At 41.8% G+C, this 288358-nt stretch overlaps 5 protein-coding genes across 8 annotated transcripts in view; 3 read left to right on the top strand and 2 right to left on the bottom strand.

Moving 5' to 3' along the window:
- ric8a (RIC8 guanine nucleotide exchange factor A) overlaps nt 1-30588 on the top strand; it is a 40913-nt gene extending 10325 nt beyond the window's left edge. For all 3 annotated transcript variants that reach the window (XM_029523309.1, XM_029523308.1, XM_029523310.1), the window contains 9 exons: nt 5236-5335; nt 7235-7422; nt 8779-8873; nt 8963-9113; nt 10749-10844; nt 10958-11102; nt 17646-17790; nt 28780-28899; nt 29776-30588. In XM_029523309.1, coding sequence (XP_029379169.1) covers nt 5236-5335; nt 7235-7422; nt 8779-8873; nt 8963-9113; nt 10749-10844; nt 10958-11102; nt 17646-17790; nt 28780-28899; nt 29776-29920 — 1185 coding nt within the window. In that variant the 3' untranslated portion in view covers nt 29921-30588. The remainder of the gene's footprint in view (nt 1-5235; nt 5336-7234; nt 7423-8778; nt 8874-8962; nt 9114-10748; nt 10845-10957; nt 11103-17645; nt 17791-28779; nt 28900-29775) is intronic.
- A 33617-nt stretch (nt 30589-64205) lies between these two features.
- Nucleotides 64206-69335, bottom strand: gal (galanin/GMAP prepropeptide). Its single transcript, XM_029523317.1, has 7 exons — nt 69223-69335; nt 69054-69134; nt 68546-68600; nt 67604-67675; nt 65176-65262; nt 64807-64878; nt 64206-64313 (listed from the first exon to the last, which is right to left on the bottom strand). Exons 2-7 carry the CDS (start codon nt 69132-69134, stop codon nt 64252-64254), a joined length of 429 nt encoding a protein of 142 aa, XP_029379177.1. The 5' UTR covers nt 69223-69335; the 3' UTR covers nt 64206-64251.
- A 57434-nt stretch (nt 69336-126769) lies between these two features.
- Nucleotides 126770-133387, top strand: cfdp1 (craniofacial development protein 1). Its single transcript, XM_029523311.1, has 7 exons — nt 126770-127026; nt 127734-127860; nt 128480-128708; nt 128783-128901; nt 130389-130508; nt 132122-132286; nt 132569-133387. The coding sequence occupies exons 1-7, from the start codon at nt 126960-126962 to the stop codon at nt 132654-132656; spliced, it is 915 nt and encodes a 304-aa protein (XP_029379171.1). The 5' UTR covers nt 126770-126959; the 3' UTR covers nt 132657-133387.
- Nucleotides 133388-135193: 1806 nt separating this feature from the next.
- Nucleotides 135194-228612, top strand: bcar1 (BCAR1 scaffold protein, Cas family member). Of its 2 annotated transcripts, none has more exons than XM_029523295.1 (8): nt 135194-135848; nt 201166-201876; nt 221547-221696; nt 222237-222332; nt 223610-223993; nt 224104-224967; nt 225558-225644; nt 226335-228612. In XM_029523295.1, exons 1-8 carry the CDS (start codon nt 135837-135839, stop codon nt 226878-226880), a joined length of 2850 nt encoding a protein of 949 aa, XP_029379155.1. In that variant the 5' UTR covers nt 135194-135836; the 3' UTR covers nt 226881-228612. The 2 variants fall into 2 exon arrangements, with proteins under 2 accessions (XP_029379155.1, XP_029379154.1); XM_029523294.1 differs by lacking the exon at nt 135194-135848 and adding an exon at nt 185870-186223.
- Nucleotides 228613-240595: 11983 nt separating this feature from the next.
- LOC115056670 (C-factor-like) lies at nt 240596-274069 on the bottom strand. The gene is made up of 7 exons (XM_029523313.1): nt 273929-274069; nt 273154-273208; nt 255039-255235; nt 254794-254848; nt 241557-241675; nt 240960-241070; nt 240596-240801 (listed from the first exon to the last, which is right to left on the bottom strand). Exons 1-7 carry the CDS (start codon nt 274067-274069, stop codon nt 240688-240690), a joined length of 792 nt encoding a protein of 263 aa, XP_029379173.1. The 3' UTR covers nt 240596-240687.
- Nucleotides 274070-288358: the final 14289 nt, after the last annotated feature.

Below are 288358 nucleotides of genomic sequence, written 5' to 3'. Positions count from 1 at the left end.
TCATGTAGGTAAGAGCTGATGAATTCTTTCTCTGATTGTTAGAATTATATCTGTGAAAAAGTCCATAAAATCATCACTGCTGAGAGCTAAGGGGATCGTTGGTTCAACTGAGCTATGACTCTCTGTCAGCCTGGCTACAGTGCTGAAGAGAAAGTTGGGCTTGTTCTTGTTTTCTTCTGTTAGCACTGAGTAATATGAGCTTCTAGCACTGCAGAGAGCTCTTTTATACGTTTTTAAGCTGTCTTTCCAGGCTCTGTGAGACTCTTCTGAGTTACTGGAACGCCAACATCTTTATAATTTCCTTGATGTCTGCACAAATTTGGGAATTATACCTGGGAGCCAGCCTCATCATCAAGATTTGAACACAGTGTGGCCATAGTGCTAATCACTAGGCCAACCTGGCCTCCCATAACCTTCTGTATGGGAGAAATCCTCATTTGAATTTAGATATGGCGTTGCTGGAATTGATAGCCGAATGTTCTCTTTAAATTCAGCCACAGCATCTTCAGATAAACATCTTCTATAGCTGAATTTATTCCAAGATGCTGTGCAGCCAATTAAAGTAAACTCAAATGCAATGAGGTAATGGTCAGTCAAGAGAGAGTTTTGAGGGAAGATTGTTAACTTGTCAATTTCAATGCCATATGTTAGAACAAGGTCAAGGGTAAGATTTTAGTGGTGAATGGGTCTAGCAGTGAAAGAAACCCAGAACTAAGGCTGTCACTTTCTACGACATGCATCGACATGCATCGACATGCATCTTGAAATTTCTCAGTATAATGATTTATGATCTGTACTGAGTACTAACTCTGATATAAACTCAGAAAACTCTGATAGGAATTCTGAGTACGGACCAGGTGGATGGTATACTGTAACTAACAGAAATGGTTTTTCACCTTTCCAGTTTGAGTGGGAAAGACTAAGAGTGAGACCTTCAAAAGATCTACAGTCAGATTTTGGTCAAGGCTTGATTGAAATATTGCAGCCAACCCCCCTCCTCGACCTGTGGTAAGAGGGATATGAAAATTAAGTGGGTGGTGGGTGTTGCTTCATTCGGACTAACATACTCATCCTGCTGCAGCCAGGTTTCAGTTATACAAAATAAATCAATACAATGATCTGTTATGAGATCATTGACTAGTAGGGATTTTGATTATAGTGATCGAATATTCAACAATCCACATTTAATTGTAGTGTTATTTGAGACCAAATTTGTGGCTGTTTTGTTTTCAATTAAGTTTTGTTTTTGTTTTTAGTACCTCTTCTGTTTCATTTGGGTTTAGGAACTTGTCTAAGTGTAGGTGGTTGGGGGACAGACAGTTTCTATAGACCTAAAAATACAGACTCTATTTTATTCTCGGCAGGTGACCGCTTTGACTGAGGCACAGAGGAGCGTGTTAGGAGGCAGAGTGAACTGCCGCTCTGCCTCCTGGTCTCGACTATGGGCTGTCAGGGTTTTGGCTTCCTAATAAAATCGGCCATATTCCTAGATATAAGACAGGCCCCATCTATGGTGGGATGGGAACCATCTCTCCTAATCAGACCAGGTGTCCCCCAGAAAGTCTTCCAGTTATTTATGTAGCCCACATTGTTCATGGGATACCACCTAAACAGCCAGCAGTTAAATGACGACATGCTGTACATGTCATCACTGGTCCGATTGGGGAGGGGGCCAGAAAAAACTACAGTGTACTTTTTGTGACTTCCGACTGGCGAAGTCGGGTGTTGTTACTGCAGACGTGAATTACGTGAACGTGAATGTGAATTACAATTACATATTTACACTTATCCTTAGCCAGCAGTTACCTGCTCTGGCCCCCGAGATACACTTAACTATGGCTGCCGGTGTTGCTAACTTCACCTTCCTTAGTCACCAATCACGAGAGTCAGCTTTTCAGCGGGTGTGTCACTGAGTGGGGGGAACCTGTTGGAAACGTAAACTGGTTGGTGGTGAACTGGAGGCTACTGCCTACAACTATGCCTCTTGTCTCGGACAGTCACCCAGCCACCCTGACTAGATCCTAGCTGCTCTCTCGGCTGACGTAGGAGCTGGTCTAGGTCGGCCCGCACTAGCTACAGGGGAGCGGCTAGCTACACTAGCATAGGTTGGGCTAGCTAAGGTGCAGAGCCGCAACTCTAACTCGCTAATTTTCAGCTCCATTTATACCATCTTCCTGCACCTATGACAAGAGGTGCTATCATAAACAGAGGCAGAAGAATAGCTAGACATGTAGTACACAGTACAGGAGAGGAGAGGAGAAGAAGAGAGGAGGAGAGAGAGTAGAGAGAGCTCTCGCGTAGCTACAGAATTGTCTGTAAAGCTTAGAAAGGGGGAAGAGACGGAGTTCTTGGCTAGTATCAGTTTGATAACGGTTTACTGTTGATTAATCAGGTGAATAGCAAAACAATAGCAGACACAGCACACGATGTAACAGAGCAACAACCACCAGTGACAGGAAATGATGTAACACGCTTACCGCAACACTTGGACCAGAGCGGACACAATCCTATAACCATTAAGCCATATGCAACATATGACAACCTATCTCCCTTCAAACCCATTCCAGCTTGTATATCACAAATATAGATCCACAGAGGGAGGCCATCTCCACCACAGTCAGCATGATGTCACATCTGGAAAAGAAGAACATGTACTCCAGGTTGCTTGTCATTGACTTAAGCTCTGTGTTTAACAAATTTGTTCCCCTACAGCTTGTGTAGAAGCTGAAGTCTGAAATTATCCTTGTATGTGCAACTGCGTCCCAAATTTTTGATTCACAGTTACAGCAAATACTTAAGATGGGCAGATGTGCATCAAATACACACAGTATTTGACACTGGCACACATCAAGGTTGTGTCCTGAGCCCCCTGCTGTTCAACCTTCTTAGCCACAATTGTACTCCTAGATTCAGCATGAACCGTATTTAAGATGACACAATGCCTATTACAGTAAGTGACTGTGATGGACTGCAGTGGAACAGGTCACATTGTTACATTGAGTTCCTTGGCATCCATTTTCTGCCAACCTGATCACTGCCACACACACCACAGCAATTATAAAGAAACCTTTTTGAAGACATGAGAAAGCAGGTCTACCCCATTCCACACCTCACCACCTTCTACAGAATAGGGATAACATCAAATCAGATCTAAAGCGCCAAAATAATAAGAAAAGTTATCAAGATACTTTACATATAGAGCAGGTCTAGACTGAACTTTTTAAGGAGTTGTTAAAGACACCCAACATATCCCTCCAAGAGCAAGCACTTGGCAACAGTAGCAAGGAAAAATTTCCTTCAGGCACGGTGCATGACCCTAATCCTTCCACTTCCTGGTTGCTGTAAGCGTGTTACGCCATTTGCAGTCACTGGTGGTTGTGCTCTGTTTTACCTTGTGTGCTGGCTCTGCTTTTCTTGCTATTCACCTGGTTAATTGACAGCAAACTGTCATCAGCCTTGTACTAGTGTAGAACTTAATCTCTTTCCACTTTCCAAAGCTTATAGACGATACTGTAGTTCCGCTAATCAAACTAAACGATTAGCAATGGCCTTGAGTTCTCGCTCTTCACTCTCTCTTTCTCCTTCTCCTTCTACCTCTCCTCTTCTCTCCTGCCCTGTGTGTTACATGTCTAGTTACCTCTCTGTCTCCTTTCATGATAGCACTTCTTGTCATAGATGCAGGATGATGGTAGAAATGGAGTCAAGTATTAGTGTGTTAGAGTCCTGGCTATGCACCTTAGCTAGTCCAACTTATGCTAGTGTAGCTAGCTGTCCCCTTGTAGCAGGTGTGGGCTGACCTAAAGCAGTTCCAGCTGAGAGAGTCCTCCCCTCCCAGCAGCTCCCGGGCAACCAAGACCTAGTAAGGGTGGCTGGGTGACTGTCCGAGACAAGAGGCATAGTTGTAGGCAGCAGCCCCCCTGGTTCACCACCAACCAGTTCACATTTCTAACAGGTTCTACCCACTCAGCAACACACCCGCTGAAAAGCCGACTCTAGTGATTGGCGACTCTAGTCTGAGGAACGTGAAGTTAGTGACACTGGCAGTCATAGTTAAGTGTGCCCCGGGCGCCAGAGCAGGGGACATCCAGTCATACCTGAAACTGCTGGCTAAGGATAAGTGTAAAACATGGTAAAACTGGCGAGGTAGGAAGGCAGGAGACAAGGGATGGAGACAGGCAACAGCGAAACTGTGGACACAGAGAGCAAGGATTTGACAAGCTTAAAACGGAACAGAAGTATGAATATGAGGCTTGCCGTGCGACTGACTGTGGTTAACAGAGTCTATGATCTGGCAGCATGGTGGAGGTTGGACTGGTCTTTATAGCAGAGCTGATGTGATGATGGGCAGCTGGTTGCCTGAGTCCCACACATTTGTCTCCACTCCTGCAATTAAGCACAGTCAAAGGGAAGGAAGAGACGCACACACACTAGTAGGAGGAGGCCAAAGTAGAGGGCATGACTGAAAGGGAGGTTAGATATGGATCTTTAATTAGTCAAAAACTCTTGTTCATTATTAGGTCTTTTAAAGGCAGGTTTAATAACATCAATATTGAAAAGCTGTGGTACATAACCAAGAGATAACCTCACATTGATCAAAAATGTACATGTTAATTAGTGGGAAATCTTCTTTAAACAGTCTGGTAGGTATCAGGTTTAAAAGACAAGTTGATGGTTTAGATGATGAGACTTCAGAAACTTTCTTGGAGAGATTTAAAGGTCAAAAAGATTCCAAAGAAAAAGCAGGTGTTCCAGTTGATTGAGAGGCTGCTGCATTTGATAGTGGACTAATACCAATTGTAGGTAAAAGCTGTTAAATTTTGTCTCTGATTGTTACGATTTTATCTGTAAAAAAAAAAAAAAAAAGTCCATAAAATCATCGCTGCTAAGAGCTAAAGGAATCATTGGTTCCATTGAGCTATAACTGTCAGCCAGGCTACAGTACTGAAGAGGATCCTGGGATTGTTCCTGTTTTTCTTCTATCAAGGCTGAGTAGAAGGGAGCTTCTGGCAAAAGTGTGCTAACTCAACTATGAACACCACTTTTTCTGCAAAGCAACTGCAATAATCAAGAATCTTCATCATCCATCCTATGAACTCTTTCCATCCACTGCTTGCAATTACTATAGCTTTGTGATGCCTTCCACTTGGTAACAAATAAAATCTAAGGTTCGATCTGAGAGTCTGGACTACCCACAGACTCTGATTAATTTTCCATGTCCCTGCTCTGTCTGTCCAGGTGCGTTTCTTTGACCTCCGCCTCACCTTCCTTCTGACTGCCCTGAGAGTGGATGTCAGGGCACACCTGGCTAAGGAGCTTCATGGCATCAGTCTGCTAGGTAACCAATAAAGGGTAACACTGACCCATTATTTATAACTACTGACCTCCTTCACCAAGATTAGGTCTTGGCTAACACTTCCTCATGTCAATGGTGTGTGGTTACTTTCATATATGACTAATAACTAATTATTAACTAATAAACTAATTAAATTTACTTGTTTACTTGCTACTGCTGCACAGGTTTTTTACACATACACAACGTAGAGTGCTGCTTGAAAGTGAACTCTCCAGTCATGGTCACTGTTTTTGTAAAAAAAAACATTAAATTAAGCTCATACATAAAGCACACCTTCCAAACCATGGACACATACACAAAAACAGTTATTTTCATTATGTAATTCAACAAAGGTGGTTTATGTCACAAAAACTAAAAATTTAACATGTGCAAAAGTATGCGAACTCTTGTATTAGCAGCTTGTTCCTCCTCCTTTTGCAGCCATTCCTTCAACCAAATGTCTTCTGTAAACCACAAACCAGTCTCTTGCATCTGCTTATGGGGATTTTTGCCCACTCCTCCTTGCAGAACTGAACCAACTTCTCCAGGTCTCACCAAACAACACAATGAGATTAAGGTTCAGACTTTGACTGGGCCAGTCTAGACCACGAATCATCTTTCTCTGAAGCCATTCCTATGTAGTTTTGCTGGATTTCTTTGGGTCATTGTCTTGTTGCATAATCCATTTTCATCCCAGCTTCAACTCCCTGACCGATTTTGTCAAACAATTTGTTGATATGCCGGAGAATTCATGGTTCCTTTGATAATATGGAGTGGTTCAGGTCCAGAAGCAGAAAAGCAGACCAAGACCTTCATTACCACCACCACACTTCACTGTTGTGAGGAGCTTCTTTTCTTCATATGCAGTGTTGGCCTCTCTTCAAGCATGTTGGTTTTGATTGTGACCAAATAAGTCCATTCTCTGGACAGACAAGGTCCAGAGAGTGGTCCAGAAGTCCTCTGGTTTGTCCAAGCTCTCTCTTGAAAAGTTGAGTTTTTCTTCTTTTTTGAGAGCAGAGGTTTCCTTCTAGCAACCCTCCCATAAATGTCATGGTTATTAAATTTTCATCTGATTGTAGGCACTTGCACATTTGTCCCAGATGCTACCAGGGAGGTCTGAAACGTTCTAGATGTGAGGTGTGGGTTGACCTTTACCTAATTTATTATTTTTCTGGTGCTTCTGGTTGATAGATTTTTTTGATGGGCGTCCACTTCCAGGCAGAGTTGCTGTCATGTTGAAGCCCTCCATTTGTAAATTATTTGTCTTACAGTGGATGGATAGAGCCTGAATCTTTTGGAGATGGGCTGTCACTACCTCTTCTTCATATCCTTGGATATCTCCTCTGTTCTCAGCATTGTTGATTTGTATGGGACCACAGTGGTTTGGTTGGTTTCCTGAGTACTGAGTTACCTGCTTGACTCAACCAATGCAGCTGGGGGTTCACTTGCTTTTGCACATATACTCATTCCATGTTTCATGTCGTTTTTTGGCCACTTAAACAAGTCCCACTAGATGAGTTCATACAATTGATAAACATATATCTGACATTTCATACATTAAAACTGGTGATGATACAATAAGAAGGTCGTGGTAAAACAACAGAAACATTTTAACTGCTCAAGGGGTTCACATACTTTCAAGCTGCACTGTACATGTGCACATCCATTTGAAGCTGCATTATCATGACTGAGTCTCAAAACTGAGTCATGCGCAGCTTGTCTATCAGACTTTGGTTGTACCTTGCTTTCAGAGACAATGTCTGGTGCAAGAGAATAGTAAATTACATAATAAATGCAAAGAGGCATCAGATTCTGCTTCAAGGTAATCAGCCATATCAGAAGCTTTGTAAACTCAAGCTACAAAGAGCATTAGTTGGTAACTTTCTGTCCTTTGTGTTCTAGGCAACCAGTTGGAAGCCACATTGAGTCTTTGTTGGCCAAATACATTTGAGGTGGCCAGAACAGGGTTAGAGGACATCCCACCAGAAGAATGGCCCCCGCTGAGTCAGCAACAGACAGAGCTAGCCATGGAAATCCTGAAAATATTATTCAATATCACGTTTGACACAACAAGGCATAAAGTTGATGAGGTGCTGAAGAAAAAAAATTTTATTTGATATTATCTCTGTGAAACTTTGCCAGCTTCATTGTGCTGTCATTCACATGCGCCTTAGCATGAAAAGTCAGAGCCACCAAAGTTATTGTGCTTCGTATTGAATGTAAGATTTGTGCCAATTCAGGAAGTAGATTTTGAGATATTTTATTGGACATATGAAAACATATGAAAACCTCTTTGCTAGGGATCAAAGTCACTTTCATAGCACCCCATTCAAAAGTTCTTAAGACACTCAATGCTAAACCACAACTTTAAGGTAACACTCAATGAAGTCATAACAAAGTTCCTGCTCATTCTTTATTGAGATGCAGTTTGGTCCAAAGCAGTTTTACAAAATTAAAATTGAATCCGGTGTTTCCTCTAGGATTTTCTTCAGTAGTGGGGGCAGACCCCCCTGCTGTGGCGGCATAAACAAATGACACGTGCAGATTTAACTTTTACAGTACATTTATTGGCTGGCCAACTGAAAATGGCTTTTTCCCTTACAACCACTGCAACTTCTATATCTCAGCCACATACAATGTCAGATTAAGGCTAAATGTAAAAAAATTTACAATAAAATTAAGTCAGTAAAAGGCTAATGATGCCTGACTAGCGTCGTCTTCATCAGTTGTCTTTGTCTTCTTAGAGACATTTTTGAACAAGCTCATCTGAAAATACAGTCAGTTAATACATCATGGTGTGCAGATATTCGCTTAATGCTATCAGTTAGTTTACCCACGTTAGTGTCACTGAGTTGGCACCAGGTCCAATTAACTTAAGCTACTGGTATGTTACGTAACGTTAGCTGGCCATCAATATTTTGCGAACGTCTATTTAACTTGTAAAATCTATGATGAGTTATCTTAAGCTAATAAGTCTTCATTTTCTCCAGTAAGTCGCTGCCCTATTTTCTAGGATGACACTCCTCTGACTCTCTGACCTGGTGCCTGGGTGCCTGACATCATGTCACTTTCAAGGCAGTGCTCTTGCGAGTAATTAATGTTGTATTAACTCCAATAGGATCCCCCCTGTCGTTGCGCTCATCACCAGGCTGTGCTGTGAAGGTGGACAAATGTAGTGGTGGTGTATTTGCGGCAATAAAAAAAAAAAAAAGAAAGAAATTTGAAGGAGTGGTAGTCCGCCACTCCTAAATGAATGTAGAGGAAACACTGTAATCCCTTATCCTTAGTCCATCAAGTAACGATCCTGCTATGTTTTCGCTGAATTTAAGCGAGATGTTTACGACAGATGAAATATTTCAATGTTGTTCTTGTCAGAAAACAAAACATGAGTTAGTTTGATTTGCCTCAGGCCATCTATAACAATATATGTGTAATTGTGTGTGAAGGAAGAGGCAGCAGAGTACAGACATCTTGCGGCAATACTGAGACACTGTCTGATTAGCCATGCAGATGGAAAGGAGCGGACTGAAGAGTTCCACAGGTAAGACAACTCACATGCCACTTCTGCTTGAAAGTCCTTGTCTTTCATGACTTTGTCCCACTAATAATTCCTGTCATTTTTTTTCACAGCCATACTATTAATTTGTTGGTTAACCTCCCTCTGCCCTGTTTGGATGTATTGCTGATGCCCAAGGTGAAACAGGGCTCCATTGAGTACATGGGGGTCAACATGGATGCTGTCAACATGTTGTTGGAGTTCATGGAGAAGAGACTTGACCGGGTGAGACCTCCATAATGAATATTACCTGAATTTCATAAATGTTTTTAATATATCCTAAAATAAAATGCACATATAGTTTTTGTTTGGTTAAAAGATTTGCATTATTTTTATTCTTTAAACAAACAAACCCCTGTATGCACCAGTTTGTCACTAAGTTGTCACTAAGTTGTCCTTTATATTTAAATTTATTGCTGGTGAATTAGGACTTATTAAATATAGTCTTGGTTAAAGCTTTAATATATAAGTTCAATATTAAAGTTTCCCCAGAAAATATTTTCAGAGAAGATGGGCAGGGGAAATTAAGCAGATGGTGCTGGTAGGAACTAGTGGAATGAAGGATCATGTGCTTTTCCTGTCACCTCTCTCAGGATTATGAGAATCCAGAGGATTTCTGTGTAAATCTTGGGAGCAATGTGAGTCCAGATAGGTGAACGTGTCCCAACAGAGGAACCGAGTCAAAGATAGGTTACATGGTGATAGATTTAAAGAACAGCTCAGCTGATTTTTGACAGTATTCATCAATTCTTCATGAAATGGCGCAATATGAGCTGGCATGTGAAACCATACATGGATATGGGCATTCCTGAAATATGAATGAGACCATCACCAGGGCCCAGAGTTTGGTCAGGGATTGGGGGAAAAGTATGTATGTTGTGTGCCTAAATGTGCCTGTGAGAAATTACATAGAGCGAACTGTGTGCCGATTGCAGAGTGATATTGCCTCAATTTAAGAGGCTAAGCAAGGTGAAGACCCGGTCCCCTGCAGGGGGGGCAGGGCAAGCCAGCCTACCCAGCAGCCACTGTGAAGCAACACAGGCCAGCCATTGAACGGCACCACAAGCACCCCCCCAATCACTGTGGAAGACATGGCTCTGCCCCCAGATGCACAGAGACACCGCCCACCACAAGCTCCTGGCTCAAGCATGCCAAAGACCCAGGACTCAGTTATACCAACATCAGAAGGGAGGAATAGCCACCCCCCCCCCCACAGCCAACAGCGGCAAACCAGGGCACACCACCAGAGAGTTGACACTCTGGTGTAAATAATACATTTTTTGTTTGAATTGGTTTAAAAAAATCACAAATCCAAAAAAAGGGTCTGGTAGCATCGGAGAGATTGAGTCTCATTTCTAAAACTCAGTCAGACCCAGACCCAGATCAGAACTCTGTTGAGACAGACATGAGAGATTGGCAAAGATCAGAACAGTTAGTGTCGCCAGCACCTTCCATTTTTTTACATTGTTAGCTAGCTGGTAACTGGCAGGGGCTGTGTTCGAGGTTTTGCTAACTCCAGCTCTCTCCACTGCCAAGCTGTCAGGTGTAAATAGCTCTGCCCCTGTTCCTACAGGTTGACAAGATTGGGTTCTGAGGTTGGTGATGTATGAATCCCTGACTGTTTTTATTATCATTGTTTGACTGCATCTCAAGGTGGAAGGGTGGCATTAGCAAGCCAGTCAGTCACTTAGTCAGTTAGTCAGCTAGTTGGTTATCAATGGGGTGAAATGGACAATGCCCCAGGGGCTCTTACTACTTCCAATTAGGGGTGGATCATCAGTGTTTTATGTTGATGTGATATTTTCTGCTCTATTCCACTTGACTGGTTGTTGAAAAGTAATTTGTTTGCAATTTCATAAGGGACATAAACTGAAGGAGACTCTTCTGCCCTCACTGAACTTGCTGACTGAGAGTGGCCGCATCCACCGAGAAACGAGAAGGTTCCTCAGGTCAAAGGTCTGTACAGTCCATCTGTACAAAATCCATTATCAAAAGATTCATTTTGAGTACTGTTGGTGTTGTAATGCTCAAATATCCATAAATATATGTATGTATGTGTGTGTGTTCAGGTGTTGCCCCCATTGCGTGATGTGAAGAACAGACCAGAGGTGGGCAGTTCACTGAGGAACAAATTAGTCCGTCTTATGACAAACATTGACACCAGCGTCAAAGACTGTGCTGCTGAATTCCTTTTTGTCCTCTGCAAGGAAAGTGGTGAGGAAATTACCTTTCTTTGAATAAATATGGATGTCTGTGCTTTAACAGCTCCGTTCAGTGTGACATATGCAGTTACCTATGGCTAAAGTTGAGATTGAAGCCTCATTCCAGCGACATTAAATTCCATTTACATGACATTTTTTGCACTACTTCAAAGTTTTTCCTGTTGTTGCTGCTGTAATAATGAATTTCCCATATGTGGGATAAATACTAAATATAAATAAATACTAAATAATACTAAGTAAAAATACTAAAATAAGTACTACCTTAAAGTCACTGACCAAGGTAATTTTCACATCACCCCTTTCTTATCAATGAATAAATCTTGTTATATCCAGGGTATGGTGGAAATTTTCTATTTCCAAGGTAAGAGAATGAATATCCTCAATGCAGGTAAGCTTGAAAGATTTAAGATTTTATTTAAATAAACATTAAATAAAACACTGCATAGATTACAACATGAAACAGCTACAAGCAAGTAACAAGTCAGGGTTGTATCTAACTAAAAAGAATTATTTCTCCCAGGTGGGTTAGAGAAGTCTGGCATTACCCTGTGACTAGAGATGCACTGATGCAGTACATCAGCCAAATATTGGTATCAGCCGATGTTCCCCTTGTTAGCTGGCATCGGCTTATTGGTAAATTAGATAGAATTCTCCAATGTATTGGATATTTCCAGTTGGACATTCCGACTCATACAGCAGCAGCAACAATACACAGAGGTGACTATACCATATCTGAGAAAGATCCGCGATATGCAGTACGTAAGACATGCTCGAGTGAAATTTCAAGAGGAGGTGCTACATCAAAGAATTTTAACACATCAAATCTCATCAGCCCCCTGAAAAACAGACATGAGGCAGAATACAACAACTACTTGAAAGTGGATAAAAAAAAGAGAGATGAACAGGACAGGAAGAGGGAACAACCTGCCACCTGCAGAAGTCAGTGGTCAATTAGCACTGCATTTGAGAAAGGGAAAAAAATGCCTTTGGACAGTGCCAAAGCTAAAGGGATATGTAAAAAGATGATGGAGTTCATCGCATTAGATGATCAGCCTTTCCCCATTGTGGAGGACACAGGATTTAGAGGTGTAATGGAGTATCTGGATCCTTGCTACACACTGCCCAGCTGCTGACATTTTGCAGACATCTGTCTCCCTGAAATCCGCAACGCTGTGGCCTTTGACTGACTCCATGTGTGTCATGTCCGGCTGAGACGTTGAGCTGAGAGAGAAAATGCAGAAGTTGGAAGGCTACATCTGAAGATTAAATAATCTTTGGCCTGGATAAAGATATTGAAAACGGAAACCCCACTCAGTTCATGTCGTCCTTCCTTAAAGAGGTATTCAGAGAGAAAAAGCTTCCCTGTTTATCTGAAGTGGAAATAGTGCACAGAGTGGGACCAGGAAATAAATCTGGCTCCAACGATACGATATCAGGTGAAGGAAGCAATTTTGGATATTGACATGGAAAGAAAAAGTTCTGAAATACAAGGAAAAGAAAATAAAAATATTCTCTGTTTTGACATCTGAAATGGTGAAGAGGAGAGTGCAGTTCAAAGACCTGAGGATTAAATTATATTGAGCAGGGATTAAAAATGGCTAAATCATTCTCCAATGCTCCTAACTTTTGATGGCGTGATGACCTATTTCCATGACAACGAAAAAGCAGTGCTTCATTCAAAACATTCAACCATCACTTTCAGCTGGTTGGGATGGAAAGGACAAATGAGAGGCAAGCAGGTGAGAATGAGCAATAGAGCTGATTCATTATGAACAATATATGCTAGTGAACATGAACATTGAACATATAAACTTACCTATGGGTAAAGAAGGGAGAATAACTCAACACTTCTTGGACTGACAATCACATGACATGTGGAAGGTGAACTGTTGAAGCTTTCAGTCATAAAGGATAAAATAACTTGAAATTTAATTTATAATTAATATAGGCTACAATTAATTTCTCAATGTTAGTGTACATTTTGCATATTTTATCTACAATATACAAATAATCTACATATACTAGTGGTATCCAAGACTCATTTAGATTCTACATTTGAGGATGCAACTCTATTGATACATGAATATAATATCTTCAGAAATTACCTGTTATTTACCAGTGACATGAATGTTGATTGGAACTCAAGTTGCTGTCCAATGAGAATGAAATTTGTGAATGTGTGTGCATCTTGTGGATTATCACAGGGTTTAAACAAGCCCACAAGAATATGTTTAAAAAGCAATGGTAAACACGTTTTGACCTGCATTGATTATATATATTTAAACAAACCAAAATTGATCAATTTGATTGACCAAAATTTAAAAAAATTATAACAAAAAGTAAGGTGCCTAAGCAAGGTTCGAAAATAATCAAAATAATGTAATTGATCAAGAAAAATATATTAAAGATATTATAAATGCCGAATGGTCTAATGTATTTTTAGAAATTGATCCAGAAAAGGCATTTAGTGTTTTCAAAGAAATTTTAATGGAGATTGTTGACTTTCATGAAAAATGCCAATATCCTGTGGTTAGATAAGGAACTCAAAGAATATATGATAGAAAGAGATCAAGCTAAATTAATTGCTGGATCTTCAAATTTTACATCAGATTGGCAAGTATACTGTAAATTCAGAAATTTTGTTTCTAAGTTAAATAAGAAGAAAAAGAAAAAAATATTATGAAAATATGCATGAAGCAAAACATGACATTAACAGTTATGGAACAAATTGAATTATCTACTGAAGAGAAACTCTAGGTACGCCTCATCTTGTTTAGATACTGGAGAGAATTTTCTAACCAAACCCAAGGAAATAGCAAATCACTTTATTAATTATTTTATAACAAATATTGATAATCTAAAAAGTACAGTGCAGCACAAGAATAATGCTTTTGGAGCAATATTAATTGATCAGATCATGGAGGCGAAAGAGTGTAAATTTTAATTTAAAAATATTAGTGTTGCAAAAGTTGCAAAAAACTAACGGTTGCAGTTTTCAGAATCAAATAGTAGGCCTATAAGTTTATTACCAAATTTAAGTAAAATAATGGGAAGATGTGTGTATGAACAGATTTAGTTTTCTTTTTCAAACAATAAACTATTTACAAATTTTCAGCATGCATATAAAGAAAATACTCGACTGCCACTGCCCTTGCGCAAGTGGTAGATGATTGGTCTAAGGCAATATAAAACAGAGCAAAATAATAGTGTTTTTAGATTTTACAGCAGTAAACAATGATTTCTTTGTTTCTCTGTGGAATGAATAACAACAAAACATAAAGACATGATCCCCCAAAAAATATCGGTATTGGTGGATATCTGCTATTGGCAAAATTCTTATTTTAAAAATCCGGTGCAGCCTCACCTGTGACTTGAGTTCAGTTTTATATATGTAATATCTTGGGAGATCTGGCGATGATGTGTCTGTCACTCCACAGGCTTGTTTTAGGGTCTGCAGGACTTTTTTGTGGGTCATGACAGGGAAAACACTACCTCTCCTTTACCAGTGGATGAGTGTTGGTAGGGCCTCTTTTGACAGAGGTGTGATGCATGCTGGCCTTGCTGATGATATGGGCTGAGGGATTTATGGCACAGCATATGGTGGTGGTGGAGCAACAGGAGGGGCGGAGTCCAGATTGGGATCCACTAATTTCCTCAATGCCTCAGAGAGACACAGATAAAATGTCTGTGGATCAGTAGTTCTAACACATTCTTTGACATTAGTAATTTTACAGTGTTTTTCAGATTCAAGTGAATTAACTGCTTTCAATCTCCGACTTTCCCTTTTCTCTGCCATTTTTCCACATAGTGAAAGTAAATATTTAATTTCTTTTTAGCATTCTTTTACACAGGGCTGCATGCTGGACTGCACTTCTGAATTGTTCCTTTAGCTGTTTTAATAGATTTTTACTTAGACTGCCTTCTGAAGGAAATCCCATCTCCACCCAATTCTGCATGATGATTCCAGAATAATGTTCAGACATAAATTTGCATAAAAGTGATAGAATCCCCATGCTTGGGATTATCTCCCCTTTACCTTGACTGTTGCCCATCTATAGTGATTTGTCCTATTCTGTATTATACTTGACATGCTTCAATAAACCTCCAAGACTTACCAGGTGCATACAACTCTAGAGCAATACGACACAATAACCAGAACACATCTGTCAACAACTTTCAGTGGTTGTGAGACTAGCATTATCCAATATTCCTAACTCCTTAGTTGATCGTCCTCTGTATTAGACCAGACGTGTGCCAGTTCTCCACCAGGTGAATATAATACAATGAAAAACTAATACACATCTGTCAGCAACCCTCTTCCTGTTGCAAGTAAGGTTCTACACTTCAGAAAATTATTTCTTTGTTTTGAGCAAATTGAAACTCTCTTCTATTTGATAACCTCTCTGTTCTTCCGATGGAGTCCAGATTATGCATCAAATCCCATCCTCATTGCCAAGTCAAAGTCGTATCTAACTAGTCAGCTGAGTGTGGACAGAGTTCTTTCTCCCAGGTGGGTTAGAGAAGTTTGACAATTACCATGTGACTTGAGCTCAGTTTTATACATGTAGCATCTGGGGAGATCAAAGGATGCTGATAGTCCTTTGCCCATCGTTTCCCTGGGGGTGTCAGATAAGTTTCTTGCCCTGTGATAAATTCAATTTCCTGATTATTTTGATAGGATCTTCACAAATGAGGCTTTAAAGACCAGGGTAATCAGTTGAAGGAATCAGTCAGGAGCCACTTTGTGGTACATTTGGGGTGTCACAGTTCAGATTTCTCCCATACAGGACTTTACTCCAGTGAGAAGGAAACGTAAGGGGCAATGAATGATTTGATTCAATATGACCAAATCAAATCAAACTGAATTCTTCTCTTCAAATGCCCACATTCCCTGCTGCTTGAAAAATACCAGTCTGGATTTAGGAGCAATCACAGTACAGAAACAGCCCTGCTAGAGATTGTCAACGAGCTCAGGTGTAACCTGGACTCATGCAAGTTATCAGCCCTGCTACTACTCTAAGCGCTGTCGTCAACACAGTACATCACCCTATTCTTTTAAACAGACTTCAACAACTGGTTAGCCTCTCTGGTACTGTTATTAAGTGTTTCACTTCCTATCTCACTAATAGAAATGTCTTGGCAAATATGGATACATGCTCTTCAAAGACCCATTCAATTAAATGTGGTGTCCCCCAAGGGTCAATTTTAGGTCCCATACTTTTTAATCTGTACATGCTGCCTCTTGGTTATGTCATCAGCAGACATGATATTAACTTGCACAGTTATGCTGATGATACACAAATGTCTCCTGATGACACAGGGCCAATTGATGTCCCTTTAAATTGTATTTTAGACATCAAATCCTGGATGGCACAAAACTCTGTACAGCTCAACCAGGACAAAACTGAAGTTTTAATCATTGGTGCTGAGGCTCAGAGAGAGAAACTTTTATCTTAACTGCAGGGATTGTCCTTAAATCCATCAATTCAACTTAAAAACCTGAGCGTTATTTTTGACTCTGAGCTTAGATTTATTCCACACATTAAGCATTAAACATTAAACAGGATTTTATCATCTAAAAAACATAGCCAGAGTCCGTCGGTTTCTCTCCCGAGTTAACACAGAGACACTAAGGCATGCTTTTATCTCCAGTCGTATTGACTACTATAACGCCTTGCTCTCTGATCTTCCCAAAAAAAGTATTTCAGGCCTACAACTTTTACAAAGTTCTGCTGCACATGTGCTGACACAGAGCAGAAGGCGGGCCCACATTACACCATTTTTTTTTTTTTTTTTATAAACGTCTTAATGGTCTTAATCATTCCCAAAGTTAGAATATGTGCCCAAGGTGAGGCATCTTTCCATCATTATGGCACTTGTCTGTGGAAGAGCCTGCTGGAGGACCTCATGGCTGCGGAGAATGTTAATGTTTTTAAAAGCAATCTCAAGACAAATGTAGTTAATCTGGGTTTTAACTAATATTTTGTTAGTACATTCATGTTTTACTTTAACCTAGGTCTTAACATTATGATTAGTCTTTTACTGATGTTTTTAATCAGTGAAATTTATAAATCTTTTTAATCGTTTGGTGATTGGCTATCAAAAATGTACTATTAGTATGAAAGATATTCATGATGAATGATAACTTTAATATCAAAGTTAACCGCAGGGCCCGATCCAAAAACTAATCAAAAGATAATTAACTGAAACACAGTTTCACTGCGATGCCATTGCCATCACTACCGTGTATTCAATGACATTTGGCTAGCATCTCCATGTGTGACTGGCTAGTATGTTACAGCATGAAAAGGCCCTCTTCTTATTTTATCATACAGTTTGAGCTTTACATTGTATTGTTGTTAATCCAGATCCATTCCCAATCGGCTTCACTCTTTGCTACTTTGCTTATCTTATGCTCTCTCCTATGTTGGTATGAAAAGTTTTAACAAAAGTCTTGCTATGATGGTTTTAATGACGTTTTTTACTTTAAATGTGTTAAAATGTTGTCACATTTATAGTCATATTTTCTATCCAGTGTCAAGGTTCATCAAGTATACTGGATACGGTAATGCTGCAGGACTGCTGGCTGCCAGAGGACTGCTCGGAGGGGCCAGAAACTCTGGGGTCTACTCTGAAGATGAAGACTCTGAGACCGAGGAGTACAAAGAAGCCAAAGCTCAGTCAGTACCATTTTGACACTGTCAATCTTAACTCAGTGTCTAGTATATGTCATTATGAAGTGATAGCTTTCCAGGCAGATACTCTGTGTAATTCTTGAGTCTACATGTTCCACCATTGATCCATATTTATATAAATTCATTTTGGGGTGGCAATACACCATGCAGTGTAGCTCAGATGGTATTTATAGTTCAGGTGGGTTACCCCATCAGCAGGTTCTTGATTTGCTCCCCAGTCTCCTTCAAGAATACCCCAAGAGAGACATCAAACTGCTATCCTGAGGCCTGTACCAACTAAAGGACTGAATGAACAAATCCAGGACTAATGGCTTCAGAAGTTTCCTACTGTAAGATAACTGGAGTGTTAGGCAGAAGCTAGAGACTGGACCCACAAAGCAGACCAGAGACAAATGAAAATGAAAGTGGGAGTGGTACATAGCGTAGTGCTCTACAACATCAGTTTTCTTTCCATTCAGAAGGGTAAAATATTTTCAGTTCAAATTAAATCAGATTTATTTATATAGCGCCAAATCATAACAAAGTTACATCAAGGCACTTTATATATATATAGAGCGGGTCTAGACCAAACTCTTGATAAAATGATTTAAAGAGACTCAACAGATCCCCCATGAGCAAGGACTTGGCGACAGTGGCAAGGAGAAACTTCCTTTAAGAGGCAGAAACCTCGGGCAGAACCAGGCTGAGTGGGGGTATCCATCTGCCACGACTGGTTGAGTTGAGAGAGGGAGCGAGAGAGAGTGAGAGAGTGAGAGAGGCACAGGGGGAGGCAAACTTGGGTAGATTAGGGTGAAAATGTGAGCAGGAGAGGGGGATATTCAATCCAGGTGCAGGCAGGAACATGAAAGAGCATGAAGTTCATGTAGATGATACTGTAGTATGGAATTCATGAGGATAAGGGAGCAGCAGGTGTTGCAGGAACATGGAATGGTGATGAGGGATGTTAGCGGAGAAGGAGGCCAAAGATTATTCGATCTCACCAAATCGAATTATCTGAAAATTGCAAATCTTGACCATGCTCTAAATATGGGGTTGGAACTATAACATTGGCCGTCAGTCATCAGGTACACTTATTATCTTTTGACTCCTGTCTTCTTCTTTCTGATATTCGGCATTCTGTAAACAAACACGTGCTTTCACTGACTTTTAGGATCATAACTGATTATTATTCATTTAACATGTCATCTAGTTTATGTAGGCCAAATGCATTAGCTTATTGTTTATTGTTTCATTCATTTACCTTTGCACTTATTCTTTTTTATAATAATAATGAACAAGAGGTGACATGAGAGAGAATTGTGCTGAAGATTTATGTCAGGTACTGCCTCTCTTGTTTGATGTGGCAGACTTCCTGTGCAGCACCTCGGGGGGTGGCTCATTAGTGATCATGATTCATTTTCCAGTCTTCAAAAGTCAACCTGATCATATTCTGCTTTGGAGAGAATACTTGTTGTTATATTGTTACTGTAGCACCCCCAGTTGTCATAAAGGGCTCATATACAACACACTTTTGTATCGTGAATGAATGTACAACATATTGCATATTTCCACTGTGACAATCACATGACAGCATATTCCCATAACAGTCTTCCGCCCCCACCAGGCTCCACCAATGCTGTCCGAATGAAAAAAATTTGTGAATAAATGAGTCTACTGAACCTACTAGTATGTTTAGTGGGGCCCTCCAAGCCCATATATTTGGGAGAGACGTGCGATGATCAGTGTTGCTAGCTCCTCAGTAAGGAAAGTCAGTCAATCATTTGCCATCATCAATTTGCATAATTTATTGATCATAGGAGTGTAATTGTAATAGACACTGTAGGAGAGAGTCTAACGCCAGGGGAGTGACAAAAAGTGGGTAAAAAACATTTTAAATGTATTTAGAGCTATAAATGAACTTCTTTCTGTTGATTCTTTCTTATTTTTTGCCATAGAAACAGGCCATCACTTTTCTGAATAACTCCATGACATTTATTAATCCTTGTTGAAAGCTGCATTACATAGGAGAAATACATTTTGTCCTGCATTATTTCATGTTAGAATATAGAAAAACCAAATGTGAAACTTTGCATTTACATTTAGGGTGGGATCAGCTTTGATTCATTTGCAATCTGGATGCTTTGGGGCTCACGGCAGCACCCACTGCTGCTGCTGCTTGTTGGGAGCTGCAGAGCAGTGCAAGCTTTCACGTCAGTCTACACCAGAAAATCGCTAAATCTATTGGCAAAGACACTATGTTGGCAACACTGGTGACAATAACGCTGATTGATGAGCTTATCTTATGGCCTCAGCTTCCGTCTTCACTACTGCAACAATAGCCAATGATCATGTGTAGGCTAATGTCACCTTTTGCTAACACCCTAAACCACCATCAACTCACATGATTCCAACATCTAAGAAGGGCTGACGTTTTCACAAAACATGAAATGTGATTGTGTAATAACTGTACCTATCAAAAAGCTTTGTTTCCACCAAAGTTCAAAGTCTTGTGACCTGTTTAAATTTGAACTGTATTTGTGTGACAAAGTATGACAAAGTAGTGTGGCTCCAAAGAGGAGTGGGTTTGATCCAGTTGCCTCGGTGATTTGAGAATTTGCTTTGTTCAGCAGCCAAAATCTCCCCAGAAAGTGGCTTATGATAAGGTCCCGCACTACTGTTAATTATGAGAAAACCATAACTCCTGTCCAAAAAGCAAAAACACAGAAAGAGACAGAAAAGCCTGCAGATTCTTACAGTCTTTATTTGAATGAATGAATGAACACTCCTTAAAATGAGCGAGTAAGCTCAGTGCAAAGTCCGAGTTAGATTCTTCAGAATAAAACTTTTGATTATATTACATTCATTTAGGACAGACATAGGTGTTGCTGGCAATCTGGGCCCCCCCGTTAAAATTTTGTGCAGAGCTCACCTGTCAAAGTTGCATTTTATGAATCCCAACACCTGTGTCTACATTCTGACCAAAATTATTTGCCTACTTTTTACAGTTTGGCTGTGAGCTCAAGTTAAAAATAAAAATGATAAAAATTTTCATGCTTCTCCCACTCCACTCTAGCTTTGACAAAAAAGTGATTTGGACTCCTCCTTTGAGCGCGAATAGTTTGAAAAGTTTACTTTTTATGTCAAGTCAAGTCAAGTGAAGTTTATTTGTATAGCGTATTTCATACACAGAGGTCATTCAATGTGCTTTACATAAACAAAACCAAACAGTAATAGAAGAAAAGCATAGATGGGCAACAGTCAAAGAGTAAATAAAAAAAAAAAATAATAATAAAAATGCATAAAAAGAAAGCATAAAATGAGGTCAAATCATTTAAAAAGTAAAGAATAATTAACAAGAAAAACGAGCAGGTGTGTACAGCTGAAACATGTCTGACAGGTATTTAGGTCCTGCTCCTTTTATTGAGTTATAAACAAGTAGTAGCGCTTTAAAGTCAATTCTGTTACTTACTGGAAGCCAGTGTAGGGACTTAAGAATTGGAGTAATGTGATCTGCTCTTTTTGTTTTTGTGAGAACTCTAGCTGCTGCGTTTTGAATCACCTGAAGCTTTTGGATATTCTTTTTAGGAAGGCCTGTAAAAATTCCATGGCAGTAATCTACCCTGCTAGAGATAAATGCATGAATGAGTTTTCCTAAATCATGTTTTGACATCAGCCCTCGAAGTTTGGCAATATTTTTTGGATGGTAAAAAGCTAATTTAGTTATCACTTCCATGTGGCTATTGAAATTTAGATCACTGTCGATTAATACATCAAGATTCTTCACAGTATCCTTTGCTTTCAATCCTTTTGTGTCAAGGAGAGTGGCAACCTTAAGTCTTTCCTCCTTTTTTCCAAATATAATTACTTCAGTTTTTTCTTTGTTCAGCTGGAGAAAATTGTGGAACATCCAGGTGTTGATTTGTTCTATACACTGACACAGAGATTCAAGGGGACTATAGTAGCTTGGGGATAGAGCTAAGTAAATTTGTGTGTCATCTGCATAGCAATGATATGAAATCAAATTATTTTGAATGATTTGTCCAAGTGGGAGCATATAGAGGTTAAATAATAGTGGCCCCAAGATCGGGCCCTGTGGAACACCACAGGTCAAGGACATGGGTGTTGAGGTACAGTTGCCGATGGCAACAAAGAAGCTCCTTTCTTATAGATATGATTTGAGCCAGTTGATAAATATGCCTGTAAATCCAACCCAGTGTTCTAGTCTGTGTAGTAAAATATTATGATCAACAGTGTCAAATGCTGCCCTAAGGTCCAGTAGCAGTAGGATTAATGTTTTACCTGAATCTATGTTGATGCATATGTCATTGAAAACCTTAATGAGAGCGGTTTCAGTGCTGTGATTTGCCCGAAAACCAGACTAATCAAAACACCCATTTGATGTTAGGAAGGTGGTTACTACTTTTTCAATAATTTTGCCTATAAAAGGTAGCTTGTATATGGGCCTGTAATTGTTTAGCATGGAGGCATCCAGGTTATTCTTCTTGAGCAGTGGCTTTACAACAGCTGTTTTCAGTGACTTAGGAAAAGTGCCAGACAGCAGTGATACATTTACAATGGATTTAATGGAGCAATGTCACCCATAATGTTTGCCATTTTTGCATTTTTGCATTAAAGTGATCCAATAAGTCTTCTACCGAGTCTGACAGTTAGGGTGATGTCTGTGAAAGTGCTTGCTCAAAAAGACCATCATGGTCATTTATGATTCTCCTTTTTACCAGCATAGATCTGTTCTGAGTATGTGGGGCCATAGACATATCAAAGAACACGCAGAAATGATTGGATAACGCCAGGTCTTTAAGTGTGGAGACATTGAGACCCTTTGTGATAACAAGGTCGAGGGTATGGCCTTGAGAGTGTGTTGGCCCCTGTACATGCTGTATTAGGGAGAAAGTATCGATTACTGCAATTAATTCCTTGGCATAATTGTTTCCAGGATTGTCCACATGCAGGTTTAGCTCCCCTGATATAATAAGACAGTCAAACTATGCAAATGACAGATAGCAGTTCAACTAATTCTTCAAGAAAGACTTTAACTGAATGTTTTGGAGGCCTGTAAATAGTCAGTAATTAAATCTGAGGAGAAGACAATGTATGCACACAGATATTCAAATGAAGTAAAGTCACCAAATAATGACTGATTGCACTGAAAGGATGTCTTGAAAATTGTGGCTATCCCCCCACCTCTTTTGTTTGTTCTGATAGCAATCAAAAAACTGAAATTTGGGGGAGCTGATTTGATGAGAGTAGTAGCACTGTTTGCTTGATCTAACGATCTCAGTTAAAATGAATACAAAATCAAGTTTGTGTGTGCAAATGAGATAATTAATTGAGAATGATTTGTTTGAAAGAGATCTGATATTTAGGAGCGCTAGTTTTGCTGTAAGAGTTGGGGAGCTCTGATCCATGGGGGAAATCTGAGGCTGTAGTCGTACTGGTAGGAGATTTGACTGGTTTACCCTGTATGATCGATACGCTTGTCTTCTATTTCTTGTCAATACAGGAATAGAGAATGACATAGGCTTACTGGGTCCCAACATTTTCTCAAAACTACTGTCATTACCCTTTCTATTGCGGGGACCCTCAGAATATCATAGAATACTGTAATCGTATAATTGTCCCCTGCAGCTGCCATCAGTATTTGCCAGCTGAGAATATGAACTAAGAGGTTGATGCTTAAGAGCTCCTTCTGCACACAGAGGGAGAGGGTGTGGAGGTGCACTGCACTTCATGTGCTTGGGTGGGGATGGTGATGGGTGTATAGGAGATCCTGGGTAGAGTGCTTGTCTATGAGTCATTTCAGCAGCACCCATCTTATCATGCCCAGTGGACATGGCTGGGCATTGATGCTCTGGTTGTTTACGTTTCTCTAAGGTCTGCATTTCAGTGGAGGCTACCGGGTGATTACCAGAAGGCTTCACACCAGAGGGGGTTTGGCCTATGTCCATTTCAGCTTGTGCATAGTGTATTGATTTAGCCAAGTTGTCGATGTCCTCAGCTTGTTCCGTCTGCATTGCTCCTGAGCGCTTTTCAGAGGCTCAGCTCAAGGTTGGCAAAAAATAAGGTTGGGTGCAGGAGAGAAAGGTGATAGTTTTGAGTTAAGATGTTGGCCCCAGTCCAATTCAGCTCTGTGCTATTTGGTCTGAAATATTCCCTGTGATTTCAGAAAAAGTTAAAATTGTCAATAGAATTTATCCCAACTGAAAAGCATTTTTTGCGAGCCAGGTGTTTAAACTGAATAGCCTGGTAAATACAAAGCTTCCATCTGTCTGTTTTTCTGATATGAGGCCTGGAGTTAGCATCTGAGTTTACTGGTGTTGAGGTAATTACAGTTCTTGTATTACTTGTTTTGCCTTTTGGCCTGGCACCTTGCCTGTGCCAAGGCTCAGTACTCTCATTTCCCTTTGTGAGGTTGATGCATTCAATGCTATTAGCAGACTGCTGGGTTATATTCTGTTTCCAGTTGTTGCTGTACTCGCTCCACAAGTTCATCCATCCTTGATGAAAGGGCATCAATCTTTGATTCCAAAGTAGAAATCCTCTGTTGTAACATTTTCAACATGATCTCCTGGGTCTCGGGCTGGAGGAGCGCATTTTGTTTTAATCCAACTTCAAGGTGATTTGACGTTCAGTTTTTGATCAATGTTATCACCAATAAAAACATTTATCCTCGTCTACACATGAAAACTATCCAAAAAACAGACCGTCTGGTTTTATTTAATATTTCCAGATGGTTTAATTTTTCTTAGCGACGCATTTCCTTCAGGAAGTGTCCTCACACAGCCGAGATGATCCGTGACAGGGGGAAAAAAACATTTTTTATTCACTGTTTTTATCCCTAAAAACAGGAGGTTCGCCCACTCATTTACCTGGGATGGCTCTTGGACAGCGGAGGCAAGCTAGAAGGTTATAGGTGCCTGGATACACAGTGGTGTGGCGGGAGTGCCTTCGGACTATACAGGTGCTCATGTTCCGTAAATACCTGGCAAAACCGTTGATCTTCATAACTGTTTCTCCAGGGCAAGTACCAGAGCATCATCTGGCCAACCATAAGCCGCAACCAATTAATCCCTTATAACTTTTTTGATGTTTTTGCAACCAAGACTTCTTTTGGCCACTAAGAGGTGCTGTTCAATTCCATTTTGTAAAAAAGATTTGTTGGTATTTTTGGAAAAGTACAGGTTTTCCTCCGTTTTAAAGTTTGAATGACATTTCTACATGCAGGTATGAGAAAACTAGCTGACTGAGAAAAAAAGTGTTGGTGGTGAAGTTTTGTGGTGTTTTTTTTTTTTTTTTTTAGTTCCCTATCGAGCCGCATGTTTTGATGTATATTTTGGTGGGGTTTGGCAGGGCGTCTGGCTTGACGTTGCGGGAGCCTGGCCGATAGGACAGGGAAAAGTTGAATCTGGTGAAGAATAATGACCACCGGGCTTGCCGGGAGTTAAGTCTCTTGGCTGAACGGATGCACTCTAGGTTTTTATGGTCGGTCCAGATCAAAAAGGGCAGCTTAGTTCCCTTCAGCCAGTGGCGCCATTCCTCCAGTGCCAGCTTTACTGCCAATAGTTCTTGGTTCCCAATGTCATAATTTATTTTGGCCGGGGACAGTTGACGGGAGAAAAAGGTGCAGGGGTGCAGTTTCTTGTCCTCCGCAGACCGCTGAGAGAGAACGGCTCCCACCCCCACATCAGAGGCGTCCACCTCCACCACAAACTGTCTCTTGGGGTCGGGAACCAGGAGGATGGGGGAAGACATGAACCGGGCCTTGAGGTTCTGGAACGCCTCCTCCGCTGCCTGGGACCAGCAGAAGGGAACCTTGGAGGAGGTGAGAGCGGTGATGGGTGTGGCCACGGTACCGCACCCTCGGATGAACCTCCGGTAGAAGTTGGCGAAACCCAGAAACCGTTGCAGCTGTTTCCGGGACTCAGGGACGGACCAGGAGGTGATGGTAGAGACCTTGGTGGGGTCCATCTCCATGCTACCTAAGCCAATGATGTACCCCAGGAATGAGATGGTGGTGGCGTGGAACTCACATTTTTCAGCTTTCACGAACAAAGAATTCTCCAGCAGATGTTGGAGGCCAAAAGGCATTACCAGGTACTCGTAATGTCCAGAGGGCATGTTGAAAGCCGTCTTCCACTCGTCCCCCTCCCGGATTTGGACCAGGTTATAGGCGTTGCGGAGATCCAGCTTGGTGAAGATCGTGGCCCCCTGAAGCAACTCGAAGGCGGAGGCGATGAGGGGCAGGGGGTAACAATTCTTGATGGTGATGTCATTCAGGCCCCTGTAGTCGATGCAGGGCCTCAGGGACTTGTCTTTCTTTTCGATGAAGAAGAATCCAGCACCAGCAGGTGAGGAGGAGGGACGGATGATAACGGCAGCCAAGGCATCATTGATGTACAGATCCATGGCTTCTCTTTCAGGTGCAGACAGAGTCGAAGCAACCCATGGGGGGTGAGGTGCCAGGCAGGAGGTCAATGGCACAGTCGTATGGCCGATGAGGGGGCAGGGAGGTCGCCTTGGCCTTGTTGAATACCTCCCTGAAGTCGTGGTATTCAGAGGGCACCCCGGACAGGTCTGGAGGAGGATTGGAGCTGGCCGCTGGCTGAGGTGCTGCTGCTTGTTTTAGGCAGACCTGATGGCATAAGGAGCTCCAACCCAGAATGGACCCTGTTGACCAGTCGATGTGGGGGTTGTGACGATGGAGCCAGGGGTAGCCGAGGATCAGCGGGAGACGTGGTGACTTCAGGACATGAAACTGTATAGTCTCATGGTGGTTACCAGACAGGAGCATGTGGATGGGCGTGGTCTAATGGGTGACTGTCGGCTCCAGAGTCAATGAAGGTGGCGAGGGTTTGAGAGCCCCCTGCCAACAGCAGCCGGACATGGAACAGGGGTCGTCAGTTAGGGGGAGAGTCTTGGGTTTGGCTCAGCAGGACCCCCCTGTTCACTGCTGAGCCCTTCCTTTTGCTGGGCAACGGGAGATGAAGTATCCAGCTTGGCCGCAGTAGAGACAGAGGTTCCCTTGGCGTCGTCGCTCTCGCTACTCCAGCGTTAGGCTGGTACGTCCCACCTACATGGGTTCAGCCCCCCCCCGGAAAGAGTCCCTGAGGATTGGTTGGAGGGGGCTGGGGCCCCCCGCAGACGGACAGACGGCTGGCGATCCACCCCTGCCTGGCATACCTCCCTTCTCCTCGCCTGGATGCGCCTGTCCAACCTGGAAGTCAATTCGATGAGGCCATCAAGGGAGGAGGGTAGGTCAAACAAAACCAACTCGTCCTTGATGTACGGTGCTAGTCCATGGAGGAAGGCGTCACACTGGGCAGCAGCATTCCAGCCATTGAGGCGAGCCCGGGTCTGAAAGTCAATAGCATAATCTGCCACGGTCTGAGCCCCCTGTCTCAGGCCCATGAGTCCTCCAGTGGTATCAGGTCCCAACGGAACAGGTCCGAAAACTTTACGTAGCTCTGTAGCAAATGCCTGGAATGAGGAGCATGCAGTCGTGCCTCTCTCCCACTCTGCCGTTCCCCAAAGGCGGGGTTGGCCAGTTAGATGATTAACGGTGAAGGCTACCTTCGCTGCCTCTGAGGCGAAGGTGTGGGGCTGCAGAGCGAACAGAATGGAGCAGTTCGTTAGGAAAGGGTTGCAGCCCTCGGGGTCCCCCGAATAGCATTCCGGGGTACCCACCCGGGGCTGAGGAGCGGAGCCCAGCGGAGGAGCTGGAGCTGGAGGGGCTGGAGCGGGAGCCGCCGGTGAAGACAGGGAAGCTGCTAACTGTTGTACCTGGTTAGCTAGCGATGTTAGCGCTTGCTCCAACGCTGACGATGTCTGCCTAGCCTCCGCTGCATTGGAGGCCATCTGAGCCTCGTGGTGCTGGAGCATTCCCTCCACCTGCTCCAAGCGGGCTTGAGGGGAGGGAGAGTGTGCTGGGTCCATTTGTGGCCAGATTGTACTGTGACGGATGTGTATGTAACCCAAATGCAGCACTCCAGAGCCCAGGAACAGTTGGTAATGACTTTTATTTTCACAGCAGTTAAACAGGAGTTTTAGCAGGTGAATTATCTTAGCGTTCAGTTCACACTTCAGGCTGGTAGCCCAAAAATAGTCTCTGGCTATCTGGCTGGGATGGGGATGAGTTCAACCCGGCCACAGGAACGAGGAGGGGGGCGTGCACCCTCGTACCCGTAAAGCTCTGTCCTTCGGCGGCCGGGAGAAACGTGAAAAGGCTTACTTCGAATGAAGCCGTCGACACTTGGTGTCCGGAGCCAGACGGATCAGCCGGAGGTGCAGAGGGATCGACGAGCGGCGAGCCACGGTGGAGTCGTGGCCAGGCAGCAGAGTCGGAACCAGGAGAGCAGGCAGACGCTGGAGACGCTGAGGCTGAACCCATGGTCAGAGACAGAAGGCAGGTCGGTAAACTGGGAGGCAGACGAGAAGAGCAGGTCGGGGACAGGCAGGGTCGGCACCAGGAGATCAGGTGAAGAAGGAACGCTGGAGAGTCTCTCATAGTAGAACAATCTGGCGAGGAGTGAAAGTGCTGGAGGAGCTTATATGCCAGGCTGATGACAGGCAGAGGGCAATACAGAGGGCAGAGGGGAACCAGGAGAACAGAGCTGTGACAACATTCTTACTGAGAATGTGCACAATTAGTGCACTCTTAACTTGTTTCTGATTTGAGAAAGTCAAAGTGTGATAGCTATTCCATGTTACAACTGTCCCTAGTCTCCCCGACTGAGTCAGATGACTGCATGTACAGTGAGGTCTGCAGTCCTTGCTTTCCAACTCCTTCTGCCTTCCTTCTGCCTGCGTTCCTGCATTAGCACTGACATTTCTACAGAAGTGAAGTTTCTTTGCCAATTACAATGTGAAGTGTGAACTAAGTAACACCTCTACTGGGTTGAGAGCAGATGCAACATATCAAAATAAACACAAGCTCATCCTTCAAAAATTACATGCTTTCTGTTTCTTCTTTGTCTCCAGTATTAACCCAATAACAGGAGTTGTGGAGGAGGAGCAGCCTAATCCCATGGAGGGGATGACAGAGGATCAGAAAGAATACGAAGCCGTGAAACTGGTCAACATGTTTGAAAAACTGTCGAGGTTAGTGAAAGTACACCACACACAAACACACACATAGGGCGTAAGCGCATGTAATTGCACTGCACTTAATAGGTTTTAACTAATCAGTACAATATATCGTCATCTGTAATCCATTTCCAAATTGTATTTGTTCGTAATAGAAAATCTTACAGCAGGTACATTCAAATTTATAGTATGCAACATAAGTCAGAGTGACCTGGGAAGCAACAGCACTTTGCACTGGGAACGGGTGGGGTACATCCTGAGCAGGTCTATCAGATTCATGCCTATGGGCACTTTTAGAGCTGACCATTAACCTAACCTGCATGTCTTTGGGCTGTGATAGGAAGCTGGTGTAAAAACCTATGAGGATTCTGGGAAAACATGCATTGTTGTGACTGTTGTGAGGCAACGCTGCTAACCTCTGCTCCACTATGCTGCACCATACACCATTTGTGCAATCTCTGCACTCTGTACTGACAGTAAAACCTGGAAGTGTGACGTTATAAAGATATACGAGAGCAAAGATTGAGGGGATGGGACATAAACAGGTTTAGTTTTAGTGTTTTAGTTTATTAATACACAAATAAAAAAAAAAAGAACAGTGAAGCTTACATTTCAAGACGCAGGAGAGGAGTGGCAATAACGGAGACAATGATCCCAAAATTAAGAAGAAAGAAAAAACCACGACTTGGACCTATATATAGAGCTTTTAGTTCAATTGAAATTTAGGGATTCAAACATTCCACACACTTCATCCTTCTTGGGATGTGACTAATACTTATTGCATTACATTAAGAGGATTTAACATTTAAGTGACACTGGCCAGGCCTGTGGTTAGTTTTGTCCTATCGTGTATGATGGCGAATTTGATTTCTGATATATTCTTCTCTGTAGGAACAATGTGTTTCAGCCCATGCAACTCTGTATGGATGGGAAGATGAGGGAGATGACTGCAGAGGATATGCATAGAGTGGTCCACAATCCTTTTCTCAAGCCAGAAGAACCAGCAAATTCAGACAGTGAAAATGAGACTAAATAATCACATAAAAGCAGCACATCCCAGAGGCTTCTGTATGTTTATGCTGATGGGAGATAACGTAGACGGCTGGGGTTAATTTAGATTGTGTAAAAACATACTTGGAGTACATGAGATAGTGTTTATTTTCTGTCCTGTAAAGTTCAAATCAGTGTTTTATTATTGGTCCTTTTCCACATTGTAGCACTAGTTTTCTTTCACCCAGATATTTGCTTCAGTCCATTTCATCACAGCAGGAAAAGCAACTTGGTGAGGACTCTTGTACTAACAACCCTACACAGCGTAAGCGTGAATGATTTCCAGTAATACGGTTCATTTGAGGGTGATTTTATGGATTTTATTTGTTGGAATTATCACCATATTGGATCACAGAGCATTGTAAATCAGTGGTTTTAATCAGTAATGTCTTGAAAATTACACACCTATAACCTCCTAGTTGCTGTTCCACAGCAGATTATCACTCTTTACTGAGATCTACTCACACAGGAAATAGTAGATTCCAGTCTGTGTTCCTATTTGAAGTTGACATTTGTAGGAAGGTTTTTTACGTCAGAGTTGTCTGTTTTTCACATCAGATGGTTTATTTTTAGAGGCAGGTATGTTACAAAGAGTCTGTAATCTGACACACAACATATTTTAATTGTGTTGATGTTCTTATTTTATTGCTACTGTACAAAATATCCTGGACTTCAATAAATGTTTAAAACAACATCATAATTATGTTTTATCTTTGATGCCGTTGAGAGGAAGTTCAACGAAGGAGAAATGTTCCACTATCATTATCATCACGTTTGTTTACAATGTGCTTATACAACAGTTTGATTGGATGAGAGTCATTCCACAAGTGTGTGTACAAGATAGTCACAACACTGATGATGTGTTGCTTAGCAACAGTCTAATACCATTACAGTTGTGGAGTTATGAGCAACCAGTCGCTCATATTCAGCACATTTCTCTCACGTGATGTTTCATTCATCTGAAATTGATGGACCAAGAGAGATAGGTTTAATTTTTTATCATGTAGTCAACAACATCAGGTAAATACTTGATGAAACAACTCAAATTTCTGATGTGATTTAAGATTAAATTTGGTAGATACTCTTTTTTTCTGGGATCTCTGCTTACTGCTAACTTGAATTTGGTACAAATGTATATTCTGGGGACTTCTGGTGATGACCTCTGTTTTTTGTTTGTTTGATTGCTTGTTTTTTAATTTTTTTTGTGTTATGGATTTATCTTCCCAGGATCTAGATCTTCCAGGAAAGATAACTGTACATAGTTTTTATAGGGGTCTGGCCATGGTTTCATGCCATTGTGAATCTCTATTGAATGTCCAGAATTATTACTTATGGAGCAACTTTTGTCCTATTTGGGATAATGGCTAAAGGAATGAATAAGAGAGACAGCATTCAAACAATCCATTCTTATGGACTTATATTAATCACCCCATATGATGGGGTCTGGTATCAAATTTTGCTCCTGGAATGTGAGAGGTATACACCACCCAGTTAACCGGAAGAAAATTCTACCTGAATAGGGAAGGGGTTAAAATAGCCTTTTTACAGGAAACTCACCTCAAAGACACAAAGCATACCAAAGTAAACTGTGAATGGGTGGGACAGGTACTATTTTCTTCTTTTTCCACCAAAAGCTGAGGGATATGCATCCAAATCCATAAATCATTACCTTTTAAAGTTGAAAAATACATGAGATGTGGGAGGACCATATGGTATTTGGTAAGCACATTACTTTGATGAATATTTAATAACCCTCTAATCATCCACCTGAAATAATTACAAAAGCTGTCACAGAATTTGCTGAGGTAGAATGTGAACTGGCAATAATAGGAGGAGATTTTAATTTTCTCTTGGACCTGCTAATGGGTAAGTCACCTCTGGAGAACCGACATACTACCAAAAGGGCCTGAGCAATAATGGGATTTTGTGAACAGATGGGGTAGTTAGATGTTTGGAGGACCGCACATCCAGGAAAGAAGGATTTTACCTTTTTCTCAAATGTTCATAAAAGTAACTCAAGAATAGATTACTTCTTCATTCCTAAGTCTAACTTGAATTTGGTAACCTCCTGCTCTATTGGAAATATTACAATCTCAGACCACAGCAATGTATTCCTTCAGCTCTTCCTCGAAGGAAGTACTCATCCCACCAAGATATAGAGACTCAATTCCTCTTTGCTCAGCGATCCAAACTTTATCTCTTAGGGTTAGGGTTAACCCTAACCGCAGGCAGACAGGCAGGTAAGTAATGAACGCGGGAATGCTAGGCAAGAAAAAACACACTAGATGATCTGGCAGAGAGCAGGGGAAAGCGGACTGGTATAAGTATAGGAGGCTGATGGGGGAATGGGCCTGAGGTGGGGAGATGGGCCTTAGAGTGGAGCAAACCAGGTGCAGGGAATGAAGGTGATTGCCAGGCAGGTGGGTGTGTCAGGAGCTGCAAAGACATGAGAGAGTGATCAGGCAAATGTCACTGTGACAGGGTATTATGGTAACTCCATCTCTTCACCAGTTAGATAGATACTTTATTTATCCCAGACTGGGAAATTGCAGTGTAACAGCAGCATTACACATAGGGAATAAAATATATAACATGAATGCATCTGGGTGTTCAGTCAGTAGTTTGGCAGCGGTGGAGCTGATGACTTCACAGGCTACCGCTGCATCAGCTGACGGGGGGATGTAAACAGTGATAACAATGGTGTACGTGAACTTCCTTGGTAAATAATACGGGCGCATTCCTACAGCCAGCAGTTCGATGTCTGGGTTATAGAGACGTTCCTTCATGACATTTGGAAAAGTCTCTGTCTCCCCGTACCAAACTGTAACCTGGGACCTCAACGCTTCTGTCCGGGATGTGCGAGTGCAGCCATGTTTCACTGAAGCAACATATGCTACAGTCACGGTATTCCCTCTGGGTCTTCACAAGCGCTGCCAGTTCGTCCGTCTTGTTCCCCAAAGACCTCACGTTCCCCGTTATGATCGCTGGGACCGCTGGTTTGTGTCTTCTCCTTTTTTCCCTCCGTTTCGCTCCGGACCTGCAGCCCCGGTGTCTCCTCCGTAGCTCCTGCGGGACCACAGGCCTGTCTCGAGGCAACAGCGCGGGTTTACACAGCGCAATCAACTGCCACAACTGCCGGCGGCGATCTTCCAAGCCACAAAAGTAGGAAAGTAGGAGAAAAACCAAACCAACCAAGTAATTTCGCAACTTTAACAGAAGGTTGTGATTGAACAGAAGAAAAACAACAAAAGAGCGAACCACCAAATTAACGAAGTTAACACGAAACACGACGAGGAGCTGCGGCTACAGGTTGCCGCTAGAACGGCGGCAAAAAATAAATAAATAAATAAATAAATAAATAAATAAATAAATAAATATACACGTCATAGTGTTTGTGTCTCTGATTTTTTGTGTCTGTCTGTGTATGTCTGTATGTATGTATGTACCTAAGTATAGGGCTGTAAGTCTTTGTGTCTCTTTGTATGTGATTGGCTGCTTGTTTGTGTCCCATAGATGGCCATAGTCAGTGTTCATCAGCTGTGTGTTTGTGTGTCTGTTTCTGTGTGTGTCAGCTGTTTGTGTATCTCTTTGGGTTTGTCTGTGTATGTGTTTCTAAGTATAATTGTTCCTATGAACAGAGATGTATATGACTGTGTATTTGTGTCTGTTTGTGTTTGTGTTTCTGTGTGTGTGAGTGCATCTGTATATTTGTCTGTGTGAGTCTGTATGTCTGTGTATTGGTCTGTGTGTGTGTGTCTGTGTGTGTCCTGCAGTCTAACACAAATGTCAGTGGTAGCAGTTGTTCAGCTGCTCTCCGATCAGAGGAGTCTGATGACTTAATTGACTGCAGCTGTGTGTCTGAGCTTGGATTGCATCATCCTTCTCAGAAAGCCCATGAGAAAACAGGTTCATTTCTGTCAGCGAGCCTCTCACTGTAATGCAATTTGTGACAAAACGGTAACTCCTATCAGAAAACCGAGAAGACGCTGAGCGCCACAAGTGTCTGAAGCTGTGTGTGCATTTTAGTGTTTCTAGGATGTAAAATGTGGACATGGGAGCGAGTTAAAAACACATGAAAATGTGAACTCCTCTCCTTCCGGCCAGAGAAAAATACATGGGGAGTAATAGGAGAGAGGAGGGGTGAGCATGTCCTTTAGAGGGGCACAGTTATCTTTATTTTCGGCGCCGACGTTAGACATTTTGACGTATATGAAATGTAATCGCTAAGGACTGTATTTAAACTTGCGCACTGACCTGAGCAGCAATGTTCTCCCATGCCGTCTCCCTCTCTTCGGCAGCCGCAGCGGTGGCACACTTCTTTCTAAAAACATGTTCAAACTCACCTTATGATCGCATTAAAGCCCCTTGCCTTTCAATCGGACTGCATGGGACGTCCTCTCGGTGACCTGGAGAAATATCCAGTTCTAGCGGGGTGTAAAACACAGCCCTCTGTCAGGTTTAAGCCACCTAGAACATTATTAAACACACAGGGAAGAAAGACAAGGGACAACAGCGCTCATTTTACTTGCAAGGAGAGCAGACAGAGATATGCTCAGTTACATTCTCTACCTGCTCTGATGTATCTCTTCTGTTCTCCCATATTTATTTCCTTAGGGTGGTCCCTAGTTACATGGTGTTGCAGCTCTAAAGGGTGGGGAAACATACAGCTGCAACATAGTAGATAGATGCTTATTGTGTAATCATATTCAAGGTACAACTTTGAAACATGACACACCAAACACTGTGAGAAGCTAGTTCATAACCAAAGTAATCTTGTTTCTGCCTCCTCCCTGTCTTCATGTTCCTCTTCGAAGGTCGTTGATTATCTTCAGAGGTTTGTTTTCAGCTCCTGTAAGAAAAACACAAGTTTCTGCATTCTTGCAGGGTCAGTAAAAGTAGAGCAATACTGTGATAATCACTTTATGTACATTTATTCTAACACCCTCCTCTTGCGCTTTTTTTCACTCCCCCCCCCCCCTAATTTTAGACATTCCAAAGGCTATGTGTATGTCTCATCTCAGTGACTCTGTTCTCAAGGTAAAAGCCATAGTATGCGTTTTTATCAGTAACTGGCAATTAGAGTGAGTTTGATACTTTTCCCGTTTGCTCCTCTATGGTTCACACAGTCTAAACTTGTGATAGTAAGTATTGCAGAAACAAATCAAATCAGATTTATTTGTATAGCGTGAAATCATAACAAAGTTACATCAAAGCACTTTACATATAGAGCAGGTCTAGACCAAACTCTTTATAAATTTTTTTAAAGAGACCCAACAGATCCCCCCATGAGCAAGCACTTGGCAACAGTGGCAAGGAAAAACTTCCTTTAAGAGGCAGAAACCTCAAGCAGAACCAGGCTCAGGGGGGGCGGCCATCTGCCTCGACCGGTTGGGTTGAGAGAAACATATTGTATTAGTATTAAGCATATCACAATTACAATGTATTAGCATTAAATATCTCACAATTATAGTATATTAGTACTAAACATATCACAAACCTAGTATATTGGTTTTAAACCATGTCACAATTCCCCCTTTTGATCTCTACTCTACGATCACCATCCTCTAGTGAACAAAAGGCACAATTCGAGTGATATATGGTCCCAAACAAGTGGTTTAGGCCCAACATTGCTTCTACCTGTTGTAGATCCTGATTTTTGAAATCAAATCAAATCAAATCAGATTTATTTGTATAGCGCCAAATCATAACAAAGTTACATCAAGGCACTTTACATATAGAGCAGGTCTAGACCAAACTCTTTATAAATGTATTTAAAGAGACCCAACAGATCCCCCGATGAGCAAGCACTTGGCAACAGTGGGAAGGAAAAACTTCCTTTAAGAGGCAGAGACCTCGAGCAGAACCAGGCTCAGGGGGGGCGGCCATCTGCCTCGACTTTCACCTATCTCTGACACGCAACCGAACGTGTCCCTGACTTACTTCACCTACACCAGGGGTCGGCAACCTTTAACACCGAAAGAGCCATTTGATCCGGTTTCCATGGAAAAGAAAACACTGGGAGCCGCAAATACTTTTTGACATCTAAAATGAATTTATTTATGAATGCATTTATTAAATAGAAAGAAAAAATATTTAAAAAAACAACAACTTCCCTTTCATGCTTCGGGGTTCACCCCAGCCCTACACTTATTAGTGCTTTGACTACCCTTTTGAAGATGGGCTATCATCTTATCTAAAATGAAGATAACACTGTATATATTGCTTTTTCTTACCTTTACACTTTGTATAAACAACTAAAGTGTGTTGCTTATGAAATCCACGAAGTGCTACAGAGAAAATTAAATTTTATCTATGTAATGAACACATTTTGAACATTTTGAATTCAATAAAAAATAATACAATGTCTGAATGTCTCTTTCAAATAAATTAAAAAGCTGAACTTAAATTATCCATGTAGCAAACAAAAGCAAAAAAATGCCGTGAGCCGTCATCCTTATATCGCCTTTGGGCTTTCAGAGCATGTAGCGGAGCCTTGACCTGAATTTAAAAAATAAATTGGGGAAAAAAGCACTGTGTCACTAAACAATGAAAAATAAATATTTGCTAAATATCTGCATAAATATTTATTTTACCTGGTTAATGGGACTTCTGCTCCTGAACCTCTGCGCACAGCGTCTGCAAATTGGGGCTAATACGAAGTCACTCTCATCTTTACGCAGGAATGTAAGCTGTCATCTGTGAGGCGTGAGCGGTGTTTGTTTTTAATGTAGTTCATGGTGGAGAATAGCTGCTCACATACATATGTGGATCCGAAGATCGACAGGACTCCAAAGGCATATGTCTTCATGTTCATGTAGGTGTCGGGGATGGCATTCCATGTTTCAAACACGAGTTTGTCCGGTCTTGGAAGGTTCTCAATATCACTCCATTTGTGATTCTGAGCAAGAGTGGCCTTCTGACGGGCAACATCTTCAAGGTCCTCTGTCAAGCGTTTGAATTTGGACACCCACATGTCTTTGTCAGCTATGTCAGCCAGCTCCAGCCCCAGATCAGATTGACTTACACCTGCAAATGCAGTCACATTTAGCAGGGATGGATCGATGTTCAGGGGAGTGACGGGGAAGGACAATGTGGTTTTTTCCTCTCTGAACTCACGGAATCGTTTCCCAAACGATGCTTGCATTGTGGTGATTGCAGACTGCAAATACTCTGAATTGATCACCTTGTGAGCTTGTTTGAACTCCCTTAAAGAGGGGAAGTGAGACAGTGTGCCTCTCTGTAAATCTCTGGCTAAAACTGTCAGTTTGCGCTCAAACGCTAAGACCTCCTCCAGCATGTGTAGCGCTGTGCCTCCTCTCCCCTGAAGAGTTGTGTTCAGCGTTCAGGTTCGCTGTCATGTCCACCATGAAGTGCAGCTTTTCCAGCCACTCTGGCTGTTCCAGCTCTGGAAAGGTGAGCCCTATGCTTCTCATGAAAGTTTTCACCTCTCCCAGACATGCAGCAAAACGTTTCAGCACCTCTCCTCTGGACAGCCAACGGACTCTGTTGTGCAGCAGGAGATCAGATTATGTGCTGTCCACCTCATCCAGTAACGAACGGAACTGGCGGTGATTTAAACCTTTTGCCATTATTTTGTTGACAATCTGAATGACAACATTCATGACCTCTGTGCATTCTGAAGGAAAAGTTTGCGCGCACAATGCCTCTTGGTGCAGGATGCAGTGAAAAGTGAGCAGCTTTCTATCCAGTGACTTCTGCAGCAAGGCCACAAAGCCCCTGTGCGCTCCAGTCATACTCTGTGCCCCATCAGTAGCCACTGACACTAGGTGGGTTGTTTTTATTTCTTTGGCTCGTAAACTATCAAGCACAGCCTCACAGATGTCCTCCCCCCGTGTCTGGCTTTTTAGTGGTATCAGCTCAACCATTTCTTCCTGTGGTCCAGCAGAGTTCACATATCGGCAGAACAGCGCTATTTGTTCAATGTCACTTTTGTCTTTGGACTCATCACAGGCGATTGAGTACGCTGCAGCTGAATTGATGTCTTTAATTTGCTGTTTTGTGATATTTTCTGACATTTTTATGGTTCTGTCTTTGACAGTCTTCGCAGAGAGAGGCATCTGATTTTCTTCACAATTTCATGCTTGTTTTTAAAGTCCGCGAATAGGTGTTCTGAAATCTTAAGGAATGATTGTTTCATATAATCTCCATCTGTGAACGGTTTCCCATGTCTGACTATTTCCTGAGTTGAATTTGTAGACTTCACCCACTTCTTGAAGTGATTTTTCGTCAGATCAGCCTTCCGCATCAGTTCCGAAACAGCTTTTTTTCTCTCTTCTCCCTCTGGATATTTTTCAGCAAAGGCTCTGTGTGTATTGTTGAAATGTCTTGCGACATTTGACCGTTTATTGTTAGACAGTTTTTCTCCACAAATTATGCATACTGGTAGGCCACTCTCATCAGAGGTAAATGCAAATGAATCTGCCCAGGCATCATTGAATGTTCTATTTTCTTCAGATATTTTTCTTTTCTTACATTTCTCAATACTTGGCCTTGCTGGGGTTGAAAGTCGCGACAAATGGACGGCGTTTTGGCGGGTATACCGGCTTTCGCGAGTATGACGTTTATTTTGAGCGACGAAAAACAATAAAATATATTTATTCTAATATGTCAAGATCACAATAATCTTCCAATTTAGAACTAACACAAATAAAATAAATTTTAATTAAATACTTAGTTTTTATTTTTTTAGTAATTTATTTTCCCAAGCCACTCAGAGCCGCAGTATAAGGATGAAAGAACCGCGGGTTGCCGACCCCTGACCTACACCATGTCTGTCCTTCGCGTGGTCAAAGGACTACTGGTCCATGTATCTGATGATCACTTGCCTCCCGCACTCGTCATGCCTCAGAAACACAGGGGGGTGATGTTGACACACACTCACGACTCCCCGTGTGCAGGACACAAATGCGTCAAAGCAACATACACTGCACTAAAACAAATGGCCATTTGGCCACACATGCAACAAGATGTGGCAGATTACATAAAAGTATGTCCAAGCCACTTCAAAGGGCACCTATGCACCACAGAGGCATTTCCTTCCCCTGGTCAGATCTTCAACTCGATTGGGTGGGGCCTTTTACCAAATACACTCTCGGTCACATGCGCCTTCACCAAATGGGTGGAATGCCTGCCGGCACCCAACGACATAGCGCAAACCACCGCCTGCCTCTTGATGAACCACATCTTTTCCAGGTTCCGCCTACTGACTTGAGTCGATTCTGACAGGGGCACGCACTTCACCGTGCAGGTGAAGATACTGAAGATACAGGTACTGGGAGTGAAAACCAACTTCCACAAAAGCCACCACCCCCAGTCCTCGGGCCAAGTGGGACGTGCAAACTGAATGGTGGTCAGTATACTGAGAAAGTTTGTGACTGGCCACCACAGAGACTGGGATCTGAAAGTGCCATTAGTCCTGATGGCAATACGAGCTATCCCGCACTCAATGACAGGAGTCTCTCCTTCGAAATGATGACAGGAAGACAGATGGTCCTCCCACTGCACCTCTTGTATATGCCGGTTGAGGCCATTGTCGCCACAGCGTATACAACACACCAATATGTAACGCACCTGAACGACCAACTCAGGCAGACGTTTGCTTTCGCTCAGAAGAAACTGGCCAGGAGTAAAACGTATTCTTACAAGAAAGCATCATATGAAGAGCTCCAAGTTGGAGACAAGGTATGGTACGACCTGTTCACACAGACTGAGCTCGGGCCCCGGAGGACTGATAGGCTTACCCGGAAGTTCCTCCCTCGCTGGGCTGGCCCATACATGATCACCGATAAAATCGCACCCATCATATACCAAATTCGGATCACCAAAGGCAAACAGACCACTCACAAATGGGTCCACCGCAATCAGATCAAACATCACAAAAACCCCATGAGAACTACGGGGGAAGCTACAGTCTCTCAGTAATTTATAAATTTAACAAAAAGGAAAAACCACAACAAACAAGACAAGACAAAAAAAAATACCCCAAGGTCCCATAATTCCTAATCGTTAAATAAGACACAGAAACGCTGCTAGCAGGATCGCCAATATCCCTCGTGCATACTCTTGCTCGCAGTATTACTAGTGTCTGTAAATTGTTGTATACCAAAGAGGTCAACCCAGTAACTGTCCCTAACCCTGTCCATTCTCCCTACCAAGATGGCGAAACCACTAGTACTCCTGATCCTCAGCCTTGCGCTTGTGGCAGTCTGCTTGGAGATCATAGAACAGGGCCCAAGCTCAGGAATCATCCTGAAGGCACAACCCGGACTCCTCATCACTAACTGCCGACTACATACCCAGAAGGTGTTCGTAATGTTAAACCCCCGAAAGGCGTGTAGAAAAGTTTACCCCACTACCACTAGCCAAGGCCTTCGAGGCCTACTGACAGCTGCCTCCCTGGTAGGATCCCTGTTTGGGTTTGGACTCTCTGCATATAATTTGGTTAATGTAGCCACTATCCGACACCATTTGAGAGAAATGCAGGCCAGAGATCCCTGAACTTAGGAAGTTGATTAACAGGCAGAAGCAGGAACCAAACACCATTGTACAATCACTAGACTCTAGACACTCTATCAGTTGTTGCCGTAGACTATGCCCATACACAACTTATCAGTCTGTTAATGGCCGATATGCTTTGCGACATCACTTCATCCATAGACAGCCTGGCCATGGGTCGAATTCCCCTGTACTTGGTGCCCCTGTCGCTCATCCAGAACATTATGGTCTCCGCCACCAGAAAAAACGGTCACGCCACTCCAAGCTCATCTGTCCTACACCCTGGGGAGCACCTGAAATTTATATTTTTACTTTGTTGATTCATGTGATTTTTTTCTGTGACACACTCACTACTGATTGTAATCTTTGTCTTTTCTTTTTTATCAGGTCACTGCCCTTTCCGGCAGTGTATACCAAGCAAGCCAGCAAAATATGGCATCAAAAGGGTGGGTGGCCTGTGAAAAAATCCAGCTTTGCATGGAATATCCAGGTCTACACCGGGAAGCTGCCCAGTGGAGCACCAGAGAAGAACCAGTGGATGCGTGTTATACTTGATTTGACAGTTGGACTGAGGGGGCACAACATCACGTGACAACTTTTTGACCTCCTACGAACCTGGCCAACAGCTCCTGAAAAGAAAAATGACCATGGTTGGCACTGTTCGGGAAAACAAGCCTGAACTCCCCCCTGCACTCCTCGCAAAAACAGGGAGAGTGGTCTTCTCGACAAAGTTTGCCTTCACCCCCACCATCACCCTTGTTTCTTACTTCCCACAAAAGAACAAAAACACGGTCCTGCTGAATACACTGCAAAAGGCAGCTGAAATCACTGATCGTGAAGACAGAAAGGCTCTTGTTACCCCATCTGCAGCAATTGTGAGAGCTGCAATGCAATTTCTGGACTGCAAGACGAAAGTTGTGTGCTGCACATGTGAGAAATATGTCTGCAAAGCCCATGCTCACATTTTCACATACTGTCCCACATGTGCTAATGTTCAATGTTAAGCAACTTTTTGCTGTTTTGTTATGAGACAACAGAAGAGAAGAGATGTATTTTATAATTCACTTTCTAAAGAATATTAACAAAGAATAAATTGTTGGAAAAGTTCCATACTGTTGACTGTTATTTTTCCTTTCAATAAAATTAATTCAATAGTAATTTCTTCACATTGATATAATAGTAGTAATAAACCTTAACTGTATAAAAGAAAACTATTATGACAGTTGGATTATGGTAAAATAAAAAAAAAAAAAGAAAAGAAAAAAATAAGAAACAGTTACTGGTGAACATCTTTTTTCACAGTAAAAAAAATATGATAAAACTGAATAAAATTGAGTTGATTTGATAAATAACAGGATGTTTCATCCTACAAAATAGATATTGGATTTAAAATTCAACCAAGCTGCTTTATTTTAGGGCTTTGGTGAAGTAATTTTTGACCCATAGGACAAGAGGAGTATACAGAATGTTAAGACCGCACAAGGGTTAATTAAATATGCATATATGGTCCTAACAGTGATGATCCTGCTATTTACCAAAACCTCTTTCTTTCCTAATCATCCTACTCTGGTCAATATATAATTGGTAGTGATTTTAACAATGTGCCAGACCCGTTGGATGGATCTACTGGTAGCAACATTTCCCACCAACAAACCAGAAAGACTATTCAATAATTTATGGTCGATTTCAATTTAACTGATATCTGGTGATATCTTAATCCCAATAAAAAAGACTTTTTATGTTTTCTAATACACACAAAACATACTCCAGAATAGATTACTTTTGAATTTCTAATGGTTTACTATCAAAATCTAAGAAATGCTGGTATCATGGTATATTGTTATCTGATCACACTCCAAACAAATACCTGATAATATTTTCTTTCCACCTAGATTTCGATTTCAATCTAAATGGCACCTATACCCTGATTTTTGGAATTTCTAAATGGAAAAATAAATAAATATTTATCTTTAAACACAAAGGAGGTATTCAAGGTGTATATAAGGGGTGAGATTATCAGCTATATTAAACATAAATCCAAAGTCCATTTTGAACAACTGGACACAATTGGGAAAAAAAGCTAGGGAGTTAGAACAACGTTTACATCACAGTGACATCCCAGAAAAACATAGAGCTTCTCCTACTAAAATCCCAATACATTGAGATAACTACTTATAAAATAGCTTCTAATTTGATGTGGTTAAAACAATCATACCATGACCAGGGAGAAAAAGTTGTGAAACTGCGGTGATGTCCTGGATGAGCCAGGGGCCCATAATGTTGCAGGAGGGGATCCACGACTGCTCCTCCTGGCCATACCCCTCCCAATGTTCGGGGACGATTTTTTTTTCCCAGGAGGGTGCAATAGAAAACAATTTAATTGTCATGCTAAATATAAAATAGGAAATAAATAACCTAATAATCTGGATAATCTCTTCTATCCAAGCACAGCGCCACTCATTTTAAGTCCTTTGTTGTTAGGATGTCTTCCCCTGGCTTCACAAACTTACTCTCCATCATCTCCAACAGTGACTTTGATTAAACAAACACCAGCTTGGATGTTGCGTTCATTAAAACTAGAACTAAATAACAGATGTCCGAGAAGTTTCCGACTTCTGTTATCATAGCATTCATTCTACAGGTTAACTCGGAGGAGAAAAAATAAGTTTGGCATATTACCACCATTTTCTGGACGCTAAAATATGTGCAGCAGCCATTTAGATTTATTTTGGAAGCAATAATTTCCAAATTTGACAACTTAGAGCAAATTTTTTCAGAAGTTGTTTAGAATGCAGCATCACCTGCTGCTGGACCTCAACCCAAGTTCTCCCAGACCCACCCCCACCCTACTTCTGATTGGCTAGTGATGTTAGACTGCTTGAGAGGGAATGCTGCGTTACTCTCATTCTATTGATGGGCAAACTCAATTGACTGCTTGAACCTGACAATATCCAGCATCAACAGGTTTGTTTTTTTAATGTTGATCTTTTTTTAAATCACAGCCCAACGGCACAGTGCCAGAATACTTAAAGCCCTGCAATCCACCAGGTATTGTACACCCCTGCCCCAATGGCCAGCAAGGCCTGCACGGAGTACACAAGCTCACTATTCAGCAACCAAGGGGGCGGCAGGGAGCCAGCGGAGGGAGCGAGAGGGCTCTCTGTGACCAGTTTCACCCAGCTCACATGGAAGGCCAGGTTGATCCAGGAGGACATAGGGAGCTTGAGCTTCACAGTAGAGTCATTAATAACTTTTACAATGGGATATGGTCCAATGAATCTGGGGGTGAACATGCGGCAGGAGTTCCACATGGGAAGGTCCTTGGTGGAAAGCCAAACTCGTTGCCCAGGACGGTAGACAGGTGCTGGGTGGCAGTGGTGGTCCATCGTTTTCTTGTAAGCTACTCATACTACTCAGCACTCATAGAATAAAACAAGAACAACCCCAGGTTTGTCTTCAGCACTGTAGCCAGGCTGACAGAGAGCCATAGCTCAGTTGAACTAGTGATCCCCTTAGCTCTAAGCAGTGATGATTTTATTAACCTTTTTACAGATAAAATTCTCACAATCAGAGAAAGAATTTATCAGCTCTTGCCTACATTAGATAAAAATCTCCTACTGAATACAGGGAGACCTGAATCAGCTGCAACGCCTCTGTTACATCTGGAATCATTCTCACCTCTGAGTCTCTCAGAGCTAGCTTCTATAGTTTCATCATACAGACCGTCAACCTGTCTATCAGACCCAGTACCAACTAGCCTCTTTAAAGAGATCTTTTATTTAATTGAGCCGTTCATTCTAGACTTGATTAATTTGACTTTATTTCTGGGTTATGTACCTCAGGCACTTAAGACTGCAGTCATCAAACCCCACCTTAAAAAGCTTAATCTTGATCCAGATGTTTTGACAAACTATAGACCCATATTGAACCTTCCATTTATTTCTAAAATCATTGAGAAAGCTGTAGCAAAACAACTACACGATCATCTGGATGGGAACAGTTTGTTTGAACAGTTTCAATCAGGATTAAGAGCCCATCATAGGTCAGAAACAGCACTGGTTAAAGTCTCCAATGACATTCTAAAGGCTTCAGACAATGGATCGGCCTCCAGACTTCTCCTTCTAGATCTCAGTGCTGCATTCGACACCATAGATCATAATATTTTACTACAGAGACTGGAACATGAAATTGGAATTAAAGGAACTGCACTGAGGTGGTTCAAATCCTACTTATCAGATAGACATCAGTTTGTTCATGTTAACAACAGCTCCTCCTCATGTACTGTAGTCACTCATGGAGTCCTGCAGGGTTCGGTACTTTGCCCAATCCTCTTTACGCTTTATCTGCTTCTTCTAGACAACATTATCAGGAAACACAGCATCAACTTCCACTGCTATGCAGATGATACTCAGCTGTACCTATCAAGGAAGCCATGTCTTGAAGACATAAAAGTCTGGATGACAGGAAATTTTTTACTTCTCAACTCTGACAAAACAGAAGTTATTGTAACCTAAGCACCTCAGAAAAATACTATATAATCATCTCATCAGTCTGGACGGCATCACTTTGGCTTCCAGCTCCACTGTAAGAAACCTTGGAGTAATTTTTGACCAGGACATGTCCTTTGTCCCTCACATAAAATAAGTTAGTCGGGCAGCTTTCTTCCACCTGAGAAACATTAGGAATATCAGAAACATCCTTTCTCAGGATGATGGAGAAAAACTAGTCCATGCATTTGTAACTTCTAGGCTGGACTACTGTAACTCATTACTATCTGGCTGTCCAAACAAATCTCTAAAAGGCCTTCAGCTGATTCAGAACGCAGCTGCACAAATATTAACAAGAACTGCCATATCTTTCCTGTGTTAGCTGCTCTTCATTGGCTGCCAGTAAAATATAGAGTAGAATTCAAAATCTTTCTTTTAACATATAAAGCTCTTAATGGCCAAGCTCCATCATATCTCAGAGAGCTCATAGTTCCTTACTGTCCTAGTAGGCCACTCCGCTCCCTAGATGGAGGTTTACTTGTGGTTCCTAGAGTCTCCAAGAGTAAATCTGGAGGCAGATCGTTCAGTTATCAGGCTCCTCTTCTATGGAACCAACTTCCAGTATCGGTCCAGGGGGCAGACTCTTTAGTAATTTTCAAGACCAGGTTTAAAACTTTCCTGTATGACAGAGCTTATAGTTAAAAAGTTAAAGTCCTCTACTCTTTAGCTATGCTGCTATAGGCCTAGGATGCTGGGGGAAGGACTGAGCTTCTCTCTCTTTCTCTCTCTCTCTCTCTCTCTCTCTCTCTCTCTCTCTCACTGTCTGTCTCTCCCTGTCACCCTCTCTCCCCCTCTCCCTCTTTCTCTCTCCCTTCCTCTCGCTCGCTCTCCTTTCCTCCCCCCTTGCATGTGCTGATAAGAACCATCCTTCTTAAAAAACACAGTTTCACCCAGTTCTAAGCATTTATACTGCATTTACTAACCATGTTCTGCCAAAGTCTCTGTCTCTCCCAGTTCCTCTCCTCTCTCTCCCTGTCCTCATCCTGCAGGTGGTGAATCATCGCCATCCCATATTCCTGCAACACCTGCTGGTCCCATAGTTCATCAATTCTTTACTACAGCTCATGAACAGCTCCATGAACTTCATGCAGCAACATGTTCCTGCCTATACCCTCCCCCCAATGCCTATCTCACTCTCTCTCTCCCGGTCGAGGCAGGTCCAGGCCCCCCCTGAGCCTGGTTCTGTTCAACGTTTCTGCCTCTTAAAGGAAGTTTTTCCTTGCCACTATCGCCAAGTGCTTGCTCATCGGGGGCTCTGTTGGGTCTCTTTACATAATTTTATAAAGAGTTTGGTTTAGATCTGCTCTATATGTAAACTTCCTTGATGTAACTTTGTTATGATTTGTATACAAATAAATCTGATGTGATTTGATTTGATTTGATCGTTTGTTACGACCACAAGAACCTGTCCTACATCCAGTTAGCCCAGCGCCTCAATTCATGCCAAGCAAGGATGGCTTTATTTTTTGGTAGATTTAACTTCTCTCTCACTTATCGTCCAAGCTCTCGTAACAGCAAACGTGATGCCCTGTCACGCCAGTTCACTGCTGAGGAGACTAGTTCAACCCCAGATCCCATCCTGCCACTCACTTGTGAAATTGCTGCCATCACCTGGAAAATTGAATCACTGGTGAGACAAGCTCAGAGCCTCCAACCTGCCTCAGGTAACAGTCCTCCTAATCATCTGTTTGTCCCTTACTCTGCCTGCTCCCAGGTCCTTTAGTGGGCTCATTCTACACACTCCATCCGGGCATCAGCTGCACACTAGCCTTCCTCCGCCAACATTTTTGGTGGTGTGCTGTGGATTTTGTCACTGCCCCCCCCCAAAGGTAAGATGGTCATACACGTCGGGGCCGTGGCCTGCAATACTTAGTGGACTGGGAGGGTTATGGCCTGGAGTAGCGTTGCTGGGTCCCAGGTAGCCAAATATTGGACCAATTCCTCATCAGGGACTTTCATCGGCAACACCCCGACCTTCCCGGCTGTGCGCCTACCCGGAGAGGGGGGGATACTGTCATGCCCTTCACTTCATCCTCCTAGTGTGTAGTGTGTGTCTTCCCAGATGGCAGGAGTGGAGACAGGTGTGCTGGAATCAGAGCCAAGCCCCTCCAGCTGCAACTCGTTCCTTTATCAAGACCTCTACTCATACTCAGTCCTACCAGATCCACACTGCCAGATCGTAGACTCTGTTCACACAGTCAGTCACGTTTCAAACCTCAACTAGATTCAGATTCAGATTTTGTCAGTATCGCTAATACCTGTTTCTGTGTTCCTACAGCCCTGCCTTCACTTGACTCCAACCCCTGCCTCCTGCCTTCCTGCCTTCCCACCTCACCTGCATGGCCGGTCCCTCTGCCTGACTCCCCGCTCCATTCCCTCTGCCCAGCCTATTTCTCTGCCTGGCTCCTCGCCTCAACCTTGCCCCAAGCCTCCCAGCCCCTGCTTCATAAATAAATCCTTTTGCAACTCTGTCATCTGTCGCCTGCCTCGGTGTACTGCTTTTGGGCTCATTAGTTTTAGCCCTTACAGAGGGAGTGGATTCATGAAGGAGGTTGCGAAGGTAAGTCGGGGCTATGTTGTGGAGAGCTTTATAGGTGAGGAGGAGGTTTTTGTAATGGATGTGGTATTGTGCAGGGAGCCAGTGAAGATGGATGAGAACAGGGGTGATATGGTTCATGGGGCACACCAGAGCAGGTTATATGGCCCCAGAGTGCAGAGAGGAGCCACAGGACTCAGATGAGCCTTGTGCCGGCGAAGCTAGCCTCTGGCTAATGAGTGGTTAGGCAGTAGCAGCAGACAGGTGAACACTATTTAACTGCTGTTTCATTAGATCAAGCAGCTGAGTCTAACAGATGGATTTAGAGTCCAGAGTTCATATAAGACAATCTTGAAAAGTCGATATGAAGCATCAAAATAACGAAAAACTGCGTTAAATAGCGAAAACAACGGGGCAGGCACGGCAGCAGCTTGCCAGCGGTCCATCACCTCACCTCAATAGTTCTGTGTGTCTAAATGCAAAATTGTGAGGAAAGAAACAACCCCATGGTTCACATACAGTTTGCTAGTACTCCAACAGGATTTACATATCTGGGAATCAAAATAACACCGGACATTGAAAATATTGTAGCAATTAATTATGACCCACTGATGAGAGAAATACAGTCTTTAGAGGGATGGAGTTCAATGCCCATTGATATGATAGGATGCATTAATATTATTTGCATAATGTCCATCCTGCCAAAATATCTTATCTTTTTCAGACTATTCCACTCCCCCCATCAGCCTCTTTTTTCTGTGCAATGAAAAGAATCTCCATTCACTTTATATGGAACAGTAAGTGTCCTAGACTGCGGCTCTCTCTCCTCTTCCTACCATACGATCATGGAGGGCTCAAACTGTTGAACATGAAACTTTACCACGGAGCAGCCCAGCTTCACGCTGCCATGAGCTATTTTTGCACCACTGATGTTCCTGCTTGGATGGAGATAGAAAACAACACATTCGAACTACCACTGTACTTCTATAGCTGTTAGGTTTGGCACCTATTTGTGAAAATTATAGTTTTAAACCAGGGAGGCGTGATGCAGGAATCAAACACTGGATGGAAAAAAGACTAGGAAAAAAAATATACATCACCAACCTCACACGCTGTGGACGTGCGCTCACATCACAGCAAATTTTATGCGTGGCGCTAAGGTTTTTTTTTTTTTTTTTTTTTTTTTTTCATCAGTGATGCAGAGCACTTTGGAAAGGCAACAGTGTGTAGAGCTGTGAGAATAGTAACTCTTACACTGAAACAGCTGTTCCTAATGTTGGGAGTGTTCCTGAGACACACACCTGTAAGAAACATCAAAGAGGAGTTCAACAGGATTGCAGATGACTGATTCAGAAATCAAATATTCTATTATTTTAAATTATATACATTCTGCTGCTCTCCCTGTGGCAGCAGACAGAGTTTCTTCTTCATCATCATCCTCCTCCTCTTGTGGTGCAGGAAAAGACTATACTTTGAATACTTTGAGTCTGGAATACTTATAGCTGCCGGGTGTTCAACACCAGTTGTGGATGACATCATCCACAACTGTTGGGGGCGGAGATATTTTGGTCATGTTTCGAGTTCTGTCTAGTGTGTTCAGTTTGTTTTGTCACTTCCTGTTTTATTTTGAAGTCCTGGTTCTATCGTGTTCCCCGTTGACTTACTTCCTGGTTGTTCTCTCCTGTGGTTGCCTTCCGTGCCCTAATGTGGTTCACCTGTGTCTTGTCTAGTCACTGTATTTAAGTCCTGTCTTCTGGTTAGTCCTGGTCATATCCTTGTCTCTTGTCACTGGTGATGTTGTCTCTCTGCCCGTGTCTCTCTGCCTCTATGCTGTCTCTTGGCCAGTGTCTCCCTGCCTGTGTCTCTCTGTGCCCCTTGTTCACATTTTGTCTCTTGGTTATGTTCATTGTCCCTCAGTGTATGTAGTTCTGTTTGGTCTGCCTGCCTGCCTCTCGGTTATTTTGTAGGTTTTGGTTCTTTTGCTATTAATTGCCTTTCTTCACCTCTGCCTCTGGCTCCTGCGTTTGGGTCCCCTTTTCACCACCACCCTCAACAACACCATGACAAGTATTATATAAATAAGTTTTATTTTTTAAAAGACACACATTTATACTTAGATCTAATATAAGTACATGTGTCCTGGGGGGTGACCCCGGGATGCCCTCAGCTCCTCAGCCTCTGTCAGAGGTGGTCGTGGCGGCTCCACTCGTTTTTCGGGCTAAGCAGAATTCAAATGTTAATCTCTTTTTTGAAATTAGGAGATTTTATTTTGGTCATGTACACATCAATACTTTTTAATTACTTCAATAAAAATGGGTAAACATTGTATGACGTGTTCATCTACTCAGTGGGCTATTAAATGAGATGACGTTAAAACATTTTGTTAGGGGTTTAAATTAATATTTACTTTGTTTAATACCTTAAGTCAATAAAAAAAAAAAAAAGAAGAATTAAAATCAAAGTGAGGTACGATCATCACCCAGCAAAATATCCCTTACCTTTTTGAATGATGTTTTGATGTTTAATTTTTTACTGCTTCCAAGTACGCTTCTCTCCTGATGGACTGCACCTAAATGAAAATCTTAGGTGAAATGAAAAATTAGAAAATGAAAATTTTATTCCCATTTATATTTATAACTGTAAGCTATGATCTCTTACGGTTAAATATAAAATCAATCGAAGAGTACATCCAAACTTATGCATTGACTCAGGTAGTAATTTTTTAAATTCTCCTTTGCTGCTGCAGTGGTGTTACATTTACGGCAAAACATGTGCTCATACTCTCCATAGGCCTGCATTAAGACCTCCAACTCCATTGGGTTGAAATAACTGGATCTTTTTTTTTTCTTGTTATGGTGGCCTTTTATAGAGGTTGTGCACACGCACAACTCAAAGTGAACATACTCAGAGTTTATTGAACCAACTCAGATCAGCTGTTCTGGAACTCGATACTCAGAGTTTGTTGAACCTCCTACCTGGAAAACCCCACAGAAGTTTCATTTACTCCCAACCCAAAACCACATTAAAACTTTTGTAGAGGCCAGATGTCTATGTTTTATAATATATTACTAACAGGTTCGAAGGAAAACTCCTATAATTATCTTGAAAAATCAGCTTGGAAAAATCACCTTCAGTCAGACATCTCTGTAGAGGACTGGGCAAAAACCAAAACTCCAAACTTTCTGGAAAGAGGATCTGGAACTGGTTCCTAAACTAACAGAAAATGTTATACCTGTTGAAGCCAAAATATGTTTAGTACATATATACCCTGATGATTTCCCAGCAACTATGGAGAAACAGAAATTTACTAACTTCTGCTTGTTACAGGCAAAACGGGTAATTGCATTGAGATGGAAAGATACTACAGGACGTAACTTTGTGGCTTTGTATTCCAAACGATCAGAACTTCTTAAACATTACAGATTAAGACATAGTCATTTTGGGCCTGGCTGTCGTATTAAGTGCATATATCCTGATTGTCCATGCATTTTTAAGACTTGGAATTCACTTCTGTCACACTTGTCAAGGATAAGCAGTGCCTTAAAGCACTCTAACAAATTTACATTTTCCTGTCAGTTATATGGTTTTAGTGAACTTGGAATAGAACGTGATTATTTTTTTGAAAAACCATGAGATGGCTGTGAATACAAATCCAATGTATACAGTACATTCAAGTCACACAAAAGTTGGAAACACAGTTTACATTCAGTGGTAGATTTTAAGGATGATGTAGTCAGAGGAACTATTGTTGCTGAAAATGCAGAGCCTGGTGTTTCAGACAATGAGGAATTCTGTGAAAACAGTCAGTCCGATGATGTTGACTTAAATACATCAAAGGATCAGACAGAAGTAATAGAACAAAAGCTTGCAGCAGCTTTATTAAAACTAGAAAATATTTTTCATGTGCCAAGTGCTGCAATTGATGAATTGCTGGAAGAACTTCAGTATTTGTTGAGCATAGCTACTTTGTGTAGTACAACAAATGCGATACAAGACACACTGAACAGTAACAGCCTGCAAGCTGACCAATCATCAATCAAAGAAATTACAGAACTTGCATCTGCTTTGTGTACATCTAATCCCAGCGTATAAGTCAGTTGGTGAAGGCTGTCCTTTGGCAACATCCTACAAGCGCAGAAAATACTACAAAGACAATTTTAGTTGTAGAACCCATAGAATATTTATTGGATGAAAAATGCAAAAGAACACTGCATTATATTCCAGTATTAAAGGTTTTGCAGCATGTTTCACTGATTGTCACATTCTTAACAAAGTGTTAGGAAATAGCCTACTATCAGAGGAGAGAGGGAAAGAAGTGATATTCAGGTCTTTTAGGGATGGTTTGTTTTTCAAGAAAGACCGTTTTTTATCAGGAGGTGAGTTGCGAGTGTTTTTTATTTTTACATTTTTATGTGGATGATTTTGAGCTTTGTAATCCACTGGGAACATCTTGTACTGTTTATTACACTCAGCAATTTACCACCTGGTTACCATTCCTCATTGTCTTCCATTTATTTGGCTTTATTGTGCAGGTCTGGAGATGTGAGTAATTATGGATATGAAAAGATCCTAGAGCCCTTGTTGCAGGATTTTGTGATTTTGTAAAATCAAGGTCTTTTGTTGCACATGTCAGAGATTTTGTTAGGGGCACAATACAGTGTCACATAGCAGACAATTTGGGAGCACATGGAGTTGCTGTATTTCTTGAGAGTTTTGCATGTCAATACATTTGCTGGTTTTGTGTGGCACAAAAGTCTGAAATTCAGGTGAAGGAGGTGAGTTCAGGCACATTTAATCTCAGAAGCAAAGAGATACATGAAATGCATGTTTGTTCAGCACGTGACAATGCTAAGCCATTTTATAGTGTTAAAGGGCAGTGTGTTTACTCTGCACATCTTCCTCATTTCAACGTTTGCACTGGCTACCCTCCAGACATTGCACAGGAATCAGTTAATTAAAAAATATATTTCTCACTTGACAATCTCAATGAGTCCATTTTAAAATTTCCTTACAAATGGGGCAACAAGAACAACCGTCCTTGTATAGGCCATTTGATTCCATTTTTATTTTTTCCCTGTGATTCCTGATGGGCAGGGATAAGGGGGAGGTGGGTACAGCTAGAGAACAAACGTAGGTGAAATAGTTTTGGCACTGATTTCAATTGTGGTTTCAAAGTCAGTTAGGAGCGTCACGCCACATCTCTCGATCGTGAGTTAATATATTGAGTTTGTTGTCAAGAGCTGTATAGAAAAAAGAAATGAATTGACAAGGTTTTTTTCAACGTTTTTTTTTTTTGTTTGTTTGTTTGTTTGTTTGTTTTTCGTATACTCGTATACTTTTGTATACACGCATCAGACATCCGGCTACCGCTGACATGTAATGTAACATCTAATTTGCTCTGAAGATGCCACTACAATAAATCGAGAGATTGCTTATTAACTGTTTTAATTAACTGTTACATTATGTTGAAATCCATTTTAATCAAATGTGCCATATCAGTGAAAGCTGTGTTTCTGCCCCCGTAACAAATGTAATGATTTGAATGATTGAGAAACATGACGGATGGAAATGGACTTGTGGAAAAACGTGAGGAGGATAAATTGCAACGTGACATCAGTGCAAGAAGGACAAAGTTAAGGCAGCTCACCCTAAAATCAAATCAGATCGAGGATCTTTTGGAAAAGGAACGATTTTAACGCTGTGTTTGAGGCATCAGATCCTTTTATCTTGTTCACTTGGTGTTGTTGTCTCTCTGCCCGTCTCGCTGCTTGTCTCTTGTTCACTTAGTGATGTCTCTCTCCGTGTCTCTCAGATTGTCCCTCTGTGTCTCTGCCAGTCTCTCTGTGTCCCTGATCACATGTCTCTCTGGCTGTGTCTACCTGTCACCACTTCACCTGAGTTATTTTGTAGTTTTCGTTTTTTTTTTATTAAAAACATTTATTTCACACCTACCTGGTTCTGTGGCTCCTGCGTTTGGGTTTTCATTCGCACACCACCACCCTCAACAAAAAACACCCCCGTGACACTGACGTTAAAGGAGACACATCTTGTGGCTGAAAAGGAGGAGCTAAAGATTCAAACTGCTCTGGCGGTGTTGAATCCAAAGATTAAAGTGGATGAAGAATATGACGTTTCTGAATCCACTGGCGGAATGAATGAATAGTTGGATGAAAGAAGTGTGTCACATGTTCAAAAGGATGTTGGTGTGCAAATGACGAATACAATAACAAATTCCCCCATAAACCCCATGCAGCCTCCAGTCTTGCCACTGGGAGCTAGGCCAAAGGTTAAAGACCCATATGTGACAGTCCAGAGCATGTGCCCAATTCTGGTCGTCAACGAATAAAAAATCATGACAATGAATTATATGATCTTATGAAGATACAGACGCATACAACAGAATTGCTTGTCAGACAACAACAGTCAACTCATTTCCCTCATCGTGATGTGCCTGTGTTTTGTAGAGACCCGCTTGATTTCAGATCTTTTTTGAAGGCATTTAAACATGTTGTCAACACAAAAACTGATAATCATGCAGGTAAACTCTTCTTGGAGCAGTTTACAAAAGGTGAGCTGCATGACAAACTGTTAAACTAGTCGCAGATTAAATATGAGGATGCCCTTCAGTTTTTCCCTTTTTCTTGTGACATGCATGATGCTTTGGGAGATGATGACTATATGGAGGAGCTGGATAACCCGGCCAAACTCCTGTATAAAAATGAGAGAAAGATGGAGAGCCGTGGCTTTTGACATCACAGACAGAAAGCAGAATCAGGTAAGATTTGTGTATCTGGTAACCTTTGTGGACAAAGAGGCAAGAATCATGAATTTGGTGACCTGCATGGATTGGCAGTGGACAATATGTGGTCTGCACATTGAAGTCGCTCAAAGCCTTGACACAAGTTTGTGCAGAAACGCTTTTCGTCACTTCATGTGTAGAAGAGGACAGGTGAATCTCATTAGATCTGATAATGGGACAAACCTGGATGGGGCTGAGATAGCGCACAGAGCTGCTATAAGAGGAATGGATCAAACCAAGATCCAGGACACTCTGGCAGAAAAAGGAATACATTGGATCTTCAATCCACCAGCTGAACCTCATTTTGGTGGAATATGGGAGAGGCAGGTGGGACTGGCGAAGAGGATATTAAAGTCGGTGCTTGGTGAACAGACTATGGACGATGAGTGCCTGCAGACTTTGCTTTGTGAAGTGGAAGCAGTAGTTAATGACAGGCCCATAACCATCTGATGATCCAGGTGACATAGAGGCGTTAACTCCAAATCATTTGGTGCTACTCCAGAAAAGGCCACTTCTTCCCCCCGTTCTCCTCAGTTAACATGATTGCTATTCACAAAGATGGTGGAGGCAAGCCCAGTATCTGGCCAATTTATTTTGGAGGAGATGGGCAAAACAGTATCTCCCAAGCCTCCAAGAACGCCAAAAGTGGAACAGAATAAAAAGAAACCTCAAAGTTGGAGATGTTGTCATGATCATGGATGAGAACTCACCAAGAAAGTCATGGCTAGTAGGCAGGGTGGCGCAAACTACGCTGGAAAATTGAGGTCTTGTTTGTCAGGTACAGGTCAAGACCAGGAGCAGCACCCCCGAAAGACCCATTGACAAGCTCTACCTCATCTGTGAGACTGATACCTGACTGACTGATAACTGATGAATAATGTCTGACTGACATACACAAGGGTGTGTAGGCAGATCGCTGCCCCACAATCGACTATTTTCTTATTGCAGCAAAGTATACTTCTGTATTGTTGTATTGTATTATGTATGAACTGTAATGACAAAAAGGATAGTATGGGTTAAAAAGAATAGTGGGTAGTTAGAAGATACTATTTAAAGTGTCATAATAGTGATGTGGCTCTGCTTAAGCCATAATTATAAGTCCCCCTGCCTTATAATTAGGGGCCGGGCTTGTATAGGCCATTTTTATTTTTTCCCTGTGATTCTTGTTGGGCATGGATAAGGGGGAGGTAAGCACAACCAGAGAGCAAATGCAGGTGAAATAGTTTTGGCACTGATTACAGTTGTGGTTTCAGAGTCAGCGGGGTCACACCACATCTCTCGATCGTGAGTTAATATATTGAGTTTGTTGTCAAGAGCTGTATAGAATAAAACAAACTGGACATGCATCAGAGATCAGCCTCCCGCTGACGTGTCACAACAGTCCACATGCTATTTCCAGGATGTTTGTGCTCAACAAAAGTATTGGAGGGAATGCTCACGAAAGTTTTTGGCTGGACAGTTACTGCCCCCAGGTGAGCCAACCTCACCTGGGGGCAGTAACTGGACCATTTTGGATATCGTGGAACTTGCGCCACACACACAGCATAATCACTTGTTTTCCTTGAGACCAGAATCTGTGACCACAGATGTAGGTTAAAGGAGGTGTTTCTGGGTATAAAGCTGTTACCAAAACATCGTTTTGTGGAACATTATCCACAGATGATTACATTTTTTGGTCCACTAGTTGGTACGTGGACAATGAGGTTTGAGGCAAAGCAGTTTTTTAAAACAAGATGTTTGTCACACACGCTGCGTTAAAAACATACTCTTGTCCCTGGCAGTGAAACATCAGTTTATGATGGCGTATCACAACCGAAAAGTCTAGCTTGACTGTCTCAGTTGTCTCAACTGCTGACATTTTGCATCAGGATGTACAGAGGGTTCTGAAACTAAAGTACCTTGACATTACTCACATTCAGCTCACAAAAAATGCACCTGTTAATGGAGTGACCTACAGAGGTGGCATTATTGTTGTTCATGGCTCTGCTAGTGGCTTGCCAGAATTTACAGAAGTTGTCCAGATGGTTGTTATGGAGGGGAGCTTGAGCTTCATTGCTCGAGAGATTGCTGCTTGGTATAGGGAGCATTTTAGGGCATTTGAGTTATGTCCAAATTCACAAGTCTCGCTCATTCAACTTGGTGCCCTTGTGGACCAGTACCCCTTGGCAGATTACAGGATTGGAGGCTTGCGAGTGGTGACACTTAAAAGATTAATTTATATATATAAGGTTAGATCACAGTAATTCGTGTTGTGCTCATGCGTTCAATGTATTCAGTTTTTAATGTGTATTTATATTTTCTCCTTTAACAATTAGATTGAAGAATGGCAGAGCATCTGAGCTCAGAGTCATCGTGGAAGAGGATGACTTTAGAAGACTCGATCGATCTCCCTTCAAGAAAGCCAAAGACTTTGATGAACTTGCACAATGCAATTTGCGATGCATTTGGAATTGAAAGAGACTTTTTCATTCAGTTCATGGATCCTGACTTCAATAATGAGTTCATGAACATTACAGTTGAAGACATTCAAGACAGAAGTACAATCAAGCTTGTGTATATGCAAAATGCTGGGGATATGAGTCCATTTTCTTCCAGTAAGAAGTCCAGTAAGCATTCAAACATCTCACAGTGTGTCCTCATTGTTCTCATCTGATTCAGATGCCACCATCAATCTGCTGCATTCAGACAGTGAGCTTAGAACATGTGCACGGCCATGGGAATTGTCGATTCCTTGCTTTCCATACGGTGTAGAGGTCTAGCTTCAGCATGGAAATGAGACCTTCAGAGAAACTGGCACTTCAGGGCTGAAATCTGACATCCTAGAGGAGCTAGCTGAGGAGATTTTCCAGTAAACAGCATATCCACAAAATCACCATATTGATGATGTAGCAGGGACACATTTTAAAAAAATTTCCCTGCCTGCGAGAGCCATCTGCAAATGATTACCATGGCTGGATGGTTAGCCTGAAATACAAAATGGGTAATTACTAGACAAAGATACAAAACATTGGCTGTCTTGAAGTGACTGTAAATGCTTTGAAAAACAAATCCAGCAATGAATGCCTCCCTGCCAAAAATATAAAGAAAACTAAGAAGGCTGAGGTCAACTATTGTTCCTTACACCCTGTTGGTGAAACAGTTGAAAGTCTGGAAAATGTGAGAGTCGAACTCTTGAATGATGTCAGACAAAGACACAGGACATCAAATGTAAGAGGGAAGATGTCTAAAACATCCCCCTACTGAGGAAAAGAGGTGGTGCAGCGAAATCCAGGTGATGGAGAGTTTAAACCCAGATGGCCTGACTTTTCCATATTGATGAGGTAAAGCCATGCAAACTTTTCCCCCTGTGTGTCTCTTCTCATTATGTAATTTCAGTGAGTAACTGCATTTAAAGACCAAAAAGGTAACAAAAAAGGCACCTTGTCATTTGACCTATAAAGAGAGAGGAATGTACACATTTTAAACAACCATGTATCCTACAAATTGAATGTTTATTCCTCTTCCTGAATTAATAGCTATATGTTGACTATAACACACTGTATACTAACATATGTAACTGAGGCGACCTCAGTTAATGAAGAGAAATATTGATTGATGATTAATGAATTGTAACAACAGGCCGCCGTTATGATCCAGTATGAGGAAAGACATAACATATGACGCTAATTGTAACTTATTAAAGCGTACGGAGGATGTATGGTAAAGTAAACACACATAGCTATTTTTAAATAATTTATTGATTTATTTGAGTATTTATGTAAATTGATGTTACCTGTGATGTTCATCTGTGAACACAGAAAGTTAGTGATCAACAAGTTGTGGTCACAGGGTATGAAAGACTGGGATATTGTTGCGAGCATAAAACTTACCTCTGTCGCTTCTCTTCCTCTCAGGGTGTCCGGACAAAAGAGTCACTGGGTGTCTGCGGACCTATTTATTAGTTCCGACTGATTAGAGGGAGGCAAATGAGAAGTGGACGGAGGGGGGTTAATTGCTTATTTGCATTTGTAAATTATTTATGGTTATTTATGCAGGTGTTTTGCATAGGTGTATGCATGGTGCATTTATTATATTTATATGTAATGTGCTGGTTATAATATTTTAGGGGTTTTTGTGTATATTTATGTAAGTATTTATTAGATGCATATATTAGGCAGCTGTGTAGATAAATGGTATGGGCCAGGTATTAGGGACTGCCACAGTATAAATAGAGCTCATTTGGTGGAGGTTGAAGGGGTAGAGGTTGCATGTCATGTGATGCTGAAAAATTAAATAACGAAAGAAGGATCTCGTCTGGGTCTCCTCAGTTTGGTCGCCTCAGCCGCTCGGACTAGTTAACATGAATTAATAATCAATTAATAATAGATGAATATTGCATCCTTTTAATTGATTGCCATTTCACCAATGACGGAACACTAGTCTTTGTTTTCTGTCATTTTCTTTTGTGTATAACAGATAAATGCTACAACATGTTACAACACACCCACTTGAGACAAACATCATGGCATAGTTGGACAGTCTTTTGCCCCAGCTGACATCCATTTTCCAGAAGAGGGGAGGGGTTACTGGCCAGAAACTGGCCAAACATCTGAAGATCTTACAAGAGGTAAATACATGTAAATACATACATGTTGTTGTTTAAAATTTGTCATACATGCACTTACACGCTCTCAGTGTACCTGTCTAGCACCATATGAAGCCCCTGGATTACTTGTGCAAGAGAAATTTCTAAGGAAATATGATGTCTTATGGTAATAATATAGCAGATGAGCCAGAGAAGCAGTGCTAATTTCTCTGGTGGAAAAGTACAAGTGCAAGACCTGCCTTGAACAATGTTTTTGACACTGCTTAGCTCAGTGGCCAAAAGATCAGACCATGGATCTACTTACTATAAAGAGGATAGCATTGTTGTCAGTATATGTGCCTAAATAAACAGAAATTAAAATAGTGCTTTCATCCTACACATTTATACATCTCACTAATTATAAAACCTAAGCCACTTGTAAAGACATTAAGCTGCTTTGGTTATGTTTATTGTAGGAATGGTTAATGAGATATCAAATACAGCTTCAATGGGTTTTGCAAGAAGATGAGAAAGATGAGGAAGTATTTACATAGCCACAGGTGAGGTCATTACACCCAACAAACTTACTTACTGCCCGTTATGTCTCCCTGATGGTAGTAGAGCGAAAAGTCCATTTGCCAGGTGGTTGGGACAGCTGATAATCCTCTTTGCTCTGTTCCTTCAGCGGCTGGAATAAATATCCTGTAGGTTTGGGAGGGAGGTCCTGATGGTCATCTCAGCAGAGTGATCCATCCTTCTGAGAGCCAGCTGGTTTCTTTTCGTGGTATGTCCCATCCAGTTTGTGATGCTCCAACTCAGGACACTCTCTATAGTGCAAGTATAGAAGTTCTTCAGTGTCCTGAGTGGGAGGTTGAACTCCCTCAGTCTCCTCAGCAAGAAAAGGTACTGGTCGCCTTTCTTCACCAGGGTGCTGATGTGACAGGACCAGGAGAGGTAATGGCTGATGGTGACCCCTAGGTATTTAAAGTTTTCCACCCTCTCTACCTGGGCCCCGTTTATGCAGATAGGTTGATGGTCTCTCTGCTGCTTCCTGCGGAAATCCACTATCAGCTCCTTAGTCTTGCAGATGTTGAGTGTTAAGTTATTGTTCGCACTCCAGTCCACAAGATGTTTAATCTCGGTCCAGTAAGCAGACTCATCATCATTTGAGATGAGGCCCACCTCCGCTGTGTCATCTGCAAATTCTACAAATCAAAAGGCGACTTATAATGTTTTGGAAAGAGGCTGGTGGGCCTCAATGACAGGTTTTAGATTTCACACCTAGGCCTTCAGTGATGTCCTACACAGTCCTACCTGAATTTGCTGACAGATGGATAGATGACCGCTGCTTTGTTGCTATGGAAGCTAGTACATAGCAACAACAGCAAAGTGAGGAGCGATCAGTAAGCATTAGTCCTCACAGGCTAAACTTTATTGCCAGCTGATAATGGTAACATGCAATACTTCATAGACATCACTTTTATTATTTTTGCAGAGGACAAAACATTTGATGTGTGATTGGAAAATTACACGTCACTGGCAAAAAGAAAGGAGACAGAGTACCAGACTGTGGAGCCAACTGAGAGCGCTTTGACTTTTGCACAGAGTAGGTTAATATTTTGAATCAATAAAACATAATTTCATCATAGTTTTGTTAATGTTTTTTCATCCGTTATTCCTTTGATATGTCGCCATAAGAGATAAACTCCTCATAACTCCAGCATACATTGTCCAATCTGCTCCAAATTTTGCACATATGATAAGACTCCCACCTTGATCACCCTTACATGTCAACACTGAGTCACACACAAAGCGGCACCTCCTGGACACAGAATCTCAGCCTAATAACGCAAACATCATCAGATTTAGATAATATTTACAGGATATGTTCTCCACAGACATACACACATGTACACACACATGACATAACTTGATTCAAGTTGTCTAGCGCCACATAGTGGACCCTTAAAAGCAATTTCTTATAGCTCCAACATACATTGTCCTATTTGCCCCAAATTTTGCACACTTGTGACAGTATTGACACACAAATCTGTGTGTCAATACTGAGTCACACTCGGGGCACCACCTCTTGGTCACAGGAGGTCAGCCTCATTGTGCAGACATCGATTTGTATGACATTTTCTCCACACTGTACACTTCCACATGATGTAAGACTGATGGGTGCTCTTTGGCACTACATAGCGGATACTCGCAATACATTGCATGCATGCCACTCATTAAAATGTTTAAAGTTTAACATGTTTAGGGAGGGGTGAGTCCAGAGGCCTGCGCCAAATCATATCAAAGTTACATAAAGGCACTTTACATATAGAACAGGTCTAAACCAAACTCTTTATAAAATGATTTAAAGAGACCCAACAGAGCCCCTGATGAGCAAGCAATTGGCGACAATGGCAAGGAAAAACTTCCTTTAAGAGGCAGAAACCTCAGAACCAGGCTTGGTGGTGGGGCGGCGGAGAGAGAGAGAGAGAGATTGTATGGAGTTCATGAATATGTGGGAGCAGCAGGCGTTGCAGGAACATAGGGTAGTGATGATTCATCACCTGCAGGATGAGGACAAGAGAGAGAGGAGAGGAACTGGGAGAGGCAGAGAGTTTGGGAAAACATGGTTAGTAAATGCAGTACACATGCTTAGAACTAGGAGAAATTGGGATTTCGGAGAAGCATGGTTATTGATGTCAGCGCATGTGGGGGGAACGGGAGAGAGGTGCTCAGTCCCTTCTCCCTTCCAGTAGAAACTATGTGGAAGGCTATATTCCGACAAAGAAACGAGGATTGAAAAACACTACCTAGCGCAGGTAGGCTAGTATTCCTGACACCAGAGGTAGAATATTTATGAGAGACTACTTGATACTTCCCAAGAGGTGAAAATATCAAGTTGAACTTGGCCATAATAAACAAGAAGTTACTAGTTGAATCCCAACAACAAAAATGCAAAAAAAAACAGACAAGCAAATATACCGTATGTTGCGGACCATAAGGTGCAATATCAATGAACGGGTCTATTTTCATACATAAGGCGCTTGATAAAACATGTATAAAGCGAAACAAAACAGTCAGGTAAGTCGAACTTTATTCAACTCATTCCAAATATCTCAGAATATTGTTCAGTTGTGACAGATACAGAAAAATACACTGACATTTTAATGTACAGTAAAATTTTTGGAGCAAAGCACGTACCGGTATTACAAAAAGTGGCGGAGGTAAGCGTACTGTGTACTGTTCTCTGATTGGTTTATCGTTGGCAGGGATAGCAAACACCTGAAGTTAGTGTGACGTTGGCACAACGTTGTACCCAAACATTTGATCATAATTGGATTATGGTATGGACTTGAAAATTGGGTTTACGTTAAAAACCTAATGTTGGCTTGACGTCTAATTATAGTAAGGTAACACTGACTAAATGTTGGATGATGGCTGGTTGCCGCCACTACATAATTAGTTATCTAAAGTTGTCTAACGTTGCAACTCATATCCAACCAAGGACCAACGTTAATACAACGTCCCTGTCTCAGCTGGGAATACTCCAAAAATCCATCAAGTGGAGCTTACCAAAGTTGCACAAAAACCTTTTGACAGATTTTGAGCGCAGTGTACCACACAAAGTTGATTCGAGGTCAGTAAGTACAGCAAAAATGCATACATTAGTCATGCCGGATTATAAAACGCACTGCCGATGTATGAGAAAATTTGAGGATTTTAAGTGCGCCTTGTGGTGCAAAAAATAAGGTAAGAGTCAGATAAGTCAGATAAGACACTGCAAGACTGCTGGTCAAACACGCTGGCCAACTCCTCCAGCGTAGTGTGTCACACACTATAGTCCACACAAGAATGGAAGGAAATGTGAATGAGTAGATAAGAATTAGGAACATATAATACTGTAATAAACAGGCCCAATACGGGTCTTTTCTTCATCACAAGTAGAAACATTCATGTATTGGGGCAAACAATGCCGTGGGGCTATCAAGTACGTTAGAAGCATGACAAACCTGGCGACAATTCAATTGAATACATTTGAATGTCTGAACATACCGAATTATGTATTTTTATTATTATTATTTATTGGTTTTGCTCCATAAAAACAACCCAATAGTGCATACATCGCTCAAATTATTACAAAGAGTAAAGCAGAATTGTGCTATTGAGGTAAGAAACCTGATGTGTTAGGCTAATACATCCTCAAACCCCAACTAACTGTATCAAATAATCAAGTATCAAACCGAATGCTCTTATAATTACGTCATATTGTTATCAAATCATTTTTTAATTGCATCGTATGAACAGGAGGAATTTGTATCGCATCATATGGACAGTGGGTTTCAGTGTATTGCAAATATATCGTATCGGTGGCAGTTTATCAAGATGCATATTGAATCGAACGTAGTGGTGGAGATATGCAGCCTTAGTGTGTACTTGTTTCTTTGAGTTTGTCTCCATCAAGTGGCCAACAAGATGGATTGAAGGCAGGTGATACCACCTGAAATCTGAGGCTGGGGTTTGAGCAGGAATGGGACATTAGTCCTGACTTTTTCCTTGGTTTATTTGTTCAGTAAACATTTTCCTAATTAGTTGATAGTCCAAGTCACCAGTTCCAAATCCTTAAACAAGATGTTAATATTTTAAATGGTCGTTCCATTTAAAGGAGTCCATAGTCCATCGTCCATATTAGTCCATAAGAGTGATTGACAGACTGCACCACCCAATCAGGATTGAGTACAGAACAGGTTAGCTCCACCCCTCACTCCACAGCTCTGCAAGATGGCAGACAGACAAATTACAAACTGGAGGCTTAGAAATGGCAGCTCTGAGAGGTGACGTCATGGTGGTGATGGAGGGCAGTAGATTGCTCTTTGTGAGTCATGGATCAAAAAAGAGGACCCCACTGGAATGGCTCACCTGACACACCTAATCAAATGATCACACAGGAATATACAGGATAAGTAGACATATCGTTGTTTAGCTATTATACTCATGAACACCAGGGCCACTGGTAGGCCGTCCGCCACAGGGGAGCTGTTTCAGGAGACATTGTTGTTGATTGTATCACATCATACACACTAGACATTAGGAAACAAAGTGAAGTTCAGTTCAGTGCCAGTTGTTTATTTCTCTTCATTCTCCTCAGTGATGGTTTATTTAGATTACACAGTAATGCTTTCTGGTCAGAGGTCTCTGTGACTTTGATCCATTTACAGTCATCAAACACCAATCCACAGGAGAGACCTTAATTACAGAGGTACAGGACAAATCCACAGTCAAACTGAGAGGAGCTACAGGAGGGTGACATGTAGGGCAACTGGGACAAAAATGTGGGGGGAGGGAGGGGAGCAGACTTCTAGGGATTCAACAGTTCGTCTGACGTGAAGGAAGAGGGCAGGCTGTCCAAGGCTCCCAATTCTGTAACAGACATACAACGCAGCTGAGACGATCACTGTGTACATGTGTACATGTGTAATAGCTGTGGTGACTCCCCCACCCCCATCACCACCAATTATTACTTCAGTATTATTATCATCATATTATCATCATTATGAGGTCAGAGCTCACAAGGTCCCGTTGTTGGAGACAATATGAATTAATATACAGTATGTATTGGGATGTAGCGAGAACACATTTAGTTGGCTAAGCAACTTATATACTAAAAAGGTAAATACAACTTTACTGAAAATAGTTGGTGGAGGGGGGCAGACCCTCTTCTTGAGACACTGTGGAGTTAAGGTTGTCACCTGTCTGGGATTCTTCCTATAGTAGGTCTTTATGAATAATTTATCCTATTTGAGCTTACATTCACCTGCTGATAGGCATTTACCACAGCTTCCTTCAAGTTAAACGTACTTTTGTCAATTTGAAACTTTCCCTAAAGATAGAAAATGAAACATATGAGTCTTACCTTTAAGTTTGAGGTACGACACAAAGTCAATGACAGTGTGGATGATGTCTTCATCTACTACTCGTTTAGCCCCTGTGGAGACAAAGCATATTGTGTCATCTGAGATAAATTTCTTCAACTAGAACATATTGATGTGTCTGAATGAATGCTTTAACAGAGCATAGTTGAGTTATGGGAGTTACAGAAGAAACTGAATTGAGTCTAAATTCTGGGTAAAGAGCAGCAGACGAAGCTGACTGTAACTCAGAGGTTTTTGGGTCTTGTGTTATTTTTGAGTGCTGTGATGACATTTCAATGTCAGATTGATGGACTCTGATTGTCTAACAGGAGATAGAGGTGGATTGTTCTGTGTCTGAGTGACAGACAGACCTGATCTGAAGTCATCCTCCAGACCCAAGTCCCTCTTGCCAGCCAGACCTGGCTTGTCTGCCAGTGTCCTGTGTCCATCTATTCCATCTGGACAAAGAGGAGTGATCACAATTGATAGTCACACAAACAGCAGACAGTCAGTTAACCTGCATTATTTTCATGTTTCATGTCTCATTCAATCATTGAACACGCATATTAGATGCATACATGCTCACACACACAGACACATACAGGAGGACATAGCACACTTCTGTCTAATTAAAGTTCAGGGACATTGTTGTACACTTTATTATTTCACCATGGTGTTTGATTTGTAATTGTTTGGCTTAATTTCCAAACTCGTACAGACCAGATGCAGGGTTTGGCTGACAGGATTGCAGTAAGACAAAGATTTGACCAACACTAGAAAATAAAAGGCACAATTAAAACAGAATGGACTGTAGTTTTGCACATGTCAAAATACATGAGAACAATAACGATGACAAACATAACAATAAATTGATGGACAAGCAAAGTGATGGTGGGTGAATATTCAATGCAATTTAGTATTCTGAAAGTCTATTTCCTAATCTACATACGCAGTTTAAAAAATGTTCTTTAATTCTCAACAATTTACATTGCCTGTGTACTTGTCTGTGTACTGACTGAGCAACAGGCTGCATCACTCGCAGCTACCGCTTAAAATTAGGTGCTTAAAATAACAATGGGTGCTATGTAAGTATGTCTGTTTTCATAGCTGTTGTTTGAACAGACTGTAACTTACTTACCAGCATGGAATGGATTGATTTCCACTAAAAAGACCTGAAACAGATTAACCGGCCTTTATCCACCCCACACAGTGTTCAAAACTACTTAATTCATTCATCCACTATATCTTATCTGCTTTCTCCTCACTCTGAGATCAGAAACAGACTTTGGCTATACAAACAGCTGACAGCTAGGCTTCTAAAAGAGACACTCCTGATTGGCTGTGATATCCCCCACTAGAGCTAATAGGACTGTACAATGTAGAAAAGTGACTCTCAACATCACTTACAAAGATTATGGATAAGAATCAATGGAATAACACAAAGAAGTAAAGCAGCAAAGCTCCAGTCATAGTCTGACTGATCCAAATCTGAACTAACTTTGTTAATCAATTTATCCAGTAAAGTCAGTGTTGCGTACAACTCAGGGCTTTTAAAAAAAAGCTGATACTCAAGTTTAAGGAGAACGAAATAATCCAGTCTTGAGCCAAAAATGTGCTGATTGATAATAACATTATGATTTTATCAGAAAACATGGCTCGCTGACACCTAGCTACAGAGAGAAACAGGATGCTGCCTGTAGTTCCTATGACAGAGTTATAAAAACAAATGTTTTCTTATTGTTCCACATAGAGCCAGTACATATCCTTATAAACATTCAAGAGGAAAGATTTTCTAAATAATTCACTCAGCAGTGTTTTCAGATGTGTTCTTCTCCTCAGAGTTCACACGCTCACTGGACCACTTAACTCTGAGTGGTTGTGATTGAAGAGGAGGCTGTGAAGTGGCCATTGTTTGACTCATCTTAGCAGCTTCCTCATTAGCTGAAGTACTTGAGCTGGAACCTGCCAAATTCTGAGTATGTTGAATTATCAGCATTAAATTCTAATCCTGAAAAAGATATATTTATCGGTTTCAAGTAAAAACTGCTACTCCTGTTTTGTTTTTTACTGTTAAAGTTAATCTAAGTTAATCCAGTCTAATGATAGACATCCATGGTGTCTAAATCAGGTCTAGGTAATATATAAATACAGTGTCTGAGTCCATAGAAAAATGCTTACATCCTGTATTCAGAAACTGAGCCTCAAAACAAACCGCCTGGACTTGTGGTACTTTGTGATGTTACAACAAAGCAATCACTGCCCTCAACCTCCTCCCAGGCTCCTGCCTCCTAGACCCACCTCCAACCTTGATTTTGTGTCAGTGTTTCATGTCTGTTGTGTCAGAGGCAGGTCCAGACTTGATATGAGCACAAAGACTGCAAAAGAAACGCTGAGCTGAACTCCTGTTAAAGACAGATAGCTCTGGACTCACCTAATTAACCCACTAAACGTGACAGCTTTAACTTGCCCATCACATGATGTTCCAAAGAGATGGTGCAAAGCATGTCTTCTTGCAGCACAGCTTGGAAAGATTGTGCCAAGATAAGCTAACCTGGACTGACCTGCATCAGTTGAAAGTGATTCTGCAGTAAGAAATATTTGGAAAAGTTTTCAGCTCCATTTCTATTGTTTGCCATGACATTTTTGAAAAACAATCAATGTGTAATGGATGCATAAGCACAGACAGCGGGGGAATGATAATTGGCTGATTGGCTGAAGCAGCTGAAAGGCGGGATGTTGGACACAGCAATTCCTGCCCTGACACCAAGGCCCTGCAGCGGCTGTATGTTTCTATCTTACATGGAGCGACCTGCTCGCCTCTGCCTCTGGGACTGGGAGAATCCTTTATCTGAATTAGGTGATCAATACGACCTGAAACACAGATTGAGGCAGGAGCAACCTTTACCTGGGCTTCACACACACACACACACACACACACACACACACACACACACACACACACACACACAGCGAGAGAGAGAGAGAGAGACATAGGGAGAAAGAGAGAGTGAGACACAGAGAGAGACACAGAAGAACACAAAGAGACACGCACACACACATGCGGGGACACAGACGGACACACAACACTGAGTAAATTGGAGTTAAGAGCTTGTTACATCATACAATTTAAGTAAAGGTTTAATTTCTCCTTAGCAGATGGTTCTGCACAGAATAAGTCAAAATCCTTCCTTAGTTAAGTGAAAAGGTTAGTTAATTTACACCAGTGACAGCAGTTTAAAAGCAGTCAAATTTTCACATTTCCATGGAGACAGTGTCCCTAAATAAGCTTGTGAACCAGGCCACCAAAAACTTAAAGGAAAAGCTTAAAATAAAGAAGAAAAGCTGATGTTGATGAAGAAAAAGTAGAAGAAAACATTAAAAGAAGAAGAGGAGTAGGGAAAAAAATTAGGAGAAAAAAATGGGTGATGCTGACTGTATTGCCATAGGCTGTTGGCTCTGTCTTGCTTCAGCCTCTAGTCACAGCTGTGGTCATGCAAGTCATCAATCAACAAGAAAACGCCAGAAAAGAAGTCCTGGTTCATCAACGACCTGAGTCTGGACAGTATCTAACAGAAAGAAGAACAGCTGCTGCTATTGTCCAAGACTCCACAGACACCACACAAAAACGCTGAACTATGTTGCACAACTGAATAAGAAAAAGCAAACATTCGCCACTATATAAACATGTGTCCTTGTGTGTGCGTGTATGTGTGTGTGCGCGTGTGGGAAGTGAGTACTTACGGGGCCCTAATAGGTAGCCAGCACTATTCAGTGTCCAACCACGCTTGTCCTTCGCCTGCAGGACACAAAGACACAAGACATTCGGATAATGGCCACACATAGACACACGTATACACACACACACACACACAAATGGGCAGAGAGCTTGAGTAGTCAATCTACAGATCTGAACATACTCAACATCCAGCTCACAGGATCTGTGGTTTCCTAATCAGAAATAAAACTCCAAGATTGATCATTTTAAATCAAGCTCATATGAGCTCTACAGACCCACACTTTACAGCACTAAACTTTGTTGAGCTGAACTTTATAGAACTTTACTGAATTTACACATGTAGCTTATTATGTCATGTGATGTGCCTGTGATAGGTAGATAGATAGATAGATAGATAGATATAGATTTTATTGATTCCAAACTGGGAAATTCCTATCTTTGCACTTGCTATTACGTTTTTATTTATTATCTAAGGTGATGATCTGCCACACAGCTGCGCATTGAACCACTTACTGCGATCATGAGCCCGACGGTCTCGGACAGAGCCACACACAGGATGAGAGACACACACACAAGCCCGAAGCACCTCTGCATCTAGACGGAGAGGAGATAGGGCATCATCAACCCGGTGGCCAACATGACAAAATCAAACGCAAACTCAAGTCTGCATGCGGGTACTCACCTTAGGTTAGAGTTTCCTGCCGTCCCTTGTACCTTAGGTCAGTGGCTGGAGTTGGGCTGATCGTCAGTGTCTGAGTTGGGGAACTGGACTGACCGTCAGTGTTTGGATGTGGACTGTTCACATCCTTTCCCACCCTTTATTGTAGATGCACCCCCCCCCCCCCCGCGCGACAGGGGAGGGGCTGCTCACGAACACAGTATATCTGGAGCGTAAGTCAGTACCTCATCAGGTCTGTGTTCCCTCGGAAACATTCGACATGTTGTTTTAACAAGCAATTCTAATCTAATTTTATGAATCTGATCCATTTTTCAGTTGCAGGCATAAAAACAGAAAACTCACACTTCCATAAGCCATCATCTGAAATGTAAAGGTTAAACTAGTTCATGTGGGTCCAGACCCTGGTTCAGTTACTGGCCCACTGCCACCAACAAATCCATACTCGCTGGTCTATGTCAGAAGCTCGTTCCACTGTGTGGAAACAGTGGTGCAGCTGCTCAACTGTCATCACCATCTTTATAATGTTGCCTTTCCTACTTACATGAAGGTTGGATCAATTGTTAAAATAATCAGTATTGATTCCTGAATTCCAAATCAGTCCAGAGGTCCTTGTGGGTCTGCCACAAAATAAACCATTGGAGACATGATCCTGTGCTGCAGGATGTGGCTCAGTACTGCAGATGAAGGCCAGATCCTCCTGTGTGAGGCTGTGGTCCAGGTCTGTTGTGGATCTGACTGAAATAGACTGCACTCAGAAAACTGTTTTGTTGCTGCCACTGTGTCAGTATTTGATTGTAAATAAAGATCAGAACCAAACCAGGTCACATCAGTTCATAATGATGTCTCTCACTGATCCAACATCATGATGGTCTCACCAAGGAGTCAGTGTCCACCTCCTTCTTGTGCTTTGCTCAAAGGCTCCACAGTGGTGTTGAGGGTTGACTTTTCCCTTCTCCCTCCCAGACAGACCTGTAATCAACTCACTGATTAGCAGTCACAGGCTTTCCCCTCTTTAAAAACAAAGCCAAAACAAAGCCATCAAATCTTCCGGCCTACTCCTCCAGATATTGATCCCTCGTACAGATGGTTTATCCTACTCCTCTAGATGTTGACTCGGACTCGAGTCGCACTTATGTTGCACACTTCAGAGACTTCCAACTTCCAGGACTCGTACTGAAAATACTTAAGACTCAACTCTGACTCGTGTTTTGGGACTCGTGAACAATCATTATCTTTTCTTTTTCTGGCGTATTAACATTGAGGAAACTTTGAAACGTCTGAGGAGCTTAATGTTGCTACCTTCTTTTTGTCACGGTAATAATCATATTAGGCATCAGGTGCACGCCTCACACACTCGTACCTCATATAACAGTAACTATGGCGACTGGCATACCGGCACCTGTTTCTGTAACGTTACCCTTTGTAATTATAAAAACTAAAAAAAGGTGGCATCAACAAAAGAGGTGCAGACTGAAAAGTCTGTGGTACCAAAATTAAGGAAGCTGGATCAACTTTAAATATTATCAGGCACGTGAAAACCCACTGGATCGGCAACTTACGTTAAGTCACATTAGCGTGTATGGACGGTTAGCAAACATGTTTAGCTTAGCATCAGCTATGTAACGTTAACTTAGTTTGCTACTAGCTTTGTAAATTAATATTTGAGTGAGTGTTAGTTTTGCTTGTCACAATTGTTTGCATTGAGTGGTGTTGACATGACGTAAAAAATTGGATGGGTAATGTTACGTTTGGCTGCCACCATCTACTGCTTTACGTTAAACAGAGAAAAATACATAGTTATACTGTTATACCTGATTATCATGTTAGAGGCTGAGAGTGAAATTGCACCATGTGTCATCAGTACATCCAGTCCATCTTGTCCTCAGGCTCCTCTCTGCCAACAACAGAGCCAACAGGTGACACTGCAGCTTAGTTATCAGGCAGTGTGTACATCTTGAATTCCCAAAGCAGGTTCAACTCTAACTCTAAACTCCAAACTCTAAGTTTAAACCTAAACTCTGAGATAGTAAACTTCGAATCTTCGGTTCCAGAAAGGCTAATTTCAGTTGGTTAGATCAACTTGGGAGTAGTTTCACCTGGAGTTAAGTGCATGCACCACAACTATAAAAAGACAGCATAAATGGTGCCCTGATTTGACAAGTCACCATGGCAACGTTGAAGAGGAGGGCTGCGTTTTCCACCCCATTAGGATTGGACTTCTTAATGCGCTCATATGGTGAGTTTGAACTCTACATCATTCACCTGAAATCCTGTGGAACTCCTCCTCAGAGGTGTAGCACCAAATTCTGGGCCCTCAGTCCATGCCAGTGCACGAGGTGCGTGAGCAAATGAATAAAAAAATAAACAATTGGGGTATTTATTAAAAATAAACAAACATAAATAGGGTTTTAAGATATAATCAGATCAGATTATATTGATGAGTGTATCTTTCATTCACCACCTGAATTAACCCATTTACTTGTGCTGAAATACCTAAAACATTAGGCTACATCTGGTTTGTGTACTGGTTTGATCCATGACACTCGCGCTAATTGCAATTTACAATTAAAATTCACGGCCTGAAGAGCTGAGCTTTTTTTTGGAAAGGGGGCTGCGTGATGGCTCCATTACTGTAAATGCATGTAATTAGTCCCATTACTTACATATGGTCAACAAGATTACATATGAAACATATTCCCTCAGCTGAGAATCTGTATCGCTCATACAGAATATCCGTAGAAAATGGCAACAGTTCGCTCTCCCTCCGAAGAGTACATCTAACAATTCTTGCTCCTAAATCCACTGGATTTTCCAAAAAAAGGTCACGTTCAAGGAGGATGATTGGTGAAGGGGCGGCGCTTTTTATAGCTGACTTTAAGCCGAAAGTTGGAACAAAAACTGGTCCAGATCAGGTTATGTTCGCAGCATAAGCTACCCCGGTGATATAGCCCGCTTAAAAGAGAGCCGCCTTTGTGACAAGGGAAAACTTGGCTTCAGGCTCAGCATAGCTCGCTAAAGCACTAATCTCGCTTCGTAGTATACCCCTCTGGTTGGCAAACTAAGCTGAAGACGTGACGTTAGCATACAAACATCAGCAGCAGCTGTCTGGAGTGGACTATGTTAACTTTAATTGGACTTTGCATAACAAGCAAACCAGACTAAACCAGTTTGCGGCAGAACTATGCTACACCAAAACACGCCTGCTGAATGAACGAATGTGGAAATCAAATGCCGTGTGTGGCTGTAAAGGGGTGGAGACAGAGAGAAATTTGAGGTTTACTGAGAAAAACCTGGTCCTGACCAGGTTAGGTTCATAGAGTCTGTTACTATGGTAGCTGACTGAGAGCTTAAGATACCTCTCTCTGGGAAACAGGCTAGAGTTACCTCCCTTTGTGACATGGGAAACTCAGAGTTTCCTTCATTTCAGAGTTAACAGACTCAAAGTTTCGACCAAACCTGCTTTGTGAAACGGACCCCTGTAGTCTGTGGAAACCAGTCCTCTGACCTGGACCTGTCTTCAGACAACCTGTCCTTCATCATATCAGGAAAAGATGCAGATTTGTGCTCAAACAACTATCAATTAACAGATGATCTCTGTTGTGATGGTTACACGAACAACCATGAATTATTATGAGAGCATAAATTCCTATTTTTGGATGGGAATCAAACACAACTCATAATCCATCCACCCCAACTTCCTGAACTGTACCACTAAGTTTTTATGAGGTTCAGGTTGAGGTGAAACCCTGTGTTCATCTGTCAGATCCAGGTTCAGGAACTGATCCAGATCCGGTTGCAGGGCAAGGTCCTGGTTTTTAGCTTGTTTAGGAGGATTTGATGTGTTCAGTGGATTAAAGCTACAGAGAGTCACGACTGTCTATGGGTGATGATGAGCCCACAGCAAGAACAACATACTAATGAAACTCGCCCCATGCTGTGACAGGAAAACCCACAAAACGTATTGGATGTCATTTACAAGGTCTGGGGGAAGGGGGTCTGAACAAATGGGACATTTAATAGCCTTGTCCTCGCTCCCCTCCCTTCCTCAGGAGTTACTGTGTCTGCCTGTAATGATTGTCCCCAGACATGACCACAGCCAGAGGATAATGATCCTTATGATGATGATGACAGGGCTGAGACAGTGTGAGACATAAAATAACAGATGGGTAGTTAGGAAAGAGAGGCAAGAGAGGAGGGAGGGGGAACAATAGTTGTTGTATATTCTTTTGATGATGAAATACAACCCCCCCCCCCGGGCACTATCATGCCAGGGGCACACGACATGGATTCTGTGACACCAGCAGGGATGATTAAAGTCTTGGTTCATCTGACTGATGCTCTGTATGGCCTCAACCAGGTGATATGTGTTTGTTTTGTGATTCCAAACATGATGGGAGTTGGAGAATGAGCTCCTGATCTTCAGCATCTTCAGAGAATGAGGTCTGAAGTTTTCATGCAAAGTAACCTAATGTAACTCACTAAGCTCGGGTATCTAAAGAAGCTACAGTAACTAAGGTAGCTAAGATAAATAAGGTATCTAAGGTAACTATAGATGTGAGGCAACTAAGTTAACCAGAGAAACTAAGTTACCTAATTCAGTTAGGCTGAACTTCAAGTAAATGACAATTACCTCTGTGCATTTAAAGCCTTACTCTGCTTCTCTTCAATCAAGTGTTCACATATCATTTATTTTCTGAATATGAAGTACATTAATATAAACTCTCTCTGTTCCAATATCAACAATCTTCTGATCCTATCTTCCCAACCCTAATTAGCTGGTAGCACACAACAACAATAACTTACACAACATTCTCAACTTTCTTGCCCTAGTAAAACATAGCCTGTTTCCCTCTCCTCAACTGCCCCCTGGTAAACCTGGCCTCTCCTCTCTTCTTCTCCTCATGTCTGCCATTTTTCATTCTTCACTCTCAACTAGAACTGTTCTATCACTATTCAAAACTGCAGCATCCTCTCATCTCACCTCACACACACATTTAACTCAAAACAGTCTCTATGAGTGTTACAGTAAAGTTACATCAAGGTATTTTACACAGAGCAGGTCTAGACCAAACTCTTTATAAAATGATTTAAAGAGACCCAACAGATCCCCCCACGAGCAAGCACTTGGCAGCTATCTGCCTCGACCGGTTAGGTTAAGAGTGGGGGGGAGAGAGAGCAAGCGTGAGAGAGGCATGGGGGAGGGTAGCATAGGGTGAGAATGAGAGCAGGGGAGGGGGATATTCAAAACAGGTGTAGGCAGGAATATTATACTGCATGCAAGTTCATGGAGATGATGCTGTAGTATGGAATTCATGAGGATAAGGGAGCAGCAGGTGTTGGAGGAACATAGGATGGTAATGACTCACCACCTGCAGGATGAGGACAGGGAGAGACAGAGATTTTGGGAGAACATGGTTAGTGAATACAGTACAAAAACTTAGACCTGGGAGAAATAGGGATTTCTAAGAAACATGGTTCTTGTCAGCGCATGCGGGGGGTTGGGGATGCTCAGTCCTTCCCCCAGCAGCCGAGTCCAATTGCAGCATAGCTAAACAGTAGGTGGACTTTAACTTTTTAACCATAAGCTCTGTCATACAGAAAGGTTTTAAGCCTGGTCTTGAAAATTGCTAAGGAGTCTGCCTCCTCGATACTGGAAGTTGGTTCCTAGGACAGTAAGGAACTAAACCTGGTTGACTTGCTGGGCTGATAGGAAGTGTCCACAGCATAATGAGAATGTTGGGGTAAAAGAAGCAAAATCACTGGAACATATTGAAATAATCCTGGGTATAGTGAATTGGGTATAGAATTAATCTTTGGGGTACAGGCCCCTGTAGTCAGACCATCTGGACACAGTTCATGCCAGAGGAACCGTTAGCTCTCAGGTTATATCATACGGTCCAAAGCACTGACCCCAATTAGTGTACATATTGATGTGAAGACATCAGTTTTCTTCCTTCATTCCATCGGCAGGACAAAGCCACTTAACAACCAGAATGAAAGTTTGTTTGCAAGTGATCAGACTGTTGAGGCCAGCTTTGAGGGGTATACTACAAAGGAAGCTCAACAGAGCCGGGCTTTCTTTGGGTGAGCTGGCTCGACAAAGCTGAAAATTGTCTGATTTCGTGCTGCATATTTCAGCCAAAATTATGATAATGGAGAGCTATGAAGAGTTCAGACCGATAAGGACAGCTAAAAGCAACACTGTTGCTACAAACAAGGCAAACAAGCAAACAAGAAGAAAAATAAGGGGAGAAAGACTGGATGGGGCCCGCTCGAGCAGATTACATAGGTTCAGAGGAGCTGGCCCTTGCAAACAATGAAGGATCCCCTCCGATCATGGAGGGGATACAAGGGGGCATTCAGTCAGACCCTGGTGCTGGCAGCTCCCCGCAGCAATTATTTGTCCTGGGTATGTATAAGTGCTTTGGAGGTAAAATACTAAATACATATTTATTGCTTGTCAGATGAGTAAAGTCTTAATCAAATTTACACTTGAGGGAGACACTGTAGTGTTCCTCAACCACCAGCACACACCTTTGATGGCCCCCACACAGAGGTAACTGTCAAAGTTTCCATGTACTCTTATCTTTGTTTGCTGTGTAGAATACACTTTATTAATTTCTCTTAAACTATTCCGCAGGTGGAGATTAATTATGAGTAGACACTTTCAGTGTATTCAGAGGTACCTTTGGGGTAGATATTTTAATATCTAAGTAAGAATTTAATTGAAAAATTTAAGTCATCCTTTTAAATTAGAAACAATACATTTTCTTGGTCATTCATGTCACAGGGAGAGGACATTGTGCAACCCTCCCTTCAGCCTGTGGCCTCCACCTCTAGGCCCACAGAAAAAAACAAGGGGTAAGGGTTTCATAATTTCAGTCCTATGTCTACTTTTTTAAAGTAATCCTTACCAAGAACACATAAGGGAATGATGAACACAGTACACCAACATAACTGAAAAGTCTGTCTCACTCATCTCTGTTCCTTGATGTCCGATTAATACATGTTGGAGCAGACAATATGAGGGTCCTTTTTAAATGAAATCTAGAACTGGATAATCAGAAAAAAGCTGGAAATCAAGAAACTAAAATTTGAGATATGAGTATGAGGAGTATGAAAATACTACACTGCAGTAAATGGTACTTTAAAATGTTTGGTTAAGCATGATTGACATTTTATACTTAAGACTTGGAGGATTTTTTATTGGGTGAAAAACTGCTGCTGATAGCTGCGTTACTGTAAGTGCATGGCTTTGTTTGGTCGCATTACTTCCATATGGTTCAACAACCTTGCATGTGTAACATATTACCTCAGCTGAGAATCTGTATCGCTCATAGAGAATATTGTCAGAAAAGGCCAACGGATCACTCCAGTCTGGAAAAACTCCCTCTCTCTGAAGAGCACCTCGAACAATTCCGGCACCTAAATCCACTGAATTTTCCAGAAACGGTGAGGTCATGTTCAAAGAGGATGATCGGTGAAGTAGTGATGGTAAACTCGATTCTTTTTACTGAATCAAATTTTTTATTTTTTTCACATAGATTTAATGCTGCTCTGCAAACACTAACGTCTCATTATGGCTCACTGAAATGAAATGAATTTTCTATGATGTTCCTGGAAACTTCTGGAGACATTGAGTCCTCTAGGACAGGACCTTTCCATGAGGCCAGCACAGTGCGAAGAGAAAGAAGCACCTGCTCAGACACTAAGCTTGAGTACACTGCAGCCCTTTGACTGATGCTCACCTAAAGTGGTGACTCTGTGCCAAAAAACTACTCTCTGTTAGTGTTACTGTCAACAGTCACATGATGAAGTCCTGGGTCCCACATCCGACAATGCATGTCCTGTCCAGGGACCTCCCAACCTGTCCAGGAAACACACACAAGATATTATAGTGATAAAGTAAGATTAACAGACTACTGCTACAAAATATTATAGAATATTAATGCATAATTACATGGAAATACAGACCAGACCCATATATCCTAACCTGAGGAGTTGTACGATTATTAAAGGACAGAAAAGGAAAAACCTTTCTCTTGAGCAAATTTTGGGATTTTTTTTTTTTTTTTTGCTTTTGAAAATATTGTCAGTTACTCCAGATAATTGTTCTCGTCCTTGGGTCTGCATGATTTCAGCTTAGCCAGAAGGACCAGAATTCAGTGTGGAGGAAGAACATGTTATCAGCACAGTTCATGAAGTGCTATATCTTTAATATTTGTTAATAATAAATTACTCACTCATACTGAACACCCCACTCTGCAGACAGATGTTATTATGAAGGCTTTGACAGAGAGGACGCTGTGTCTCCAAGAGACTGGATCCACATAACTGTGGAACTGAATTAAGTTAGGATTGGTCCGTGTGGCCTTCATTCTCTGATCCTGACATTCCTGCTCTGGTTTACTTCAGACTCCCATTACTGCTGTCAATATAGACCACTGTGGAACACTCAATTGGGTTTGTGATGCAGTTATGAATCGATCTTGTGCAATATAAACTATTGACCTCTCTGGATCCATGTCTTGAAATAGGATTTAGTTTGATTCAGATATACATCATCCACATGAAGAATACCCCCAGAGAATCAGGACTCCTGTTTAGGCCTGCGCACATGATCAGCAAACATGAGCTGACACGAAGAATACATTTGCCCTTCAGTGACCATTGGTTTTTAGGGCACAAATTTAATAAATATGTCAACAAATTTCAGTTAATGTTGCATCAATTGGCCAAATTGTAATTTCAGGGAAAGAGTGTGTCAACACTGAATACAACATACCAATGCTTCGCCTTCTTTGCCTTCCTGCCCTTCACAGGTGGACAATTATTGAGGATTTTTCATATTAGGAACGACTGTGTGTTTGTGTTTTGGCGGTGAGGGGGTGGGTGTCATATTGCAGAGGTGGAATCAGAGCACCACTTCTGATCCTACTACATCCAGTACATCTGTCCCTGTTGTCAGCATACAAAAACAGGGAGCAGCAGCAGAGCAAAGCTCTGTTTGCTGCAGAGGTCTTGCTCAGAAGAAAGAGGATAACCTGTGACTCCTGAGCCATTAGCACGTCACTGACAGATCCAGGAAATGGTAGATGGAGAGATGGACACAATGGGACATCCCCAGCAGGAACATGAGACATTGCGGAGCATGTCAGTGTTCAATGAGGTTTCATCATGTTGTCGGGTTCCTCAGGTTATTTACCAGGAAATCACACAACTACACTGACACATAGGTGCACTGGTACTGGAAAAGTCTTTTAAAGGCATCATGTAGTTGAGTGTAATTAAATGAGACAGTGTGAACTATACAACTGCACAACGAAACGGGGGTCGAATGTGCTCCAAGGTTAATGGGACAATGGTACAGAGCAGGTGAGCGTGATACAATCTTTTACATTACAGATTATTACAGATAATATTAAAAATTGAAATAAAAAACATCATACCTTGCTGTTTTGGATGGGTGGTTGGAGTCTCATGCATGCTCTCAGGTGATGTTTGTGGGTAATTTCATTTGATAGATATATTCATGGGCCGCTCTCTTTCTGGGATCGAACCGAATTTAATAGAAAGTTAAAACCATAACATTCCCAAGTCCAGACCAGGAGGCAGAGCTACTGTTTTCCTTTGTGCCCCAGTCAGAGCAGCCTGCCCAGAATAGCATAGAAGCCATGTCTATAGAAACTGTGTCTGTCTCCTGACCACCTAAATCCAGTCAATCTATTAAACCAAAAGTAAAAAGAAGAGGAACCTAAAACGAGAATTGAAATTAAAACTACCATCAAATCGGATCAATCGGATCATGTTTACATTTTGATAAAAATTAGAATATTAGATCACTATCATCAAAATCCCTATTAATTAATGATCTGATAACTGACCATCTTATTGATTTATTTTGTATCACTGCAACCCGACTGCAGCAGGATGAGTATGTCAGTATAAATGAATCTACACCCCCTACTCATGTTTATTTTCATATGAGTCGTACCATCAGTCGAGGGGAGGGGTGGCTGCACGTTTGCATGTTGTAACCATTCCTGTGTGGGTTCCCTCCCACCGTCCAAAGACATGCATGTTTGGGTTAATTGTGACTCTGAATTGCCAATGTACTGTTTGTCTTTGTGTGTTGTCCCTGTGATGGACTGGCAACCTGGCCAGGGCGTACCCCGCCGTCGCCTGGAACGCTGACTGTGATTGGCTCCAGCACCCCCCGCAACCTGATGTGAAATGAAATGAAAAAGCGATAGAAGATGGATGGATTTACAGTGGGTACAGAAAGTAGTCAGACCTCCTTACATTTTTCACTCTTTGTTACATTGCAGCCATTTGCAACACACAGAGCACCCCATTTTGATGGAAAAACACAGCAGACACAGTAGACATTTTTGCAAATTTATTAAAGAACAAAAACCAAAATATCACATAGCCATAAATATTCAGACCCTTTGCTGTGACACTCATATATTTAAGTCAGGTGTTGTCCATTTTTTCTGGTCATCCTTGAGATGGTTCTACATATTCACTGGAGTCCAGCTGTGTTAAACTGATTGGATTCTTATATTCAATTTGCTTTTCCCAGCATGTGAATGAACTCACTCACTGTTTCAATCCCAACCTTGATCTGGTGTTAACATATGGCATTGAAATTGACCAGTTAATAATATTTCCCCACAACCCTCTTCTCTACTACCACTATTTTGATTTTATAACAAATACCTGTAAAGCATCTGGGAAAAATTTGAGCTATAGCAGATGTTTATCTGAAAATATTGTGGCCAAATTTAAGGAAACTATTTTATCGTCATTTGCTAGACTGCAATGCCTAAATTCGACAGAGGACTTCTCCCCTACACAGATTGATGACATTGTCAATAGCACTATGGCCTCACTGTGTTAAAATCTTGATTCTGGGGCTCCTCTGAAAAAATAACTAATAAAACATAAGAGGCTGGCACCTTGGTATAGCTCCTAAGTTTGTGCCTTTCAGCAAATGTCACAAAATTGGAAATTAATTGGTAAACCAGTAATGTAGATGAATTTTACTTAGCCTGGACAGAAATCTTAAAAACGTTGAACTCTTTGCAGTGCCAGAACTTCCTTCTTTTCAGGATTGATAGAAGAACACAAGAACAATCCCAGGTTTCTCTTCAGCAGTGTAGCCAGGCTGACAGAGAGTCAAAGCTCAGCTGAACCACTGATTCCTTTAGGTTGGCATGGATGATTTTAATGGGTTTTTATACGAATAAAATTATAACAATCAGAGATAAAATTCACCAGCCTTTACCTACATTTGGCATTTGTCCACTATCAAATGCAATATCTTCTGAATGACATTTAGAGCTGATACCTACCAGGCTATTTAAAAATGTTATCCCACTCTCACATGCACATTCTGATTTTATCAATTTGAGTTCATCTCTAGATAATGTACCACAGCCTTTCAAGATTTCTGTTATTAAACCTGAAAACCCTAATCTTAATCCAGATATTTTGGCTAATTATAGACCCATTTCTAACCTCCCTTTCATTTCTAAAATTCTTGAAAAAGCAGTTGAAAAACAATTATGTGCACATACATAGGAATGGCATCATAGCACAGAAAGAGCACTGGTTACCAAAGGTTACCAATGACATTCTAATTGCTTCAGACAATGCTTTGGCCTCCATACTTGCCCTGTTAGATACACAGTGGACAGGTTGCCAGTCCATTGCAGGCCAACACATAGAGACAGACAGAGATGAACAACCATTCACACTGTGTCTGTGAAGGTTCTCAGTCATCCAGGTCATCTTAGTCATGGAGTCTTAGGAGGATGCAACTGAACTTTTTTATCTTGTTTCTAGACATTCTGCCTCTCATACAAAAGGCTTCTTCAGTTAGTAGTAGTAAAAAGTCAGGTTCTTGTAGGGGACAGCTCAGGACTGGCAGTCCTCTTCAGTCACTGTTCTCCAGTTGTAGTGGGTCTGGGCTGGAGGAGGGGGTGGGGAAAGAGGTTACCAAGTTCACCATTATTACACCATTAGTTCACGATCACCGCTCACCAAACTCAGAAATTTCACTTCTTTTTTTGTCTGTTAGTTTTGCCTTTTTTTCTTTTCTAATTTTTCTTGTATATATTAAAAATGATAAAAAGAATAAAAGTACTATAAAGAGAGTTGGCCTATAATTTAAAAAGACTGGTTAAAAAAGTCATAGAAATAAGTCAAATAAATAGTTATAATAAAAACCCTAAACCCTAAAATACATTGTGTGTGATCTCAGTATTTGACTAGGACAGACAGGGGGGAGCAAGTGAAGGATGGTTTTCAGCCCTGTAAATGTATTATTCTCAAGAACAGCAATCCTTTCTTGTAGGGTCATGAGGCCAGAGAGTTGGTGGGTGTATTTATTGCTTGTGTATTTAAGCAGTCTGTAGCACATTTTGCTGGCAGTCGTCTGGATTACCTGGAGTTTTGATAGTTGTGCAGTCCCTGTGCTGCACCAGGCAGGCACTCCATATTCAAATAGTGGTCTAATGTATGACTGATACACCCTTACAGCTGTCTCAGGGTTTGCTCCACCACCTTTTCTGCATAGGACTTTAAGGTGGTTCAGTCTCCGCCTTGCTTCTTTTTCACTTTCACCTATGCGTTCTGACCACTGCATGTTCTCCTGGAATGCCACTCCAAGAAACTTTGCTGTTGGTTTGATCTGGAGACTTTGTCTGTATAGTTTGAGATTTATATTTTTATTTTTGTGTGAATGTTTTGAGACACATTGTGTTTTTGAGGGATTTAGTTTGACCCTCCACATATTGGCCCAGGTTTCCATCTCTGAAATGCTTCTCTGAAGTTCTTTGGCAGCATATTGAAAATTTTTTTTGTTGATGTCCAATAGCAAAGGTCATCATCAAACTGGGAAACTTGACTTTGTCCTCTGGGTGGGTAATAGATGTCACTGAAATATATTAAAAATAACATGGGACTGAGGGCTGAGCCTTGGTGTATGCTGGCTTCTGGGGTGAACCTGCTAGCGGATGATGCTGCCACTCTCACCACAATCTCTCTCTGGGTTAAAAAAAACTTTTTAAAAGCACCACCATTTGCAAAGGGTATAGACGTCTGCAAGAATAGTTAAAAACTCGACTGATGTTTCTTTAATGAGCCTGTTGTCCACTGTGTCTTCTCCAGGGGCTTTCACTTTGAGCTTCTTGAAGTGCTCCTGGAGTTCAGTTATTGTGACTGCTTTGATTAGTGGATGATTGATTTCAAAATTTTTAATGGGTAAGTGAGTGGGTAGACAGATCTGGCGCTCCACTATTTCCTTCCACTCTGGGTCAAAAAAGGGGTCATCTGGACACAAATGTACATTTTGAAGGTGGTCTTTAAAAACATTTGCCTTTTCTATTTCTTCATCAATCATTTGGCCATAATGTGTTAAAACTGTGATTCTTGACTAATTTTTCTTTCCATTAAGCTGACTGATTTTCTGCCAGAATGTTTTGGGGTTTACGTCATTGCTTAAAACCCTATAAAATTTGTTCCATGTCATTTCGCGTTCCTTCCTGATTGCTTTCCGTATTTGTGTTTGTAGTTGGTTAACTTTTTGTTTGCTCTCAGGAGACCTTGTTTTCTTGAATTCTCTTCGTAGTCTTCTTTTCATTTTAATAAGACGTATCAGAGAAAGTGGGAGAGTGTTTCGTGTTATGTCCACAGAATTTTCTCTGGCAATGAGGAGTATCTGTCCAAGCAAGGTACATCTTTGATACATGGCAGAAGGTTCTGGATCACATGGAGGAAGTTGGAGACTTTGGTTGGTTTGGTTCAGTTCTGAGGGTTACCCAGGTATTTAACCCAGAGCCGGTGAGGACAGTCACCAAAAATGAGGACATAGGTGAAAACAACCAGCCTTGGGAGGGGTCCTCTGATATAGACTGCCTACAGAAACTGGAAAAGGACCATATAATTAATCGTCCCACCTATTACCATCTGTACCCTGGACGGGATCTTGGCCTCCCCAAGATCCACAAGGAAGGACTGCCAATTAGGGCCACTGTCAGTAGCATCAACACCATACCACGTCCAAAACTCCATAGATTTTACAGACAAGGTACAAAGCCTCACTCTTGCATAAGAATAAGCCATGGTCTCCTTTGGTATCACTTCTCTTTTTGCATGCATATCCACGAGTGAGGCAGTAGAGACTGTTAGAAAACAGTGCAAACACAGCCCTCTACACACCAGAACTAAATTCAACCCTGATCAAATTTATACTGTTCTGCACCTCTGCCTTTCCACAATATACATCAAATACAATGATGTTTTTCACAGACAGAAAAACAGACTCTCCGTAGAGTCTCTGCTCCAAACTGACCAACTTGTCAGGCCAGGACTCAGATGCAGAGGCTTTGTAAGACACAGACTTTATTCTTGGCAGCAATGATCTCAGACCCAAGTGAAAAAAGGAAACGGCTATGAAACATTAACCTAAAAGGGATGTCACAAGGAAAAAAAGGGGGAAAACAAAAAACACTCCGTAGGGAGGAAAAACCTGACTAATAAAACAAGAGAAACTCACTCACGCTACTAAGCGGAGGATCAAGGTAATTCTATGAAAACGTTATTAAAATTCAAAATCACTCTTAACGAGGAAAACACAAAAGCTATGAACATTAATCTATCCAAAGAATTTACAAACAAAAAGTCACTCATGCAGAGGAAAGAATAAAAGGCTATGGGGAAAAAGGGCTAACTCTGGTATAGAAATTACAAACAAAAATTCACTCAGTCGAGGACCAAACGCTTACACAAAGAAACGAGGGCTGTGGCATGGACGTCGCGCTGGTGTGAGACATGAATCGACGACACACTGGCACAAGACAAGGGGAAGACAGACTATTTGAACTGTGGGGGAAAATGGGGAACAGGTGGAGACAATTGTTAATCATGAGGGCACACAGGAGACATGAGGAATGGCAAGTGTTCTGAAACGAGAGGAGAGTTAGGCATTTCAAAATAAAACAGGAAATGACGAGACACAGTAAGCCCAGACAAGACAACCTCACCATGGTGTGACACAAGTGGGGCTTAACACCACTCTGTGCAACTGGACCGTGGATTTTCTAACTAATCGCACACAGAGCATCAGAGTGGACAATAATACTTCCTCCACTCTTGTCTTCAACACAAGGGCCCCCCAGGGCTGTGTGCTGAGCCCCCTGCTCTACAGTCTGTTCACCCATGACTGCTCTGCCTCTCCCTCCTCCAACCTCATTGTCAAGTTCGCTGACGACACCATAGTTCTCAAACTGATTACTAATGATGATGAAATGGATTATTGGGATGAGGTGCAACAGCTTGTGTCATGGTGTGACAACAATAACCTGGCCTTGAACATCAAAAAGATCAAGGGAATCCTTGTGGACTTTGGCAGGAATGGACTTAAAAACCACAGACCTCTCTCGCAGAACATCCTGCGTGACCGCCACCATCCTGCTCATCATTTGTTCCATCTGCTGCCCTCTGGTAGAAGGTACAAGGCCATACAGGCCCGAACAACAAGATTCTCCAATAGCCTGTATCCTCAGGCTACTGAACACTGCTGCCCCTCTCTGTCCCCCTCCCACGGACAATAACCACATCCACTAACAATAGTATGAACTGGACTTTGCATTGCTGTACTATGTCAATATCTCCATGTATCTGCTATGATGTTGCACGGATGCCATAATCGGCAAAATGTTTACAGTGGGTTATTATGGGGTCATTAATGGAGATTCTGGGGTTTAAGCACCTGTGGCACTGTTAATACTCTAAACTTAATTTTGTTGTACTCTGTGACAATGACAGCAAATTCCTGAATCTCTTGAACAACCCTCATCGAAAAAATTCAGGAAGAAGAAACAGTGGAAAGGCTGCAGGACTACGTTGAGTGCTAACACCGACTCGTCATGAGGAAGACCAGCAATGCAGCGACTCCATCTTCCAAAAGAAGCTGACCATCTGTTATGTTTTGAGTTTCTCTGTCATGGTTTGAGTTTTGGTCTAGTTTGTGTTTCACTGTTGGGGTTTGAGTTCTGTCTAGTGTGCTCGGTTTGTGTTGTCACTTCCTGTTTTATTTTGTTGTGTGGCCGTTGCTTTACTTCTTGGTTGTTCTCTCCTGTTTCTCCTCTTTCTGTTTAGTCCGTGTCAGATCATTTTCGCTTGTCACTGGTGATGTTGTCTCTCTGGTGTCCATCTTTTATTTAATTGAGCCATTCATTCTAGATTTGATCAATCTGACTTTATTTCTGGGTTATGTACCTCAGGCACTAAAATCACTGAGAAAGCTGTATAGCAAAATAACTACATGACCATCTGGATGGGAAAAGTTTGTTTGAAGAGTTTCAATCAGGATTTAGAGCCCATCATAGCTCAGAAACAGCGCTGGTGAAAGTCTCCAATGACATTCGAATGGCTTCAGACAATGGATCAGCCTCCAATCTTCTTCTAGATCTCAGTGCTGCATTCGACACCATAGATCATAATATTTTACTACAGATACTGGAACATGAAATTGGAATTAAAGGAACTGCACTAAGGTGGTTCAAATCCTACTTATCACATAGACATCAGTTTGTTCACGTTAACAACAACTCCTCCTCATGTACTGTAGTCAGTCATGGAGTCCCGCATGGGTTCGGTACTTGGACCAATCCTCTTTACACTTTATCTGCTTCCTCTAGGCAACATTATCAGGAAACACAGCATCAACTTCCACTGCTATGCAGACGATACTCAGCTGTACCTATCAATGAAGCCAAATGAAGTCACTCAGACAGTCAGACTGCAGGCATGTCTTGAAGACATAAAAGTCTGGATGACTGCAAATTTTTTACTTCTCAACTCTGACAAAACAGAAGTTATTGTACTCAGCCCTAAGCACCTCAGAAAAATACTATCTAATCATCTCATCAGTCTGGACGGCATCACTTTGGCTTTCAGCTCCACTGTAAGAAACTGGAGTAATTCTTGACCAGGAGACGTCCTTTGTCCCTCACATTAAACAAGTTAGTCGGGCAGCTTTCTTCCACTTGAGAAACATTAGGAAAATCAGAAACATCCTTTCTCAGGATGATGCAGAAAAACTAGTCCATGCATTTGTAACTTCTAGGCTGGACTACTGTAACTCATTGCTATGGATGTCCAAACAAATCTCTAAAAGCCCTCAGTTAATTCAGAACGCTGCTGGACAAATATTAAGAGGAACTAGGAAAAGAGATCATATCTCTCCTGTGTTAGCTGCTCTTCATTGGCTGCCAGTAAAATATAGAGTAGAATTCAAAATCCTTCTTTTACATATAAAGCTCTTAATGGCCAAGCTCTATCTCAGAGAGCTCATAGTTCCTTACTGTCCTAGCAGGCCACTCCGCTCTCTAGATGGAGGTTTACTTGTGGTTCCTAGAGTCTCCAAGAGTAAATCTGGAGGCAGATTGTTCAGTTATCAGGCTCCTCTTCTATGGAACCAACTTCCAGTATCGGTCTGGGCGGCAGACTCTTTTTCAAGACCAGGCTTAAAACTTTCCTGTATGACAGAGCTTATAGTTAAAAAGTTAAAGTCCTCTACTCTTACGCTATGCTGCATCTCCCTCCCTCCCTCTCCCTCTCTCCTTCCCTCCCCCCTGCATGTGCTGATAAGAACCATGCTTCCCCGTTTCTTCCAATTCTAAGCATTTGTACTGCATTTACTAACCATGTTCTACTAACCAAGTCTCTGTCTCTCCCAGTTTCTCTCCTCTCTCTTCCTGTCCTCATCCTGTAGGTGGTGACTCATCACCATCCCATGTTCCTGCAACACCTGCTGGTCCCATATTTCATGAATACTACAGCTCAACTCCATGAACTTCATGCAGCAACATGTTCCTGCGTACACCCCCCCACCCAATGCCTATCTCACTCTCTCTCTCGCTCTCTCTCTCCCACTCTCAACCCAACCGGTCGAGGCAGATGGCCGCCCCCCCCCCCCCTCCTCTCTCTCTTGTCCTCATCCTGCAGGTGATGAATCATCACTACCCTATGTTCCTGCAACGCCTGCTGCTCCCACATCTTCATGAACTCCATACAATTTCTCTCTCTCTCTCTCTCCGCCGCCCCACCACCAAGCCTGGTTCTGAGGTTTCTGCCTCTTAGAGGAAGTTTTTCCTTGCCACTGTTGCCAAAGTGCTTGCTCATTGGGGGATCTGTTGGATCTCTTCAAATAAATTTATAAAGAGTTTGGTCTAGACCTGCTCTATATATAAAGTGCCTTGATGTAACTTTGTTATGATTTGGCGCTATACAAATAAATCTGATTTGATTTGATTTGAAATGCGCATGTGCTTGTGCAGTGATTGTTTTGAACTCACAAAATAAGAATTACTTCATATTTGAAAAAAAAGTGTGTAGAAAAATAAATCGATTTATTAATTTATAAAAAAAAACCCAAACATTTAATTTAAGCTTTTGTTTTGTTTTTATTTCTCCAAAATGACACAGTTAAAATGCTTAATACTGAGTGAGGGAGTAGTCAGGAGGGTCCTAAGGTCACCTGTACCAACCATTGTGAGAACTTATGTGCCTAAGTGTTGTTACTGCACATTAAAAATTGTATTTTAGTCATTACAATGAATGTGTGAGCTTGACTGATTGCCTTTGTATTACCAACGTCTTATTTTGAATACCGGAAGTAATCTCGCTCGGTATTGAATTAACATAAGTTCCATGACACGGACACACTGAAAATGTTGGTACGGCTGGTTTGACTCCGCAAAGACAAATGTCGACTCACTTGACCGCAGTCTTCTTCAACAGCTTCTTCACAGCACTTATAGATGGTATCTATCCCACAAGTGGACAGAAACAGTAGGGCAGTTTGTAAACACAATCATCCGATATAATAAAGCAGTATATGAGTGATTTTGGTCTTTGCAGAGCTTGGCGGTCACGTCACCCCACGCTGAAGGAATACACCTACTACTCACCAGTCCACCACTCTTATTCCCATTTAGACCACTATTTAATTAGTAATTCAATTGTGAAGGATGTCTTTGACACCAAGATCCACCAAAGCGAATGTCAGAATCCTTCACAGAGTAAAACTGTTTCAGCACAACAAGGCACCAGGAGCATTCATACTGCCTGCCACCTGATGAACAGAAGAGGTTAAAAAAAAAAAAAAAAAAGAAAGAGAGGATCATTAATCAGTTACCCCAGCTAAGATAATCAACTCACCTGGCACTGCTCCTGCAGAGCCAGTCCTGCCCTGCCTCCCTCTCCTGCAGCTGACACCCAAGCCCCACCCACCTCCACATACCCCCACCGCCTGACTCAGGCCTTAGGTGTGTGCAGGAACGGCTCTCCACAGATGATTTGTTTTACCTTCTCAAATGCCAGCTGAAACTGCTCCATCAACTGGACAGGATTTGAGCCCCGTTTACAGGTGAAGTCAGTCAAGGGGCCTGCCAGGTCCGCAAAGATCGAGATGAACCTCCAGTAATAACCAGCCAGCTCAAAGAACCACCTCACTTCCTTTTTGGTCTCAGGCCTCGGTAGGCTGCAATCGCTGCGGTTTTATCCACTTGGGGCCGCGACTGTCCACCGCCCAAGTAGTACCTCAGATTTCGTACCTCTCTCCGTCCAAGCCCCACTTGCCTCTGTAACTCCAGTACCGCCATCACGTTCACATGGAGTGGAGAAAGCCGTTTGAAACTGTGAGACATCATTCACCTTACAATAATCCACCAAATAGATCCATCATTCTTCAGCACAAGAACAATTGGGCTACTTCAGGCACTGTGGGATTCTTCTGTGACACCCATCACCAGCATGGCCTTTAATTCTTTCTAAACCATTTTCCTTTTGTGTTCATGTAACCAATAGGGCTGTGAAGACACAGTCACACCCGGGTGAGTTTCGACATGGTGCTGTATGAGGTTAGTGCGCCCCGACAAAGGAGAGAACACATCTGCTTTCTGATGGTGAGAGATGGTTATCACAAGGGAGCGACGCTGCTTGAGTGGATTTTCGTTAAAGTATTTTCTGACAGCTTCTTGGAAACAACAACTGGGTTACTTCTTCTGTTTGAGTGTCACGACTCACTTGATAGTCTGTCACTGATCAATGAGAAGTGGGGATATGACTGTGCTATCTCAGGGTGCACCAAATGACCATTAATTTTTATCAATTGGTCAAAAGCAAAGTGTGAAGTATCATCTTGAGATTATTCAAGTGGAAAATCTTCCATGTAGGACAGTATGGGACCCTGTGGTATCTCAGTCTCACTTTCAGCTCATGCTGAACCTCCCTGAGCCTCTCCTTATTACCCTCCTTGAATGCCAGTTTTTTCTGGTTAAGAAGCTGCTTGATGGCACTACTGACCCAGGGTTTATTACTGGGTAACAGTGAACAGTCGTCACCGGTACCACAGTGTCCCTACAGAAGTTAATGTAGTCAGTTAGAGTGTCCACCCTCCTGTCCATGTCCAAGTTGTAGTCATGTGGCTCTAGGAGTACAGTCCACTCTGTACATTCAGAACAGGCCCTGAAATCCTCACTGGTCTCCAGCGACCATTTCCTGACTGAGCAGGTGGTAACAGGCAACTTTAAAACACAGGGTTTGTATATGGGCTGAAGAAAGACCAGATTGCGATCAGATCTGCCAAGAGGTGGTAAAGCAGCAGAAGTGTAAGCTTCCTTTGCATTTCCATAAAACAAGTCCAGGGTCTTGTTTTCCCTTGTGGGACAGTCCACATACTGAACAAATCCAGATGGGACAGATGGGAGGAGGGGATAGTGTTGTTATTATTACAATGAATGTTGCTAAGATTCAGAACAAGCACCCTAGTGCAGTCTCATGAATGATGTCATGAGATGTTACATGTTGCCCATGGAGGGAAGTAAACAACAACAGTGATGATGTGCGAAAACATCCGTGGTACATAAATGGTCTAAGACCAACTGCCAGCAGATCTTGTCCTTGATGTTAACATGACCATCTATTGGTTACCAGCAGCATCAATCCCCCACCTTTGTTTTTACCGGTCACCTTGGCGTTCCTGTCTGCTCGCACAGTGGAGAAGCCAGGTAGGTTCACACCGGAGTCAGGCATGTTGTCATTCAGCCATGTCTCCATAAAGCACATGAGACTACACTCCCTGTACATTCTCTGGGAACTCACCAGTGCCATCAACTCATCACACTTGTTGGGGAGCAAGTTGACGTTCCCCATAAGGACTGATGACAGAAAAAGCTTATATCTCCAACTCCCGGCCTTTAGCTGCTCTGCAACTTCTGAATGGCTTCCTCAGTTCAGTCGGTATCGTAAGTCTGATTCCGCAACAGGTTCTTCTCACAGCCAATAGCTCGTCCCTGGTGTACACAACTTTACCCATAGCTGTGTCCATCATGGAAAATTTAAATACAGTCATGCAATACACTAACAGACAGGAGCTACACAGGCTTGCTGCCACTCTGACCAGAGTATGACGCAAAATTTCAGTCAGCATCTCGGCAAAGGTCATCATTGGTTGAAGGTGCTGCTCGTTGGGCATACCTGCTGCGCCCCACGTTGGGAGCCAGTGTAGCAGGTTCACTGCTAATGGGGCTCTTCCCAGCAAAGACCACAGAAAAGCAGAGCTCAGTGGGACCTTTATTTAAACACAAAATACTGCTAAACAAACGTGTTGGTCCTGAGCCTCTGCCACTCTCTCCATGTGCTCTCCAGTCCAGCCACTATTGCAGACAGAAAGAGAATCACCCCAGCTGAGCTAATCAACTTCCGCAGAGCCAGCCCTGCCCTGCCTCTTTCTCCTACAGCTGACACCTAAGCCATGCCCACCTCCAAAGTAGTGTATGCAATTGAATGTGTAGAGGAGTGCCTTTATACTCCCTATCTTTATATAGTGAAAACCAAACAGCCCCTCCACCGACGCATGGCACAACACAGGAGAGCCACCTTCTCGGGACAGGACTCAGCTGTACATCTGCATCTTAAGGAGAAAGGTCACTCTTTTGAGGACTCCAATGTCCATATTCTGGACAGAGAAGTCAGATAGTCTGAAAGAGGAGTAAAAGAGGCCATCTAGTGTGATGCCAACAAGCATTTGGCAACAGTGGCAAAGAAAAACTTCCTTTAAGAGGCAGAAACCTCGGGCAGAACCAGGCTCAGGGGGGTGGGAGTGTGGGAAGAGAGAGAGAGAGTGAGGGAGAGGTATAGGCAGGAACATGTTGCTAAATGAAGTCCATAGAGATGAGCTGTACTACAGAATTCATGAAGATATGGGACCAGCAGGCGTTGCAAGGAACATGGGACGGCGATGAGTCACCACCTGCAGGATGAGGACAGGGAGAGAGGAGAGGAGCTGGGAGAGACAGATACTTCTGGGGAACATGGTTAGCAAATGCAGTACAAATGCTTAGAATTGGAAGAAATGGGGAAGCATGGTTCTTATCAGCGCATGCAGGGGGGAGGGAAGGAGAGAGGGAGAGAGAGGGAGAGAGAGAGAGAGCGAGAGAAAAAGAGAAAGAGAGAGAGAGTGAGCACAAGAGAGAGAGAGAGAGAGGGAGAGGGAGGGAGGGAGATGCTCAGTCCTTCCCCCTGTAGCCTAGGCCTATAGCAGCATAGCTAAAGAGTAGAGGGCCATTCAGAGCTTTATATGTTAACAGAAGTATTTTAAATTCTACTCTATATTTTACTGGCAGCCAATGAAGAGCAGCTAACACGGGAGAGTTGTGATCTCTTTTCCTAGTTCCTGTTAATAATAGTACTGCAACTGAAGGCCTTTCAGAGATTTGTTTGGACATCCAGATAGTAACGAGTTACAGTAGTCCAGCCTAGAAGTCACAAATGCATGGACTAGTTTTTCTGCATCATCCTGAGAGAGGATGTTTCTGATTTTCCTAATGTTTCTCAGGTGGAAGAAAGCTGCCCTACTGACTTGTTTTATATGAGGGACAAAGGACATGTCCTGGTCAAAAATTACTCCAAGGTTTCTTACAGTGGAGCTGGAAGCCAAAGTAATGCCATCCAAACTGTTAAGATCTGATAAATAGGATTGGAACCACCTTAGTGCAGTTTCTTTAATCCCAATTTCATGTTCCAGTCTCTGTAATAAAATATTATGATCCATGGTGTCAAAAGCAGCACTAAGATCTAAAAGAAGTATGGAAGCTGATCCATTGTCTGAAGCAATTAGAATATCATTGGAGCGCTGTTTCTGTGCTGATGGGCTCTAAATCCTGGCTGAAACTCTTCAAACAAACCGTTCCCATCCAGGTGGTCGTGTAGTTGTCTTGTCTACGGCTTTCTCAATGATTTTAGAGATAAATGGAAGGTTCGATATGGGTCTATAGTTTGCCAAAACATCTGGATCAAGATTCGGCTTTTTAAGCTGGGGTTTGAGATGACTCTGGTCTTAAGAGCCTGAGGTACATAACACAAAGATAAAGCCAAATTAATTAGATCTAGAATGAAAGGCTCAATTGAAAAAAACCAAAAAACCTCTTTAAACCTCTTTAAAGAGGCTAGTTGGTACTGGGTCTAAAAGACAGGTTGACAGTCTGGATGATGAAACTACAGAAGCTAGCTCTGAGAGATTCAGAGGTGAGAATGACTCCAGATGTAAAAGAGGCGTTGCAGTAGATTCGGGAGTTTCTGTATTCAGTAAAAGATATTGAATAATGTAGGTAAGAGCTGATGAATTCTTTCTCTGATTATGAGAATTATATCTGTAAAAAAGTCAATGAAATCGTCGCTGCTTAGAGCTAAGGGGATCACTGGTTCAACTGAGCTATGACTCTGTCAGTCTGGCTACAGTGCAGAAGAGAAACCTGGGGCTGTTCTTGTTTTCTTCTATTAGTGCTGAGTAATATGAACTTCTAGCACTGTGGAGATAGGGATATGATAGGGTTTCTGAGTATGGCCCAGGTGGACGGTATACTGTAACTAACAGAACTGGTTTTTTATCTTTCCAGTTTGAGTGGGAAAGACTAAGCGTGAGGCTGAGAGTGATTAGTAGCCTTGATTGAAATATTGCAGCCACCCCCTCTCCTCAACCTGTGGTAAGAGGGATATGAAAATTAACATTAGTGGGGGGTGTAGCTTCATAAATACTGACATACCCATCCTGCTGCAACCAGGTTTCAGTTATACAAAATAAATCAATACGATGATCAGCTATGAGATCATTAACTAGGAGAGATTTTGATGATAGTGATCGAATATCCAACAGTCCACATTCAATTGCAGCGTTATTTGAGACCAAATTTGTAGCTGTTTTGATTTCAGTTAGATTTTTGTTTTTAGCTCCTCCTCTGTTTAATTTGGGCTTAGTAACTTTTCCAAATTTAGGTGGTCAGGGGACAGACACAGTTTCTATGGAGCTAAACATAGACAGAGACTCTATTCTATTCTCAGCAGGTGACCGCTCTGACTGAGGCGCAGAGGAGCGTGTTAAACTGTGGCTCGGCCTCCTGGTCTCAACTCGGGATTGTCAGGGTTTTGGATTTCTAATAAAATCGGCCATATTCCTAGAGTAGCCCTGTCCACGGTGGGATGGACACCATATCTCCCCAGAAAGACTTCCAGTTATCTATGTAGCCCACGTTGTTTTCGGGACACCACCATGACAGCCAGCGGTTAAATTGCAACATGAGGCTGTACATGTCATCACTGGTTCGATTGGGGAGGGGGCTGGAGAAAAGTACAGTGTCCGACATCGTTTTAGCAAAAGTACACACCGATTCCACATAAATTTTTGTGTCTTCCGACTGGTGAAGTCAGGTGTCATTACTGCCGACGTGAATAACAATATTAGCATATTTATGTTTACCCTTAGCCAGCAGTTTCAGATAAGACTGTATGTCGCCTGCTCTGGCCCCCGGGATACACTTCACTATGGCTGCCAGTGTCGCTAACTTCAAGTTCCTCTCCCCTAGGAGCAGTTCCAATGAGCAAGCAGGTGGGCAGGCGACACACCTGTTTTCCATTGTCATCAGTCTCAGTTAAAAGCCCAGTTTCTCCAGTCACTCATCGTCAGATCGTCCAGTTTACAATGCAGTATTCTGCGTTAAGACTCTCAACGCCTCCAGTGAATTTTGTTAAACAGTGTTCCCACTGTGTGATTTTTGTGACTCATCTTGTTTTTTTTCCTGTGATCAAGAATCCACCCCGCTCGCCAGCATCCTACCTGTATCAGCTGGATCCGTTCCTGACCTTCACTGTGCCACCCCCTGCTCCCCTTCTCCGTCCTACCTCATTGCCCGGCCTCGCTGCACTGCCTCGCTACCCAGCCTCACCGGTGACTCCATTAAAAAAAAAAAAAACAAACTGATTCCTGTCTCAGAGTCTCACATTTGGCTCCACTCTCAGCTGCAATCCTGACACTAGCACCATGCAGTGTTGACACTGTTAATCTTCTGAAGGTTTAATATCTGTAACTTGAAAATTCTACATGTTGTGAAGTCAAAATAATAATAATAATAATAATATTAATAATAATAATAATAATAAACCTGAATTTAAAAATTACCCACTGCTATATTTCAGCCAAATTTATAATCCAAATTACCCTTCTACCCTTTGTAGAAACTTTTCTTTTTTGGAGAATTGTTTTCATTTAACCTTTTTATGATGACGTGAAATAATAAAAAATATGAATGACACATCGCTATGGAAAGAGTCCCTGGGTGGGAAATATAGAACTTCAACTGACAGCAAAACACGTCTGTGAAGATTGGCCATATATATTAACGAGGGGTGACCGCATACTCGGCTGAAACGAGTGCGGATATAGCAATTCTGACGAGTACGAGTACCATACGAATAATACGAGTCAATCGATATCGATATTTACAACTACCTGATCGAGTCCCCCGGTAAGATCATCATTTAACCTAATAGCGATAAAAGTTATGCTACATCCACACTAGTACATCATCACTTCAAAATAGCTTTTCCTACCCCAAATGATTCAAATCTGCTCCACTTCATGGAGTTATGGAGTAAAAACGTGATTCGAAACAATAGCGGTACTGTATGCTGCCCGCATCGCGTTGATCATTCTCACTGTTTCTTCTTCTTCTTGCTCTTGCTCGTCTTAGCTTGGTGTAAATTAAGCTGTAACTAAAATATATTGAGGCTTGCATCAAATATAGCAACTTCTGATCAACCCATATCAATTTCAGGTTTAAAAATACAACTTTCGTATAACCCACTTCCGGTTTAAGTCCCACCCCTTCTGAGTACAAACACAGATAATGTAAAAGATTGAACAGATGCGGATCTGTGTGTGCGTGCACACGTCTGTCTCTGTTTGTGTGTGTATGAGTCACCCCTAATGAAGGTTGTTGGTCATCACACAGAACGAATAAATTACTGGTCGTGATTTGTCATGATTAGAGGTCCAGGAGAAAAAAATTACCAACAACGAGGTTTAATAGGACACAAAGATGAAGCATTTTCAGACATTGTCTGACTGTTCATTCTCTAACTTAATCACATTTGTGTCTGTTAGTTTTTGCAGAATTTTTTATTAAGTCAGTGTTGTTTCTTTCATAGATGGTGTGTTGGACAGAGAGTATCAGAAGAAGCAGGGAGAGACAGCTTTTGTACCTTCTCTTCCAAAATAACACATAATTGCTGTTTCACGATGTAATGTGTTTAAATGGCAGCTCCATTTGAAGATGACCCAAATGACAAGCAATTAAGTATAATTTGCACATATTATTAATAGAAGGGTGTGATGGTGTGGTGCTAATCATCAGTTGGATTCAGTGCTGAAAACAGCCAATGAGCTCAGAGATCACACCAACAGTACAATGACCTGAGGTTTGCTTCTGTTTGACTGAAGTGACCACTAGAGCTGAATGTTTCCTGCTCTCTAAAGATCTTTACATTTTCACACGTGACCAAAAGTAACACAACAATAATCTGATCTTTGTGGTTCACTCAGTTTTTTTCTACAGCACAGAGGGGCCACAGGCACACATGACTGTTGTAGCAGCAACACTTTTTCTTTCTACAGTTTATACACAACAGCAGTGCTAGCACTTTATATATGGTCTAAAGGACAATTTAAGATTCAACAAGGAGCTTGTGTTGCTCTATGAGATGTTATAGACCCATAACTTCAACAAGTCCAGGTCAGACACATAATGTATTTAACGCAAATTTGTTGTACCTCAGCTGACACAACTCATCTGACAGGAAAGTGGTGCTCAGAACCAGTGGTGGACAAAGTACACAGATCCAGTATTTGAGTCAAAGTACAGATCCTCCTGTTCAGATGTGACTCCAATCAAAGTGAAAGTAGCTGAGTTAAACTCTGACTTGATTTTATTAAGTATTACTTAAGTATTGAGTATTCATAGTAGTTTTCATCACAACACAATGTGTCCTGAAACAGCACATTCAAAGAAATCAAAAGGATTAACACTGTAAATGTCTAGTTCTTTTCATTAAAAGAAAACCAGCCCTGTTCAAAATGAAAATGCTCAGTAAAATAACACAATAGACGCACATGAGCAACACGTTTTTGAAATTCTAGAATGCAAATGTAGCAAGTACTTCATAGAAATACAGTGAGGTAAAAAGTACAATATATGTCTTTCAAATGTAGTGGAGTAAAAGTACAAAGTATACAAAAAATAAATAACTCAAGTACAGATCCTCAAAGTCTGTAATTAAGTACAGTACTTAAGGCCATTTACTTTGTTACTGTCCACCACTGCTGAAAACAATATATTAAACACTGTCACTCTTGGGAAGGGGCACTGGAAACTTAATATGGCCTCATCGACGATGCAGTGCTACTGCCCATGAGCCAGGAGGAATGATAGCTAGTTTCTTTCACCAATGGATCCATTGTCCTTCAACGTGGTCCAGTATTAGTACAATAAAATTTCTGGTGGTATTGGACTTGTAGCACAGCCTTTAGATTGTCACAGAAAAGCTGACCTTTAGGATGTTTAATGTCATCATTTTATCCTAATAGGCATTTAAATGTTAAATGTTGCCACAATTATTTATGAATAAGTTACAGCCAAAAAAGCCAAAAACATGTTTTCTGCAATCACAGTGACATAAGTTCTGTGAGAAAAGGGGGAGTGTTTCAGACCTGTTTCTGCATCTGTCTCTGTGATGACCATCATCCAACACAAAGAGTGTTTTCATCTGAAATTTAATTTAAATTTAATACTTAAGACCTATTATGGTTTCAGGTGTGTGTGTTGGTGTGGAGCCCAGAATGATCTCGACCTCTTTAAATGCTAATGATATTTAGTAGGTGAGTGATGAGTTTCCAGAAAGCCTTGCTGCAGAGCAGTGGGGAGGTACAGGGAATATAATGGAGGCACAGCTGCTGATGCCTCCTCGTTCTATAACAAAGTAATCACAGAGAACCTGCAGGAGGGAATTTCAGATTTAGAAACTGAGGTGATATTCATTTTCCTTATGTGTCATCTTTTTGACTGGAGATATATTAAATGGACACCCTCACTCTGTTTTAATTAAATTTAGTTCAGAGAAAGCAAAGGTGAAGAGTACAGTTGTGACCCGCATTGCCTGTTGTAAACCTGACTGAGTTGTGTCCATTTTATTCTCCAATGTATGATCAGCTGGGTCTGGAACAAACCAGGTCATTCTTCACTCTCCTCAATAGCTTTTCCTTTCCTGTATTATTATATATCTCAAATCATGCCTTGAAGAACAGTGAGGATAGTGACATTTCCTAATCTTGAAGTTGGCTGAACCATATTGCTTCACCATAACTTTAACCATCAGTTATACCTTAGCTAACTAATGTATGGTTGTTGATGTATGTTTTGTTTAGTGTTCACAAACAGTCACACTCAGTCATAAGCAGTGAGATAATAAAGGGTTAGTTGTTGTGGAGGTTTGACATCAAAACTGGAGAGCAGTGTAATGTTCCAATGTTTCAGCCTGAAGTGCATACAAAGTTGTATTATTTAACGACACAACAAACAGTCATGACTTCAAGTAAAATTCAAAGAGGTCCAGTTTGATAAAATGGCCTCAAGCCAAGGTCTGGTGGTCATGCATGTGTTTCAATTTCCCAGATATGTGTTTCCTTGTGTATCCCAATCAAATAATTGTCTTTGTTGTGAGCTTGTGAAGTTGACTATGCTATCTTTCTTTCAGCTGTGTGACCAAAAACTTACTTTTATTTTATGTTTATTTACAAAGTTCAACCCAAAATCACTCTTGGAGGAAACAAATTGGTATTAATTAATAGCAAACGTAGCAAAAGAAGAAAGCAAACACTTCGACATTACTATAGAATTAGAAACAAAAAGGCACAAGACAATGCTTGGAAGAAACAGGACAAAATAGCAACACAAATCACAGGGTTAAGTTTGACACAAAATATTAAACTATCAATATAACTCAGATAACTAGACAAGGCAAAGAACACGAGGACTTAACTGTGAGATGTCTTTGTTCTACAGCAGGAGACATGACAAACTTCGCCAGGACAAACGGAGATGGAGACTATATATTATGGATGAGTACACCGCTATCCTTATCAAGCCAGTTTCAGAAAAGGAAGAGCCACCACAGACAACAACCTCTGCTCATCAGAAGACATCCATCGAAATCTCAACAAAAAAGAAATAACCCTGACAATTTTCTTTGACATAGAAAAAGCATTTGATAAAGTATGGCACAACGGACTCATATAGAGAATACTGGATTTCAATCGCAAACACCCAGCCAATTATCTCAAGTTTCCCCAATAATCGACAGATCAAAGTTAAAGTTTCATCAACCATCTCAACACCCTTCATCCTCAAAGCAGGAGTCCCCCAAGGTGCAGTGCTATGTCCCCTCCTCTTCCTCCTCTACATTTCTGACATTTATTACCCCCCAGCCACCATAGCCAAAGTCTCCCAGTTTGCAGATGATCTCTGCTACTGGTCCAGCTCCAAAAATCCACAACTTACAGCAATAAAACTAAAAACTAGTCAAATCTTTGGAGAATTAAAACTGAACCCTGCCAAGACACAATGCATCCTCTTCACAAAAAAATCAACAATTGCAACCCAATATCAACCTGTCACTATACAACCAACAAATCCCTCTCAGCAAAGAAGCAACATTCTTCTGAGTCCCCTTCCAAAACATGACCTGAACCAAACACATCAATAACCTGGAACAAAAAGCCAACAAGAGACTCAACAACCTCAAAGCACTCTGTGGCAAACATGGCGCCTTATTAAAGTTTATTTGTCTTACATCAGACCACTCTTCGAATACTCTGTCTCTGCCTGGATCCCATCTCTGACAACCAACTGCAGCAACTACAAACCTTTGGTGTCTTTGTATATAGGGACCCTGAATGCAAACCAGATTGAGGAAGGTGTCGCAAGTTTATTGAAGAACAGAGCAAAAGTGAGGAGGGTATCCAAGCTCCAAGGACTGAATGAAGATCCAAGAGGGTGCATAGAGCAGAGAGGGTAAATCTACAGGACGAGACTTCTGAGGGAACCCAGCTGGCTATGCAGGCTAGCAAGCAACATTGAGTATGACATGAGTAAGACTCTGGCGCAGAGGCTGGTGTCTGCAGCAGTCATATACCTCGCTGTAAATAAAAATATATTGAGGCGTACATTAAATATATCAACTTCTGATCAACCAATATTGTTCTTCCATTTATTCTTATGTATGTGATACTTCCCCATAATGAGAATTATGTTCACCATTTTTGATATCTTCTTTGATAGACCATCCATATAAATCATCACCTGAAACTTATTAAACAAAAAATGTTAATCCCAATATTTAACCATTGATAAACCCTTTCCAAAATTTCATTGTGACTGGACACGAGAAGAATAAATGTTGGATATAGTTTTGTGTTCTGTCAAACAGAATACACAGGGTTCTACTTCGATATTGAACCTTTTCCTTAGACTTTCAGCAGCAGGATAAAGATTGTTTATTATTTTAAACTTAATTTCTTTTACTTTGGGAAAAATTGGCCCGTTTAATATAGCTGCAGTATTTCTTTGTTAACGTTACTACTTTTCCATTTATCTTTACTTTTGCTGATTTCTTAATATTTGGGAAAAGTTTCTCTTTCAGCATACTTCCCAGTAATTTGCTATTACATGTTTTTCTGCTCAATTTTCAATTCATCTATTTTCAAATTTGGTAGTTTGACAGCCATATTTGAGTGTTCAATCATATTTTTTATCATTGATTTTAAGGGAAGTGGAATAGCTCTACAGATTGGATTAAACTCTCTCGTAGTACATTTTAAAAACTTTTCTACAAATGAATAAAATTGCAATGAATTACCATTTTCATCCATCAAGTCAGTAACATATATAATTATTTTATCATATCATTCTTGTTTGAATAAAGTTTTCTTGTTTATAGTGATGGTTCTATTGTTCCATAAAGTGGAACCATGTGGTGTGAAATTTTGATTAAAATTTAGTTAGTATTTGTTTATGGAAGTCAGATAATTTGATTGGTAGTTTAGATATTGCAAAGTCACAACTTAACAAAAATTTTTAAACCTCCAGCAGTTTGGAAAAGACATTTTGGTATATGGAGCCATATAAAATTTGGTTGTGCCAAAAAGCCTTTTATTCAATTCAGCTTAAATACACCTATCATGGATTAAAAATCACCGGCTTTCAAGCCACCATTTCTATAGTCTTGAACAATTTCAGATTTTTTAGGGCAGTGGGTCTTATTTTTCCATATGAAATGAAAAATTATGGAATTCACCTTTTTAATAATTTGTGGAGAAACAAAGCGATTGACATACAATTTTTGATATTCCCTCATCTTTTGTCAATAAAACTCTGCCAAGAATAGAGAAATCTCTCATAAACCAGTGATTGAGTGATCTTTTTATACTATCCATTTTCTCTTCTATGTTTGTATAATTGTTCTCTCTTTTTCCTATTTTTAGACACTGTTAAACCTAGATATTTTAGTTCAGTTTTTACTGGAATAGATCTTATCTTTGTCCCAGCACAAGGATGAAGGGCTTATATTTCAAATTTTTTCAAGTTTAAGCACAGACCAGAAGTTCTAGAAAATATTTATTTATATCTTTCTTTTAGAAAGACAATTCTATCATCTGCAAATTGACTGATTCGATATTCATCATCAATGAATGGTAATTCCTTTAATTTTGGGTGATTTACAATTAGATATGATCAATAATTTTGGTGAGATTGAGCAGTCTTGTCTGATTCCATGTAAAATTTTTGTGGAGTAATTCCAGGATTGAGGGAGATATAGCTGAAAATATCATTGTAAAGCACTTTAATAACTTTGCAGAAACCTTCTCCAAATCTGTTTTTTTTAGCACTGTGAATATAAAGTAATGTTCCACAGTGTCAAATGCTTAGAAAAAAATCTATGAATAACTAAGAAATAACTAAGACTGAAGAAATGATTGGTAATCAGTCATATCCAGAATCAGACGAATGTGGTTGAGAATATATTTTCTTTTAATAAAGGCTGACTGCTATTCTTCTATATGTAGTTAGTAAGTAGTTTCTAATCATTGCATAGCAAGCTTATTGGCCTCCAGCTGTCTAGCGTCAACAAATCTTTCTTGGGTTTTGGTAACAAGGTTATCAAACCTGTTTTCATAATAGGGGATAGACATCCTCTCTGAATACACTCTGTTGTACACTGTTGTAGTGCAGCTTCAGTTTCTGTTATAGTTAGTCCTACTTCAAGTAAATGTTTGTCTTCTATGTCCAGCTTTTGTATGTTTTCATTGATGTTTTTAAATAGAATGTTACAGTCTGATTTACTAAAGTTTGATTGATCCATCTAGCTCTTGATCAAATATAAGCTCAGTTTGCCTTTGATGTGTATATTTCTGAGATTGTAGTGACTGTAGTTCAGGATAACTTTGCGTTACTTTCCAAATGAATTGATTTTGTCGATTATATCTTTTTTCTTTTGTTTCCTTATATATGATAAGGAACAGTTTTTTTTTACCTGTTTCAATTGCTATTTTTTTGGCCTAAAACTTAAACCATTCCCATTATATTGGTCATATCTAATTTTTCAACCTCAAAAATAGGGTTAGGGTTTGGGTTAGTGACTTTATCTGATCACAAAATCCAACATTTTATAATAAATCATTATTTAATTTCCAAATATTAGGAAGGGTCTGGTGTTGCTTAGATGTTAAGAAGTTGAGATTAATCATACAATGGTCTGTGAACGGAGAAGCAAAAATTTTGCAATCTGAAATATCGTTATACAACTCATATGAAATTAACCAATAATCTAAAGTCTTGAACATTAACTGTTTCCTGCAGAGATAAACCATGTATACTGAGCACATGTAGGATTTGATGCTCTCCAATAATCGATTATGTGCGTTATTGTACATAAATTCAGTATAATGTCGCTGTATACAGTTTGAGGATTCCTGTGAGGTAGTGTGTCCAACCATGAATCTGGGACTATATTATTGTCAGGTTTTGGGTTAAAGCTGGGGTTAGTGTTCTGTCCATGTCACTTTCTGTTTTATTTTGTAGTCCTGGTCCCTTCGTGTTCCCGGTTATGTTACTTCCTGGTTGTGTCCCATGTTGATTGTCTTCCCTCCCCTGATGTGGATCACCTGTGTCTTGTTTACCACTGTGTATTTAAGTCCTGTTTTCAGTCTTGTCCTTGTTGGATCATTGTCGCTGTCGTTGTCGTTTCGCTGTGTCCTTGTCATTGTCGGGTCTCCGTGTTGTGGCCTCGTCCATGCCTCGTCCATGCCTCGTCCATGCCTCGTCCATGCCTCGTCCATGCCTCGTCCATGCCTCGTCCATGCCTCGTCCATGCCTCGTCCATGCCTCGTCCATGCCTCGTCCATGCCCTGCCTAGTTGTCTTGCCCATGCCCTGTAGATTTTTTTGCTTCTTGAGTAAAGTCCTTTTTTCCACCTACCTGGTTTCCAGCTCCTGCATCTGGGTCCTACCCGCCAGGTGGCTATGCATGAGGCGTGTATGGCAGCAGTGGATCGGCTGTCATCCGCGCTGCAGTTACTGGAGGAACAACGGCGGCGGACCTCCAGGCTTTACGCTTAATATTATGTTTCAACCCTATAACATTTCAAGATATAAATGAAATTACATTTGCTTAATGCATTTAAATTTGTTTTGTTTTGGGTTTTTTTTAGCAGGAATGAATATGTTGTCCTTAACAACATCATAAGGGAACAAAAAGATATATAAAAACATCCCAACTTGATATTTAAATCTATAAGCCTCTTGAACAGTTAAACCAGCTTAGCTTTTCTCTGGTAAGATTCAGACTTTCAATATTATTTACATATACCTGTGTGTATTTTACTGTGTATCAGAATTTTAGCTTAGTAAGGGCATGTAATTAGTTAGTTATTTTAATTATTATTAATTATTTAATTTAATTAATTACTTAGTAATTGGCATTATGCTCGACCAAAATACCTGAAAGTTTGCTTACTATACACACCAGTTATGGGTCAACTCTGCATTGATCAATGAGTGCATATCCTTCTGTTAAAGAGGCCTTTAACCTGTTACGTCTTTAGGCCAGAGTTTTGCACGTGTCTCACAATCTTCCTTTGCGAAGTCTTCCTTTAACTGAATTACTGATTACAGGTCTGGGCATCTTGTTGGCAGCAGCATCATTCTTCTTACCCAAGTGGTGCACTGTGTATACTGACTCACGGAGATTCTCTACTGACAATGGAATTGGACGTAACTGGCATCCTTACGCCAATTACAGTTTCTCTTGTGTCCTCTTTTTCTTTTTCAGAAAGGCCCATCAGTCTGAGATCCCACCATCTCTTATATCTGGCTTTCTCCAAACACCTTTCAGTGAGACATTTTATTTTTTCAGCAACAATATTTCTTCTGTCATTTTGCTTATTTCTTCCTTATTTTCTCTTACGGCTTGTGTGTATGCTTCCATCCGACTTTCAAATGTTTTAAAGCCTGTCTTCTTGTTCATCAGATCTGTTTAGTTTGTATTGCATTGTATTACATTGTTGTTTGTTTTAGTCTTGGGTCTTATGTTTAATTTTTTTGGGATTCAGGCTGGACAGTGGTGTGTGGTCATGAAGCATCTTTGGGTTTTCTTTTACCATTGTCACCATTTCCTAAATTTCTTCTTCATCACATGCTTCCCACAAGGCCGCCAGGCTGTAATCATGGTCCGTTAGCATTAGAGATTTAGCCGTCCCTTTAGTGTTTGCCATCTCCTTCACATTGAAAAGCAGAGAATTAATAATGGTCAGCCTCTATGAAACAAAACTTCGTGAGGCTTTTTGGGTTACTCATGTCGTTCTTGTGTGATTGGTAATGTTTTATGTTGAAACTAATTTGTCTAGGTCGGCTTTAAAAACTTTGATAAGAGAGCCTGCATGAAAAGCTACCTCTCATTCAGCCATCTTAACACCTCCCTTGCCCAGCCACAGGTTAATCAGTATAATATGGAGTCAGAACAGTCTCATAATAAATGAACTCTCGCGGGGCTTTTCACAAATGCACATGCTTTGTTTTTTATTCATATTTCGGACTCACAAATGCACACCTGATTGGCTGATGAATTTGTCAATCAGAAACATACATTTGATTGACAGCTTTATCAGCCAATGGTGACATTGGTTGTTGACCTGCGATGTCAGGGCAGTCTCAAAATTCAACGTACAACTTTTGTCAATGCACATTCAGCAATTTGTATGCTCTATGAATTTATATTACAAGTGAGCCTCAAAATTACAACTTATTCAAGTCCAAAATACAACTACGACACAAAGCATGTACATTCATGAAAAGCCCCGCGAGAGTTCATTCATTGTCAGACTGTTCTGACTGAGGTGTGATCGCAACACACCCCTCTTGTAGCTAAGTACCCTCTCTACTTATTTTTTGCAATTCAGATGTCAAAATTTTTTCAATCAAGGATTTTAGATCCTGGAGACCCTCCATTGTGTGATTTTTAGTCTGTCCATTTATCTAGGGCTCTTCTGTTTCGTGTATGTGCTCTGGAGTGAGTGGGGTGCCTCCTGCTCCACCTCCAAGAATTGGGGTCTGCCACTTAGACCTGGTTGAAGAGTGAGCCCCACTGTAGACCACTGTAGACTTCTGCCTCAGAATATGTTCTTTTTTTTTTTTTTTTTTACCTTTTCTTCCTATATTGGTTCCAACAAGACATAGCACTTGTATCTGAGTCTCATTTTGTACAGGGCATGAAGCCGATACAGGTGCACACACTTGTTGTTGTTGTTGTTGTTACTAATCTTACTAATCTTAATAATGATCCTACGCACAGTTTTATAAATGAGGCCCCAGGTCTTTTTGAGTTCCCAAGCTTTTGAATCATTTGTCCAATTACTTTTGGTCCCTTGAAAAAGATATTAAGGAGCTGTAATTCCTAAACCTTTCCTCCAATTTGGATGTCAATACCCTCAAATTTATAGCTGGAAGTCTGCGATTTTAGCCCAGATTGATTATATAACTGTATCTTGAATATGTTTTCGTAACAGTGTAACTAACTAACTTTTTAAAGGAGGTTTCTATTAATAAGGTATTCACTTGCTGTGTGCTTTTATTTTGGCACTTTGGTGGCGGAAGTAGCAAGACCCAGTATTGCTCAGTAAGTTTTTCTTTACGTCAGCTCTGAGCAGGCGGCAAACGTTATAGTCATCAGTGTTGCCAACTTTGTCACTGTAATTAGCGAGTTTTCAGACCCCTAATTTTCAAAAAAGTGACTAGCGACAAATCTCACGACTTTTTGTAGTGTCATTGTAGACTTTTGGTCTCATTTGGAGCTCATTTTATTTAATTTATCTTCAGTTCTAATGGTGTTGAAATAATAAAGGATGTGAAGGAATGAAAAATAGATGTGTGCCCATAATAAGGATGGCGGCTGAACCAAAATAAAGACTTCTTGAAATATTCAAGAGCTTCGCCATTGTCTGGCTGGGGTTCACTATGGGGTTCACTATAAATAGCTATAAATCACTATAAATAGCTAAAATAACAAAACTTTTGTCACTATCCAAATATTTGTGTGCCTAACTGTAAGCTTATGTGAATAATATGAAACACTTTTCTTTAGCTCCAAGGGTCTCCTGGAATAGAGAAAACAGACACTGTAAATTTTGTTGATTTCTTATTTTGGCTGACCAATAGTTTGCAGTGTATGAGATGACACACTAGCATCTATTGTAGAGACTTAGTCTATCAGTGCACTGTGCGAGAGAATAAAAGGAGGCTGTGTCCATAGACATATAAAGAGTAGACGCCGCATTGGCTGGTGGGGTGCAAGCAATGTAGCCGCCATCTTGAACCAGTCATTCTACTAGTTGCCAGGCAGCAGAAGAAGCAAGAAAAATTCCATATCATTGTGTGGTACATTCCTGTTGCAATTGGTAGACCATCGAAAACAAGGCTTGGGGGATTACTTTTCACAAGATTGAACATTATTTATGTCCACCAGCGAAATTGCCAGCTGCCATTGCCAGCTAGCTAGGCCATGCTCAGTGGCAGTGTTCACCCGGCTATGAACTGAGACTTCATTAGTCATATTCCATAACACTGACTTAGATTGCAATGGACACAAAAATGCTATTGTAGAAATAAAACAAATATTACCGGTATAACATTGACCAGCAAATTTAACATAGGTGGCACATACTGCACTGCAAGTGAATCATCAGTGCTTTGCTGTGAACATTTTAAGCAGGGTGATTTTGATAGGACAGGTCAGATTGTCCGACTCAGAGATGGTGTTATTATACACACACAATTGAAAACATGTTGAACATGCATTCCTGGCACAGACACACACACACAGTGGCAGTGGTTTTGACAGGTGATGAGTATAAGAAAGAATGTGGGCCATGCGCTAGTGGTGTCAAAGTGATGTGTGTGAAGTGAAACATCACTCAAACCATGTTCAGGGTTTACGCCAAACATCATATTCACACATTTTCCCTACCATTATATTAGGGGGGTGCCCCGCCCTCCCAACGGCACCTCCTGCCCATATTGAATACCAAATATCAATGCTCACAGGGCAATGATGCTCCCCCCCGCAAGGCTGCAATCCTAGGAGAAACACTGCACATGATCAAACCAGAAAACAGGTCTCTTCACCTCCGCTTCTCTGAGAAAGCGGGAGCAACGGCTAAGAGCGGTAAGAACTGACAGCGTTTTATATGGACTTGGACTAGTTAACTTAACTAGCACTTTTTACTGTGGCTGTTGTACCTTATTTTAATATCTGGATGTTCGTGAGAAGAAGAAAATGGCTTTGTCAAGGTATATAAAGTACCAAAAGTGAGATAATCCCAACAGTGATTTCTGCTGCGTCCCTAAGGATTAAACTGTAAGAATAATATGGATACGTAATGTAAGACGTAATAATTTGGTAATTAATAGGACCACATTTCATCTCTGAGGATGTCATTCAAGGTGGACAACGACGCTTGAAAGAGGGGGCAGTACCTGTGTCATTTGCCTGGAACAGCTATTCTGACAGCAGCCAGACCAAGTGTCTGGGAGAAAAAAACAACAACCAGAGGACGAATCCATTGAAGAGGAAGAGATGGATGTTGGATTGATGCTTCACTGCCATGATTACGATGGGGGTTTGGGATTTGGGTCAGTTTAGTTTTTTCTCCACTTTCTGTTTTATATTGATAGTTTGGTCTCCCCTTGTGTTGTCTATGTTTCCTTCTTCCCTTTGTTCCTGTTACCGCCTCCTTACTATTACCTTCATATGTTTCACCTGTGTCTTATCCCCCCTCCCACTTCATGAGACATGAAATGACGACACACTGGCACAAGACAAGGGAAAGACAGGCTATTTGAACTGTGGAGGAAAATGGGGAACAGGTGGAGACAATCGGTAATCAGAAGGACACACCGGAGACATGAGGAAGGGCAAGTGTTCTGAAACGAGAGGAGAGTTAGGCATTTCAAAATAAAACAGGAAATGACGAGACACAGCGAGCCCAGACAAGACAACCTCACCACGGTGTGACAGTGTGTATTTAAAACTGTGCTCTCCTTCCCCTCCCTTGCCACATCGTCTTCTCTGTTCTTCCAGAAAGTCACCCAGTGTTTTTTTTCCCCATTGTATTTCTCCGTGTATCAACCAGTTTTTGGATTTGTGGAATAAATGGATTTTGATTGCACCTTCTTTTGTAACTCTGCTTTGTGGGTCCAGCTTGCCCCCGTGGCCATGATATCTACAAGCCTTTTGGAGACAGACTGAACCTGCAACAAGCAGAAGCGTGCGTCTTGGTACTCAGTCATCCTCTTCCAGCACAGCAGCAGCTCCTGACAAGGCCACTGATCCACCTTGTGGACCGGTAGGTATAGCTGATATTAAATAATTTTAAAAGTAGTTTACTGATACGCTACTCTCTAATTCAATATAAATAGAATCTGAATTTTCGACCCCACTTTAAATAAATTTATGATGACCAAGCAATGTTTGCAATTTTTACCATTAAGACTTGTCCATCATTGTTAACATAAATTGCCATTTTTGCTTGGCCAAAGAGAAATTAGAGCTGGAATTTAATTTGCTCCTTCTTGTTGCACCTATAACCTAAAATGAACGTATGATATGAGAAGACTTCATCAAACGAAACAAGCCATTGTGACAGGAAGTGGAGAGAGAAAGCAGCTGACCGCACTGTAAGAAACACTGAAACACTGTCTCTCTCTGTGAACAGAAGGGACAGCCACTGCAATGTGAAGGACCCTCCACTATAGATCACAACCCTACTGGTTAACGGTGGTTTATAAAGAGTCCTCCACTCAGGCCTCTGAGCCTCCATTAGGGCCAGGTGGGCTCTCCATGGAGTGTTGGCTCTGTCTTTGAATTTGTTTTGAATCTATAGTTTCACCATTAAATAATTCTTTGTTTTGCTCCCCACCGTGCTCAACTTTAAAACAGTGACATTGTTCAACTGTAGCATTTAAAGACAGGAACAAGTTTAACATTGGGAAGAGGATTGGAGCACTCCAGGTGAGTCAGTCCGCTGCAGAAACAGTTCAAACTGAGTCAGCTACTGTTTCCAGGCTCTCAGCAGGTGGCTGGCCACCCAAACTGACCTAATCCCCAAATCAGAAGTCATCCCTGCAGCATCATCCCGGTGGGGGCCACACACCTCAACCTCACAGTCCAATGTGAGCATCCTGGCCTCACAAAGTTTTTGGAGTTCCAGTAAGGCATGAGCTACGGGACTTCAGATCAGGTGGACAGGTCCCATTAGAAGCCTCTGGATGAACTGGAGCCTGAAAGCATCCCCCCTGCCTGCCAAGTGGACAAGTCCATGACCCCCCTCCTCCTTGGGCAGGAAAAGAACAATCTGTGGGACTCCCAAAAGAAGTCCAGCCTGCACTCTGGACAGTAGATTGGTAGGAGGATCTGCACACACCAATCGATGCCACAACATGGAGGCCACGAGGTTGTTGATTATCAGGACACAACCTTCAAAGGTTACCTTCAAAAACAGGTTAGGAAGGATCCACTTCCTGGCTTTCAGACGGTCTTCAACTTTCTAAGAAACCGTTCCAGTTTATGGAGGTTTTATCACCACGATGGACCCCCAGATATTTGAGACCTCCCCTTGTCCACACAAGGTCTCCAAGTAGACACAGCTTCTTAATTGGTCCTTTACCTAGCTTCACTTTTTGTCTAGTTCACTTTAGCCGAGGAGAGTTTTTAAAAACAGGCCACAGTTTCACAGAGGACATCTATATCATGTTGATTTTTATTTTTTATTTTTTTTTTTTTACAAAGATAATGACATCATCAGCATAAGTCGACAGTTTAAACCAGTTATTACATCCAGGGAATGAAACACCAGACAACAGTGACCTTAATTTGTGCAGGAAAAGCTCTATGGCCAGATAGTATAACATCCCTGACAGAGAGCAGCCCTGCCTGACTCCCCTCTGAACCCTAAAAGGAGCACTTAGACCACAGTTAATCTTAAGTACACTTTCAATGTCTGAGTACAAGACCTGGATCTGGGCTATCAGACCAGAGCCGAACCCAAAAGCCTGCAGTGTCTGGACCAAGAAAAGGCTTTTGACTGGGTTGAGCACCAGTACTTGTGGCAGAGAAATCAGACCAAGTTTGCAGCTTGAACCAGAGAGGTCCAAAATGTCCCAAATCAAAGTAATGTCAGATATCAGCCTGCTGGGTACACAGCATGCGTGATCCAAATGAATAACCTGCTCAATCACTTTTCTTAATCTTGCAGCTGAAACCTTTGACAGCAGTTTGTAGTTAGTGCAGAGGAGAGACACAGGCTGCCAGTTCTTGATGTCCTGAAGGTCTCCTTTCTTTGGAAGGAGGGTGAAGACCGCCCTCCTGCAACTCAGAGGAAGCCTTCCTCTGCACAGACTGTCCCTGAGGACAGCCAACAAGTCTCCAACATCTGGCCAGAAAACCTTGTAAAATTCTGCAGGTAGACTGTCTATCCCGGGAGCCTTCCTGCTCTGCATGCCCAGCAGGGCCACCAGCAGCTCCTGAGCAGAGTGCCGGGCTTCTCGCTTGTGATTGTCTTCTGTAGAGACCTTTGGAAGGTTCTCATAGAAGGACAGCACCCCCTCCAAGTTGTCTTGGAACTCTGACCTGTAGAGCTCTTAGTGGAAACTCATACCGCCAAATCTCAGCTGGTTCCTGCAGCAGCTGCCCAGTGTCTAACCACAGAGAGAGTATCAGCCTCCTCTGCCCATTCTTACGCTCAAGACTAAACCGTTTAAACAAAATACTGAAACCATGACCTGACCAGAGCGCCCTGAGCAGAAGCACCCAGCAGGTCAGACAGATGTGATTTTTTTTTTTTTTTCCTTTTGAAAACGTTAATATGTTGTCGTTCTCCTGTGGCGTCTGCTAGATCCTGCAGCTCCACCACTTCTCTTTCCAGAGCTTTAATAGATGTGGCCATGTCCTTTGTGACATTTTTAATGTACTGTAGGCAGAGCTATATCCCACCACTGTTGTAGTGAACTGTACTCACCTTTTGTCTGCCTGTAAACACACCAAAAGGATCTAAAAACATTATTGGACAGTAAAGACATATTGAAATGCCAGTATGCACTGTTACACTTTATGTCCTTAATAAAGATGGAGCTCTGCACCAGGGAATGATCTGAAAAACCGACCAGACTGATTGAGCAGCCTTTAAATACATTGACAGGCAGTCAAGTCTGGCCTGTTCCACTCCTGGACTCCTGGAGTGGACCCAGGTGTACTGCCACTGAGTCCAATGGAAGTGCCTCCAAATGTCACACAGTTCAAAGGTCTTTTCCAGCTTCAGCAGACAGCTCTTAGAAGCAGCATGAGATTCCTAGTGGTTCCTGTCTAATTTCTCAAACTCTGCACACAGTTTGGATAGATGACCTCGGACGACATAATTTACAGTGTGGGTTAAAGGTAAGAAGTCCCCAGAAAAGAAAATTCCCAACCCCTCATTGTTACTGCTCTTATGGCTGAAGGAAGCCCCTCCACTCCATTCCCCCCTCCAGTCAGGTTCGTTATCAGCAGTGCTGTGAGTTTCCTGAAGGAATGCCAAGTTTAGCTTCTTGTTCTTAATAAGGCCGAACAAAAAAGATCTCTTTACATCAGTCCAAGCGCCATTGATGTTTAAAGAGCCCAGCTTTATGTCACACATCTTTGGAAAGAAACAAATGACAAACAACACAGCAGATTCAGTCATCATTTACTAGTTGGGCTCAAACCTTCTGCAGCAGTTTCTTTAGCATGAAGATCTCAGGGTCGCTGAAAGAAGGCTACCCCAAGCTTCATGGGTTCTTCAAGTAGAATCTAGCAGGAAAGCTGACAACAAGGGAAAGACCATGTGACAGCTTGGATAGACAGCTGACAGGAGGCAAAGAACCCAAAGGTGCTGCCATGGGCTAGCAATCCATGGTAGCAGTGGCAAGGTTTAGCAACCTTTTCGCAACCAGCCTAAGCTACAAGTCAGATACGGAAAATACCCCAAGGGTCAGCAAGAGCAGGGGTGGAAGATGACTGACAGGCAGACTACATGGTAACAGACATGGGAATGGACAAGACTATGAGTTGGATATGTAACTCAGTGAAGGACAGGGGCACGGAAATATTCTTAAGGACAAGAAGTTGGCAGAATAGTTTACAGGGCAAAGTGAACGTGGCTGGAGACACTTCCAGACTGAGCATTTCTCTTTCTCTCCCTCTGTCCCCCCTGCATGCGCTGATAAGAACCATGCTTCTTAAAAATCACTGTTTCTCCCAGTTCTAAGCATTTATACTGCATTTACTAACCATGTTCTCCCGAAGTCTCTGTCTCTCCCAGCTCCTCGCCTCTCTCTCCCTGTCCTCATCCTGCAGGTGGTGACTCATCGCCATCCCATGTTCCTGCAACACCTGCTGGTCCCATATTTCATGAATTCTGTACTGCAGCTCAACTCCATGAACTTCATGCAGCAACATGTTCCTGCCTATACCCTCCCCCCAATGCCTATCTCTCTCTCTCTCTCTCTCTCTCTCTCCCCCACTCTCAACCCAACCGGTCGAGCCAGATGGCCGCCCCCCCCGAGCCTGGTTCTGCTTGAGGTTTCTGCCTCTTAAAGGAAGTTTTTCAACCAAACAAAGAAGAAAGTGCAAGAATAACGTAAACGAGGCAAAAACCAGCAAAATAGGAGAAGAGCAGCACAGAACAGCTTCCGATGGAAGTGAGAGTGAAGAGTGGGTGTCAGATGACAGCGATATTGCGAACATGAGCTACAGCCAAGAAACAAAACTGTACAGTTCCTAAAGCATTAAAATGTTTGTACAGCAAACTTTCAGTGGTTTGTTTTATTTATCAGCTAAGGCCAGCATGAGCAGTCAGGAAGAAGCTGGAATTGGAATTGGAACTGTACAAAAAATTTATAGATTGAAGAAACTGGTGCTGAAGGCAAAACACGTTAGATGATGGAAAGGGCAGCTATGTTGGTCTATTTTAGTTTTATTTGTTTTTATCCTGGTTTTAAACATCTCCCTCATCATGGATGTTTTTAAACTAAGTGTTTTTAATGTAAGTGGTGCAAGAGAAGCAATAAGAATAGCTTTTATCTTTGACACAGCATTGGAAAAAAAAAAAAAAGATGTTCTCTTCTTACAAGAGACCCACAGTGATTTTAAGAATGAAGCTGAGTGGAGGAGGGAGTGGGGAGGAGAGGTAATTTTAAGCCACCACACTTCTTTTAGTGGAGGAGTGGGTTTCCTTCTCTCCACAGCTTTTTAAACCTAACTCCCTGGAGGTCCAACATTTTGTTGAGGGCAGGTTGCTTTTGCTCAGAGCTCAGTTCGACCACCGTTAGGCTGTTTTTGTCAACCTTTATGCCCCAACAGTCGGTGCAGGGAGGAAGCATTTTTTATCTAAAGTAAATGATGCTTTAAATGGGTGTACTGCAGAGGATTTTTTTATTCTTATTTGGGGATTTTAACTGCACGGACGATGAAACATTAGATTGCAATCATGCAGAGCCTCATCCGGCCTCTCATCCCGCACTTTGAGGAAGCTGGTATATACTCACAGCCTGGTGGATGTGTGGAGAAGGATACATCTACTTGGGCCCACCTTAGAGAGCATAGGGTCTCCTTAGCCAGGCTTGATCGTATTTATTGCTTTAAACATCTTTTTAATTTTGCTAAAGATTGTTTTATTGTACCAGCTGTTTTTTCTGATCATTCTTTGCTCTTATGTAAGTTTGTAATCAGAAATTTTAAACCTAAAAGCCCCTATTGGCATTTTAATTCAATTTTAGTGCATGATAAAAGTTTTAGAGTCTTAAAGTATTTCTGGGTTGTATTTAGAGAGAAGAAGGGTGATTTTAGTAGTCTTAGGCAGTGGTGGGACCATGGTAAGACTCAAATCCAACTCTTTTGTAAACAGCACACTCATAATGTGTCCAAAGACATCACCAGATCTATGAGGGATCTAGAGACTGATATAGTGGAGCTTGAGTCCACAGGAAATTGAGGCTGTATTGAAAGCCTCAAAGTAAAAAAAAAAAAAGCTTTAGCCAACCTGTTGAATATTAAAGTACAGGGCACACTAGTCAGGTCATGGTACCAGAACATCAGGGACATGGATGATCCTTCTGGTTTTTTCTTCAGCCTAGAGAAAAAGAATGGGCAGAGGAAGGTGATCCACACACTGCTCTCTGACGCGGGGCAGGAGATCACAGAGCCAAGCCAGATACGGAAGCGAGCTGTGGGTTTCTACACAGAGCTCTACAAAAGTGAGTATGTGGAAGAGCAGAGGCTCATGGAGGATTTCTGTAATGAATTGCCTCAAGTCTCAGAGGAGACTAACTCACAGCTCGCTGTCCCATTCTGCATGTAGGAGCTTCAAGCTGCACTGCAGGGCATGCAGGGCCACCGTGCCCCGGGCATCGATGGGCTCACTGTAGAGTTCTATAAAGCGTTCTGGGACATCATAGGACCAGATGTCCTAGATGTTTTTAATGTGTGTCTGGCCTCTGGTTTCATGCCAGTGTCCTGCAGGAGAGCAGTGCTCACCCTGCTGCCTAAAAAGGGGAACCTGCAGGACATCAGGAACTGGTGTCCCATGTCATTGCTCTTTGTGGATTACAATATTCTGTCCAAAAACTTGGCCTCCAGGCAGGGAAGAGCGATGGAGGAGGTCATCCACAGGGACCAGTCCTATTGTGTGCGCGGCAGGTCAATGGTGGATAATATCTACCTAATTAGTGATGTTTTGGATGTCTCTAGTTCATTGGGGTTAGACACTGGTTTGATTTCCCTCGACAAGGAAAAGGCTTTTGACCACGCTGAACACGACTTCCTCTGGACAGTCATGGAAATGTTTAGGTTCAGCACTGGTTTTATAGCTACAATCAAGATGTTATACAGTGAAATTGAGAGTGTGCTGAAGTTTAATGGAAGTCTGTGTGCACAGAGGTGTCTGGCAGGGCTGTGCTCTGTCGGGAATGCTCTATGAACTCTCTCTGGAACCTCTCTTCAACAAGATACGCTCTTGCCTTACAGGTTTGATTTTACCTGGTTTTAGTGGAAGCATGGTTTTATCGGCTTATCGTTGCTTTTATTAGGAATCAGAGGGACGCAAATCTTTTAACTAACATTGTCAACAATTTTAGCACAACATCAGCAGCAAGGGTAAACTAAAAAGTGAAGCCCTTGCAGTTGGTGAATGGCGTGGCAGTCTCCCAATGTTTTCCCAAGCTCTTAAATGGATAAAAGATGTTTTTAAGTATCTAGGAATTTATTTAGGTAAACAAAACATCGTGGAAAAAAACTGGGAGACTTTCAAACTTTCAAAGTGGAATTGGCTGCTCCCTCAGATGTCCATGAGTGGTAGAGTTCTGGTTTTAAACAACTTGGTTGCAACCCAACTGTGGCACCGTTAAACCTGTGTAGACCCTCCACCACACCTATTAGCGGAAATACAAAGAAAAATCGTGGATTTCTTTTGGGATGGGCTACACTGCGTGCCACGGGGGGTGCTGTTTTTAGCCAGAGAGGAGGTGGGACAGGGCCTCATCCACCTGACCAGCTGGACTGTGACTTTTAGACTTTGAGTTTGTACAAAAATACTTAACAAGTCCAGCAGATCTAATGTGGATGGATGTAGCCAGCTGCCTCTTTCGGCGTGTAAATAACTTGGGGTTGGATAAAGCTCTGTTTTTAACTGACCCAAAATTTTTAGTTTTAAAAGGGCTACCTCCATTTAGTGTTTTTAAGTCTTGGAACATCTTTTCACATAGGTTTTCCACAGCTGACTCTCTGCACTGGCTCCTAAATGAACCTTTGATCAACAGGGCCAGACTGGATATAACCTGTGAAACAACACCTGGTCTGAGGGGGGTGCTACTCCAGTCAAAGGTTCTGACATTACGACAGCTGGTGGATGCAGTGAGGCCAACGCTGAACAATGCACAGGCCCTGGGCTCTCTGGTAGGATCGACATCTGCTCGGGTGGCACAGAGGACCCTGGAGCTGTGGACCAAAAGGCTCACAGGTGAAGAAAAACGGCTCCTCACAGGCTATGAAAGAAAGAAATGCGAACCCAATGATGCAGATGCTTTCCCGGAAATACTTCTGAGCCCAGGGCTTGGGAGACCTGACTGGCCCCCTACTGATGGCCTACAAAGAACTTTTTATCACAACTGTGTGAAAAGCATCCACAAGGTCGGACTGAGCAACAGGCCCTCCACTGTGTGGACACAGAGACTGGGACAGAACAACCTGAAACCACAGTGGAAGGTTTTTTACAAGCAACCCTTAGAGAAACAGACCGGTGACCTCCAGTGGAGAATTTTACACGGTGCTGTTGCCACAAATGCTTTTATCTCTCTTCTTAATCCTGCTGTTTTCAGTAAATGTTGTTTTTGTGATCTCCGTGAGACTGTTTTCCACATGTTCACTGAATGCAACAGGCTAACGGAGATCTTTTCTTTTTTTAACAATTATTTTTAGTTTCTTTGGCCTTGCTTTTACGGAGAAAACCTCTATCATGGGAGCTGGCTATAACAAGACACAAAAAGACAAAGGGCAGCTCCTTAACTATATCTCAGGAGAAGCAAAGATAGATATTTAATTAAGCAGAAGAAACAAGATTGAGAACAGAGAGGGACAACATGCAAAAGCTATGTGGCAGGCAAAACTGAGGGCCAGACTCAGATTGGAGTTTAATTTTTGTAAACAGACAGGAGATCTGGAAGGTTTTAAAAGAAAGTGATGTTTTAAAAATATAATTTGCTGTGTTGAAGACAACTTACTAACCCTAACCCAACTGAAATAATTACTTTTATTTGAAAATTTTGCACTGAAGCACTTTCTTACTGCTGCCATCTGTCCTAACATGTGAAAGATAAATAAAGTGTTCTAAAAATAAAAAAAATCTCTCTCTCCCACTCTCAACCCAACCAGTCGAGGCAGATGGCTGCCCTCCCAAGCCTGGTTCTGCCAGGGGTTTCTGCCTCTTAAAGGAAGTTTTTCCTTTCCACTGTCGCCAATTGCTTGCTCATCGGAGGATCTGTTGGGTCTCTTAAAATAATTTCATAAAGAGTTTGGTCTAGACCTGTTCTTCATGTAAAGTACCTTGATGTAACTTTGTTATGATTTGGCACAATACAAATAAATCTGAATTTGATTTGAACTTGATTTGAACAAAAATGGTAGATTAGAGGGAAAGAAGCTCCAGGTTTTTCCTTGTGGTTGGCAGAAAGTAACATGAGTTAGAGGCCTTAGAGTGGGAAGAAAGAGATATCTGCCAAAGGAAGGGCAGTTTGGCCGCATCGATCAGGGCCAAACTGCCCTGATCGATCGAAGTAGGATGTTTATGCTACAGACATGTAAACATTTTTAACAGTTGTCAACAGTATTCTAGTTGGTTTCTCTTAGCCTGTACAGAGCTCATTTCATTGAGCTGACATGGGAGGATTCAGTTGAAGAAGCATATGAAAGGAAAAAGGATGCTGAGCAGCAAGAATGGAAGGTTAGCATTTGCCCAGTGGAAGTAGGATGTAGAGGGTTTGTAGCAAAATCTTTTGTTGCTTTGTTGAGGGAGTTAGGAGGAAGGGGACAGAGCGTGAGGAAAATAGTGAAGGAAATGTCGGATGAGGCAGTAAGATCCAGTTAGTGGAATTGGATTAGAAGAAGTAATAGTAGTTGGGGACCAGTAGGGGGAGCTCTGAAGATAGACAGACTCTTGGGAGAAGCAGAGGAAGAAATCCAGGAAGAGGAAGTGTAATTAAGTGAAGGGTGTGGCCTGTTTGAGCCTTTTTGAGACCATGCAGTTAGTCCAAGTCTGCGTTGGTTTGATTTGACTTACGCTCTTTCTCTGATTATAGGACTGTTCTGGTGAGTCTTAGTTTTGTTATTAAGTGCACATCATCTGACTGTCTGTGATCACTGTCTGCCCTGTTTTGACCCTCCTGTGCACCACCCTGGCTGTGTGTGTATCGATCTGTGTCTCAGTCAGTGTGCCACCCTTTCCTCTGTCATGTCGGTCTGTGTGTTCGGTGTGTGTCCATCTCTGGTCGCTAGGGGCCAACCGGTTCCAACTGGCAGCACTACTGTAGACACAGCAGCAGGAGTGAAGGTCCTCTTCTCCGGGTCCCTCTGCCCCACAGCCAAAACGTGTCAGAAGTCACATGAACCGTGTAACTAAAGCCATCAATCCTGAAGCTGAGGGCCAAGTTCAGCTCCTTGTCGTTGCTCTTAAGAACCATGTACACCTGCCGTCTGAAGGACAGGACGTGTTTCAGCTGCGGGGACTTGCAGCTGAGGGGGATCATTAACCGCGGATACCAGTTGTCCGTGACGGGCTAGCTCCTTCTCTAGCAGCTGGTTCCTCAGAAACAGAGGAACATTGGAGATGATCACCTTCTTAGCGGGGTTGACCAGAGGGAACACCGGAGTCAGGTTCGCTGTCCGCTTTCAACCACCCGGTTCACTTTGTTGGTGCAGTTCAAGAAGATAATCAGCCCACCATTCATCCTGGAAGCAGATCTGACCCCACATACCCCATCATGGCTCCTACAGCCAGACTGCACGCCTCCACCGACACACTGGCAGCTGGACAGCGTGACAGTGAGTCAGCCTTTCCAACCCGGAGACTGTACTCACTGCCATGAGCGGAGAGGCGGCAGCAGTAGCCACTACCAAACAAACTAATCAAATTTACCAATAAAGTAAAATGGAGTTAATGAAGATATGGGAGCAGCAGGCGTTGCAGGAACTTGGGGTGGCAATGATTCACCCCCTGCTGGATGAGGACAGGGAGAGAGAGGAGAGGAGAGGAGCTGGAAGAGGCAGAGACTTCAGGAAACATGGTTAGTAAATAGTTGCACATGCTTAGAACTGGGAGAAACATGTGTATTGATATGCTGACGCATGCAAGGGGGAGGGAGAGGGAGAGAGAGAGAGAGGTGATCTGTCCTTCCCCAGCAGTCTAAGCGTATAGCAGGATAGCTAAGATGGAGTTTAACTTTATAAGTGTAAGCTCTGTCATACAGAAAAGTTTTAAGCCTGATCCTGAAAATTGCTAAGGAGTCCGCCCCCAGACAGATACTGGAGGTTGGTTCCATAGAAGAGTAACCGGATAACTGAAAGAGCTGTTTACAGATTTACTCTTTGAGACTCTAGGAACCACAAGTAAACCACCATCTAGAGAGGAGAGTGACCTACTAGGACAGTAAGGAGGTCTTAGTAAGGCCCCTACTTTAATTCTCCTCCATCGAAACAGGTACTTCTGCATGTACACTTGAAAGTAAAACTGGTCCACCCACTCTCTGCTGACTGCTTTTACCTTCAGGTCAACTTGGATACACTGCACCAGCATGTCTTCCTGGGCACAAATCACAAGTTACACCATTGCAGCGTTCAGCAGTTGACACTGCACCTGCCAGTAGTATGAATGGCTTTCATGGAGAGCCAAAGTGCCATTATGCATTTGAAGGCATTTGCAGTCTGCATAGTTCTTCACAGTAAAGCACTTTGTCACAACAACTCCATGCCGTGGCTGTGCAAATGGATCAAAAATCAAGCCATCTGGTGAGGTACCAAGCCATGGGGCATCTGAGTGGATAATGAGGCCACACAGTGTGTAGCATGGGCTGCTGTTACAAGAGCAAACTCCTCTTTTGTGCTAAGCCAAAAGCTGTCTCAACAAGGGTCTTCTCATCACGGATACCTATAGTTGCTGCTAGAGGTTTCTCTGTAATGTTGAAGTCTTTGTACATGTCTCCACAACTAAGCCCTTGTAAAGTGTACGTCTATGAAAGACAGGAATATTGTTATTATAGGTTATAGGTTGTGCTCTCTCTATATACACATCTGTATAGATATATAGAACTCAAATACACCTCACAGTGATACTTGGAAACGTCATCAGGGCGTATTTGGCCCACTTGCGCTCATTGGCTTCGTCAGTCAACTCCAGAAGCACGACCTGCTTGGTTGACTCCAATGTTAACACCATGTCTGGGCGGAGTGAAGTGGTAGCGATGTTGGCCGGGAACTTGACTTCCCTTCCCAGATCAACTTGGAGCTGCCAGTCACGAGCGGTGGCGAGGAGCTCTCCTGAGGAGTTGGGCTGGTGGTTTGCCTTCTGCCCTGCTCTGATGAAGGTGATTGACTGCTTCGGGGTGACCTGGGACTTGCTGTTTTGTATGGCTATGCAGATGGAATCCGACAAGGATTTTAAAACTTGTCGTGGCGCCAGCAATACCACCGGAGTGTCTACTAGGCTCCAGGTGTGCAGGTTGGCCAGGCTTGGGAGGACATTGCACACAAAGTTCCTCATACATTCTGTGTACAGAGGTTTAGCTCTCCAGAGCTCTGCTCAGGTGAGTTTGCGAGGCTCTGCATGCTCCTACCTTATCCACGCCCCTTGCTTGGACATTCTGACCATCTAGCTGCAACATTATTCCTCCACCTCTGCATGGATCTCGTCTTGGACCAGATGGCGCTTCTCCTTGCTGTGGGCCCGGTCATAACGTGGCTTAGGAAAGCTACCAAGGCCTGCCATTCCCATTGCCATGGTACTCACCAAGGTCTTGTGCCTCAGCCGTGCCTCCGCTCTGCTTACTGCTCCTTGTGTCTGCCACTTCCTCCCAGTCTTAACAATGATTCCTGCCAAGGCCACCTTGATATCTGCAGAGTCCCTGTACATCATTAACTCTTTGGAGCGAGTGACTTTGAATTCCTCCAAAAGTCCTCTGAGAGGGAGGTGCAGCTTGGTGGATTGGCCATATAAGGCAATGCTGCTCAAGGTCCGAGGGAGCCCCAGCCATTTCCTTAGAAACTGGCTGATGGTCTTCTCTAGTACATCTACCGTTGTCAACAACACTTCTCCCTCTCCCTCCCTCCTCAGTGATAGCAAGACAGATATTGTAGATGATCCAGCAATCTGGCCCAAGCTGCTCACTGACAGAGAACGTTCCTCAATTGTGAAAATGGGGCCAGTCTAAGTTAAAGACAAAGATTTTCAACAAAATGAGAATGGATGCAGATTCACAAAGACAAACTATTACATCTTAATGAAAAATGGTGAGAGGGTAAACAGGTTTTGGTTACTTTACAGTGAAAGTGCAGACCTTGTTTTTTGCTTTTGTTGTTGCCTTTTTGGAAAAAAAAAAAGCAACTGAGTGAGGAAGGATTTAATGACTGGATAAACCTTGCAATGTATTTAATCAACCATGAAAGGTCTGAAGAGCACATAAGCCGATGTGAGAGCTGCTGCTAGCTATCAGCATTTTTTGAGACAAAAACAACAATAGATCATCAGAATCAGGACCGAAGTGAAGTTGAAGCAAAATGCTGGAATGAGATTTTATCCAGGTTAGTGGCAATCATCAATTTCCTATCAAAGAGAAACCTTCTCCGTGGCCACTCTGACAAATTTTATGAACCAGGCAATGGAAATTTCTTGGGTCAGGTTCAGTTAAAGGCTCAGTTTGACCCTGTGATGTGTGAGCATCTCAGACGAATCCAAGTTAAGGAAGCCTCAAGACACGTACATGAGTAGTCAGATCCAAAATGAAGTAATGTCACTTGTGGCCAAGTGCACAACATATGCCATTGTTGACAGAGTAAAAAAAGCCAAATATTATGGAGTAATAATAGACTGCACACAGGATTTGAGTCACAATGAACAGCTCTCAGTTGTGCTGCGAATAATAAATTGTGATTTTAAAAAAAGGCATATCAGTTCACAAGCATTTTGTTGGATTTCTACTGGCCCATGATACCACAGGCAAAGGCCTGTTTGAGATATTTTTGGGGCACCTAGAAAAACTAGGTTTGGACCTTGCTAACTGTCATGGCCAGTCATATGACACTGATAGTAATATGCAGGGCAAGAACCAGGGGGTCCAGAAGAGAGTGCTAGATCTCAACAGCATGGCCTTATGTGTTCCCTGTGGAAGTCACACACTGAACCTTGTTGTTGGTGACATAGCCAAGTCATCTGTGGCATCGGTCAGTTTCTTTGGTCTGTTGCAGCGTCTCTACTTTCTCTTCAGCTCCTCAGTACACTGCTGGACCATGTAAAGACCTTCACCCTAAAGGCACTGTCTACGATGAGGTGGGAATATTGAATCTGTTCGTTATCAGTTGCCTGACATCCTTACAGCATTGACTGTGCTAGAGGACCATGCCAAGGAAAAGCGGGATGCAGAAGTTGCCTTGTCAGCCAGAGGGATCTTCAAGGAGATGCATACATGTCCTTTTCTGGTAAGCACCATTGTCTGGTACAGTGTTTTGTACCACATAAACAAAGTCAGCAAGCTTCTGCAGAGCCTCACAGTGTCAGTTGATACATTTAGGGGGGAAATCACTGCAATTACCAGCTTCTTACGGGAATTCCGAGAAATGGGAATCAACTCGGTAAAAAAAGATGTCAGGGAAATTGCACAGGAGATTGAGGTAGAAATAAGCTGACCATAGGTCCGAAAGAGAAGAGCCAAAAGACAGTTTGAAGGAGGAGAGGAAAAACAGTCCAGCGCAGAAGAGACCTTCAAACGAGAGGTTTTACTTCCTCTTGTCAGCCTTGGTCACTGTCAAAGAAAGGTTTTCCCATATGGAAGAATTTTTCCAGCTGTATGTATTTCTGTACTCCAAGGACCTGATGAAAAACACAAAGGAGGCTGGGGGAATGCTGCCACAAATTACAGCAGGCAACAGAAGATGTTGAAGCTCAGGACCTGAGGCTGGACGTAGAGGTGGCAGTTCAGTCCTTCCCCACAGACATTCAAGACCATCAGAGGTGCTAAATCACATCTATAAGGAGAACATCTTTGACCTGTACCCAAATTCAAGTATTGCACTCAGGCTCCTTCTTCTTGAAGACAAACAGAGAGAGAAGGAGAAAAAAGCTGAAGAGGTAAATGATGACATATTAGATTAACAGTCAGTGCAATATGTGTCACCATAATTGATCTTATTATTTTGTGTACTATTTTGTTTTTGCAGGTGATCCAAAATAGACAACAATATTGTATAACCAAGATCATACATTTGTTAAGAGTTGAAGAGTCAAGATTATCTTGTCAGTGAGAACATGCATTAGTCAGGGGTTGAGGAAGACCAGGAAAACTACATTTGAGACAAATTCAAATCTATTTGACCACATCCATGCTTTAAGACTGTGAGAGTTTGCAATGTCCATAGAATATACATATGAGGGACATTAGATTGGTAGATGCAGGGGCCCCCAAATGACTGTTGGCCTGGAGCCCCCAGGGCTCGGTACAAGCCAGGCTGGAACAACAGAAGAAAGCTTGGTAAACAAAAAGCACTGGAAACTCCAGGAAAACGTAAGCAAACTGATCTATAATAAACCTTGTAGACAGGGCAGATGATTGCTGCCACCACCTAAAATTTACCGATATGTCAAGATTCAAACAGACCCAATAATATAGAAATATAGGCTTTATTTAATTAAAAATTGATTATTTAGGACACAAAAACATGACGGGGAACAGACAGTTAATGGCTAAGAGGGGGAGTACCAAACATTCAGAGCTTATCAAATACCATCAGGGGCTAGATAGGGAGTAGACTAGTTTAAACGCAACCACACTTAAAAAAGTAAATAAATAAATCACATAAATCACAGCACACCACTGCAGACTTGGAATAAACAGCAAAACTACAAACTTTAATTCATTTAATTCCCCACTGCACTTCCAGCCTATGAGTTGCTACATACTGGACCCTCCGCAAGGCTCCTATCCACCCCTCCCTGCCACTAAACCTGCCAGCCCTCACACAATGTAAATAAAACAGATAAACTAAGACAAAACTACAATGAGACAGACAAAATAAAGAGTAGAGTGCTGAACTTGCCTGTTGGCAAGGACCTCCCCCAGGTCTTCGCTTGATGTGCTATCTGACCCCCCGGGGAAACAGCTCCCCACTAATGCCCTGGGAAGGAAGGCAACAAGCCCCCCCCTCCTCAATCAGGACAGGCTCCCCTATCTTATCTTCTTCACACCAGCAGACCTAACCAGCTGCGATCACCTCTCCCCAGGCAAAAGGGGTGCCAGCCGCCAAACAGCAAAAACAGTTACAGCCGAGTTACAACTGAGTGATATGTCCTTTGTAAAAACTCTCCTCTCTACCTGGTATCCCACATGCACATTACTTCACTACTGCACTATTGTAATATATTGTACTACAAATATTTCTAATATTTCTAATTTCAATGTGTGTGTGTGTGTGTATATATATATGTGTGTATATATGTATATTTCTCATGTCCAAGATATTCCAGTCAAATTCCTAGTATGTTTTTGCATACCTGGCAATAAAACTATTCAATCAAATTTAGATTTGATTGCATGGAAGTCTACCTTAAGGCCATATGGACTATTGACCGCCTTAATACCAGATGGACATTTAACATCTACCTGAAGACAGGACAGATCTTTCAACCTTTCGATTGACAGCTAACAGCTAGCCTTAGAGTGTATGGAAAGACTCTGGGGATTTGTTAGATATTTGTCAACACTAATGTGCGTTGGAGACAATGAAAGATGTTTGGTGGCGAAATAACGGGAGTGTATTGACAGTTGCTTTGGTCTCCAAATTGCCCCCTCTACTGGTTTCAGGCAGTTACTAATCCACGAAGGATCCAAACTCAACACTCAAAATCATTGATTGTTTATTGGTTTATTGATTGCATATGTCAGAATTAGGCAGTTATAAAGATGGAACTTGTGTTTCATTTATTTTAATCACTTAATTCTATGAAAATTTGAAGGTAAAACCCTGTTTCACTGTCTTTACAAAAGGTAAAATGATCAAAGAACTTGCTTACTCTGTCTTGGATCAAAGTGTTTCATGACTTTTTGGGCTATTTATTATTATTATCCATTATATTTACTCAGAAATCTGACTTATTCTGTTATTGAATAATTGAATTGAGCAGGAACAGGAAGAACATGAAGTTCCACATAGGAAGACAAAGATAATCGTAAATCAAGATACAGACCTGTAGTATTTGCCAGGGGTTTTATTTCACACTGATGCTTATTAATGCTGAGATTCTCCTTTTCCATGAAGGACTAGTCCTGCTCCAGGTTTCTGTGTTTTTTAGAGTTTTCCCGACCTCAGTCTCTCTGTCAGGTGCTGCTCTTGATGGACAAACTGTGGGAATAGTTCATTCTGTAAAAAATTTCATGTAGCAGATTCAGATTGGTATTATTTGAAAAGAGCCTTGAGAAAACTTTGACCATATAAAATAAATTAACCTAAGTAAGTATTGACTGATATTTTAGAGTAAACACAAGAAACGTGTGACAAAAGTGAAAACAAATTTGAAAAAACGTTCATACATGTTCAGTAACTGAAATAATGGTGAAATTAAAATACAGTAACAGATTTTATATATCAAAGATTTAGGTTAAAGCCTAACTTATTGTCATATGTATTCAGAATAAAATCATATTCTGATATCAATGATTAAAACAACATCCTTCGGTTTGTCAGAGGAGGAAAATACAGAGCAGTGGCTTGTTTACATCACATGACAGTGAAATTGAGCTTTTGTAGGCAGTCTGCAAAATAAGAATTTAAGTGATATAACAACACCACTGCTCTTCCTCTTTTGATGGAAACGAAAACAAATATCACTGATAAATCCATGTTATCCAAAGTGGTCCCAAAGTAATACTGCAAGTATTTTGTCTATATGTGATGCATATGGTTTTATGACAAAGCAAAGCTTTTCCATGCCAACTGAATAACTGTAATAATAAATATGTCAAGTTTTACAAAATAAAAATAAAACCATTCCAAAAGGAAAAGTTTTTCACAATTGGGTGACATAGACTTGAAAAAGCTTTAGCCTTTACCTAATAAATGTTGTAGTTCTGTATTTAACAAGGTATACGACAGCTGATACTGTAGCTTTTGCTCTTTTTTTCAAATTCATGAAAGAGTCATTCATCTTTTCTTACTGTGTGAACCAAAATGTTTAATTTATCTTCTTCTGAATGACACTGACGTTTTTACTCTTAAAAATATGTTAACAGTAAAAAATAGTTTTCTTTGGCTATTTTTTATTTCATTAATTAACATTAATTAATTAACAAAAAGGGTTCTCATCCTTTATTTCCGATTTCTCTCTGGAAACCAACCAAATTATGAAATGTATTTCCTTGATAAACAAAAAAAAAAAAAAAAGATTACAAAAATATAGTTGATAAGTTTCCTTGAAAATTGAACTTGAACCTTTTTTGGATTGTGAGTTTAACAAATGATTCTAATGAATGCACATGTATGTTTTTTTTTTCCTTTCTATTTTCATTCTCAATTTATTAAATATATTTATATAGGTACATCTGTGTTAGTGCTTATTTATCTTAGCTGATTCTCAATCACAGTGAAGACGTGCATAGATAGTCTTTTTCATGCTAGTCGATTCTGACTGTTAGTATTTTTTAAATAAAGTTAAAAAAAAAAAGAGAAAAACAAATATGGCAGCGCATCATCGCGCAGGCGTATACTGAAGGATAGAGTGGCGGATTGATATTGAGCTGTCGACCTCGCCGTCGCTACAGGAAGTCGCATTGTCCCCTTGGTTTGTCAAAGAGGTCCAAGCGTGGTGAAACACAGACACATTTGTCTCTTGATTCTACCGTCAGCAGAAGAAAATAGTGGAAAGGAGGAGGCGTTCACTGCCAGTTGAACTTACCCCCGCAAACTGAAAGCCTAATGAACTACTCTGACTACGACTCTGATGGCTACTCGTCGAATGAGGACGCGGACTACGTACCGTCAGGTGAGGAAAAGATCAGCCTGGACGACGACTGAAAAGGACGACGTATAGTCTAACGTTAATGAGTATTAGCTTAGCCACATGTACAGACCATAGTAATCCACGTACGGCAGGGCATGGTCACCTGGACGCAAATTGTTCACAGTCCCAGACTCCAGGGCTGTTAAATAGTCTTCTGCTGAATCCAATTCACTAAACAGAATCGTGTAACATATTTATCATTTCTGTGACTAGTTAACTGATTTCACACCGAGTTTAAAAGACTCAGTTTCTTCCTGTTCTCTAACCGTCCTCCTGGGTCAGGTTAACCTGCCAGATAAACACACGTGATTTCATCTTTGAAAGTGAAGGCAAGGTGATCATCATAGGTAGGGCGCGATGAAAGCCACCAGCCGATTCTCAGCCAGTGCTTCTAAAGTATAACACAAATCAACACACACCGACATACATGACGGTTGTTGACAGGAGTACTGCAGTCCATTGTAAGTGAGAGACAATTCAACTGTCCAGACTAACCAAGGCTCAGATGCCAAATATTCTATTGACCGGTAAAGAACTGAAACATCACCTCCATCTGAAGCCTATTTCATGGCATTTCCATATAGTCGACGTCATTAGACATTAAACTGCTGTGGTGGGGAAATGAATGTCCCTACATTATCAAAAGCATCAGGGGCTTTTTCCCATTGCTTCCTGTTCTTCCTCCTTAGACAGTAACATGAGTGAGGATGACATTAATCAGTGTGAAAAGGAAGACCCTCTCTGCGAGGATGACGATGTGCCACAACTTGATGATGTCAACAAGAAGAAGAGGAAGAAAAAGGAGATCAGTATTAGGTGAGAGCAGTGGTGACTTTGGTATAAAAATATAGTGGTGGAATCAAACACACTTTCTACCATTATATGCACAACAAATGAACTTTGCCATCATTGGTGCTGTGCTACCTTTTTCACTTGCAAAGTTCCCACTTAATAATGCCATCCAAAATGTAGAAAATTAGGTCTCTTATAAATCTGTCCATATCAAGTGCGCTGGCTCGAAACAACATTTATATGAGCACAATGAAAATGCAATTTAAAAAATCTCTATTAAAATCAACCTCTGATCACTTGTGTCTTCAAACAGTGTCAAGCCCAAACCATGGATTCAGTAGAACAGTCAATGCTTGATACTGAAATACTAGAGTAAGAATAAATTATATTCACTGATTATGCTCATTTCTTAAAGAGAAACACCATTGGTGGTGTTGGGCCACTGGGACACCCACAGATTAGATTCTACAGTGGTAAAAGAAAATTATTGTTTGATACATAACTAGCAAACATAATTATTATTTCTGAAATCGGGGCTATTTATTTTTTATTTTTAGTTATTTTTTTTTGTGTCTTTAGAACGTTATTTAAATAAAAACAGGCAATTCTAATTATGATGACTTTGATTCACTGGTGTCCACAGAAAGAGGAAGAATGGAGTCCTGAAAATAGAGACGGAGGTGAGGGATGGAGATGGAGCAGCAGAGCCTTGGTCACCTCCAGAGGAGCTTGTGAAGCTCACTGAGGTAGGGCAGGACGATGAGGCCAAACAGAAGAAGAAATCTGATGATCTCTGGGCAAATTTTTTGTCTGATGTTGGATCCAGACCCAAAGATCCTACACGTACCTCCCAGTCAAGTGCCACACAAAAGGTAAACATGTCAAACATTTGTGGAAGGTTGTCTATATTTACACATCATTAATCGACTGTTATTTTGTTCCTCAGGCTGGCTCCTCTGGGATTAGTTGCTCTCACGCAAGCTCAGAGACTAAAGAGGGTAAAGCAGAAGAATCTGCCACAGTCATTATCACCAAAGTCTTTGACTTTGCTGGAGAAGAAGTCAGGTTTGGATATCACACAACACACAGGAATAGCACACATGATTCATCAACACACAAATAATTAGGCCAGGCAGAGAAGACCAGTCAGATACAGGAGAGGCTGCTGGACCAGAAAGCTCCCAAACATCCCCAACACCAGACCAGGGATTGAACTTGGATATGAATAATAATGAAGCATTATCCAAAATACTAAGATTCAACCATAGGCAATTTTATCACCTATGACCTTAAGGCCGTTAAAATAAGTGAATGGTGGTGAACTTCCATCATTGAAATAACTGCATGGGGAGAATCACAGATAGCCTCACAAGAATGACTTCAAAGTTTCTTGAAACAAGAAGTTCTGAAAACCCAGAATTTTACTTGTTAAGCTCATTAACTACAAATCCTGCTTCTTAGTTCAGGCCCCTAGCCTTAGCCTCCTGTTAGTTATTCTGCCCATTGTCAGTGTCTTAATAGTCTACATGCTCCTGCTAGCTGGAGATTAACAGCTTGCTGATAATTTCTGCTGCATATGGTAAAACATAAGCTGTGACTGATGAACTGATGTGATGACAGTGACACAAACAGTCGGTTACAAAGTCTGACAGCACTGTAAAACACACAATTAAGCAAGTCTCTGATTTTACAGAAATATATTTAAAAATAAAACAGCAACACTGAGCTGCTCAGCAGCTCTCTGCTCACTAACAGTTTTCCAAACAGGGAAATTTTAACTGGGGTCACAGCCCAAAGGTTAATCTCCTTTTTGGAGCTTTTGTTTTGTCGTCTGTGCTGTCCCAGAACAAACATCATTATTTCATTGACCAGCAGGTGGTGCTGCTGCAGCACCACCACCAGGTCAAACCTCTTCCGACCTACCCCCCCTCCCTCAGCTCTATTCACAAACATTCAGGCCCTAAAAATTTAACAACCATCTGTCCTGAGTTGCATAATGTATCAAATATTTTCCGATGTCCATGAGTGAAAACCTGGACCAGATCTAAAATCTCACTTAGAGTGACAGCCAGGATCAGTCATTGACTATTGATCTCACACTGAGCAGCAGCCAGTCTGACCTTGTATCATCCAACTCTAGTCATTATCAAAGGTGCTGGCAGTCAACCATTCAGGATATTACAGATGAAAACATTTTAATTATCGGTATTAAAAACATGCTATTTATTACAGGCAGCCACATGTCTTTAACTGTTTATATGTGAGCTGCTTTCTTCCGACTGGATATGAGCTTATGTATAATTCATCTGATTCATTATGTGGGGCGCTGTTAGCTATGCTGTGCTTTGATTCTGTGCTTTTGATGACAGGTTAGTTTATTGCTATTGTAGCCGATCCTGGAATATATATAGGACCACAAAGGAGCCATAGCATATCAAAGGCTGCAGCAACAACATAATCTCATGTCAGTGTGAATTCACTCTCCCCTTGTGCATTGAAAAAGCTGTTAACCATCATTGTGATGTCCAGCGTCTCCTGTGTCCCTCCATTAGGGTGAGTAAGGAGGTATCAACTGACTCGAGGGAGGCAAAGATTTTTCTGAAGCGCCACAACACCAAACAGGACAAGAACCAAGACCAAGAGACCAGCTCACCACCTCCTCCTGGTCCCAGGTACGACCACCATTCCCCATCTGCCCTGCATCCATAAGACTCCCCTCCTCACACCCAGTGGTGGACAAAATACACAGCTCCAGTACTTAAGTCAAAGTACAGATCCTCCTGGTCAAATGTTAAGTTGAATAAAAGTATTCTTAAGTAACACTTAAGTATTCAAAGCACTTTTGATCACAACAAAATGTATCCAGAAACAGTACATTCAGTACAGTACAACTTACTTTCGGCTATTCCCTGTTTGAGGTTGCCGCAGCAACCCCAAACTAATGTGTACCTTGGCTGGGAATCGAACGCTGGTCTCCCACATACCAAGCTGTTATAGTCACCACTAGAATATTGAAAATTACTGCATAAGAGCAAATCCTATAGAAACAAACTAAACTGACAAAAGAACCAAGACTGTAATTGTTCTTTTTATTAAAAGAAATTCCCTCTCCTGTTAAAAATTTAAATGCTAATTAAATAAGTTACAAATAATAAAAGGTTACAATAAAGGTGAGAAAACCCTTGTAAACTGAGCATTGCCTGCCAAAGCAATGATTTGGTGTGCACAACAGCAGTGGATCTCCTTTACTCTTCCACTTGAATGTTACCTGGAAGCTCACCGTGCAAACTGTGTTGCGGATGGGCGAGGTACAGCTACGGCAACACCAGTTGAACACGAGAGATGTGCATGAATGGAGTTTGTGGAATTCTTTAACGCAAATGTAATGAGTGCCTCATAGAAATGTAGTGGAGCCAAAGTAAAATATTTTCCTTTCAATTGTAGTGGAGTAAAAGTACAAAGTTTCCAAAAACTAAATCACTCAAGCAAAGTACAGATCCTCAAACTATTATATAAGCACATTACTTAAGTAAATTTACTTCTGATGGTGAAATACAATCACCACTGTCACACACATTCTCCTGAAGTAAGCATCTCTTTGAGGGAACCCTAACCCTAACAAAGTTGGCAAACAAAGCTGGGAGAATAGCTTCCTGAACAGAGAGGAACAACAGGTTTTATGCCCAAGATAACATCAAACATCAGGACACAGGACACGTTTTCTCCTTACATCAACATAGCCCTAACGGTATACAAGACAATGTCGTCATGTTAATCGCTTATTTATGGAAGAAGGTGTCTGTCTTTGTCATCAGACATAAACATCTGCACTTAACTCTTTCTTCAGGAGCACAACAGGTCAGAGCAAACACATTAAGTCATCAAGGCATGTTACTACACAACTATAAGATGTATAGAATTACATTCCAGATATGAGGAAACATTTTTTTTATCCCTGCATTAATGAAATGTTATTTATTGAAACAAATAAAAACAAAGAAAAAAAATATGCACCCAAAATGTTAGCAATAAATCAAAATGAATATGATTTTCAAAATCAAAGGGTAAAACATAAAACATATAGTGCCCTTTTATTTCAATCATATTAAGAAAAGCTTATGCACTAAGATTATGTAGTATGATGTGCAGAAACAATCATCAGCTGCAGGTCTACATTTCAGTAGGGAATGGGGCATTATAATGCTGTCTGCGAGCTTCAAGCTTACTCTCATATCTCCATTCTGATGAGACCTCTGGTTTTTAGTTAACTCCATGTCTTTTTCAGCTGCAGCGTGAAGCGTCCTGCAGGCATGTCCAGTGTCCTGAGTCGTCTTGGGGGGAAGAAGCAGAAAATGAGCACATTGGAAAAGTCAAAGATGGACTGGGATGCTTTTAAATCAGAGGAGGGAATCACCGAGGAGCTGGCCATCCACAACAGAGGCAGAGAAGGGTAAGAGTCTGACTGTCTGTCTGATGGACTGGCCGTCCAAACAAAATTAATTTGATGCATCCTCTGAAATGGGAAGACCCCCCCCTCCTCCTCCTCACCCAAAAGAAAGACACAAATGTATTCAAATTTAGAGCAGAGAGCTGTTTTTCATGTATGTGCTTTTGGGTGGGTGTGTGCACGCGCATGCTAATAAGTGTTGTGTATATTCTTGGTTGTACTGTTTGTACTTGTGATGATAAAAGTAGGTCTAATGCTCCCCCATGTGTGTTTGTATGTTTCCAGGTATGTGGAAAGAAAGAACTTCTTGGAGCGAGTTGATCACCGCCAGTTTGAGTTAGAAAAAGCAGTTCGGCTGAGCAACATGAAATAATGTCACAGACTGACAGCACACACACCCTCACACAGTTAAACTCAGAGACAGATGTGTGGACTGCCTGCTCAGTCTATTTGGTGTTCAGTGCTCTGTACTTCCATCATCATGAGAATCAAACTGTTAACCCATCACACTGACAGTGTCTTTAAGAAGTCCTGTCCTACTTCCTGTCTCAGAACAGGACTGTAAAGAGTCAACTGGTTTTATTCTCACTTTGTCCTTCTGTAAGTGCTTTTGTCCATTATTCCTGTTTGTCATTGTAACTCACCAGTTAACCAGTTTGGTCAACGTACTTCAGTCAAATCCCAGACTTCATGTGATGGTCGAGGTTTGGGGTCAGAGCTGAGTTTCTCTCTGAATTTTTATTTTCACGTTATGTCACTGTTCTCTTGGGTGGCACATTTGATCTGTTAGCCTCCTGCTACATTCCGACAGGAAGAGGATCACCATCTTTATCACCACCACCACCATCATAATTTTTCCAGCTGCCTGCACAAACCTCTGGATTCGGCACTGGCTGCAAAGCTACACAACTTGGGAGGAGTTCACTCTGAGCAGTCCCCAAGTGCTGACAGCTGAGCTGCCCTGTCCCTCACTTGTCCCTCACCTGTTGTCTTGGTCCAAAGGAGGCAGGGAGACAGAGGGGAGAGTGATATTTGACTTCTTGTTTTTCTCTGTTCATTTGTAAAGATATGAAATTAGTAATAAACTGGAGTTTTTCAGCCTAATTGTTTTTCCTGAGATGTTATGCTGTTAAAGCTCAGTTCCTGTGGATGAATGGGTCATCAGTTGTTGCTGCCCTTGGTTGGCTTCTTTTTGTAGCATCACGATTGTTGTCTTGGAACTGTCACATTCACCTAAAGACCTTAAGTTTTAGTCAGTTCGTCTGGTCGAAAGCGTCAGCTCTTTGTCAGGTTACTGTTTTCTTTAGAACCCATCATGTCTACATAGGAAATGCACCATAAAAAGGGTTAGGGAACTGACCAACTGAACCTGACCAGCTCCACATAAACTCAAAATTCTGCTTTTTAGATTTTTTTTTTTATCATTATATTTGATAATGATAGTTAAAATAAGCTTTACAGAACAACTTTGAAAATTTGTAGTCTTTAAGATAGAATGCTTGACAGAGTAATAGCAGCACTTTCTGTGTTGTAAACGACAGTGTCATTGTTTTTGCCTTTGTGCACTTGCTGTCTTCACTAGGAGCTTCCTGCAGTGAGATCTTAGACCTCTAGCTATAGCCAAACAGCTAAAAAGACTGTTTGAAAGTTGGGGAGGAGAGTTGAGTAGGAAAGACGCCCTTCAGTCAGATGTTGTTGGAATTCAAACCTGTTCTAGAGACAGACACCAAAAAAAAGCTGGCAGCTCGGGATTGAGTGGCTAGAGTGTATGCTGTGTGCCAGGTATGAATCCAGCTTGGCACCTTGATCAGATCAGTCATCAGCTTACCTAACTCTCTTGACTTATGTTATTCCTTCACATTCTCACTGTGGACATGTGATGCGGTCTTTGACCAGGACATTGACAAAGATGATTTTGCTTTATAGATTTGCATCATTTCAATTGATTATCATAACACGTGGAGGTGATTGACATATGTCTCTAAAGTGAAGCCAAAGATGAAGAGCCTTAAACCTTAATTCTATCTCATGACCATCTGGGGCTCACTCCACTGGCTGTCAAATGAAATGAGATTGTAGTGAAGTCTATGGGAAAATTTTCAGAGTTCCCCTTAACTTTATTTCTTTTATGGTCTCTAGTGTTATCTCAGGTGTTATTTAAACAGGGTTTGTTAAGAATTAATTGAAATTATTGAAAGTTGTTGGGAATTGTTTGGAATTTATATTAGTCATTCAGAGTTTTTGTAAGGTCAGCATGGCTGTAGATTGGTTAGCGCTGTTGCTCATGCTTTCACCATGCCTGTGTGGGTTTCCTCCCACCGTCCAAAGACATCATGTTTGGGTTCATTAGTGACTCTAAAATGTCTGTAGGTCTGAGTGGTTGTTTGCCTCTTGTCTCTGTCTGTTGGCTCTATGATGGACTGGCACCCTCACCCAGTGTGAGCTGGGAATTGCTTCAGCACCACCTATGACCTGGAAATGGATAAGTGGTAGATGATGAGTGAGTGAGTTATTGTTAATTATTATGAGTTACTGTCAATCATTAAGAATAACTGTTGATTATTTGAAATCAGAAATAGTTTTATTGCCAGGTGTGTAAACATACAAGGAATTTGACTCCGGTGTTTCCATCTTGGACATATTCTGGGAAAGACAAAGAGAAATAATTCATAAAAAAATATATATATATATATACAATGAAATGAGAAATATTTGAAGTCGAATATGATACAAAGGACTTGTCAATTATTACGAGCTAATTGGAGCCTCGTTGGTAAAGGGGAGCGTATACTCCGTTAGTACGCGGGAGGGCAGTGTTCGATTCCCCGATAAGGAACCCTAGCTACGAGGTCCACTAGTGGTACTTTTATGCCGGTCCCAGGCCCGAATATATGGGCGGTTTGCGTCAAGAATGGAACCTGGCAAAAAACTGAAGCCAAATTAATCATGCAAGTCGCAGGAATCCAACTTTCTGTGGCGAACCTGAATAGGGAAAAAATCGAAAAATAGGACTTATTTGAAACATCCCTGGTGAAACGGCTCCTTTAAGGAGTGTACTGGCACGTCGTGGCTGCAGGAAAACAGCTGCAGAGGTTGAGCTGTCGTCCAGCTCACTGACCAACCACTAACGCACCACAGTAACTTCGTCGCCGTTATTCTTGAAGCTTTTTAATGGCCAGCAAGAGCTGGTTGCGGTGGGAGGAAGCAGCGAAGGACAAGTTGACACCGACGGGGCTGCTGCGTCGCTGCTGTCGTAAAGTGCCTGCTACTGCCGCAGACCTGTCCTGAACGCCGACTAAACCATTTTGCTCTGCGGCGGGTGTCCGACCCTCCTGCTACCTCACCGGGGAGGAAACTATGGACACCGGAGGACTGACACCACGGAATTAACAAATCGGGGGATTGACACTGGAGGACCGACACCGGATTACCGACGCCGGATTACCGACACCGAAGGGCTGACACCAGGGGACTGGCATAGTGGGAGCCGTTAAGGGAACCACGTCCTATTGGCGAAGAAGCAGAAGAAGAGGAGCACCGTGTTCGACTCAAAATGTCTGTCCCTGTAAGTGCCACTCCGGAGACACTGTGCCCGGTCTGTACCCAAGTCAGTCCCTCGGCCCATCTCTTAAATGTGTGAGAGTGTTTGTGTGTGAGAGTGTCTGCGTGCCTCTGCGTGCTCCGCTACACTTGATATGTATTTTATGAATCTTGAATGACCTTTATGAGAAAAAGCTGTCTACGACGTCAGTGTGACGTAATTATAATCAGTTTCACGTCACTATCACGTCACTGAAGGAGTCGCTTCAGAGTGTGAGTTGTTTTGCTTTATGTACATGCATAAGTTCTCTCTGGAGCTCTAGTAATCGGTCAGTCAGCCAGGATCTGGTCCCCTCTTCTGGTTGGCTGACTGTTTCTGAGTGAACTCTTAAAAATATGAGATTTCAGATAAAACACAAGAAGAAACTAAATCCTGAAAGGTTGGCTAGGGAGTACTGCTGGGCAAGACTCTGGGGTGTGGCTGCTTTCTTGTGACATCACAAAGTCCCAGACGTCCACTCCGCATCCTTACCTAGATCTACATACCTGAGCTTTTTCCTTTTGCATGCTTCTACACCTGAATCCCTGAATCCTCCCATGATACAGTCAGCTCTATGAAATATACTCTCATTTTACTCCTAGACCACAAAATAATATCAGGCCTTAGCTTCGTACAGGCTATTTCCTAGGGAACAACAAGCTTTCCTCCTAAATCTACCTGCATCACCCATTCACTAGCATCTTCTAAGCGGCCTTGTCTCCTTGTTATCTTATTAACTTTCCCTCCTTCTTGAACAAACTGTATTGCCTAAATTTGCCTGGGACAGGGACCTGCTCTACTCCACACCGGTTTGCCTGGGCCAAGCTCCAAGCCTCCCCGGCCTATTTGTACATTCCCCACAATCTCTGTACGCCTAAGAGGTGCTTTCGCTTCCTGCACTGCCATTCTTGGATTCCATTTTCTCCCATTGGTTGGGTTTGGAACCACCTTACTACCACAACTTTACTTCCAGATAACATGAACTCTGTCCTAACCTTAATACATTTAATCTCCTCCACTAGACTAGATACTGGGAAGTATGCCTTTCCCATACAGTGCCACAGTACTTAAACATCTCAGAACACCTAGCCATTTCCTTATGTAAAAGCTTACTAGTCTTTCCTTTTTCTCTGCAGCAGATATTGGAATCTCATATACCGACAGTGGTCATATCAACCTAGGAAGTAATTCAAACTGCAAACACCACAGCTTCAACTTTCCTGGAAGCCCTGATTTGTCTATTTTACCCAGTCCCTCAGCAGCATCCATCCAAAATCCTTCCAAAACTGCACTGCCTGCCTGCACTGCCTCCGTCATGCAAATCTGCCTTGTACCACCTACCTAGACCCTTTCCTGGTTTTTCCCTACTTATTGGAATTTCCTCTTCATCTATTACAAACTTTCAGTCACTTAATCTCCCTCTACTTATTGGGATACTTCTAGACTTACTAGGCTTGATTTTCATACTAGCCCACTTTAAGTTTTTATTAAGTCTCTTAAGTACTCTTTTCATACATGGCACAGTTGTAGTTATCACTATCATATCATCCATGTATGCCCTAATTGCCGCAAGGCGCAGCCCATCCTGCTGCCTCTCTCCATCTACAACATACCTAGAAGCTCTAATAATTACCTCCATTGCCATTGTGAATGCTAAAAAAAAACCAAAACAGTTTGCATCGTATTTGTCAACTAGCATAACGCCATATCTGATTACATTAGGCGAGGATGTAATGAGAATGGTCAGCCACTAAGGAAACGCTGAAGGGGAAAGCAGAGACATGACCAATGCTTAGCATTTAGGAATAGCCTACATAAGCCAGAAAAAGCACTGTCAATAGTAAAACTACTCAGCAGAATTCCAGATGATGCTTAAACCATTTGGGCAGTCTGTTGCCCCCATGCATTGCTCTGTTGTGTTCAGATTTAGTTGGACAAAACCAAGCAGTTATCAGTAAAATGGATAAACATCATGAATATATTACTATTCATAATTAATAATGGTTGTCTAGTCTAGACATTTGTCAAACTGTTTACTCTGCATTTCCTAGCATTCAGTCTACTTTTGATATATTTAAATTAGGAAATTACCACATACTGCACTTTACTCCTTCTTTTTTGCACTTTCTCCTTCTATTATAAACAGGGGCGTAATGTCTTTGAAATTAGGTAGTGTAAGTTACTTGCCTTTTTTTTTATTTTTGACTTTATTAGTCTAGACAAGAGCACGGGGTAGCTAGTTAGTCCGGGCCCACCACAAATAATGTATGAGCGAGACGCTGCTCTTTTACACCCCTGATTACAATAATGACAACTATTGAGCTAGCTAGCTAACGTTATCTCTCACCCTTTTGCGATACAAGTGTGTCTCCGAGCTCTCTCGCTGTGGTGGACAGCTGATGCTGAGTTGGCTGCTGCTTGTACTTATCTGTTTCACCTGCACTGTAGCCACTGAAATCGAAGACTGACCGGACCGTGTCAGACTTCAGCCGATTAGTGGTCCTCTGAACAAACCTCCCATCCTCTTCAAATGCTCCCTCAACAATATAATTTGAGGGAATAAAGTGGTTGCTGCAGACTCGCCATCTAGGTCCAACATTTGGATCTTTGTGTTTGAGCGCAGCTAGCCAGCGGCACTCATTAGAAGGTAGTGAAAATGGCGGTGTCAACAGGGTAGTAGCTACAATGCAGGCAAACGCTACTTTACAAACTAGCCAGCCAGACGTGCAATATCCGTGACGTCACTGCCTAGCTTGTTCCAATATGGTGGCTTACCATGGCCAAACAGGGGAATTGTGTTTGAGTTTTCAGGCAAATAGGGTGAATTACACATTTGATCATAGGATCATGGCTTATCATGGCAATCATGGTAATGAATCCCCTCCACTTTAATGCTGAAACTTGCCAACCCATGGTGTGGAAGATGCTTGTACACAGAGATCAGAACAGAGAGCAGAGCAATCTTCTGCTCTTATATTTATTTTGTGCACTGTCAAATGCTTCCTTAGCTTTGTCATGTTGCTGGCCTTGTGCTAATTACTTAATCGTATATATTGCAGCATGCACTGTTGGCATCGAGCTTAATACAATGTGACCACATTTTACATCTTTTCACCATCATTTAGTGTTGCACCTATTGGTGATGTGACACAGAATAGCCATGCTGTAGCCTCTGAAAAGACAACACGACCTACCCGCTGTGGGCCCCATCTCTGCGCACAACTCAAGGTGTAACCTTGGGTTTAGCCTGGATGCCTTGATAAAGCCATTGCCAACACCTTTGGAGCTTGGCACATCAAACATGCTGTATGCATATTGCTCCACTGCTGTTAATGAGATTAACCTCTTAGGTATGAAAAATTAAACTGGAATAGCAAATTAATTTTTGGTACTAAATGATATGAAGGCATTATGGTCGGTGCCAACAAAAAGTAAGTCTTGCTACCTCCTCATGGTTGATGAAACATGCCAGACAGTTGGAATCATGTGTGCCAAATATGTTTAGTTCCTCATACCTCTGGCTATCAGATCTATAAGAACATCTGAACTGCCAGTCTCCTTCTGCCATACTTGTTTTGGTTCTTTTGCACTTACACATGTACATGTGCACTGTGTAATTGTAGTGTCATTAACCGTCTGCCTAATCTTGTTGTGTTGGAACTGTTTGTGCCTGCAGTTAAAGTAGCCTTGCGTTCATTTATCCGTTGGTTTTCCTAGTGTGTTTTTATAGTCTGTAACTTACAGGAAGTGAGTTGTTAGTCTCCGCCACAACGAGCGAGCACTCAGATGCAAACTTTTCATTCAGCTGTTTGTTTAGCCCTTGCAGTGGCAATATAAGTGAGTATATTTATCATTGTTAGGATGCATTTATTGACACTGTAATTAATATTAGAATCGAGATTACAATCGCAGACTTTTTGTATTTGCATTGGTTGTTAATTTACGTTTTCTGTACATACAATTTTTGGCATTAAACCTGTCCAGCAACAACCTTTTGCCTGTTCCTTGGAGGTCACAATGTCCAAAAGAGTTCAGCTGACTGTAAATCCCAGTATACATCAGGAGTCACACTGGGTGTAGCAGTACACTTGTATTTATTTTTACCCGGGATCAAAAATTATACTGGTATTCAAGGCATAGGAATAATTTTAATTGCTCAAATGTCTCCTGCCCGCCAAACACTGTCAGAGCTGGCGAGAGGGGGCTGGGCAGTGATAGATTTCAAAATCAAATGTTTTCTCCAATGTATAATTTTTGGGTGGGACAGTTGGCCTGTCTGCAATATTGGAGGGGACACATCCTCCTAATCACCCCCAATTCACACGACCTTGCTAATATTATTGTGAATACTATGATTTTGCACACCTCTAGTGAGGGCTGGGTGATTATCACAAAATAACTTTTTCTCGATAGAAATATAAGACATGGTCGATAGAACTCATTCCATCTATGTTTAGAATAGGAGAGCACCATGCTGAGCCAATCACACAGCTGGAATAGTTATAACCACGTCAGGCTAGGTTGACACACACACAGAGAGAGTTGGTGATGCAGCCAGCTTAAACGTAAGCACACATGCTTATGTTTTGGCCACTAGTATGTTAGGAGTGGAACTGAAATACGTGAAAATGTTAACATGAGCTACAGTGTACCTGAAGAAGACATCCCAATGGGCACAGCCCAAGGCTCAAAGACAGAGGATATTGTTGTGAAGAAAGGTCCAAGGAATTCGGGTAGTGTGGAGATATTTTGGCTATTTAAAGTCCGACAAGAAACAGTTGCGTGCACTGCAAATTTTGTCGAGCTATTGACTGGTCATAATTGAGACTTTTCTATTTTGTACTACCTATTTTATTTTTTGTAATTGACCAAATGTCAGGCAAGGACTCAAGGCAGGACTCAGACACCAAGATCTTATAAATAATAGACTTTATTGATAACAGTAAAAATAGAGTGACAAAAACAATGGCTATGAAATTACTAGTCCTTTCCTGACTCACGGAGGAAGGCTCTATATTCTGAAGTCAAGAAGAAACAAAAAGTCATTCCAGGAGGAGGAAAAAGGCTATAATCAAAATCTAAGGTCACTTCATCACTCATAAAGAGGAAAACTATTGGCTATGAACTTTAGCTGAAAAAGGATCTAAACTGAGTTACGTAAATTAAGAACAAAAAAAAATCACTCTTCAATGGCTTACGTGATATTTCTATGTGGCTGTGTGCATGGATAGACTAAGGGGCTCAGGTGCTGGTCATCAGACAAAGACACTGTGGCACAAGACAAGGGGAACACAGACGATTTAACCACATGGAGGGAAATGGGGAACAGGTGGAGACAATTGGTAATCAGGGTAGACGCACAGGTGACACATGAGGAAGGGCAAGTGATATTGTGATATATCAACTATTGACTGATATGAAATATCGTGATAGGATTTTGTTCAATATAGCCCAGCCCTACCTCTTGCCTGGAGTGTGAATGTCTGTAGGTGTGTGTTAGTGTTTTTCAAAAAAAAGCCAGGGAATTCTGGAAAGTCCAGTTAATCCAACAACCCCCCCAGTTTCACCCCAAACGTCAATTGAAGGTGAAACCTGCTGATTGGTCTATGGTCGTACTGTAGACACCTGATTCAAACTGACACTATTCACTCAGGTTCCAAGTGTCAACCCCCGATGATATCGCCCATCAGTTTGTGAACTCCTTTTCAAGCCTCCGTTTCATAATTTCTCTTCCAGCCATCTTATTTTTGGAAGAGAAGGTTGAGCCAAGGAGGAGTGAAGGCTGGATCTGACCTGCTCTGGACTCTGTTCTAATTGAAATGTATATTCTGTCAATCACACAGTAGCCACAGTAGCCCCTGTCTATTTTCCTCTAAATGGACCATCATTTGAAAAATTAACGTATTAAAGAGTTGAAACTAGAGACCAAGACACTAAACTCATTAGATACTTACTATTCTGAAGTCCCTGCTGATTGATCATTTGCTGTTCCAATGTCGCAGGATCCAGACAGTTACATGCTTAATTTGTCTATGAAGAGTTCCCAGAACATCAGGAGGGTACCGTTCTGGCAGGGTCAGAGGGGGAGAAAAGGTCCTGTATCATAGGACACGGTGGCGGTGGCTGCTGTGTGGGGCAGGTCGGCCAATCTGATTATTGATCCATTTTCTGTACTCTTGTGTTTCTGTGTTATTGATCTGTTGCTTGATTTTTTTTTTTTCACCCTTCTCTTTTTTTCTGATTAAAATGCATCCGAAATAGGCAAACTATGAGTAACTTCGATGAGAACCCAGGTTAGTGTATGAGTAAACACTCATCTGTGACTAGGAAACCGTAACAGTGTTTCCACTGGTAACATTTCACAATGGTGGCTCACCTTTGCGGGCAGCACAGCGCCATAGTGGTTAGCACTGCCCCCCCACCGCTATGAGACAGTGTGTTCATCAGTTGAGAACCACTGTTGTGGATTCGCTTCCCGGCCTAGGCCCTTTATGTGCGGAGTTTGTATGTTCTCCCTGTGTCTGCGTGGGTTTCCTCCCACCGTCCAAAGACATGCATGTCTAGGTTAATTGGTGACTAAAATGACCATAGGTGAGAATGTGAGCGTGAGTGGTTGTTGCTCTCTGTCTGTCTCTGTGGTGGCCCTGTGATGGACTGGCGACCTGTCCAGGGTGTGCCCCACCTCTCACCAGGAATGTTGGCTGGGATTGGCTCCAGCACCCTGCAACCCGGAAACGGAAAAGCAATAGAAGATGGATGGCTCACCTTTGCACCTTTGCTCACCACAGGAGAAAAAAAAATCAGTCCAACCAACCAACCAACCACACCTTGCTGACTTACCAGAAAGTCAGATTCTCACTTCTACCCTCTTACACAGATTAAGTTATTCAGTTGGTTGACAGTACTAATAGACTCTACAACAAGGATATAGCAGATGCAGAATACGTGTGGGACATATCCCCTACACTTCCTGTATCTGTGCCCTCTGGCCCCTGCACATTTTACAACCCTTCAATTATTTATTTGTAAACGTGTTGTAACACATTTTTCACAGCTGTCTTGAAACGCACAATGAAGACAGGCAACATACAGAGGCTGGCTCAGTTGAGGTGCTGGCAGTATAGAGTGAGCCTATTGCTCATAATTATAGATAAATAGATTGCTTTACTGTTCCAAAAATAGGAAATATATTATCCTATAATATACCATATTTTGTGGACCATAAGGCGTACAGGGTTATAAAGTGCATGATAAAATACGATATATAATACGAAGCACAGTACGTACTGGTATTACAAAAAGTGCCGGAGGTAAGCGTACTGCATTCTGTTCTCTGATTAGTTCATCGCTGCCAGCAATAGCAAACACCTGAAGTTAGTGGGACGTTGGAATAATGTTGTATCCCAACATGTGATCATAATTGGATTATGATATGAATTTGAAAATTGGGTTTATGTTAAAAACCTAATGTTGACTTGCCGTCTAATTATAGTAAAACTGACTAAATGTTGGATGATGGTTGCTTGCCAGCACTACATAATTAATTATCTAACATTTCAACCCATATCCAACCAAGGACCAACGTTAATACATCTGTATCTGTGCATCATATTTTGAAAATTGTGAAAAGATATGATGGTTAATTTCTGAATAAATTTTGGTCAAATGTGATTGCATTTTTAATTACCAAAAGGCACAAGGTCAAAAAGGGCATTGTTGCACAAAACACTCTCTTGCTGCTGTTGCTGCTGCTGCTGCTCCATGGGCTTCTCCATCTCTTTGACCTCCAACTCAACATGAAGGATTTTCATCTTGAGCTGATGTTCTTCTTTTAAATATTGTAGTTTACACTCATGGAACTCTTGAGCAAGTTTCTCATGCATAGTCAGTCTTTTCACTCTTGTCACGCTGTCTGAAATGGAGTTACTGGCTGCTGCTGCCACAGATGCAGAGGGCTGAATTTGTCCACTCTGTTCGGGCTCCTCTGACACCTGATTCAAAGTTATGTCATCTTTGTCGATAAAAATATTCAAATATTAGACATAAGATTTCAATAGTAGAGACCATGACAGTATTTTTTTTTTCATCAGTGCAATAGATAGTACTATTAAGATTACCTGCTTAGGAAAATTATATACATTATATCAAATGAGTATTCAAGTGTTTCCCCACCTGAACTGTCCAGATGATCATCATCTGGGATACCTTTCAAGGGTTGTTGGCTTTTAATTATTCCTGTCAACAAGTCTCCCAGGTCATCGGTCTCTGGTGTAACTGGGGGTCCCCCACTTATCTTGAAGCGCTCCCTTCGAGCAGTTGCTATGGTTTTCTTTGACTATATCTTAATGTTTTTCCATAGCACCTTTACAAGGCAATATATGAACGTGTGTGTGTGTGTCTCATCATACATTTCATAGTGAATGATAAGTAAAATCAAGCTGACACAAAATTAAATCTTACCTGAAGTTGTTGGAGGGTCCTGTTGGTAACATTTTCATTTGAATTCTATTCATTCATAATCGCAGTCATGTGTTTTGTTTTTTCATTTCTGCTGCTGAATCATGTTTATTTTCAGGTGTAGGGTACTTTGAAATTATTTCCTTCCACAGTATCTTCTCACTTTCAGTAAAGTTTTTGGAATGCTTTCTTTTCCCTTTCTCCATGCTTGAGCATTGGTCAAACTCCTGTTCCACACACACACAGCAATAATTCACACTAGAAATATTCCACCCCAGGTTTTCAGAGCACCCTCACCTTTGTACCATGTCCACATAGTTATTCTGATTCGGCTTCCAACGCATGATTTGACTGGTCCTTGATTACCTTAGTCTGAAACTCTGTAGTCTGGAATGAGTAAATCTCAAATTAAATAACATCTCAGAGAGCATTTTGATTAGTGTGGATTAAGTTGAACCAGATTAGTCTAGTCCTGTTTTTTTTTTTAAGCCCTGTATGGGAAACTGGGCCTAAATGTTTAAGTCTAGGCTTTGTCATAAAGGAAAGTTTTAAGCCTGATCTTGAAAGCTGCGGCACAGTCCACCTCACGGACCGATTCTGGGAGCCGGTTCCATTGAAGAGGAGACTGATAACGTAAAGATATACCTCTCAGTTTATTCATGTTGACCCGAGGAACCATAGGTAAACTTACATCCAGACAGTGAAGTGACCTCCTGGGACAATAAGGAACTATGAGCTCTCTGAGCTATGATGGAGCTTGCTCATGAAGAGCTTTGCATGTTTGAATTCTTTTACATTGACTTTACTGGGAGCCAATTAAAAGAAGCTAGCACAGGAGAAATGTGATCTCTTTTTCAGTTCCTGTTAGTATTCGTGCAGCAGCATTCTGAATTAACTGAGTCCTCTTCAGAGTATTTTGACATCCTGGGGTAACAAATGCATGCACTAGTTTTTCCTGCAACCTCTTGAGTGTTGCGAAGGTGAAAGCAGGCTGTCCTAGAAACTTGTTTAATATGAGGGCATATATGACAAACGGCATGTCCGGATCCAAAATGACCTCAAGATTCTCAACAGTGGAGCGAGAGGCCAAAGTAATGCCATCCAAAGCGGTTAGATGATCAGATAATGCTTTTCTAAGATGCTTAGGGCCACGTACAATGACTTCAGTTTTGTTTGAGTTCACAAGTAAAAAGTTGCTGTCTGACCAGCTGATTAGTTTCATTCGGCTGATTATTGTCTGTATAACTGGGAACATTCATGCTGTGCTTCTGGATAGGGAAGTATATATAGATTAGGGAAGCAAATGTAGGATGAAAAAGATTGTTCCAAGTACAGAACCCAGTGGAACTCCATGAATAACCAAGGTATGTGAGGAAGAACCATTGTTAACATGAACAAAGTGATGTCTTTCTTATAAATATGATTTAAACCATCTTAGTGTGGCTCCTTTGCTCCCAATTTTATGTTTCATGTGTGTGTGGTTCCTTCCTTTCAGTCTTTATAATAGAATATTATGGTCAGTAGTATCAAAAGGAGTGCTAAGATTTAACAGGTCAAATAGGGAGTCCAATCCATTGTCAGAAGCCATTAGAATGTCATTGGTAGCTTTTATTAGTACTGTTTCTGTGCTATGATGTACTGATGTATGATGTAAACCTGACTAAAACTTTTTGAGGAGATGTTTAACAAGTGCAATCTTGAAAAGCTGTGGTACATAACCAAGAGATAAACATTGATCGGATCCAAAATGTACATGTTAATTAGTGGGAAAACTTCTTTAATAAGTCCGGTAGGTATCGGGTCTAAAAGACAAGTTGATGGTTTAGATGATGAGGCTATGGAAACATGCTCAGAGAGATTAAAAGATGAAAAAGATTCCAAATACAAAGCAGGCGTTACAGTTAATTGACAAGCTACTGCATTTGATAGTGGACTAATTCCAATTGTAGGTAAAATAATTTTGCTTTCGACTGTTGTGATTTTTTTTGTAAAAATGCCCATAAAATCATTGCTACAAAGAGCTAAAGGAATCAAAGGTTCCACTGACTCTGTCAGCCAGGCTACAGTACCTCTATTGGTATTTTTGGCATCATGGTATCAGGAAATGACTTTTTAGTTTCTACAGCTGCAGTCTCCACAATGCCTCCCACCTGCAAAATGTTGCTGTCTTTCCCCTGACAACCACACAGATCACAGGTCTCTTCCTAGAAACTGCATGTCTGCATGTCTATATTTGTGTGTGAGAGAGGAATTAAAAGACAGAAGCGTGATACACACACCGTGCCACCCTGTAGTAGGATAGGTTGGGTTTTCTAAAGCTATATACAGGGGCTGCTTGGTCATGGCAGCACTGCTGGTGTATGTACAGCACAAACACTTTTTATTTTTTATGCCTGTATTTAATTCATAAGTGGCAGAAAAGCTATAAGGAATTAGGGAGAGAGAATGGGGAATGATCCAGCATAGCTGGAATCAAATCTTGAATGCTGCAATCGCATGGCATGTATCCTAACCAGTCAACCATCTGCAATGCCGAGACTTTTCATTTCTTTATTAATCATCACAGCTTAGGGATAGAAACCTTTGCTCCTATCCCACTACACACACACACATCTCATATCTCTATTTCCACCAGCTCACCTTTGTTGTCAGCAGGGATTTGCCAGAGGCAACAGGAGGATCTGCTGAGTGTGTGGTCTGTGTCTTTGTTAGAATATAATTGCATGTCATTAGTACTCATAAAGTGTAAAAAAAAAAAAAAAAAACATCCTCAGTTGGTGTTTTTGTCACTGGACTGTTACTTGTAAATTTCCAACTTCACTATGAGGAGCTGTGGGACCACAAAATCCACACTACTACATGTTTCAAGCATCCTATCCTCTCTTAAAGGAACATGGCAAACAAGTGTCTTTCAACAGCGTGTGATTGGTTGACATCATTATTGCTTTTCAGATAACAACCATCATTTCCATGCGAGTCTCTCATGCGGGGTCCCACAGGGTTCAATGCTGGGTCCTTTTTTATTTTCTTTATATCTTTTCCCACTTGGTTCCATTCTCAGGAAGCACAGCATTTCATTCCACTTTTATGCTCCCTTAAGCCACTGTTTATAAAGTTTGGATGATGTCAAGGCCTGGATGGCTCGAAACTTTTTAAATTTTAACGAAAAAAAGACGGAAGTGATGGTCTTTGGTGGCACCTCTGTGACCCTACCCAACGCACCTCTTTTCTTTGGCACCGCATAGTTTGTTGATTTTATGTGCACAGATAGTTTATCTTTTATTTACTGTGCTTTATTATTCTGTGTTTTTATTATGTTTTTGTTTATTATGTTGTTATGTTTTATTGTGCTTATTTTAATGTACAGCACTTTGGTAACCTTTCTGTTTATTTAAAATTGTGCCTTATAAATAAATTAATTGATTGATTTTCAGCCTTTGCCGTATGATGATTACATAGAGAGGCTGACAGAAATAATGAATGTGCAACAGATTCCCATGGAAAATGTCAGTGTTCCAAGTTCCCACACTGTGTGTGGCCCAAATTCTCATTGGTGATGTTGTAGAAATTAATGGCAAACAAGGTGCAGTGTATGAAAAAATGACTTCACTAACTACTTTGTGAGCTGCTCTTTTTAAAGATTCCAGTTTGTCTGTTAACCATTTTGGCTTTCGAAACCATTAGAAACAATATGTAAGGGACGAAGTGAAGCTGAGGTGCAGGGAGAGGAGGATCTGACCTGCTCTATGCTCTTGTATGATTGGGTCAAATGGTAGCCCCATCTCTACTCAACTTTATACTCTGTTTTCGTGATATTCTGAAGGTTCAGCTACATTAACAGCTGCTCCCAAAGAATACTGAAATTGAAATGTGTGCATATTTTCTGCTCAAGAAAGCTAATGATAAAAACCTGTTGAAATTGTTCTACTTCCTGCTTCACAAGTTTTTAAGAGCTGAACACTGATTATTCCAGTGGGATACCGCAGCTTCACCTACCTGGGGTGAAAACGGTCGGGTGGCTAAGATGTCATCAACACATTTCACACAGTTACATTGATGTAAACATTGTGTGTTAAGTCAGTGTTGGCTGCAGAGTGTGAGCTGTTAGTTTAGCACACCTCAGTGATTGGCAGCAGAACACACATTGCAGTAGCATCATATCAGTAGGTTTGTGTCTGTGTGAGACTTACAGTATATGCAGTGGTTTGTGAGGCTTCTTTACACCAGGATATTTCCATTAAACACTGAAGGTCAATGCTTTATAATAAAGGTCCAAGTTGTGATTGAATGGACCTTTAACTTCTGCCTCTAGACTGCATGGACTTGTAACACTTTTAGACTGTATAAACCTTTAACCTTAATTGGCCTGAGTATAGGCACCTGCAATGGTCAAATCTGCAGGACTAGGAAGCCGGACTGCTTTTGACAATTATGCCATGTGCTGTATGTGCACTCACTCACTCTGTGCTACCTTGTGTTTTTTGCTGTCTGTGAATCTCTGTGTCCTTATCTGTCCCTGTGTGTCTCCCTCTTTTCTGTGTGTCCCAGTGTGCCTCTGGGTGTCTGTCTCCTCCTGTGTGTCCCTGTGTATCTCTATGTTTCTTTGTGTTTCTTTTTGTGTCTCTGTGTGGCTTTGTCTCTGTCTCCTTGTGTGTGTGTCTTGTGTGTTTCTGTGTGTCTCTGTGTCCCTGCTGTTCCCTGTTTGTCTCAATCAATCAGAGTTTCAAAATTGGACAATGAAGCAGCCTGCCTAATGTGCAGCAGAAGCTCGTTCCACAGTTTTGGGGAGGCAGCTCTGTCAGACTGTTTCGCAGCTTTCAAGATCAAGCTTAAAACCTTTCACTATGACAAAACCTACAGTTAACAATTTAAAGTTTAATTACTCTTTCTTTAGTATTAGTGTTACTTTATTTGTCCCCTTGGGGAAATTGGTTTGCAGCATTATCACATGGCATCTCAAAAAAAAAAGAAAGAAAAGAAACGAAAAAGAACACAGCAATAGACAACCTTTAGACATTCTACGTAAAGAGTTTATACTTGAAACACCTTGGACCAGATGGGTGCAGAGGGAGAGAATAGCAGTACCATACAAAACTTGACTAATGACGCATCTGCTGTGTAAGCTAGCTAGAGAGTAAAGTAGCAGGTGAACAGCTAAAGTGACTAAGATGCATGATTTGTTTAAAAGCTTAATGGCTTGCTGGACAAATGAGAACTTCAATATGTTTATTTGTGAATGCAGGTGGTCAATAATGTTAGCGTGATGGCAACAGTTCTCATGAGACGGTGGGGGGGGGTTGCTTCAGGTCACACTGCTGTTTGCCTTCTTCAGAGATCTCTTTGTCGATATACTCTACAGTAGGCAGCTTGATCCCAAGCAGTTTACTTGCCATTGCTACAGTTTTCCGGACCAACTGTCTGTGCCTCAGTAGCGTTACCAAACCAACAGATGACACAAAAGGTAACACTATTTTCTATAAAACCAAAGTAAAACATTTTCAGTATATTATTATTATTATTATTATTATTATTATTATTATTATTATTATTATTATTATTATTATTATTATTTATGCACATTAAAAGACAGCAGTTTCTTTAAAAAGTACATTCTCTGCTGTGTTTTGACATTCAAGCAGTCAGTCCAGATGTCACATTTTAGTTTGTGGTCCCAAACAATACCAAGATACTTGTAATCTGAGACTGTCTCTATTGGCTGCCAACAGATAAAAGTATGTTGATCTTCTTGAGTTTTCCTGAGGTTACTGGATATTTCTGTAGTTTTGAATGTGTTCATAAGTAAATTGGACTTCTTACACCAGTTTATAAAATTGTCCAAAATTGGCCCCTACTCTTCCTCCTTATCATATCAAGGCTCTTATCATCAGCATACTTAATAATAAGCCAGTCAGTGAAAGTGCCAATACAGGACTTTGTGTATAAAATGAACACAAGAGATGAAAGGACACAATCCTGAGGGGAGCCTCTGCAGGTGATCCTTTTGTCAGAAGGTGATGTGCCTACTCTCGCCCACTGGATTCTAAAACTTAAAATTTAACAATCCATGAAATCAGTCCAACCTCTAAAAAGAATTCTGTAGATAGTATATTTGCTAACATACTGGATTGCATACTGTTGATGAGAAGTCCACAAATAAACTTTTAGCATGTGCCTTCTTGCCTTCACTCACCTCAAGGTGAGTGTGCAATAAGTGCAGTAATGTTAAAATTGCATCTTCCACCCCCACGGAGGCCTTTTAGGCAACTGCAGAGAATCTATGAGGTGCTATGTTTGTGAGATGGGAGATTGTGATGTACCTCTTCACTAGAGACTCAAAGCGCTTCATGACAAGTGATGTTAGTGCTATGAGTCAGAAGTCATTTGGCATAGTGGGTCTGGGAACATTTACACAGGTACAATTGTGCACATTTTCCATAGTGTAGGAACTTAGTTTAAGTTAAGAGATGATCAAAAAATGTCATTAAAAACTGGTTCAAATTGTTCAGCACATCTTCTGAAAAGGTGACGGACCTCTGATTCCATTCAATAAAATTTGTTTTTTGGGGGAGGCTATATCCAATCCCTCACAGCCATTGAAGTTAGTACCTATAGGTTTTCCTCTGCCCTTGTGTGCAACATTGGTCATTGTTTTGATTCCCTTCTATGCCTCCCTGGAGTAACCAGGTGCCAAGGTTGCCTCTATTTTCTGTTCTGTCTGCATGTGTGGTAGTAATAGTAGGAGTGGTACTAGTAGTCTGGTTTTACCCTAACCTCCCACACTGTACAGTGTAAGCATCCCTGCAGAGCCATTACACCATTGTTCTTCCACACTTTGATAGTTCTGATTTGCGGATTTTCTCTTTCCAGCAGCCTCTGGTAAATAGGGCAGAGACAGACAGCACTATTGTCAGATGCAACAAGTAGGAGGAGCAGGGATGCAGTAAAGGTGTCTTTAACAGTTCCATAACACATGTCCAGTGTTTTATTAATTCTTTTAAAATTGAGTACATAATGGTAATATGTACGCAAGCATTTTTTTTAACAGGAGCTAGAGATTTAACAAGAGATCAAACTTGAAGATATTAAACTCTCCAAAAATAAACTTCAGGTGAGATTGTCTCATGTCTTTGTGAAAGGTGAAAAATTGTTTCTGATGCCTTATTAAAATTAGATTTTTGATGCATGTAAACAACAGTGAAGAAGATTTGAGCAGATGGAAGGGTTGGAGGGAGACACACAACTTTTCTATGTTAGGGGTGAACTTATTTTCTCTCACCATTACAGCAGAACACCACTCGTCCCTGATGAGTAGACAGACTCAACCTCTGCAAACCCTTTCAGTGATGTTAGGGTCAGTCAGTCCTGAACACCAGAAAGCCAGATGGCTTCACATCACTGGACTGTTATTGTCTAGCCAGGTCTTGGTGATCGCCAGGACGTAGACACTCCGATATTTATGCGGGAAGCTTGTCTGTCTTCCTTCTCAGTGGTTGTGCATTGACAAGCAGAGTAGTGGGCAGGAGGAGTTTGTTGTTCAACTTCCTCAGTTATTGACGAGGGCCAACCTTACATCCCTGTTTTCGCTTTGTGTATATGAGATTTCCCTTTTTTTTTTTTCTTCTGTTTTCAAGGTAATCCAGTATGGAATTTGCAAAAGTTGAATAGCCCATGGATGAGTAATTACATAGCAGCAGTAATGATTCTCTGCTGTACTGTGAGACGCCAGCTATGCCACCTGCAGCATAACCATTCCGTCCTTTGGTGAAGTCAGTGTTAAAAATCAACATAAGTAGTGCAGTAGCACTGCACAATATGCAATCCATGGTCTCTTAAATGCTGACAAGGCACTATGTATTGTACATAGAGTAACAGGCATGATTAACACATTACAACACAATAAAAGCACACAATGCGCGAGTGAAACACTGTAGGCAGCCACAGAGCAGTGCCCCCATGCAGCTATGTTGCTATAGGCCTAAAATGCTGGTCAATGCACTGAGCACGTGTCTCTCTCTTTCTCCCTCTATCGGTATCTCTTCTCTCTCTCTCTCTCTCAGTCTGAGTGAATGGCTGATTGACTGGGAGCGTGGGGAGTGTGTTTCACCTGCAGTGAAAAGGCAGTTGAAGTAAAGATTACAAAAAATAGGGAAACCATCAGTAGAGAAAGAAAGTAACTCACATTAACACAGGAAGACCAGCAGAGTCACAATTCCCTTCACTGAAATTAAAAAGTTTTTCAAAGACAACACAAGCCACAATTGTAAAAGTGAAAGAAATGGTGGAAGATCACTCTCCGAATCTGAAACACTGAATCTGTAAACTAAGCAAAACCCTTGAATAAAAAATCTCCACACTTGGAGACAATGTTCTCTTTTCCAGGAACATCCTGCCTGCCTCTTGTACTGAAGTTACTAAAGGTTGCTTACTGAAGGTCAAAGCTCAGTTTGAACAGGTTAAAACAGTTTCATTTGTTTTTATGCCCCAACTAATTGAGTTCTTAGGGGGGTGATATTATAACTGTAATAAAAATCCAACATTAGACAGAAACCACCATGAACTTCATCCTGCTTCACCATGCAGGTTCAGACAGCTGACTGAAGCACCTGAACTGTCAGATGTATGGCGGACTTTTCACTGTAGACAGTACACCAGTCACTATAAGGATAACAAGATATCTCTGGCTTAGGTTTGACTGTTTATGCTCATGTAAACTTTTTTAACAGTTGTCAAAGTATTCTAGTGTGTTTCTTTTAGCCTGTACAGAGCTAAGGCCTGACATAATTTTGTGGTCTAGGAATAGAATGAGAGTATATTTGAAAGAGCTGACTGTGCCATGGGAGGATTCAGTTGAAGGAGCATATGAAAGGAAAAAGCTCAGGTATGCAGATTTAGGTAAGGATGCTGAGCAGCGAGGGTGGAAGGTTAGGATTTGGCTAGTGGAAGTAGGATGTAGAGGGTTTGTAGCCAGATTTGGTGTTGCTTTGTTGAGGGAGGAAGGGGACGGAGTGTGAGGAAAATAATCAAGAAAATGTTGGATGAGGCAGTAAAATCCAGTCAGTGGATTTGGATTAGAAGATGTAATAGTAGCTGGGGGCCCAGCAGGGGGAGCCCTTAAAATAGACAGACTCTAGGGAGAAGCAGAGGAAGAAATCCAGGAAGAGGAAGTGCATTTAAGTGGAGGGTGTGGCCTATTCGAGCCTTTTTGATACCATGTGATTAGTCCAGGTCAGTTGGTCTGTATTGGTTTGATTTGGTTGCTGAATCTGCTAGTGTAGCTTGCCTTCCACCTCCTGCACTCTCTATATTTTCATGCCCCTTACCTGAACCAGGGTCTGTATCACATCCCTGCTTTTATCTTCACCTCTTCTATTTCTCCCCCCTATCCGAATCAGGGTCTGTATCACCTCCCGGCTTTCACTGGTGTGGTTAGTGAGAGGTCAGAGTAGTTGACAGTAGTGCTGCATGTTAGCTATCACTGCTCACTGGCCTAGTTACATATTATCTGTAGGGCACATAGGGCAGGGCGAAAGTTTGTTGTTAGGGAGTTAATCACCGAGTCTGGTCCATTTTCGCTCAAATTCCTTGTGTTTACTCTAAATAAAAACTCTGATTGCTGTCTAGTTTTTATTAAGAATATGTTTGCAGAGTGCCTACTGGCAATTTAATAGTGCTTTACTTTATAACAAGGATTTTAGAGCTGCTTTTGGGTTGCTCACAGAAAATGCAAACATAATTTTGCACAGCAGTGGGGGGATTTTGGCAAATATCAGGTGAAACAGTTGTGTCAGCAGTTCATTCACAATGTCACCAGAAACTTAATCACATCTAGGAGGGACCTGGAGTTTCAGGTGGTAGAAATGCAGGGTTTATCAGTTTCTACAGGAGATTGAGGGCCTTTTATGCTCCCTCAAATCCAAAAAGTTGGCTCTGGCCAACCTGATGGGCGTTTCAGCACAGGGAGCTCTGGTCAGGCCACTCTTTCTTTATGTCTTACAGATGGACAACCCCTTCCAAGGTTTCATTTGATTTGGAAAGAACCTGTGGTTTCTGATTCTTTTGGGATCAAGAGGCTTGCAGCGAGCTACTAAAAAGACTTGTTCAGACGTGAATCCACACAAGCTTGCAGTAGATTCCTTTTTGGTCTCCCTCAGGTGGATGCTGATGACAATGCCATGCTGGAAGTTAAATCTTCCTGAACTGTGCACGACTCTGATAAGCTTACAGAATGGTAAAGCTCCAAGCTTAGACCTACAGACTTTACTACATTTACTACAAGTCTATCTGAACAGTGATAGGTGAGGACTTGCTGGAGGTGATGACCAACAGCCTGGAGACAGGACACCTACCTCTGAGCTACATGAGAGCAATCATCACCCTGCTGCCAAAGAAAGGGGACCTGCAGGAGCTAAAAAACTGGAGGCCTGTTTTACTGCTTTTGAAGGACTACAAGAGGGTGATGGCTTCTGTTATCCACACCGACCATACTTACTGTGTGCCCAGCAGGCTGGTAAGTGACAATGCCACTTAAATTTGTGATATTTTGGAGGTGTCCAGCTCATTGGTTGTAGACACTGGTCTGTCACTGATTTCTTTAGCCCAGGAGGAGGCTTTTGACTGGGTTGAACACCAGTACTTTGGGCAAGCTTTAGCTGCTTTTAGGTTCATCCCAGTTATCATAGCCAAGGTGCAGGTTCTGTGCAGTGGCATTGTGAGTGTGCTGAAAGTTAATGGAGGTCTGAGTACTACTTTCAGTGTCCACAGGGCTGCCCTCTGTTTAGCATGTTGTACTCTGTAGCCATCGAGGCTCTGCTCTGTACACTCCATAGCGTATAAGAAAATAAAGATTCACTCATACAAGACAGAGGGTAAAATGTACAGAATGTAAGACAGTGTTGGTAACACAAAACACACACATACACAATAATTTTTCTTTTGCAAAATATTAAAATGGGTCCCACAGACCCAAACATAATAGAAGAGTCAAATTCTCTGTGCGCGCAGAAGATGCCATTGTCTTGGTCAGCTCTCAAACCGATATTGATAGTTTTGTTGGCACAGTTTTTTTTTTTTTGTTTTGTTTTTTTTTTACTTTTTTTTTTTATACTATTTTACCATGTGGGTCAATTGAGCCTAATGGAAAAGGACATACATAAAACAAAACAAAAAAAACAAAAACGTAAAAACAGGGAATCACATCAACGCAGTATGAAGGTATGTAAAATATGGAAACAATTAAAAAAGAGGGGGCCACACAAAAACAGTTAAGGACACATAAAACATGAAAAAGAAAAAAACAGACAATTGTAGAGGGTCACAGATAACTATTTGTAGCAAGTTCATGAAGGGTTAGGGTTAGGGTTAAGTGGGGATGAAGAACCAACTTTTAGCTTCTGTTTAAAGAGGTTCCAATTGCTGTTGGCTGTGAATTGAAATGAGAAACAGCCAAAAGAGCTGTGGGTTTTATGGAACAGCAAGTTAATAAGATTACTGGATCGTAGGTTACAGTCACTGATATGGATATTGATGAGAGAGTGGAGATACGCATATGTTTTTCCAATCATGGTTTTGTAAATGAAGTCAGTCTGCAGAAATGGCATGAAGGCCAAATGACAAGAGAGTACAGATGTCAGATTCAGAATATTTATTGTACCCTTGGGTAAATTCGGTTTACAGTGAGTGAGTTCTCTCATGTTGTTGTTACAACCAGCTCATTGGGAAAAAGGAAGGTTAAGGTTAAATAAAGGTGTTTAATAATAAAAATAAACAGTTTAACAAAGGAAGGTGGCCAAAGGGAAACAAAACAGGGCCACAGCATAACTACACAACACAACTAGCACAAATAAAATAACGAAACAAAAATAACAGCTTACACAATGAGCTGCACTGCACTGCAGCTCTACAATTCACAATATCTAACAAAAGTAGCTCTCACAGGGAAGCACAACAGTCACAAATCTGTTTTCTATAAACTAGCACAGGTACTGGCCACAGCGCGAAGGCAAGTCTGAGTATGGGTAAACCCAGCTCGCCTCAAACAAAGAACTGACAGCTCTTTTATACTTGGGGGTGGAGACAAAAGGCGGGCCCAGCTGATCAGCGTTCTGGCTACAGCTGGAGCGCAAGGTAGCCAGAGTGCTCCCAGGGAATTCCCGGTGACATCATAGTTGTACCCCTTCCTCTCGCAGGATCTGCCAGATAATTCGACCAAAACAGCAGCAACAAAAGAGAGAGAGAGAGACACTGATCCCTAAAATAATTAATTAGCAGTTGCTGGACTTTCCTCTGTGTCTCTGTTCATGCCTCCCCCTTTCATCTATTCATTGCCATAGTCATTGAATGCTGCCTTCAGTATATACACTCCAAGCTGAGTGTGTGGAGCCAGGCTGTTATGGACAAGAGTGGAAGCTGATGGTGGTGAATCAGTGGCTGATCATATGGTTGATAGATTCAGAGTGGCAGGTAGCGGCTGACAGATGTCATTTAGGCTCTGGAAAGTGCACAATTTCGAAAATCTGCCTTGAATTTCCTTTGTTCTCCTGTTTTGATGGGCCAAGCAATAAAAGATGATTTGATCCAGATGAAAATCTCATCTGCCGCACTCATCCTTTTCTCTTCCAATCCCTGAATCCCTCCACCATCCTCCCAGTTTGTCAGCGCTTGGCCTCTGCCATAATGGGGTCTACCTCAAGTCTGATTGGATGATTTTACATGCTGCAGAGGGAAGAGGCGGTAAGGGGAAGGAGATGGAAGGAGGGAATGAGGGGGATGATGAAGTGCTTCCTGGATAGAGGAGAAGCTTTACCATCTTTTTCTATCTTTGTCTCCCTCAATATGTCAGGTGGGGCGGTCTGCTCTTCTGCAGAGACGGAAGCTTGAATCATTTAGAGCTTTACAGTCAGAGCCAGTGTAAGAACCAGGGAGTCCCAGGAGTGTTTTAGAGTATGGAAAATTTTCAACACACCTAGAAAGGCTTCGTCAAGGCATTCGTTATTTGAAGAAGATTAAATTTTCCCTTGCCAAAACTAATGCAACAATGCGTTTCACTCGCAATAATTGAGAATACCAACAGGGAAATACAGGGATGCTTAGGAATATTTTAGGGGGGCTGAAGACCCGCTAAAACGCACCTAACATTGCCCCTGGTAAGAACTGTAGCAGCAGGTTTACATCCAGGACATGGTATGTTTTAAATGACCATGCGTCATTGGTTACATGGCCTCAGTTTCTAGATGTGGTGGTACTCACTTTTTTTTAATCGTTCCATCACCACCTATTTCACGTCTCACGGTTCAACAGCGGAACAACAAGTCAAAAATACAAGTTAAAGTCCTGCACAAAAAACATACTGAAGGAAAAATTTATTCATGTATTGTCATGCTATGCTTGCATCTGTAGTACCCGACTGTGTGTGTGTCTGTGAGAGAGAGACTGATAGTGGACTGTTGAAGACTGCTGTCTGGTACACACACCCAAACAAACATGCCATTGCAGAAACTCAGAAAATGTCAGGGAATTGGGTTTTCTTACACAACTGAAGGTAGTGAAGGCACCATAGCTGTGGTTACTCGAGATGTGATTGATACAGGATTGATATTAAACTGGAGAAGACGAGGAGAGGTCCACCATGACTGGGGAAAAAGCCATTGTCTGGAGATGAGAAGTCATAATGTTCTAGAGGAGCAACATGTCATCAACCTTTAGGATGGTGTTAGCTTCTTTAGGCTAATATCAGAAGGCTGTTGTAACTGTTGGAAAACCTGCAACAATGGAGAAAATAGGCTTCAAATGAAACGCACGGTTCATGTTCACACCTCTGTGTCCCCCCTCCCCCCACAGAGAGACACACGCACCAATTCTCACCCACAAACTCAATCTCATCACATATACACATACAGCTCATTTATACAGAATGGCCTTTGTGAGAAGTAAATTGCATGGCCTCTGGATTCACAACCCATTCATGGGATGGCTGCTGGGCAGATTAAAGTTCCATAGAGAGTGAGAGAAAAATTGAGATAGCGTGTGTGTGTACATAGCTGACCACCATAACTGCAGTCACCTTAGTGTCTGTGCTTTATTAATAAAAAGTGAGCAGCATCATGCAGAGAAGAGGGAATTTCTCCATCTCATTAAGAAGTGCAGAGTAGAAACTAATTTTCAACCAGAATGATGCACTGTTGATCTTTTTCATCTGATTTCTCCATAATTTCTAAATCGCTCATGAAACTGCTTCTCTCCAAACACCTGTATATCTTATTGAGGTTTATATTATATTGTATTGTATTATGGTTTACTGTATTATATTTTTAGAATTGCCCTGTGGAATCGAATCCAGAGAGCTGCCATAGCATGGCAAATGCGCACCAATCAACCATCTGCCCCAGATACTCTGTATTGTATTATATTATATTATACTATACTGTTGCATTTGATCAAAGAGTAAAAATGTAAGGATCCATTGACAGATTTTTAAAAACAGTGTATTCCCCCACCCCACTTGATGAGCCTGATTACAGAATAGGGAGGTGGTGTTTCTGCTGAGTGAACCTTTCAACAGATTTTTTAAAACAGATTTTCTTCAGTGAGAGAGCGCAACATCAGCTTCAGATGGTACGTTCATGAGCATGTGAGTTATTGCGTGTGTCCTTTATGTACATAGCAATGAAAAGTGACATTTGAAGTAAAGAGATGTAAAGTCATCCCTATATTCCTTTAGGACTTTGGCTGATTGCCATTTCTTTGTGTACACTGAGTTATGAGAATGATCTGTAGAAGGATTCAGCTCTATCTTAAAGTCCCCTCCAATGATCATTGTTGGGGTGGCTGATATGTCAGATAACTGTGAAAAACTGTGTGGAAGAAAACTCCATCATCATCATTATTAGGAGCATGAAGATTTATTAGCACAAAAAGTAAGGAAATTTGTAGGTGAAAGGGTTTAACAGAGATTACCTCCAGAATTTGGGAGTGGAGAGGATGGAATTGCCTGCCAGCAGTCCTGGCTGCAACCCCATTGAACACTTGGGATCAGCTTGGGCACGCTGTTCATACCAGAGTGACCACAACACAACAACGTTATCTAACTTGCGACTTGCTGGTTGAAGAATGAGATGCCATTCCACAGCAGTGTGTGACCAGATTGGTGACCATCATGAGGAGGAGATGCCAGGCTGTTGTGACTGTGTATAGTTCTTCCACATGCTACTGAGGCTTCTGTTTGTTAAATGAATAAATTGTGAAACTGCCAATTATTTGTTTCTTCAAACTTAAATAATCCAATCCATCAATCCATCCATCATGTTCCTTACAAATGTGGCACCATTTAAAAGGAAAATAAACAGGCTTTCCAACGGTTTAAGATTTATTGTCAAGAAGCATTGTTACAACAAAGAAACAATCTACCAAACACTAATTTCCTTACTTTTTGTGCTAATTTCAATTATGTATAATTTGTTAAAAATTGATGCCTGGATAAGAATTTATTGGCCTTCTGGGTGTGTTACCATATTGTTTAAAGTAAAGAATAATCTCATTTGGACCAAAATGGAGACTTCACGTTGTCTACTATTGTAACAGGATGAAAAAAATTGATCTATAAGATCTATAATAGATTTTCTTCTGAATCTAGTAAATGGGTTTCTTGTATGTGTAAAATATCTGCATTTAAATTTGTGATGTAGTCTAGTTTTTTGCTCATGAGCAAAAGCCACACACATTCCAGGATACAATAGTGAAGTAAGACATGGAGAGAGAGAGCCTTCAATCAATCTATGTATGAATATGGTAAATAGTCTAGGTGTGTCTCAATGTAACCTTCTACTGCTATCAGTATGTAGGGAGATACAATCATTGATTTGAGTGGACTCTGGAAGTGAGTATTGGAATGTTGGGTAAATGTGTAAACCGTGTGTGCATGCGTATGTGTACCTCTCTGAAACACACTCTTGTCCTTTCTGGAGGAGAGTAACAGTGCAATTAGGTCAGGATTATTCCTGCTCATATTTCACTCTCTTTTGTAAGAGGGGTCAGCTCTGTTTATACTGTATTAGTAGCTGATAGTGGAGGGTAGGGGGTTGAAGGAAGGAAGGAGGGAGATGGGGTGGTCTGGTTTGATTCTGTATTTCATTAACCATTTCATTAACCATTTAGCTACATTCCATCATCAATGTTCATGTTCATGCACCATGATCATGTAGCTTTTCCTGCAGCACGTCCTCTAATACAGACCTCTCGTTCCTGTGTTCAGGAGATTACTATTGTCATGACAACAGCAACAGCAGAGCAGAAACCAGCCAGCACAAAACAGCGAAGGCACGTGCTGAGATAGGTCCAGTCTGTGTCCTGCACAGTCAGCATTGAGCTGCTGGCTGTGGGAATGAGACCATATTACCTGCCTAGGGAGTTCACGTGTGCCTTTGTGATTGCTGGTTATATCCCGCCCATCAGCTGATGCAGTGGCGGTCTGTGACATCACCTTCAGCATTGCCAGGGAACACCCCAGTGCCTTCATTGAAATTACTGGAGACTTTAATCAGGTCTCACTGGACAAATTATTACCAACTTTTCACCAGTATCTGGACTTCCCTACCCATGAAAATAAAACCCTGGACCTGTTGTATGCAAATACCTGTAATGCATACAGTACCACAGCCCTTCCTCACCTTGGCAGATCGGATCACAGCCTGGTCCTGTTAACCCCAAGGCATGTCCCCCTTGTTCAGAGGCAGCCTGTTCGCACCAGGACAGTGAGGGTGTGAACTCAAGAGGCTGCTGAGGCACCATAGGACTGCTTTGAGACAGTGAATTGGGTTGTACTCTGCGAGCCACATGGGAAGGACATCAACAACATGACAGACTGCTTCACAGAATACATCAAGTTCTGTGAACACACCACAATGCCAACCCAAATTGAGCAATGCTTCCCCAACAATAAACCATGGATCACCAGTGACCTGAAAGCACTACTCAACAAGAAGAAGAGGGCTTTCAGGTCTGGAAAAAGAGAGGAGATGAGGAGTGTGCAGCATGAATTCAGGAAGATGCTGAGGGAATGCAAAGACAGCTACAGGAGGAAGCTGGAGGCCAACTCCAGCAGAACAATGTGAGGGATGTGTGGACTGGATGTAAAGGTAGAGGCAATCAAACATCAGACAGCCTGGAGAGAACCAATGAGCTGAACGGTTTCTTCAACAGGTTTAGCTCACAGCCTTCTGTCTCAACTGGAGAGACTCCACCAGAGGAAGGCCCCAGGCTCCTGAGGACCTGTGCCAGCCATCTGTTTTCTGTTCTCCAACACCTTTTCAACCTGAGCCTGAGTCAGGACAGAGTCCTGATGCTGTGGAAGACGTCCTGCCTGGTTCCTGTCCCAAAGAAGTTGACTCCATCAGACCCCACTGACTACTGACCAGTTGTCCTAACATCTGATCTAATAAAGGTGCTGGAGAGGCTAGTCTTGGCCCACCTTAGACCGCAGGTGTAGGCGCTGCTAGCCCATTACAGTTTGCTTATCAGCCCAGTTTTACCAGTTTGCTTACCAGGTGTTGATGACGTCGTCATCTCCCTGCTGTCACAAGCTCATAAGCACCTGGATGGTGGAGGCAGCACTGTAAGAATCGCTTTCTTTGATTTCTCCAGTGCTTTTAAGACCATTCAGCCACTGCTGCTGGGCAAGAAGCTGTGTTTGATGGGTGTCGATACCTTAATTGTCTCCTGGATTACTGACTACCTGACAGGTGATACAGGAGCTCCACAGGGGACTGTGCTGTCCCCTTTCCTTTTCACCTAATACACCACAGACTCTCAGTACAACTCTGAGCCATGCCACCTGGAGAAATTTTCTGACAACTTGGCTGTTGTTGGGTGTATAGGTGGAGGAGGGGAGGGGGAGTACAGGGCAGTGGTGGATAAATTTGTGGAGTGGGCTGGACACAATTGCCTGAGGCTGAATGTCAATAAGACCAGAGAGATGGTGATCGACTTTGGGAAGAAGAAGACAACTTCACAGCTGCTGTGCATTCTGGGAAAGGATGTTGAGGAGCTGGAGGATTACAAGTACCTGGGCGTCAAAATCAATAACAGACTGGACAGGAAATCAAACACTGAAGCTGTCTACAAGAAGGGGATGAGCAGACTTTACTTCCTGAGGAAGCTAAGGTCCTTCAACGTGTGCAGCAAGATGTTGGAGATGTTCTACCATTCTGTGGTGGCCAGTGTACTTCTCTTTGCCGTGGCATGTTGGGGGAGCAGCATTGGAGCCAGTGACAGCAACAGACTGAATAAACTCAACTCAGGAAAGCTGGCTCCGTTATTGGCTGCAAACAGGACACTGTGGAAAGTGCGGTGGAGAGGAGGACGCTGAACAAACTGTTATCCATCATGGACAATCCTGATCACCCTTTCCGCCACACACTGAACAGACAGCGGAGCTCCTTCTCTAACAGACTGTTACAGCTCTGCTGTCAAAGGGACAGATACAGGAAATCATTCCTGCCACATGCCATCACAACTTACAAATAACTCTCACCTGTGTGACAGAGAAAAATCACATCTCTCTGATATATAAAAACAAAACAACTGTAATTATCACACCTTATGTCACTATCATTGTATTTTTATAGTTTGTATAGTTATTGTCTGTTTATATTTTTTATTGTATATATTTTTTATATTTTTAATTATTATTATCCTGATTTACAGTGTTTCTTGCTGCTGTGACATGAGGTTTACCCACTTTGGGATCAATAAAGTACATCTATTTATCTATCTATCTATGTGTGGCATCTGATGAGTGTCTTTGTGTTTGGTCTCTTCCAGCTACCAAGGGAACATCTGGCTGCTCTCTGAGTTTGACAGGAGGTGGCAGGGGCTTCAGCAGAGGTGAAAGTGAGAGTTCATAGTTTAATTGATTTAATTTGTGTGTTTTTTTTTTTTTAAAGATCACTGAGTAGTTTGTGTTGTAAAGGTTAGAGTTTTGCTGTAGATCAATATCTCTCAACTTTTTTAGACCAAGGACTGGGACACTAACACAAAACTCCTGGATGGCTGAGCACCCAAACATTCCCAACATCAACAAGGTTGTGGTAAACCCCATGGACAAAAGGGAAAGCATGAAATTAGAACGTCAAAGCTACAAAGAATCCAGCCAACTAGGAATCAAGCCAGCATCTTATGATAACGAGGCGGACGCAGAGCTTGAGTTTCACCAACTGCAAAACAAGTGGAGCTCTTCATGTGACATAATTTCATCGGCATTTTAATGGCATCGTTGTAAAATACCTATTGCTGTGTCTGTTCTGGTCTGAAGCAGTTTTTTTTTGTTGTTGTTGTTCTTGATTTGTAATGGTTAACGGGCTGCTGGTAACTATAGACATTTAGTTCAGTTAAAGAGACTCTCTCATGTCAGTGAATTAGCAGCTTTAATTAATGATAAGTGTAAACCGATCAAGCATAAGATTATGATAGGTGAAGTGAATAATGCTGATTATCTCTTCATCTGAACCTGATAGTGGGTGGGATATTTTGTCCTTAAAATTGATGTGTTGGAAGCAGGAAAAATGGGCAAGCGTAAAGAGTTTGACAATGGCCAAATTGTGATGGCTAGACGGCTGGGCATCTTCAAAACTGCAGCTCTTGTGGGGTGTTCCCAGCCTGCAGTGGTCAGTATCTATCAAAGGTGGTCCAAGGAAGGAAGGAACAGTGGTGAACCAGTGATACAGACTTGGCCTGCCAAGGCTCATTGTTGTACGTGGGGAACGAAAGATGGCCTGTGTGGTCAGATCCAACAGACAAGCTACTGTTGCTCTAATTGCTGAAGACATTAATGTTGGTTCTGTCATACACAATACAATACACAATGCATTGCATGTTGTTGCACATGGGGCTACATAGCCCCATACAAGTTGTGCCACAAAGCAAAAATGGTTCACAAATGGTTTGACTTAGCTTCCAAATTCCCCATATCTCAAACCAGTTGTGCAGGGGGGAGTGTGTGTTGTGGTCCATCCGAAAGAGTGGGGCCTAGCCCAATGTTGCCCTCCATGTGTGGTGAAAAATATAGGACAAATTAAAGAGCAGCTCCCTCTGGAAAATGTGAACAGCACACTCTTAAATTTTTGAAGACACTCAATTGTCCAATGATAGTTATGAACATGGCTGTTTTAATTTTATTGCCACCGAAGGACATGGCCCCCTGAGCCATGCCATGACTAGCAGCAAGTCAGAGTGTCTCCTTTCCTGTGCTCTCTCAATCCCTGTCGAGGAAGCATAAACCTGCACAGGCGGAGAAGGATTCCACGGAATTCAGCAGGCCCCTAATTTGGACCCCGACCCCCAGCACAGTGCAATGACAGGGGCATGCAAGCTGACCCAGCAACCACTGTGAACTGAAGGGCACCAGCCCTCCGCACTCCCCAGGAAGGCCTGGCTCTGTCCCCGGATGCATGGAGAACCTGCCCACCGCAAGCCCCCTGGGAGGAGGGGCCAGTGGAGGACAGGAGTGGAGAAGGCAGAGGGCCCACTGGCTCACACCCCCAAGGCCCGCAGGGCGACCCAGGAAGACCTGCAATCACCACCCCAAGACCCCAGGACTGTGAAGAGACCCTGGAGCCACACGGCACACTAGTTAGGGAACCAGAGCACACACTCACGCAAGGCGAAGGGAAGTTGGCTAGGTGGACCCCTCAGAACCAAAGATAAAGGGGCTGTGATCCACGAATCAGCCGTAGTAATCCTGGGTTTGGAGGATAATAATAACATTGACATAAACAGAAATTATAACATCAGCAGAGGGAGTAATATTTTCATTCAAGGAAGGTACATGTATGTGCAGTGATAGCATATGCTAGCAGACAAGGTTCAAGGCTCAATGTTGTACGTGGGGAACGAAAGATGGCCTGTGTGGTCAGATCCAACAGACAAGCTACTGTTGCTCTAATTGCTGAAGACATTAATGTTGGTTCTGTCATACACAATACAATACACAGTGCATTGCATGTTGTTGCACATAGGGCTGCATAGCCCCATACAAGTTGTGCCACAAAGCAAAAATGGTTCACAAATGGTTTGACTTAGCTTCCAAATTCCCCATATCTCAAACCAGTTGTGCAGGGGGGAGTGTGTGTTGTGGTCCATCCGAAAGAGTGGGGCCTAGCCCAATGTTGTGCTGCTCTATATTAGGACTGGATGCTAATTAACCTACTCCACTTCTGCTGGCCTATAAAAGAGACCATGCAGTCTCTGGAGGACCCACAAGGGTCTGATCAGTCCTCCTGACTCCTCTGTGGTCTGATGGTATAAATGGATCTGTGTAGAACAACCCCCATTACCACCACTATCTGGACTAGTTGATTCTGGGTAGTCTGTGCCAGACCCATCAGACCGGATCTTCACTTGTCCAGTGTTGGTGATCCTGCTCACTGTAGCACCTGGTGGACCATACAGAACATGAGCACTGCCCCTACTATAACTCAGTGATGTTATCATGAGCATGAAAGTGCGTCACATGGACTGTGAAAACAGAATGAAAAGCCGATGAAATCCTAAGTGTGGAAAACAAAGCCATTAATAATCATTATACTTTATCCTTTCCTGTTCACACACTTAAGTCTAAAGAATATTTTTTGTGGTGGAGGTTAGCGTGAACTGATTAAACCTATAAATACAGCAGTGAGCCCTGTGCGTAATGTTGCACCATGGCTCTGCTGGCACTGCTGGAGGACTACGCCAATGGCAGGATTAGGAGGGAGAGGGTCTTCAGGGACCATAACGACTTTTTGGCCCATGATGATGACTAGCTTATGGGCTGTTTTAGATTCCCTAGAGCTATGTTCTTGGATCTATGTGCTAAACTGGAGGGCAGCGTGCCTGAACCATGCCATCCTGGTGCAGACACAGGTCCTCACCCTGTTTTTAAATGAGCAACGCGCAGAAGAAACTGTCCTCAATGACTTCCAAGCCCTGCGCGGTCAGTGGCTTTGGATGCATTGGAGGGCAGCCTTCTTTACCATCCTGCCAAAGTGTGCCGCATTACGAGAGTGTGGCATTTTACACAATGTGGCACAGAAAAATGGTACCACCCCCCAGCATTATGACCCAGAGACAGAGCCCCCTTCAAGACAAGCGGGATATGAACAGGGTGCAATACTACATCAAGATGTCATGCATGCATTTACAGGGCGTTACATGAAGCCAACACAGCTATGCACGCTTGTAAATAAGTCTGTGATTTCTAAAGGAAAGTTTGCTTTAATTGTGCATATGCAGGGTTTAATTAATCAGAATATTTTCTGGCGTACGCTAACTTTGGATTTTGGGAACACACACACTTTTAGTAACAATCCTGCACAGTTTTATAAATGAGGCCTCTGGTATCTCACTCTATACCAGCTGAAACTCGTTGCCTTGTGGTCAGCAAACTGATCAGGGAGTTTTTGGTTGTCATGTAAAGGATGAAGGTGGTGATCATTAGCCGAAGGAAGGCATATCATTGCAGGACTGCTGGAAACCACACTGAATTTGACCCTTTCTCTGGTGTGTCAAGTTTATTATTCAAGTCAAATCAAATCAGATTTATTTATATTACACCAAATTATAACAAATTTACATCAAGGCACTTTACATATAAAGTAGGTCTTGACCAAACTGTTTATAAAATTATTTAAAGAGACCCAACAGCTCCCCCGATGAGCAAGCACTTGGCGACAGTGGCAAGGAAAAACTTCTTTTAAGAGGAAGAAGCCTTGGGGAGGGCAGCCATCTGCCTCGGTTGGTTCGGTTGAGCAGGAGGGAGGGAGAGAGAGAGAGAGAAGGAGAAGCAGAGGCAGTGAGAGAGATACAGTAAGAGCGAGTGTGTAGTAGAAGAGAGAACAAGAGCAGGAGGGACAAACCATTAACTACGAGAAAAAACAAAGTTAGTAACGTAATATTGTACATGCATGGGGGAGAGGGAAAGAGCGGGACAGAGACGGAGGAAGAGAGAGAGAGAGAGGTACTCAGTGTAACCCCAGCTTGTAAAGCCTCAAAACAATCCTTGTATTTAAAGACGCTGAATGAACACAGGCAGGAAATTAGTTTCATATCTTGACAGACCAATCGGCTTACGCATCTGAAGCCAGAGCAACAAGCAGTTTTGTGTCAACACAATGTTCCTTTTGTACCTTCCCTGGTGCGCAGCCATTTAAAACCGTCTACTCAGCATGTGACCCCCTCTTCCTCACCTCATGGTCCACAAAGGGTGTCACAATCTCAATTCTAAGTAGGAAATTCATTTAAAAGACATCATGATTTCATCATTTCATCATTCAAAATCAACAGTGTAATTTAAGACAGCCACACCCCAAATGCCACATACAGATGTTTTGAGAGGGGAAACACTAACACACGTGTTTGAAGTGCTGTGAGTCAACATGACCTCCTCTAAATTGGATAAGCAGCCTGTTAAAAGACACCAACTGCTGCTATAAATGACACATTAACTGAAATCACTGGTGTGGAAATATTTAGTTTTCCCCTGAGTTGTCAACACAGTTACTATTTTGTCCTAACTCTTGTGTATCTGGACGAGGCTAGACGGATAGTGAACAAAACCTAGGCCAAACCGTCTTCCAAGTGTTTCTGTGAAACTGAACAATACAGAAAAGAATTTACTTACATATAATACATAAAATAAAATAAAATAAAATAAAATAAAATAATGACACTCCTGTGTAGAATCACTTTTTACAATATTCACGGACAAAGGCTCAGAGGCTGAAACATAAAGAAAACCCTGCACACTGCAGGCAGCTAGGTTTCCAAACTGAAACACATAGAGAATGGAAAACAAAACTTAAGCACAATTACATTGTTGAGAAGAAAACTATAATTTGTAAGCTTTGTTATATGTATGTAGCAAATTCCACATGCAGCACAACAAATATGGCAGGACATCTCCATGAAATCATGTAACCATGAAAAAAACTATTTTAACACAGTCAACTCTTCCATCTTCATTTACCACAAAATTCATTTCATGCTAGGTAAAATAACTCACTATAGGGGGATTTGTAGTATCACACAGGCAGTCTTATTTAGTGGTGGAAAACCCTCTTAGGTTTTAAGCATTTAATTAGCATGCTTGAATAATTCTACAAAAAGCTAAGCCAGTCACATCTTACCACAATGATGTTGCCCTCCATGTGTGGTGAAAAATATAGGACAAATTAAAGAGCAGCTCCCTCTGGAAAATGTGAACAGCACACTCTTAAATTTTTGAAGACACTCAGTTGTCCAATGATAGTTATGAACATGGCTGTTTTAATTTTATTGCCACCGAAGGACATGGCCCCCTGAGCCATGCCATGACTAGCAGCAAGTCAGAGTGTCTCCTTTCCTGTGCTCTCTCAATCCCTGTCGAGGAAGCATAAACCTGCACAGGCGGAGAAGGATTCCACGGAATTCAGCAGGCCCCTAATTTGGACCCCGACCCCCAGCACAGTGCAATGACAGGGGCATGCAAGCTGACCCAGCAACCACTGTGAACTGAAGGGCACCAGCCCTCCGCACTCCCCAGGAAGGCCTGGCTCTGTCCCCGGATGCATGGAGAACCTGTCCACCGCAAGCCCCCTGGGAGGAGGGGCCAGTGGAGGACAGGAGTGGAGAAGGCAGAGGGCCCACTGGCTCACACCCCCAAGGCCCGCAGGGCGACCCAGGAAGACCTGCAATCACCACCCCAAGACCCCAGGACTGTGAAGAGACCCTGGAGCCACACGGCACACTAGTTAGGGAACCAGAGCACACACTCACGCAAGGCGAAGGGAAGTTGGCTAGGTGGACCCCTCAGAACCAAAGATAAAGGGGCTGTGATCCACGAATCAGCCGTAGTAATCCTGGGTTTGGAGGATAATAATAACATTGACATAAACAGAAATTATAACATCAGTAGAGGGAGTAATATTTTCATTCAAGGAAGGTACATGTATGTGCAGTGATAGCATATGCTAGCAGACAAGGTTCAAAGACAGAATGAGGTGTAGCGAGTCAATGAGGGCTGCCCATTTTTTGTAAGTAAGTCAATTTTCAGGTAGCAGATATTTTCTTCAATTATATATATTCTGCAAGATGGTTCAACCACTGGGTGATGATGAGAGACTGTTTTTTTTTTTTCTCCAGTTGACTAGGATTATTTTATTGCCGATGGCTAGAGCCGCAAGAACAGATTGGGATAGATGGTTAGGTAAGTTGGTTGTCGTCAGATCACCAATAAGGTGAAGGTGAAATAAGTTTTGTTATTACGTTTTATCATTCGTTATTGTCTGCCGTGTTTTGAGTGCATTGAGTGGCTATACTGAAGTGAGAGAAGCCTATTCTATGCATCTTATATTGAGTTGTGTGTGATCTGTGAAGTACTTTGAAATTGATCAATTGTAAATTCAAATTTCTTGTCATTTTAAATGTATTTTGGCAGATCTGGGTCCAGAAGTTAAAGTCAGCGGACAGGGACAGATCTGTTTCTCAATTGGTGCTTGAGAGTAACCTTGCAAAGTATATTTTTGTAAGGTTTTTCATCTTTTTTGGAGAGAGCTTTGTAATGTTAAAGACAAATTCTTGAGCCTGTATGGTGTTCTGGAACGTTGGCTATTTCATCTTAATTGTCTTAAATACTTGTAAATACAGGAGAAAATTTCCATTTCTTATTTCAAAGTTTCCAGCAGTTTTCACAAGACTTTGTGGTTTGCGGTGTTGATGTCCATCATACACTACTCAAGGACATGGTTGAAATTTAATTTGAACAATAAAGGAGAGGTATAATTGCTTGTGTGCGTGCGTGCGTGTGCGTGCGTGCGTGTGTGTGTGTGTGTGTGTGTGTGTGTGTGTAAAAAATATATAGTGTGTTTTCCCTCCCTTGATCCTGTATTAATAAACTAACTAACGTTAAGAGCCCTAGCTTTCTTGTCACTTCTGATCCAAAGTGACCGTTGGATATCATCACTTTCTCCCTCCTCGTTAGCTGATGAGTGCTCCTCTGAGCTTTCACTTTCCTGCTCTACTGTTTGGCAACCTTCCTCCTCATCTCCTGACAGCTCAATGTCTGACTCTCCCTCAGTTATTGTCATTAGAATCCTTTCTGTCTCACTCAGTGGTCTGTTTCCATAAATATGCAAAATGGATGAAAATCAGTATAAGCAAGTCCCACTGTCCCCTACAAAGGACATGCACTAAAAAGTATATTTTAAAAGGCTTAGTTAAAATACTTGTCTGAAATCTTAGTAACAACATAGTTAAGGCTTTCATACATAAAAAAAAACCTACAGGGTTCCAGTTGGGAATCTGTGGTCTCCAGAGTTTTTCACCAACCAGAGAGGGTGGAGGCAAGCATTAGGTTTTTGAAATAGTTGTGGCACTTGACCTCCCCTTCATCATGCGTGGTGATGAAAGGTAAGTCAGAGATTCTGATGTTGTTGAACAGTCTGTTTTTTCAAGCTCAAACCAAGAGTTGGAATCTGCGGTATCCATTACTGATACAGTGCAGTTAATTTGCAAAGTAATAATTCGTGAAATATGGTGCATCTAGTCCTCCTTCTGATTTTTTTTTTGAAGGGTTGATCTGCAAATTTTTGTCTTTCTGTTCTTTGAGCAGAATATTTTAATAGCCTAATAGTCTAAATATTTGTACCACTTTACTGTGAATTTAATGGCTTGAATGGGTTTGAACTCTATACACCCCATAAGACTGATGGAAAGATTGTTTTAGTGCCATTGTCACCACAGATTTTCTCCAGGAGTGGGTCAAAGTTCAGGTGAAATATTGAGTGAAGTATTTAATGTTGCCTGTGGAGAAGGAAAGTTGGAAATTTTGGTTCGCGGGATCCCTGAGATGGACTGGCAAACTGTTCATAGTGTGCCCCAAGACTCGAAGTTGGTTCCATAGAAGAGAAGCCTGATAACTGAAAGACCTGCCTCCAGATTTACTCTTGGAGACTCTAGGAATCACAAGTAAACCTCCATCTAGAGAGTGGAGTGGCCGAGTAGGACCGTAAGGAACTATGAGCTCTCTGAAATATGATGGAGCTTGGCCATGAAGAGATTTATATGTTAACAGAAGGATTTTAAATTGTATTTTGAATTTTACTGGCAGCCAATGAAGAGCTGCTAAAACAGGAGAGATGTCATCTCTTTCCCTAGTTCCTGTTAATATTCGTGCAGCAGTGTTCTGAATCAACTGAAGACCTTTCAGAGATTTGTTTGGACATCCAGATAGTAATGAGTTACAGTAGTCCAGCCTAGAAGTTACAAATGCATGGAGTAGTTTTTCTGCATCATCCTGAGAGAGGATGTTTCTGATTTTCCCAATGTTTCTCAGGTGGAAGGAAACTTCCCTACTGACTTGTTTTATGTGAGGGACAAAGGACATGTTCTGGTCAAAGGTTACTCCAAGGTTTCTTACAGTGGAGCTAGGAGCCAAAGTAAGGCTGTCCAGACTGATTAGATGAGGTGCTTAGGGTCAAGTACAATAGCTTCTGTTTTGTCAGAGATGAGAAGTAAAACATTTTTGATCATCCAGACTTTTATGTGTTCAAGACATGTCTGCAGTCTGACTATCTGACTGACTTCATTTGGCTTCATTGATAGGTACAGCTGAGTGTTTTCTGCATAACAGTGGAAGTTGATGCTGTGTTTCCTGATAATTGTTCGAAAGCCCACATTGTTCAAGTGAGATTTATGTGTTATAAAGTGTGTTTGCATAGAGAACTTATTTTTCCCACTTTTTCGAATGCGTCTCGGTTTTACCGACGTTCCTGAATGCACCACCTGTGTGCATGCTTCTGCTCCGTTAGTGTTCCTTTTTCTTCCATGCGGTCAAGAGCAGACAGTTTTCCTTCACCTCATGCAGCATTAGCTATCCTGATTCCCTGTTTTCCCGCTGTGTATAAATGAGAAGCGACCACAGCTAAATAAATGAAGGATACTACAATCTGACTGCCTCCGTGTTCTCTTACCAAGACACATCATCCCTACCTTGCCGCTCTTATACAACCAGTTTCCTGGAGAACCCATATCTCCTTTTTAATAATGTTGCCTAGAGGAAGCAGATAAAGCGTAAAGAGGATTGGTCCAATTACCGAACCCTGTGGGAATCCATAACTGACTACAGTGCATGAGGAGGAGCTGTTGTTAACATGATGTCTATCTGATAAATAGGATTTGAACCACCTTACTGCAGTTTCTTTAATCCCAAGGCTGATCCATTGTCTGAAGCAATTAGAATATCATTGGAGACTTTAACCAGCACTGTTTCTGTGCTATAATGGGCTCTAAATCCTGACTGAAACTCTTCAAGAAAACCATTCCCATCCAGGTGGTCGTGTAATTGTTTTGCTACGGCTTTCTCAATAATTTTAGAAATAAATGTTGGTTCTATATAGCTCTGTGGTTTGCCAAAACATCTGGATCAAGATTAAGCTTTTTAAACTGGGGTTTGATGACTGTGGTCTTAAGAGCCTGAGGAACATAACCCAAAGATCTAGAATGAAAAATCACTTTAAAGAGGCTAGTTGGTACTGGGTCTAATGGACAGGTTGACGGTCTGGATGATGAAACTATAGAAGCTAGCTTTAAAAGAGATTCATAGGTGAGAATGATTCCAGATGTAAAATAGGTGTTGCAGCTGATTCAGGAGTTGCTGTATTCAGTAGATTATTGTCTAATGTATGTAAGAGCTGATGAATACTTTCTCTGATTGTTAGAATTATATCTGTAAAAGAGCAAAAAAAAAAAAAGATCACATGACTGCCAAAGCATTAGGTGTCTAAAATAGGCTGTCAGTGATAACGCATTGATAAATCAAAAGTCCTGATGAATCAATGAAAAGAGCTGATGAATTCTGATCGTGAGAATTTTATCTGGAAAAAAGTCCATAAAATCATCACTGCTGAGAGCTAAGGGGATCACTGGTTCAAGTGAGCTATGGCTCTCTGTCAACCTGTATATTGAATGTATGTTGAAATCTTCCAGGGTAATGATTTTATCTGTGCTGAGTACTAACTCTGAGATAAACTCAGAAAACTCTACTGCTGAGTACAGACCAGGTGGACGGTATACTGTAACTAACAGAACTGGTTTTTGATCTTTCCAGTTGGAGTGAGAAAGACTGAGTGAGGCTTTCAAAAGACCTACAGCCAGATTTTGGTCAAGGGTTGATTAATAGGCTTGATTGAAATATCGCAGCCACCCCCCCTCCTCAACCTGTGAAAAGGGACATGAAAATTAACATGAGTGGGGGGGTTTAGCTTCATTAAGACTAACATACTCATCCTGCTGCAGCCAAGTTTCTGCTATGCAAAAAAAATCAATACGATGATCAGTTATGAGTTCACTAACCACTCGAGATTTTGATGATAGTGATTGAATATTCAACAGTCCACATTTAATTGCAGTGTTACTTGAGACCGAATTTGTGGCTGTTTTGATTTCAGTTAAGTTTTTGTTTTCATCTCCTCTTCTGTTTAATTTGGGTTTGTTAACTTAACTTTGTTAACTAAATTTAGGTGGTTGGGGGACAGACACAGTTTCTATAGACCTAAACATGGACAGAGACTCTATTGTATTCTCAGCAGGTGACTGCTCTGACTGAGGCGCAGAGGAGCGTGTTAAACTACGGCTCTGCCTCCTGGTCTTGACTCAGGATTGCCTCTGGAGATTAAAAGCTGCCTCCAGAGACGTGAAAAGTAAATAAGGATGCTAAAACCATACACGAGAAGAAAATTGACTGGAGAGAAAAAAAAAAAAAAAAGTTTAGTAGCGATGACTTAAGAACAATAAGTGCTTTGGAATAAGGACTTTGCCTGTTTGCAATTTCTTTCTGTACATTAATCATCGTTGTTGGGGATGCTGCAGGTTCTGCCTTATTTCATATTTTAAAAATTGGTCATGGCCAAATTCACAAAAAATATATGCCAACAGGAAGTCAGCAATTTTGATTTAAAATTGTGATTTTTTTTTTTTTTATGCAGTTTTTTCAATTTCCATACATTGTACAAACTCTTCCTACACATTCACACAGTATCATCTCAGAGCCTTAAAGATGAAAAGTCTTTCCCATATTTTAGACCTGCTGGGTGTGGTGGTGCCAATTTCAATGTGCCGCCATAAAAGAAAGTCCTCATCACACCAGCGTGCATCCTCAAAGCTGTCCCAAATTCAGCATGAGTGATTGGAGTCACAGCCTGAACACATATATCAGTTAAATATAAAGTCACACTCAAAGCATCACCTGTTGAACACAGGAACTTGACACACCTTATAAAACTGCAAACTCCCTCTACAAGTTTGATCCAAATGACTTAAAATTCACTCATCATTATTATGTATCATTGCAAGAGCCTGAAAAGTCTTCGGAATCATTTTACACTGTTTGCAGCAGTAGCACAAATTTTGATGTCCCCACTAAAGAAAAATTCCTTGTAGCCCCAATAAACATTTTATAATTGGTCCAAAATTCAACATTAATGTTTATGTGCTAACACTCAGTCATGTGCAGCTATTGGACATGCAGCTTAATCACACAGACATAATCCAATTGACATATTTGGAGGTTATGTTGTTCAAATCTTTCCCTACAACATGACACATAATTGAAAGGTCTTCTCTACTGCCACGTAGTGGTCACTCATAACAGGAGGGCCTGATAATTCAAATATACACTGTCAGAACTGCCCCAAAGTTTGCACACATGAGAAGACCTGAATAGGTCAATGTGTCAATACTGAGTCACACTTAGAGCCCCACCTACTGGAAATAGAAAGAAAGCCTCATAACACAAATATTGTCTGATTTGCATATTTACAGTGTCTTATTCACACACTACACCATGACCTGCTGCTGTCTAGTGCCACACAGTTGGCAACCTCAGCAGAACATTTTAAGTTTTAGGGCAATAGGGTGGGGGCGAATCCATCGGCCTCCAAGTTGCACATGTCTGTAAGGCCACGCTCATTGGTGGTTGCGTTAACTGTTACAATATATTGGAAATAAATTATTTGAATTTGACAGTAAAGCCTTGGTCTGATAAATTGCAAAAAACTAATAGCATGAGAGCATATTACTCATGACACTATGCAGACAGTAAAAGAAATAAGAATTTGAAAATTAAATGAGTTGTGGCATAAATCCAATGATACTACACTAGATTAGACTGGAGTAGTCTAAAAATGGCACAGCCATCTATGCTAAAAAGACCAAAAGTTTGATCACATCCTTATGGTCCAAACCCCTACTCAAAAAATCATGGTCTAGATCTGGGTGATTTGGGGAGAATATAAAATTGATATATTTATGATAAATATTATAGTTTCACTTTATTTGTAATTTAATTTTGTGCTTTTTCATGTGCTGGTGGAGGTTTGCAGTATTTCCTCTGATGTGTTCCCAGTTATTACACTGTCAAACATCAGAGCGCTGTTAACTGACAGCTTTAATGCTGAACTTTCTGGAATTCCAGATCAACCTGTCTTCATGTTGGGTGATGTGAAAAGATGCGAGAGATTGTCAGCACCCAACTGGGTGTATACAAAGTTGGCTGAGGTCATTTCTGATTTGGGAGCATGGAGGAGCTCACTACATTGCTTAATATGGAGATAGTGAAAGAAGGTGTCTGTACGTGAGAGAGAGAAAGAGGACGCAAGTGTCACCTTATTCAACGCTTATTTAATAGATACACACTAATATCCTCATTAACAAACTAACCCATCATTGAAATGAATGTGAAAGTGTGTCCAAACTTTTGACTGGGACTGTATATAAGAAGTGAATGACATTATTTGTTTAGCAATATTTAGTCCTGAAGCAGAAAAATAGTCCAGTGTGACGACAATAGAGACTTTGACCAGAACCAAACTGTGATGTGTAGATGACTGTCAGAGTTTCTCCGACACTGAACGACAGTGTTGGAGAAGGACAGGGTCAGGGTCAAGGTTCACTGATGGTGCTGGGAACTGAAAGCTGGATCCAGTGGAAGAGCTACTGTCGCTCAAATTGCTGAAGAAGTGCATGCTAGCTCTGAAAGACAGCTGTGAACACAGAAATTATAGTTTGTTTTGTATGAGGCTGAGTAGCTGCAGACCAGCCAGGCTGTCCATGCTGACTCCCCCTACACCAGCATTGTGAAACAATAGCTCACTGTTTGCCTGCTTAATGGGCGACCCAAACAAAGACAGTAGCCATCTTAATGGATGATCCAATGTCACAGTGTTCTTCAGTGGGGTGCAGAAAAATTGCAAAGAAAGATGCATTTAACTAAAAGAGGAATAGCCACAGTGAGGACAACACTGACCAGACAGAGGCCTAGTCCAGATTCATGTCCAAACTGACCTACATCTCATAATTTGTATGTGTCTGTGTGTGCACTTACCATTTGTAGGTCAGTGTGACAGAGACTGCTGTTGTAGTCTGTGAGCAGGCCATGGATTGTAAAGTGTGTGTGTAGATGTGTGGAATGCTTGGCACCAATTGCTCACCATCAGACACAATGTGACAACTGTTGTTGAAATATCAGGGGATCAGAGGTCAAATTAAATGCCATCCATCTGATGCATACTCATGAATAAAACCAGTCTGTGCTTCACTCATGTAAAGTTCACATCACTTCACTGCTGAGGGTCAACAGAAGCTTCCACAAGGACGGGGTTGCATGGAGGGAAGCAACATTGAGGTGACTGAAACTACACTTCCTCTACAGACCACAAGAGTCCAGCAGTGAGCCAGTCCCATAGACTCCATCATGTAAGGTGAGGGGAAAATGTAGAGAACTCACCTGTTTCTGCTTTTTAATGTTAGATACAGATGTCTCAGCTCCCCCTCTTTGGCCATATTTGGAATAGTTAAAGATGGTGGTGGTGGTGGTGGTACAGCAGCTCACTATGAGCTTCAGAATCCTGTGTAAATACAGATGGTTGCTGCCTCTGTGGCAACAACAGTCTATAAGGGACAGTGCACCAGACAGAACAAGGACCAGGACCAGATTTCACCGTGTTTCAGGCTGCTTGTCCCATCCCTCTGTCAGTTCACATCTTTTCATATATTAATACTACAAAGTAAACTCTAAACTCTAAATTGCCCGTAGGTCTGAGTGTAAGTGTGAGTGGTTGTTCGTCTCTGTCACTGTATGTTGGCCCTACAATGGACTGGTGACCTGTCCATCCCCTGCCCAATGTGTGCTGGGATTGGCTCCAGCACCCCCTGCAACCTGGAAAGAGATAAGGGGTAGATGATGGATGAATCAGAGAATGAAATTCAATATCAACAGAAATAATAAAAAATATGTGGCCTATTATCTATTTGCATTTTGGAAAAAAATCTACACATTTTATAATGAGCATATCATATATAGAACTATTGACATAAGAGTGAACTGTAAAGCTTATGGACACATTTACTTTTGTTTATAGTAGAGAAAAAAAATCAATATATTTAATGAGCACATTGATGAACGGATCCTCAGTGCCATTGATTAGAGTTAACTGTAAAGCTTATGAACTTGATCAGTGCTCAAGTTAGCTGGCATAACATACACACATGGAAAAAATTTTTGGTACTCCACCATTAAAGAAAGAAAAACACACAGTGGTCACTGAAATAACTTGAAACTGACAAAATTAATAATAAATAAAAAAATTTAAATGAACTGATGAAAGTCAGGGATGCTTTTGAGCTATGGTTCAAAATATGGTTGGTATTAAAAAAAAAACAAAAAACGGTGAAATTGGTTGGGACAAAAATTATGGTCCCCAAATAAAGATTGAAAATAATTTGACCATAGGGACGTGTTAAACTAAGGTCTGTGCTGTAATCAGCATCACATGTATCTTCAAACTTGTAATCAGTCAATCTGCCTATTTAAAGGGTGAAAGGTCGCCACTGTGCTGTTTGGTATCATGGTGTGCACCACACTGAACATAGACCAGAGAAAGCTAAGGAGAGAGTTGTCTGATGAGATTAGAAATCAAAGGGCCAACATACAGAGAAAGACAAGAACAAACAACCACTCACACTCACACTCAGACCTATGTGCAATTTAGAGTCACCAATTAACCTAGACATGGATGTCTGGATGGTGGGAGGAAACTGGAGTACCCAGAGGAAACCCATGCAGACACAAGGAGAACATGCAAACTCTGCACAAGGCCCCAGGCCGAACCTGGGACCTTCTTGTTATGGGGTAGTGTTTACCACTATGCTGCCATGATGCTTTAGCAAATGTAAAAATAAATTCTTCCTCCCATTCTGGTTGAAAATGGTACATTTTCATGTTGTTTTGCAGCAGTTATGTTAGCTGGCTGCTGCCAACAAAACCACGACACTGTTGTGTTGGAAAGGGCAACCTTTGATAATGGCTTCTCTTGTAATTGGTAAAAATAATTGGACTTTTTTCAAATAATTGTACTTTGTTATTGGTCACTCTTACACAACTTTGACAGCTGAGTCAAAACAGAGGAAGGGGCTAACAAAGTGATTGCAAGTTCTATCAGAAAAAAATTGATTGTTCATCATGTTTCCTTTTTTTTTAAGGATCCAAGGGTCGATTGTGATTGCTGGGTTGGTGACCTCTGGTCCAGAGTTTTCAGCCTGTAAAACAGACCCACTAAAAAACTGCTTGTTTAATTTTGAAATTGCATGCGTGTTGCTTTTGTTTGTATGTATGTCTTATTTTTTTTTCCTCTGGTCCAGAAAAAATAAATGAATAAATAAAAGTGGGCGGCCTTGAGGCTTGCCCCAGTACAAGCAGTGCTCCTGTCTGTCATGTTAGTGTGCACTGCATTACTTGTCTGTAAAGTGTTGTGCTTAATCCGGTATACCCAATCTGAGCTTTTAAACTTCAGATTCATTTCTTCCAATGATCTGGGTCCATCAATATCCTTGCTGGAGGAAAAATTACAGGACTTAAACATCACAAGCCACTCTACATCATGGTTTCAGGCCAAAAAGAGCCAGTGCTTTAGCCCCTTTGCCAGGTTCAGAAGACACCCTTATTGACCACCACTCCCAGCCCTTCTGGTGTCAAATGTCAGATCCCTTTGGCACAACATGGATGATCTCCAATTTATGATACAAACCAATAAAGACTACAGTGGCTGTTCTGCCATCTGCTTGATTGAGACCTGGCTGGATCAATCTCTACTGGACTAAGCAGTCCAGCACTTCAGGCTTCAAATTACACCATGCCAATAGAGCAACCAAACAATCACGCAAAGCAAAAAGCGGTGGTGTTTGCATAATGATAAATGAATGTTTGTGCACTCCTTGCACATTGTCAAATGCAGAGAATTTTGCAGTTTGCATCAGTAATCTTGATCTTGAATTCAACCTTGAATTCAATGCTAACACCACCATAGCCACGTCATCCAACTATGTCTCCTTAGTAGAAAATTCATGATTCATGACAACATGAACTACAAAAAGAAACCCACCCCCCCCACTTCTGATAATGATAATCAGCGAATCAGCATAGCTATCCAAGATGGCGCTGCAGATGGCCCCTTAGTGTTTCTCTTCGCTCTAAGGACGATCCAGCTTGCATTTTTTCACCCTTTTCCCATCATTCACCACAGCTCACTTCAGCAGAGATGAACTCTTAAACATGAGACTCCCCTCTCTGTTTCTTTTTCCACCATTTTTCTCAAAAACCTCAAAAGTGTTTTGGAGTGTTGCTAGGAGACGCAGACGCCAGCAGGGGAAATGGCAGGAGTGCTTGTCAAAATGAGGCAGTGAGGACTATACACTGCGCTCCCAGCGATACACCTGGCTAATGTCCACTCCTTGGCCAACAAGATGGACAAACTGCTGACAGGGGGCAGAAGGTGCTTTTACGTTAACGAAGGTTGGTGTATCGATGTCACAGTGTTGAGGAAATGAAGCAGCCCTCATTTGGAGTGTGAACCGTTTTTCTTTCTGCGAGAGTTCTCCTCATTTATCCTGGTCAGTGTGTACATTCCACCTCAGGCCTGTGTAACCGAGGCGTTACAACACCTGGCTGACCAGGTAACAGATTTGGAGAAAAAGCATCCAGCATCCTCATCATACTTGTGGATTTTAACAAAGTGAACCTCAGCCAAGAGCTTACTAAGTACAGACAGCACATTAAGTGTCCCACCATGGACACTAACACTTTGGACTACTGCCACACTGTACTGAAGGACTGTACCACTCTGTTCCCCATGCTGCCTTGGGGCTCTCCAATCACTGCATGGCCCATCTAATCCCAACCTACAGGCAGAAGTTAAAATCTGCCAAACCTGTAGTAAGGACACTGAAGAAATGGACTGCTGAGTCAAAGCTGGAGTTACAGGCCTGCTTTGACTGCACTGATTGTCTTTGAAGCTGCAGCAATGGATCTGAATGAAAAGACTGACACTGTGACATCGTATATCAGTTTCTGTGAACACTTGTGTGTGCAGACCAAAACCTTCTGCAAATACAACAACAAACCGTGATTTAACACCAAACTGCGTAAACTGCGCCAGGCCAAGGAGGAGGCCTACAGAAGGGGGGACTGTGCCCTGTACAAGCAAGCCAGGAACACACTGATGAGGGAAATTGTAGCAGCTAAGAGGAGCTACTCTGAGAAGCTGAAGAGCAAATTCTCAGCCAGCGACCCTTCTTCAGACATACAAGACATGACCAACTACAGGAGCCCATCCCCCAACCCTGTGGGGAACAAGCAACCGGCAGAGGAACTGAACAGCTTCTACGGCTGGTTTTCACACCCATCACCCACCCCATTCACAACTCGCAATGGCTGTGCTTTACCTGAGCACCCTGCCGCTGCCCCCCCACTCCATTCAGACCCCCTGTCTGCGCTGAGGCAGAAGATCAAGAAGGCTCCAGAACCCAACAGTGTGTCCCCATCCTGTCTGAGAACCTGCGCTGACCAATTGGCCCCGATCTTCAACAGCTCTCTGGAGCAGTATGAGGTTCCCGTCTGCCTCAAACACTCCACCATCCTCCCGGTCCCCAAGAAATCCACCATCACAAGGTTGAATGACAATAGACTCATCGCCTTCATGCCTCTGCATCACCTGAAGGACATCATAGGACCCCTGCTGCAGCCCCTGCAGTTTGGCTACCAAGCAAACAGGTCAGTAGATGATGCAGTCAACATGTGGCTGCACTTCATCCTCCAACACCTCGACTCCCCAGGGACATACGCACTGATCCTGTTTGTGAACTCACCCAGTTGGCTGTGACGGCCTCCACCTGTCAATGGATTTACAACTTCCTCACCAACAGGAGACAGCAGATGAAGCTGGGAGCATCTTCTCTAATCCATCTGTGAAACCTCTGAAGTTTTCAGATGACTCAATGGTCACTGGGCTCATCCAGCGTGGTCATGAGTCTGCTTTCAGGCACAAAGTGGACCGACCAGTTGTCTGGTGTGGACAAAACCACTTGGAGCTAAATCCGTTCAAGACTGTAGAGATGACAATGGATTTCAGGAGGAACCCACCCACCCTACCCCCCATCAAAATCCTCTACAGAACAGTGTCTAGTGTGGACTCATTCAAGTTCCTGGGAACCACAATCTCCAGACCTGACCTCCCACATACACTCTGCCAGGAAGAAGACAACAGAGGGTGTGCTTCCTGTGTCAGCTGAGAAAGTTCAACCTGCCTTAGGAGCTGCTGGTCATCTTCTACACTGCCATCATCCAGTCTGTTGTCTGCACCTCCATCACCGTCTGTTCCTGTCCTGCTTGGTATCCAATCCAAACCAGAGTGCAAAGGACTATAAGGTCTGCAGAGAAAACCATTGGGGCAGACCTGCCGTCCATCCAGGACCTTTACAGGTCCTGAGTCAGAAACTGGGCAGGTACCATCACAGCAGACCCCTCACACTCTGGTCACAATCTGTTCAGACTGCTTCCACGTGGTAGGTGCTACAGAGCTCTGTTCACCAAAACCACCAGACTTAAAAACATTTTCTTCCCTCGAGCTGTCCCCCAGACCTCCCCATAAGCCAGCTGACAACCTCATGAACATTTGCACATTGCTGCACTGTTGTACATTATTCTACTGCAAGTATTTCTAATATTTATAATTTCAATGTATAACTTTTGACAAGCCTCAGTCCAGTTGCTTTCGATTCAATTGTTGGCTGGATACAACCATGACCTGGATGAACAAGATTATACACAGACACGCTTCAGCATCTATTTTCATTATTTATTTATTAGGGGGTGACTCTGGGATGCCAGTGTTCACGGTCTAGCCTTCTGAAGGTGTTGTGGGCCTAACTAGACGAAACACCTTTGAACAAGTTTCTTGTGTTTTTTCTAAATTCACATCTTTCTCTCTTGTGTTAATCGAAACTCATCACCTGACTGCTCATTTACCGTGCAAATGATAGAAATTAAGTCAGAACCCATTGGGTTCAGGCAAAGAGATTCAGCTCTATTTCATTCCTATTGCAATAAACATTTTGAATTCTGAGCCATGCCCATGATGATGAGAATTAAGCAAAACCTTATGCATCGTGAAATGTGTTGTCTTTTTGTTGGAACCTGTACCAATCAGCTGTGCTGGAAACAAATTCTACCAGCCTGGCTGTGTGGTCATTAAAGAAAGAATAGACACTTTATTTAAAAAAAATCCTTTGTTGTGTTGTAGTCTGAATGGAGCTGAATATGTCGATAGTCTGGTCTCTTCTGATTGGCTGTCATATACTTGGATGAACAGGGGAGAAACAACATGGGGAATGAGTTCAAGTGCATTCTTGTCCTTGTAACAGCTGTTTCTCGGTTATTTCAACTGTCTTAACTTTTACAGGAATTAACACCTACTCCTTGTTTACACTTACTTGCACGTGCTCAGTGAAGGAGATCATGAAATCTGTGCCTTCAGCCATGTTGTATGGACACAGCTAAAGGGCTTGTGATTTAATTTCTCTCTTTGTTCTGGGACTATTCCTACAATGTGAGAAATGGGCCATGTATCTCAAATCAATTCAATTCAAATCAAATCAGATTTATTTATATAGCTTCAAATCACATCAGAGTTACATCAAACCACTTTACACACTTGCGTTGTTCACCTCCTTCCCATATATAGATCTGTGCTGAGGAGGGAAAAGGTGTGCACACAGCAGGTGCAAGTCTGGAAAAATGACAGTTCACTTGCCCTTCAAGGGTGTTTTGATTGCACAGACTGGTCTTTATTTCAGGAGGACTGCTCTGATATTGATGAATTTACGGATGTTGTGTGAAGCTACATCTCATTCTGCAGAGACTCTGTTATTCCATCCAAGGATGTAAAGGTTTTTCCTAATAACAAACCTTGGCTCTCTAAAGAAATTAGGGGACTTATTCATAAAAGGAAAATTGCTTTTAATGAAGGTGATGTCTTTGCAGTAAGGAAGCTAAACAATGAAGTGAGGTCTGAAATAAGAAAGGCTAAACTAAGGTATAAGGATAAAATCGAGGCAGAGCTGAGTAGTAACAATCTACAGAAAGCCTGGAATGGAATAAAAACAATGACAGGAGCACATTGCATCTTCTCACTCTCTCTTGAGCTGCATAGAGTACCCAAGTACCCAAGATTTGGAAACATTCAGTCATTGTTACAATAGCAAAGAATGGCTCCCCCAAAATACTTAATGATTTCAGGCCTGCTGCTCTGACTTCTGTAGTTATGAAGACTTTTGAAAAGATTCTGTTGCATGTTGAACAACACCTGGATCCGCTGCAGTTTGCATACAGAAGTGGTAGAGGTGTTGAGGATACAGTTGTCACTTTATTGCACTTTTTGTTCAGGCATTTTGAGGGACAGGTGAGACTACTACTATGGACTATGGACTCCTCAGCTTTCAATACTATCCAACCCATTCTGCTTGCTGACAGGCTCCTCCATCATTTTAAGTTAGATCCTAACCTAATTGGTTAGATAACTGACTTCTTAACCAACAGGAAACAGTGTGAGAGAGTTAACCATGTGCTCTTCTCTTCGACTGGTTCTCCTCAGGGTTGCTGCTTGTCACCGCTCCTTTTTATTTTGTACACAAATGAGTGTCGTAGCAGATGCAATAATAGACACATTTCAAGTTTGCCGATGATACAGTTATTGTTAGTCTTCTTCAGGGGGACGAGCAAGACCATGGGCCTGTTGTTGATGACTTGGTAGCTTGATGTGATGTGTCTTCTCTTGAGCTGAATGTGTCAAAAACCAAAGACATGGTAATTGATTTTAGAAAGTCAACCTCTTTTCCACCACCAACTATTGTCAAAGGTGCTGTTGTTGAGATGGTGAATAGCTATAAATATCTAGGTGTGGTCCTTGATGGTAAGTTGTGTTTCAAATTCCATGTTGAGGTTACCTCCAAAAAAGTTGAGTTGATGACTAGCTTTTAAGTTTGATTGAATCTGTCTTAACCTTTTGTATTGTTGCATGGTTTGGAAACCTGAACTTGTCCAACAAAAATTGCCTTGGTAGACTAGTTAATACTGCTGGAAAGATTTCAGGAGATAGGCACGAAGGGGTTATGTCTATCTATAACAGACAGGTCTTGAGGAAGGCTAATGCTATTATGGATGGTCCTGATCACTCTCTCCTAAATGAATTTGAGCTTTGCCCTCAGGCCGTCATTTTATGGCCCTTAGGTGGAGATATAAAAGATTTCAGGTCTCATTTATCCTGACTGCCATTTATTTACTTAATAGCAATTAGCCCTCACATTGCTCATGTTTTCACAAGTCGTGCTTATTTGCAATATCAGGTTAAAATCCTCCTATTTTGGGTATGAGCTCTGTACTGAACATTTGTCAGCGATTTTATATATGTGTATGGCGTTTCTTATATTGTATTCTATTAGACTTTTAATTGGGTCTTATTATCTCATCATTATGTAGCTTATCTTGTGTGTCCTGCTGCAACACAAATTTCCCTGCATGGGACAATAAAGTGATTCTGATTCTTATAGAGCACGTCTAGACCAAACTCTTTATAAATTATTTAAGGAGACCCCCATGAGCAAGCAGTTGGCGACAGTGGCAAGGAAAAACTTCCTTTAAGAGGCAGAAACCTCGGGCAGGGCCAGGCTCGGGGGGATAGCCATCTACCCGGCTGGTTGGGTTGAAAGAGAGAGAGACGTTTCAGATCAAGGCATAGTACTACATAGTACATGGTATAATACTGACTAAATAATGGATAAATAAAGAAAATGAAATTAAAAATATATAAATATAAATGCAAGTAATCATCAGGGAGCAGTTAGAGCTTTATGGAGAGATTCACCCCGCCACCCCAGTGAAAGACAAGTACCTTCTTGTGTGTCTTAAAGCTCCAGCCTGAGCAGAATAAGATGAGGTAATGCTGCTTCATGCTGTGTCAGCGGTGCAGCAGTGATGGTCTCTCACAGGCAGGGGGACTCAGAGCCCAACGTAGGTGGAGAGGATTAGTTCCATGAGAACTCATTGGACCAATAGCTGGTCCAAACAGAGGGAATATCAGGATCAAGCAGGAAGTGATGTGTCAGGTTACACACTCCTCCCTCTTTTCCTCAGACAGGAGAGAGAGAGAGGGAGAGTGAGGACGAGAGCTGGAGGGAGAGCTAGAATAGAGAACGAAGGGGTGAGGGGTTTAGAAGTAAATGGGACAAGCAGGAGTCTCATTCTTACTGTGTGAGATCACAGAGTGGCAGAATGTGTCAGGATCTGTCTGACTCCTGAAGGCCAGAACAAGCAGGACAAGAGGAGCATAAGGAGGGAGGACGGAAGGACGTAGGAGGGACGCAAGGAAGGTGGAAGACGAGATTGGAGGACTTTTGGGATTAGTAATTATTGGCTCTGTGGACGGGATTTGGTCAGGAAAGTTTCTCACGGGGGCTGAGGTACAATCCTGCCCTGGATTTACCACAGCTGCCTTGCTCAAAAAATGAACTATTTGGTGAGTGTTACTTCGTGTGTGAGTGTGTGTGTGTGTTCAGAGAGAGAGAGAGATTTCAGTGTGTGCATGAGGAATCTCTGTGGCATTTTAAAATTTTGTGTTTCTTTTAATGTTTGTCTATGTCCTGTATGTGTTTAATGTGGACCTGCTCTACCCCAGCTGTGCTCAGACTGTGAGGGAGGGAAGGAGGCTAAAGAAAAGGAAAATGTGAAGGGGGAGGAAAGGGAAACTGAAGTTGACCTTTTCTCTGTGGATTCCCACCTTTTGTTGGATCTCAGTGTCTGTGTGTCTGTGTGTGTGCATGTGTATGTTTGGGGTAAAATTTTTAAAGTTAGTTTACACTGGTGAGCAGACATCACAGCATTCTGAAGGAATGTGCAGGATAAAATTCCTCCCTTTCTTAGAAGTTTCAAAATAAAATGCTGGTTTGTGAACAGTGTGTCTAACAGTGAAACAGAACCTCAGAGGTATAACCTACTCAGAGAAACATCACTATGCTGATAAGAGTTTGGTAGTTTATCTCTTGCCAGCTGCACTCCTCACACATTATATGTTTTCTTTTAACCTTCTTCCCCTAAATGCATCACCACTGACATCCACTGCACATTTAGCTGAGAGCCTTCTGTTTGCCGCTCTATGTGTCAGTGGACTGTGAAGGGAGAGAAACGGAGAAAGAAGAGAGGGAGACAGAGACACAGTATGTTTGTGCTGATTCAGAGGAAAATGCAGAGACATGAAGGTTTTATGGCCAGAGGACGGGGGAGGCCATCAGATGGCTGGGAGTGTAAAACAAGAGTGGGGGGTGGTGGGTATCCGTCAGCTTGGAGAGTTAAAATGAGAGCAAAAGGCTTTGGAAAGGGTAGGGGACAAAAGGAGACAGGGGCACACATGAAGGAGAGAGAGGAGATGTTATGTGTTCAATATGACTGATTTAGTCGGAGAGCAACCGTCTCAGAGGCCAACACAGTCCTATTGAGTGTGTGTGTGTGTGTGATAACCACACAGTCAGGAATGCAACAGACTATTAAACACTGACGACCAGATCAGTGTGTGTGTCAACAGTAATTACAGGCAGTAATTAGTGTGTAATTCATATAAAGTCACATTCTGGAGCGGCTGAGCTTCCCATTGAGTTAACACAGCAGCCATGTTGTGTCTGCTCTTTTCTTTCTCATGTGCTGCTGGTGTTCCATCGGATGCTCATTGAGAAGCACAAAGTTTCTGAGTTTCATTGGACAAGAATGTGGCACATGTTGAGGCAGTGGGACATGTCCTGCCCCAACAGAGTCTCATCTGGACCCTTCACTTTATGACAGCAAACTCCTCCTCTATAATCCTTTATGAAAGTGTATGACTGACTTGACCCAAACTAATAAAAGCATAAAACCAGATGGAGTCTATGTGGAAGGTTCAGTCCCCCAGGCCCCATCCATCCACTTTTCACTGCCTTCCTTTAAAGGTCCATATTTCAACAGTTCATATCCAGCATACATGGAAGTTTATCCTCTCCTCTGGATGGGCCACTGTTTTCTGAAAATAGAGTAAATTTCACTTAAAGGCTCAGAAAATCCTAGTCATACAAGGGTGAATGGTGGGTTGAGTTAGGCGTGGAGTGGGCCAGCCTTCGTTGTGACATTACAAAGTTGTAGAAATGGCTCAGTTTCCAAATACAGGATTAGAGCTTTGATACTTTGAGTGGATTAATACAGAATTTAGACCAAATTTAGAACCAAATACCACACATAGGGCTACCTTGAGACTGTATAAAACTTTAATGTCTACTTTAGACCTTATGGACCTTTAAACTATTCGACTGTCTGTCACTTCTAAATCTGTGACTTTCTTTCTCTGTGACTCTAATTAATAGTGCAATTTTGAAACTAAATCACTTCAGGAAAACAGCTGGACACTTTTACATGGTAGATTAAACCGCATTAGTGCTGCAGTGGGGATTTTTGTATGACACAGTGTAAACAACATCAAGTAATGTGATGTCACAATCTCACCAAGCTGTCAGACCTCGTTGTGTTCTGCAGCATGAAGACCTGCATGGCAGTCCCAGATCTGGAGTATGATGATCCTCAATGTGTCAGAAAGCATTCTTGAGCCCTGGGCTCCTCCTGACTCAACCACTGACTCACTACACCAGGAATTCCCCTCCTCTCTCTTTCCATCCCCCTGGGGTGTCTTAGGTCCAATAATAAGCTGGCCACCCCTCCCACCCCTCTACCAAACAACATGCATGCTCTTCTTCAATGAGCCTTGAGGCGTCGTCCACAAAGTCAGAGGAGCTCTCAGTCAGCCAGTCAGTAAGTCTCTCACTGACAGGCCTGAGTGTGACTCAGCACGTACTCACCTTTGACCCAGATACCATGTGACTCTGGGTCACTGACCATGTGAGTTCTGGAGACAGTTTAAAGGGACTGCTCAATTTTAATTCAACAAACTTTGACTTTATTCACAGTGCCAAAGATTCATAATAAACATGAGAGAACACACAACCAATGCAAGTAAAACTGCAAATAATACTTTCTTAAAGACTGACAGCAAGAATGTGCAGTACATAATGAATAAGGATGATGTTTGACACATTATATTTATCAAAAATAACAATATCTTCAGTCTTTTCTGAAATGTGCTGAGCAGATGATTGTGGAGTGGAGGACGAGTTAAAGTTGGATCTCACATATTCTGTTCTCGATCCTGATTGAATGGTACAGGCTGTCAATCATAGTAGCTCCACCTCCTAATCCATTCCATATTGTATCATCTAACTGGGTACATCATTTAAAAACTTAACATCCCATTGTCTTGAAGACTTGAAACTAGAAACTGAGACCATGGGCTCATTAGGAAAATGTTTACTGAGCTTATAAATCAAGAGAGAAGGGAGAACATTTTCCCATGAACTTCAAAAAAGACTTATTGGAGTCACCCCCCCAACGATAGTCATTAGACAGAAGGAAGAGACAATCTGGGGTGACAACATGAAATAACATGACAGGAAGCTATGTTCTCTTCCTATTTTAATTCTGCAGGAAATATCCCTCAGACGTGTATACTAATATGTGATGCTCCCCAACAGAAACTTTTGTCTGGCCCCAAAACTAGCAGAACCAGAACCAGAGTTATTGACGACATTGTCTTAGTGTCTGCTGTTCAGTGTAACGTAATGTCACACTTGTCTTTATTGTTCCACCATAGCATTTTCTAACAAGCTGTTTCCTGTTTGCCAGGAGATTTTTAAATGTTTTTGATTCATATGAAACCCTTGTCTGAATGAAGGTTGTTTTCTTTTTTTAATGAAAATCTATTTGGGTGGAAGAGACAGGATGTAGTTCATTTAAAATATTTTAGCCATTTTGACCTTTGCTAGAGGTAACAGGAAGTCAGATCTTCATCATTAATCCAATCCAGGTCGACCTTCCCTCCTGTGTCTGTCCAGCTGTCTGCTAACAGCAGGTGTGTTTCCACTATTCTTAGAAATGCACAAAATCTAAAATACCTAAATTAATACCTGGAAATGGAAACGTACAATTTTGAAAAACTTCTCAAAAATCGCAAATTGTTTTTGCACTCTTGAGTGGTGGTTTTTCAGATGTGTTGATACAGAAGAATAACGCAAAAGAGTGATGGAATCACATTTTTCACAGTTGCACATCATTGTACCTCATGCAGCCACTTCAATGCAAAGATCGTATACGTTTAGAGAGGACACCAAACATTTTCGAATGAATACGTTATATCTAATTAAAATCTGTGAAGAACAATCAGAGAAGAGGTAATAGAAATCAGTGTTTAAAAACCATCTTCCTAAATGTGGAGTCTCGTGGGACGAGATTTTATGAGAATTATGGGATGTCACGACACTAGACCTTAAAAGAATTATGGTTCATATGCATAAAATCCTTCAGTGGTGACACCTGCAAGTTTTAATTGTACCTTGTTAAAGTTTTTAAATTATCACTTTTATTTTGTGAAAAACTGTAATGGAAAAACAACTGGTGTGAGCAGCAAAGTGAAGAAAGAATATGGAGTTAACCTGGAGCTTGTGAAGCAAAGTTCAGGTTTTTGATTCTCATTTGTATTTTATGCAAATAGAAAAACGGGGCTCAGAAAGGTCAGACTGAGCAGAGACCTCGGTCTGGCTGATTGGTCATGAACATGCATATTTCATGCACATTTCAGTTTCACACTGACATCAATTGAGTGGTGATTATTCTGTTAAAAGCCCCCTGTTCACTTTTTCTTGTGTTGTTGCCCAGGGTGTCACAGTATAGTACAGGACTGATGAACAACAACCTAGAAATCTTTCCTGAATCACAGAGCAAAGTTCTCCACCGATTTATGTCGGTGTCAAGGTTCAGCTTGCTGAAGATTTATACTCATTTGATTGTCAAATGGTTTTAAAGGAGACACCTTCAGTGTGTTGTTGGCTGAGGAGGTTCAGCCTCATGAAGCTCCTTACTGTGCTTGTGTTCCTGTGTTGACACGTAGGCCTCACAGTGGGCAGGGGTGTGTCAGCAGCTCTGTTACCAGTCTAAGTACTGCTTAGTCAAGCCTGTAAACACAGCTGAGACCTCTGCTGACAGCTTCACATAATCATTTTTGAAGGTCTTGGGACATGAACAAAGCGTGATACCTTTACCCTGAAAACACAACCTAAATCAGTGGCTGAAAACACAGCTACCAGCTAAGATATATTGAATCATGGTAATCATATCAGAGTTCATTGCAACACAGTCTGGTTTAAGATCTCTGAAACAGCTTGAAAGAGCCTGTAACTTATCAGAACAGATTGTCTACATCAGAAGATATATCCATGGTTTTAAGAAGCAGTTTTAAGGCTCAGTTTCTGAATACAGGCTCTGACCATTTGTGTCAAAGTAGTAAGTATCAAAGGTCTCTGTGGCCTGAGACCTTTGATACTTCCAAATGTATTAATAATGAACCTAGACCTGATGTAAAATCAATCAGACCACACAAAGGCTTACCCCTTAAATATACTGGCCCTCAAAATCTACCTTTAGACTTTATGGACCTTTAACATCCAGTTAATTCTTTAATTTTTACGAATCTTTGATGAATCCTGATGAATTTTCACTCAAAATAAAGAAAATAATTTAACTCAATTGGGCGATGGTGGAAGCTCTTCGACTATTGGGTCATATTTTCCAGCAGTTTCTCTCCAGCAGCTCCACCTTGTACACAAGGTGGAGCTGCTTTGAACCAGCCAACTATTTATGTGTGTTCATTTCTGGCAGCTATTCATAATCTCCTACAAGGGTTGTCTGTCAACAGGTTAAGCAACTTAAAGGCCACACCCACCCAAGTCTCTGCTGCTCTCAAGGCTATATAATTCCTGCTGCTGTCTCTGCTATTAGTCAGAGCCTGAGGGCAGGAATTCTTTAGCCAGGGTCATCACCTGTAAAGCAACAGCCTCAATTTCTATTTAGTGTGCCACCTTTCAGGGTTTATGAAAGTAATGAGAACATATGATTCTGACAGAGGACTGTCAACTACTGTCAACCGTAGTCTCAGACTACAGAAGACTAGCCCTGGTCTTCACAGTTTCACACAGTAAGCTCTATGAGAGCAGTGAGTATTATTAGCTTCAGAAAGACGATGACTTACTTATGAAGCTTTTCTCCAGCTTCCTGTAAACATGGTGTCAGCAGACTGCTGCAATGATCATTCCTTCTCTCACAACTATTTCACAAGTACAGTCTGACATGCCAAGACAAGAAGAGCAGGAGGGGGGAGGGGCAGGGACGGCTGGAGTGGAGAAGAGAGGGAGGTATGAAAAAAAAGGAGGCGGGAGAGAGAAACAGAGAGAGGAGAAGGGAAGAAGGCAAAGAAACAAAGACAGGAAGGAAGAAGAGGATGAATCATAACTGTGTGTGTGTGTTTGCGTGTCTGTGTCAATCTGCATGTGTGTTGTGACACCTCTGGAATGCAAGGTAATAGGAGTGTTCAGAGTTTGTATGCAGAGACTGTGGAATCCTGTAGTAAGCCAGGTTCTGTGTGTGAGAGAGAGTGAGAGTGACACAGGCTCAGGCCCGCTTCTGCATAGCACACATATGCACAGGAAAACATGCACAAACCTCATCTTGCCAGCGACACGCATTTTGTTTCCTCAATACTACAAAAGCTACAACACCTGAGACTGAGCTCAGTCACAGAATCAGCTGTTGTGTTTCACCAATAGTTTTTTCTTGAATGTCACAAACCCACAACTGAACCCTCTGAAGTCACACAGCAAATTTGAAATAGCTAATTTAACTCCCTCAGATTTAAAATTAACACTGACCCAGTGTTTATATGGGAACCACTGGTTCAGAGTTAAATTAACACTTTCAATAGTGTTGAGATTATCAAGACTTTCAGTGTTACTTAACAAACTCTGATTGTACAAAATGTTAACACCCAAATGGCTAATTTTAGATTCATCAACACTACAATAGTGTTACTTCAAACTCTTAATAGTGTAAAATTGTGACACCAATGTAGATACATTTTGATTAGTTGGCACTGCAGCTACTTCACAAACCAAGTGTAAAATATAAACACCAGTTTATATTTAATCAACATTATGATGTTATGACCAGTAACACTGATGTAAAATGTATACTTAACTAGTATATACTGTGCTGCTGATAGAGCATATATGGACCACTGGCATTAACAATTAAATGCTCATGAAATAATCACAAAAATTACTATCAAAAATATTTTCCATGAACAAGGAAAATTACTGATGGCCTGAGTTGCACTGATCTTTTGTCATCTGCCTCAACCCAACCGGTCGAGGCAGATGGCTGCCCCCCCTGAGCCTGGTTCTGCTCGAGGTTTCTGCCTCTTAAAGGAAGTTTTTCCTTGCCACTGTTGCCAAGTGCTTGCTCATCGGGGGATCTGTTGGGTCTCTTTAAATAAATTTATAAAGAGTTTGGTCTAGACCTGCTCTATATGTAAAGTGCCTTGATGTAACTTTGTTATGATTTGGCGCTATACAAATAAATCTGATTTGATTTGATTTGATTTGATTTGATTTCTGTTTGTAGGGGGCAGAAGTAGCAGGATATGCAGGTGTAACGATGCCAAGTTACTGTCCCACTCTGTAGAGAGAAACAAATCTTGTGTATAGTATTATGGAGATTTACACTATGGAGATTTACATCATCTTACTTGAGTACCACTTTTGGCAACCAAACCCACCTCTAGCTGATCTTGAGGGATATTAATCTATGCTATTACATGAATAATGTTGAAAGTTTTAACCTTACATTTTCACTCAAACTTCACTTACCTGAAGGCTGAGAACATTCGTTGGGGCTCTTCTGGTCTTATTGGTTGTTAGTGCTACAAAATAGACAACATTAATTGCTTAAGCAAAAGAGTAACATGTGTGTCAGTGTTATCTTAAGATTTGAATTAAAAGACATAAATAATCATAGAAATTGTAGAAAATTTAATAAGAACTTTTTTTTTTTTGGTTTATTTTTTTTTTTTCATTTAACCGATGGGCTATCCTCCAGCCCGGCTGGTTTTTATGCTGCTGATGCCTGCTAATGACTCACAACTCTCGTGCTGTTCTTTTAATGGTGGAAACCATTTTAACTCGACTCAAACAGCTTCAGAGTTACACTAGTTTATGTTACTGTTAATTTACTGTGTCCAAAGACTAACCAAGCGCCAATGATAGCATGAAACATAAGTGAGAGGTGCATGCTCTGGCATGTCTGCTTAGCGGTGGTAATTTGTTTGTAAGCCAACAATAATATTGCCATTCTCCTGTATTTGAAATATCAAGTCAACACAAATACATGTTGTGCAAAATATCAATCAGTGAACGATATCGGCATGATACTCACCTGTCACTTGCATGGTATCTTCTCAATGAGGGAGGGGGGGTGGCTATTGTTCAGATTTCTAACAGAAGTGTGCCTCGCCAAGTGCCCAGATGTGAAAACAACTTCCGCAGGTGTTAGATACTGTAACTCTGTAAAATTACATCCACGTTGATATATTTTCTCACAAGCACAGAGTTCAATGTATCAGAATCAACACCACAACCTCAACACTCTAAAATGGCCTAACACTAGGATTTTGACTCCAGTGACTTTGCTGTGCAACTAACCTTCTGAAACAATGATGGTCAGCTTTTTCCGGAATCATGGGTCCAGTTTGGCAGAAGCTGTGGTCCTTTGTTGACCAGGAGATCTGGTCTGGAGGACATGGGGACAACAGATCATGCTTTGAAGCTTCTGGGTGCCCTACCTTCCCTACACCTGTCGCCTCAAAAGATTGCCTTGCCACTGGACCACTCTGCTCTGGTATATTGCCATTGCTGCGTTTTCTCAATTTTTTTTATTTGTATTGATTTTGTTTTTTTAGGTTATAGGGGATAGTTAGTTTTTCTTTTACAATTAATTTAATTATTAGCTTTTTCTTTGGCTATTTTGGGGGTTTATCTTTGTTTATCTGTGTCTGTGTGTGTGTGTGTGTGTGTGTATATGAATGAGTGAGGGTGCACAACTGTTTCTATTAAACATTCGTGTCAACATTTAATATTGTGTGTGTATGGGCACAAACAAACTATTTTATTAAATCATTGTGTTAAAAATAACTGTTAAATAAACTGAACTGATTTGGTATAATGGACCAAGTCTTGCGCTCTCATCAGTAAATGAACTTGTGTGCTTTAACTATTGTGTTATGGGTTAGTATAAATTCTCCAGGTGGAATTCCTGGGGTGGTGTTCGATATAAGTTTTTTTACTAGCTGTTTCTGATCAAAATCATAAAAGTAATCAACTAAGTTATACTCCACTATTATCTGCCCTTCTCCATTTGCCACAATGGGATATGTAAAATCACAGCAGTTGTCCAGGAAGAGAATTCATCTGTGCAGCTATTTTTGTGAGGACAGTCACTGACATGATGCCACTTACTCTGATTCATCTGTAACCACTGAGGCCTGACAGGCCTGCCTTTGTCAGCAGATAAACATGGAAGACACTGACCATGCCGAAAAGTCCACAACCAGCTAAAGACTATTAGCCCTAACCCTAATCCAACCGCCTCAGGGATAGGATTCTACTGACCTTAAAATGAGGAATTTGAGTGAGAGCAGTGCTTCTCTCCAGATCAATGTCAGTCTGCTCTAATCTCTGATTTGGAGCTCAATGGGCCTGATATTGGCTGATCTTGCATGAATTCCTTTTGTTTTTCATTTCAGATCTTCTGAAATGACCTTAAAAATTACTCATTATTTCATTTGACCTGCTCATTTTGAGCCAGTGAAGACCAGCAGTGTCTTGAGACACTGGTCACAGTGATGAAATTATAACCTGAATTCCTTTTCCAGGCACCTCTAAGCCTATGATGAAAGGCTAAAAGCTGCAGCTCATGTTTGGACATGTCACAGCAGGAAATGTATGCATCGTACAGTATGATGTGACACCATGCCATCATCAGCCTGAGCACCTGGTGGACAGCTCAGTTGCATGCTCTTCATGAAATCCCAAAAACTACCTCAGGCTGTATTTTGAAAAAATTATCTTTGTAGTTACAGTAGTTCCATGGTGTTAATACCGGTTCTGTGGTTTTCTGTGGCTCAGTGGTTTCCTATTCTATTAATTCTGTGTTAATTCTATTTTGTTTCAGTCTCAGTTGTGAGTCAAATGCTGTTTTTGTCATATTTAGTCCACTGTATACAATTTTATATGTCAATATGTTACGCCATTTTAGTTGACTCTCTAAGTCAAGCACCTTTAGCATTTTGCAATGTTGCTAAAGGTGCCTGGTCTGATAATCACATTAAGATGTGGAATGTATTCTAATTTCCATTTTTTATTATGAACCAACCTGATTCAACAACCAATGGCACTTTCAAACAGTGAACTTTGACTGAAAACAGTGAGATCAGGACAGACAACTCTATTTTTTGAAACCAGTTTTTGGTTGGCTTAAATCCATAACAAATATAACATTCTGTTTTGATCTGAAACAAAAGTGTATAAATAAATAAAAAAAATCTAATAGAATCAAAAAGAATACAATTTCCACCAATGGAAACCTACCTTTTAAACCTTTTAAAATAATTAATTAATAATTCATTGAAATTAACAGTTCTGCAGCAAATACCGCCAATAAAAAAATGCATACACTTGACAATTATTTTTTAAGTTGTTTTAACATAAGGCTGTTAACGTGATGTAACCGAAAATCAGATATGATGTCTGAAGTGAAATAGGTTGCCAAAGATATGTCATCTTACAAAACTGAAGAGTTTGGTGTATCACTCTTAATAAAGGGCCATGATATAACTTGGCACAATATAAATAACATTTATTAGATTTTTTTTAATTTCAATGGAAAAGGGGTTTTTATAAATATTAGAAAATTTTTCGTAAGAGATTATTTGCACCATGGAGCGACACACGCTCCCTTGACATGAGCACAGCAACACAGGAGGCAAAATGAATGTGCATCCAATAAATGCACTTTTCAGATCATAATTTAAATATCTTCTCATTTTCTAAAAAAAAAACTATTAAAAAACTATTCATTGAAGTAGATTTAGTCTTTTTTTAATCAACAAATATGTGTTAATTTTTATCACAGTCAGTGTTTAAGGACAGAGGTGTCATCTCGTTTTAGTAAAACAGTTTTTGACAAATGTGTTTAATTTCTTCTTCTTATTATTATTCTTATTGACAAAATAAACATGAGTTCTCTGGTCCTCTGTGGTTCTCTGCAGTTCCCTGTGGTTTTCTGTGGTTTTGTGATTTTCTTTGATTCTCCATGGTTCTCTGGTTCTCTCTAGTTCTGTGCATCTCTGTAGTTCTCTGTGGCGCTGTGATTCTCTGTGACTCTCTAGTTCTGTGGTTCTTTGTGGTGCTGTGGCTCCCAGTGGTTCTCTGTTTTTTCTTTAATTTAATGTGTATATCAGTTTTGAGAACCACAAAGAGATCCACACAGGTCCATGCAATTATTATTATTATTATTATTATTATTATTAACATCCCTCTCCATGTTCTGGGAATGTTCTCGTGTGGCTTGAGCACACCTCACTAGCTGTTCATAACACTTTCTCCTTACTGGACTTCTGTCTGTCTCTCTCCCTATATCTTTGGATGTTGAACCATATTTATCATGACCATTGCAATCAGATTAACTGTAGAATTGTAGTTTGCTGTGCCATCACAAAGTTCCAGGAGTCAAGGTGATTGGTTGCAAGACTGAATGGAGGTTAAACATTTACCTTTAGACTATTATAGACCTTTAACATCTATTTTTATTCCCTATGGACCTTGATCACCTACCTTTAGACTTTATGGACCTTTAAACATTTTGGGCTTTTGGGTATTTATCATCAGCTGATTGAAATCTGCCTTTATTTTTTTCTCTGATCCAGTGGTGGACAGAAAGGTCAGTTGGCCTTAAATCAGAGGCTTACTGCATCACTTCTCTTTCAGCCCTTTAAACGTCTTTGTTCTTTTGGTGTCTCTCTGTATCTAGTTGTCAAGGTAACAGTTACTGTGGTAGCGTCACATAGTTTAGGCACTGCTGAGATTTACCCCCGAGAGGTCTGTGTAACGTGATTAGCTCCCACAGTGCTCTCATTTCTCCACACTCCCAGATGGCCTCTGCTGAGCGGATGTACAATTGCTTGATAGAATGCTGGGTACAGACAAGTTGTTCCCATCTTCGCTCAGTCTACTGAAGGGCTATATGAAGTCCCAGGTACTGTGAGCACACAACAGTTGACCACGGGCGTGCCTCACTATCATGTCTAATATTAACGTTACAACCTTTGTACTGACTGTATTCCGCTGTTTTAATCCACTTTGACCCAGAGCTCATGGTGTCTTTAATGACTGCTAGTGCTTGGTGGCTATTTTTCTCAATCACTATCGGGACAAAAGAGTTTTTCCTGTGTTTCCCATTGTACACACACCAAAACCTGATAGAAAACGGGAGCATGTCACCCTGACCTGACAGCAGCCAGGGACAGCAACTGACAGAGCTTTCAAGCTCTGAAGTTAACTGTAAAGCTAACATTAACATTAGTGATCAGAAGTCAGATGTGACAACATTAGCAAATGAATTAGTACTAGCCATACTAGTACTAGCCATCTGTGCACAAGATACAAGAGGCAAAGATAGAAGAAAGAAATGTCAACCTAATTCTGTTTTGACTTGTTAAAATTTAATTTAAATAATTCATGATGGATTAAGTCGATCTAAAGGATCTCTGACACGCGTTCTGATTGTTTAAATTCACAAAGAGACAGAAACAGACCAACCATGAGAATCTGTTCAGGACCTCAGGGTCAAGTCACTGAGTTATCCCCCAATCAGGAGTCACAGTGAGTCATCATTCATTGCACTTCCCGTTTCTGTGTTTCTGTGTGTTGAAGAAAGAATTTTGTGTGTACATGTGTAGCTGAATGCGTGTGAAGGAGTAGGATTGGATTAAAATTTAAGTGAATTCACATTTAATTTAATTGTGTTTTATTGGAACGCTTCGATGTGTGTATCTATACATGATACAATTTTAATATACGTGTGTGTGTGTGTGCGAGGGAGAGAGACCCCAGTGTGGCCATAGATAATTTAGAAGTGCATTCATCAGCACTTACAAGAGAATCTCAGCTGTGTGAGTAGCAGCTCTGAAGCGTGAGTACACATGCACACAAACGCACACACACACACACACACACAATGTCAGTGACAACGGTGTTGGAGTCACTCAACTACTGTTGCTGTGATTTGACAGAATACAAATCATTACCTGACTGATTATGTCCCTCTGCTGATGCTCCTGACAGTTACCTAGCAACTGACATTCCTGGGATGTGAATCAGGATGGTCCATATCATTTATGGTGTGGGTTAACATTATAGAAGCAACTGTACCATTTGATTATAATGAAGAATGTTGTGAAGACAGAATGTAAAGCTGCAGTGAGAGATGGTGATGAATCACAAAGCGCCCAACATTTTATATTAAATGTCTGGAAATGTTTTAAATTTGAAATACTTTCATAACAATTGAGATAGTTAAAAAAAAAACCCAGAGTTGAGGTTAGGTTACAGTGCCTTTCATATTTGTTCCTAGCAAAGGGAAGAATTTCAAGAGAAGATTCTGTCTTATCCAGTAAGATTATGATTTACAATATTCATTCATGTGAACAGAGTGACAGCAGTTCTGCGAATATGCTGTGTAGTCACACCCAGCAGTGATGTCATAGAGTCAAAACCAAGTTTAGCCTTGACTATGTGGTATTTTTGACCGGAGCCTTCAATCCCAGAGAGGTTTAGACTCCCAAAGGTCTATATTCTGGTGGTTTATATTTTTAGGGGTTTAATCAGTCCACTTTAATTAGCTGGACATTGGTAGTGAGCTGGGAAGCATGGTGGGTTAGGGTAGTAGTTAGCGTAGTGGTTAGGGCTATTGCACCACAATAAGAAGGTTGCGGATTCGGCTCGGCCCGGGGCCTTTCTGTGCAGAGTTTGCATGTTCTCCCCATGCCTGTATGGGTTTCCTCTAGTTACTCCGGTTTCCTCCAAACGACATGCATGTCTAGGTTAACTGGTGACTATAAATTGTCAATAGGTCTGAGTGTGAGTGTGAGTGGTTGTTTGTCTCTGTCTGTCTCTGTGTGTTGGCCCTGTGATGGACGGACTAGTGACCTGTCCAGGGTGTACTCCACCCTCGCCCAGTGTGAGCTGGGATTGGCTCCAGCACCCGCACGACCCCGAAAATGGATAAGTGACTGAAGATGAATTCATGAATGGTAATGAACTCCCTGGGAAATGTAAAGAAACTATCAAAGATTCCCTTGATCCAGTGATAAAAATCCACATTAAAATAAATAAATAAATAAATAAAAAAAATTGCAATTTTCCAGTCTGGGATAAATAAAGTATCTATCTATCTATCTATCTATCTATCTATCTATCTATCTAAACAATTCACACCTATGTGTTCAAATTCATGGTTTTATCTCTGCAACAAAACAATGTGTACAAATCTGTTTTTGTTGTCAGCTACAGATTTATCTGGGATTTTAAAGCTCCTTGGTTTATATTAAAGGCCCATATTGAAACTTCTTCAGCCTTTAATTTCATTTACACAACATCATTAAATAGTGGAGGAGTGTCTGTCTGTTCATGTGAATAAATTGGATGGAGTGAATATCTCTGGCTAGACAGTACTTCAGAGTGGTGGAATAAAACTGCAGCTATAAAATTGGAAGCCAATTACATGCCCTTGTTCAGATAGACAGAGCTTAGTGTGTGTGTGTGTGTGTCTGTCTGTTAGTGTGTGGAGCTGGCACGAGGCCAGTACACGCTGTACCAGGCTGTGATAGCTGGGGTGGGACTCAGCCACATAGAGGTCAGATGTGGACAACAAATATTGGTTTAGTTTCAAAGACTTCTACAGAGACGGGGGAGGTGTTTCTGTTTGCTTGCTGTGTTTCCACACAGATGTGTGTGTGTGTGTGACAGAGAGAATGAGATCTGGACTTCTTTTGCACTTTTTTGCACAATTGTCAAGTAGTTGTGACACTGTTAAATACAAATGTTGAAGAACATAGAATGAAGTGATCACATTCCATAAAAGGCAGCTCAGTCAAATTTTCAGTGTAATGATGTAGGTCAGGGCTAGGGACCTTCAATATCTATATTTACTTTAACAACAACACACAACACCTTTAGACTGAATGGACATTTAAACCTTTACACCATGTGGACCTTTATCATCTATCTTTATACTGTATGGACCTCACGCTCACAAACTTTTTAAAGTGTGGACACTTGCCATGCATATGTACTCTCAAGGACAAACAAAATCTGAAACTAGAAGACAGTGTCTCACCCATGAACTATTTATGTCCACTCCACTATATCTGCTTTTTCGTTTCCTCCACAGAACATGTTGGCCAAGGCGTTGTACGACAACGTGGCTGAGTCTCCAGATGAGCTGTCCTTCCGCAAGGGTGACATCATGACAGTGTTGGAGCGGGACACACAAGGACTGGATGGATGGTGGCTTTGTTCCCTCCACGGCCGCCAAGGCATTGTCCCTGGCAACCGTCTCAAGGTCCTGGTTGGCATGTATGACAGCAAGCAGCAGCAACAGGCCACACTATCAACACCAGATTCATCTGCTTCCTGTCTTGCCAGCCAGGTGCAGCGACCACTCCCCTCTCAAAATGCTTATGCCAAACCAACACCTGCTCAATCACCTGCTGCCACCACTGCTTCTTCCTCTGGGCTAGCCACCAAAACCACAGCTCAGTATACATCCATGCATCAAGCCTACTCCACACCTGGCCCTGCACAGACCAACCTTGACTCTGTCTACATGATGCCCCCCTCCCACAGCCCCAGGCCCAGCCCCCAAAGTCTGTACCAGGTCCCCTCTGGTCCAGGTGGCCCTACCCCACAAGCCCAGCCAGGGCCTCCCAGCAAGGCACCACCACTTGCCCAGAGACAGTACCAGGTGCCCCCCTCTGTAGGTCCGGTGCCAAGTCAAGGAGCAGCCCAGACCAGTGCTACGGGAGCTGGGCAGGATGTGTACCAGGTACCCCCATCTCTAGAGAAGAGGAACTGGGAGAGTAGCAACAAACCACTGGGCAAGGTAAGAGAAGGAAGTAGGGATAGAGGCCATAAGCTGGCCCTGTAGAGAGGTACTATTGGATGGATAAACTTCAGTGACATTCCATCAGTTAAAGCAAATACAGCTAAAAAAGCAAAAAATCAGGACAATGCATCAGGCTCTGGATATTCTGGAGCATTCCTGCACTTCCTCTTCCAGGTACCTCTCTCTTTTTTTTTTTTTGTCTTTTCTGCTCGACCTTTCTGACAGGTAAGGATGATTAGGCATAGTAAGACAGAGAGGGAGAAGCAGCACAATATCCTGAGACAAGGGAGGATTGTGGTTTGAGGATGAGTCTTGTATCATCATAGATTTTGAACGACTGGAAGGAGAAGACAAAATCAAGAAACAAACAAATGACAGAAAGGATTAAGTGTTGAAGGGAAGGACGAAGAAGCAGAAAGAGAATATGGTGCACGCAGCCACACATGCACATGCGCACACACTCCTGGTTATTGTGACTGCTGGTGTATGTGTCAAAGATTCCAGGTATGTTGTCTGTGCTTTGCTGACCTCAGATGTGTCACAGAATGATGGAGGGTGGTGCATCGCCTTATGGAGCCATAGATCCTGAATTTAGTCCTCTTTATTCTGGAGGGGTGTCACAGATTTATGATGAGTGGAAGCTATGTGGTTGGTCTGCTGTAGCAGCTGTGAGCAGCTCTTTATCTTGTTCACGTTCCTGAAGTTTTCTCTTAGACATGATGATGTAGTTATGAAGGGAAACTTGAGTGTGCCATGTTTGGTACCTGCTATCAGAAGATGTGGGGTCAGAGCTGGTAAGCTCTTGAAGGACATGACGTGCCCCATGCCAAACTACAACATACACTGCGCTATACCCAGTCTTGTGACATCATATCATGGTGAATGGACTAAGCAGAACATTGACTGATAAGAAGAGGACAGAATGAAGACTTGGCTCTGTGTGTGTGTGTGTGTGTGTACGTGCATGTGTACACATTTGTGCCTTTCCAGAGGCAGACCAGTGAAACAATCAGGTACTTAATTATTTAGCTAAGATCTTGTAGCTCCATGAGTAAGCACTTTACTGTGCCAGCAGGTGACAGGTTTTGTGCTTGCGCATGTGTGTTTGTGTGTGCGTACTCTGGGGAATCTTCGCCAGGATTGCTATGGTGCAGTGAACCATATGTATAAGCACCACTGCAAGCCAGTGTCACAGTGTGTGTGTGTGTATGTGAGAGAGAGAGAAAGATGGTGATGGAGGTGATGGTCCAGCTGCTCTGTTTCTTCCTGTTTGAAATTCATATGCAGGGTTTGAATGATGCTCCAAGAGCATTATGGGATGTTAAAGATATTATTTATGAATATTTTATATAATATGTATTATTTTAAATGTATGTATTGTTGTATCTTTTGCATTTTATTTTAAGATATTGATACAGAAGATACATTTATATTTTTAAGAACCAAAAACTATCCCAATACAGTTTGACATCTTCTCTCAGTGAGTCAGCAGGTGAGCACACCTCCAACACTAGTGGAAAATGATGCTGTTAAGGGATCCAACAGTCGACCTTTCTCCTTCTGATGCTGACAACTGCTTGCTCTGCTTTATGATCAGTCACAAGTAGCTACATCCACTGTCTTGTTCAACTCTCAGTCCAAACAAAAGATAGTCATCATTCATGTTGGTTGCAATGTGCTGTCTCTTTCTGGCATCAACCTTCTCTTTGCTCATGAATCAAATCAAATCAAATCTAATCAGATTTATTTATATAGCACCAAATCATAACAAGTTACATCAAGGCACTTTACATGTAGAGCAGGTCTAGACCAAACTCTTTCCAAAATTATTTAAAGAGACCCAACAGATCTCCCGATGAGCAAGCACTTGGCGACAGTAGCAAGGAAAAACTTCCTTTAAGAGGCAGAATCCTCAGGCAGAACCAGGCTGCCATGTGGACTGCCATCTGCCTCGACCGGTTGAGTTGAGAGAGAGAGAAGGGGTGGGGGGGTATTCAATACAGGTGCAGGCAGGAACATACGGTACTGCATGAAGTTCATATAAATGACGCTGGATGTAGTTCATGAAGATATGGGAGCAGCAGGTGTTGCAGGAACATGGGATGGCGATGAGTCATCACCTGCAGGATGAGAAAAGGGAGAGAGATGAGAGGAACTGGGAGAGGCAGAGACTTTGTGGAAAACATGGTTATTTATATGTCGGCACATGAAAGGGGCAGACGAGGAGAGAGAGAAGTGCTCAGTGCTTCCCCCAGAAGAAGGAGCCTGAAAACTGAAAGATCTGCCTCCAGATTTACTCTTAGAGACTCTAGGAACCACAAGTGAACCTCCATCTAAAGATGGAGGGTGGCCTACAAGGACAATAAGGAACTAGGAGCTCTCTGAGATAGGATTGAGTTTGGCCATTAAGAGTTTTATATGTAAACAGAGGGATTTTAAATTCTATTCTGAATTTTACTGGCAGCCAATGAAGAGCAGCTAAAACAGGAGATGTGAGATGTGAGCTCTTTTCCTAGTTCCTAGTTCTGGTTAATATTCGTGCAGCAGCATTCTGAATCAACTGATGGCTTGCAGAGATTTGTTTGGACATCTATATAGTAATGAGTTACAGTAGTCCAGCCTAGAGGTTACAAATGCATGGACTAGTTTTTCTGCATTCTCTTGAGACAGGATGTTTCTGATTTTCCTAATCAGGTGGAAGAAGCTGTTTATGTGAGGGACAAAGGACATGTCTTGGTCAAAGGTTACTCCAAGGTTTCTTACAGTGGAGCTGGAAGCCAGAGTAATGCGATCCAGACTGATTAGATGATTAGATAGCATTTCTCTGAGGTGCTTAGGGCTGGGTACAATAACTTCCGTTTTGTCTGAATTTAAAAGTAAAAAATTTAGGGTCATACAGACTTTTATGTCTTCAAGACATGTCTGCAGTCTAACTATCTGACTGACTTCATTTGGCTTCATTGATAAATACAGCTGAGTGTCATCTGCATAACCGTGAAAATTGATGCTGTGTTGCCTCATAATGTCGCCTAAAGGAAGCAGATGTAGAATGAAGAGGATTGGTCCGAGTACCGAACCCTGTAGGACTCCATACCTGGCTATAGTGCGTGAGAGGGAGCTATTGTTAACATGAAAAAACTGATGTCTATCTGATAAATAGAAATAGGAACCACCTTAGTGCAGTTCCTTTAATGCCAATTTCATCTTCCAGTCGCTGTTATATTATGATCTATGGTGTCAAATGCAGCACTGATATCGAAGAGGAGCAGTATGGAGGCCGATCCATTGTCTGAAGCCATTAGAATATCATTGGGGACTTTAGCCAGCGCTGTTTCTGTGCTGTGATGGGCTCTAAATCCCGACTGAATGTCTTCAAGTAAACGGTTCCTATGCAGATGGTCATGTAATGGCTTTGCTCCTGCTTTTTCGATTATTTTAGAAATGAACAAAAGGGGGCAGTACAGCGGTGTAGTGGTTAAGACGGTCACAAGTTCAGGTCCTGGCCTGGGTCCTTTTTGTGCGAAGTTTGCATGTTCTTTCCTTGCCTGCGTGGGTTTCCTCCCACCGTCCAAAGACATGCATGTCAAGGCTAACTGGTGACTCTAAATTGACCATAGGCGCTAATGCGAGCGTGAGTGTGAGAGTCTCTTTGTCTTTGTGTGTCGGCCCTGTGATGGACTGGTGAATGTCCAGGGGGTACATCACCCCTTGCCCAATGTGAGCAAGGATCAGCTCCAGCAGCCTTGCGACCCAGAAACAGAAAAGTGGTAGAAGAATGATGGATGGATGGATGGATGAACGGAAGGTTCGATATGAGTCTATAATTAGCCAAAACATCTGGTTCAAGAACGGCTTTTTAAGTTGGGGTTTGGTAGCTGCAGTCTTGAGAGTCTGAGGTGCATAACCCAAAGATAAGATCAGATTAATCAGATCTAGGATGAATGGCTCAATTAAGTAGAAAATCTCTTTAAAGAGGCTAGTTGGTACTGGGTCTAATAGACAGGTTGATGGTCTAGATGATGAGACTATACAAGCTAGCTCTGAGAGATTCAGAGAGGAGAATGACTCCAGATGTGAAATAGGCGCTGCAGTTGATTCAGAAGTTGCTGTATTCAGTAGAAGATTATTGTCTAATGTAGATAAGAGCTGATGAATTCTTTCTCTGATTGTTAGAATTCTATCTGTAAAACAGCAAAAAAACTGATCACATGACTGCCAAAGCATCAGGTGTCGAAAATAGGCTGTCAGTGATAACACATTGATCACTATTAATCAAAAGTCCACAATCAACATGGTATTTATTTTTAATTACATTCCGTTATATTGTCTCATTGCTGCAGCCTTTACAGAACTGTCTACCAGCCAGCAGCTTCCTGCTTCTTGGCGCTATTTATGTCATGGAGGTTAACAACAACAATTTGCTTCTGATGGCCTGTTTTACTGAGAGAAAAAAATAGGCAAATAATAAATAATAGCTTATTAGACAAATCAAATGTAATTAGCAGCTTGCCTAAATCAATCAAGATATATTACTGAAGTAGACATGATATTACAGCAGGCCTATTACACTTCTTTTGATTTGAAATCAATTTAAAAAGCAAACTCTTTTCTCAGACTCCAATCAAAATACATTGTTGAGAACTACCTTACATTGTTAATACAGCCCCAAAACTAGTAAATATAGGATCCAGCCATCCTATATTTTGTAAACAAAAAAGAACAATGGCTCAAGTTGGATTGGTCAAAAATACAAAAACAAATGTTCAACATCTACATTCACCTCCTGACATTTATCTTTCCATTCCAGCTAAATACAGCACAGCATTTTTTAGCAATGGTGACTAATGGATAATCATTGTTTGAAAGCCCTTGTTTAAATCTGTTGAAGCAGCTGTAGGTTCAGTTCAGTCTGGTGTGCATTTACAAGATCTGTGTTGATTGTGCGATTCACAAATCATAGTTTAACAACCTTTGCTCTGGATGTCGACTCTCCAGCAGGTTTTGGATAATAGCTGCATCATCAACTTTGTTATGAGTGTCAATGAGGTCTAGCAACGATTCTGGATCTGGAACTGGACTGTGATGAAGTCTGGATCGCAGTTTGATGGTCAGAATTAAGGGCTCAGTCCACTTTGTTTAATTTGACTCAGTCTCTCTCTCACACACAAACATATGCATAAATACTGTCCTGCTTCCTCAGTTATTCAATACAGCTGTGGATAAATGGGTATTTGATGTGAAACGAGTTTGAGGGGCGGGGGCATATACCCCGTGACTGGTTCAAATATGATACTTTATATCTTCAGTAGGAAACAATGGGCACAGAGCTGAGTGATGTCATTATTAGCTAGGGAGCCATAGAAATCATAGAAATGTGTGAATGCTCTTTTAAATCCTCCATTAAACAAGTGAAGGTTTGAGTCATAACTGCATTTAGTCCTGTACCATTTAAACAAGTGTTTCTGTGTGTGGGTGAGTGTATTACATGCTTTATGTGTGGATCTTGGGTTAGGGTTAGGGTTAGTGTCTCTTACTGACCTCCTTGTCAACACAAACACAACTAATCACACACATCACTAGAACTAGTAAGGTATTTTTAAATGAAGTATTCCTGCTGCGAGGACACACACTCACAGACATATACAGATGAATGCTCATTCAAGAAAGTTTATGCTGGATGAAGTGAGCTGGGAGTCAGAGTGAGCTACAGCTGCAGTAGACAGCTCCACTTCGGCTTTACACACCAGACATCCCTCAGTCTCTCACACACTTACACACACACACACACACACACGCACACACACACATGAAATTGAGGTCAACTTTTAACAGAAAGTAAAGACCCACCTGCTGGACCACATCTCAACCATGACATTAGAAGGTCACAGTCTTCATCAGCACAGTGATCTGCTCAGTAATTTTGTCTAATTGTGGATGATGACAGGTCGATATAGTGTGCTCACAGTTGAATGAGAAAGACTGTCAACTTATGATGTCAGCAATGATTTTGGTGTGTGTGTGTGTATCAGCTTGACACACACATATAGGGATAGCCCAAGACAATGCATGCATGTATGCATGCATGTGTACATGCATGTGCACATGCAGCCTGTTGGGCCCATTTAATTAACAGCATCAGACAAAATGTGTGCTCTGCCAGTGTGTCAACAGCAACAATGAGTGTGGATATATGTATGTATGTGTGTGTGTGTGGGTGCAGTCCATGTTTCACAAATTTCAGCCCTCAGGTCTGACGGTGTTGCGCAGGGATGGTCGTCATAGTAACAGTTTAGTTCAACCAATATGTTACCACCTGAGCAGAATATCCTAACTTACTGATCTGAAGAATTAACATTCATAATCATCAGACACAGATCATAATGGATCAATGAGGCATTTTAAATGTTTCCATGACAACCCAAAGATTGCATTTGCATTCTGAGGAAACATTAAAAACATCAATGATAACCAATAATAAGGAAGGTGCGTTAATGCCACATGAGCCACATAGCTAGCATGGTATAAACATATATATATGCCATGTGGTATTGGAATCCAGTCCATCAGGGGTTAGAGTTTGTTGGTGCTCTCATGCAGACACCACGGGGGTTAAGACCCCCGTGCTATGTCTTGATGTGTTCCCACATGTCCCACATAGCAAGCACGGACAGGTTGTGGCTCCCTCTCTCTCTCTCTCTCTAATGCATCTTTGTTTCATGGTTTTGTCCTTTTGCCTCCAATAAGGACTTTAAATGTTTGTACAGATTCTAGTCAATGGTCACATCATGGTCTACCTGTCCACAGGTAATGTGGTGTTTTGAGACGTAGTGTGGCCTGGCATGGCCTGCTGTGGCGTGTAAACACACCACTAATCATCCATCGGCACTGAGGCAGTGAAAGCTTTTTGGTTTGCTCATCTGTCGGTCCAGACATATGTGTGGGAAGATAGAACAAATGTGGTAGGGATTTGACTCGGAGGAGGACTATAGTGCTATAGGGTCCAGCAGATACTGCAGAGGAGAGCATGCTCTCGGGAGGGAGAGGTGGGGAGCGGGTAGAGAGAGCAGGGAAGGGGGCTAAAGAAGAGGAGGGGGAGGGATTAGATTGAGCAAGGGGGGAGAGAGAGACCGGGGAGAGGGGGTAGAGGGAGCAAAAAGGGGAGGGGGGTGTAGAGAAGCAAGACGGGAAGAGAGTGAGAGGTTATAGGGAGGTAGGGGTGAGTGAGCAAGAGGGGGAGAGAGAAAGGCAGCGGGGTCATAGAGGGTGCAAGAAAGGAGTTAGAGAGGGGAGGGTGTGGAAGGAGCAAGAGGGAACAAGAGGAAGGAGGGGTAGAGGGAGCAAGAGAGGGAGATGGAGCAGAGGTGGAGGGAGAGAAGGTCTTCTGTTCAACAATTACTTTTTTGGCGCAATCCAACTTACAGAACAAACGACCTCAGGACCCTCAGGTCCAATACCATAGGACTGATGTCATCTGTGTGGTCTCTGCGGTGCACTGGCTACAGCAGTGACAGCAGGTTTAATGACAGTGGGATGCAGTAACATAAACAAATGAAATCAAATCAGATTTATTTATATAGCGCCAAATCATAACACAGTTACATCAAAGCATTTTACATATAGAGCAGATGTAGAGCTAACTCTTTATAAATTTATTTAAAGAGACCCAACAAGAGTCCCGCCATGAGCAGGCGACAGTAGAAAGGAAACATTTCCTTTAGGGGCAGAAACCTCAGGCAGTTCCTGTAATCCCAATTTCATGTTCCATTGTCTGAAGCCATTAGAATATCATTGGAGACTTTAACCAGCGCTGATTCTGTGCTGTGATGGGCTCTAAATCCTGACTGAACCTCTTCGAACAAGCTGTTCCTACACAGATGGTGATATCATTGGTTTGCTACTGCTTTCTCAATGATTTTAGAAATGAATGGAAGGTTCGATATGGGTCTATAATTGGCCAAAACATCAGGACTTGGCTTTTTTAAGTTGGGGTTTGATGACTGTGGTCTTAAGAGTCTGAGGTACATAACCCAAAGATGAGGTCAAATTAATCCTGGGTCTAAAAGACAGGTTGATGGTTTAATATAGAAGCTAGCTCTGAGAGATTCAGAGACGAGGATGACTCCAGATGTACAATAGGTGTTGCAGTTGATGTAATGATTACCTAATGAAGGTAAGAGCTGATGAATTACTTTTCAGATTGTTAGAATTTTATCTGTAAAAAAGTCCATAAAATCATAGCTGTTGAGAGCTAAAGGGATCACTGGTTCAACTGAGCTATGACTCTGTCAGCCTGGCTACAGTGCTGAAGAGAAATCTGGTCTTGTTCTTGTTTTCTTCTATTAGTATTGAGTAACATGAGCTTCTAGCACTGTGGAGTGCCAACAAAAAGAAATTAAACTATGTTGTAAGTGTGTACTATTTCGCAGTCTAACATGTCATGTACATGACAGTTTTTCTCATTAACCCCATATTAAAACTCATGTTAAGCTTCAATTAAGTTCAAGGCATTAACACACACTAACAACACACAGCAACACAAGTTAACACTGCCACTACAGTTAAGCATGTGGTAATATTGCGAACATGTCAATTGCTAACCTCTAATAGCATCTCACTTAATACAATCGATCATGACCAAGCATCAAAAATAATATACGGAAATAACATACACAGACATTATATACCTTCTGTAGGTTATAATGACGTCATTGTAAGAGGTTCATACAGATTCTTTGTCTCATCTGACTCATGTTTTACGCCAAACATCAGGGTGTCCTCTACAGCCCGCCACTCCTCCTCTCTGATTGGCTGATGAAGTTCATGACAACCAGAGCGATTAACGAAAGGGACAAACAGTATTTTCTCTAGGCTAGACTGAGTGTCAACCACACTGTTTCCCATGTGTACAGCAAACAAACTACATGCATCTTAAAGCAAAATTACTCGAATCATGACAAACGTGTTGTGCACTAGTAGGAGTAATTTGGAGATTGACAATTAATGTCAATGATTATGAAACTGATTACTGATATATAAAAATATCTACTATAAGTAGTAAATTTCGGGGCACCACCCTGTTACCAGGGACCAATGTCCAAATTAGCAAAATCAATATCAAATCTAAAAAGGGTGAACAAAAGGAGTAAATTTGAGCACTGACTGGCATGAATCCAGCAATTGTCACAATTGTAGCCACAATAATCACAAACAATGACGGTTTAATAGAATATAACAGAATTTATTCACAGCAATAATTATTCAAAATAACATCACTCTGGATAAATGGCTGTTATAGTCTGATTATTCAATGACACACATCAGCTACTAAACTACAATGGGTAACACACATGTAATAAGAACAGGTTAGCAATCTGGATAGCCTTAGCGATGGTGATAGCTATAGCGGTAACAGTAGTAACATCATATGCTTAACTCTAATAAATAGCGATAGCAATGATAATCACAATGGCACAGCAACAACAACCACAATTGCATGAGTCTATCTACGGGTCTTGAGGATGTGTGTGTGCGTGTGTGTGTGGGTGTGCATGTGGGGAGGAGAGAGGAGGAGTGTGTGTGTGAACAGTAAAGATGGCCGGAGAGTCACTTGAGTGACATCTGCACTGAAGGGAAGAAGAGGAAGGAGAAAGAGATCGCAGACGACGCCACCAAATCAAATCAAATCTGATTTATTCGTATAGTGCCAAATCATAACAAAGTTACATCAAGGCACTTTACATATAGAGCAGGTCTAGACCAAGCTCTTTATAAATTTATTTAAAAAGACCCAACAGATCCCCCGATGAGCAAGCACTTGGCAACAGTGGCAAGGAAAAACTTCCTTTAAGAGGCAGAAACCTCGAGCAGAACCAGGCTCGGGGGGACTGCCATCTGCCTCGACCGGTTGGGGTGAGAGTGGGAGAAAGAGAGAGAGAGAGAAAGTGAGATAGGCATTGGGTGGGGGTGAGTAGGCAGGAACATGTTGCTGCATGAAGTTCATGGAGTTGAGCTGTAGTACAGAATTCATGAAATATTGGACCAGCAGGTGTTGCAGGAACATGGGATGGCGATGAGTCACCACCTGTAGGATGAGGACAGGAAGAGAGAGGAGAGGAACTGGGAGAGACAGAGACTTTGGCAGAACATGGTTAGTAAATGTAGTATACATGCTTAGAACTGGGTGAAACTGTTTTTTAAGAAGGATGGTTCTTATTAGCACATGCAACGGGGGAGGAAAGGAGAGCGAGCGAGAGGGAGGGAGAGAGAAAGCGGGAGAGGGGGAGAGAGGGTGACAGGGAGAGACAGACAGCGAGGGAGAGAGAGAGAAGCTCAGTCCTTCCCCCAGCAGCCTAGGCCTACAGCAGCATAGCTAAAGAGTAGAGTAGTAGACTTTTTAACTATAAGCTCTGTCATACAGGAAAGTTTTAAGGCTGGTCTTGAAAATTACTAAAGAGTCCGCCCCCAGACCGATGCTGGAAGTTGGTTCCATAGAAGAGGAGCCTGATAACTGAACAATCTGCCTCCAGATTTACTCTTGGAGACTCTAGGAACCACAAGTAAACCTCTATCTAGAGAGCGGAGTGGCCTGCTAGGACAGTAAGGAACTATGAGCTCTCTGAGATATGATGGAGCTTGGCCATTAAGAGCTTTATATGTTAAAAGAAGGATTTTGAATTCTACTCTATATTTTATTGGCAGCCAATGAAGAGCCGCTAACACAGGAGAGGTATGATCTCTTTTCCTAGTTCCTGTTAATATTCGTGCAGCAGCGTTCTGAATCAACTGAAGGCCTTTTAGAGATTTGTTTGGAAATCCAGACAGTAATGAGTTACAGTAGTCCAGCCTAGAAGTTACAAATGCATGGACTAGTTTTTCTGCATCATCCTGAGAAAGGATGTTTCTGATTTTCCTAATGTTTCTCAGGTGGAAGAAAGCTGCCCGACTAACTGGTTTTATGTGAGGGACAAAGGACATGTCTTGGTCAAAAATTACTCCAAGCCAAAGTGATGCCATCCAGGCTGATGATTAGATAGTATTTTTCTGTGGTGCTTACGGCCGAGTACAATAACTTCTGTTTTGTCAGAGTTGAGAAGTAAAAAATTCAAAAAATCCAGTCATCCAGACTTTTATGTCTTCAAGACATGCCGTTTGACTATCTGAGTGACTTCATTTGGCTTCATTGATAGGTACAGCTGAGTATCGTCTGCATAGCCCCAGAAAGACTTCCAGTTATTAGCCCACGTTGTTTTCGGGACACCACCTCAACAGCCAGCGCTTAAATAACGACATGCGGCTATACATGTCATCACTGGTCCGATTGGGGAGGGGGCCGGAGAAAACTACAGTGTCCGACATCGTTTTAGCAAAAGTACACACTGATTCCACATTAATTTTTGTGACTTCCGACTGGCTAAGTCGGGTGTCATTACTGCCAACATGAATAACAATCTTAGCATATGTACGTTTACCCTTAGCCAGCAGTTTCAGATAAGACTGCATGTCGCCTGCTCTGGACCCCAGGATACACTTCACTATGGCCGCTGGTGTCACTAACTTCACATTCCTCAGAATAGATTCGCCAATCACTAGAGTCGGCTTTTCAGCGGGTGTGTCGCTGAGAGGGGAGAACCTGTTGAAAATGTGAACTGGTTGGTGGTTAGCCGGGGGCTACAACTATGCCTCTTGTCTCAGACAGTCACCCAGCCGCCCTGACTAGATCCTGGCTGCTCGGGAGCCACTGGGGGGGAGGAAATTATCTCGGCTACCCTATGAGCCCGTCTAGGTCGGCCCGCACTGGCTACAGGGGGGAGGCTAGCTACACTAGCATAAGTTGGGCTAGCTAAAGTGGGGAGCCGTGATTCTAACTCATTAATTTTCACCTCCATTTCTACCATCATCCTGCATCTATGACAAGAGGTGCTATCATAAAAGGAGGCAGAAGAATAACTACACATGAGGCAGGAGGAGGAGGAGGAACAGACAGTGGAGAGAGAGAGCTAGAGGACATTGCTAATTGGTTAGTTTGATTAGTGGAGGAGCAGAACCGGTTATAATCTTTGGAGAAAGGGGAGATATTGACTTTTAATTTGGATTTTAGTTCCATGCCATCACACTTATATGTTTTTGTCAGGTTTTTACTTATTTTCTAAATGTCTGTATTTCACTACTTGCCTCATTTTAAATTTTTTCTTCTCCTTTTCTTTGGACTCTTTTATGTAGTTATCACTGGCGGACTGAGACAGGTTGCTCATTTGCTCAACTTTGCTTTTAATTCTGGAACCTCACCTCAGAGATCAGTTTGCCGCTTCTCTAGCTGCACTGTATGTACATGCGGATGGTGTGTAGGCTTTCGAAGACTGTGCTTAGCTGCTTCATGCTCTATTTCTTCGCGGATCTCATTTAGTGGTTGGATGAATCCGCAGGGGTGATGAGGCTGAGTACAGGGCTGCTGTGGACAACTATGTTACCTGGTGTGAGCTGAACCACGTGCAGCTCAATGTGACAAAGACCAAGGAACTGGTTGTGGACCTGAGAAGGACTAAGGTGCCGATGAACCCTGTTTCCATCCACGGGGTCAGCGTGGACATTGTTGAGGAGTACAAATATCTTGGAGTACACATTGACAATAAACTGGACTGGGCTAAAAACACTGATGCCCACTACAGGAAGGGCCAGAGTTGCGTCTATTTTTTGAGGCAGCTGAGGTCCTGGGAGTGAAGCTGGACTCTCTGACGGAGGTGTCTGAGAGGAGAATGTTGTCAAAGCTGCGAGCCATGTGTCCCACCCACTCGACGACGTGCTGGCCTGTTTCAGGAGTACATCCAGTACAAGGTTGATCACACCTAGATGCACCACGGAGCGTCACAGGAAATCATTCCTGCCTGTGGGCCATCAGACTGTATAACTCCTCACTCTGACTGTCAGACACTCTGAGTCAGTTGGTTCATTCTGGATTATTAATAATGTGCAATAACTACTTGATGTGCAGTAACCCAGTGCAATAACTACATCCATGTGCAATATTCTATATTCAAATGTTTGTAAACTGTTGTTTTATTTATCATTTGTAGATACAGGAACAAATGTACATTCATATTTTAGTGTTTAGATATATTTTATTTTATTTTAGTACAACAAAGCCAAAAACACAACAGGATCGCCAGTCATGTTACAGATGTGGGAAGTCTCCAGGACATGGAAAATGGCAGTGCCCTGCCAGTGATTAGATATTCCATACCTGTGGAAATAAAGGACATGACAGTAAAGTGTGCTAAAGCTGTGCATGTGGTAGGAACTAGCAAGAACTGTAATGGCACACCTTTATTCCTCGGCACAATAGATGCAGACACAGACCCATGGTATGTAGATTTGACTATAAGAAACCATGAAGTCAGGTTTAAGATAGGAGCTGATGTGTAAGTTATCCCTGCTCAGACATACTGCACTATTTCTGAGAAAAACACCCTTGACTAAATCTGACAGACGTCTAATTGGCCCAGATGGTACACCACTTCCTGTCTTAGGTAAGTACAGTGAATCACTCGGCAAAGGTGGACATGTAATCCAAGAGGAAGTGGAAAGACTTGCACATAGCTTTATTAAGAAGAAGGGAGTCCATTGCAGTCATTTCCAAAGTTGAAGAACCAACGGACTGCTGCTCTGGTATGGTTCTCGTCCCATCAAAAAATTACTCAGTGTGCATTTGTGTAGACCTTACTTACCTCAACGAAACAGTTTGTACAGAGAAATACATCCTACCTTCAGGATCGCTAGGATCTTTCGCAGGAGCTCAGGAATTCAGCAAATTGGATGCTAACAAGGATTTTGGCAGATTCCTCTGTCCCCAGAGTCAGCATTTTACACAACATCCATAACAGCCATTTTTCTTCAACAGATTGCCCTTCAGCATAGTGTCAGAAAATTTTCAGCGGAGGATGTCACTTGTCATAGATGGGCTGCAGGGAGTAGTGTGTCATATGGATGACATTCTCATATGGGGAACCAACTCCAGCATGAAACCAGACTCCAAAACTTTGCTACTCAAGCTCCAGAATGCCTGTGTCACACTTAACATGGAGAAGTGTGAGTTAAGCAGGCGAGAAGAGACATTTCTTGTTCATATTCTGTCAGCAGATGGAAAAGCCCTGCTCACACCAGACACATTCTGTCAGTCTGAACAAAGGTCAAATGAGCACAGACAGAGATTTAATGGAGGACACCAACATACAGAAAACCAGTTCTGTTAGTTACAGTATACCGTCCACCTGGTCCGTACTCAGAATTCCTATCAGAGTTTTCTGAGTTTATATCAGAGTTAGTACTTAGTACAGATAAAATCATTATTCTGGGAGATTTCAATATACATGTTGATGTAGAAAGCGACAGCCTTAGTTCTGGGTTTCTTTCCCTACTAGACTCAATTGGCTTTTCCCAGCACGTGAATGAACCCACTCACTTTTACAATCATATCCTTGATCTTGTTCTAACTTATGGCATTGAAATTGACAAGCTAACAATTCTTCCCCAAAATTCTCTCCTGTCTGACCATTACCTTATTACATTTGAGTTTACTTTAATGGGCTCCACAGCATTGAGGAATAAATTCAGCTATAGAAGATGTTTATCTGAAGCTGCTGTGGCTAAATTTAAAGAGAACATTTGGTCATCATTCCCAACAATGCCATATCTAAATCTAAATTTAAATGAGGATTTCTCCCATACGCAGGTTGATGACCTTGTGACTAGCACTATGGCCACACTGCGTTCGAATCTTGATAATGCTGCCCCTCTCAAAAAGAAAATATTCAATCTGAGGAGGATGGCTCCCTGGTATAGTTACCAAATCCGTACCTTGAAGCAGACATCAAGGAAATTAGAAAGAAACTGGCATTCCAGTAAGTCAGAAGAGTCTCACAGAGCCTGGAAAGACAGCCTAAAAATGTATAAAAAAGCTCTCCGCAGTGCTAGAAGTTCATATTACTCAGCACTCATAGAAGAAAACAAAAACAACCCGAGGTTTCTCTTCAGCACTGTAGCCAGGCTGACAGAGAGCCATAGCTCAGTTGAACCAGTGATCCCCTTAGCTCTAAGCAGTAATGATTTTATTAGTTTTTTTTTCAGACAAAATTCTCACGATCAGAGAAAGAATTTATCAGCTCTTGCCTACGTTAGATAAAAATCCCCTTCTGAAGACGGCAACTGGTGAATCAGCTGCGGCGCCTCTTTTACATCTGGAATCATTCTCACCTCTAAATCTCTCAGAGCTAGCTTCTATAGTTTCATCATCCAGACCGTCAACCTGTCTATTAGACCCAGTACCAACTAGCCTCTTTAAAGAGATCTTTTATGTAATTGAGCCGTTTATTCTAGATTTGGTTAATCTGACTTTATTTCTGGGTTATGTACCTCAGGCACTTAAGACTGCGGTCATCAAACCCCAGCTTAAAAAGCCTAATCTTGATCCAGATGTTTTGGCAAACTATAGACCCATATCGAACCTTCCATTTATTTCTAAAATCATTGAGAAAGCTGTAGCAAAACAACTACACGAGCATCTGGATGGGAACAGTTTGTTTGAAGAGTTTCAGTCAGGATTTAGAGCCCATCATAGCACAGAAACAGCGCTGGTTAAAGTCTCCAATGACATTCTAATGGCCTCAGACAATGGATCAGCCTCCATACTTCTCCTTCTAGATCTTAGTGCTGCATTCGACACCATAGATCATAATATTTTACTACAGAGACTGGAACATGAAATTGGAATTAAAGGAACTGCACTAAAGTGGTTCAAATCCTACTTATCAGATAGACATCAGTTTGTTCATGTAAACAACAGCTCCTCCTCATGTACTGTAGTCAGTCATGGAGTCCCGCAGGGTTCGGTACTTGGACCAATCCTCTTTACGCTTTATCTGCTTCCTCTAGGCAACATTATCAGGAAACACAGCATCAATTTCCACTGCTACGCAGACGATACTCAGCTGTACCTATCAATGAAGCCAAATGAAGTCAGTCAGATAGTCAGACTGCAGGCATGTCTTGAAGACATAAAAGTCTGGATGACTGGAAATTTTTTACTTCTCAACTCTGACAAAACAGAAGTTATTGTACTCGGTCCTAAGCACCTCAGAAAAATACTATCTAATCATCTCATCAGTTTGGACGGCATTACTTTGGCCTCCAGCTCCACTGTAAGAAACCTTGGAGTAATTTTTGACCAGGACATGTCCTTTGTCTCTCACATAAAACAAGTTAGTCGGGCAGCTTTCTTCCACCTGAGAAACATTAGGAAAATCAGAAACATCCTCTCTCAGGATGATGCAGAAAAACTAGTCCATGCATTTGTAACTTCTAGGCTGGACTACTGTAACTCATTACTATCTGCATGTCCAAACAAATCTCTAAAAGGCCTTCAGTTAATTCAGAACGCTGCTGCACGAATATTAACAGGAACTAGGAAAAGAGATCACATCTCTCCCGTGTTAGCTGCTCTTCATTGGCTGCCAGTAAAATATAGAGTAGAATTCAAAATCCTTCTTTTAACGTATAAAGCTCTTAATGGCCAAGCTCCATCATATCTCAGAGAGCTCATAGTTCCTTACTGTCCTAGCAGGCCACTCCGCTCTCTAGATGGAGGTTTACTTGTGGTTCCTAGAGTCTCCAAGAGTAAATCTGGAGGCAGATCGTTCAGTTATCAGGCTCCTCTTCTATGGAACCAACTCCCAGCATCGGTCCGGGGGGCGGACTCTTTAGTAACTTTCAAGACCAGGCTTAAAACTTTCCTGTATGACAGAGCGTACAGTTAAAAAGTCCTCTACTCTTTAGGTATGCTGCTATAGGCCTAGGCTGCTGGGGGAAGGACTGAGCTTCTCTCTCTCTCTCTCTCTCTCTCTCTCTCTCTCTCTCTCTCTCTCTGTCTCTCCCTGTCACCCTCTCTCCCTCTTTCTCTCTAACTCCCTCCTTGCATGCGCTGATAAAAACCATCCTTCTTAAAAAAAAAAACAAAAAAAAAAAACAAAACAAAACAGTTTCACCCAGTTCTAAGCATTTATACTGCATTTACTAACCATGTTCTGCCAAAGTCTCTGTCTCTCCCAGTTCCTCTCCTCTCTCTCCCTGTCCTCATCCTGCAGGTGGTGACTCATCTCCATCCCATGTTCCTGCAACACCTGCTGGTCCCATATAGCATGAATTCTGTATTACAGCTCAACTCCATGAACTTCATGCAACAACATGTTCCTGCCTACACCCCCCCCCCCTCCAATGCCTGCCTGCCTGTCTCTCTCTCTCTCTCTCTCTCTCTCTCTCTCTCTCTCTCTCAACCCAACCGGTCGAGGCAGATGGCCGCCCCCCCTGAGCCTGGTTCTGCTCGAGGTTTCTGCCTCTTAAAGGAAGTTTTTCCTTGCCACTGTTGCCAAGTGCTTGCTCATCGGGGGATCTGTTGGGTCTCTTTAAATAAATTTATAAAGAGTTTGGTCTAGACCTGCTCTATATGTAAAGTGCCTTGATGTAACTTTGTTATGATTTGGCGCTATACAAATAAATCTGATTTGATTTGATTTGATTTGATTTGATACATTTGCCAACATGGACAGATCAGCGAAAGTTGACAGCTAAGCTAACATAATCAGACCTACTAATGTGAACAGATCAGCCAATATGCAAAGCTCAGCTAATTTGGACAGCTTAACTAATATGTACAGATATTCTATTGTGGGCAGCTCAGCTGACATGGACAGATCAACGAATGTGGACAGCTCAGCTAACATTCATAGTTCTGCTAACATGGACGGTTAAGATAATATAACCAGCCCAGCCTAATGTGGACAGCTCAGCTATCATAGACAACTCAGCTAATGGGAACAGTTTTGCTAACATGGACAATTTACCTAACATGGAAGTTCCCTCTCTTCCTTGCAGCAACTTTAAGGCAAGAACAACCCAACTGTCTGATAAATGTCCTTCACAGAAACAAATGTCATACTTCAGAGTCGGTGCTCAGACATCCACCTGTGACTCCTTCAGTTGTGTATTTTTTGTATAGCACAGCTTCTGTACTTTTCCCATGCTGCTGGTTGACTCTGCACTCTGACCATGTAATGCAGAGTTGAAACGAGCAGACAATAGGATGGCCTGGTTCCCACGGCGACCCTGACAGAACCTCTGCTCTGTTTTCACTGCCATTGTGTTTTTTAATGAAACTACAACTTTTGGTCTCTGCACACTCAGCACCGACAAGCTGTAAATCCTCTCTTAAAGGTGTAACGGCTATTTGTTTGTTGAACCTCAGTGTTATGATACAACTTACACAGGGCACTATTAGTTGGTGCCTGGTAGTTCATTGTTAATTGGCTATCTAAAACTGACAAAACTATAAAAAATATGAATGTTAAATGATAACCATAATTAATATCAAAGGTAACCTCAGAGCACCACTTTAAAAAGGGGAAACTATCTCAGAATCACCAATTCAGTTTCAAGAAATACTATTAATTTGGAACTATCTCGAACCATATTAAACTAAACCAAAGGATTCAGAGCCCTGCAGAGAAGATATTGGCAATATTCTATCTTGTGCTACATAAAATAGATCAGTGGTTGTGTGTAAGAAGATTTATTATAAAGTAACTAAAAATACATAAGTACTATTCTAATATGGGCTATGTACTGTAAATGTATTTGTGGGTTTGTGTATCGGCATGTCTGTGTTCTGTGTGTGAGAGAGAGAGACAGTGACCAGACAACAGGCAATGAAACTACAAACCAAATGGCCGCCAGAGTAACATGTCTGGTGGTCTTTTGTTAAGGCCAGCTGAAATAGTTCCAAGGTGATAGGGTAAAAAGGGGTGAGGGTTAGTTGCATGCAGGGCGAGTGATGTGCTAAAGCATGTGTGAACATACAACAAGCTGTGCTTGCGCTATGCTAGCCTGGCCCAGTGAACATTACCCAGTTTGTGGACAAGCACATGTTGTTCCTTGTGCTTTGTGCAAGTCTAGTGCCCAAAGTCCAGAGCTGCAGGTTGAATTCCTCCTTTGTTCCTTAAGTTGGATGCATTGCTGGTGTTGAAGTTAAATTAGCAGTTGATGCTAACTTGAAGATAGCTGCGTGAAGGAAAAAGCAGGGAGACATTGTGTCAAACCTGTTGGAGTTCAGTTTGTCCAGTCTTAGACATCTTAAGCATGACATCGCGTTGCAAAGGAGCTCAGGCCCAACCTCCAGGCCAGGAGAGCTAATCCAAGAGATGGCTCAGAGGATCCAAGCCAAGACAGGATCCAGGGACCAAAAGAGAGGAGCCCAAGAGGGCATGAGGGAAGTGAGAGTCTCGGGAGAAGAGAAATAGAGTAGAAACTAACAGAGGTTTTTTTAGACCTGGGTCACATGTCATACACTTATCAATAGCAGCTGGACTTACAGTTTGTGATTGTGTTGTCACATAGATGTGAAAAGATGAGGTTTGTCAGGGACAGACTTCAACAGGATCCTCCCTTGTCTGAGAAACAAAGAAGCATGTTGTTTTGTCAGAAATGGTGAACAACTTTTATAGATGATGACTATATGGACTTAGGGCCTCATCTGTGGTGGAGCTGATCCATCCTCTACTCTTCAGAATGATGCTTGTGTTGTGAGTGCAGGGCTTTGTGTGACTCTTGTGTTTTTGTGTATCTAGGTGGTTGTCCCTACTCGGGTTGGACAGGTGTATTTGTATGACACAGTGAAGTCAGACCAGGATGAGTATGACGTCCCACCCAGACATCAGCCTCCAACCCAGCAGGACATCTACGATGTACCGCCAACTCGACAACAGTACAACGCACAGGTGAGCTAGTTGCGTGTGTGTGTGTGAGAATTCTTGGGCCTTTTTTTGTCTGATTCCTCAAAAAAGACATGGTGGTCAGTTTTTTCCTGTGTAATTCTGCACATTTTCTACTTGCACCAACACGCGTGCACACCCACACATACTTGGATAGTACATGGAGGAGACTCTTGTTGATGATGAGTCTGAAGAGAAAGTCATTGACACACAACCTCTGCAGTCTAGAGGTGGGGCTGCAGGAATAAGTAGATTTGTGTAATGGTGTGTGTGTGTGTGTGTGTGTTCACTCAATGAGCGAAATATATATGAAAATGGGATTCCAATTCTGAAGATTTTTACAATTTTTACTTACTAATAAAAGTCTAGTGTAGTCATCCAGTTCACATCAAGGTTTGGTGCTTTTATGTAACTCCATTCAAGGAACAGCTGAACAGATTTTTCAGCTGCTTTGACGTGTATGTCTGATGTGTGTGTCCAGTGTGGCATGTGTTTGATAATTTGCTTTTTTTTTTTTATTAATGTGTGTCTTATGTTTGCGTTTAGGTGTATGACATTCCCCCCATGGTGGTGAAGGGGCCCTCGAGTGGTCAGGACATATATGACACTCCAGCCAGTACAGACAAGAACACACTGCAAATGGTGAGGCTGGTTTGGTTTTTGTGTATTTATGTATATTAACTGTGTGGCAGTTGTTTGATATGTAGATGTTTATATGTTATGTAGTAGCACAACACAGAGTGACCCTAATGAACCAGCATGATTGAGGTCTAAAGGTTGATATTAGAGGTCTATACAGTCTACAGTTAGAATTTAAAGGTCCACATGGTCTAAAGATAAATATTAAAGGTCCATACGGTCTAAAGGTAGATGTTAAAGGTCCAAGCAGTCTAAACGTTGATGTTAAAAGTCGATATGGTCTATCACCATCAGGTTTAAGTTCTACATTGAAGTCATCAAAAGTCTCACTTTTGATATTTTTGATTGACTTGTTCCTGAAGCTCTAGAATATGGTTTTTTGTTGGTTTATTTTTTGAATGTTAAAACCACAAATGTATCTTATACTGTTTAATTAATTAATTAATTCATCTTTTACTGGGTCTACCAATCCAAGCTGATATTGGGCAAGAGGCGGGGTACACCCCGGAAAGGTCGCCAATCCATTGCAAGGCCAACACATTCAGAAAGACAGGGACAAACAACCACCGACACTCACGCTCCGACCCACAGGCAATTTAAAGTCACCAGTAAACCCAAACATACATATCTTTGGATGGTGGGAGGAAACCAGAGTACCCGGAGGAAGCCCAAACAAGCATAGGGAAAACATGCAAACTCTGCACAGAAAGACCCCAGGAACCAAACCCACGTCCTTCTTGTTGTAAGGCAACAGTGTTAACCACTGTGCCACCATGTTGCTGCTAATGTTTTAACACTTCAAAATGAAATGCAATAGAAGTTAGAATATTAGCTTTTCTTATAAAATATGGGCCTTTCTGACAAAATCCTCAAAGCTTGATGAGGAGTTTAGCAAAGTGATATAACAATCTACATCCGCATGCTAATATTTACTAATTCAGCTCTCAAGACGAATTGGAAGTAAGTAAGTGATGTGAATAGCAGGAATGTGAACAAAAGGACTGGACAATTTGAGATCCTGACATGTTGATGGCAGAGAGGATCAGGTAGACGATCAATCCAAATTGGGCATGAATGTATGTGATTGACTGTTAATTTACAAAATCCTTTGAATTTTTGAAGAGACTACGCTGAAAATTAAAACAAACATTTGTAGGTTAATATTTATCTATTAATTATTATCTTTTCGTGAAAAAACTTTTGATTAACCTGGTATAAAAATGTCTCATGAAGAGTCTGAGTGAAAGGTTTGAATGATTATTCTGAATATTTCTCTGTAGGTTTATGACTTCCCCCCGTCTATTACTAAGGACGTCCCTGATACTCAGCCAGTCAGAGAGGAGACATATGATGTGCCTCCCCACTTTGCCAAACTGAAACCAACAGTCCCTGTTGCTCCTAGCCAGTACCTGCACAACAATGAGGACGATGATGAGCCCCCCATTCCAGAGGATGTGTATGATGTCCCACCCCCAATACTAAAAGATAAGAATTACCATGGAGAAAGGAGCGGGGTTAGCCAGGTCCCCCAGGAGATCTATGACATTCCAGCAAGTCTGCGAACTGGAGGTCAACCCATCCAGGATGTCTACAACATCCCCCGGGAACTAGAGGACAGAGGGGGAGAGAGGGGAGACCAATATGTTTACGACGTGCCACCACAGGTAGGAGTCTTAAAGGGACCATTGTGCCGACAGGAGAGGATGGAGGCCAATGGCTCAGCTGCTTCAATGTCTCTCTCTTGTGATGTAATTTCTCATGTCATGTTCTCCAGGTTGTACGTGATGCCCAGTCCAGCGAGGAACTGACCATGTTGTTCAAGCGGTTGTCTGCCTCAAGCACAGGAAGCACCCGGAGCAACCACTCTGCTTCATCATTAGACATGGTTCCTGTCCGCGACTCTTGCTCCTCTTCACTTCCTGTTTCAGGGAAACCCCTAATGCTGGACCTGGAACAGGCCATGGAGCGTCTGTCTCGTCTGCAGCAAGCAGTCGAATCCAGTGTTTCCCTCATGATGTCTTTCATCACAGGTAACTGGAGAAGCACTGCCCACCTGGAAGGGAACCTTGCAGCCATCCAACAGGCTGCTGATCGGGTGCGCACCACTGTCCGAGACTTCCTAGAGTTTGCCCGGGGAGCTGTGGCAAACGCCACACAAGCCACAGACCGCTCCCTGCAGACTAAACTAGGCCGTCAGGTTGGGAAGATGGAGGAAGTTTTCCAGAGTTTGGTTCGACATAGTCAGAGCTTAGACGCTATTTCCTGGTCACATGCAGCACTCACAGCACCACCACCAGGAGGGGATGACTTAGATCGCCTAATCATGACAGCACGAGGCATCCCTGATGATGCCAAGCAGCTTGCTTCCTTTCTTCATGGTAATGCCTCTCTTCTCTTCAAACGGACCAACCGGCTCCAGCAGCAACTGCCACTTCCTCCAATCCCTGGGGAAATCAACAGTCATGTGACAGGATCAGGAAGTGGGAACTATCAGGGAGGGGAGAAGGTAAACATTCAGTCACGACCCCTCCCATCTCCACCAAAGTTTACAGCTGCAGAGGAAGAGGAGGGTGTGGACAGGCCATATGAGACCACAGAGGAAGGCTGGATGGAGGACTACGACTATGTACATCTACAGGTACACAGACCCTCGTACACACATGCATACACACATGCACATAGATGCATAGAAACATGAACACATACATACACGCACACACATATGCCATCACACACGTACACTCACATACAGACACATGTATGGAATGCATTATCTTGCTGAAAGAGGCATATAGAGCCTCCTGCTGTTCAGCATCAAATGACACTTTTTTTCAATTCTCAATGGCATTGAATGAAAACCGGATTTTGTGTGTGTGTGTGTGTGTGGTCTGTGTGTGGTCTGTGTTCGGTTTGAAGCTGTGTAAACATCTTTGAGCTGCATCATGTGTATGAAAAGAGACATATATGGTAATATTAATACCATATATATTCCCCATTATGTTTTTGAAGTATTTATGCACTCAATAACAACACCACAGTCAGCACACACACACACACACACACCTCTGATAAGTAACTGTAACTGTGCAGTTCCTGTCCTTCAGCATTGGAGGGAGGCAGAGCTTATGTGTTACATGTTTTGATAATTCTGCTGACAGAAAGAGAAATGTGATCGATGTACTGTCTTCGTCTGTGTGTTAATGTGTATGTATTTGTATGATGTATTAGGGAAAGGAGGAGTTTGAGAAAAATCAAAGACAGCTGCTGGAGAAAGGCAACATCATCCGACACAAGACACAACTGGAACAGCAACAGGTGTGTGTGAACTCAACCCATTCACACTCATTTTTTCTGAACATCCTCATGGTGTATTTTTTTTCTCCCTCTCTCTCTTTGCTTTTTCCCCATTTCCTTGTTACCTATATTTATCCAGGCTTGAGGCCAGCACATCCCCATGGCGTGTATGTGCATCTAATTTAATAGAAATGCTTTTATTTTGAAATATTATCATTTCCCATCACCTGACTATCCCTCATTCTTCAGATAATAATTAAGAAGAAGCAAGGGTGGACATTTTCTCCAGTTCCATGTTATTATTTTTTAATTCTGGCAAAAACTGAAAAGAAATGAAACAGAAGTGTAATAAATATGATGCACAATATGATAATTTTACTAACTGGAGCTCTGAACTTCTGCTCTTGTGGTTATTAGTCAACAGAGTTGGTTGATCAGTTTGATTGATCTGTGATACTGAGTCCCTGGTTGTCACTTTAAACAATGTGGTTTCAAACCATGGCAACGTTTGACCTTGGTTCTGTGTTCAGGACACATTGCTTTGCTGGTTGTTTGTGTGTCCAGTGATGATGATTATTTGTTAATGTTGACAAAATGTTGATTTCATCAGTGAGCCGTCTAGTCTTTAAAATGTTCAATGTCATGTTGCTTCATGAAAGATTTAGATTAGAATCACGTCCTTCTGATCATCATGTCACCTCTTCTCTCCAGATTAAACAGTTTGAGCGGCTGGAGCAGGAAGTTAGCAGGCCAATCAACAACGACATGACGAGTTGGGTCCCACCCCCACACCACCCTCTGGTCATGCAGCTGGCCCAGAATGGCTCAGGTGGCCCCTCCTCCTCCATGCTGTGCCATGCTGACAGGCAGCTCCTCCTCTTCTACCAGGAACAATGTGAACAGAATGTTACAACAGTGACCAATGCCATTGATGCGTTCTTCACAGCCATCAACTCCAACCAGCCACCCAAGATCTTCGTAGCACACAGCAAGTTCGTCATCCTCAGTGCTCATAAGCTGGTGTTCATTGGCGACACGCTGTCGCGACAAGCAAAGTCTCCTGAAGTGAGGGCACGGGTGGCACAAAGCAGCAACAGCCTCTGTGAAAAACTCAAAGACATAGTGATCAGCACGAAGACAGCGGCACTTCAATACCCTTCCCCTGGGGCAGCCCGGGATATGATGGAAAGGGTGAGGGAGTTGGCAGGGCACACGCAGCAGTTCAGGATGGTGCTAGGGCAGCTGCTAGTGATGTAGGGGGTAAGGGGGCAGGAGGGAAAAAGTCAGTGACACAATCAGAGATGTTGAAGAAACAAGGAGCATTAAATCCATTGCGCCATGGGCGGCCAACCCTATGCACCCCTACAATATGAGGTAGGACATTTGGAGTACAAAGTGCTGCAAGAAATCCAAAACACCCTTCTGATTCATATGCCTCAACCCCATGAGGTGATACTCCCTCCAATTCTGACATGTAGCATTGGAAACCCTAAATGTCCCTGTGGGTGTGGGATCCAATTGGGAATTGTCTGGACCCACCTGGGATCACAGCCACTGACGTCATGCTCATTCCCTGCTCCCTCTCTACCTCACCTTTCAATGGGACCATTCTTCTCTCATCCCTGACTCCAATGCGCTTTTTACCACAGCTATGTGATCATCAGTGGGCCAGGCCAATGGTTGAAAAATAATCACTGCAAATATTGAAGTGACCAGTTTAGTCAGGAAACAGAAGGAGACTTAAGAACCTCCAGTATATAAATATAAATATATGGCTCTTTTTTGAAGAAAAGATGGAAACATAGTTGTAGTTTTTAGACAATATAAATAATTGTTATTATTATGCTGTACCTTATAATTATGGCTTTGACTCTTCATCGTTGTATATCTATTGTTATGGATGTGTAAATTCCAGATGATATGTTTGACTGTGTTGTAGTACGTCTTTGCTCTTCACCACCCTTTCCAAGAAAACACTGGAGCAAATGTTGACATTACCTGATGACACTGTGTGACAAGTGGTCCACACTGATTTCATACCGCCGCTGGGGAAGGCAACACTGCTGCCTACAGATTATTAAATATGATCACATTGCATCTCAGCTGGTTTTTTGGAAGCTATACATAAGGTGTTTTGTAAGAGGCATGTATCAGAGAACAGGCGTGTAAGTGACATTAAACCTGCTTTTTCTTTTTTTCTCTGACACTAATGTACTGGTTTTATCTAATGTCTCAGATCATCTTAGTATACAGTGAGAAGAAAAAGCATGTTAACCTTTTGGCGTTACCTACTTTCTGCATTAAACGCTCTTGGACAAATGCAATGTACCTAAATAATTATAATATTTCATGTTTTTGCTGAACACATCCATTAAAAACTCACAGTGCTGGTCAAAAAAAAAAAAAAGTAACTGAACCCTTAGGCTAATCACACCACAAAGAGCTAAGTGGAGTTAGGCGTTAGCAAGCGAGAAGTTCAAACAATGAAATAAGATTGGGGCAAGGTAAAGAGCTACTTTGACCTATAAAAACACTCAAACATTTTTAGTTTGCTATTCACAAGAAGAATCTGGTGTGAACCATGCCTCGCAGAAAAGAGATCTCTGAAGACCTATGGTCAAGAATTTTTGACTTTCAAGACTGGAATGGGTAACAAAGTCATTTCAAAGACTTTAGTTATTCACCAGTCTACAGTTTGAAAAGCTAGCTACAGTACACATTTGTTGACACTCTCCGTAGAAATTGACACCTAGCCAAGTTGACACAAAAGGCACGACGCAGAATGCTCAATGAGGTAAACAAGAAACCTAGAGCAACAGCTAAAGACCTGAAGAAGTCACTGCAACTGGTTAACATCTCTATTCATGAGTTTCCTATATGTAAAACATTGAACAGGTATGGTTTCCAAGGCAGGACACCACAGAGGAAGCCACTGCTTTCCAAAAAAAAAAAAATAATAATAATAATAATATATATATACAGTATATATGTGAGTGCACACCTTCAGACACTCCACAACATTACTGGAAGAATGTTTTGTAGACTTAAGAAACAAAGGCTAAATTGTTTGGCAGGAACGCACAGTGCCATATATGGCATAAGAAGATGGCCAAGCTGAAGCAGGAAGGAAGAATGGCCCAAAATTCCTCCTGAGCATTGCACAAGTCTGATCAACAGGTTGGAGAAGCTTGGTTGCAGCCAAAGGAGGTTTGACTAGTTATTTAATCCAAGACTTCACTATTTTTTTCCATCATTACTGTGAATGTTTAATAGATGTGTTCAATAAAGACATAACATTTTATAATTGTGATATCAGGGAAAGCACAAGGCATTAGTGACTGCAAAGTGTCAGTAACCCCACATTATTCTGATCTGGAGCCCTTCTAATAAGAAAAGCTGTAAAATCCAGTAACTCACTTACTGGAGGATGAACTGGTAGATTCTGGTAGTTTCAGGATGCACAAGCAGATGATTAAACATGTACAAGGCAAACCAATAATTTGTTTAATTAGATAGTGACAATATGGGATATAAAAACTACAGAACAAAATAATGAGTCAAAAAGGTTTCAAAGATTTTAGAGGTGATGGAGGGGGAAGAATCTGGGTGGACAGATCATCCTGCCTCAAGTTTCATTAGTACACCAATCAGCCACAACATTAAGTCCCCCTACCAACTCTTGGGTAGGCCCTGCCTCCTGTCCAGCACAATCCAGATACTGGATTAAAGGGACATCAGAAGAATAAAACCCTGAATCTCAGAAAATTTTACAAAGTCATTGACTAAGCACAGAGACACCAACTCTTGACCAGGGCTCCCCCCCTTACTTGGTGACTGCTGTATTAGAATGTGATTCATGCCTAATGCTATCTGATAATTTCATGTAACATTGATTGGTGTCTGTATAATTCATGTCTCTTTTTAGTCTTTTGAATTATTCACAATGTCATATTATTTTTGTAACAAAATGAAAATGAACAAGTGATTATTTGATACCAAAAGTGGCTGAGCTGAGCTCCAGCACACTCTTGTCCAATTTAACCTCTAACACTGTCTCCAACAGCTTGTCTTCCTCTCATGATGCATCCTGGTCCATGTATTACCCAGGTTAGAGACACCAATGACCACACAGGAAACAGAAACCTAAAGGTGCGTTAAAAGTCACTTCACGTCTGCATAGAGACAAGTTAACACTTTCTGTGAAGATGTGACTAATCCATCCATTTATATTTATATTGCTATTGTAGTTCAAAGGCTAAAAATAAAAGGTTCGGAAAACTATATCTGATGTTAGTGTTAATATAAAACTGCCTTACCATTATTATATAGATATGAAATCAAATTCATTCATGTATTATTTTCTCAACCTCAGATTAACAACTGAAAATGTCAAATGCCATAACCCAGCCCATAGGCCATGACAAAAACGGAAAGGGACACAGAGTGCAAATAAATACATGCTACTTATCGTAATACAAGCCAACAAAAATATAGCCTAGGTGCTTATAGGTGCTCCAAACCAATCAGCTCATCCTGTACTTCACTATAAAGACAAGACACACAAACAGACAGGGGTTGCCCCTCACCCCCAATAAAGTTGATGTCCCAAAAGGTTAGGCACTTGAATAGCCACCCATAAATGTCAAATATAATCAATTTAGATTGCTCAAAAGGAATAAACAAAGGAAAAACAAAAAAACACAAAAAAATAAATAAATAAAAAATCATGTACACTTAACATCCTGCCCCTTGTGCTGTTACTCCCCACACCCATGCTCAGCAAGCCCGGTAACTGAGGAAGCAATTAAAGAAAAAAGGCAAAGCAAGAACAGATTAAACAAGCAGTATGGCATAGTGTACAGTAGCTCTATTAACTCAGCGCAAAGGGGCATATGACAGCACATCTGCTATCACATTTTCTGTTCCTTCAGTATGTCTAATGTGAAGATCACAGGCCTGCAAAAACAGACACCATCTCATAAGCCATGATTTGGGCATTGAATAAAGGTCAGAGGATTGTGGTCTGTATAGACAATGAGACGCTCCTCTATATACACCTCAAACTGCTGTAGAGCCTAAATGAGTGCCAGTGCTTCCCTCTCAATCACTAAGTAATTATGTTGGTAGCTATTCAACTTTTTTGAAAAGAACATGACTGGCCTCACCATCCCTTGGTCATCCCCCTGCAGTATAACCGCACCTATTTCCACCTTATCTGTCATCTACCTGGAGGAGCATAAATTCTCAATCAAAGTGTGGAGCTGCTAAAACAGGAGAAGAGCACAAGAGAGATTTTACATTATCAAATGCTTGACATTCAGATGACCAAACCAATGTTTTCTTGGTTGCCTTCAACAATTCGGTCAGAGGAAACACCTCCTTGGAAAACTTTTTACAGAAACTTCTATAGGACACCACTACGCCCAAAAACTGATGAAGTTTCTTTTTTGTTGTAGGCTGCGGGTACTTATCAACCACCATAACCTTGGCCTGGACTGGAGCCACACTGCCTAGCCCCACCACATGGCAAAGATATGCCACTGTTGCTATATCAAACTCACATTTTGCCAGGTTGATGGTGAGCTGCACCACAGCCAGACATTCAAACAGTGCACGGATGCGCTGAAGATGGGAATGCCAAATGCCAATGTAAATTACTAAAGCATCAAGGTAAACAGAGCAGTCCTCCAGACTGGCCACACTTGATTCATCAGCTGGTGGAATGTTGCTGGAGTGTTCCTTAAACAGAATGGCATCACCATATACGAATAAAGCCCAGACAGTGTAGCAAATGCAAATATTTCCTGTGCGCGCTTGAACAATAGCACCTGCCAATATCCTTTGAGCAGATTGAATTTACTGGCAAACTTGACAAACCCTACTTGTTCTATCCATTCATCTATTCACAGCAGCGGAAAGGAATCTGGTTTTTTGACAGCATTTACCTTTCTCAAGTCCATAAAGAACCTTGGCGTTTTATTTGGCTTCAGCACCAAAATGCAAGGAGAGGCCCAACTAGAAAATGACAATACAGTAATGTTATTCTGGAGCATGTAATCAACTTCAGAATCTAGATGTTTAAGCTTTTTGGAAACATGCGATAACGCCACTGTTTAATCAGCTGCGCGTCACCGACATCAATATAATACTATACTATATATACTATAATCCAATTAGTGCGCACAGGGGTATCACCAAACAAACAGGGAAATTTCAAAATCAATGCAGACAACTCACCATACTTGGGCTCAGACAAGTGACACAACATCTTCTCCAAGTTACTGTAAGCATCTTCTTACAGGTCTGTCCTGCGGTCCTTGTGGGCTTCAGTTGGTAAGTGGTCTGCTTAGCGGCTTTGGTAATTTTAGTACACTTTCTCCCTTTCCAATCGTTTTGACAGCACTCTTAGCTGGATGAATGGCAGAGATCATAATATTTTGTCCTTAAAATACAATTGTCTATTATTTGTATTATTTAAGCATTTACTGATCCTGACCACATCCTCTGTGATCTTTTCTGTTGTCAGGACCAGTTTCGTGATCTTTGTAGTGTTTATTTTTAATCGAACCTTTCCCTTTTCTCACTCCAACTATCACATTCAGGGTGCGGGAGTGTGGGAATGAGGACCCAAATGCAGGAGCCACAGACTGAGTTTGAGGTGTGGAAATGAATTTTTAATGATCAATGACTAGAAAAAATTCCTTGGCAGAAATTTCAAGAGTGCCTTGGGAGGCTGTTGCTGGGATGAGTTAATGATTCATTTTCCAGTCTTCAAAAGTGACCCTGATCATATTCTGCTTTGGAGAAATTACTTGTTGTTATATTGTTACTGTAGCGCTACCAGTCTTCAGAAAGGGTTCATATACCACACACTTTTGTATTGTGAGTGTTTGTACAACATATTGAGTTTCCATTTTTGAAAGTCACGTGACAGCGCATTCCCATAACAACCTTCTGCGCTCGCTGGGCTCCACCAATGTGTCCTAATGAAATAAACAAATAATCCACTAGTCCTACTAGTGTTGATCATTCTTTTTTTGGAAGTCCAACAACGAGCCTGAGAAATCTTTGGTTCACAGTTGAAACATTTATTATGGTCACAGGTAAAGTAAGACAGAGTTGGGCTTTAAGTGTCAGTGTTCCCTCAGGATCTCAACCAGTAAGAGCCAAGATATCTGGAAAACGTTCAAATTTATCTTCTTGGGCTGGGCCTGCCCTGTACAGAGGTTGGACTTTGACACAACTGAATATAATTGGTCATTTACCAGGGTCATGGACAGGCCAACCACTGTTCATGCCTTGTTCTTAGAATGCATTAAACAATGTGTATGAGTGTTGTCGTGGGCGTGTATCTACTGCAACAGACCTACTGTAGCTGAATAGATAGAAAAGTTTCATCTTTCTCCTAGTATGCAGACCAGTTCCATAAATGTTATCTTATAATTCTGCACCTTCAAGGGCATACACTGTGTAATATGAGCTCAGTGGACAGGTGCAAAACAGAAACTTAGGTTCATAGAGTATAGAGTAGGGATACATGATGTGTACCGTTGTGTACACATATACTGTACATATACTGTTGTATATGTATGTCATTGTATATTCCAGTAGCAAGCAAGTCTTCATTGCACAGGCATGTGAAAATACTAAAACAATTCTAATGGTAAACCTTCTATATCAGGAGTGTTAACATGGTACTGGGAACAGAACCTCTTTATCAGGAGAGTTCAACCTTCATCACTCGACTTGACTGCAACTCAACAATGAAGACATTATCCTAAAAAGAAAACTATAAGTATAATGCCTCTACGTGTATGCAAGCACTACACGTAAATGTAGTCATGTATTACACATTAGCAGTTATCATGTAAAAAAACAGGGGTTCAGGTATACAAACAGTGGTCTTTGTCTTCTATCTTGGGATGTGCTTCAGTCTCGTCCTCTCTGGGCTCAGAGACTATACGAACCATCTCACCAAAGTGTTGACTAATTTAGCACTATGGCCACACTGCGTTCAAATCTCGACAATGCCGCCCCTCTCAAAAAGAAAGTATTCAATCTGAGGAGGCTGGCTCCCTGGTATAATTACCAAATCCGTGCCTTAAAGCAGACATCAAGGAAATTACAAAGAAACTGGCGTTCCAGTAAGTCAGCAGAGTCTCACAGAGCCTGGAAAGATAGCCTAAAAACATAAAAAAGCTCTCCGCAGTGCTAGAAGTTCATATTACTCAGCACTCATAGAAGAAAACAAGAACAACCCCAGGTTTCTCTTCAGCACTGTAGCCAGGCTGACAGAGAGCCATAGCTTAGTTGAACCGGTGATCCCCTTAGCTCTAAGCAGTGATGATTTTATTAACTATTTTACAGATAAAATTCTCACAATCAGAGAAAGAATTTATCAGCTCTTGCCTACGTTAGATAAACATCCCCTACTGAATACAACAACTCCTGAATCAGCTGTGACGCCTCTTTTACATCTAGAATCATTATCATTATCACCTCTGAATCTCTCAGAGCTAGCTTCTATAGTTTCATCATCCAGACAGTCAACCTGTCTATTAGACCCAGTACCAACTAGCCTCTTTAAAGAGATCTTTTTTTTTAATTGAGCTGTTCATTCTAGATTTGATTAATCTGACTTTATTTCTGGGTTATGTACCTCAGGCACTTAAGACCGCGGTCATCAAACCCCAGGTTAAAAAGCCTAATCTTGATCTAGATGTTTTGGCAAACTATAGACTCATATCGAACCTTCCCTTTATTTCTAAAATCATTGAGAAAGCTGTAGCAAAACAACTGCATGAGCATCTGGATGGGAACAGTTTGTTTGAAGAGTTTCAGTCAGGATTTAGAGCCCATCATAGCACAGAAACAGCACTGGTTAAAGTCTCCAATGACATTCTAATGGCCTCAGACAATGGATCAGCCTCCATACTTCTCCTTCTAGATCTCAGTGCTGCATTCGACACCATAGATCATAATATTTTACTACCTGGAATATGAAATTGGAATTAAAGGAACTGCACTAAAGTGGTTCAAATCCTACTTATAAGATAGACATCAGTTTGTTCATGTTAACAACAGCTCCTCCTCATGTACTGAAGTCAGTCATGGAGTCCCGCAGGGTTTGGTACTTGGACCAATCCTCTTACTCTTTATCTGCTTCCTCTAGGCAACATTATCAGGAAACACAGCATCAACTTCCACTGCTATGCAGACGATACTCAGCTGTACCTATCAATGAAGCCAAATGAAGTCACTCAGACAGTCAGACTGCAGGCATTTCTTGAAGACAAGTCTGGATGACTGGAAATTTTTTACTTCTCAACTCTGACAAAACAGAAGTTATTCTACTCGGCCCTAAGCACCTCAGAAAAATACTATCTAATCATCTCATCAGTCTGGACGGCATCACTTTGGCTTCCAGCTCCATTGTAAGAAACCTTGGAGTAATTTTTGACCAGGACATGTCCTTTGTCCTTCACATAAAACAAGTTAGTCGGGCAGCTTTCTTCCACCTGAGAAACATTAGGAAAATCAGAAACATTCTTTCTCAGGATGATGCAGAAAAACTAGTCCATGCATTTGTAACTTCTAGGCTGGACTGCTGGAACTCATTGCTATCTGGATGTCCAAACAAAGCTCTAAAAGCCCTACAGTTGATTCAGAACGCTGCTGCACGAATATTAACAGGAACTAGGAAAAGAGATCATACCTCTCCTGTGTTAGCGGCTCCTCATTGGCTGCCAGTAAAATATAGAGTAGAATTCAAAATCCTTCTTTTAACATATAAAGCTCTTAATAGCCAAGCTCCATCATATCTCAGAGAGCTCATAGTTCCTTACTGTCCTAGCAGGCCACTCCGCTCTCTAGATGGAGGTTTACTTGTGGTTCCTAGAGTCTCCAAGAGTAAATCTGGAGGCAGATCGTTCAGTTATCAGGCTCCTCTTGCAGTGTCAACTTCCAGTGTCAGTCCGTGGGATGGACTCTTTCGCAGTTTTGAAGACCAGGCTTAAAACCTTTCTGTATGACAGAGTTTATAGTAAAAGTTCATCTACTCTTTAGCTATACTGTTATAGGCCTAGGCCTAGGCTGCTGGGGGAAGCACTGAGCATCCCCTTCCCCCTCCCAGTTCTAACCATGTGTACTGCATTCACTAACCATGTTTTCCCAAAGTCCTTGTCTCTATCAGTCCCTCTTCTGTATCTCCCTGTCCTCATCCTACATGTCGTGACTCATTGCCATCCAATGTTCCTACAACGTCTGCTGCTCCCTTATCCTCATGAATTCCATACAGCATAATTTCTATGAACTTCATGCAGCATCATGTTCTTGCCTACACCTGTTTTGAATATCCCCTCCTCTTGCTCTCATTCTCTCCCTACCCCATCCAACTTTGCCCCCCGTGCCACCCTCTCTCAACCCAACTGGTTGAGGCAGGTGGCCACCCCCCCCCCCAAGCCTGGTTCTGCCTGAGGTTTCTGCCTCTTCGAGGAAGTTTTTCCTTGCTGCTGACACCAAGTGCTTGCTCATTGGGGATTTGTTGGGTCTCTTTAAATCATTTTATAAAGAGTTTTTTCTAGATCTGCTCTATATGTAAAGTGTCTTAATGTAACTTTGTTATGATTTAGTGCTATACAAATAAATCAGATTTGATTAATGACAGTTCGTCCAACAGAATTTAGCTTACTGTTACTTGATCACCCATAAATATAGCTGAATTACATCTTTTAATTTAACAATAATAAAGCTGGTAATGTGTCCTCTCCCATGCTTATGTTTTCCTATGTTGTCCTTAACTAATATGTTTTTATTTGTGCAGGCCACCATTGCCTTGATGAGATTTGACGGTTTTTTCAGATTCTATGCCGAGAAAATCATTAGAAAGATCATTAAGTGATTCAATGCTGGATCAGTCAAGAAGCTTTGACTGTTACATTTGTTACTGCCCTATAGGCTATTTCCATTTACAGTTGCTTTATTGCTCAACTTTATGTTTTTTTCTTCGACAATTTTATAGATCAAGATTTGATATGAAGGGCAATGTGGCAAGTTTTTAAAATGTAACACATTGGTAAAGTTTAAAAGAACCACTGGTCCATGCCAGACACCAGCTGGTTCTGATTAAGAAGACCTGCTTAAATAATACAATTAATAGACAATTGTATTTTATGGACAAAAGATTACGATCTCTGATATTTATCCAGCTAAGAGTGCTGCCAAAACGGGCAGAAAAGGGAGAAGGTGTATTAAAATGACAAAAGCCACTTCATAGGTGACTTCCTAACTGATCCAGACCACAAGGACCATAGGACAGATGAGTGACGAGCTGGTCAGGGCCAGCATCTTTAGCGCTCCTGGTGGTAGGAACCACTGGTCTATGCCAGAGACCATGGTCTCAGGACAGACCACAGAATGGGCTACAACCCCTGCTGCCATTTCAACAATCTGCAAAAACTATCAGGGATTGGGTTTTATTTGTTGGTCACATCCTGTTTTATTTTGAAAGTTTTGTCTCCCCTTTGTGTTATCACGTTAGGAGTCCACCCCCCGGACCGATGCTGGTTCAGACCCAAATCCTCGGCATGTCTTCAAGACATGCCTACAGTCTGACTGACTTCATTTGGCTTCGTTGATAAATACAGCTGAGTGTCGTCTGCATAACAGTGTAAGTTGATGCTGTGTTTCCTGATAATGTTGCCTAGGGCAGGGGTCGGCAACCCGCAGCTCTGGAGCTGCATATTGCTCTTCCAGTCCTCTGGCTGTGGTGGAAAATAAATAATTCATATTTTATTTTTATTATTATTGACTGATTGATTTATTATTATTTTAGTATGCTATTTTTTATGTAATTCTAAATGTAAAGATTATGGTGGTCTTGTATTATTAAAATGAAAGATGTTTATTTTTATTATTATTATTTTATAGTTAAAATTTTTGGCGCCCAAAATTTACGTCGACAACCACCGATGTGCGACAACTGACAACAAGGTTGATGGCTGACTGCTTGCTTGCTTACATGCGATGGTGGCGATAAAAGGATGAGGGCTCACAGAAGCAGATAGCAGTTTTGGTTTGGCGCAGGTGGATCATTTCAGTTCTGCTCTTTATTTCAAAAATACGAGAAGGACTCAAATAGACCAAATATAACCCATTGTCTTTTTTTCAGAGTTCAAAATGTTTTGTTTTTTTTTGGCGCCTGCAAAAATAAAATGTCACTTTCTTTGTTGCATTTATTTGGTTTCATAAATGCAATAAATGTAAGCTTAAAGACAATAAATTATATATGGAATGATATCTTCATTTTAGATATCAAAATATTGCAGGGAGTTTTGTGGCTCCCAGTGATCTCTTTTCTGTGGGAAATTGGTCTGTTGTGCCTTGGATTGTGTATAGTGTTGCCTCTTATCAAATCTTATCAAAAGGAATGCTCTTTATTGCGGATTGACTTAAGAACAATTACTGAAGGAAGGAGTGTAACAATGGCTTAATTTATGGGGGGTTTTATTAATTAAGAAGGGGTAAATAAAAATGTGCTCATTATATACAGGTGCAAATCAAAGCATAAACTAGGTGAAACAGGTGAGCTTGGATATGTAAATGGCATGGCATGATATAACGATGATAATTAAGTGGCTGGTGATTCTTGAGGATTTGGGTGAATGAATGGCAGATCGTTTATCAAAATACAAGGGGGAGTCTGTCTGAGGAAGGAGAGCTCTAAAACTAAAATGTTATTCACTGTTGTCTGTTAGCAATGCCTCGCACCACTCATAACAACCCGCTGGGGAAGCCGATAAATGCCACCTTACTTGGTAGACGACTCAAATGGTCACGCAAAGAGCAGATGTCCGACGAGAGCGGCCTCTTTCCTGATGAAAACAGACTGGAGCCGCGTGCGGCACAAGCGGCCCTGGTTACCACGGCAACTTGAAATGCTTGAGGCAGAGTGCCATGCAGCCAAACTTGTTCCGGTCTCCAACACCTTCAGCTTCAACTTGTAGTTTAGCGGCTAAATTCTGACTTCTGAGTTTCTTTTTCTGTTGTGGTTGTTGTTGCTTCATCAGATCTCCTTGGGAAGCTCTCCTCTCCAAAACTTCCCCAGAACTCCACCAAGAGTCCAAAAAAATTTTATTTTGACTAGTTTTATTTGGAGGCTGACCCATGAGTGTGGTCTGGTTGTCAGCGCAAATTTGGTCCAATTGAATTTATCCCTTAAGCTTCAGGACATAGCAAGGGCGGATTTTAACTATGCCTTTCATTCACCCAATTTTGAAGTTATATGCAAAATAAGGATAAATGTATCGTTTGATCAGTACAGTTTTCTCTGCTTGTTGTGGTTACTTCGGTGGACATGGTTTTATCTGATTCACTGTAAAACACAATTAAATGGTTATTAGGCAATCACGACATCACAGAGCACACAAACAAATGAACTAAAAAAAGATCATGATCATTTCATGCATATGCTGACTGGCTGTGGAAAATCAGAGACGTGGCTATGGACAGTGTATGAAGTGTCCTTATTTTTCTCTTTCTCAGACATTTATGAGCGGAATTCAAGTACGTAGGTTATGGTGTGGTGGCAACACGCCATTGGTTCCGATGGCTCGCCATCAGGTGGTGCTGTGGCTGCGTGATTGGAGTAGTTCATTATTCTGTGTAAATCCTATCTCTTCCAAATTAGCTCGTAGAAAAACGGTTCGAACAGCTACAAAGTCCTCTTTTTGCAGTGAAGTCGGTTTGGCATCTTTGCAGTTTCTTACTTGATCAGAGTATCCTATTTCTTATTGTGAATTTCTTGTGTCAATATGAGTATGGATGCATTCCAGAGCAGCAATTTGTGTTCACTGCCTGATAACTTTATCAGGTCAGCCTCAGTGGAGGGTCAGAGAAGGGGTACCTCTCTTCAGGGTGAGGCAGGCTCGTGCTGATTTGTGGCACTGACTGCAATCTAATGTCTTGGGAAAGCAGGGTCTCGAGATGCCAGGTTCAGATAAGGGTCCAGGACGGCACTTAACAGAGACCTGAGAAATCTCTGTTGGAGGCAATAGTCTCTTAGAGGTTTGAGGGATGTGGGGGATTGGAATCTCCGACCTCCCTTTCTTCGGAACTCACAACAGGTCCAATGGCTCTTTGAGTGTTTAAAGTTGCCAAACCAGGCTAAGGTGAAGCAGATAATGAGTGCAGAGGATTGGTCCAAGTATTCATAGAAAAGCTAACAGGTTGATTGACATCCACAACTGAAACTGTAGTAATAGCCACAGGGGACAGGAAGGCTTCAGGCTGTTCACTTATTCAGCCATTCATTCATCTTCTACCGTACCTGTTTTTCTGGGTTGCACGGGCGGGACCCACCCTGGACAGGTCACCAGTCCATTGCAGAGCCAACACAAAGAGAAGGACAGGCGAACAACCACTCACACTCACACTTAGACCTATGGACAATTTAGACAATTTAGTCACCAATCAACCTAAACAGGCATGTCTTTGGACTGTGGGATCAAACCCACACTAGCACAGGGAGAACATGCAAACTCAACACAGAAAGGCTCAGGGCCCAGGAATTGAACCATGACTGTCTACCTGTAAGGCGATAGTGCTAACCACTATGCCGCTGTGCTGACCTCTGTTCACTTATCAGCTCACTTTATGTCAGAGCAGTAGACAGAACCACCAGTGACAGACATTCAGACTGGTTATAGGTTGTTAAAAAGATGACACTGTGACAACAAAATTGCCAACAATAGATGATGACATGTACCAGTTCAGCCTGTAGACTCTTCCATCACCAACACGCTGTAAAGCTTAATTTTCTCTTCAGCCTGTTCCTTAGGACGAGGCACATACACTGCCTGTATGGACCGGAGGAGTTGTCATAGCACCAGAAAACTCAAATACGGAGGTGTGGACATTATATAATGTCTTCTTTTTTTGATTATTTTTAAAACAAGACACTTTAGACATTTAAGTTTTAGACTGTGGTTTAATTGTGAGGCAGTTTTCAGATAAAATGTGTGATGTGTCTTTAGGTGTACATGGTAACAGCTACCAGGTAGGTAGGCTACCAGGGGATGGTGTTGCCCTGCCAGTCTATCAGCATCCCACTGTGTTTGTTTCTGAGCGATGACATCACAATGAGCATACCCAGTACACTGTCCTCAGGGGTCAGAGGAGCCTGAAGGAGACAGACAGCAGCAAAACATTGGTGCTCAGGTACACAACAGAGCAGACACTTTATCCTTATTAGAGAAAACAACATGACTACAGCCTTCAGACCAACACGCCAGCATCTGTATGTTTTATTCACTGGGATATCACTACCCACACACGCACCTGTTGTCCACCCATCTCAGTGCGCACCCAGCCAGGGTGGATGGCTGTCACCAGTATGTTGTGCCTGCTGAAGTCCTCAGCTTGACAGCGTGTCAGCATGTTCAGTGCTGCCTAAAGAACAAAATACAGTATAGTATATATAAATACATACAGTCGGAAAATATCTGATCATGCTTTGAGGGGCTTCTGTGAGTCCTTTCGCTTCCTTTTTGAGAGCTTTTATTGTACTGGACTATCTGAGGCTTTTGGAGGTGGCATAGTTTTTTTAAACAACCTACTGAGTTAATATAAAATAACCTGACAATGTTTTTTTCAAAGATGATTCTGTTCTGCATCCACTGTCATCTCACTTCATCTATTAAACCATTGAAAGAAAAGATTGAAAATGAGGATTTATTTCCTCATGCAGGAGGAGCAGAATCCATCAGAATAATTACACATTATTCAGGTCTAACTATGATATGACTCCAGTCTTCACTGTCCTTCACTGACAAAAAGGCAGAGTAAGACAATGCTCATAGGGAGACAGGAAGTGCAATTGAGAAGTAATTAGCTGATTTCGTATTGTGCATCCCAAACTAGGTCACTTGTTTGTACCTTGCTGATCCTGTAAGGATACATCGGCGCTGCAGCAAAGGTCTCTGGACATTTTTCAATGGATGAAATGACAGAGGAGATGTTGATGATGGCTGACCTCCTGCAGGACATCCCATTGCCTGACACACAGAGAAAAGGCTGGTTTGATGGTAAGATAAAAAGATTTGATTAAAATGAAACTATAAGCTATATAAATAAATCTGATTTGATTTGATTTGACTAACCAGAGTACAGTGCTCTGCTTGATTTTTTACCGCCGGGCTACTTTTATTTTAACTCTCCGCGGCCATCGGTCTATGAAGGAGGAATGGCAACTGTTTTAAAAATGTAAGCAATGCGCTGTGTCACCCTCATTCTCCAGCTTTGAAGTCACTTTATTTTAGGTGGGTTCCTCTGATCCGCTATAGCTATAGCTAGTCAGCTATAGACCTCCCAAATTAAATAAGGACTTTGTCAATGACTTTTCGGATTTTCTGGCTGGAATGATGTCACAGTATGACTGTGTCCTCCTGTCACACCGTGGTGAGGTTGTCTCGTCTTGGTTTTATTTTGTCTTGTCATTTCCTGTTTTAAGCCTCGTTAAGCCTTATTGACTCCTTTGCGCAGAGGCCCTTTTTGGCAATTTTTGCCTGTTTTGGTATCACTGCAAATAAAGCTTTATAACTTCAGATGTACTAATCCCAGAACTATGGCTGATAGTTTAAATGAAAGAAGACATTTGTACCTTTACATCCATTGAATTGAAATATTGAATTGAGTCATTCCCTAAAACATAGGGCCATTGAAAAAACTATATTTTTTGAAAAATAGAAAAATTTTTTGTGAAAACAGTGATATCTCAAAATTTTCACTATGAAACAGTTTGAATTTTACATATATGGTTCACACACTCCCTGTCCACAAGTGTACCAATTTTAGGTTGATTGCTAAAAACTCTATAGTTCCTCATTAGTTTTACCTAACAGTGCTCCTTGGTGATCTCCAGTGTGCCAAACCTATCCAAAATGGTCCATTTTGGCTAAAATTCACACTGCAAGATTTCAGTGATATACACATTTTTTTAACTGATAACTTTTTGGGGCCAATCACAGACATGTCTGCTTTTAGGAACACCAGTTACAAAAGTAAAATTTCATTTGAAAATTGCATTTATTGGGCTGAATCCAAAACCTATACAAACACGAATTTGACCTATTTCTGCCTGTTTTATGTTGTTATTTTGAAGCTTTATGACTCCAGACGTAAACACACGACTATCAAGGATGGCTGAAATAAACAAAGACCTTCGAAAAATGAAGTTATGAAATTTACTGTACTGTCTTATTATAAATTTCATAATTACATTAAAACTTGGGGCGGTAAAAACATACTTTTAGTCGAAATGTCCATTGTTACTTGTTGACACGGAGCGGAGAGTAAACAAATGGACCAGCTGGCTGCAGATGGCCGTCGTCGACGTCGCCGTCCTTTTCGTCCTTACTGTACAACATTTGCACCAGCTCCGTCGGTGTAATGGCCATATTCTCCATGTTGGTGTAAACAAGAGTAACAGTAACAACAGTAACAAAAACGACGGTAAAATCCGAGTAAACACCGAGTTAAAGGGACATCCGGTGCGTCACCGGTTGCGTCACCGGGTGCGTCACGGCGTGAGTGCGTCACTGCCTGTTTGTCCCGTGCGACTCTGGCCCCGTCACGCCGCCCTTATTTGGGGGGAAGAACGGCCCAATCAGGGATTGTTATACGTCTGCGGAAACCTCAGGGCCTCTGCTATTGGAGGAAAATATTGTTTTCATCGTGACTTTGATTGACAGGAGACGCTGCCTGCGCGTAGTAGATGCGCAGTTTGACAGACCTTTAAATTTGCGTTAGCCCAGAGGGGAAAAAAGACAAAATGTCCGATTAACGGGACACGATGGATAAAATTGTGGTTTTATTCAGTGTTTTAGTCGGTGTTTGATCGAAGAATATTCGTATTTCACAGAGACAGAAAACTACATGCGACTTTTTTTGTTTTTGGTGAGCAGGCTTGTTCAAACCTTTATCGGGAAATAAACTCAATTCCTGCACTTTGGTGTTGTTTCTATGACAGTGATTTTCTGGAGGTGAAAGAAACAGGGTAAAGATAGTACACATATGTTTACAGTCCCTTTGTTGTTGATGTGATGCCGCTTGTTGTCTTGCCGTTGTCTCCGACTGTCCGAGACATTTTCAGTAAAAATTCTTGTGCATGCAGCTGGAAGTGTGTTAAAAACGACTGCGGTGAAATTTTCATTAAACCCTGCATACTGTCGCTGCATGAAGGACGACTTTCATATGTTTATTAATTTGGGACGCCGACGTCCCAACCACTAGGGGGGACTGCACGAAGAGGTTGAGAGAGTGTGTGTGTCCCAGTCCCATGAGCATGGTCATACGTTAGATCTAGTTCTCTCCCACGGGTTGTCTGTGTCTAACCTGGAGGTCTGGGACAATGTACTTTCTGATCATATGCCTGTGCTGTTTGAAGTTGTCTTCTCCTGTACTGCAGTTAAATCTGGCACTCTTGCTCAGCGCCATCGGATTTTTAATTATTTCACTGCCAGTCAGTGCACTGCTTCATTTGACCAGCTCTGCGTTCCCCCTGACTCAATGTCTGCTGACACGGAAAAGCTCAGTTCCTGGTTTCACTCCTCCTTTCAAACCATATTGGACTCTGTGGCTCCATTTTAAAAAGCATGCAGCCTAAAATGAAACCCGTGCCCTGGTTGACTGACAGAATTCATGCAACCAGACAGGAGTCCCACAAAGCTGAATGCAGGTGGAAGAAGGACAAACAGGTTTCATTTTAAATCTTAAAGGACTGTTTGCAGTGCTACCAGAACACTGTTAAAGAGGCAAAAAGAGAATACCTGTCAGATATTATTGTATCTAATCGTCACAACTCTGTGTTATTTAAAACCATTGACGCTGTCCTAAATTCCCCTCAGTCTATGTGTTTGGAAGCATCACCTGAATTGTGCAATAACTTCCTTCAATTTTTTATTGACAAAGATGTTACCACAAGGACTCTCATCCCAGCTCCTGCCTCTGACCCCTCTGATCCAGTCCCTTGTCAAGCTGTGTTTGAAATGTTTGATCCTGTGACTTTGTTGCCATCAGGTTCCCCTTGTGATGCTGTCCCTCCTCACTTCTTGAAGGAGATTTTCTCTTGTATAGGAAAATCAGTTCTTGCCATCATTAACAGCAGCTTATCTTCTGGTGTTGTCCCTGCAAGTTTCAAACATGCAGTAGTGCAACCTCTGCTTAAAACACCCGGTCTTGAGCACACTGTGTTAGCTAATTTTAGGCCCATCTCCAAGCTGCCATTTATCTCAAAAATCTTAAAGAAAATTGTTCATACCCAGCTTTAGTCATATCAGGATAAGCATGGTATTGGAGGTCTTTCAGTCTGGTTTTAAAACCCTGCACAGCACAAAGTCAGTTTTAATAAGTTTTAATAAGGGTTAATAAGGGTTCCTCTTAATAAGGGTTTTTAATGACATCCTCCTGGCAAATGATTCTGGGGATTATGTAATTCTTGTCCTCCTGGACCACAATATTTTAGTAGCTCGGTTGCAGTACCTTGTGGGCATTTGTGGTAGTGCTTTGGAGTGGCTGACAGAACTATGTGTGTAAGCCTTGCCGGTTCTGAGTCCCACCCTGCTCCTCTGTCTTATGGGGTTCCACTGGGCTCAGTCCTAGGGCCCTTGCTGTTCTCTCTATATTTACATCCTCTGGGTTCCATTGTTCGAAAGCATGGCATCTCTTTCCATTTTTATGCTGATGGCAGCCAAATATATGTGCCACTGAAAAAGAAAGATGCCTTTTCTTCAAAACCACTTTTAGCATGCCTTGATGACATTAAAGCCTGGATGGCTTTACATTTTTTAAACTTCAATGAGAGGAAAACAGAAGTGATGGTGTTTGGTCCCAATGGTTCTTGTGATCCTCCCCCTGTTTATTTTGGTTCCCTGGCATTGTATGTGACGCCAACAATTTCTAACCTGAGTTTCAAGATAGACGGTAATTTTAAAGTAGAAAATTCCAAAATTTTGAAGTGCCACGGGGCTCGTCGCGCAAACCACTTGATTCAATCGTTTGACAGATATGACTTTGACCTGGATGAATGAGAATATGCACAGGATGAGAGTGAACAAATTAGTCTGCTGAACGGACTAGTATATTTAGTAGGGCCCTCCTAGCTCCTCCTAGCTGTAACTATCAGTGTTGCCAGCTCCTCGGTAAGGAAAGTCAATCAATCAATGCATTTGCATAATGTTATTCTTTTCTTATTTTTTCATGCTTCTCCCAAAAATTATTTGTCTCCTTTGTACGGTTTGGCCATGAGCTCGAGTTTAAAATGAAAATGATGGTTACTTTTTCAGGCTTCTCTCACTCTAGTTAACAAGCAGCTCCACTCTAACTTTGAGGAAAAAGTGATTTGGACTGCACCTTCGAGAGCTTGTGGTTTGAAAAGTTTTTCAAACTTTTTATGAGAAAACGGTTTGGTGTTTTGGGAAAAGCACAAGTTTTCCTCCGTTTTCAAGTTTCAATGGCATTTCTACTTGCAGGTATTAGAGAGCTAGGTGACTGAGAAAACTGACTGAGTTCCAATTCATTTCCTATGGAAAATTTTGGGAGCTTTGTTGGGAATAACTTTGGGAAAAATGGAAATTGCAACACAAAAAGACTTAGCACACTATTCCTGATCGATCCGCACGTTTTGATATATATGTTGTTGGCCTTCTCTCAACGCTGTGGGCTGCATAAATTGCAGAAAAAGTGATGGAATAATAATAATAAGTATGAAGAAGATTAAGTAGTGCCTCGTGCCTCTTATAAAGCACGAGGCACTAAACTAGACCAACAAATCAGCGCAGTTTAAGTCCAGCTTTTTCCAACTTAGGCAGCTGGCAAAGGTGAAGCCACTTCTTGCACGATAGCACTTTGAGACTGTAATTCATGCCTTCATCGCATCCCGGATGGATTACTGTAGCGCACTTTATTATGGTGTCAGTTAGTCTTCCCTTACACGTCTCTAGTTGGTCCAGAATGCGGCAGCTCATCTTTTGACCGGAACGTGTAAGAGGGAGCACATCACTCCCATGCTGGCCTCCCTCCACTGGCTGCCTGTGCATTTTAGAGTTCTTTTTAAGATTATTTTATTTGTTTTTAAATCCTTAGATGGTCTGGCCCCACCTTACCTCTCTGAGCTGCTTCACCCCTATGCTCCTGCTTGGGGCCTCAGGTCAGCTGACCAGCTGCTCCTGGGGTTACCAAGGTCTAAGCGGAAGCTCAGAAGAGATAGAGCTTTTTCTGTTGCTGCTCCCTCTTTGTGGAATGACTTACCTCTCCACATTAGACAAGCCCCCTCACTGCCGATTTTTAAAACCTGTCTAAAAACCCACTTTTATTCCTTGGCTTTTGACCCAGCATGAGACCGTATTTCTTCTATTGCTTTTATTGTTTATCTTGTTCCAGATGCTTTGGCTAATTATAGACCCATTATTAACCAAGCCAACTTGCAACTGAACATCTGCATAAGAATGGCTTGTTTTATGAGTTTCTGTAAGGTTTAAGAGTGCATCTAATCCCTGGCAGGCTGGTGCTGGGAGGGGGTGTGCTGACAGTGCCCTTCGACGTCTGGCTGGTTCGTGGTAGCTGTGCTGCACTTGGGGCGGGGTCCTGGTGGCAGGCCTACTGATTTCAAAACCAGTTATATAAAATCTCTGTGGTCATTACACTGCCAGAGGAGCAGTATTTCTTGAATAACTTTGTTCACTAAATGAATCAACCTGTAGAGTCATGTGTGCTGGTACATGTACCACTTTTTTTTACCACCCACGACACCTCCAGGAGGCTAAACAGTGATCACTGGCATCCCAGAGTCACTCCCCTAATGCCAGCCATCACCGCTCCTCACACAAAGACAACTATCTCAAGCAGCACTACTGTCAACTATTCTGACCTCTCACCAACTGCACCAGTGAAAGCGGGGTGGGGATACAGACTCTGGTTCGGGTACGGGACATGAAAGTATAGAGGGTGCAGGAGGTGGAGGATAAGCTACACTAGCAGAATCAGCAAACAAACTCACCTGGACAGTTCTATAATCAAACCAAATCAAACCAATACACGCCAACTCACCTGGACAAACCGCCTGGTCTCAAAGAGGCTCGAACAGGCCACACCCTCCACTTAAATACACTTCCTCTTCCTGGATTTCTTCCTCTGCTTCTCCCTAGAGTCTGTCTATCTTAAGAGCTCCCCCTGCTGGGCCCCCAGCTACTATTACTTCTTCTAATCCAAATCCACTGACTGAATCTTACTGCCTCATCCGACATTTCTTTGAGTATTTTCCTCACCCTCTGTCCCCTCCTAACTCCCTCAACAAAGCAACAACAGATCTGGCTACAAACCCTCTACATCCTACTTCCACTGGACAAATCCTAACCTTCCACCCTCGTTGCTCAGCATCCTTACCTAGATCTGCATACCTGAGCTTTTTCCTTTCATATGCTTCTTCAACTGAATCCTCCCACAGCACAGTCAGCTCTATGAAATATACTGTCTTTCTACTCCTAGACCACAAAGGCCTTAGCTTTGTACAGGCTATTTCCTGGGGAACAACAAGCTTTCCTCCTAAATCTACCTGTATCTCCCAGTCACTGGCATCCTCTAAGCGGCCTTGCCTCCTTGTTATCTTATTAACTTTCCCTCCTTCTTGAACAAACTGAATTGCAACTCTCTTTGCCTTAGACCTTCCTAAATTTGCCTGCCTCCGTATATCTTCAATGCCTGCAGCTAAGCTTTTTAAAACCTGGTTATGTCGCCACGTATACCTTCCTTGTGACAGACTAACCTTACAACCTGACAAGATGTGCTTTAGAGTTGCAGTACCTGATGACAATGAACATCGCGGGTCTCCATTTACCCAGAATTTTAGGTTCTGGGGAGTTGGCATATGTTGCCCCAATCAAAAATCTAATACTACTTTCCTCCATACTCCACGACTCTTTCCAACTAAGCTTTTTCCCTGCTTAGACTGAGCCACTGCCCTTGCATTCCTTAATATTTCTTCCTGTCTATGAACCTGTTCTAATCAACACCGGTTTGCCTGGGCCAAGCCCCAAGCCTCCCCGGCCTATCTGTCCATTACCCACAATCTCCGTATACTAAGATTGGCTTTCGCTTCCTGCGATGCCACTCTTGGATTCCATTTTCTCCCCTTGGTTGGGTTTGGAACCACCTTACTAACTGCCACATCTTTACTCCCAGATAACAGGAGCTCTGTCCTAACATTTAATACACATTTAATCTACACTACATTTAATCTCCTCCACTAGACTAGATACTGGGAGCTAAAGTATGTCTTTCCCATGCAGTGCCACAGTGCTTAAACATCTCGGAACACCAAGCCACTTCCTAATGTAAAAGCTTACTAGTCTTTCCATTTACTCTGCAGCAGATATTGGAATCTCATATAGATACAGCCATACAGTGGCCACAACAACTAATAGGAAAGGAACAAAGACTTTCAAAAAACAACCCATAACTTAACATCAGCCTTTTAAATAGATTACCTTTTTCACAAGTTTGAAGTTTCAAACGGAACTAAGACTTCGTACATTCTTCTGAAGAAGACTGAAGAAGACTTCTTCTGAAAACTACTAACAACTATCTTTTAATAAAATAATTTTACTAGCTCTTTTGATAACAGTACAACATCTTTCAGCTCAACAATTACAGTCTCTGTACCACCACATCAAAATATAGACAGTATGCGCTGCATTTCCAATAGTCTCCTGTCCAGTGTGTCCCAAGCTTTAAGAAATTCCAACTCTTAAATGCATCTTCACTTGGACTATCCCAGCAGGCAGGCAATGAGTACATAAGTGGAGAGGATGATGGCGGTGTTATGGATTTGTCTAATTAGCTGTGGAACAACCATTGTCAAGGTCAACTTGCCCTGGTCTTGTTACTTTAACCTCTTAGCTCAGTCCCCCTAGTGGTTGGGACGCCAGCATCCCAAACTAATAAACATATGAAAGGCGTCCTTTATACAGTGAAAGTAGGTAGGGTTTAATGAAAATTTAAAAGCAGACATTTTTAACATACTTTCAGCTACATGCACAAACATTTTGACATTTCTGGGTGCTCCAGTTTTATCATAGTTACTGAAAATGTGTCGGACAGTAGGAGACGACGGCAAGACAACAAGCGGCATCACGTCAACAACAAAGGGACTGTAAACATATGTGTACTATCTTTACCCTGTTTCTTTCACCTCCAAAAAATTGTATACTGTCATAGAAACAACACCAAAGTGCAAAAATTTTGTTTATTCCCCTGTAAAGGATTCAGCAAGCCTGCTCACCAAAAACATCAAAAATTGCACGTTGTTTTCTATCGCCGTGAAATATGAATACTCTTCGATCAAACCCCGACTAAACATTGAATGAAACCACAAGCTTGGCCTCATTTTAAAGCCAAAGATGTGCCCAACAATAATCCATGGTTCAATTTTATCCATCGTGTCCAGTTAATCGGACATGTTGTCTTTTTTCCACTCTGTATTAATGCTAATTTAAAGGTCCGTCAGGCTGCGCATCTACTAAGTAGACGCTGCATCTCCTGTCAATCAAATTGATGATGAAAATAAACTTTCCCTCCAATAGCAGAGGCCCTTTCCTCTGACGTATAACAATCCCTGATTGGGCCGTTTTACCCCCCAAATAAGGGCTGCGTAACGGGACCAGAGCCGCACGGGACATGCACGCGATGACGCACACAGTGACACACCCAGATGGCCTGGATGTCCCTTTAACTCAGTGTTTAATCGGATTTTACTGTCGTTTTTGTTACTGTTGTGGAGAAGTTTGACACTTTTTTGCACCAACATGGAGAATATGGTGTTTACACCGACGGAGGTGCTGTAAATGTACAGTGAGGACGAAAAGGACGGCAGTGGCATCGACGGCCACCTGCAGCCAGCTGGTCCCTTTGTTGGCTCTCCTCTCCGTGTCAACAAGTCAGCAATGGACATTTTGACTAAACGTGTGTTTTTACCGGCCCAAGTTTTAATGTAATTATGAAATAAATAATGAAAGACGTGAAATTTCATAAATTTGTATTTTGAAGGTCTATGTTAATTTAAGCCATCTGGAGTCATAAAGCTTCAAAAATAACAATATAAAACAGGCAAAAATAGGTAAAATTCATGTTTGGATGAGTTTTGGACACCATATATTCAGCCCTATAAATGCAATTTCCAACTGAAATGTTACTTTTGTAACTGGTGTTCCTAAAAGCAGTCATGTCTGTGATTGGCCCCAAAAAGTTATCTGTTAAAAAAATGTGTATATCACTGAAATCTTGCAGTGTGCATTTTAGCCAAAATGGACCATTTTGGATAGGTTTGGCACACTGGAGATCGCCAAGGGACACTGTTTGGTGACAACTCTATAGTTCCTCAGTAGTTTTACCTATCAACCTAAAATTTTGGTACACGTGGACAGAGAGTGTGTGAACCATATATGTAAAATCCAACCATAGTTTCATAGTGAAGATTTTGAGATATTACTGTTTTTATTTTTCCCCAAAATATAGTTTTTCAATGGCCCTATTTTTTAGGGAATGATTCAATTCAAAATTTAAGTCATATTAAGTCAATAGGTGTAAAGGTACAGATGTCTTCTTTCATTTAAGCCATCAGCCATAGTTCTGGGATTAGTACTTCTGAAGTTCTAAAGCTTTATTTGCAGTGATACCAAAACAGGCAGAAATTTTAGTTACAGTTACTAGGTACTTCTCCCAACACGTAACTAAATTAGTTACTCAGTGGCAAATTCTAAAATTAACTAGTTACTGCGGAAAGTAACTATTGTGTTACTTTCAAGTAAATTTTTTGAATGCTCAAATGTGACCCTTGGACCCTATCTCCACCCCTCTTTAACGTACAATACACATGCATGTTCAATTTGAAGATGGGCAGGGCATAATATGCATTTCATGATTACATTCGTTCCTTTTATTTCTTGGAAGGAAAAATGACGGCTATACTTCCATTTAGAGAACTCTACTTTTGTATCAAGAAAGGACAGTCACAACTGCTCAGAGATCTAGTTGATCTCTAGTTAATGAAACAGTTGGCAGTAACAGTTACAACATCATAAAGATGAGTAATCAATTAGATTACTTGTTACTGAAAAAAGTAACTCCAACAGTAACGCTGTTATTGCTATCACTAGGCACAACCACCCTGGATGGTATTACTTTGGCCTCCAGTTCCACTAGTAGAAATTTTGCAGTCATTCTTGACCAAGAAGTCTGTGTATATTCTCATTCATCCAGGTCATAGTCATATCCGGCCAACAATTGAATCGAAAGTAATTGGACTTAGGCCTTAGGTTTATCAAAGACATTTCTCCTCTTATCCAGGGGGCTTCATCAGTTTGTAACACACGGGTCTGACAAAACAGTGGGGTTGGACCCAGGTATTTAACCTCTGTGGGAGTGTTCACACAGCTCCTTGTGACAATAGCCTGTTAGTGGAATTTCACTGACCATTGTTAGTCATGTGAGGCCTCCACTGAATGGCCATCATTAGGAGTCATGTGAGCCCACTGGTGAACGGCAGTCGTTGTGGTTGTTGGAATCACATGAGGTCAGTTTTGGGCAGCCATTGTTGGAGGCTGAGTTGTTGATAGGTGGTGTTGTTTAGAGGTTTCTCCACTTTTACATAGATGGCTTCTTTTACCACTTTTTTAAACCATCTGTCCTCCCTGTCCAGGATTTTAACATTGCCGTCATCAAAGGAGTGTGCCTTTTCCTTTAAGTGTAAATAGACAGCTGAAACTGGACCTGAGGAGGTGGCCCTTCCGTGTTGGACTATGCGCTTGCTTAAGGGTTGTTAAGTTTCACAAATGTATAGGTCCTTGCATTCCTCACTGCACTGGGCTACATATACCAGATTGCTTTTGTAAGTGTGTGGTACCCTGTATTTGTGGTGTACCAATTTTTTTCTAAGAGTGTTGCCTGGTTTGAAACATACAGGGATTTGATGTTTCGATATGTTTTTGCATTTCTTGTTCCTCAACACCCTCTGTGTTGGTATTCTTTTATCTTGTTTTGTTGAAGGCCCAACTTGGATAGCCACAAGTTTTGACCAGGACATGTCCTTTGTCCCTCATATAAGTCTCTATGAGAGCCTACATTCCCTTATGCAATAATGTGAAGATCATCATGATCATCTGTCCCAAGATCATGCGAAAAAAACTAGTGGATGCATTTATTGCGTTTAGACTGGACTACTGTAATTCAGTGCTACCAGGATGTCGAAACAATTCTCTGAGAAGCCTTAAGTTGATTCAGAATGCTGCTCCACCAATATTAACAGGAACTATAAAAAGAGATCACATTCAGGTATCAGGTTCGGGTTAGTATTGGTCCAGGGAGTGGACCAATTCAAGATCAGGCTTATCAGCCTTTATGACAAAGCCTACACTTAAAAAGTGAAAAGCTCCTTCATGCTCTCGCTCACTGCCTCTGCTTCTTTCTCTGCCTCTTTCCCTTTTTTATGTCTCTCTTAAAGGAAGTTTTTCTTTGCCACTGTTGCCAAGTGTTCTTGCTCTTGGCAGGATTTGTTGGGTCTCTTTAACAACTCCATAAAGAGTTTGGTTTAGACCTGCTTTATATGTTATAAATAAATTCGATTTAATTTAATAATACTACTACTACTACTAATAATAATAATAATAATAACAATCATCATCATTTTAATCACTTGGCCTTTTTTTTTTTTTTTTTTTTTTTTTACAAATGTGCATTACCCATCCCCATTACACAGTTTGAGTTGCAAGTGATGGCTATAATTGTTCTGCCTCAATAACAACCAGATCAGTTGTGTTTTCAGCATTGTGAGCTGCAACAGATGATGAAATGACATGTGATGTCCTCTGTGGTAACTTTGGTTCAGCAGTGAAGCTGTCAGTTTTGGGTCTGAGAACTTCCAGCATTTGAGCAACCTGATCTACAAACTTCTACTGGTTTTGGCCCAATTAGGGGGCACAATACCTCTTCCTGCATGTGGCTGCCTCCCTCCTCCTGTGCTGTCTAAATGTATATTCAAACTATTAAATGCCAATCAGCCTAAATGTTTAAAGGTCCATACAGTCTAAAGGCAAATGTTTATGGTCCACACAGAGGTGTCAGGACTTCTGGAAGTTAGTTATGTCACATTAAAACAGTCACTGCTGTCAGCCACATCCTGCACCCTTTCTATGTATCAACAAATATCGAAATGGGAAGCAGATCTGTCTCTGCCTGCTGACTTCGAGTTCTGGACCGAAATCTGCCAAAATACATTTAAAATGACAAAAAAAAAAAAACCTCAAATTTCCTAGTGATCCAGTTCAAGGTGCTTCACAGATCACACATAACTCAATACAAGATGCATAGAATGGGTTTCTCTCGCTCTGATGTATGCATGCACTCTGAATGCATTAGACAACTATTTCCATGCTCTCTGGCACAGAAACTGTAGCCCAACTATCTTGGGCTACAGAATCCCAGCAACATCTAACTTTTGCCTTATAAGTGACCTGAGAACAACCAACTTCCCTAGCCATCTATCCCAATCTGTTCTCATAGCTCTAGCCATCGCCAAGAAAAAAATCCTAGTTAACTGGAAAAATAAACACTTCCATTCCCACTGATTGAATCTATCATTGGAGATAATATCTGCTACCTGAAAAAACCAATTGACTCTCTCTACGAAAAAAATGGGCTGCATTCACCAACTCCCTAAACCTCAATCTGCATCTTGACCTTTCCTGCTAGCGTATATCATCTCTGCACATACATATAACTTCCCTGCATTATAATATTACTCTCTCTGATAAGGGGGTAACTTCAGTTTATTGAAATGTTTTCATTGCCCTTCACATCAAGGGTCACTACAGAGATTTGCTGATGGTCACACACATGCATGAAATGATAAAATATTTAGCTGCAAGACTGGAAGTGCAGCCATCTCATAAAAAGTTGACGCACTGTGGTGTTTAACTATGAGGACAAATGTAGAAAAAACATTTCATGAGATTTCCTATCAGACCAGGAAACTACACATGCCCCCTGATTTTGGGTGAGGATGCTGTTACGGTTCTAACCCTAGTTAAGAGACAAACTCATAAAATATGTAGGAGAAGAAGTTTACCCTCATCCTCAGGTAATGAACTCTCTGCTGCTCTTTGGAGGAGAGGAAGGAACATCTGGAGAGAGATGAAGGAAATATACTGATACTGGTACTGCTGATACTGCATTGTGTGTGTTTATGTGGTAGTGTTACTGCATGAGGAGCAGAGATTAAGATACTGGAGGTACCCATGTGTGTGTGAGTTTGATCAGTTTGTGTTTTTGCAGCTGCTTAATGTGTGTGCTTGTGTCCTGAGACAGACCAACCTTTGAGAGGAGGAATGGTCCAACCACATTGGTCTCATACACCTCCATCATGTCAGCCTTCCCAGTGGCCGATAGCGGTGCTGGTGTGACGGGTTTGTTGATTGCAGCATTATTGATGAGCAGATTGAGGCTGCCAGGCCCGATATGCTTGGTCACATTCTGGACGGCGGAAGAAATACTTGTCTCATCCGATGTGTCTGCAGGTTGAGACGGACAGGATTGTCTTTTACGCTCCATTGGTACAGTCTGGGTAACATTACCTGATGGATGATCTTTAATATCTCTGGCATTGAGGTTTTCAACTGTGTTTGCGTGGTAACATCAACACTACCACACTGTTTTGTTTTGGTCGTTGTCCAGAGAACAAGCCTTTCAATTCAGGGGAGGATCTGGATTATCTAAAATAAATTTCAGTTTATTTCTCTTAAATCTGGTTTATGTTGAATGACGTTGACATTTGAACCCCGGCAGTTGTCATTGTGCCTCAGATTATTAATTCTGGAAAAGAAAGACCAGGTGATATCTTACAAACTAAAACAATAAAAAACCCAGACATCAGGTTTGTGATCATTAAAAAGTATTCACTTATTTTTGTTAGTGAAAAGAGCAGATCTCAAAGGATCAGGTACCTGCCTGTCTTAAAATCACAAACAAAGAGCATGTGGAAGATTGGTGACAGTTGGTGTAAATCTCTTCGCCTGGTGCTCCGTATTCTTGTCACTATTCAACAGGGCTAGGATATGTGACTTGAGGGGTGTAAAACTATAGCCCTGTGGGGCTATAGCACTATATGACTGTGACGCTGTAGGACTTTAGGACTGTGGGGCTATCTGACTATGGGGCGGTGGGGATATAGGACTGTAGGACTGGGGCTATGATGTGAGGAGATCGATGACCTGGTAACTAGAATAGTGAAGGAGTATTCGCCAAAATCAACTCAAATTTGGACATGAACCTTGACCAAATAGCTAAGTCAGTGAGCTTGGTGTGTGAAAAGGTAAAAGCCATTGAAGAAAGAGTAGAGGATGCAGAGCAGAAAATTTCCGACATGGAAGGCACAGTGGTGCAGCTGCTACCTAAACTTGAACACACAAAGCATGGATTGCTGAGGCCAATAACAGGCTGGAAGACTAGGAGAACAGGTCCAGACAAAATAACATTAAAATCGTCAACCTTTCAGAAGACGCAGAGGGTGCCAATGCTAAAGACTCATGGCAAAAAACGACTGGATCAAGATGGACAGGTGTCACTGCACTCCAGGACAACTACAGCCGGAATCCACGAGACTGAGGGTCGTATACATTTGTCTCCACAACTGCGTGGACAATGAACTCATCATGCAAAAGGCATGAAGCATGGGTGAATTCCAGGAACCACATCCATTTCTTTGGGGATTTTTCACCCACAGTGGAGAAAAGTTTCTGGAGGCAAAGAAGTCACTTCAAACACTGGGCATTCCCTACAGGATGTTTTCCCCCGCTGTGCTGTGAATCGCACATTATAACAAGGTTCAGTTCTTCAGAACTGCAGCTGAAGCACAGAGGTATGTCGAGGAGTTGCAGAAGAACTAGATATGAGGGACAGTCATAAGGTAATCTGAAGTAATCAAGCCAAAAATTTGTGTTTATCATGAAAGAGTAATATGAACACTTTCTCGTCAAACTTGACAGGTCCTTTGATCTTACTTGACCTTTTGAGCCCTCCCCTCTTGACCAATGAGAGCGATTCCCCGCTCCTAACCACTCCCCTAGTGTTTCCACGCCTCTGGCGATGAGGTCACAACCAATCAGATCATCCAAGGGTGGGCACGAGCAGAATGGCGGCAAATTCATTTCCAGGTTGACAGGCAAAGAGGGAGGACGTGTTTTGCTAGTGTGAAAGGAAAAAACTGTTGAGAGCAGATTGAATATATGTATTTAAAAAATGGATGATATTCACAGAGTGTTTCTCTCTCTCTCTCTACGAAGAGGAATGATATATACAATTGACAAGACCCTGATTCTAAGGTGTTTATTACACTTGGTGAAAAGTTTTGTTTATCTATGAAGGGTAAAAAAAACTATCAGGGTGAGTCTGGAGGGACTCAAATGTGTTTATTACATCTCGTAAAAAAAAAAAAAAAAAAGAGGCCCATAAAAAAAGAGTCATTTTAGACTAATCTGAAACCTGTTTTCCTCTCTATGCAAAACTTACTAAGATCCAGTTAGAATGAAATGACCAGTGAGTCTGTCTTCACATTTCAAGTTAGACAGAGTGTGTTAAATAAGAGTCATTTTAGACTAATCTGAAAGTTGTGTTTCTCTCTATGCAAAACTTACCAAAAAAAAAAACAAAAAAAACTGTGAGAATGAAAGGTCTGGTGAGTCTGTCTTCACATTACAAGGTATGTGTGTTAAATAATCTGAAATTTGTGTTTCTCTATATGAAGTTTACAAAGAACTAGTCCATCTTCTCATTCCAAGAAAGGACAAGACCCTGACTCTGATTCTAAGGTGTTTATTACACTTGGTAAAAAGTTTTGTTTATCTATGAAGGGTAAAAAAACTGTCAGGGTGAGTCTAGATGGACAAAATCTCGGACTTTGTTTACCAAAAAACACTCAATTGACCGTCAATCACAGATGAATTACGCTAATGTGACAAGGTGGGGTTTAAAAACCCAAGAAGCACACGGAGAGGCACAGCGAGCACAGCCTGTGTATTGACAAAACGATGGATTAACAAGTTCTGATCAGTTGACCACTCGGACCAGCGGAAGAAAAGAAATGAATCACGGTAAGTCATTCTAAGACAATGCAGTTAATTGATTGAAAAGTTTTTGTGATGTATATATATTTTCTTAAAAGACTTGTTTTTACAGGCGGTCTTCTAGAGGGTGAGTTGGAGTGTCTCACTTTTGATGATTTTCCTGAAGGTAAGTGTTTATCGAGATTATATTCATATTATTTTTATTTTTTACTGTATTTTTTCCGGTAGTTTGTACGCAAGATCTGGACAAAATCAAAAAAGAATCGCGGCTCGAGGAGACTCTAGGAAAAGATCCAAGGAGTCTTCGAGCAGCTCATCTTCTTCAACTTCTTCCTCTGCCGAGATTGTAAGTTGTTTTTTTTTTTAAACTCTGGTTGTTGTTTTTTTTTTACATCTAAAACATCAGCCTGTACTTCAAACTGTGTACCTGCATGAACAGTGAAACAGAGCGAAGCTGCTTCAACCGTGTATAGCTCCGTGGGAAATAATTTATTTTATTTTTTTTCAGACTATAGGAAGGAGAAGAGGAAGAATTCACGCAACAAAAGAAATAGGTTCCCATCCTACAGGAGATCACCAAACTGCAGGAGGATTCCTGTTTTTTCAGTTTTTCAGACGACCCTTTTTTCTTGCAATAAACCTCGCTATAGATGAGTTGAATCATCCTGAAGCTGTAGTGAATGCTGTAAATGAATTGCGATCTGTAATAAACAATTTAACTATAGAAAATGATTCTGCGACCGAGCCCCCCGTCTTTCCTCATTTCTCTTGGCTTGATTCACCTTCTCCACCGGTTGTTTCACACACAGAATGTTTGAATGCCATAGACAGGACCGTACACCTGCCGGTGTAGTTTCAGGGGCAGAGGGGGAGAGCTTGTGGAGGATGAGCGGGATGGGGGCAGAGGGGGATGTAGGATCTCCTAGGGAAGTGATCAGAGATAGATTCAATAATATAGAAATTAGGCAAATTTTAAGCCGATTATGGAGAGTTTTATGGGGCTGTGATGGGAGCCGTTCACGAGGTGTCTGAAAGAGTCTTCTCGCAAGCACAGCCTCATGACGTTATACAGATGGAGCTCAGAGGGGACAGACTGAGTAAATGCGTGTCCTCAATAGTCAGAGCTGAGAGCGCTGACGGGGGTCTCTCCGCCTTTCAGAATCTCCTGGACGAACTGGTTCAGTCCAACATGTCTCTCATGACGGACGCCGGTCTTGAATTAGTGGTGCAGTTGATTTGCAATCCTCGCGGCGGAGGGAAAAGAAGCGTAGATGAAATGTTGGACAAGGAGGTTTTGAAAAAGAGGAGAAGATTTTTGTACGTGGTGCTTTGTGCTTTGCTATTCATTTGGCACACCTGCTGCATCCCCATCTCTGCGATAGAAAGGCCAGAGAGATTCAGGCAATTGTAGGTTTTGATGATCAGACGGAGGTGGCCTAAAAAATGTGCAATCCTTTCCGTCACGTGTGTGAGTACTGTTACACGGGGTTCGACACCATTTGCAGCCACCACTGTCCAGGGCAGTGCTCCGTGTGTCTGGACAGCTTGTGTTGTAAAGTCAGGTTCGAGCCCGTCCTTTGTGTAGATTGTAACAGAACGTGTCGGTCTGCTTACTGTCTGAGTAAACACAAGGAGCCCATTGAGAGAGTAGGGTTTGGATCGTACACTAGTCAATGTGAGTTGTACAAACAATGTGAAAAATGTCAGACTGTGGTACGTCGCTATGAGCGGCAAGAGCAAACCTCACGTGTGTCAAAAATTGAAATGCAGAATATGCGGAGAGATCACCAGTGACGAGGAGGAGGAGTCAGGGAGCGAGAAGCTTCTGCAGCCTTTACACGCAGACACGGATCGTAACCAGAAAATAGTCTTTTATGATTTTGAAACCTTCACGAACGAGCAGGGCGTGCATGTGCCATATCTGGTGTGTACAAAAACCTTAGACGGCGTTAGATGGAACGCCTACGGCATGACATGCGCATTAGAGTTTGTCAGACATTTCAGAACGGCCTGTTATAAGAAAACCTTCTTTATAGCACATAATTCTAAAGGTTTTGACAGCTACTTGGCTCTCAACGCCATGATAGAGCTGGGCATAAAAGCCGTCCCTAGTTATGCAGGGTAGAAAAGTGATTTGTTTTTCAGAAAGCAATCACGGACATAAATACATAGATTCCCTGAGTTTTCTGACCATGCCTCTCTCCGCCATGCCCAAAGCTTTAGGTTTTGCTCATAAAACCAAAGGCTATTTTCCTAACGGTTTTAGCTCTGAGTAGCGTTTGAAGTACGAAGGTCCTTACCCTCGAGCTGAGGATTACTGCACAGAGCGCATGACAGCCGCGGGCAAGAGGGAGTTTGAGGCGTGGTACGAAACGGTCAGGGGCGGAGTCTTTAACTTTGAAAAAGAAGCGCTGTTTTATGGTCAAAACAACGTGGACATTCTCTCCGAGGCTTGTACCGTTTTCAGAAATGGTTACATCTAGGAAACGGGTGTGTATCCTTTCAGCAGGTCGACCATAGCCTTGGCCTGCATGAAAGTATTTCTCACCAATTTTCTCAGGCCCAGAACCTTAGCCATTCCTCCTCCCGATCATTACAAATGTCAGTTTAAATCTTATTCGCACTACGGCATACAGTGGTTAGAATGGGTTTCTAACACCCACGACATCTTTATACAGCACGCTCTGAACGCCGGTGAAAAACAGCTGGGAAAGTACTTTGTAGATGGTTACACAGAAGCAGGAGGCGTTAAGTACGTCTGGGAGTATCTGGGATGTTTTTATCACGGTTGCCCTTTGTGTTTTCAACCTCAAGAACGCTCTCCTCTCACAGCGACCACATTTGAGGAGCTCCACTCTAGCACAGTGAGGAGACTAGAGAGGTTGTGTTTGGTGCACGTTGTAACACCGGTCGTCATGACGGAGCACAGGTGGGCGGAGATTAAAAAAACGCACGAGGGGGTGAAAGATTTTCTCAGACGTTACGACACTTCTCAGCCTCTGTCACTCCGCGAAGCTTTGTACGGAGGCAAGACGTGTGTCGTGAAGCTGAGGCACACGGTGGAGCCTGACGAGACTGTCCGTTACGTGGACGTGACCTCCCTGTATCCCTATGTAAATTGCAGTTTCCCTTATACTCTGGGTCACCCTGAAATAATCCTTAAAGATTTTGAACACCCCAGCAGCTACTTTGGGCTAATCAAAGCCGTAGTGTATCCGCCCAGAGGTTTGTTTTTCCCCATTCTACTGTACAGAACTCTCTCCGGTAAATTGGCTTTTACTCTGTGCCGCACCTTTGCAGAGATGAATTTTCAACAGGGGGCGTACACTCATAGTGACGAGGCCAGAGCTTTAAAGGGGGTCTGTGTCACGCCAGAGTTTAACAAGGCTTTGGAGATGGGCTATGGTTTGGCCAAGATCACAGAAGTATGGCATTTTGATCGCAGGGACGACGCCGTCTTTCTAAAGTACATGCAGACATTTTTGAAAGGTAAACAGGAGGCTTCGGGTTACCTGCCTAAGATCGTAGATGAGGAGAGCACGGAAAGATACGTCAGGGACTATCAGACGCATCAGGGTCTTTTGCTGGACGCCTCCCAAATTAAACCAAATCCGGCAAAAAGACAAATTTCTAAATTGTGCCTCAACAGCTTCTGGGGAAAGTTTGCTCAGAGAAATAACCTCTGTCAGATGTCTCTCATCACAGAACCCGAAGAGTTTTTGTCTTTTATGTTTTCAGAAAAGCACAAAGTCAAATACTTTAACTTCATCAACGACAGAGTGGCTCTGATCCAGTGGGTGCACGGAGATCGCTACATCACCCCTCCCAACAAGATAGACAGTGTGTTTGTAGTTGCTTTCACCACGGCCTACGGCAGATTAAAATTGTACAGTTACTTGGAACAGATGCAGGACAGAGGTCTTTACTTTGACACAGACAGCCTTATTTAGACCACTAGAAAGGGCTAAAACACACTGCCTCTGGGCAACTACCTGGGAGATTTGACCGACGAATTAGACGGAGACAGCATACAAGAATTTGCTCCAGCCGGTCCTAAAAGCTACGCTTATCAAACCAGAAACAAGAAAAAAGCGGTGCTCACAGTCAAAGGTATTACGCAGACGCATGACAACTGTCAAAGAGTCAACTTTGACAGTGTCAAACGACTGGTGGAGGGGTATGTGAGACAGCGTGCTGAGAGAGGGGAGGAGGAGGAGGAGGAGGAGGTCGAGGAGTTCATTGAAACCCCTCAGCAAAACATTGTAAAGGATAAAAGGGGATTTCTCTTAAAAAATTTCAGAAAAAGTTTTGCGTTGTGTTTGACGAGATGATTGCTGCCTACCGGTTGTACTTTGCCTTTTGGTTTTTTAAATAATAAAAAAAGAAATATCACACCTTGTTGAAGAAATTTTGATTTTGATCCTAGATTGGTCTTGCCCTTTTTCATGTCAGATTGTGGGACCCAGTGGTTATGGAAAAACTGTATGTAAAAAAATGTATTGGAAAATTGTCAACATGTGATGAACCATGTACCTGAGAATATTGTATGGATTTATATTCCTTATCAAAGCATGTATGAAGAATTGCAAAAGAAAAATAAAAATATTAAATTTGTTGAAGGACTGCCGGATTCTTTTGAAGACACTCAATTATTTTCCCCTCAACAAAACCATCTCATTATATTAGATGACGTGTTATTACAAGCGGCGGATCATCCAGAAGTGGTAAGAATTTTCATGCAATACAGACGCCATAAAAATATGATCGTGATGCTGTTGACCCAAAATGTATTTTACAAAGGTAAACACAGTCGCACGATCAGCTTCAAAAGTAATTACCTGGTGCTGTTTAAAAACCCACAGGATAAATTGCAAATCAACATATTGGCTCAACAAATATGTCCTGGTCAAAAAGACAACGGTGGATGGACTCCAAACGGTGAATTTGTGTATAAGGGAAAGACTGTGAGAGGTTCTCATATAGTGGACCTGTTTAAACATTTGTCCTCGTCTTATAATAAAAAATTCCACAGACCAGTGCCGAAGGGTTGGATGGTTTATTTTAAATACTCTAATGGAGGTCAACATTCCCCTATCCGGCATGAATAACCCTCAAGCTCGCAAACAATATAGCAGACTTAGAACAGGGGGTGAGGAAGAGGAGGAAGAGGAACAGAGCAGTGGTGGTGGTGGTGGTGGTTTTGAAACTGCTCGGAAGAAAATCATCCTATCCCCACGATGGAGCACGCCCCCCAAAGAGAGAAGAGATGATGATGATGATGAAGAAGAAGAAACACCCCCGGTGGAGAAAAGATATAAAGAGATGAAGAAACCTCTGTGGATTGAATTTTAATAGAGTTTATACTTGAAAAAAAACAAGCTTGAGACCGTTTTCTTTTTTGTGCGTGTGCGTCTTTTATTTCCTATCCAGCTTGTGACTATCTTTAACCATTTGTAAAGAGCAGACAGTGTGGTGAGATTCTTTACGACTCCTCGTACAGCTTTGATATTTTTTCACAAAACGATTCACCGTATCCTCATTTTTTAATGCCTCGTCTTCACAGCCATGCATAAATAAGACAAGGTGTGTTGCAGCTGTCTGCCGTGATATGACACGGTTTTGCACCGTTTTTCTAAAAATGTTAAAATGTCTTTAAGGTAGTATATAAAATCAGAAGGGAATCCAAAAGAGTCAAAAAAAAGTCCCCATTCCGTCTTCTTCCAGAGTAAGGGCCAACCAGTGTTCTCCGGGCTTGTGTCCCCGATGTTATCACAATCATGTAGGCAGGGAGTGTGAAAGATGAAAGGCAACTGATCCAAGGCCCAAACTCCGCAGAAAACATTTCCCAGTAAACGATGCATGAGACTTTCAGCTGAAGGTTATTCATTTATTTTTTTTTGCGTCGGTTTGACTTTTAGTCGTAATCCACCAACACTTGTCGCTTGGAGTTGATTTCCAAAATAGATCCGTAGCAAGTGTAAACAATCAGAGCGGTGGTATTAGGTAACGGTACCCTGAATCTCATTTCCAGCCTTAAATTTCCATTGGAAACAGGGGATAAGGTGTTGGCGTCTTCAGCGGCATTGAGGTTAAAGACAAACAGAGAGTAGCCCTGCTCAAATTCCACCCTGTTGATGCTTAGAGGTAAATCTTTCAAATGTGTCCTTGTGGCGGTAAACATGTTGTAAAATGTTGTGAAAGGTGACGGACACACCTTAGTTTCCAGGCAAAGCTTTTCAACCTCAATTTAACTGTCTCCCATCACGACACAGGGCCATGTATTCCACGTCGTTGTGGATAAAATTGAACGGAAACAAGTCTCTTCTACCCGTGAAAGCTTCATGGTGCATCATAGCCTTTGTTGGGCCCGTTGGTGACAACCACTGAGTCCATAGCACCGGCTGTGTCTTTGTAGAATAACCCGGCGCTGAACTGACTTTTTAAGGCGTTTTCCGAATAGTTTAGTAAGGTTTCTATCACGGCCCTGTACGGGTGAGTGGCGCTGGATTGCGATATCAATCTGTCTCCCAGAATAACATTGCATTGACTAAAAGTTGTATTCAAGGGTGAATTGATCAGGCTCATGTGGGCGTTGTTGGCCAAGTCGACAAAGGCAAAACCTCCGTTTAGAGTTTTTCATCGATAGATAAAATCCAGCTCCGCCATACTGCATTTGCTCGATTTGTGGTGTAATAAGGCCATCCTTTATATATATTTATTTATTTTCCTAATGAAATATATCTCCGGCACGCGAGTTCCTCCCTTTAGGATGGTTTCTTCCGACTGATTTCTTCTTGAAGCCTCCTTTGCGTTTTTTTTACCCTCGGCCTTCCCGAAACAACACTCTCCCCAGGAGGTCCTTCCTAGGTCTTCTAGCCAAAATCATTATACCTCCAGCGCCCTTTTGAGATCTGGGGCTCTCTCGCCCACCGCCGCCGGCGGATAATTTACCCACGGCGCAGGTAAACACTTCGGAGGCTATGTTTTTGGCCGCCGTTTTGATGCAAAGCAAAGCCGCAAAGCTCTTTCTCACCAATGGTGCTACAAAACGAAATAACTTACTAAATACAGAGCCTATACCTCTCCCGTACATCACAGGGGACCCGTAAAAGCCGGGAAGTGCTCCCCCTACTTGATTTTCATAACAACTCACAAAATGGTGAGGGTCTGTTTTGAGACTCTAAATAATTTTTTATACACTGGAAAGAGTTTTGACGGGTCTGAAATTTCAACACAGTCTTCCCAAAGGTGAAATCAAGGGGTAGGTTTTGATACGATTTAATCTCTATGCGAATGTTTTCAATGTGGTTCTTGGCCACGGGCAGATAGTAAGCGGGATTGAAATATTGTGTGATCACGTCCCCGTACATTCCCTATACATCAACGAGAGGAGCATAAGCGTCACCCACCACCTGGAGTTGTACCACGTCTGTGTAACAGTAGAGGTGGCACATCCCTGCTTTTATATCCGCGGAATAAGGAGCCGTCTTGGATTCAAACTTGATCCATTCTCCGGGCTTTACACCCAGGATGTAAGCAACGGGTGGAAAACAACGAAGATGAACCTGACCCCCGGCGTGATATTCAAATTTCTTGTGAACGTCGTTAAATACTAGTTTAATGTCCGAATCGATATGTCTAAGAAACATGTTGAACTTGTCCGCAAATTGCCCGGCGCTTCTGTAATAACCTTCCGTAAATCTTTGACGACGACCCCCCGTCTCTTTCTTGGACGCGGCCACAACCGCCGCCACCTGCACATTTCCTTTTTTTTTACGAGAAGAACGGCCTTCACCTCTTCTGCCGCTTCCTCATCCTCTTTAGGTTTCTTTTTCCAATCAAAGTACCCCGCACCTTTTGGTACGTTAAACCAGGTGTGCGGGTACGAAATTTCCATCAAGGCCACCTGCCACGGGCCCTCTAAATCAATGTGTTGAGGTAAATCCACCTGGAAAACGGAGGCTATATTATTTTTAAAGATGTTGCAGCTGGCGTTGGAGGGAAGGGTGATGTAAAAACCCTCGCTATCCGTCCCCATGATGTTTTGTACAAACAGTACGAGGGGTAAAATGAAGTGCATACACGGGCGGCTCGCAGGATTTGTTTTATACACTTTTCAGATCGTCGGCTCTGATCCAACTGTTGAATTTTTCGGGCCAATTTTTCCATCGCACCTAGGCTTGCTTTTCACCCACAACCACCCTCCTGGCTAAAATTTTCTCCATTCTACAGAGCTTATCCGGAGCCATCTTTACTTTTTGCAACTCGGCTTTGTAAAAAGTGCCCTCGATAGGTTCGCCGTTGTAGTCTTTGAGTTTGTACACTGGCGATAGACACGGTATGCATTCAGACACTGTAAATAGCTCGTCGGTAAAGCTCTGTTCGTATTTTTTATCAAACTTTCCCCTCAGTCAGGATATTCTCACCGTGTCCCCCTGTTTCAAATTCATCTTGAACCTGGCTTTGCATCTGAGAGGAAAAGAATCGTACAGGTTTTGAGATACTTGAGAGGTATTTTCCTTGGTCACCTGCTGAGGGGTCATTTTTATACTTTTATGGTAGCTGTTGTTATAACTTTTCACCAAATCCTGTAAAACATCCAAGTATCTGCGGGTGTTTTTGGCGGTAAAATACCTCCACATTCTAGTTTTCAACGTATCTTTCAACAATCTTTCCATCACCGAAGCTTTCAGATCGCTGGCTGTGGCAAAATGTTTTACCTTGTGTTTCTTCATCAGCCTCTGGAAATTCTTGTTGAAAAATTCTTTACTAGAGTCTGTTTGTTTTTAAAGAGAGTCGGACCCCCAAAAAGTTACAGATTCAAAAGCCTTCGCAGTCTCCAAGGTGCTTTTATTCTTTAAAACTCTCAAGGCCTTTTTGGAAAATACATCTATGACCGTCAAGAAATAACGATAACCGTCGTTGTGAAGTTATTTGTCGACCAATGACATAGAAGGGGTGGAGTCTAATACACCAGAATTTTTCTCACCAGCAGAATGTCTCTGAAACTCTGACTGCTCACAAACAGTCTTAATTTTCTCCGCTTATTCCTCCATCACCGTCAACCAGTTCTTGAACGGAATGTGCAAACATCTCTGAAACACACTTGTTGTTGAAATACTCCAACACAAACTCATCCTTATACCCTTCACTCACCCAACGGGCGGCTCTGTAGTATCATCGACCCAACGGGGTGCTCTTGGTCTCCCACACAATGCTGGCTGCAACTCTTTTTTTCGGAACTCCTGATGATCCCTCTTTTTCTTCTTCTTCTTTTTTCACACCATTCACTTTTAAATTTGTTACACCCACCAACGTCAGTACCAACCAGTCTGTTGAGGTGAGTGTTGCTCTCGATGCCGTTGGGCTGTAAACCTCATCTTTTTCCAACTGGTAAAAACACATCTCTTGAGAGGTATAGTTGAACACGTACCCCCAGGCACTGCCGTCCGACAGTTTCCACTCTCTGTGGAGAGCCTCGGGTGCTGGAGTCTGAATCCGACACAAATATGTCACCCGCTTCTTCGGAGCTCCTCGTAATTCATGATAACTCATGTTGTTTTCAGCCATTTTTCTTACTCTTGCAAAAAAAAAAAACAAATCAAAAAACCTCAACACTTTAATTTTTTTTCTTTTCAGTGCAGCACACATCCAAACTCTTGACGCCTGTCACCTTCTATATGAATTGAACGCCATACTGCTCGTACCCGCCCCCCGTATGATCTGATCGGTTGTAACCTCATCGCCAGGGGCGTGGACACACTAGGGGAGTGGTTATGGCCAGATCAGTGGGTGGAAACCTACCTCCTCTCCACTCAACCCTAATTTGCAAAGACCCTTCGTAGAGAGAAACACTCTGTTACAATGAAAGGAGTGGACAATTTTCACATGACACAGAGGTTTGAACAACAGACGAAACCGAAAATCAAAAAAGACCCTAGTGAGTAGCCCTTTCATACGGAGAAAACACAACTTTCAGATGATTTAAAACTCTTTTTTCTATCTTGTTGTGTGAATACCATTGTATTGTCAATATCATTCCTCTTCATAGAGAGAGAGAGAAACACTCTGCGAATATTATCCATTTTTTAATTACATACTCAATCTGTTCTCAACAGTTTTTTCCTTTCACTATAGCAAAACACGTCCTCCCTCTTTGCCCGTCATCCTGGAAATGAATTTGCCGCCATTCTGCTCGTGCCTGCATTCGAATGATCTGATTGGTCGTGCCCGCCGCGTGGAAACACTAGGGGAGTGGTTAGGAGCGGGGAAATGCTCTCATTGGTCGAGAGGGGAGGGGTCAAAAGGTCAACTAAGATCAAAGGACCTGTCAAGTTCTCATACCCTCTAGTCCCGCCACAATAGGCTGTACCCTGCCTCATGGCTTCCCCTTTCGGTGGTCACCCAAGATAACAGAGAAGTATAGAACAAGGCAGACTGGGGTCCCAAGTATGTGGTCATACTACTGGGCAGCACAACTTTGCTACATATATGAATGGGTGAATCCAGACTCTTGTGAACTATAAGAAGGCAAATTGGAAGTGCAAAATAACTTCACTGTTATTTTGGAAACAGGAACACATTGAACACACGGAATAACATTAAGGTCTGCTTTAAATTTAAAAAACATTTTTCACTTCTGGCTCCCATATGGAGGAATCCAGATTTCCCCCCATCAGGATCCAGTGTTTAAGCTCTGGCAGGAGAGAGGTTTGGATCAGTTTTCTAAACTCTGTGAAGGAGGAACAATTGAGTCATTTGAGGGCTTAAAAAATTAAAATATTCTTTACTGCAGTCTCACTTGTATCAATACCTGCAAATAAGACATTATATACCAAAAAACATATAGGCCACAAATGAGTCTTTTCTGGAAAGCATTCTTTAACAACCCATACCGTCGTCGTTCTTTTAAATGAACATACATATTCATATGTGCTTGACATTTACATCAATGCATGAATCTCCTAGAGGTTAATATATAATAAGAATTATTATATTATTAAATAGGTTCAATTCAATTAAATTCAATTACAAATGTGAATACAAATTATTACTATTATTAATTGCAGTAATCTGTGTTTAACATAACTTTGTATGTACATACAGTTCACACATATATTTCAATTGTAACATTTGTATGGGCGCTCTTTTATTATCAAGGGGTGATAATGAGTGATCAGATGTCAAAACCAGATGGATGCGGTTTTGGCTGAGATAACACAACATGTTGTTGGACAAAATTTAAGATTCTGTTGTGTGCATTTAATACATGGCTTGTCTCACTCGTCATGCAGTAACAAAGGCTGGTTTACAGAGGATGGTTGTCCTGATATGCTGGGTCGACACCTCCAGTCCCACTGAGGCTGGCTGCTCCAAGCACTCTATACTCACATTATGATGATGTCATCACCCCCACACAGCCTTTAATGCTTAATTGTATGGGGACCTGAGGGGGACAAGGAGCCCTACCCTCATTCATATGTGATGTTCTCTGCTGTTGGACACGCGACCTGCCTGTGGTAAAGAGCCAGCAGACTGGTCTAAGACAGGCTCTTGTAACTGCACACCAGCAGCTCATATTGCTCTGGCAAGGGGGCACACTGCTGGACAAGTGTTTGGGGGCACAGGAAGAAGCCCAGCTGTCACAGTGTAGGGGTCACTCAGCACTGCAGAGGAGAGGGCAGTCAAGACTAAAGGGCTGCCCTCAGCCTGGGAGCTGGATGAATGGACTCTAGAGTTCTGACATGCTAGTGTCTCTGTTCCGATATGACTTTCTTCTCCGACAGACACATCCATGTACTCATCCCTGACTCCTCTGATATGAGAGCAGCTGATCAACTGTGACGACTGCACAAATTCAGTTGATTGGAAATGATTTGGAAAGCCACACCTGTCTATATAAGATCCCACAGCTGAAAGAGCATGTCAGAGCACAAACTAAGCCATGAAGTCAAAAGAATTTGTATGTAGACCTCGGTAACAGGGTTGTATCGGGGCACAGATCTGGGGAAGGTTACAGAAAAATATCTGCTGCATTGAAGATCCCAAAAAGCACAGTGGTCATCATTCAGAAATGGAAGACGTTTGGAACCACCAGGACTCTTCCTAGAGCTGGCCGCCCAGCCAAAATGAGGAAGTGGGGGAGAAGGGCCTTGGTCAAGGATGTGACCAAGAACCCGATGGTCACTCTGACAGAGCTCCAGCGTTCCACTGAGGAGATGGGAAAACCGTATAGAAGGACCACCATCTCTGCAGCCCTCCACCAGTCAGGCATTTATGGTAGAGTGGCCAGACAGAAGCCACTCCTCAGTAAAAAAGCACATGACAGCCCTCTTGGACTTTGCTAGAAGGCACCTGAAGGACTCACAGACCAGGAGAAACAAAATTCTCTGGTCTGACGAAACGAAGATCGAACTCTTTGGCCTGAATGCCAAGCGTCATGTCTGAAGGAAAGCAGTGGACCATGGTGGTGGCAGCATCATGCTGTGAGCATGTTTTTCAGCGGCAGGAACTGGGAGACTTGTCAGGATCGAGGAAAAAATTAATGCAGCTAAGTACATCGACATCCTTGATGAAAACCTGCTCCAGAGCGCTCGAGACTGGGGCGACGCTTCATCTTCTAGCATGACAATGATCCTAAGCACACAGCCAAGAAGACAAAGGAGTGGCTTCAGGACAAGTCTCTGAATGTCCTTCAGTGGCCCAGCCAGAGCCCAGACTTGAACCCGATTGAACATCTTTGGAAAGACCTGAAAGTAGCTGTGCACCGACGCTGCCCATCCAACCTCACTGAGCTTGAGAGGATGTGCAAGGAAGAATGGGAGAAACTCCCCAAATCCAGGTGTACCAAGCTTGTTGCATCATAAACAAGAAGACTGGAGGCTGTAATTGCAGCCAAGGTGCTTCGACCAAGTATTGAGTAAAGGGTGTGAATACTTATGTATATGCAACATTTGAGTGTCTTATTTTTAATAAATTAAATAAAATTAAATAAAAAAACACACACAAACACTTATAGACAGACGGGCACACAAAAACACACAAACAGACACAAATATACAGAAAGACAGAACTATACAGCCCTATTCATAAGAACAAACACACATACAGAAACACTTACAGACACAACCAGACACACACAAACCCAAAATGAGCCACAAGCACAAAGTTGATGGACACTATGACTATGACATATACAGACATACACAGACACAAACAGACACAAACATACATAAAGACAGCCCTATACAGCCCTTTTCACAAGAACACACATGCATACTGTCTGATGTCATCAGACTCCTCTGATATGAGAGCAGCTAATTACTGTTACTACTGACATTTGTGTTAGACTGCACAACATACACAGAGACAGATATGCAGACGCACACACATATATATGGACACATAGATGCAAACATACAGATGCAGACAGACACACACACATAGACAGAGGGGCACACAAAAACACAGCCAGACACAGACACACACCAAAACACAAACACATACAAACAGACGGAAATATGCAGAAAGACAGCCTTATACAGCCCTTTTCATAAAAACACACATCCATACAGGCACACATATACAACACATACAGACACAAACACTCTTGACTCTGACAAATCAATGTACTCATCCCTGACTCCTCCAATATGAGAGCAGCTGATCAACTGTTACTACTGACATTTGTGTTAGACTGCAGAACACACACAGAGACAGGTATACAGACACACTCTCACACACATATAGACACACACAGACAAATATACAAATGCACAAAGACACACAAATTTACACAAACACATGAAGAGACAGAAACACAGCTGACACACACAACAGATAGACAGCACTTGTCAGTTTTTACAATAGTGTCACACTGTGTATGTGTGAAATTGATGTCTGAAATAAATAAACGTGTCTAAAGACATATGTCTGTCTGTGTATATTCTCATTCACACAGGTCATAGTAATATCCAACCAACAATTGAATCGAAAGGAACTGAACTCAGGACTTTGTTAACAACGTTTTGCCACTTATCCAAAGTGCTTCTTCAATGCCTTGGTCTGAGTTGTCTGACGCATGCACTCACGCGCACATGCTTCTGGAATTGTGCCAAATTGACATCCCCACAGCAGACCCCCTGAGTCACTCTCAAAATTTCTGCCAAGGAATTTTCTAGTTCAATTTGTTACTGTGTATGGATTCAGGAGGTTAGTGTAACTTAAAAACATTAGCTTTTACAGCATAGAAAATACAATTCATTCAATATTAATTTTTTATTAAGTTGATAACTTAATTCAAGAATTTGAAGAAAAATGCCTTAACTTGATTTGGGCTATGCATTTCTGCCAACAGAGAAGCGCTAGTCACTAATGTCCTTCACCTGATATTGCTTGTTGACTGTAATAAAAATTGTTATAGATATAAGTGGGTTACAATAAATCAATTTTGACAGTAAACTGGAATTGCTATGCCTTATTTATTCTGACTTAATTGAAACAAGTTACTAATACTAGAAAAAATTGTTATAACAATTTGTATGGACATTTCTTAGGATAATGAAAGTAAACTTAAGTAGTTATAGTTATAGTTATAGCTTAAATAGAGTCATTTGACCAATCAATAACTGTAAAACTTTGACATAAAAGTTTAGTTGGCTCTGCATAATTAAGATTTTAAATCATGATTGCGGTGTTCTTCAAATGTGTTATTGCTATGTTCTACCACAGGGTGACACTGTAGTGAGACATGAGGAACGTGATACGAGCAGAATTTGAGTTAGATGAGTTTCCAAGATGGCTACTACTCAATACATCATGCTACATTGCTACCTCACTACCTGTTATTTACTCTTGCCTTTCAAGGAAATGGCACCTGTTCAGAATCTGTTGTATTTCTCCATTTTTGAATCAACACTGCAATGTTGGTTGAGCTACACTAACTGGGTTAGTTCCACATTAAAAATCTCATGGGAAATACTCAATAATGGCTTAGTTGGAATTATTTAAAAAGATAAATGCAAATTGTTACAACACGTTTTTTTCTTTTTCTAATTGAGCCAGTGTAAATTTTTTTTAGAGTGTTAAGTGATTTAACATTATTCCACCAATGCATAGTTCCAGCATAGACCTGAAAAACCACAATTCATCTCAAATCACATCATTGAGATCTTCTGATGTTTGGATATTTAACCAGAAAGACTTCGTAACATCAGTGCTGTTGGTGAAGCTATTGATACACTTGCAGTTATCGTAACTGTCCCTACCATTCACAGTCACTTTCTAAGCTCAAGTAGAAACTTACTATTTTCCAGGTGTATAAGTGTCTGCACTGATAGATGTAGTGAGTTGTAGTGAGATGGGTTTACCTAGTTTGATCATAGTGATTTTTCCAGCATGTTGAATGGTGAGCTCTCTCAGGGCCTAAGGGGGAAAGAGAGAAGACATGTTGAGATGGAGGGACCAAGGAAACACAGTTACTTACTGCAGCAGCCATTATTTCATCATTTGTGTCGTGGGATGAAACTACTCTGAATTCAATGACCCATACTGATATTTAGAAACACATTTTTTTCAATATTAACAACAAACAAGACTCAAATTTACAAGATCAAATTTAAAGGTCCATATTGCCCTTAAGGCAGCACAGCAGCATAGTGGTTAGCGTGATTGCCCCACAATAAGAAGGTTGTGTCTGTATGGCTCCAGGGCCTGAGGCATTTCTGTGTGGAGTTTGCATGTTCTCCCCATGCCTGCATGGGTTTCCTCCCACCATCCAAAAACATCATGTTTGCGTTAATTGGTGACTCTAAATTGCTGAGTGTGAGTGTGAGTGGTTATTCTCTCTGTGTCTCTGTATGGACTGGCAATCTGTCTAGGATGTACCCCACCCTCACCCAGTGTGAGCTGGGATTGGCTCCAGCACTCCCCGTGAACCAGAAACAGTAGAAGCAGTAGAAGATGAATGAATATTGCCCTCAAGTCCTGTCCACCTGGACCCACCTGGATTTCACTGAGCGTTTACCTGAAGTGTGAGAGCTTGCAGAAAAATATTTTTTTTCTGCAGCAGCAGAAGTTCATGGTGCCATAAACCCACTCCCATGCTCGTCCTGTGGCCATTACATGTGTGTATCAGGGTCTCACCTGGGCCTGGCGGCCATCAGGATCCTTGCAGCAGCTGTAGATGTGCGCTCCTGTTTTCTCTGCCAACTGTTTGACCAGCTCCAGGCCGATGCCTCTATTGCTGCCAGTTACAAAAATGTTGCCCTGCAGTGACACTGACATGTTACACGTTAACCTCAGTTGCTGACTGCTCTGCTCACACTGACTAAGCACAGCGCTGCTGCAAGGCTGTTCCTGTGTGCGTCATGCATTCATTGTAGGTGGGTATTGAACAAGGGGGAGGTCTTACCTCATTACCTACCCAAACTTGACCACTGTCACGTTACTTTTCACTATTTAACCAATTTTTGTACTAGCTGACTTGCTGAGGCTCTCTTTGCTGTGGGATATTTCTTGCCTTTAGGAAAACTGAGGACAACAGGAGGTCAATCAAGTTTTATCCAAACCAAAAGCTGTCAGTCTTCTCTAGCCTGATAAGCCACCTTTGTTCATGAGCAAACAACTGATTGAGCTGGAAATTTGGTCAACCTTTTGGCAGCATGTTTAGTTACGCAACTTGTAAATGTAGTAATTCAGGAAGTGAGATAAGCCTTTAGTTTCTGACCAGCCAGAAATGACCAGTTACATCATGAGCACATCTTAGGACTCAGAGAATGTAGAAAATTTGTGGTTACTGTCAGTTGTAGAAAGTAGAGGAAGTTGCCTCATTCCCAGTGACTCAAGGAATCTACTTCTTCCTGTGTTCAAGTTCACTGAAAGACAGTCAGACATAGTTTGCCGACCAAAGAGCATCAACACCAATATCTGGTTGTCAGCACAGCTGCAGGGTCTTCAGCCTTCTTTCGTGTAATCTCATACTAAAAGTCTGCTGCAGCAGCAACAGCAGCTGCTGGCAGTCTGACAGCACTCAGCCAGAGCAGCTGATGCTCAGGAGCTGGTGGTGGCCCAACACATTACAAAAAGAGTTGGAAAGTTCATTTATTCTTTCATTTTCTAACCGCTTATCTGATTCCAGGTCACAGGGTGGTGCTGTAGCCAATCCCTGCTCACATTGGATGAGGGTACAGGAGTTGGAAAATTTAGTGCAGCTAATGCTCCTTGGTGATGGTAATAAACTAGGTCTGCAGCTGTTGGTGTTTACTTCATGAGTTGATGAGGTATAAATATTTCCATCTTGTTTCCACCAAATGATCAGAGTATTAAATGGATTAGTGACTACTTCTTTAATTTAAAGGATCATTGTTGCCATGGTTACAATAACAAACACTGTGAAACAGTCATGGATAAAGTAGACTACAGTGTATTTCAGACAGGAAGCAGCCGTCTCTCCTCTAACATAAACATGTGGCTCTTTACATTACTTAATTACATTGCTCACTTTACCATTTGTCACAATACACACCTAACATTAAAACTTCCATCATGAGGAAAGTTTTTTGTTTTTTTTTTTGCATTTCTCCTCATTGTTTAACACCATATGGTGCGTCAACTTTTTATGCAATTGATGCACTTTTAGTCTTGCATCTAAACTTTTTAGCATTTCAGTACAGAGCCAGCATACCTAGGGACTGGAGGGACTGGAGGGCTCCCCTTGCATCCCAGTGCCCACCATCCACAGACCAGAGACCCACCAGGAGGCCCAAGCAATGCACCCCATGGGCATAGGTACCAGCCCGCTACCAAAGAACAATGACCAAGTATACTGTGGCAGAAGGAAATCGTCCATAATAAAACCTTGGAACCACTGGGAGGTTAATAGTTCATTAATGGTCAGCGGTGCATCTAAGATACATATTTGTTCTTCATTTAGTTGGGACAGATTTTAGTTATTAAGAAAGGCCTGATTATCTCGGTATCAAGTGTGTCAAGTTAAGGACTGTTTAAGAAGGGATAGAGCTGAAGATCTTCAATTTCTATCATTTTACACAGGCTAGGCTTGTGCAGTAAATGAGTGGTCAGGTGTCAATTAGCACAAAAAAGATGGAAAAATGGTTGCTGAGGAGGTGAAATGTAGGCATGCGCACATTTGAACATTGTCGGGCTTTTAAAAAGCTGTCAATCAAAATGTACTTGTTGGGTCTAACTTTTAAGACTTGATTACAACTCTAGGAAGGCATTGTATTTGAAGGTGGTGGGACACTGGTGCATGATCAATGATGATGATTGAGTGGTGCTGATTGTTGTTGTACAATGGTTGATTTTTTTGTACAATGAATTAGCATGAAAGGAAAGTCAATTGTTGAAAAAGGGTGATGAACTGGGGAAAAGAAGGTATATGCCCTCTTTGTGAGAACGGTTGAGAGTTGGAACAAAAATACAGTTGGGGGTGAAAAAAAAACAACCCAATAATTTATTGGAATGGTGATGAGACGGAGGTGAATGGGGGAATGGGGAACATGGTGAGCTGGGGTGCTGGTGGTGGATGGCAGGTGGAGAGAGCTGACAGAGGGGAGGTGAGGGTGAGGATTTACTTGTATTGCGCTAAATCATAACAAAGTTACATCTAGGTAAGTCTAGACCAAACTCTTTATAAAATTATTCAAAGAGACCTAACAGATCCCTCAATGAGCAAGCATTTGGTGACAGTGACAAGGAAAAACCTCCTTTAAGAGGCAGAAACCTCAGGCAGAACCAGGCTCAGGGGTCAGTCAGTGCAGTACTCTTTCCTTTCTGCCGGTGTTCCTTCAGGATCGTGTACAGCACTTTAATTATTATCCCGAAAGATGTGCCGTGAAATTCACTTCCTTTGCGATGATGAGATGGGGATGGTTAATTCCATGGGGTCTGAGTAGGTGGATGTGATGAAATGTGAAGTTTGAGAACAGACTTCAGAGTTTCTAATCTGGGCCACTGGATTATCTGGTGAACATTCTCAGATTCCTGAAAAAATAGGACTCCCCTGCAAATTTCTGGACTGTATATCTAGGTCATTTCAGGGATATCCAATACGCAACCATAGCCAGATTGCTGCTGCTTGTGCTCCGTAACACTGCGGTGCCACCGTACAGTGGTCTGATGCCCCCCGTTAACTGAAGAGGAAGCTGCAGGGGAACTGTGCCAGAATTGGGTGTCACAGCAGGAAAAGATAAAGACCTGTCCTCCAGTTCATCTCAGTGGGAAATGTTAGATCTCTTCCAGGATGGATGAGTTGTTGGCGCGCCCTGCACCAGAGGGAATACCGGTCGTGTAGCATCATGGTGTTTACAGAGACATGGCTGACTACTAAAACTCGAGACACATTTATTGCTCTGAATGGTTTCAACTTCGGGGGCAGCATGGTGGCACAGAGGTTAGCGCTGTTGCCCCACAATAAGAAGGTCATGGTTTTGGGTACTTTCTGTGTGGAGTTGTTCTCCCCGTGCCTGTGTGGGTTTCCTCCAGGTACTCCGGTTTCCTCCCACCATCCAAAGACATGCATGTCTAGGTTAACTGGTGACTCTAAATTGTCCATAGATCTGAATGCGATTGTGAGCGGTTGTTCGTCTCTGTTTGTCTTTGTGTGTTGGCCCTGTGATGGACTGGTGACCTGTCCAGGGTGTACCCTGCCCCTCACCTAGAACCTTGGCTGGGATTGGCTCCAGCACCCTGCAACCCGGAAATGGACAATCGGTAGAAGATGGATGGATGGATGGATGAAACACCAGTGGGCAGCACTGTATGAATTTCTGATGGATAGGCACCAGCTGTCCCCCACACAATGGAGAGATGGCCCGACAAGACTGGTGAGGCTCTGCAGGACTGTTTTGGTACAACTGTGTGGGAACTACTCATTGAGCTTCATGTGGAGGACATTGACAGTCTTACTGACTGTATAATCGACTAGATTATACAGTCAGTAAGACAGCACCATACCCACCAGTACTGTACGGTGCTTCTCCAATAGCAAACTGTAGATTAATCCTGTGCCGCAATTGTGGAAATCATCCTGTGTGGTACATGTCACCATGATTCAATGATCTAAGGACCTCAAAAGCTAGAAATCTGTGGCACTTGCATCCTACCTGGTGAAGACCCTGGGGAGGTTGTTCCTGATGTATCTCCCCACCCTGGTGAGTCAGGGTTAGGGTTAGTTTGCCTACCAACCTGGGTGGACGGTGTCATCTTCCTCCAGCATTGAGCCCTCTCAGCTGGAGAGGCCTGGAAGCACTGTCATGATCTTGTTCTTTGATTTCTCTAATGCTTTTAACATACTCCAACCTGCATTATTGAGGGACAAGCTGGAATACTCAAGAGTGGACTTTCCCCTCACATCCTGGATCCTGTACAACCTAGCAAACCACCCACAGTAACCTGCAGTACAGGGGCCACACAGGGAATGATCCTGGCTCCGGTCCTCTTCACCCTTTACACTGCAGACTTCCACAACTCCCACAAATTAGCCAGCTGCCACCTGCAGAGGTTCTCTGATAACTCTGCGCATCACCGGCCTCATCACAGTTTTGGATGGCAGGGTGTATGGAGGACTGACTGACAACTTTGTGGACTAGTGTCTGCAGAACCACCTCCAGAGTGCAATCACTTGCTACTTTTGTGCTGCCAAATTCCCCGTCATACTGGATGAACTGTTGAAGTTACTGCCTTCTCTCCCAATTTCAATCACCACAATCGCGCTACATGTTGGGACGAATGACACCACTTCCTATCATGAGTCTGAGTGCACCAAAATGGTCAATGGTTCCCAGCAATTGGCATGACCGGTGACCAGGCGGTGCAAACCAACATTACAAAATCTTAAAAAAGCTTGAGACCAATTTACATTTTGGAAAACAAATTAGCAAAACGTGAAAGTCTTGTACAAATGCTGAGAAAATGAGAGAAAAAGAGAAAAGAGAAAAGTCCCAAAACAAGAAAGGGAATGTCCAAACTCCAAGGTTGACCCAGAATTGATAATGGGAGTGACATGGCCAGTTAGAGTTCAATGGAGATCATGGGGTGGTGCCTGCCATCACCCGCCTGGGTCACTGGGAGTTGTGGCGCACCATGTGGCTGTGGCACCCTGAGCTTGGTACCTCGTGCACCTCGGCACTCAGGATGGTGGGCATGGGGGAGCCGGGCCCTCTGACCTGAATCTAGACCCTGGTGATGGTCTCACTCATATTTAGGGAATGCTCACTAGCCAACTTGTGTTGGGTCACATCATGAAGAATTGATGAATCCTGCCTAAAATGGGCTGAGCTGTTCATTCATTCCATCACGATATTATGCTATCTTTGACTCTGCTCCTCTTTTGGGAAACCTTCACCTACCTGGACACCCAACTCTTCAGAGACCTACATAAACACCCTCTGGACTCTCTTAATCCTGAGTGAGGTGACAGGAAAAGCACAGATCACTCCACTACCACTTCAGTTCCTACCAGCACCACCTGCTTCCCTTCCCCTGTCCATCCTTCATCTTGTCTGTCCCATATTCCCCCCTATATTCACTGAGGTGTAGCACTGCCATCCCTGCCAAACATAGGTCATTCCACTCAATAAAGATTCACAAACTAGCTTTCAGGGAGGGCTGCTGATGGTCACAAACACATACTAAAATAATAAAAATATTTAGCAAGACTATAACTGCATCAGTTTCATACAATGTTGACACCCTGTGGTGTTAAACTATGAGGACAATGCAGACAAAAAAAGAAGGTTAGTGCCAGTCCCAATACACACCCTATTCCTACTTTTCAGCCTTACCCCTAAATTCTTCACCTTCTCATGAGGATAGTGGTGTCCCAATTCCTTTTTTCATGTAGAAGAAGTGGGCATAATGAGGGGTTGGGGCTATGAATCCAGCCCTTCAGATCAAGGGTTTTCAGATGCTGACTTCCCAAGGAAGGGCCAGAGAAAATTTCCCAAAATGCTTTATGTCATTTGCAAACTGAATCAAACAACAATGGTGACACCCAGAGAGCAAGAGGATGTGGAGGAGATGGAGAAGAAAAACCACAAAAATTCTGACAGACATCAATGGTGTGTTCTTCTCTGTGTACCTCTTACTTTTTTTTTTTTTTTTGAACCGAAGCATGATGAATGCTAAAAAACCAATCACAACCATATACTCCATGTTGCTGCTGGAACTACGCAGTTGCTTGCATGCCCAAGTGTAAACTATACAGTGATATACCAAATGGTGTCCCAATTCTTAGGGAAGATTACAATGCCCTACCCCTTGTGGTTTCCTTTCGAGAGTGAAGGGGTAGTGAGTAGGGTGAAGATTGGGGTTGGGGCTTAATGTGTCTTCTCACCCCCATCAGGTTTATGAGAGTCCAGAGAATTATTGTGGTGATCCTTGGAGCAGTGGAAGCCCAGGTAGGAAAACCCAACAAAGCCAGCAAGTCAAAAAAATGAGAAAGAGAAATATATGCAATAGAAACTGTATATAGTGATAGTTTCAGGGAACAGCTCAGCCCATTTTTTACCAGATTAATAAATTCTTTGCGATGTGACCTGATGCAAGCAGGCAAATGAAGCCAGACATGCATGTGGGCATTCTCTGAATATGCATGCGACCACCACCATGACCCAGAGTCAGATAAGGGGGCCCAGGATGCCCCCAACCCACTCACTAAAGACAACAACCCAGAGATCTAGGTCATCCCAAAAATGCATTATCAAATGTGGCACCATTTAAAAGAGAAATGAACAGGCTTCCAACCATATAAGACATATATCCAAGAAGCACTGTTACAACAAAGAATTTATCAATACAAATTCCCTTTTTTTTGTGTGAGGAAATATCAAGTAATTTGGATGAAAACTCTGGAAATCACCAGTGTCAGCAAAAATTGAAATTTCGAATCAAAATGATTGACTTCCTGTTTGAGTGAGGGTATGGGTCCTTGAGACTTCTTTGTACAGCTTGCCATGATTCATATGTGTACCAGTTTTCATTCATGTAAATCAATCTGGAGTTAGGGGCTTGACTCAAAATTTTCTAGGTGTTGCCATTGAGTATGTTTTTGAGATGCATTCCTGTACAAATGAAATATGAATGTTAATATCGCACCTCAGGAATAACAGCCAAAAAAGATTTTGATCATTTTCCATCTTCAAGGTCTTGAGATGATACTTGAGTGAATATGAACACATTAGGCTTAAGATTGTAGAAAGATTAATTCATCTACGATATATACGTGGTCCTTGAAAATCCAATAGGTGGTGCTCTAACTCTGACTCAACGTGTTCAGCATGGGACTATGATCATGTGTGGAGAAAAAGATTTTGATCATTTTACATCTTCATGGTCTGAAGATGATACTGAACGAATGTGAAGTAAAATCTGATGAAAATTCACAGAGGAGAGTTCAAGTATAGGGCTAGAAATTGCCCAAATCAGCTCAATAAAAGAATATTTTTTTTCCCTTTTATTTAGATCACTGGAGTCATGGGCTTTGACCCCTGTCTGAGAATCCCCACTGGCTATTTTGAGTCACATTAAGTTACATGTGCATGTGTTGAAACTGGGAGGAAACTGAAGAATCTAGAGTGAATTTAGAGAGAACATGAGTGAATCCAGATTTTAAACTTCAGATCTGCCCTTTCTACTTGTCAATAGCTTTACACCGGTTCAGCTGTCCCCCTCAGTTTGGTCTGTTTGCCATTGTTTTATTGTCTGTTGAGCTTCTGTCACCTCTGTCACCTCTTTGTTTTCAGGAAACAAAGGAATCCATCCACAGACTTCATTTCTACTCATCCCTTGCAGTTCACACCTAGATGCGAGCTCACCAGGAGGCAGGCTCTCATCACTGATTTGGCAGAGATGTTTCTACCACACAGGAAGTTGAGATAACGGGCCATGACGTCACGCACCTTTAAAAAGGGCCAGGAACTAATTTCATCCCCATTCAAGTATTCTCTCTCAGAAGAAGGTTTGCCTTTTTGATCTGCTAGATCACCAACTAAAGTGGCCTGTGCACGTGTGCTTATTTCCCCTTTTTGAAGTTTCACCCTCACTGGATAAGAGGAGACCCCACCCATGTTCACCTGAACACTTTTCTGGATCCATGAGAGTCAGCTGTTTGCAACCCACTGACCGCTCAGATATTATGTGTAGAAGGAAGAAAGAGTTCCTTCATGGAGACACAGATAACTTCTACATCCCGTTATCTACCAACTGAGTAGACTACCATTATTTCATAGCTGCTCCGCTAAGAAACCAATATGGAAATCGGAAGCAATAGCAGACTACAATTTCTCACTTTGAGCACACAAAAGTGTGTGTCTTTATTTGACAGCCGGGAAAACAAGACAGACAAAAATGGCGCTATCCAACCACAAAACCTGCATGGAGCCAGAAATCATGAAAACATTGAAAGGGACAATGATTCCTGAACAATCATAATAACATGACATGAGTATGGACTGTAAAATTAGACACAGGATACCAATTACCTTTCCAACTGAACAAAGAATACTATGAAAGAAGAACTGCGTATATATCGAACAGTGCATAGAACTATACTTAAGCAGCCAGGTACATTATAACTGTTAATATGTATGCTCACTACACCAGGGCCGTCAGTCTTGAGGAACAAGGACGGCGCCATCAGCACCACGCACCGGAGGACTTGCTGCTGGATCAAACTGGTGGACTTATAGACACAACAGTTCGCTCAGGGCAAACACAAGTAAGAGGTTGTCTGGGACGTTAGATTTGTGTGTTTCACATGCTTAGTGCTCAGTTACTGCATGTGTTTTACCGGACATCTGGGCCCGTCCTCTGCTGTACTCTGAGGAGTGATTTTAAGTTGCTGCCTGTTTAGTTTGTGTTTACCACACTAAACTGTTATCCTGTAATGGGGATGGTTTTAGGACCCTGGGGAGCCTATTTAGATAGAGCGGAAGCAGCGCTTTCCCTCTTTCTCTACCGGTGTGCAGACACGTAACAGAAGGGACGCCAAACATTTGTAGTGTCAGAAAAGCAGCAGCAGTTGGGGCAGGTTGGACGCCGTAAAGGCACAACATGTTTCTATATAGCCTCCAGCCATCTGCATGCTGAGCAGGAGTGTGTGGACATTCAGTTGAGATGATGATTGTAAGTCTTGCATTTTATATGTATTATATGTGGTGTTAAATGTATTTTGTTTTTTTAGTATCTGTCACTGTGATACGAGGTGACCGCTGGTAGGGGTGCAAGTTAAAACTATCTGAAGGTACAGCACATTTAATGATTTATTTGATTTACAAAAATTGCACTTTAACATGCTGAACAAAACTTAACACCCATGCCTGTTTTTATAGGACTGTTTGCGGGTCCAGTGACTATCAATGTTTTTTTTCCCTCCCTAATAATTAGTTTTGGGTTGGGCCTTTTTGTTTCAGATGTGTTTTGTTTTCTTTATTTTCATTCTTTTTGGTTATTTTGTGTAACTGGGCTTAATGCAATATGCAGCGGACCTTGGATGGCAGAGATGAGATAAAGAAGTCACAGTAGGAGCATGCGGGGGCTCTGGCACTAAGGAGAGCCTCCTGAGCCCGCGTCCACCTCATAAAAATATCACTTGGACCAAAAACAGAAACTAAAGGAATGTCCAACACCAACAAAGTCCTTAGTATTGAACCGTGAAGCTGTAAAGGTGCCAAAGTAATTTACCTATAGTAAACAAACAATATGCATGAAACCCCCACAAAGTGACACTGGATGAAATTGGCAACAAACTATCACTTAGGATTGATAACTGATTGTCACCTCGCAACAAACAATCTAATAAAGTATCTTGAGCTCCATCAAAATACTATCTTGGGGTGCTCACACCAGGAAAGCACTCCTTTCAGATCATCAAGGAGAACATTGCCTTAAACTGCAACACTCTCCTATTTTCTCAAACCAAAAAGGGGGCCTCGAGATAAAACACAGACTCCTGCCATAAATCACCTCACACACCAACCTGAACGGAGAACTTTTCAACTACACTCATTAAAGTATGTTTAAAATATCACGATACAATATATATATATAATCACTATGTAACCAGTTTTTCAATACTCTGTATACGTTTTCAAGAATCTTAATCTGAAGTACAGTTCTTCAGTCCACAGTACAGCTGAGATGTATTTTTCTAGTTTTAATGTGAATATCCACCATGTGCCACTACTACTCTTTAAGGACGTTTCCTCTAAGGATTAAAACTACCTCATAACCTCTGAAATACCATGCTATCTGTCAGGCCGGGACTCAGATAGGACTCAGGAGCAGAGGCTTTGTAAGTGGGTTGACAGTTGGTCCAGCCGCGCAAACAGCGCCCCCTGGAACGCCTCCTGGTGGGTCAGTCGCGCTTCCTGGGAACGTAGTGCGGCCATCAGCTAGGCCGCCTCTGCTGTCCATACTGGCCAGTGTGTACTGTCAGGCCGGGACTCAGATAGGACTCAGGAGCAGAGGCTTTGTAAGTCACAGACTTTATTCTTGGTGGCAATGATCTCAGAACCAAGTGAATAAAGAAAACAGGGCAACAAAAAAACACTCCGTAGGGAGGAAAAACCTGACTAATAAAACAAAAGAAACTCACTCACGCTACTAAGCGGAGGATCAAGGTAATCCTATGAAAACGTTATGAAACTCAAAATCACTCAAGGAGGAAAACACAAAGGCTATGAACATTAATCTATACAACAGAATTTACAAACAAAAAGTCACTCATGTAGGGGAAAGAACAAAAAGGCTATGGTGAAAAAGAGCTAACTCTGCTATATAAATTACAAACGAGAATTCACTCAGTAGAGGACCAAAAGGCTTACAAAGAAACGAGGGCTGTGGCATGGACGTAACGCTGGTGTGGGACATGAATCGACGACACAAGACAAGGGGAAGACAGACTATTTGAACTGTGGGAAAAATGGGGAACAGGTGGAGACAATTGGTAATCAGGAGGACACGCAGGAGACATGAGGAAGGGCAAGTGCTCTGAAACGAGAGGAGAGTTAGGCATTTCAAAATAAAACAGGAAATGATGAGATACAGTAAGCCCAGACAAGACAACCTCACCACAGTGTCACACTATCGATGGTATCTCATGTTATCAAATGTTTATGCGTGTTAAGAATAATTGTTTTTCCCTATCAACTGCAATGTATTATGTACACCAATAGATTAGTTTGATACCAATGTATTAACTACTTCTAGTGATAATTATATAGTCTGCTGTTATTAAATGTGAATGGGCAATGGTGGGAGAATACAAGATACATGCGTGAAAATCAAATCCACTTTAGAAAGTTCCAGAATCAGCTCCTTTCTGTCATGCAACCAACCCCTTTGAAAGTGAAAGTGAGCTCCAGGCAGTGGTGACCACCACAAAGTCCCCCCTACATACGCCCAAGGATAAAAGCAGCTGCTTCCTCTGTTTGGTTTCTTTTTTCTCTTTTTCTTGAGTCTTTGTCTTCTATATGTTTTTCATCTTTCATTATGTTGTAGTTTTTGAGTTCTTTAAGTCTTTTCTTTACATTTTTCTTTGTGCACGTTTCTATTTTATCTCTTAATTACCCACTCCTGTTCATACTTGAATGAGTGTTGTAGTTGTAGTTTTTTTTTTTTTTTTACTTTGGTCTGATAACAAGCTAGATCAATTCAAATTAAATCTCACACTAGTGAGTCTTTAAGAATTTTGTTCCTTTTTTCTAAATTTAGTTTTTTAAATTCAGAAGGTTTTGCGTCATTTGGTCAGCGCTAATCCCGAGTTTTGATATTATTATTTGGACCTGAAAGCTTATTCCGACGTCAACCTCTGGCCCGGCTATCCACCTGATCAGGACCGGCTGACCAGACCTGAGAGTGCCTAGTGAAGGAAGTCTGCAGACTAATACCGACCCTGATTCACTGAGACCCCAGCAGAGCCCTTAACCCCTGGCAACATCCGTCATCCCCGAGAGAAACCACTTGGAGCTTGACGCCCGGTTTCCTGGAAACCTCAGCTCCTTGGGCTCCAGCTAGGAGATCTCAACAGCGATAAGTGATTCAAAGTAGGCTACTCCGCCCTCTGCTCGAAGTGGGTTGATGTCGAAATAATCTTTAATTTATGAATGAATCATCTAAAATTCTCCATTCAAAATAACTTTTACTAACACACACTACACGCACACACCTTCAGAGCCATTCAATGGCACACTTTTTGTTTCCGCACATCTGATGGTAAGATAACGCAGGTATAGCTATCTTATCCCTCTGTTGTCCACCATTGGATTTGCGCGTGTGCAAAAACGCCTCTGCCATTGTTAACCGTAACCTTACGGCAGCTTCCTCCGGTTGTTTACGTGTGACATGACTTCCCCAGGAAGCTGCAACATTTTGACACACACATGCTATGTTTTCTTGTTTAACCTCTTCACTCAGTCCCCCTAGTGTTTGGGACGCCGGCAGGTTTTAATGAAAATTTCAACACAGATTTTTTTAACACACTTTCAGCTACAAAATTTTGGCATTTCTATGTGCTATAGTTTTATCATAGTTACTGAAAATTTCTCGGACAGTAGGAGACGGCAGCAAGACAACAAGTCAACAACAAAGGGAGTGTAAACATATGTGTACCATGTTTACACCGTTTCTTTCACCTCCAAAAAATCGTATACTGTCATAGAAACAACAACAAAGTACAAAAATTGAATTTATTTCCCAGTAAAGTTTTCAACAAGCCTGCTCACCAAAAACAAAAAAGTCAGACATTGTTTTCTATCGCCGTGAAATACGAGCATTCTTTGATCAAACCCTTACTAAGACATTGAATAAAATCACAAGCCTGGCCTCATTTTAAAGCTGAAGATTTGCCCAACAATAATCCGTGGTTCAGTTTTATCCATCGTGTCCAGCTAATCGGACGTTTTGTCTTCTTTCCCCCCTGTGCTAATGCTAATGCTAAGGTCAGACAGATCTACTATGCGCAGGCAGCATCTCCTGTCAATCAAAGGCACGTTGAAAACAAATTTTCCATCCAATAGAAGAGGCCCTAAGGTTTCCTCTGACGTATAACAATTCCTGATTGGGCCACTTTTTCACCCCAAATAAGGGCTGGGAAACCTGTCGTGGGGACTTGTGGCACTTTTTTAGATCAACATGGCGAATATGGTGTTTACACCGACGGAGGTGCTGCAAATGTCCAATGAGGATGAAAAGGAGGGCGACGTCGACGACGGCAGCCTACAGCCATCTGGTCCCTTTGTTGGCTCTCCTAAACAATGGAAACAATGGGCATCTCAACAAAAAGTGTGTTTTTACTGCCCCAAGTTTTAATGTAATTATGAAATTAAGAATAAAAGACCATACATGAAATTTCATAAATTCATATATCGAAGGTCTTTGTTCACTTAAGCCATCACTGATTGTTGTGAGTTTACTTCTGGAGTTATAAAGCTTCAAAATAACCACATAAATCAGGCAAAAATAGGTGAAATTCATGTTTGGATAGGTTTTGGACACCATATATTCATCCCTATAAATGCAATTTTCAAATGGAATTTTACTTATGTAACTGTGATTGGCCCCAAAAGGTTATCTGTTAAAAAAAATTTATATAACACTGAAATCTTACAGTGTGCATTTTAGCCAAATTGGACCATTTTGGATAGGTTTGGCACACTGGAGCTCGCCAAGGGACGCTGTTTGATATATATGGTTCACACACACCCTGTCCACATGTGTACCAAATTTTAGGTTGATAGGTAAAACTACTGAGGAACCATACAGTTTTTACCAACCTGTTTCATAATGAAGATTTTGAGATATCACTGTTTTCACAAAAAATGTTAAACTCATTTTTAATTTTTCCCCAAAATATAGTTTTTTCAATGGCCCTATGTTTTAGGGAATTACTCAATTCAATATTTTAATAGATGTGAAGGTACAGATGTCTTCTTTAATTTAAGCCATCAGTCATAGTTCTGGGACTAGTACGTCTGTAGTTATAAAGCTTTATTTGCAGTGATACAAAAACAGGCGGAAATTGTCAAAAAGGGCCTCTGCATGAAGATCTTAAAATGCTGCTGTCTTTCTGTGTTTTGCTTAGCATTAGTTGGTAGTGTCGTACTTATTGATTGAACAATTGTTGGCTATGTTAATTATTGTGGAGCTAGTTAGTTAAGAAATACTATTTGTAGCTTTAAAGTTAAGTCTTCTTGTCATTATTGTGCATATTTTATTGTGATAGGTGGCTGATTGAAATATCAACACCACTAAGTGATCGGTGGAAGGTGAGAAATCCGAGCTGACTCTCTCAGACATTGGCTCTTCTAATTGAACAAGTGCTTATGAGGCAACGTTTACAGTTTAGTTATTGGTGGTGCCACACATTACTAACTGAATTTAATAAAAATAATTTTATAATTCAATGTATAAAATCATCTCTGATAATTAGGAATTATAACTGATAACCAAAGACACCATTTTCAAACCCAACATTGTGTTGTCCAGCAATGTGATCCACTGTTAGCCGTTTCCTTCAGTTTTGAGGTGCATCATCTCTGTACTCTAAGCTGATTA

This window comes from Echeneis naucrates, chromosome 16 (assembly GCF_900963305.1).
Source record: "Echeneis naucrates chromosome 16, fEcheNa1.1, whole genome shotgun sequence".
In the NCBI taxonomy this organism is placed as follows: Eukaryota; Metazoa; Chordata; class Actinopteri; order Carangiformes; family Echeneidae; genus Echeneis; species Echeneis naucrates.
Note: the sequence above shows the minus strand (reverse complement) of the source record. Positions and strands in the feature narration are given on the sequence as shown.

Bases quoted from the DNA above. Each gene is read 5' to 3' on its own strand.
- gal (XM_029523317.1), bottom strand. From the start codon at position 69,134: ATGCAGAGGTGCTTCGGGCTTGTGTGTGTGTCTCTCATCCTGTGTGTG. The intron at 65,263-67,603 runs GTAAGATAGAAA...CTCTTTGTCCAG, and splicing joins AGGCGAGCAGGTCGCTCCAT to ATGGAATAGATGGACACAGG. The intron at 64,314-64,806 runs GTAAGACTCATA...TGTCTGTTACAG, and splicing joins GTCGTACCTCAAACTTAAAG to AATTGGGAGCCTTGGACAGC.
- cfdp1 (XM_029523311.1), top strand. From the start codon at position 126,960: ATGAACTACTCTGACTACGACTCTGATGGCTACTCGTCGAATGAGGAC. The intron at 127,027-127,733 runs GTGAGGAAAAGA...CTTCCTCCTTAG, and splicing joins CGCGGACTACGTACCGTCAG to ACAGTAACATGAGTGAGGAT. The intron at 128,709-128,782 runs GTAAACATGTCA...TTTGTTCCTCAG, and splicing joins AGTCAAGTGCCACACAAAAG to GCTGGCTCCTCTGGGATTAG.
- bcar1 (XM_029523295.1), top strand. The intron at 221,697-222,236 runs GTGAGCTAGTTG...GTTTGCGTTTAG, and splicing joins GACAACAGTACAACGCACAG to GTGTATGACATTCCCCCCAT. The intron at 224,968-225,557 runs GTACACAGACCC...ATGATGTATTAG, and splicing joins ACGACTATGTACATCTACAG to GGAAAGGAGGAGTTTGAGAA.
- LOC115056670 (XM_029523313.1), bottom strand. From the start codon at position 274,069: ATGTCAGTGTCACTGCAGGGCAACATTTTTGTAACTGGCAGCAATAGA. The intron at 273,209-273,928 runs GTGAGACCCTGA...TTTCCCCCTTAG, and splicing joins CTGATGGCCGCCAGGCCCAG to GCCCTGAGAGAGCTCACCAT. The intron at 240,802-240,959 runs GTGCGTGTGTGG...TGTCTCCTTCAG, and splicing joins CTGAGATGGGTGGACAACAG to GCTCCTCTGACCCCTGAGGA.